This window comes from Macrotis lagotis, chromosome 1 (assembly GCF_037893015.1).
Source record: "Macrotis lagotis isolate mMagLag1 chromosome 1, bilby.v1.9.chrom.fasta, whole genome shotgun sequence".
NCBI classification, from domain to species: Eukaryota; Metazoa; Chordata; class Mammalia; order Peramelemorphia; family Peramelidae; genus Macrotis; species Macrotis lagotis.
In genome coordinates, this window is record NC_133658.1 from 865,701,080 (window position 1) to 865,933,699 (window position 232,620).

Genomic DNA, 232,620 nt, shown 5'->3' on the forward strand with positions numbered 1-232,620 from the left:
TACTCAAAGCCAGTTCACTTGTTTGTCAAGGCATTACCTCCCTGATGTCATGGTCTTCTTTAAGAACAAAGGACAAACATCATCAATGAGCTGGAGAGGAAAGTGGCAAACTGTTCCAGTATCCTCAAACCCCACTTCTGCAAGAAGACTTTCCCTGTTCCCTCCACTGCTACTGTCTTCCCTTTGAGAGCATCTTCCATTTACATTATATTTGCACCTTGTCTGCCCTTATAGAATGTCAGTTCCTTGAGGGTAGAGTTTTGTCTTTTTTGCGTCTCATTTTTATCACAGTATCTGATAGCCTCTTCTCTCCTCTGTTTCTCAATTCCTTTGGACTTCAGAACCAAGTCCACTCAACTGCTGACTTACCCTAAACGTCCCTCAGTGTGTCTGAGACCTCTTCACTGTGGAACAGCCCCTACCCCCACCCCCATGGCCCACTGATCACAGCATTTCCCTTCACAATGCCTGCCCCTCTTTTCTCATTGGGGAGTTCCTCCTAGAATCATCATTTTGTGGAAGGGCAGGGACTGAGCCATATACCCTTACTTATTCCCACCCCCATCACTACTCCTATTTTCAGCTTCCTTTTGTATGTTATCTTTCTTTATTGGGATATAAACCTTGAGGGCAAGGACTGTCTTTCTCTTGGCTTGTATTTGTATTTTCCTTTCCTCCCCCACCTACTTCTTAATAAATGCTTTTTGAAAAATTTTCTGGCACTCCATGCATTATGGTGCCCCCTAACTATTCTGTGTCTTTTCTTATTAAGTTCCTTAGACTGTTTGACCTTCATTCTTGTCATCAGGGATTTGATGCCTTGACATGTAAGTGAATTGGGTTTAAGAGAGGGGGTGCTGTGCTAAATCACCAACCTTGCTCTGAATGGATGGTTAGAAGACAAATATACCAGTACAAGGTAAGATGAAAGATCATTCCCTCCAAAAACACCCCCAAAACCAAAAAACCAAAATACCTATTAAGAAGTATCAATGAATATTTGTCAGAGAATCAATCAAAAAATCTTATTAAGTGCTTAATATGAGCCAGTTATTAAATACTTCTGTTACAAAGAAAGACAATCATAAGATTTCTGTCCTTTTACAGTTTTCTGGGGACCCCCAGGAAAGAAGCAAAAGCTGAAGACATCAGCAATACAGTTTTCCTTCCAAAGGCTCTTAAAAGATAGATTCGGTCTTGTTCAGGGCTCTTGGGCCTAGTCTCATGCCAACCATCTGTCCTATGTAAGTGACAATGTCCTCTGAGCAGGTTGTGAGAGAGGACAGCACAGAATGACTTCCAAGTTTTCTCTCTTTCACAGAGGTTCCCTGAGTAACGATTTATCAGCTTTCCCACTTCACAGGGTACTAGTAGGGCAATCTGTAGGGAAATAATAGTCAGTTCTGATCTCTACTGCCAAATCTACCCTTCAGCCTCTCTGAATATTACAGTTGGATGAAAGAGCAAAGGGTTAGAAGATGCTAGATTTAGAACAGGAAAGAGTCTCAGACCATTTTATCCAACTCTCATTTTTTTTATAGTTGAGGGAACTTGAGTCCCCAAAGATGTAAAGTGACTTGTCCATGGTCACACAGGTAGTGAACATGAGACATAGAATAGAAACCCAGATCTGGAGATTTTCCCTCTATGTTATTCTCTCTCTCTCTCTCTCTCTCTCTCTCTCTCTCTCTCTCTCTCTCTCTCTCTCTCTCTCTCTCTCTCTCTCTCCCCCTCTCCCTCTCCCTCTCCCTCTCTTCTTACCCATACTTTTTCCTATCACTCCTGTCACTCAATCCTTTCCTCTCTTCTTTCTTCTTCTTATCCCCTCTTTCCCATTCACACATTTCTTTTCTTTCCTCTCTTCTCTCCTCCTTCTTTCTCTCTCTCATCTCTGTTTCTGTTTTTCTCCTTTTCCTTCTCTTCTGTTATCCTCTTTCCTTAACCTCATCAATTCCCATGCACTCAATTACCATTCTCTTCCTGCCCTGACTCTTCATCTGTTTTTTAAATGTTCTGTTGTTACCAATAGAGTCCTCTGGCCATCTGTCTTTTATCCTTTATGTTTTGATACTTGACTGACCAATCTCTGTGCATTTAATGATCATCTCTGTATAGATAATTTCCAGTTCTATGTACCTGTTCTAAGTTTTTCTCCTAGGTCTACTTTCATTGTACCAATTGGTCATCACCACCCAGAAGTCCCATAGGGATCTCAAACTCGTCATGCCCATACCCCAAGAATTCATTATTCTTTTCCCCAAACTCACCCCTTAACTATTCTTTTATCCTCACCTTATTGAATCCACCTACCCATCATTCCTCACATCCATTCAATTCATTCACATAACTGTCATTCAACCTCATCTCTTCTCACCTGTAATATTGAAATAGCCTCCCAAATGGGTCTTGTTGCCTTTAGTTTCTCCCCTCTCCAATCTGTCCTCCCTGTGGCTGCCAAATTGATATTCCCCAAGCAAACATCTGACCATTTTTATGAGACTTTTATGGGATATACCCATCAAGGGCATCTTTGAAGAGGGTATGAGTAAAGAAGAGGCAGACTTTTATTAATGATATTCCATAGGAAGCTGCCATTAACTGAAATATATAGAGAGAATGTGAGATCTTTGTTGACAATTTAAAAAACAATTTGAGTTGGTCAAACAAAACACCCTTTTAAAGATGACTTTTGTGCCATCTACCTTGTGGCTTACACATCAACCATCACCCCAATCCCATGTTTCACCTTGCCTCCTACCCTTCTTCCTTGTCTATCACAGTCCTGGCTCTTATTCTAAATTCAACCCTGCCTTTGGTTTGCCACATGACCTTGGTTGAGATAGTTACTCTCTAAACCTTGATTGTTCCATCTGTAAAATGTGTTATCACAATTTCCTTCCTTATCCAGACATCTAGGTGGCACAGTGGATAGAATGCTGAGGTCCATAGTCAAGAAGACCTGAGTTCAAATTTGACTTAGACAGTGGTCAAGTCACTTAACGTCTCTCTGCCTCCTCAGTCTCCTCAACTGTAAAATGAGGGTACTAAAAGTGTGAGGATCAGATGAGTTTAGTACAATGCCTAGGTTCTTGCTAAATATTTGTTCCTTCCTTCCAAGATGAGGAAACTTATATATTGGAATTATTTGGAGTTCTTTGGAAGGGAGATCATAGATTTTAGAGACAGAGGGGCATGTTCATATTATCTTGCCTAATCCCCTTATTTTCTAGAAGAGGACCATAGAGGTCAAGTGAGTTGGTCTTATAGGGGAGCCTTCCCCATAACCAAGAAAAACAATAAAATAGACTCAATTGATACAATCTATACAAAATTCAGTACCTGTACTTCCTCGTCTCTCCAAAAAGAGAAGGGAGGTGTATTTCCCCATTTCTTTCCTTATCAGGTTCATTGTATATACTAAAGAAGCATACAATTACCTGCTTACCATATTACTTCTTGTGGTTTGTTCATTTAATAATTATTCAAGAAAACTAATAACTCTCTTTGGCATATTATGTCATTACCTAGCGTTTACTCAGAAAATTTCAATTTTTGCTCTTGTCAAGTTTTACACAGATAAAGTCAAAAGATTCTCCCAGAATCCATACATGCATACAAGGTAACAATGTAAATACTAGGTATAGGATAGCCTTTGTTCTACACCACAGAAAATATACACGCACACATGAAGAAGATAAATAACCAGTGTAACTCCTTTTCCTCTCTAGTGAATCTCACTTTCTGCAGAATTCTGAAGTCCTGACTCATAGTGTCATTCTGTGGACTAGACTTCCTTCAGAAGGGAAACAAATCTGAGGTTGGTAGAAGGATGGCTCCTCTAAAATTCTGTTGAGTCTCTCTTTCCAGAGGGACATATGTCCATGGCTTCTCCCCTTTCCCAAAGACTGCCCTTTTATCTTAGGTCTATGGAAAGTCAAAAGGTCAAAACACAAAAATAGACTATTGGCTCCCTTATATAGGTGAGCAAAAGGGAGTGGCCATTTCACAAAGTCCATCATCATAGTCAAATGAATTCGTTTTGGGGTCAGTCTCATCAGTGAAAATCATTCTCCAAGAGGCATCAAGAGATGTAGCCATACCCTAATTTGATCAGAACTCCCCTCCAAAATCACACAGTTGAAATAGATTTTTTTTTAAGAATCTTTCAATATTCATGACCCCTTCTAGCTCCAATAGCCTATGCTTTAAGGTCCCTCCTAGCTTTAGCAGCTTATATTCTAGAGTGCTTTCCAACTTTGATATCCTATGTTCTAAGACCCTTTCCAACTCTGTAGGATGTGAGAAAAAAGGTATGAAAAAAATCATAAAGTTGCTGCTACCCTTTGACCCAGAGATCCTACTTCTGGGCATCCACCCAAACAGGTTAACAACATAAAGAAATGTCCCAGCTGCTCCAAAAATATTTAAAGTAGCATTTTTTTTGTGATAACAATGGACTGAAAATAAAGTGAGTATTTTTAGATTGGTATATGGTTAAACACATTTTAGTATAATGGAATATTCTTGTACCATGAGACACAATGAATACAAGGAATTGAGTAAAACATATGAAGGACTATATGATTTCATGAAGAGTGGAAAGAGAACAATATATACAATTCCTACAAGGGGCTATCATTATCAACATTTTACAGATGATGAATCTGAGACATTCAGTGATTAAGTGACATACCTAAGGTCACCCAACTAATAAGTGTCTTAGATCACATTTGAACTCAGGTCTTCCTGATTTCACAACTAAACTTAAATTGTATTGCTCATTCTCCCTCCCAGAAAACAGATAGCAAATTTATTTGTTGTTTCCTTCAAGAAGGGAAAAGTGTTTTTGTTGTCAGTCAGGTTTGTTTTGTGCATATTTTGCTTAACTTTTTGTTTTGAGGGAGGATATTGGAAAATGATCATGATATTTTATAAAATACATCAATAATTTCTTTAAAAAACAATTTAAATGAATTATAAACTGAGCACAAATCCTATAGCCCATCTGGAGATTGATACCTAAAGTCTCTTTCCCAAAAGACTTCAGAGACTTTACTAGGATTGGGTGGGTGATAAAGGCAAGAACGATGATAAATGGAAAAAATACTGCCCAAATCATGAGAACATTTGACTTGCAAATCATAAGAGATGTTCAAAGTGCCCATATGGTTCATGCTTTGGTGGCTTTGAAATTATAAATAGTGAAAGGAGGTCTGAGGGCCCATCTCTACCAAGAGCATGGGGACATTAGGATGCTAGTTAGGGTGGCTCCTGCCCTTCTTTAACCAGTGCTAAAAATCTATCAGGTCTCAAAATCACTTGAAAAGTTAAGTCACTTTGTTGGTAACTATATACCCCATTTTACACTTGTTCTCCACCCTTGTTCTGGAAGGATAAAGAGAGATTCATTCTCTACCCTCCAAGGCCACTATTGGTCAATGTGCCCATTGCTCTTATTTCCATTTCTATTATTGCGGATATCATTCTCTTAGCTCTACACCATTGCTCTTCCTCAGACAAGCCTCCTCATCTTGGGGATGTCATTTTATTATAGTAGAACTAGTAGGAGAAATGGAGACCACCTGCTCCAATTCTCTCATTTTACAGATGGGGAAACTGAGGCCCACAGAGGTTGAGTAACTTGCCCTACTTCACACTGGTAGTAGGTGGATTTGAACCCGGGTTTTTCAACTCCAAAATCAGGGGATTCTTTCCACTTCACTGTGCTGTCTTGAAGTCAAAACTGTACTTGGCTCCCCTACAGCAAGTCAACAGATACTTATTAATTGACTGTGTATGAACCATGGGGGACAGAAAGAAAGGGAAGACATGTCCCCCCACTTTAGTAGCTCACAGTGAGGTAGAGGAGACAATAGGAAGAAAAATCCTACAGACAGGATGAATTGGGGATAATCAATTATTATTAGAGGGAAACACAATTATGAAAAGGGACTGACTTTTCCGGGAAGGTGAGGTTTGAAGGAAACCAGAGACAAGAGACAGAAAATTCTAGACTCTGGGGTAGGAGACAGGTTGTCTTTCTGATGAAATGACAAGAAGGACAGTGTCACAAGATCACTGCACCTGGGGAGAGACAGATGTCAGGTGACTAGAAAGATAGGAGGGGGCCAGGTTATGAAAGGTTTTAAACACCAATCTTTGGGGTCATGTAAAGGCAAGAACCAATTATCTGCTGGAAATCAAGGGATTATCTCTCCAAACTCTACTGAAATTCTATTTTCAAGACAATGTGTTAAGATTCCTTCTCCCTCTAGAGAGGATGCTTTTTTACACCCGGGATTGGCTTAATTTGGGGTCTTCTAACTCCCTGGGCTCATTCGTACCTTAAGCAACTGTGACTCACTCTCTAATTTCCCATCCCCTCTCTAGGGACCCAAGGCTCTGTTTATTTTTATCTCTGGAATGGAGCTAAGTTGCCAGGAAGATGATCTTATTCTACCCACGAGGGCCCTATCGATTTACTGCAGTGATAGAAGGGTTTGTGAATCCATCTGTGTGGGTGTTTACTGCCCCTCATGAGACCTCCCACCCCCATGCCTTGGTCGATTGTCTTCTCGAGTTGCTGGAAGGCAAAAAAAAAATCACCCGGTGGTCAATCGATTTATGAATTTTTCATTTTTGTGTTCTAAACCCAGGCAAGGCGGTGGCCAGATGCTACATTTGTAACTTGCTCAAAGCAAGGAGAAGCAACAGTGATTTGGATGAACAGGTAGAAGATGGGCCACCCCTGGGAGTTACAAAGGGGCCAAGGTTTGGCTCCAAAATTACAGGAGGAGGCAGAGATACACAAATCCTCCCTTTACAGAACCCTGAAAAGAAGGAACCGATAGAAGAAGCTCAAGGATGGTTCTGTTACGTAAGACCAAAATAAATAAATAGAACTCCCTGCTTCTGCCCTCAACCCAAGAGCGAGGCCTGGTTCTGCCTAGTCCTACAGCGGCAACATGAAGTCATCAGACTATTTGGGCTGGAAGGAAGTCTGCAGATCATCTAAAGGAGTCAGTCTGACCCAGGGATGGTAGAAATAGAATGGACCTTAGAAATCATTATTTTATAAAGGGAACTGGGCACAGGATGATTTTCCCAAGGTCATTCAGACAGCACACTGTCAGAAAGCATATGTACTATTCTGTACCCATAGCCCCTCACCTTTCAACTAAGAGAAGGAATCGTGGGATTAAAAGTCTAGAATTAAAAGGGGAAATGTGTTTCTCTATTTCTACACTAGTTGTATTTAGAGCCTGGCTGTGTTTGAGTATTGCTTTCCCTTTACCTGTCAGTGGTACAAAGATTTCAGGGGCAGCTAGCTAGAACAGTGGATAGAGCACTGGAATTAGAGTCAGGAAGACCTGAGTTCAAATTTGGTCTCACACTTGTGAACTGTGTGATCCTAGGCAAGTCATTTAACCCTGTTTGTCTCTGTTTCCTCATTTGTAAAATGAACTGGAGAAGGGAAGGGAAAATCACTTCAGTATCTTTGCCAAGAAAACCCCACATGGGGTCACAAAGAGTTGGACACGATTGAAATGACTGAATGACAATAAAGTTAGCATTGAGTCACTAAATAGGAAGACAAGAGTTCAAATCCAGCCCCAGATACTTCCTAACTGTGTGACTTTGAGCAAGTCACTTGCTAACTGTCTGTCTCAGTTTTCTTCTTTAGGAAATAGGAAATAATAATAGGACCTACCTCTCACAGTTATTGTGAAGATCAAATGTGTGATAATATTTTGTTTAGCACAATATCTAATACAGGGTAAGCACAATTTAAGCATTAACTATTATTTACATAATTGCAGTTCATGTTCTGATTTTGCTTCTTCCATCTGCATGATTTCTGAGATTTCTCTGAATTCTTTTCATTGGTCATTTCTTAAATTGCAAAAATGTCCTTTCTACAATAATATCCTTTCTATCCAGATGCCATATTTTGGTCAGTCATTTCCCATCTGAAGGGTCTATTGAGCTGGTCCACATACATCATCTGTCATAGCTATGACAACCTTTGCCTCCCCTGCTTGGAATATCCATCCTCCTTGACCCTCACTGCCTTTTGGAACTCCTTGCACCTTTCAAGGCTCAGCCTAGGCAATATTCACCAAAACAGGAGGCTTTCCCTGATCCCCAAGAACCAGTGCTCCCCCCAAATCTGCTATGTATTTCTTTTTTTTAAGGTTTTTACAAGGCAATGGGATTAAGTGACTTGCCCAAGGCCACACAGCTAGGTAATTATTGAGTGTCTGAAGCTGGTTCTGAACTCAGGTCCTCCTGACTCCAGGACAGGTGCTCTATCCACTGCGCCACCTAGACACCCCTATGTATTTCTTTTGCAAAGGGGCATGTGGTACACTGACTAGAGAATTGGCCTCAGAATCAAGAAGACTCACTGGCTGAGACTTTGAGAATCCAGGCTCACCTCCCTGCCACCCCAGAGTGTCAAAAAAAGGGTGTCTTCAGAAGTCACTGATCACACACTTGCTAAAGGCATTTCTTAAATCAATTTTTATTGCAGACAACAATATAGTATGGGGTTCCCTGGGCCTTGATGCTGGATGATCAACCCACCCATAGTCCATATTTCACAAGATCATTTATTCTGGTTCATGGGTAGCAGGGAAGAGAGGGTCAATTATTGACAACACTCTGATTCACCTTGAGGAGTAGAGGCATTCTCTCTCCCCAGATCCGAGAGCCAGGTGACAAGAATGGAAATTAATGTTAAATGGTAGGTAAAAAACACAGAAAAATATATAAAATGGGGCCAAGATGGAAGAAGAGAATGACTGATTAAGTTTATCATGTGGACATTACATAAGAAAGCACATCATATTGAAAATAGTGATTATAAATGGGAATAAAATCCAACTGTATAGAAAAAAAGGCAAAACAAGATGGAATGGGAGGGAGGGGAGAAGGGCCCACTCTCATAATTGTCTCCTCCTCCCTCTGGCCCCTGGAATGAAAAGTCAGTGGGTCTCATAGAAATACTCTGTAGAAAGGAATGTCCATGGTCTGTGTACTGGATGGCCTTTGACCAAGGTCTTGTCTCAAGGTCAGCATGGTTCCTCATAGAGGAAAAGAAGGTGCCTGTCCAAGGAATTTGCCCCACCTGATGTCTGTGTGAATTGGGAACATGACCTGACTCTTCCTTCAAAAGCAGATCCTATTGGCAGGGATGCCCAGACCTGGCATCAAAAATGGGGGCTATCCAGAGGCAGGGGCTAGTGGGCTCTGACTGGACTGTGTTTGTGGCCCACAGGGAGTGGGTGGGCTTCTGTATTGAACACCCAGTCTTCCAAGGAGAGGAGATCATCTTCAGAGAACAGCAAATAGAGGTACCTGCATGAATGGGAAGAAGTTGTTAGTTGTTCATCCTGAAAGAATAAACGCCACAGAAGCCCTAATGCACTGGTAGAAGAGGCAGTGAGGAGACCTAGCGAGACCTGCACGGTGGGTGGAAGTTAGGAGGCAGGCCACAGTCTATGAGCTGGAGACCTCTGGGTCAAGCAATTTCCCCTTTGGTTTCCTTATCTGTAAAGTGGGGAAAACAACTTGAGCTTTGCCTCCTTCACAGGATTGTTGTCTGGGATCAAATGAGCTCACGGAAACCATTGTCCAGAAGAAAGTGCGTCACTATTTATGTGCCCAGGTTGAAATACAGGGAGCTTATGGACAAGGGGAAGGAAGGACTTAGCTAGGAACTGTGCCTCTCAGGTCCCCAGGGATAGTCTCTGCTCTCTTTTCTCCAGACAAAATACTGTGGGTCAGGACCTCCCACCCAGGCTAGAATTAAAGATACCCAGGATCCCCAAAGTCAACCTTTTCAGTACCCCAACTCTACTCCACAGCTTTATTTCCTAAGTAGGGACTTCTCAGCTTACTCTGGGTTTAATGAACATATTTCCTCCTGCCCTCCAGTCTCCCAATTCCAGTCTGAGATTTATTTTCTTAAAATGACTTTAAATATAGAATTTCAAAATCCTTAGAGTTAGAAGGGACCTCAGAGATCTGGGTATTCATTTCAACCAAGTTTACTTTTAATAAAATGCCAGGAGAAAGGGAGGGAGGAGAGGGTCCAGTACTTCTGGGAAAGGAAGGAACCTCAAACTTGGAACACAGAGAGAGATCAGGTCTCTCTGGTATATCAGGTCCCAAGACCAGGAGGGTGGAGGGAGCAAAGAGATCCTGGGACACTATCTTCTTGCAAGAAAAGAGAGACCCTAAAAACCTCAGGGCAACATGAGGCTGCTCCTGGGAAAGGACACAGAAGGGAGGAAGCAAACTGGGGTCAGTCCTGGAAAAACATACTTGGAGTATAGACAGTCCATACATTGAACTACTTATTTTTTCTAAGTAGGAGTTAAGTTCAGTTGTTTTTAATGATAGAGTCAGTTGTTGTCAGCCCCCTGGACAGGTCAAAGTCCCTATGGTTTTGCCCTAGTTATGATTTTGAGAGAAAGAGACTTCATGTAATTTGCCCAAGCCCCAACTGTTCCCTAGCAAACACCTTTGGTTCCTCTTAGAGAGAGGAACGAGCATCTTCCAAAAAAGTCTGAACTTACTTTAGTGTCTCTGCCAGGAAAAAACTCTGCTGCATGTTATCATGCTCAGGAAACATAGTATAAACATTTCGGATCCCAGAGAAGCCTGTTTCTGTCCGACAGTATTTTTCTAGGGCCTACAAAAAAAAAAAAAAGGAAGAGAATAATAGAACATTGCAAGTAGAGGAGAGTGAAAAAGCCCTAAATAGAGACTCATGGCAGTGGTCAGCTCTAAATGGGTTATTTCTTTTTAGAAAATCTCTTTCAAGAATGAGACAGATGAAGAGGAAGATGATATCAGACAATCACATAGCACTTTAAGTTTGTAAAGCACTGGAGATCCAAGAGACACTTTACCTTCATTTTACAGAAGAAGAAACTGAGTCCTATGGAGGGTAGGTGATTTCTTTAAGACCACATATCAAGTTAGCAGTCAAGTCTAAACTTGAACAGAGGCCTTCTGATGCTATCTTCCCATTATGCCTGCTCCCTTAAGTCTTATCTGAAGTGATATTACCATGCAAGGAAAATACTATCAAAGCAAGATATAGATGGGATTCCCTGTACCCTCCCTTCCAATTTCTTTTTTTTATTATTAAAGATATTGAGTTTTACAATTTTCCCCCCAATCCTCCCTCCTTCTCCCCACCCCCCCACCGAAAGCAATCTGTCAGTCTTTACTTTGTATTCATTTTGTACCTTGATCCAAATTCAGTGTGATGAGAGAGAAATCATATCCTTAAGGAAGAGACAAAAAGTCTAAGAGATAACAAGATCAGAAGATAGGATACCTGGGGTTTTTTTCTAAATTAAAGGGAATAGTCCTTGAACTTTGTTGAAACTCCACAATTCTTTCTCTGGATACAGATGGTATTCCCCTTTGCAGACAGCCCCAAAATTGTCCCTGGTTGTTGCAATGATGGAACGAGCAAGTCCTTCAAGGTGGATCATCACCCTCATGTTGCTGTTAGGATGTACAATGCTTTTCTGGTTCTGCTCATCTCACTCAGCATCAGTTCATGCAAATCCCTCCAGGCTTCCCTGAAATCCCATCCCTCCTGGTTTCTAATAGAACAATAGTGTTCCATCACATACATTTACCACAGTTTGCTAAGCCACTCCTGAATTGAAGGACATTTACTTGATTTCCAATTCTTTGCCACCACAAACAGGGCTGCTATAAATATTTTTGTACAAGTGATGTTTTCACCCTTTTTCATCATCTCTTCAGGGTATAGACCCAGTAGTGGTATTGCTGGATCAAAGGGTATGCACATTTTTTGTTGCCCTTTGGGTGTAGTTCCAAATTTCTTTCCAGAAAGGTTGGATGAGTTCACAGCTCCACCAACAGTGTAATAGTGTCCCAGATTTCCCACAACCCTTCCAACAATGATCATTATCCTTTTCTGGTCATATTGGCCAGTCTGAGAGGTGTGAGGTGGTACTTCAGAGAAGCTTTAATTTGCATTTCTCTAATAATTAATGATTTAGAGCAATTTTTCATATGGCTATGGATTGCTTTGATCTCCTCATCTGTAAATTGCCTTTGCATATCCTTTAACCATTTGTCAATTGGGGAATGGTGTTTTGTTTTAAAAATATGACTCAGTTCTCTGTACATTTTAGAAATGAGTCCTTTGTCAGAATCATTAGTTGTAAAGATTGTTTCCCAATTTACTACATTTCTTTTGATCTTGATTACAGTGGTTTTATCTGTGCAAAAGCTTTTTAATTTAATGTAATCACAATCATTTAGTTGTTTTTTTGGTGATGTTCTCCAACTCTCCCTTAGTCATAAACTTTCCATAGATCTGACAGATAAACTAGTCCTTGATCTCCTGATTTGCTTATAGTATTGTTTTTTTATGTCTAAATCCTGTAACCATTTGGATCTTATCTTGGCAAAGGGTGTGAGGTATTGGTCTAATCTAAGTTTCTTCCATACTAACTTCCAATTTTCCCAACAGTTTTTATCAAAGAGAGTTTTTATCCCCAATAGCTGGACTCTTTGGGCTTATCAAACAGCAGATTACTATAATCATGTCCTGCTTTTACACCTAGTCTATTCCACTGGTCCACCACTCTAGATAAGGTAGGGCTAAGCCCCCTTCTTTTGAACTTTTTTTTCATTAAGTTCCTGGAAATTCTTGACTTTTTATTTCTCCATATGAATTTACTTACAATTTCTTCTAACTCATTAAAGTATTTTTTTTGGAATTTTGATTGGTAGGGCACTAAACAGGTAGTTTAGTTTTGGTAGAATTGTCATTTTTATTATATTAGCTCTACCTATCCATGAGCAGTTGATATTTGCCCAGTTATTTAAATCTGATTTAATTTGTGTGAGAAGTGTTTTGTAATTGTTTTCAAAAAGTTCTGAGTCTGTCTTGGCAAATAGACTCCCATAACCGGCAACTTTGCTAAAGTTGCTAATTGTTTCCAGTAGTTTTTTGGATTATTTCTTGGGATTCTCTAGGTAGACCATCATGTCATCTGCAAATAGTGAGAGTTTTGTCTCTTCTTTCCCAATTCTAATTGCTTCAATTTCTTTTTCTTCTCTAATTGCTGAAGCTAACATCTCTAATACCATACTGAATAGTAGTGGTGATAGTGGACACCCTTGTTTCACCCCTGATCTTATTGTGAATGCCTCTAGCCTCTCCCCATTGAATATAATGCTTGTTGATGGTTTCAAATAGATACTGCTAATTATTTTTTTTGTTTGTTTTTTAGGTTTTTGCAAGGCAAACGGGGTTAAGTGGCTTGCCCAAGGCCACACAGCTAGGTAATTATTAAGTGTCTGAGACCGGATTTGAACCCAGGTACTCCTGACTCCAGGGCCGGTGCTTTATCCACTACTCTACCTAGCCACCCCAATACTGCTAATTATTCTAAGGGAACAGTCCATTTTTTCCTACACTCTCTAGTGTTTTTAGTAGGAATAGATGCTGTATTTTGTTAAAAGATTTTTCAGCATCTATTGATATGATCATATAATTTCTGATAGGTTTGTGGTTGATATAATTGATTATACTAACAGTTTTCCTAATATTGAACCAACCCTGAATTCCTGGGATAAATCCTACTTGATCATAATGTATTATCCTAGCAATAACTTGTAATCATTTTGCTAAGATTTTATTTAAGGTTTTTACATCTATATTCATCAGGGAGATAGGTCTATAATTTTCTTTCTCTGTTTTAACTCTTCCTGGTTTAGGTAACAGCACCATATTGGTTTCATAGAAAGAGTTAGGCAGAGTTCCATCTTTCCCTAGTTTTCCAAAGAGTTTATATAGAATTGGAACCAATTGTTCCTTAAATGTTTGGTATAATTCACTTGTGAATCCATCAGGCCCTGGAGATTTTTTTCTTAGGGAGTTCAATGATGGCTTGTTGAATTTCTTTTTCTGAGATAGGATTGTTTAGGTATTTAATCCCCTCTTCATTTCTCCCTTCCAATTTCAACAGGTAGGCAAGCTTTCTCTGCATCCCCATTTCTGCTGCTCTTCCCGACTGTCACCAGTCACTTCAGTTTATTGTATAGGAACTACTCCTCCTGTTCCCCTTTCTCCCAAGTCACTGGGAGTCATAGACATGTAGAAATATGGCAGAAAGACTGGGCTAGAGAATCAGGAACCCTGCTGTTTCTGAGCTGAATGGCCTTGGGTGGGTGAGTTCCCCTTCTCAGAGCCCATTTCTTTATCTGTTAAATATATACCTTGGGGCAGCTAAGTGGTGCAGCGGATAGAGCACTGACCCTGAAGTCTAGATTTGAACTCAGGTCCTCCTGACTGTCACAGACTAGGAAGGTCTTGCTTAAAAAATAACCATGGTTGGCCCTGGAGTCAGGAGGCCTGCATTCAAATCCAGCCTCAGACACTTAATAATTGCCTAATATGTGACCTTGGGCAAGTCACTCTTAACCCCATTGCCTTAAATAAAAAAACTAATCAGTGATGATGATGATGATAACAATAACAATAATCCCAGATTCCTATAGTAGTAGTAGTAGTAGTAGTAGTAATAGTAGTAGTAGTAATTCCTTATTAAAGAATAAGGTTTGCAAAGTAGTTTCTTCCCAGTAATCTTTGATTATGATAGGGTGAATATTAGTATCCTCATTTCACAGAAGATACAAGGGAGGCCCAAGAAAGGACACAGTTGTTGAAGGGTCAGGGTAGCTTTGCTGACAAATTTCAGAAAGGGAATCCGAGTCCGGGAATCCTGATATCCAGTTCAGTACAATTTCTCCCACATTAATGACCAGGTCTCTCAATGGAAAGATTAAAATCTTATCATTTTTATAGTACTTTGTCTTCCAAAGTGCTTCATTCCCAACTCAATGAGGCAAGAGGTAATTTTTTTATTTAAATTTTACTTACTTAAGGCAATGAGGTTTTTAAGTGACTTGCCCAAGATCACATAGCTAGGTGATTATCAAGTGTTTGAGGCTAGATTTGAATTCAGGTCTTCCTGACTCCAGGGTCAGTGCTCTATCCGCTGCACCACCTAGTTGCCCTAAAGTATATATTTTACAGATAAAGAAATGGGCTCTGAGAAGGGGAACTCACCCACCCAAGGTCATTCAGCTCAGAAACAGCAGGGTTCCTGATTCTCTAGCCCAGTTTTAAGGCAGGTGGTAATGCAATGAGTGGAGAGAATGCTGGGCTTGGAGACAGGAAAACCTGAGTTCAAATCTGACCTTGAACACTTTCTAGCTGGGTGTTGAGCACCAGCAAGTGCTCAGTCTTGGTTTGCCTCAGTTTCCTCAACTGTAAAAAGGGCTTAAAGCACATGTCATATAACTGATACATAGTAGGCACTTAATAAATGTTCCTTTCCATGTTACTACTGTAAAGAGATGATTAAATCAATGTGGAGGACAGTAGAATAGATTCATTTCCCACCAGTATGGCCTTCATGAAACTGAATATCCACTGTCCAGTGGTCTAGCTTTCTTTACTCCCTCCTTGTTTTTTTAAAATTTTTTTCCTTTTTTTGTTATGAATTTAACAATTGGTAAACACAAATACTTCATTTTTTGCATATTCATTCAACTGTGAACTTTTATGTTGCATAAAAGTTTTACATATATATGCTAATAAAAGTTATATAAAACAACTTTTGTTTATTTCAAGTCTTTGTGAAGTCACAAAAGGTAGCAGCAAGATTGTCTGTTTCCTTTTTCACAGGTGAGACTCACAGGTGTGTGTGGGTGGGATGGGGAAGGTTACATCTTTCTGTGAGATCTACTCTTACCTCCACAACTTCCCAGCCCCACTGGCGGTACTTGGGATCGTGAGTCAGACGCCACATGTACATATAACTTTCTACCACCTCCGGCCTCAGGATGTAGTAGCTCTCGCTTGGGCTGGATGTTGTGGCTTCGCTTCCAAAATCAAACCAAAATACCTCAGGTCCCAGCTTAGTTCCTGAGAAGGTGAGCAGAGGACAGTCAGTCATAGTCACTTGTCTTAATGTCCAGAGATCCTCGTCACAGACTCTGGGAGCTGTAGGAGACCTCAGAGACCACCTGGCCTAGTCTCCAGGGGAACAAGAGGCCCCTTCTATAACATATTCCACAAAGGATCATCCTATCTTTGCCTGAAGACCTCTGGGGGCGGCCACCTGTTACTGCTCTGGCCAACCTGTACCATGGACAGTTCATTGGTAGGAAATGTAGACGTCAAGGCCAAACCATCCCTTTGAAACCATCCCAACTCCAAGCTCAGGTTCTGCCCTCTAGAGCCAAGGAAAACACATTGAGCAGAATAGCTCTTCAAAGTCCTGAAGACAGACAGCACCCTTGCCCCATTCTGAACTGGAGCCCCTTCCCCATTTTCTTTTCAAGGATTTCTTCAGACTAAGACAAAGTGAACCTTGGACCAGGAGTCTGGAACCTGGCTGCCTCTGCTCCCTACTAGCTTTGTGACTTTGGGTGAGGTCTTTGGTCCTTCTCTGAGTCCCAAGATCATCAGCTGTAAAATGAGGAGGGGAAGTAGATGAGACTATTAGGTGGCATTTCTACAATGCACAGAGGCTTACTTATGACTCTTCTCATCGCAGCCCTGTGAGATAGGCAGTGCAGATGTCAGTCTTCCCATTTTATAGATGAGCAGACTGAGGGGAAGTGACTTGTCCAGGGTGATTGAGCAATGAACTCTTTTCTAGAGTCCTTTCAAGATCCAAAGCCTATAATCCATGTACCAGGAGAGTAATCAAATGAATTGCCAGTAATCAAATGAATTAATGAATGAAAAAACTTGTATAAAAAAGTGATTATGTGCCAATAGTAAGAACAATAATTATAACAATGACTAACATTTATAGCTTTTACTATGTACCAGGCCCCATTAAATGCTTTACAATGATCTCATTTGATCCTCAAAACAATCCTGGGAGATAGGCACTGCTGTGGTCCATGTTTTATAGACGAGTAAACTGAGGCAAGAAGTGAAGTGACTTGCCCAGGGTCACACAGCTAGTAAGTTTCTGAGGTTGGATTTGAATTTAGGTCTTTCTGACTCTAGGCCTGGTACTGCACCACCCAACAGCTGAGCACTGAGAATACAAAGCAGTGATAGCTCTGCCCTCAAGGAGACTATATCATTTTAAAAATAATTAATTAAAATTTTGGGGACAGCTAGTTGGCATAGAGGATAACATAGAGGCTTCAGAGTGAGGAAGATATGAGTTCAAATTCAGCTTCGGATCCCTACTATCTATGTGACGGGCAAGTCACTTAACCCTGATTGCCTCAAAAAAAAAAAAGGAAAAAATTTATAACATATGGTAAAGAAACAAATTCCTTCATTAGTCATGATAAATATATACATGTATACGCACATATGTATGTGCCTCAATCTATAGTCTTGAGCTTTTCACTTCTTTATTATCTGATGGGGACTCTGTTATATCCTAAGTCCTTTAGTGGTCAGTTACTGAATTGATCAGACTCCCCAAGTTTTTCAAAAGTATTTTTGCAATATTGCTATTATTGAATAAATTGTTCTGGTTCTTCTCATTTCAGTTTTCATTAGTTCATAAAAGTCTTCCAAGGGTTTTCTGAAATCACCTCCTTCATCACTTCTTACAACACACGAATATTCCATCATTTTTACTACCATAACTTGTTGAGCCACCACCTGATTGATGGGCAGCCCTTCAATTTGCAATTCACAAAAGAATTGCTATTAATGTTTTTTATAAATATGGGTCCTTTCCCTTTTTCTTTGATTTCTTTGGGGGTATAGACCCAAAAGAGGTATTAGGGCCAAAGAATATGTATAGTCATATAGTTTTGGGAATAGCTCAAATTGCTCCAGAGGAGAAAGTGAGACTGGTGGCTTTGTACAGCCCTTCTTCATTTAAATGCAAGTCACTAGCATATCATGGTATCGCCTCCCTGATGTCATGCTCCTCTTCAAGAACCAAGGACAAACAACAAACAACCCAGACTGCTCTCCATAATGGAAGGAGTTTTGGGAAGGGGAGACAACACCTGAAAAAGGAATGGTGGTCAGGATGGTCCTGAAAATAACAGGGATGGGTAAGAAATAAGACTCTTGCTCTGTTTCTAGGTAAAAGGAATAGATTTCCAAATGGGAAGGGTCCGGTAGAGGTTATCTAGTTTCAACCCTCTTAGTACCTAACAAAATGATAGAAGTGAAAGAGACCTTGGGAAATAGTTCTAACCTTCCCTCTCATTTGCAGATAGGCAAGCTAAGCTATGAAGAGGGGAGACATATTGCTTTCCAGGACACAGTGGGAGAGCTGGGACCATTCAGATGAGCAGAGAGGTCATCAAGGACAATGACCAGTGAAGCTCTCAGAGAAATCCTCTTCTTGTGTCTGTTAGTCAGGAATGGGATGGTGCTTGACTTTTTCCAACAGTTTCTATTTCTTAGTTTTCAAATTCACTCAAAGCAACATATTATTATTTGAAAATTAGGGGGCCTTCCTTCAGAGCATTGGCAATAACTCTGGTCTGAGAGGTGGGAGTAAAGGCCTGGGAAAGTGATTCAGAAACCTTGACACAAACTCATGGATGATTTTTATCTTCACTAGTCTTAATCAAAGTCTTGTCTTTGTGGCAGAGAACCAGGTAGCCCAGAATCCCAATGGGGACTGATCCCTCATACACCCTATCTGCCTTCAGCAACCAGTCAATGGGAATGACTAGAAAAGTCAGGACACTTCCAAGAACCTGCTAGATGACCCTTGAGCAAAATTCTTCCCTTCTCAGGACCTCAGATTTTAAATGAGGGGGTTGTCTTGGTGATTTTGAACGTTCATAAACTTCAGCAACTCCCTGACTCTACTGTATGAATTAAATAATTTTTTAAACTGGCATTTAAGGGAGCTTAGGTTTTATGGGAGGATTAGAATCAAAGACCCTCAGAGTTGGCTTGGACCTAGGATCACAGAAGATCTGAACATAAAAGGTCAAAACTGGGAGAGCCCTTTGAACACAAAAGATCAGAGCTGGGAGATCCCCTAGAACTCAGGAGGTCAGAGCTAGAAGAAACCTTAGAGATGATCTAGTCCAACCCTTTTATCTTACAGATGAGGAAACTGAGGCTTAGAGAGGTTTAGCATCTAATTCAAGGTTATCCAGTTAGCAATTGGCAGAAGAAGGATCTGGACCATGGTCTTGCAATTCTGAGTTCAGTATTCTTTCCACAACAACTTTCTGCCTCTCAAGTTGTGCATCTTTTGTGAAAAATGCAGGTGAATCAGAAATTGAAAGGATCTGGGCCCTGTGACATTTCTAGTCCCAGGCTCTGCCAGATGAATGGCCCCCATCAGAGTTTCTGAGCTGGAGGGGACACCGGCTGCCCATCCAGTGACTAAGGAGGGTCAAGGATGAATGCTCCAGGGAATCATAGGTTTTACAGCTGGGGACATCATTGACAGAGAAAGATGATGAAAGCTTAAGCCTGAGCCTTTGATCTCCTTCAAATTATAACTGGAGTCTCAGCTGTGCATCTTGACCTGACCCTTACTGCTGGAGGGAATGTCTGCTTACCATTTGCTCTATGTTCAAAGCATTTCTATACTATTAACTACTTATGCCTTTGGGGTGGGCACTTGGCCTCCTTGACAGGTTGGGGTTAGGATGGAACAGTAGATAGGGACCCTAATAAGGAAAAGCACCAATTGTTCAGTGACTTAGGGTTTATCTCAGTTCAGCCAATGTGATGGGGACAGGGAGTGATCCACCAAGGGGCTTTGATTTGAAGAGGAGGAATATTCTGGGGGCTGGTGGTTGGGACCCTGTAATTCCCAGAGATATGAGGAATCGCGGAAGCCTTTTCCTGTGGTTTACAGAGAGATGTTCCTTATTTCTTTATTTCTTTCCAACTCTGTCTCTTTCTCTCCATTTCCTTCTATCTTTTTCTTTCTCCTATTTCTGACCCCTTCTCCCCCCGCATCCCTGCCCACATAAACTCTCTTCTTACAGACCTACCTTGAAAAAAAAATCCCGCAAAAGTCTCATAGTCCTCTCTTTCACTGCTGTGAAAGGCTTAGAAGTCCTTCTCAAGGCTTGAGTTCTTACTCATCACTGCTGACTCTCTTCCTCCTCTTCTTCTTCTGCTTCTACTTCTCTGTCTCTGTCTCTCTCCTCTCTCCATCTGCCTCCATCTGTCTTTCCCTGTCTTCTCCTTTCTGTCTTTGTCTCTGTATTCTTTTATCTATCTCTCTAAGTCTCTGTGTCTCCATCTATCTCTCTATCTCTGACACCTATTCAAGGCCTTACCTGTGCGAATGTAAGATTCATGACATGTATTTGTGATCTGGGCAGCAAGCTCCATGTAGTGGTTCTTCTTCCCCATTTCTGCATCCTCTGCCCCGAGGGCGATCATGCCACCAGAGAAACATGCCAAGTGTCCCATCTTATGGTCCAGGACACCCCCTTTCCACTCGGCAATATAAGTTAGTCCCTCCTGAGATTTCTGCAGTAAGTGGGTTTCTATTGCCTAAAAGGAAATTGGGAGAGTTTAGGGGAAATGGAGGGAATCAGGGGAAAGGGGTATGAGAAGAAGGAGAAGGAACCAATTATTTTGTATATTTCAGTAAAAGACAAAGAACCAGATCCAGACATATGTGACCAACTAACCCCCTCTTCCCCAGAAATAGCCTTCCTGTGACTTTACCAGTTCAAGACTAATGACAAACCAGTAGCCAACAGCATGGCTGTGGGGAGCTGTTCATTACCGATCAGTGGATTCACCTTGAAGTGTTTTTCCTCTATTACAAGAAACTAGGGCCAATGGACCCATTTCAAGGCCATTAGTAGAAAGAACCGACTGATGGTAAAGCTCTGTTCCAAACATAATGGGCCCCCAAATGCTCATGAACTTAAAATCACAGATTTGGAACTTGAAGGGGCTTTAGCGGTCATCTGGTCCAGCCCTCTTCATTTAACAGAGGAAACCATGGGCCAGAGTAGGGGAGCACTCTATCCACAGTAGAATTAGAGGCAGAGTTGAGATTCAGGTTAGATTCTGGAACTCCTATCCAAACTTTTTTTCAATGTACACAGAATTTTATTTCAATGTTCATAGGCCAAACTGGACAGTCTGAAATGGACAGTGAAATGACATGAAGGGAGCGAGGCACATGCAAAATCCTTCTCAGAATCCAATGATGAAAGGACCTAGTCTTCCTGTTGATCTTTTGAGTTCCTTTGAGACCTTCTCTTCTGTCTCTTTAAGAAAAACAGTTTTAGGAGCTACAAATAATGAAGCAAAGTCTGCAATTTGCTTAGATAACAAATGATGGACTCACAATTGGCAACATCACCATCCACAGTCAAGGTTTATTATCATCATGTCACTGATAAAGGAGGAAAGGAAGCCAGTAAAATGCAACATTTGAAGAATTCAGTCAGAATGGAGTGTTCAAGTCCAATTACCCAGATTGAACCTGCTATCTCCTGCCATAGGATAGGCTATGCCTTCCTGCCTGGAAAGAGCTTCCTTCCCAACTTCTGCTTTTTCTTTAGGATTCAGGGTAGACAAGTCAAGAACCCACTATGTAGCAGGGGAAATGCAAAGCAAGACAAGTCCATGAACACTGGGATGTGATTGGACATCTAGGTCTCTGCCACTCTAGGCTGCTCATCACTGCTCACCTCTGGTCCTAAATTCCTTCCTGGAATGAGTTACAGAGAATTAATCTTGAAGTGTGACTCCCTTGGGGGTAGGAGTGGGGGGGCAAGACGATCATTGTCTTCCAAGTATTAAAAGGGTGACATGTCCTATGGAACAGGTATCCTATCTCTACAGCTTGAAAAAACCTTAGAGATCATCTAGTTACCTCTAATTAATAAAAGAGTTAGCATTTAAATAACCTTTTAATGTTCACAAATCACTTTATATTTGTCCTTGTCTGATTCCTACCTGTGAGATGGGTATTTTGATTAACTACATTTTATAGATGAAGAAACTGAGGTTAAGAAAAGTTAAATGACTTGCCCAGGGTCACTCGACTAGGTAGTATCTTAGGATTCAAACTCAAATTTTTCAGACTCCAAGTTCAGCACTCTGGCCAGTGAACCCCAACTCCCTCATTTTACAAATGAGAAAATCAAGTCCCATTAAAGTTAAGTGATTCTTATCCTTATTCCCTAAGGACACACAGGTAGTGAGAGAGGTAGCATTTGAACCCAGATCAGTGGTGGGATTCAAATAAATTAACAACCAGTTCTTTGACCTAATGACCATTTTAAGGATACAAAAAGATATACTGAAAGGTAGCTTAATATTTCATGCATTTAATACTCAAACAAGAACAATAAAAGAGGTATACAAAACTAGATTACTGCCTAAAAGGAAATTGGGAGAGTTTGGGGGAAATGGAGGGGGAATTAAGATTAAGTAAATGTGTCCTTATGGAGAGAAAGCAGCCACATGACCACAGCAACCAATGTTGGAACATACGCTGAACCAAAGCTTATTCTACCTATTCTCTTTTTTTCCCTACTTTCACAGCTTTATTAAAGGGTGATGAGATGACCCCCAAAATCTATATTTCTATTGATTCATTGTGCCCCAGCTTCCTATTGGTTTCACTGTTCAGGGAACACCAGTATACTCATAATATTTCAAGGAAATTTTGGGTATAACACAAAGTGGAAACAAATGACAGCTTGTCACCCCCTGGTTGTTTGACACTTTCTCTTTACATTATATGTCTGTTTACTGAAGTAACAAAAACGAGGAAATTAAAATGTAATATTTCATCAAAGGTATAATGAGTTTTAAAAATGAATAAAATAAACATTACAAGCATAGTTCTGTCAATTTTTTTTTTTTTTGCCTATGGATGGAATGAACAATACTACAGGCGCTTAGAAAATGCTGTTGAGCAGATGAACATTAAAAGAGTAAGGAATGCAAATTTGTGATTTCCATATTGGGAGCCCGGGAGCCCACCTTAGAGAGAATCCTGGTTACAAGTACCATTTTAACAACCAGTTCAATGAACTCAACATAAAATTAGGTATTGGCTCTACCAAGCCAGTGCAAACCTCCTGAATCCCACCACTGACCTAGCTCCTCTGATTCCAAAGAAGAGCATTTTCCTTCTACTGTGCTCCATTTGTTCTGCTTTTCCTCACAGGGCAGGACTAGGAGCCCTGAGAGGCAGGTTCAATTAGCCAGTAGATAAGCATTAATTAAATATAATGAGCTCAAACCCTGTCCTAAACACCAGAGATACAAAGAAAGGAAAGTTCCTGCCCTCAAGGAGTTCACAGTCTAACAAGAAGACACTAGCCAATAACTAGATACAAACAAGATAATTACAGGGTAAGATAGGTGTCACTGTGCCCAGAGCACCTGGTTTAGGGAAGACTCATCTTTCTGAGTTCAAATCCAGTCTCAGATACTTACTAGCTGTGTAACCTTGGGCAAGTCACTAATTCTGAATGCCTCAGTTTCCTCATCTGTAAAATGAACTGGAAAAGGAAATGGAAAACCACTCCAAGATCTTTGCCAGTAAACCCCCAAATGGGAGTCACAATAAGTTGAACACAATAACAACAAATTAGAGATAATCAACCACAGCTCAGTTTGAAGAACTTCTCTGACAGACTGAACTGTCTTTCTGTAGAAAGATCTATTTCTAAAAGGAGAGAGTTCCCCTCATTGGGCATGGAAACAAAGGCTGGGTAAGGATTTACCACCTTGGAAAGGCAGATAATCAATGAAAATGGAAAGAAGTGGTTGCATTGTCTAGGATTAAGCTCCCTAATCCTGGGGCTTCCCAGGCCAAAGCACCCTTCCTTGATCACCTTTTGGCTCTTCCAAAAGTCTTGTCTTCTTTCTTCTTTCCAATATTTGTTTTTTGAGACTAGAGCTTGTTCTAGTTTTGTATTTGTACATACACATACTATGAAAGTTGAACTTAATGTCTTTCTTTCTCTTTCATTTCTTTCTTTCCCTTCTTGCTTCTCCTTTTCTCCCTTCCTTTTTCCCTCCATTCCTTCCTTCCTTCCTTCCTTCCTTCCTTCCTTCCTTCCTTCCTTCCTTCCTTCCTCCCTCCCTCCCCCTCTCTTCTTTCTTTCCATCTTTCATTACATCTTTATGTCTCTTCTCCAGAGCACACACTGGGGCGGGGTGTGTTGCCAGAGGAACAGTGAGTACCTGTGTTTTTTCTTGCCAGGGAGACTTGTACTCTTTGGAGTGCCTGGCACCACCCCCAGTGGCAGTGGGAAGGACATGCCTCTGATAAGAGTTGCCCTGCACCTGTGATAAAGCTCTAGAAAAAGACTCTGGCTCATCCCCCTCAGGACATTTTAAAGTCCCTGTGGTACCCAGAAAATGATCAGATGACCTCTCAGATCCTTGTCAGTTCTAGGATTTGGGGATTGTAGGCAACTAATTACCAACTTGTTCCTAAAAGGACAGAATCAGTTTCTTACCTCAAGGGCCGTATAGTACATATTTTTAGCTTCTATGTCTGTCTTGGCTGACATCAACCAGGCCTTGATCAAATATTCATAGAAACTGTCCCCAAGTCCTCCAATAGAGACATGGTCTGCGAGGAGAGAAGAGGCACAAGAATGGTTACCACGCAACTGGTCAGATGCCTCAGGGCAGCCACCCATGGGGGAGTTAATTAGTAAGAGAAAGAAAGAAAGGAGAGAGGGGGAGAGAGAGAGAGAGAGAGAGAGAGAGAGAGAGAGAGAGAGAGAGAGACAGGGAGAGGGAGGGATGGAGAGAGAGAGACAGAGAGAGAGAGAGAGAGAGAGAGACAGACAGAGACAGAGAGAGAGAGAGAGACAGACAGAGACAGACAGAGACAGAGACAGAAGAGACAGGGAGAGGGAGGGATGGAGAGACAGAGACAGAGACAGAGAGAGACAGAGAGAGACAGAGAGAGAGAGAGAGACAGGGAGAGGGAGGGATGGAGAGAGAGAGACAGAGACAGAGAGAGACAGAGAGAGACAGAGAGAGAGAGAGAGAGAGAGAGAGACAGACAGAGACAGACAGAGACAGAGACAGAAGAGACAGGGAGAGGGAGGGATGGAGAGACAGAGACAGAGACAGAGAGAGACAGAGAGAGACAGAGAGAGAGAGAGAGAGAGAGAGAGAGAGAGAGAGAGAGAGAATGAAGAAACAAAGGAAGAAAGAATGGAGGGAGGGAGGGAGAAAAAGAAAGAAAAAGAGAGAGGAGATGGAAGAAAAATAATGAAAGGAAGGAAGGAAAGCAATAAGGAAGACATGAAGGAAGGAAGGAAGAAAATAAACTTTGAAAGAATTAAGAAAGGTGACTGAGATTGTGAGGGGCTCATGTCATATTAGGAATGATTCAAGAAATAGGGTGGGTGAGCCTGGAGATGAGAAGATTTGGGGAGCACATGATAGTAAAATTGTTGATGACACTTGCTCTAGGGGGTAGAATAGAGAATAAGAACCAGTGAGTGAATCCTGCAGTTCAGCATAAAGTATTGCTTGCAGAGTCAAGGGGCCTGAGTTCAAATCTTGCCCCATGGTGACCTTGGGCAAGTGTTCCCTTTCCTAGCCCTCAATCCTTCAGCTTTAGAGTGAAAAGATATGTAGATGTGTGCTCTGTGCTTAGTATACAAAAACTCCCCTGAAGGAGTTCACATTCTATTGGATGAGACATCCATATATAAGTGCATACATCTTGTTTTGGTCATGTCTGACTTTCCATGACCCCATTTGGAGTTTTCTTGGCTGAGATACTGGAGTGATTCGCCATTTCCTTCTCCAGCTCAGTTTACAGATTAGAAAACTAAGGTAAACAGGTTTAAGTTACTTGTTCAGGATTACACAGCTAGTAAGTGTCTGAGGTTGGATTGAACTCAGGTCTTCCTGACTCAAGGCCATATTAAATACAAACAAAATGAATATAAGGTGGTTTTTAGTTCCCTGTCCTTCATGGTTGTTAAGGGGAGAGCATGGATGGCCATGTGCTGGGTGTGCTGTAGTGGGATTTCATGTTGAGGTAGGGGATGGACATGGTACCCTCTGAGTGATCCTCCAAGCTCTAAGAGACTTTCATTCAATGACTTGAAGACCATCACTGGCTGAATGGTCACGATTATCTGGGCAAATTGCACAGGCCTGTTCCAAAGCAGACATAAATCATCTGAAGGGAGCAGGGCCTTCTAGTTATTAAGTGTAAATGAGCTGTGGGGTTTTTTTTTAAACATAATCAGATGGTAGAGAGTTCAGAGACTTTTATTACTTGATGACATACATGGTAATTAATGCTGGGCAGGTTCATAAATGGCTAAAGAAGTGCAAATGAGACTTAATTTAGTCATTTAAACCCTCCAGTGCAAAGACTTCAGAAAAGAATAGGATTTAAATTTAGCAAATTAGAATAAATGGAGGCCAACAATTAATGGAAGGGCAATCTAGTGAAAAAAAAGCTCTTGAGCCAGTTCAGCTCAACAGCATTTATCAAGCACCTACTGTATGTAATTCCCTGGGCAGACTCACCTCTTGATACCATTGTACCAATGGCCTCTGGCTCTCTGATGTTTTGAAGAAATTGTGGGAGGCACTGCCCCTTTCCACTCCCACCCTCCACCACTCTCATCTCTAGGTAGCTGGGAATAGTGGCTGGAGCACTGAAACATGGAGTCAGGAAGACCTGAGTTCAAATCCAGATTCAGATACTTACTGTGTGACTTTGGGTAAAGTCACTTAATGTCTGTTTGCCTCAGTTTCCTTAGCTATAAAATGGTTGTGATAGTAGCCCTTACCTCTCAGGGTTGTTGTGAGGAAAAAATGAAATAATATTTGTAAATCAATTTTCAAACCTTGAAGTCCTATATACAAAATTGGACAAGGGGAAGTATAGTGTAGTTAGGGTGGTTACTTGCTTCTTGCCAGCTTGATTTGTCTCCCTTGTCCCAAGTCCTGGGTTTACATCCATGCTTAATCCCTCTCTCTCCCCAGTTTCTCTTAGGCTGCAGACTCCAAGGTGAGTCAGCTGCCACTATTGAGACATTTGTTCTAATGTTTGTCCCTAACTGAGAACAGACTGAAATAACTTTCCTTTTTCTGGACTTCAATTGTATCTCAAAAATTACAGAGCTGAATAAAATGATCCCTAAGTTCTCCCCCAGTTTTGACATTCCACGTTTTAAGATCCCTTCTAAAGTTGATATTGTGGGTTTTGACACTTCTGACATCCTATGTTCTAAGGACCTTTTCAGCTCAGACATCCTGAGTTCTAAGGACCCTTCCAGTTCTGGCATTCTAAGTTCCAAGGACCTTTTCAGCTCTGACATCCTGAGTTCTAAGGACCCTCCCAGCTCTGACATTTTGTAGTTGAAGGGCTCCTCCTAGCTCTGACATTCCCTGTTCTAACATCCCTTTCAGATATTCTATCCCACATCCCAGTGTTTCAAGGTTTACCCTATTTTCAAAACAGTGCTCTGTCTGGTAGACAGGGGCATCATTGTACCCACTTCCCAGATGAGGAGGCCAAAGTTTCTTGCCCAGCCCAGGAGCACACCCAGCTCCCAAGGTATCAGGACTGGAGGCTCAAACCTGAGTGGTTTGGCTCTGTGCCCAACCCTTTTCCCCTTCATCCCTCTATGCCTGATCTTTGCCAGCCACAGGCCTCATATTTTATTAATGGAGAACAATTTTCCATGCATAACAGATTTTCACCCAATCTGGCTCTCTTGGCCCAGCAGGGGGAGGAATTATGATTTCTTCAGGGAGGTCTCCTCTTGGATTGGAAAGAAAGGTAAGTGTTCAGGCCAGGGGCAGCCCATCTTGCCAAAGGGTCTGCAGCACTGGCCTTATGCTACTACCAGCCAAAAGAGTTTATCTCTTTATAGTCAATGTCTTATAATTAAGAGAAGCAACAATTCTTGAACTGTCTGCTCTTGTGACTATCATCAGTAATTCAGACCATCCTTTTCTCCCAGTGCCAAAGATCTGGCAGTAGGATGATTTGGTTAAAAATACTTTCTGCTTTGTAAGTGGTTTTTGCTAGAGGTCACACTGGGATGAGCTCATTGGTAGGGGGGAGGTCATAATTTCTGGACCTCCTGGCCTCATAGATATGCAAAGAGCTTCACAGTTCTCAGTTCCTTCGGGGATCCCAGAGGATGCTCATGCCGTTTCTAGTACTGCAGAGAAGCCTCAGAACAACATACAATGCCTGCATTTTTCAGAGGGCCTTCTTACCTGTTGTCTCATTTGATGACCAGTGTTCTGGGAAATGGGGTGTTGTTATTTTATTTATAGATGAAGAAACTGCCCATTCCACTCAGAGAAAATCAAAATGTCAGAACTGGGAGGGGCCCAAGAACACATAATGTTAGAATTGGGTGGATCTTAGTATATAGAATGTCAAAGCTGGGAGGGGGCCTTAGTACCTAAAATATCAAAACTGAGAGGACTTTTATGACACAGAATGTCAGAGATGGGAGGGCCCTTAAAATTCAGAATGTTGGAGCTGGGAGGGGTCTTAGTACACAAAATGTCATAGCTGGGATGGCCCTTAGAACCTAGGATGTTAGAACTGGGAGGGCACTTACAAAATATCAGAACTAGGAGAGTCCTTATAACATGGAATGTCAGAGCTGGGAAGGGTCTTGGAGCAAAAAAAGTCTGAACAGGGAGGGCCCTTAGAATATTTTAATAGGGGCGACATGGTACAGTGGAGAGAATTCTGACTCTGAAATCAAAGGGCCTAGGTTCAAAGTTTGTTTCTATTGCTTATTATCTGTTTGATCTTAGAAAATAATTTTATCTTCCCTGGGCCTCAGTTTCCCCATCTGTAAAAAAGAAAACCAGACTAGGTAGTTTTGGAGGTCTCTTCTAGCTTTAAATCTAGGGTCTTAAGCAAGTCAGAGATGGATATACACCAGATTAGGAAGAGGTCTCGAAATATTGGAGCTGCAAAGACCCTTAGAATAGGAGATAAACAGACCTGAAATGGAAGACCTCAGAAGAGAGAGGAGTGTAAGGGCATTATAATAATAGCTGATAGTCACAATGCACTTACTATGTGCTAGGTGCACATTATAATCTTTATGTCATTTGAGCTTTACAACAATCCAGGAGGCAGGTTGGAGATATTATTATCATCATTTTGCAGATAAGGAAATAGAAGCAAGAAGAAGTTAAATAACTTGCCCAGGGTTATATAGTTCGTAAGAATCTGAGGTTGGATCTGAACTCAGGTTTTCCTGGCTCCAGGTCTGATACTCCTTCCACTGTGGCACTTAGCTGCTGTTAGTGAAAAGATCACTGGATATGGAGACAGAAGCCCTGGAATGAAACCCAGAGGGAGTCATTCAGCTACTTAGGATCTCCAATTCTTCCTTTGTAAAATGAGCAATGAAAGGTCAGCCTCTCCAAGAGCTCCCTCGTTGTCCTCCCCCTCCTGTAGCTCAGAACCTCTTTGTTATCAGTCACACACTCATTCTTTACTTCTGACTGAGCGAGAGGTGGGTACGGTGCTTGCCAAAGCCAGCTTCTGTACCTGTGCACTTCCACAATGCCCCCTCTCATCTCCTGCAGCAGCAGCAGCTTGCCCCTTCATCTTCCCCTCTCATTTTCTCTCTCTACCCACTGATTCCCACAAATACACTGAATTCCACCCCCAAACCCCATCCTAAAAAGCCTATTGCCTCCTGAATTCTCATCCTACTCATCTCCCAGTAACAGCCCAATTATGAAAAAAAAATCATCTGCTTAAGAGACTTCTAAGGGGAAGCAGGGGGCAAAGTGGCAAAGATAGAGTCCTGAACCAAAGGCAGGAAGAGCCAAGCTCAAATCTTGTCTCAGTCACTTTTAGCTGGGTGACACTGGGCAAGTCATTTCAAGCTGCCTCAATTTTCTCACTTCTAAAATAGGAATAAATAATAGTTCCTACCCCTCAGTGAAGACTGAATGAGAAAATCTTTGGAAAACTCTGAAAACAGTGTCTGGTACCTAAGAAGATGCAATATAAATGCTTGCTCCTGTTATTATCTGCATCTGTTTTCCATTTGCTCACTATCAATCCCTTCTCAATCTGCTGCAATCTCCCTTCTGATTCTCCCCAATCCTATTAGACCTCACCTCTCTACCCAAGGGCTTTTTTCCCAGGTCCTATCCTCCTTTATTTCTCTACTGTTTTTGTAACTTCTGATCACATCGTCCTTCTGGTCTCTCTGTCTCTTTGTGTTTCTGTGTCTCTGTCTCTCTATCTCTGTCTCTATTTCTCCTTCCTTGGATTCTACTTCTCTTCTTGCTGCTCCTTCCCAGTCTCCTATACTAGATTATCAGCCATCACCTCTCTCCTAGTTATGGTGATCCTCAGAGCTCTGTCCTGGGCCTTCTTCTCCTCTCTCTTTACTTGTACTCTATTGTCAGTTCTCATAGTTTCAATGATTACCTCAAGGTCATTGACTTCCAGATCTCTTCCTCTCTCTCTATAAAGGCCCTTTCAAAGCAGTGTTAAACTTATTAAAGCCTTACAAAGTAATAATAATAATAATAATGATGATGATTCTTTTGGTGGCAGGAAGTAAGTCTCAACATATTTCATTGGCTAGGGGAATTCTAGAGAGGGAAGCTCTCCTTTGCCATGTAGATTATGTCTAGATTCATGGAAAAAGTACTTTGATTCTGGATTAGAGGGCCCTTGTTTAAAAACCTGCCTTTGTCATTTATTCCATGCAATATCCTGAATGAGTACTTGGAGGAGGTGGATTCTAAAATTCCACCCCCCCCCCCATCGGTTGTAACCACAGAGCCAAAGATTCTTAACCTTTTTGATCCATTTTACAAAGTCTCCCATTCCTCTCTTGGTGGGAGGACCAGTAATGCTGAGCAGCCTGAAAAAAAGGCAATAGGTTCCCTGTCATATGGGGTCTTAACAGCTACTTGTCATACATAATAATAATAATAATACCAATGAAAATAATGATAGCTAGCACTTATTTAATACTTTATTACAAAATATTTCACAGATATTAACCCATTTGATCCTCACAATATCCCAGTGAGATAGGTGCTATTACCCCTGTATTTACAGATAATGAAACTGAGGCACACAAAGAATATGATTTGTCCAGTAAATGTCTGAGGCATGATATGAATTTATTCTTTCTGACCCTAAGTTCAGTACTCTCTCCATTGTACTATCTAGCTGTCCCCTATGCAGGGGGCTTCTGGTTAGGGTAGATTTGAATTTGAAAGTCTCTTATGTTCCTTTCACCTAGGATTGGGAATCTGGGAGAATGTCCTGGCTTCTCAGGGTAAAATATGGAGAGAAACTAAAAGGGAAATCTAGATGGATCCAGTAAAGAAAGAGTCTATCTTGCCTTCTGGGAAATAGGAAATGGGGCTTGAAGGGATCATCTAATCCAGGGATTCTTCAACGTCTTGTATCTAGGACCAAATGGACAGACTGGTAGAGGCTGTGGATCCCCTCTCAGAATGTTTGTTGCCTACTTTCACAATGAGAGAGAATTCTAAATTTCAGTGAGTTTAGTGAAAATAAAAATGTCAGTTTTTTCCTATCCAAGTTTATGGATCCACTGTCATCTACCATCTACTATGGATCCAATGTCATTTCATTTTACAGATGAGAAAAGAGGCCCAAAGCAAAGGGACTTCGCTGAGGTCACAGAGTAAGTAAAGTAATAGAAACTGGATTTGAACCCAGGCCTCAGACACCAAATCCCAGCTTTATTCCCCTCCGTGGCCTGACCCAGCTCCCCTCCTCTGCCCAGTTCTTTCGGCACTCTGGGTCCCTTGTCACATTCTTGTTGTCACTGAGCATCTGTTTCCGGACAGTAATGTACCAGATGTGCAGAGCCAGAAAAAGCATCCTTCCCTGGCCTAAGCTAATCCCCCCACTGAGGGACTCGGAAGTGACAGGGCCAGCCAAACACAATCTGTTCTTGTTCCAATTGTTTAGAGCTCCCCAAGTGGCCTTGAGGGCCATAACCCCTGCAAGTGAAAGTGGATTTTATAGACTTTGTAAGCTTCCCCATTATAGAGTGTGATAACAGTGCCTCATCCTGTAAATAGCCTTGGCAAGCACTCTAGGTGCCAAGGCTAGAAGGGGTCCTGAGACCCTCAGTTTCATGGCCTATATCAGAGCCCAGTCTGACCTGGAGTTAGGAAGAGGAAGAAGGGTGAAGAAATCCTCCTTTGTGGATCAAAAAAGGATATTTCTCAGTAGGCCTGTAGAAGCTGTAGCTACAGTAGGGGGCTAGAAGAAGCTTGAATTAAATCAACTCCCCACTTGGGAGAGTTATTGTTACAATGGACGGATGCAATCTGGTGCAGTAGAAATTTGAGGAGATGAAACTGAAAAGGTGGTGGGTTAGGATTGAAGCAGGAGCAAAATATTTGTTTAATATCTGGAGATAGTTAATAAATGCTTGTAGTGTAGAAAACAGCCTAATAGAGGAGAGAAAGCACAGGCTAGGAAGGGAGCTCATAGAATTCTTGGTTTTAAAAACAGACCCTTGTGCCTAGGTGCTATGATGCTCACATGCAAGTGTGATGACAAAAGTGAAAAACACTGTAGAAATATCAATGATTATTATTGTTGTTGTTATCATTATTATTAGAGGTAGCTTGCTGGGGCGGCTAGGTGGCGCAGTGGATAGAGCACCGGCCCTGGAGTCAGGAGTACCTGAGTTCAAATCTGGCCTCAGACACTTAACAATTACCTAGCTGTGTGGCCTTGGGCAAGCCCCATTGTCTTTAAAAAAAAAAGAAGTAGCTTGCTATAGTGGATAGAGAGCAAGCCTTGGAATCAAGAAAACCTAGGATGAAGTCCTGCCTCTGACACATAATGACTCTATAACCCTGAGCACATTTCTTAATCAATCAATGCTCTAGGAACCTCTCTAAGATGATAAGTTGCAGAGAAGGTGCCAACTTGCTTCGGTAGAGGGAGTTTTCTCACTTGGAAGTTCTCTATACCAGATAAATTACAGGTCCATTTCCTATCCTTGTTGTTATTGTAATAATAATGATAATAATAATTATTATAATTATTGTTATTATTATTGAAGCAGTTTGATGAAACAGGGGAAAGAGCACTGAGCCTGGGTTAGGAAGACTTAAATTCAAACCCAGTTTCAGAGACTAGCCGTGTGATCCTAGGCAAGCCATATAATTGCAACTTGCCTCAGTTTCCTCAACTGTAAAAATGGGAATAATTGCAGGTTGTTGTGAGGATTAAATGAGTTAACATATATAATACTTTCTAAGCCTTAAAGTATAGGACTTTGGGAAAATCACTTAGCCTGCTACATTCCTGATCCACCACCTTTTCTGTTACATCTCCTGCTTTTCAAGTTTCCACTGCCCAGATTGCCTCCATCCATTGTGACAACAGCCTTCCTAAATGGAGGTTAATTCAACCTCAGTTTTCTCATATGTAAAAATAATAATATTAACAATAGCTTAATTGTATATCTATAAGATTATATAAATTATTACAAATAAGATTCTATTCCACTTGTTGGGAGAAGAAAATGATATGATAGTTGCAGATAGAGTGCTTTGCAAATCTTTAAATGCTAGCTAGCAACAATTATTTCCACTGAATCCGTGGTTTTGCAGGTGAAGGCAACTCCCAGTGAGCAAATTTCCTCTGCCTATGCAGATCAGTGTCTTTTCTAAAAATTATCTTCTTAGAGAGTTACCTGGGCCCTTATGGGGTTAAGTGACTTGCCCAGACCATACGATCAGTTGAATTTGAATCCAGGTCCTTCTTACTCCAAGGCAGCTCTCTGTTTACTCTGCCCTGCTGCCTTTAGAGCTGTTATTAGTCATCAATAGTTAAGTACCACTTGATAATGTTTAATAAAATTAATAACAAAACAGCATATGCATCCCCAAACACACCGGCCTTCTTCAGCAAGCACCCACATCCCAGAGGATTGCACTACTTACGCTGGACCCAGCTGCCACTGACAGGACTGAGGAAGTTGGGATAAAGGCCTTTGGGCTTCTCAGTTCTGTTGAGGACCCTGCGGATATTCTTCACCTGTACAGAGAATAGACCATAAAGAGGTAAAACAGGTTTGTTCTAACCCAGGCATATACCCATTCAAACTCAGCCAAATTGGCCATTTTCTAGTGACTAGGGAATAGGAGGGATGATCCAGTGACAGACCATGGACCAGGTGTTATCAGTTTGGGACAGCAACTAGCCTGGCCTTTTCCTACTTGTGACACCAGCCTCTCTTCCCAAAGGAAGTGATTATTGTTCAATCATGTTCAGTTTTTTGTGACCCCAACTGGGATATTCTCAGCAAAGATGTTGGAATTGTTTGAATTTCCTCCCCCAGTTCACTGGAAATGAGGAAAACCAAGGCAAGCAGAGTAAAGTGACCTGCCCAGGATCACACAGCTAAGCTATTATCGGAGACCAGATTTGAACTCAGATCCTTCTGATTTCAGAGCCATCCCTCTATCCTCTGCACCACCTAGTTGCCCCTCCCAAAGGAAGATCTGAGGTTAAATCTAGCCTCAAACTGTTACTAGCTTTGTGACTTAGGGCAAATAACTGAACTTCTGTTTGTTTTGGTTTCCTAAACGTTAAAAATGAAGATAATAAAATAACAACAACAATAATAATACCTTACCTCCCAGAGTTATAAGTATAAAATAATATTTGTAAAATTCTTTACAAACTTTCAAGTGATATAAAATGCTAGCTATAATAATAACAATATATGCATACACACATACATCATGTGCCTATATTCACATGTATGTATGCCTATGTGTGTGTATACACATATATGTATATGTATGAATATATATTTAGATAGATGGATAGCTAGATAGCTAGAAAGATAACATTTCTTACAGGCAGGGATTTTTTCTAGGCCTTCTCTTAGGATAGCAGTCTGTATTACTAATTACTTACTAATTGCTAAGGACCTTGGAAATAAACTGGTCAAAGTCAAACAGAGGCCTAGTAGGAGAAAGGAAATGACTTATTCCAAATCACACAACTAATGACGGGCAGAGTGGGACTCTAACCCTGCTCCTCTGACTCCATGTCATCTGCTTCTCCCACTACTCTAGGCTTCCATTCCCACTAGAAGCTCCTGAAGAGCAATACTCTTTCATTTTTGTCTTTGTAGCCCCGAGGATGAATCACCTTGTCTAGCATACAGTAGGTACTTAATAAATGCTGGTTAAATTGAATTGAATGGCATGAACACCTGGCTTTTCCAACAATGACACAAGGTGCCCACTGAGTTTCCAGGTACTGATTGGGCTCAAGCAGAAACTGAAGAAACTCTTGGAGACTTAGAGGAGACTCGGAGGACTGGCCTAGGGAATGGCTAGTTCTTCCATTTCTGAAAGACTGGAACTATATTTCACTTGGGATCAGAATAATTTTAGACGAGATGTAACCAATGGCCTTCCTCCATTATTGACAAGAGACATATCCTAGAGGAAGGGGTTAGTTAGACAGATAAGAGATAAGAATGGTCCTGATAGCCAAGTGGGGATCAGGGTGTCAAGGTGAGATAGAAGTAGATTAAAAGACTTTGTTCTTTTCAGTTCTACTTAGACACCAAGGACAGTGACTTGTTCTCATCTCCAAGCTAAACATCTGCATTTCCTGCAATCAACTTCTCAATACTTAAAGACCAATTATAGAAGAATGTAGTGACTTCTAGGGTGAGCCATCCCAATTAAATTATAGAATCATAGAATGCCAGAAGTGGGAAGAGCCTGAGATTATAGCTTGCTGGTCCTTAGAGCCTCTGGAACAGCTAGGTGGTGCAATGGATAGTGAGTCAAATCTGGATTCAGAAAGACTCATCTTCCTGAGTTCAAATATGGCTTCAGGCACTTGCTAGCCATGTGACCCTGAGCAAGTCACTTAAACCAGTTTGTCTTAGTTTTTTTTTCATCTGTAAAAGGAACTGGAGAAATAAATGGAAAACCACTCAAGTATCTTTCCCAAGAAGACCCCAAATGGGGTCATGAAGAGTTAGGCACAACTAAACAACAACAATAAAGCATAAAATGGCAGAATTGTCATTTTAGAAGATAGAATGTTAGAGCTGGAAAGGGCTATGGCATACAGAATTCTGGATTGGAAGGGTCCATAGAACATAAAATGGCTGAGACTAGTGGGAAAGTTGGAGGGACCTTAGAATACAATTCTAGAGCCAGAAAGGTCTCTAGAACATAAGATATGGGAGAAACATAGAATATAGAATGGGGGGCCAGGAGAGACCTTTATGAACCTGGAATGCTGGAGCTGACACAATAATTAAGAGATTGTCTTGTCAAATTCTCTCATTGTATAGATCACAACATCACATTCATCCCATCTGATCAAGAATCCAATTGAACAAATATTAAATGCACACTATCCTCTCCTCTCGGGCCAGGTAGAACTAGCCACATCTAATACTTTTTCCCCATGACAACCCTTGAAATTCTTGACAACAATGATTGTCTCCTCCAACTCTTTTCTCCTCAGGCTAAGTCATCCTGTATCATACAATCAATCTGAATGTGGTATGATTTCTACTTCCTTAATGTTTCGGTTACTCTTGTATGGAAGCTCTCCATTTTGTCCACATCATTCTCAAAATGTGGTAGCCAGAACTGAATATAATCGCTCAGAGATGACTAGATCATCATCTTCCTCATTCTAGAAAGTGATGATTCCCACTTCAACTCTCAAACCTTAGTTTCTTTATCTGTAAAATGAGAGGGTTGAACTAGTTAGCTTCTCAGGTCATCCCTAGCTCTGGTTCAATGTGAGCCTGAGAATGCCCAATATCTTGTTGGGTAGAGAAATTGAGGTTCAAGAGAAGCATGCTGCCCAAGGTCACCTTTGGCCAACAACCTTGGCCAAGCTAGGAATAGACCTCAGTTCTCTTGGGTTCTAACTCTAATCCCAAATGCCTTTGCCACCCTTTCAAGTAGAGGGTGACTGGGATCTTCATATTGGTGGCTGTCATAAGATGGTATGTTAAATCCAACACACTACAGAGCCACTCAGAAGAAAGACAGGCCCCCCCCAGGAGATGTTACTGTTAATAGATTTATCTACAAGCCAAGCAAGGGAGAGCTGGCATTTGAGCTGTCAGACCCTTTTTTCCAGAGCATGGTTCTGCACTCTGCCAAGTCAGGTCTCATTTCCATTCCCGTTAACAGAGCCCATTAAATCAGGGCAAGGATGCGCTTATACCTCAAGCTATTTCCAGCTGTCCTGACGGTGAGCAGCCGAGCAGGTTAAATTAGTTCCCATCATGGGCATAGGCCCCATCTAGAATTTGGGCCAATTTGTGGCCTGCCAATAATCACCTCAGTGGGAGGCATGATTGGGGGGACTAAAATAGGTCCAGAATGTAAATGGACCAGAAAAATTAACTGGAAAGAAATCTTTGCATTTTACAGCCTAAATCAACTGCAAGAGCATGGCATCTTTAGTCTCATCTTCTTCTCTCAGGTTATATATCTCAGGGCTGGAGTGAAAGCCTCTTTCCATTATTCTTGGAACTAGACAGAGTCTGATCAAAGGATGTATCCTAGATAGTGCCAGAAAAGGGAAAGTTGGAGAAGGTTAAAGGGATGGCATTACAGAGGATGAAAAGTTTGGAAAAGAAAGTCTCTTGAGAAAAGCATAGAGTGCTCTCGCTCTCTCTCTCTCTCTCTCTCTCTCTCTCTCTCTCTCTCTCTCTCTCTCTCTCCCGCTCCCACTCCCGCTCTTGCTCCCATTCTCGCTCTTTCTCCCTCTATGTGTATTTGTAGGGAAAGAGTTATTGGCATAGAGAAATCTGTAGAATGAGTAGATATCTTCAAAAGTCTTAAGGGTTATTCCAGAAAGGATGGTGACCATTTGCTTTCATCTTGAGATAAAATAGATTCAGGAACCAAGATTTCAGCAGGTTAGAATGATGGACTGAAATGAAATTTAAAGAGAAATGAAATAGGAATAAATAAAAAAGCCTATATTTTACTTTAAGAAATTAGTACAGATGATGCAGTGAATGGAGCCCAGGACCCAGGAGCTTGGAAGATCTGAGTTTGAAACTGGTCTCAGATACTTACTAGCTTGGGTAAGTCACTCAATCTTTGTCTGCCTCAGTTTCCTCATCTGTAAAATGAGGATAACAATTGCATCTGCCTCTGGGGCTTGTGGTGAGGATAAAGTGAGATAATATTTGTAAACTGTTTTCCAAATTTTAAAGCATTATGTAAATGCTAGCACTTTATTTGGGGGAAGGATCATAGGTTGAGTGAAAAGGGCCTTGGGGATTATATAGAATTAATTTGGATATGAGTCAACATTAGGATACAACTGTCAGAAATGCTAATGTGTTCTGAGGCTGTAATAGCAAAAATAGATTATCCTGAATGAGGGAGAGTCCCACAGCTTCTACCCTTATCAGATCACATGTGAAGTATTAGATTCAATTCTTGATATCCATTTTAGGAAAGGCAATGGTGGCATATACCCCTCCAGATTAGGATAGCTCTTAAGAGGAGAGGATTTCACAACCATCCCAAGAGAAGGAACTGTTCTAGCCTTGGGAAGGTCATGGCTTGGGGGGATATGATGCCATATAATAACTCTTAGGTTGGTCTATGGAAGTGGGATTTGATTTATCGTGCTTGTCCTTAGAGACAGAATTAAGATTAGCAGGTAGAACATGCAGATCTCTACATAAAATTAGGCCACCTCAGGAGTCAGTGGGGTTCTCTAAGCCTGGAGGCCTTCCAGTGACCTCTCAGTAGTCTGGACTAGATGCCTGTCAATTCTGAAACCCAATAACATCAGGTTGAGGGGCTGAGGCAGAAGGTGAAGGCAAATACTTGTCAGGGATGCTCTGGAAGGAATCAGATTTCTTGGGAAGGAGATTTTCCAGACCACTTCCAACTCAAAGATTACCTGACCATCATCCTAAGTAGATTAGTGTTTTCTCTATTCCAAAGTCTAAAATAGCTTCTAAGAGGGCTTTGAGTGAAGGATCAGGAAGATACTTAAACTCTCAGATGTTTTAGATTTCTCCCCCTTTGCACAAGGCTTTTCTCTAGAGCCTCTTTCCACCCCACTCAAAGAATAACTCACATTTGTATAGATTCTATCAAGACCCATACCAATACATTTGTCTCTCCCATCAGACTGAGCTTCTGGAGTCCAAGGATGGTTTCTGTTTTGTCTTTGCAATCCCTGGGGGCTTAGCATAGTGGTTAGCACATCTTGTTGTTCAATCATTTCAGTTGTGTCCAATTCTTTGTGACTCCATTGGGTTTTTTTTTGGCAGAAATATTGTCATTGCCTTCCCCAGTTCATTTTACAAATGAGGAAAATGAGGCAGAGGTGAATGGGTTTGCCCAAGGTCACACAAATAGTAAGTATCTGAGGCAGGATTTGAATTCAAGTCTTCTGGACTCGAAACTTGGTGCTTTATATACTACATCAAAATTGCCCAATTTTGGCAGAATCACCAAATCATAGAAATTCAGAGTTGAAGTTATTCTTGAAATCATCTGGCTCAGACCCTTATATGAAGAAGAAAGTTCCACTGCACCTGGGGGTCTTAACCTGGGGATGTGAACTTGTTTTTTTTATCTTGACAAACATTACAATATCATTGGTTCCCAAGATTATTTCTTTATATTTTATTTTATGCATTTAAAAGTATTATCCTGAGGAGTGTCCATAGGCTTTAGCAGGCACTGCCAGAGGAATCCAGGTTACCCCAAAGGCTCAGAACTGGGTGGGGGGCTTACACTCTCCTCACCAAAGAGCCATCTGGTCTCTGAAGATTTCTTGAATACAAGAGTCATTTCCTGAGTCTCAGTTCTTAATTCTGCCCCCCTGCCCCCACCACCAACATTACTACTTTGGATGGGGAGTAAGCGGGGTGCTACAGAAGGAATGCTAAATCAGAGAACCTGGGTTCAAATGCTGACTTGACTACTTACCCTCTGTATAATGCCTGGTTAAGTAACTGAATCTCTCTAAGCCTCAGTTGCTTCCTGTTTAAAAAGAGGAGGTTGAATTGAATGGCCTTCAAGGTTCCTTACAGCTTTAGAACTGTGATTTGTGAGCCCATGAGAAGACCTGGGTTTGAATCCTGCCTCTCACACAGAGTGACTGCATCCCTTAATCTCTCAGGACTGACAGATGGTACATTGAAGAGTCTGGCGTCCTCTATATTGTAGTCCTCTATATAGTTTTCTCCCTGGGAACTGCCTATACTAACAAAATTCCAGGTCTGGTTTGATGATATGCACACACAAACACACATACAATTTATCTTTATGCATATTTATCTACATAAGTATACATGTGTGGCTAGACACAAATAGACATGCACATGCATGTAATATGTATATGAGTTGAGAGAGAGGAAAAGACAGAGAGGAGAGAAAGGAGACAAAAAGGAGACAGAGAGAGAGGTACACAGAGAAAGAGGGAGGGAGGGAGAGACAGAGAGATAGAGAATTTACTAATCTACACATTTCCCCCTGCTAGAATGTAAGCTCCTTGAAGGCAGAAGCTATTTCTCTTTTGCCCTTGTGTCCTAGCCCTGGTTCTCGATCCACCTTTGGTGTTTAATGAATGCTTGTTGAGTTGAATACAACTCTGGTGTGGCTCTGGTGTGGCATCCTTCCACTTCTGTACAGCTAAATAACCAAGTTACTGCTGAGCAACCTTAGCCAGGGCACACACCTGCTCTTTAATAGTCTCTTTGCTAATCGGGAGCCAACACGGCTCTGCTAGCTTGGCTGCTGTAGCTCTGGAAGCAGAGCCCAGACCACCCCGTCCCACCTCCACAGCCCACCAGCCCAGATGTCCTCTTTGCTGCTAAGCCTCAAATTCCCAATGTCGCATTTGGCTTATATTGCACATATGGGTGCCTGCCACCAAGCTAACCCAACCTGGTGCAGATTTTTCTCTTAGCAAAGTTCTCTGACTTTTCTTGAACCTCTCCCAGTTACCGGGGGTTCCCTAAGCCCACCCTTCCCAGCACCAACTGTCACCAAAAGGAGAATGTATTTGGTGGGAGTCTTCCCCCGTACTTCCCCCTCCCAGAGGCAGACGTGTTTCCCTCTTGCTCCCTTGAAAGGATGTGACCCACACCTTGCAGCTACTCAAAAGGGGAGGGGGTTGTAGGGGAAAGACTTGCCTTTCTAGCGAAGATCGGGTTGCCAGAGATCTTGGTGAGGTGCAAGAACTCCAGGTGCAGGGATCCAAACTCTGCCAGGATGCTGCTTCCTAGAGCTGCCCAGCCCCAGGTTCTGCTGACACCACTGTAAAGATAGAAGCATCCAACATCACCATCTCCATAACCACCATCATCTACCTGTCTCCTGCATTCCTTTGCAACTACTATCCTCCATCCTTTTAGAAGTGATACCTTAGTCAATTCACTTAATCTTTGAGCCTCAGTTTCCCCTGAAGGAACTTCCAAGATTACCTAGTTCAATCTCCTCATTTTAAAGAATCTAACTTTATATAAGTAAGAAGTATCATCAGAATTGGAAGCCAGATCCTCTGCCTTTGCCCCAATCCCATGCTGACTCCAATGAGCCAATGGTCACTTACTGCTCTCCATATTAAGATCTAATAACTCAACCATAAATGGTATGGCGTACAAACATAACCCTGCCCATTCTACAAATAAGGAACTTGAAGTTCAGAGAGGAGAAGAGACTCAGGAGTTCGCACAGAGAACCAGAAGATGATCATCATGGCTGTTGACTTTCATGTTAACCAAATGCTTTGCATTAATTTTCAGTTGATTATTAGACTTGCTAGTAAGAGAGCACAAGAATTATTATCTATATTTTATAGAGGAGGAAACTAAGTCTCCGAGAAAGGAAGTGAGCATTCTGTTGTCATAGAGCTAATTAATGGTGGAGATTCCTGATCTCCTGATTATACGTTTATGACATGACCTGGTCTTTGTAGCAGTTACTTCCATTTAAGAAACCCCCATGAGGTTTGGAGGGTCTGTGACTTAAGAGAGCCCAAAGAAGTATAGAAACTGGCAGCAATGGGATAGTAGATCTCTAACTTGTCCACAGGCTCCCTTAAACTAACCAGGCATACACATATCAAGTCCTCTCTTCTATCCAGGCAGACAAGCCTCGCAGGAGCCATCAAACATCCACTTGCTCTGAATCAGTGATTCACCTTACCAGAGTCTATTTAGTCAAGGCTGCCTTGCAGGGGAAAGTGCAAAAATCCAATTAATTCAGTAAACATATTGAACATCCATTATTTATTTACAATTAGATGATGTGGGGTAGTGGAAAGAACCTTTAGGTTCAACAGTTAGAAGACTTGTGTTCAAGTCTAGATTTTATTGATTTCATTGCCCTATGAGAGCGATAGGATTAATTGATTAGGTTCTCTGACTCTAAATTTAGTGCTCTTTCCACTGCTCTGCACTGTCTTTTCAAGTCACCTCATTTAAACCCTGTTTGCCTTAGTTATCTGTAAAATAGCAATAATAATAATACCTATAGAATCTCCACCACCAGGTTGTCATCAGAAACTAATGAAATAATATATTCAAATGCCTCAGAAATAGCATAACCCATATAAATATGTGTTATTATAGGTACAAAATCTGTTCTGAGGGCTGAGGAATTAGAATAAACTCAGCAAATACTGATTTACACTTTGGGCAAAGCCAAGTCTTGGATCTGTAGTGACAAAAGTGAATAATGGCACCTTCAACGAACACACAATTTAATTCAGGGTTGATGGTGCTTATAAAAGGGTAAGGAAAGGGAATCAATATTTATTAAGTACCTACTATGTGTCAAATATCATCTCATTTGATTTTCATAGTTTATCATTTCAATCATATCCGACTCTTTGTGACCCCACTTGGGACTTTCTTTGGTAAAGATACTGGGAGTAGTTTGCCATTTTCCCCCTCTCCAGTTTATTTTACAGACGAGGAAGCCAAGGCAAACAGGGAGAAATGAGTTGTCCAGGGTGACATAGCTAGTGAAAGTATCTGAGGTGGGATTTGAACTCTTGAAATTGGGCCTATCTGATTCTAAGCCCAGTCCTCTGTCCATTGTATCACCTAGCACCCTAAAAGAAATTAGCTCCATTTGGGGTTTTCATAGCAAAGATACTTGAGTGGTTTGCCATTTTATTTTCCAGCTCATTTTAAAATTGGGGAAACTGAGGCAAACAGAGGAACATAGAGCTAGTATCTGATGCTAAATTTGAACTCAGGTCCTCCTGACTTTCCATTTGGCACTCTCTCCACTGTAGCTGCTCCTTTCCATTCCTCTTGATATGCTGCTAAATAGAACTGAACAAATCATAAAACCATGTTTACTAGGTCTACTTCAAATCTGTTACCTAATCTTAACTGGGACCACTTTATACAAATAAGTGAGCCCTTTTACATCTCCTTAATTGTTCCTTATCCCACTCTTCACAGAAGTTCATGCAAACCTTCTCCTCTCTCCTCCTCAAGCTTCCATGGTATCCCCTCCCTCCACCCTGTGCTGGAAAGCTCACCTCCTACTTCAATGAAAAAGAGGTTTTTCTGCTAAGAGAAAAAGACTCCTTCTTCTCCCCTCCTCCTCATTTCACATCATTCAGGTATCTTCCTCCACCATCTGCTCCTTCAAGTTTCTCAATAAGGCAAACCTCTTTACATTCATCCTGATCCCCCTTCTCTTTTGTCTTCCCCAGCAGATTGCCCCCTCATCCCTCAATCATTCCCACACGTTACCTAATCTTTAAACTATCTACAGGTTCTTCCTCTGCTGCCTACATGCATACCTATGTCTTCTCCCATCCTGTAAAACCCTGACCTGGTTTGACCAGTAGAAGTAGGCATTGGCCTAAATTTTGCCTGTTTCTAGAATGAACCTCTGAGAATGTTGTCTGTGCTGAGGATGTCCACTAGCTTAATTAAGAAAGGGCAGTGGCAGTGGGTAGAGTGCTAGCCCTGGAAACAGGAAGACTCCTCTTTCTGAGTTCAAATCTGGCTTCAGACACATATTAGCTGTGTGACCCTAGGCAAATCACTTTACTGTTTGCCTCAGTTTTCTCATCTGGAAAGTGAGCTGGAGAAAACAGTGACAAAAACCATTTCAGTATCTCTGCCAAGGAAACCCCAAATGGGGTCAGTAAGAGTCAGAAATAACCAAATAACAAAAAACTTCTTAACTCTGTAAAATGTACCTTCAGTCAACAGTAAAACTCCCTCCAAGATTTACCCAATGAGCTCTTAATTGCCAAATCTAATGACTTGTTCTTAATTCTCATTCTTTGGACTTGTTCGTAGACTTTGGCACTGTTGACCATTTTTTCCTCTTGGATATTTTCTTCCCTCCAGGCTTTTAATATTGCTGATTTTCCTTTTACTCATCGGACTGCTCCTTCTCAGCTTCCTTTAACCCTCCTTCTCTGTCCTCATCCCTTCCCCCCCCCCATATTCTCTTGCTTAGTGATCTCATCAGTTCCCATGGGCTCAACTGCCATTTCTATGGGTTGATTTCCAGATTTAAATATCCAGGCCTAAAATCTCCTGGACCAACTATTTTTGAACATCCTAGATGAGACTTCTCACAGGTATCTCAACCTATGTCCCAAACAGAACATATCATTTCCCTTTCCCCAACCCTTCCTTCTTCCCTACTTTCTTTTTACTGGTGAGATACTACCATTTCCCCAGTTATACCTTGATATCACCCTTGACTTCACAGTCACACTCCTGGATAGACTGTTCCCTACCTTGCCTTTTTCTAATAGAAAGGTGAACCACACACAGGCCATAGGACACAAAGAACATGCAGGAGAAGGAGGCAGCAATAATATGACTGATGAAAACACTAATAATAAACAAGCACCTCAATGAATACTCAGTCTTTGATTATTTTCTTTACTTTTTCTCTGGTTACATGTAAAGACAAGTTTTAACACTGATTTTTAAAACTTTGAGTTCTCCCTTCTTCCCACCCTGCTTCCCATCATTGAGAAAACAAGTTATTTGATATAGGTCAAAAATGTGTAGTCATGCAAAAACCTTACCATAATAGTCATATTTGTGAAAGTAAACACCCCCCACTAAAAGAGAAACCTCAAGAAAAACAAAGTAAAAAAGTATACTTCAATCTGTATTCAGACCCTCAGTTCTATCTTTGAGGTGAATAGTAGTACTCTTTATCATAAATCCTTCAGTTGTCCTGGATCACAACGTTGCTGAGAAAAGGTAGGTAATTCACTGCTGATCATCCTAAAACATTTCTATTACCTTGTATGCAGTACATTTCTCATTGCATCTTCTGATGTAAGTTTGTATTGAGAGCATCCTTTTCATCATTTTTTATAACATAATAGCATTTCACCATAATCACATACCATAATTTATTCAGCCATTCCCTAACTGAAGAGAATGTTCTGCCTTTCAAAGGTTTTCACTTCTACATATCTTCTCATTCTAAGGGGCATATACAGAAGCAGTAATCATTAATTAGTTTTACAGAGAGGAGACAGGATGGGAAGCTGAGGCTGGAGATTCAGAGACAAGGTCAGAGTTAGAGCTTGGACTCCTAGCTCATTCCACTGGACTGAACCACTTCTTCTCAACTGATGGCTATTAGCTGGTTTTAGAATTAAAAGATACTAAAGACTGGCTCTTATGCAAAATCAGAAACCTGAAAAAGAGATCTCTGGCCCTCATACAGCCCTGTCATATGTCACTAGAATCACAAACTAAATGGAATATCAGAGCTGGAATCAGCCTTGGAACGTCACAACTGAGAAGGAGCTTAGAGATGAAAGGGTCCTTAGAACAAAACTTCTTTAGGGCAGGATTTCTCTTTTCTATTTGGATCCTCAGTGCTTAGCACTGCTTGGCACACACAAAGCACTTAATAAATGCTTTTTCATCCATCCAACTATTTACCTCCCATTCATCTGTCTATCCATCTGTCTATCCATCCATCTATATCCATCTATCCATCCATCCATCCACCTATCCATCCATCCATCCAGCCAGCCAGCCAGCCAGCCAGCCAGCCAGCCATCCAGCCATCCATCCAGCCAGCCAGCCAGCCATCCATCCAAAAAACAGTAAGGATGATCAATCTTCAGAAGAAAGATTCTTCCACTGGGCAGGAGTTTGAACTGCACTGTTTCAAATGGTGGACTTAAGAGACAGATGATCTTTTTTCAAACTTCAGCTCTTGCTACTTAACTACCAATATGATCTTGGTCAAATTTCTTTTCTCTGAGTGCTAATCTCTTCACTTGTAAAAAGAAAGGGTTGGACTAGACTTGGTCCCTTCTCTCTCTGAATCCTATGATTTCATGACCTCTCCCCTTCCCATCATGGTCAGCTCCCATATAGAGTATTGTGTACAGTTCTGGGGGCCATCTTTTAGGAAGGACATAGATCCAAGCATGCAAAGAATGGTGAACACCCTTCTCAGATGTGGGTCATATTCAGATCACTTGAAGATGCTTAGGACATTTAACCTGTGGGAATTTGGGGATGGAGGTGAGGAGGGGAGACACGTAAAGTCATTCTCCACCTTCTAGTACTTATAGTGTTGTCTCCTGAAAGAGGGATCAATTTTGTTCTTTTAGGACCCAGGGCAGAAACTGAAACAATGGGGGAAGCTAGAGAGAAGCATATTTAGGTTTGTGGTGGGGAGAAGCTTCCTAATAATCAAAGTTGGGCCAAAAGACAATGGGTTGCCTCCAGAGGACATCATATCTTCTGGCAGATGACAGATGGTCATTTATAGAATATTACTGCATCCTGTAAGATTCTGCGACTCTATGATTCCTCTTTTCATGTCTGGAGGTATTTCAGGACCCTAGGGAGGTAGAAAGGGAGAGATGGAAGCCCTGGGTTTGACACACGGTTCATTAAGTATCTGAAGGGTTGGCAGCTGCAGGAGGTTCCCAGAGGGCTGAACCTGGATGGGGGAAGGCAGGAGGAACAGGAAACAGAACTCTCATCTCATCATATATCACCTTCCCTTCTCCCCCATCTACCCGCATCTGAATAAGACCCTCTTTTCTAAACTCCCAGCAGGACAGGCTGCTAATGGGGATGTTGCCTTCAGATTTCAGTTGGAGTCAAACAGGTCAGGAAGACTTGAGTGAATAATTGATGTTGCCTGTGGTAATGAGTATTTCAAGGAAATTTCAAAGTAAAAGATAGTCAAGGAGCCTCTGGTGCCACATTTATGTGGTATGAAAGTTGAACAGCTCCCCTCCCCAATATCGGCTGTCCCCAGGAAGGAGCCCAGATTTAGCCGTTAGGGTGACTGCAGTGGTGTTCAAATAGCAGCAGCAGCAATAGCAGTAGTAGTAATGGTAGTGGTAGTTAGTAGTAGAAATAGCAGCAATTGTAGTTGTTATAGTTGAAGTAGGTAGTAGTAGTAGTAGTAGTAGTAGTAGTAGTAGTAGGTAGTAATTGTCATTGTGGTGATAGTAGTAGTAGTTAGTAGCAATTGCAGCAGCAGCAGCAGCAGTAGTAGTAGTAATAGTAGTAGGAGGAGAAAGTAGGAGGATGAGGAGGAGAAGTAGGAATAGTAGGAGTAGTGGTAGGAGGAGGAGGAGGAGGAGGAGGAGGAGTTAGGTAGTTTGGCAGCTAAACTGTTTATTATATAAGTACCATTCCTGTCTTCTATTCCAGGAGTGGGTAAGCAAAGTGACTGCTATTGGCAACAACACCTTCAAACCCCACTTTCTCCCAGAAGAGTCCCCTCCCACATGAAGAGAGGCAAGGGCAGGAAATTTTAAATATCACTGGAAAAAAATATTTCCCTTTATTCTGCCTGACAAAGAGGAGCTTCTCAGCTCTTTCCTTCCCCAACCTGGATGAAGTTTCTTGTGAGGGTTTATGAACTAGCTGGTATTGAAATCACAGGACCATAAATGGAGGGGGCATCTAGTACAATGCACTTGTTTTATAAGTGAGGAAACTGAGACCTAGAAAGTGTGACTTGTCCAAGATCATACAGGTAGAATTGACATTTGAAATCAGCTCTGACCCCAAATATAAAGTTCTCTCTCCTCTGAGGCAGCAAGGTGTTGTAGTTGATTAAGAGCTAAGTCTGCAGTCAGAAAAAATTATAGTTCAGGGTGGCTAGGTGGTGTAGTGGATAGAGCACCTGCCCTGGAGTCAGGACCTCAAACACTTAATAACTGCCTAGCTGTGTGGCCTTGGGCAAGTCACTTAACCCCATTGCCTTACAAAAAAATCCTAAAAAATATAAAATAAAAATAAAAAAGTGTAGTTCAAATTTTACCTCAGACACTTATTATTTGTGTGATCCTGGGCAAGTCACTTGAACTTATGACTGCCTCAGTTTCCTCAAGTGGATAACTATAAACTAAAAAGAGCACCTATTTTTCAGGGTTGTTGGGAGGATCAACTGAGATAATATTTGTAAATTGTTTAGTTTTTGGACCATGCCTGGGACATTGTAAAGAATAAATGCTTCCTCCTCTGCCTCCCTCCTTTCCTTTCCTCTCCATGGGTCATTCAGTACCTCAGAAAACTGGAAGCTGGTACTCTCCTTAGAGCAAATTATCATCATTAGTCACTCTAGATTATATTCTATATAGGCTGGCATTTATTCATTCCTGTTTCCCTCAGTGAAAAGATATGATGACAGAAAAAGAGCTTTCTTTGGGCAGCACAGTGCTAGAGCAGGAAGCACACCCTCCCCAGAATGAGGAGATCTGAGTTCAATTCCCAGACCTCCCTCTTCTAGGTCTCTGGGAGGTCTTTGAATAGTCATTTCCCTTCTGTGGGTCTCAGTTTCCTCCCCTGTAAGATGAGAAAGATGGACTAGGATAATCTTTGAGGTCCTTTCCAGCTTTGATATTTTAGGGTCCTTAGGCTCCTCTCAGCTCAGATAGCCTAAGTACTAAGGTCTTTCTTAGCTCTGACATTCTGTGTTCTTAGGTTCCTTCTAGCTCAGACATCCTAAATTCTATTTTTTTTTTGTAGAGGGTTGTATGTGAGGCAAATGAGGTTAAGTGACTTGCCCAGAGTCATACAACTAGTAAGTTTCAAGCATTGAGGTCAGATTTGAACTCAGGTCCTCCTGATGCCAGGGTCAATGCTCTATTCACTATGCCACCTAGTTGCCCCTCATCTTTCATTTTAAAGGTCTTCATCAGTTTAATATTCTCTGGTTCCTTTATGAACATCCTATTAGACCTCCCTGCACCCATCAGCTGTGGGGTTCCTGCATAGTTAACCGCCCATAGTTAGCTCTGAATTTCAGAGTCTTGCTGCTAGAACTTTGCTGACTATTCTCTGTCTTAACTGGGCCCACCTAGGTTGATGCCAGCTAGTTGTGCTGGAAGCCATCAGGTTTTCTCTTTGAAGTACAGAGCCTGGGCTCCTTCTGCCCACCACAGGAGGCATCTCTGACACTTGGCAGGGTAGAAGGAGGAAGTATTTTGAACAGCTGAATATCTTGCCCATTAAACAAAGAGGAATTTCTGCCAAAAAATCTGCATACACATACATATGTATACATAATCCCCTTCCGCCCCCACTGTACCTCAGAAGATGGAAAGTGCCTAAAATAAATATTCTTTCTTTATTAGAAATGTCAGTTGGGGTCTGGATTAAACAAGTAGTTCTCTAGATAGGAAAGTGATTGACAGTAAGGACAGTATGATCTGATCTCAAAGATTAGGGGGGCTGGGAAGAGAGACCCGGAGATGGCTAAGGGGAATTGATGAGCTACTCCCAATGAGCTGGTTAATCTAAGGCACCACGCATTAGTTAAGCCCAAACTAATGAGGATTGTGAGGTGCATCTCATTGATTAAATTGGGACACTGGAACCCCAGCACATGAAGGCCAGAAGACTGGACTAAAGGCCTTCTGAGTTGCCATTTTGGATGCGTTTCCTCAGTCTTGGTACTCATGGAGAAAGGATCTCTGGAGATGTCTATTCTTTCTTTTTTTTTAAAGTGTCTTTTTTTAAATTTAAATTTATTTATTTTCATCCATATGCACATGTATATTTTTAAGTTACAAAATTTCCTTCCACACTTTCTTCCCACCCTCCTCCCTTCAGTGGTGAAGAGTCAGGTTAGCATTGTACATATATATTTTGATAAACATATTTACAGATTAGTAATTTTCGATATGAGGAAATAGGATTAAGGGAAAGAGATACATATTGAGATAATTTTTATAAAGTGTTCATCAGATTTTGAAGGGTTTTTTTTTATGTGTGTTTGTGTGTGTGGTTGTGTTTTGTTTTGTTTTCTTTCCTCTGGATGAGGATAATATCGTCCATAGCCAGTCTAGTACAGTTGTCCTAGCTCCCTGTCCTCTCTCCCTGAGAGGAGTTATTTCCATCAAGGTTATTCATCTCACAATGTTGCTGCTGATGTGTACATTGTTCTCTTGGTTCTATTCCCTTCACTCAGCATCAGATCCCATTATGTCATTCCATGCTTCTCTAGAGTCTGACCATTTATGGTTTCTTATGGAACAATAGTATTCCAAAAGCATTCTTGTACCATAACTTGTTTAGCTATTCCCCAATTAATGGGAATCCCCTCAATTTCTAATTCTTTGCCACTACAAAAAGAGCTACTATGAATATTTTGGAACATGTGAGACTTTTCCCTTTTTTAAAAATAATTTCTTCTGGACATAGACCCAGAATTGGAATTGCTGGGTCAAAGAGTAGGAACAGTTTGATTGTTCTTTGGGCATATATTTCCATATTGCTCTCCAGAAAGGTTGGATCCATCCACAACTCCACTGGCAATATATTAATGACCCAATCCTCCCACAGCTTCTCCAAGATTGATCATTTTCCCTTTATCTCATCTTGGCCAATCTGATAGGTGTGAGGTGATACCTCATTGTTGTTTTAATTTGCATTTCTTTAATCAATAATAATAATTTGGAACATTTTTTCATATGATTGTATATAGCTTTAATTTCTTCACTTGAAAACTATTTGTTCATATCCTTTGACCATTTATCAATTGGGGAATGACTTGTGACCTTATAAATTTGGTGCAACTCTCACTATATTTTAGAAATGAGACCTCTATCAGACCTCCTAGTTGTGAAGATTGTTTCCCAGCTTTCTGCTTTCCTTCCAATTTTGGCAGCATTTATTTTATTAGTGCTATTAAATTATTTATTTAATTCTTGTTTAGTCATAAATTTATCCCCTTTCCATAGATGATAGATAATTTCTTGGTCAATTAATTTATCTATGGTATTGTTCTTTATGTCTAAATCCTGTCTCATTTTGACCTTATTTTGGTATAAGTATTTGGATCTGTGCCTAGTTTTTGCCATTCTATGTTCCAGTTTTCCCAACAATTTTTGTCAAATAGTGAGTTCTTATTCCAGAAGCTGAGGTCTTTGGGTTTGTCAAATAGTAGATTATTGTAGTCACTTATTGTGACTTCTTTTGAATCTATCCCAATCCACGGATCTATTACTCTATTTCTTAACCAGTACCAGGTAGTTTTTTGATGAGTGCCACTTTATAGTAAGGTTTTAGATATGGTAGAGCTGGGCTACCTTTCTTTACATTTTTTTTTCATCAGCTCCTCTGCTATTCTTGCCCTTTTGTTGCTCCAAATGAATTTTGTTAATATTTTTTCTAGCTTAGTAAAGTAGTTATTTGATAGTTTGATTGGTATAGCACTGAATAAATAATTTAATTTGGATAGAATTGTCATTTTTATTATATTAGTTCAACCTAGCCATGAACATTTGGCATTTTTCCAATTATTTAGATCTGACTTTATTTGGGTGAGAAGTGCTTTGTATAGCTCTTCATCCTTCTCTCCTCTCCTCTCTTCTCCTCTCCTCTCCTCTCTCCTCTCCTCTCCATCTATATCTATCTGCTTCTACATCTATCTTGATCTCTCTCTTACCTATTTGACTCACTTATCGTTGCTGGATCTTCAGTCATATCCTGGTCTATAACTGTATCCCTCAAGACTCAATTCTGGGCCCTCTTTTCTTTTCTTTTTCTCTTCCTTTCCTTAATTTTCTTCTCTTCTCTTCTCTTCTCTTCTCTTCTCTTCTCTTCTCTTCTCTTCTCTTCTCTTCTCTTCTCTTCTCTTCTCTTCTCTTCTCTTCTCTTCCTTTCCCTTCCCTTCCCTTCCCTTCCCTTCCCTTCCCTTCCCTCCCTACCCTCCTCTCCTCTCCTCTCCTTTCCTCTCCTCTCCTCTCCTCTCTCCTCCTCTCCTGTTCTCTTTCCTCCCCTTCTGTTTTTGTCTCTGTCTGTCTCTGCCTCTCTCTCTTTCCCCCTTTACCTAGCTGACCACACTTTCTCAGTTATCTTGGCTAGTTTTTCAACCATATCCTGGTCCATAATTGTGAGTATTCTCCAAGACTCAATCCTGGGCCTCTTCTCTCTCCACTCATTCACTTAGTAACCTTATCAGATTCCATGGGTTAAAGGAACATTTCCATACAGATGACTCCCAGATCTGTGTCTTCTCACTCCTCAATGTGTTGACTTCTATTTCCCAAGTTTTATCTTCAGAATATAAACTTCTTGAGGGCAGGAGCAATTTCACTTTTTATTTTGTATCTGCAGGGCCAATAATTATAGGACTTCTTTATATCTGTCTTCTCCCTCATTTTGTAGAGGGTTTTGTAGCTATTTCATAGGGTGAGAAGTGGTTTGATGTATGGAGAAAGTCAGGAAGACCTGGTTTCAGATCCACTTGTGACATATATTGGTTGTGTGGCCCTGGCCAAATGACTTATCTCTGTGCTCCAGGAAGTTCTCTAAGACCACAAGACATAAATAATAATAGCTAACATTTATAAAGCATTGACTATATACTAGTCACTGTGCTCACAGTTTCATAATTATCTCATTTGACCCTCACAACAATCCCTGGGAAACAGTTGCTATTATTATCATCATTCCTATTTTACAGATGAGGAAACTGAAGCAAGAGGAGGCTAAATGACTTGCCTAGGATCACATAACTAGTAAGTGTCAGGGGTCACATTTGAACTCAGGTCTTTCTGACTCCTAGCCTGTATTAATAGAGGGAGTTTTTTCTTCAGGGAGTTCTCTAGACCAGTCATATCTCAGGTTTAGTCCTTCTCTCTCTATTTATTCATAAAGAAGAACTGGAAGGGAACCTCAGAGGTCATCAAATCCAACTTCTAATTTTAGAAATGAGAAAACCGATAGGGAGATTATCGGACTTGTCCAGGGATGCTAAGCTAATAGGTGTCTATAAAGAAATTCAAGCCTAGCTCTTCCTAGTTCCAAGTCCAGTGTTCCATACATAATGTCCCATCACCCACCTTTCTATACCTATACCTCAGTCCTAGAAGCCCCAGAAGAGAATACTATGAGAGGCTGTATAGTACAGTTTGTTCCCATTTCACCTCTGTTGCTTCCAAGTTGCATCTCAACAGGCAAATTCCCTAAGTTTCTTGAGCCTCAATTTCTCCATCTTTAAAATGGAGCTCATAACAGATATCAAGGTACCTTCAGAGATTGTTGTGAGGCTCAGATGAGATGTAAAGTCTTTGCAAACTGTGAAATGCTAAATAAATGTCAGTTTCTATTATTATAATCTACCTTTGTATCCCCAGCATGGAGCACAGGGCCTTGTCCACAGTCTAATAAATGTCTGTTGATTTGCATTGAGTTGAGGCCTCCTCTCCCCCAAGGAAATCATAAATCAGACAAAGTTAGAAATGTTAATCAAACATACACATCTCTCTCACACATACACACACACACACCACACACATTCATCTTCCCAGATGCTGCTCTTGTCTCTGTTGGCCACAGAGAGAAAAGTGGCTGGTATTATCTAGCATTTCTGCCAAGGGTTTTGGTGGATAACAACAACTCTCTTGTTTATAGAACTTTAAGGTCCCCAAATAATTTCCTTCATTACAAACCAACATGGGTAGAAGTAGAATATTCATTATATTTCAGGTGGAGAAACTGAGACATAGAGTAATGAACTGGCTCCTTGTTATTCCATAATCAGATGGGGTAGGATCTGGGTTGGCTCCATGGTAAAAATTTTATAGGCAACTGGAGATTAATGCTGTCTTACTTTAACTCCCCCAGGAATCTGAAAATAATAGGCATCAAATGGATTTCCTACTAGAAGGTGTATTAACCACTGGACTGATGATAGTAGAACCCTAAGAGGCTCTGGGACATGAATCTATGCCTCCAACCTCCAAACCCTGCTTCTTTTATGAGTATCTGAACTTGTTCTTCCATGGGTCATTAGGTCTATAATCCCAGAGCTCGAACAATAAAGATGGGGCAGGTTGGTAGTTACTAAGAAAATTTAGGAAAGTCATATTTGTTTCTTACAGAATAGTGAATATTTCTCTATCAATGTCTTTGGAAGATTTTACCTCCTCCTCATTTCTATGGTCACTATTCTAGTCTAAGTAATGCTGCCTGGATTTCTGTAATAGCCTCCTAAATTGTTCTCCTTGTTTCCATATTCAACCCCTCCCCAATATCCTGCACAGGTGCTATTTGATCCCTTGAGAGATGGAGTTGATTACCTTTCTATCCTTCTTAAAGTCTACAAAGGTTTCCTAATATCTACTAACCAGTCAACAGATCATTCAAGGGACATTTTTTTTTTACCAGATGAAAGTCCAAATTTCTTTCCCTATTTTCAAATCCCAAAGTTATATATAATGAAAAGTCATTTTACATTTCCAAATTTATTTCACTCCCCCATTCCCCCACCCCAAGCTCCTACCGAACTGAATTGACTACTGACTATCCATTACATGTCCTGTAGTTTCCCACCTTCATGTCTTTGCTACATCAATAATACTCTCTCTACTCCAATCTCCCCTGTTAAAACCCCACCCAGTCTTCAATATTTAACTCTTCCAGGAGCCATCCTTGATCTTCTTTACCAGGAGCACTATTTTCCTTTTCTTGTCCTTAAATGTATATCTTTCTTATGCCCTATTTTGTACTATAGCTATGGGTTTTGTATTGTATTTTAGTAGTAGGTTCAAAATTCATTCATTCATTCAACAAACATCTATACTGGATGCAAAGGATTGTCCTAGACTTGGAATATATGTGTACATATTATATAAACATATATATGAAATTTGTCCTTCCTACTTGAAAGATCATGACATCAACAAAGAGGGGGGGTTATCAGCCTCTCTTTTTCCTCCAGAATCATTTGGGTTCAGTGGCCAGATATAAATCACAACAACTGGAGATGACCCTGGATACAAGGCAGTCAGGGTTAAGTGACTAGCCTAAGGTCACAGTTGAGATCTGAACTCAGGTTCTCCTGACTCCAGCATGGGCTCTCTATCCACGGTTCCACCTAGCTACCCACCCCATGCATACCCTACATATATATATGTATATATATATATATATATGTATATATATATATACATATATATGTATATATATGTATATCTACCTCTCTTTATCTGTCTGTCTATCTATCTATCTATCTATCTGTCTATTTAATCACTCAGATTGAATGTTCTTTGAGGGTAGACAATCTTGAAATAGGATTGTATCCTTTGGAGCCCAGAATGTTTCATGTCAATAAACATTTATTAAATACTTATCAGATTTGAGCTCTATGCTCTACATAGTATAGCACTCAATATACTTCTTTGACTTGAATGGAATGATTAGCAGAGGAGTTGTCTACTCTAGAGTACCCAGGTCTTTCCTAGTCTGAAAGGAATAATATTAGCTTATTGGGCAACTTGGATTTTTTAAAAAAATTGATTTTTTTAATTTATGAAATAAAATAAGTATTTCCATAACATAGTAAAATAAAACAAAAATGATTGCATGTGAAACTGCAAATTTAGTATGTACAATTTATTATTCCTTTAAAATATATGAAAAAAGCTATCATGTAACTTTCTTTTTTGTTTTTCTTTAAGAACTCACTCAGAAGGGTCCATCCCAGGCTTCCTTACCCCTCCCCCCACTTTGATAGCTGTCTGTCAGCTGTCATGGGAAACGGGAGGGGGTAAGCTATGACTACTCCCTCTAAGCCACCTCACTTCAGTCCACTTATCCCTATAGCTAAATCAGTCTGTGCCATGAAGAATAGACCCCAGGAGGAAAGATAGCTGCCAACCCTGGCAGATGGTTCCTACCTCCCAAAGTTGACCATCCCCCATGGAATTCCAGTGGGAGTATTGAAGGCTGGCAGAAGCTTCTCTCCAAGTCTGATGACCTTCTTTCGGAAGACCTGCAAAAGAAGATTTAAGATGACTCATTGAACTGTAGACTTAGCAGGATTAGCTCATTGGTCTGGAATGTGTCTATGGCTGAATGCACTTTTACTCAGAGATAGAGACCCTAGAAGGAATGATAAAGTATGTCAGCCATGTACAGAAAGTCTATAGTACCCCTGGCAGGAAAATAACAGTAACCACCATGGTGGGCATTTCCATAGCACCTTCAGCCTTGCAAAGTGTTTTATACAGATGAAATCTTCTGAGCCTAATGACAACCCTGCCACATTATAGGCACTTTATATACTCTTTTCCCCTTCTCTTCCCTAAAAGGAAGTTGGCAATGAGAAAGGTTAAGGGATTCACCATGGTCACACAGCTGGTGTTAAGAGCAGGATTAGAACCTAGATTCATGCCTCCAAACCTGACACTCCTTCCATGTCTTTCCTAGAACATTATATTCCACTGCCTTACCAAGGGAAGTTTCTAAATCTGAACTGATGAATAGCTGGCTAATATCAGGGGCTAGGGAATGATATACTGGGAGCTTTCTGAACAGGCAGGTATCACAACCAACTGTTATACAGCCACTCTTGATAATGACAAACTGGTTTGCAAAGGTATCCCTATAAAAGCAGATAGTACAGGGATTGTCATTCAATCAACCAATAAAAATTTGTTAAGTACCTATTCTATATGAACCAGGCATATAAAGAAAAAAAAGATAATCCTTGCCCTCAAATTCCTATTTTATGGAAGAAACTGAGGCTAGAGAGGTGGAGTAACAACTAATAAGGGTGGGGGACAGTATTCCAACCCATCTCTAGACTCTGAGTGCCCTTTCCACTCCATTGGACCACCCAGTTCAGAATAAATCATGAGGTAACCTGGCTTAGAGAGCAACTAGAGGAATTACATTTCCTCAGCTTCTTCTCTCTCCTATTCTTTAAGAGAAGACTGACAATGTGAGCTTCTCAACACAATCAGACTTGCAAGGCATTCTGCAAAGCTTTTGGAACTAGAGCTGGAAGAGATCTCAGAGGTTATCTATTCATTTTACAGGTGAGGAAACTGAGACCTAGGCAGGTCAAATAAAAAATATCAGAGGCAGGATTTAAACCTCACAATTCAGTGATCTTTCCCCCCCATGATTTGTTCCTCACAGTAGTCCTATAAAGTAGATGCTATTATCATACCTCATTTTGTTGCTGCTGGGATTTTTGGGGTCACTAATTAAAAACAGAATTTGGGATAACTGAGAAGTTGATGGCCACAGAAAAGAATTTGAAGCTCTCTGGGATGTTAAAACTACTTAGGATTTTCTCATGAAATATGGCAAAGTAAACAAGTTAAAAAACTTTTCCTTTCCCTCCCAAAGCAGCAATCACTTTAGCTGGGTTTTATAGCCTTGCCTCATATCTGAGTACTGAGGGCAAAAGGGAAAACCCTCCCCGACTATGTGACCAGAACCAGGTAGAGAGTTGAAGACTGGAGGTTGGAAATGAGTAGACAAGATATACATTTTACATTAAACAATGAAACAATAGGAGTCAATGTACATTTCAAGAGCAAAGACCCTCCACCCATTTAACAAGATTCAACAACATTTATGATTACAGAATTTTGTTTCTACTATATTCATAATTCTCTACCTCAATTTTACAGATGAGAATTCTGAGGATCAGAGAAATAAAGTGGTTTGCCTGTAGTCACACAGTCCTGAAACTGGATTTGAATCCAGATCTCAACTAATACCCCTCTTTCCACTACATCTTGCAGGAAGAATAATGTAGTAAGAGGAAAGTCTTTATTTTATTGGTGAGGGCTGAAACACAGATTATTTTTTCCCTTCTTTTAGGGCATTCTATTTCATTTGGGAATCATTGTACATGTGGGCTTTCAATAGAGCCTCTATGTTACACATGGCCACTAAATTTATGCCAGCAAAGTACAAATTCTTGTACCCAGTATCAAGATGGAAAAACTAAGATGTCAGACCTGGGAATATAACTGAGAACCTGACATTTAAGGCCCAGCTAACTAAGGGTCAAGAGGCTCTTCATATATAATTTAGTCCTAGGTTTTACTGACATCACTGCCTAAATGCACAAAATATATGGGGTCTGCTACCTGCAGTGGATACAGCAGCCCACTTGAAGGTGGTGAGCCAAAATTCTTGAAATATAAGAAGTATCTTCTCCCTTTACCAGATTATGCGCTTCACTGAACCGGGACCTGTCATATTTCACCTGTGTGTCTCTCACAAGAGACAGAGCACAGAGTAGGTGCTTAATAAACTAGTGATGGGTTGGATTGGTCCTGAACCAGCTGAACCCCAGGGACCTATGATATATGTCTATGGAAGAGAAGCACAATCTCTTTCCATGGCCTGTCTAATGGCAGTTGTTTCTATTTGTAAAGGGATTGGGGGAATAGCTCAGCTTTTCCTGGCATCCACTATACCAGGATCTGCCTGGAGAGTGCAAAAAGTGTGAAATGCAGTCACAGGATGTAAATTTTAATTTTAGCCCTGGCAGCTAAGTGACTCAGTAGATAGAGTACCAAGCTAGGATTCAGGAAGACTTGAGTTCAAATCTGACTTTAGATACTAGCTATGGGACTATCACTTAATCTCTATCTGCCTCAGTTTATTCAACTGTAAAATAAGAATAATAATAGCATCTACCTCCCAGGACTCTTATGAGGATCAAATGAGACAATAACACTTAGCACAATGTCTGTCCTCCCTTATTCCTCCCACCCCAAAAGGTTGTTTGACATCTCTGAGCCTCTGTTTCTGCTCTAAAAATGAGAAGGTTGGATTAGATCATCTCTTAAGGTCCATTCATGCTTAATAGTTATGATCATCTATAAAATCCATCTAGGAAGTCCTTAATAAGGCCCTGTATGTTCTGGGAGATGAGAGGGCAAGCATCCTATTGGCAAGACCTTGACCTGCTAGGGAACTCTGTTCTTGCAGTTTCCAGTAATTGGTTTCTGTATCCCTGGTATTATGATGTACCTTGCTCCTGGCTACTGCAGTTGCCCACTGATCCAAGGAGGGCTATCTTGTTCAGCACCACGGCCAGGGGAATCACCTAAGCTAAGAGCCAGGAGCTGATTCAGCATGACTCCAAAAAAAATAGTGCTGAGTCACTAGCTGCTGAACTTCACTGTTCACCACCAAGATGGGCCTACAGAGGTAGCATATGGTGAGAGGCTTAAAGAGGAGGAACAGCAGTGGGGTGGACTGTCTGTAACAGACTGAGTGCTATTGTGGAACCCTGGGGCTAATCCAGCTGTTTGCAGGGTGACTGAGATGGAGGCAGGCTTTATGTGTGGGTAGGTTTAGAGGCATCAGTGGAATTCTCTGTGTCTCTCATAAGTACTTAATAAATGATGTGTCTGTATATATGGGCATATATATACATATATATCTGTCTATTATCTATCTCTACTTCTCTTATTATATCTATTTCTTCCTCTATCTCTACTATCTATCTATCTATCTATCTATCTATCTATCTATCTATCTATCTATCTATCATTTACCTACTGTCTATCTCTACTTTTCTGTCTATATATCTATTTTTTCCTATCTCTACTTCTCTATTTCTTTCTTAGCTATCTACCTACCTACCTATCTGCCTGCCTGTCTATCAATTTATCTGTATACCTACCTCTTTCTAACTCTTTCTCTATCTATCTTCCTTTCTATCTCTATCTACCTATTTCTATTTATTTACCTGCCTATCTATCTTTTTATCTTTATCAATCCTCTCATTGATCTGTTTATCTACCTTACTCTCTCTCTAGGTATCTCTTTGCTTTATTTCTCCCTATCTGTCTGTCTAGCTCTCTTTCTCTCTTTCTCTCCCTTATTCTATCTATCATATATCATCTTGTCTATCATCTATCTTCCTTTCTATCTTTTTCTATCTACTTACTCTCTATCTACCAATCCTTCTGTCTATATCTATCTACATACCTCTTTCTTTCTTTGTCAATTCTTCTATTCTTCTGTCTGTCTGCCTGTCTCTGTCTCTGTCTTTCTTTCTCTCTCTGTCTCTCTCTCTCTCTCTCTTTGTATGAACTGATGCTAAGCAAGATGAGCAGAACCAGAAAAACACTGTACACCCTAACAGCAACATGGGGGTGATGATCAACCTTGAAGGACTCGCTCATTCCATCAGTGCAACAATCGGGAACAATTTTGGGCTGTCTGCAAGGGAGAATGCCATCTGTATCTAGATAAGGAGCTGTGGAGTTTGAACAAAGTTCAAGGACTATTCCCTTTAATTTAGGGAAAAAACAGATATCTTTATTGTCTGATCTTGTTACCTCTTAGACTCTTTGTCTCTTCTTTAAGGATGTGATTTCTCTCTCATCACACTCAATTTGGATCAGTGTACAACATGGAAACAAAGTAAAGACTGACAGATTGCTTTCCGTGGGGGGGTGGGGGGAGGGAAGTAAGATTGGGGGGAAAATTGTAAAACTCAAATAATATCTTTTAATAAAAATAAATTTTAAAAAATTGTTTTTTTCAAGTAATTGGAAGAAAATAAAATTATTTTTTAAAAAGAAACTTTCCTGAGAGACATTAATTTTATGACTTAGATATGAATACTATTATATATGTTTTTATATATAATGCATATAGTATTCTAAGCATATACATGGAAATTATAGAAAGTAGAAATTAGAGAAAGTTTCTTGTAGGTTCTCCCAGAGTATTTTGTTCACAACTCTCAAATTTACATCTCTTGAAATATTGCATTAGTTATTTGAGTTTTTGTCCTATTTCCACCCCTACCCCCCACTACCATTCGCTATTATACTTCCACAAGATCTTATCCAACTTTGAGCCCCATAGAAGTTGGGTGAGGGGCTGAATTATACTTCCCACCACAAAGGCTGGCATGGGATATGATGAATTCTCAGTTAAAATATCCCCCCAGTTCTATTTATTGTGTGATCTTGAATATATGACTTTCCTGCTCTCAGCTTCTCCAAATCACAGAATTTTAAATATAAAAGGGCTTTGCTGGCCATCTGGTCTGACTTACAACTAAGAAGGATCCCCTGACCAACATGCAACAAACGACTATCCAGAAGGAACCCCTTCTATTCAAATAGCCAAGTGTTGTGTAAATGGTGGCTATTATGGGCAAATCATTTTACTTCTTTGAAATCTCAGTTTGCAAATCTGTTAAATGGAGTTATTCACACTTCCATTTCTGAAGTCAAGGGTTGACCCAACTTATTAAACAATTGGACACAAAGACAAATTCCAAACCAAAACTGCATTAGGTTCATGGTATGGATTTTTAGGTCACTTTCCTGAGCAAAAGATAAGGTTGTCCTGCAACAAAAATAAGTCTGGAAGAAATAATAGCTCATGTTTGTTTAGGGAATTACATTTATCTAAATTATTTCAATTGATTGTATGAAGTAGTACTACTTCTTTTCTCCATTTTACAGATAAGAAAACTGAGGCTGAGAGCTGACAGCTAAAAATGTCTGTCAGGAACTGAACTAAGATCTTCCTCATGGCAAATTCAGAACTATTTTTTGAAAGACTTTGTTTATTTTGAGTTTTATAATTTTTCCCTAATATTGCTTCCTCCCCCCCACAGAAGGCAGTCTGTTAGTCTTTACATTGTTTCCATGATATACATTGATCTAAGTTGAATGTGATGAGAGGGCAATTATATCCTTAGGGAAGAAAAATAAAGTATAAGAGATAGCAAAATTATATAATAAGATAATGGTTTTTTTTAATTAAAGATAATAGTCTTTGGTCTTTGTCAGAACTCTATTTTTGTGACCTCTATTTTGTGGCACCTTTTCTCAGTCAACCAACTAGCCTAGCGCCCACCTCTGGATCCTGCCAACCCTATCCAGATGGACTCATCCAAGCAGAGACATGCAAAGGACTCCATGGCCAGAAGCCAGGGCCCCCCAGTTTGTGGCCTCAGCAGACACCCACAGGCTTTTTAGCAGAAGCAGAGTTCCTGAATATTGCAGGCTAGTTTTCTCAGAGAGGTAGCATCTCAGTACTCTCCACCAGGGGGAGAGGGTCAGCCTTCTAGGACCCTTACAGAAAGGGCTATTGGCTGATTCTTAAAATACCTATGGGCAGCCCCTTCTGAAAAGGAGAATGCCCAGTGTCCATTTTGTCTGCAGCTAAGCTGCCAGGGAGCTGCAGACATGGGTGTGGCCTGAGAAAAAAGTATGATGATGATGATGGTAATAATAATAATAATAATAACAATAATAACAGTGGATGGTGATGTATTCATTATAATGGTTCTTACTAAATATCTGTGCTAAGGATTTTACAAGTATCATCATATTTGATCCTCCCCCAAATCCTGGGAAGTAAGTACTATTATTATAATCCCCATTTTACAGACATGCCCAGGGTCATGCATTGAGAGTCTGAGGCCAGATTTGAAGTCCTGACAATAATTCTCCCAGCTGGAGAAATATCTCTACTCAGCCTGGTCTGACCTTGTCCAGCTTTGTGACATCTACCACTAACTACTTTTCTTGTAGATAGATGAAATAACCTGAGTTCAAATCCTGCCTCAGCAACTTATTAGCTATGTGACCCTGGGCAAATCACTTGATCAGCAGTTAGTATAATGCTTGGCCTATTGTTTAATAAATGAATCAGTGACTGAACAGGCCTATTTCCTCACCTGTTAAAACAAGGGTGTTGGACAAGAGATCTCTAAGGTCTCTTCCAGTTCCAGGTCTAAGATTCTTTGTTCATGTAACAAATATAACTAGGAAAACTCTCAAGACCCTCTTCTTGCCCTGTTTCTTGACTGAAGGCTAAAGATTCCTGAAGACAAATATCTTCCCATTCATCTACACTATTTCACTTCCACTGAGAGACCTCAACTCATACTCTACTACTTCCTAGCTTTGGGCCCCGGGGTAAATCTGTGTCCTCATCTGTAAAATGGGGACAAGAGCTCAAATTACAGAACATTTTTTTTATTAACAAAAACCTTTACTGTAGTGGATAGTGTGTTGGACTTAGAATAAGGAAGACCTGGGTTGGAACTTTGTCTCAGACATTCATTAGTTTTGTGCCCATGGACAAGTGATTTAACCTCTGTCACCTGCCATCTGTAAGGTGGGCCTAATCATAGCTCTTACTTGCTTCCCTAAGCTGGTAGAGAACAAAGGTAGGCTAGGAATCTTAGCAGGCCTCATATTCCCCATGAATTTGACAGGACTTTGCCTTATTCAAATCACTAACACTCTCAGAAAGACAGAGGGAAGGAAAGAATGGAGTTGATAAAGTAACCCAGTCAATTGGCCTTGAGTCCTAGTTCTGAGATTTCCCATTTCCTCCTGGCACATCCAGACCATTAACTGGACAGGTGGCCAGACAGGTGCCTCTCTCATCCCTCATTTGGCGATCATTGGGAGACCGGGGAAATTCCACTCTCAGGTGTCCTGAAGCCTGGCGCTCCCATCAAGAATCATTTGGGGACAAATTGGTACAAGTAGTCATCTCTCTTCCGAAGATTACATTTGATCAAGAGAAGCCCGTCAGTGACTTAGGAGGAAAAAACCCAGAAGCTTTTACCTCCAAAACTGACACTGCAGCCCCGGGCTGTCATAATAGTTCAGGGGAAACAGGAAATGATTTTGTGGAGGACAGCTGCGTAGGTGAAGATTGATTTCTCTACAGTCTGACTGCCTTGGCCCTGATGCCCTTCATCAGAAGATGGTTAGAAATATTTGTCTCCAAATGGGGAGGAGGTGGAATGGAATTGGGACTGATTCTCTAGAGGGGCAAACCCCCCCCCCCCCAAAATTAGACTGTGGGGGGAGGGGTAATGGAAACTATAGAATTCTTTTTTTTGTTTGTTGGTTTTTGCAAGGCAAAAGGGCTTGCCCAAGGCCACACAGCTAGGTAATTATTAAGTCTCTGAGACTGGATTTGAACTCAGGTACTCCTGACTCCAGGGCTGATGCTTTATCCACTGCGCCACCTAGCTGACCCTGGAACTATAGAATTCTAAGAGTCCAAAGGGACCTTATGGTCATTGAGAGAAATCAGTTCAGAGAATCATAAACTTTTAGACTAAATCTGGATCTGGGAGGGCAGCATGGCCCAAGAGATAGAGCCCTGGTAAGTCCTGGGTTTGAATTTTACTCTAGAAACTTTTTAACTGTGTGACTCTGGGTAAGTCACTTCTTCCCTTCTTTCTCATCTATAACATGAGATGATTGGACTTGATGCCATCTTGACCTTTGTATCTGAAAATCAGCTCAGAGAATCACAGAATTATAGGATTGGAAGGGACCTTTTGGAGAGTACAGAGTGTTTTGGACTAGAGTCCAAATGCTACTTTTATTTATGTGATTTTGGGCAAGTCACTTCTCTGTTTGGGTCTCAGTTTCCCAATCTGTAAAATGAGGGGGTTGGACTTAATAAGGGCCGAGGTACTTTCCAGATCTAAATTGATGATCCTTTAGTGTTCTCTTCCACAAATGGCCTGTAAGTGGCTTTCCCCTATTCCTCTGAGTCTTCTCTTTTCCTTTTTTTTAAAAGAACATTGCCTTTATTTATTTTATGTTTTTTTAAATTATTTTATTTATTTAAGGCAACGGGGTTAAGTGACTTGCCCAAGGTCACACAGCTAGGTAATTATTAAGTGTTTGAGGATGAATTTGAACTCAGGTTCTCCTGACTCAAGGGCCAGTGCTCTATGCACTGAGCCACCTAGCTTTCCCTGAGTCTTCTCTTTTCTGAGGTAAAACCAGCTCCAAACTGATCCCTAATCTGTCTGACCAGTCATCAAAAAGCATGAACTGAAAGCTTTTTTTTGGATCTGACTGCCTTTTTCTCTCTGAAATGCCCTCTTCTGAATATTGCCCACTTTATCAATGTCCATCCTAAAATGGGGTCCCTAGGAGTGAAAATTGTGCTCTAGGTGTGTTCTGACCAGAGTAGAGGAAAGGTTATAAACATTTATGCAGTGCCTACTGTGTACCAGTCAGTGAACTAACTTTACAAATGTCATACAAGGCCCCTCCCAGTTCTGACATTCCATGTTTCAGGTATTCTAGGCTCCCCGGTTGTGGGACTCTGTCATCCCAAGCATCAAAGGTCTTGACAGTCTTACCTCTTCTCCTGTCAGGTAGTAGGCTGAGAGGAGTCCACCAATATATCGAATGTTCACCTCAAATACAGAAGCATCTCCTTTCTGAAGCATTGGGAAAAGATTGGGAAGATACTTGATAAATTTGGCAGCAAGGTGGTGGTCAGGTCTCCAGGACAAGAGAGAGAGTTATGCAAGGCCACAAGCCCCATCCCAAGCCCTCCCAACACACACACACACACACACACACACACACACACACACACACACACAACCCCAGTTCAGATATCCCAACTTACTGAGATTATAGGTCAATTCTCACAAAATGACAAGACTTAGAGAAGAAAGAAGGAAAGGTTCTCCAAAGTCATCAAGCCCAAACCCTTCTTTTGACAGATGACAAAATGAAGGACCAGACAAGGAAGTGATTTGTCCAAAGCCACACAGCAAGATTGCCAAGCTGTGATCTGAATTCAGACCTGCTGGTACCAAACTGAAGGCTCTTTCCAGTCCTCCCAGCTGCCTCAGAAGGCACACACCCAATCCACAGTTGTAGGTTTTCATAACAGAAAGAGTGGGGTTGGGGTCAGGTCCTGGTCTGGGAGGATCCTGGCAAATCCCAGATGGTGACTTGCCAAGTAAAAATGACTCTTGGCTCCTTCACATCAGTGCAGGCCTACTCCTGTTTGGACCCTCTGGGCTGAGTGCTGGGCAAAGAGGAGGTTGCTTTTCTATCCTTCTAATTTGGACAGTCCTGGCAAACTTGCTCTATTCCAGTTGACTTGGAGGGTGAGCACAGCCCACCTTAATATTCTAGACACATAAGACCAGATCTCTAGAACAGGAAGGGACTTCTTATTAGAAGCTATACAGTCTATCCCTCCTCATTTTACAGAAGAAGAAACTGAGTCTCAGGGAGATAAAATGAATCTGTCTAAGTCAACATGCATAGTGAAGGTCAGAGGCAGAATTTGAACCCAAGTGCTAAAGTCACTACTCTTTTCATCATTATCAACCTTGTACCTTAATTTTTTATTATTTATTTATTTAAATTGATTAATGTTTCATTATTTTATTATTGATTATTATTTCAATATTAAATTAGTATTAATATTTTTATTTATTTTTAATTTTCTCAATTTTTTCAAATTTTAATTAAAAAATTTAAATATATAATCCCTTAAGTTTTGAACCCTTTTCCACTGTTCAGAGTAGACAGGTCAAGGAGAATAGTTTTAGAGAGGTTAAAGAAGGTAGGGATGAGAATTGAGGAGGGCTGAAAAAGATAAGGGGAAAGCAAGTGGTCATTATCAGAGACTGAGACTAAAGAGAAAGGGAGTGTGATGTGATGAAAGGAACATGGGCCTCAAGCTTAGGAGACCCAAGTTCCTGACCTGACTATTTCAAAATGAGCACTGTGACTTGGGTCAGTCCTTTCCCTTTCCTGAACCTCAATTTCCTCAGTGTAAAAGAGGACTGTGTCATTCTTGCTTCATAGAAACACAGTGAGGAAAGGCCTTCACTGATGCTAGACAAGTGTGGAGAGGTGGTGAGTGCTGTTAGGAAGCTGGGTTCAAGCCCTGCCTATCTTCCTTGATTGCCCTGTGTCCCAGACAGCTCTAAGACTAGACACATTGCAGAGCTGCTGACTGTCTGTCTGCATTGGAGAAGGAGGAGGTTTTCTCACTGGGAGATCTCATATTCATAAAATCACAGGTTCACTTGGAAAAAAAAAAAGAAAATCTGACTTTCTATTATGACTGCAGAAAGAGCTCTGGCCTTGGTCTGAATGCAGCCTCTGACATCAGATCTCTGCGTGGGGATAATCATATTCCCATTCCCCAGGGTTACTGTGTGTGTGTGTGTGTGTGTGTGTGTGTGTGTGTGTGTGTGTGTGTCTGTGTCTGTGTCTGTCTCTATGTGTGTCTCTATGTGTGTCTGTGTGCATGGGGAGGGGACTTTGTCAACTGTAAAGGGCCACACAATAAATTAGTTTTATTAGGTATACTTTGAGGGACAAAGGAAGAAGGACAAAGAAAAGGGGAAAAAAAAGGAGAAGGGGAAAGGGAAAAAAGGGAGGGGAGAGAACAAGGAAAAGAGGGAGGAGGTAGACAGGAGCCAACAGCTAGACAAGAGACCCAATCTCTCCCAGATGATCTGAGTCTCCTGGCCTTGAAATCTTCCTAATCCTTAATTTAATAAGGATAATTTCCCTGAGGTTAGAGTCACAAACCCCAGCAGGCCCCTCCCTCTAACTCTGGTGACATCTGATGCTTTTTCCATTGGGCCTGCCCTAAGCTTTCATTATCAATTCTTTTTAAAAAGGCAATGTGCTATTTCGAGAATAGGACTCTAAAGAAAACTAGGATGTAAGGTCCTGCTGGGCCAATAACAAGCAGTGGGGCACCAGCTGATGTCCTGAACGACAGAATTCTGGGGTTTTCTCAGGTTACATGTCCATCCTCCCGCTTCCAGGTAAGTAAGGATGTTGTATGCTGGGGAAGTCATAAATAATATTTCTCTCATTCATTTCACTCCCTTGGGGCCTCCAGAGGCTGTAATGTAGGCGTAGGGACATGTAGAGATCAAGCTGGGAAAATAGGAGTTATATTCTTTGCTAAAATAAAAAAAGTTTAAAGCAAAGCGATTTGATTCTCTTATAGGAAAGGAAAGAGAACCAGGCTGAGTCAGAAAAACTGAGTTTGAGTTTTTGCCTCTGTAATCATGGCCCTGGTCATGGCACTAGTCTTTAAGTCTCTGTAGAATGAGAGGGATAGACCAGGTGGGTTCTAAGATTCCCTCCAGCTCTCACATTCTACCTTCTGAAGTTCTTTCTAGTTTTTCCATTCTGAATTTTAGTGTTCTATATTTCAAAGTCCCTTTTGGTACAAATATTCTATGTTCTTAGTTATTTTTCAGCTCTGACATTCTGTGTTCTAAGGTACGTCCCAGTTCTGACATTCTCAGTTCTAAGGTCCTTTGTAGATATGATATTTTGTTCTAAGATCCCTTCCAATTCTGACATTCTACCTTCTAAGCACCTCCCTCCCCAACACAGCTCTGATATTCTATGTTCTAAGGACCTTCTCAGTTCTGATGTTCTCTATTCTAAAATTCTTTCTACTTCTGACATTGTGTGTTCTAAGGTCCCTTCCAACTCTGACATTCTATGTTCTAAAGTTTCACCCCCCAGCTCTGACACTTTCCACCCCCGGCTCTGACACTGGGTGTTCTCTTATCCCTCCCAGCTTTGACACTGCATGTTCTAAGATCCCATTCAGTTCTGAATTTTATGTTCTAGGGATCATCCCAGTCCTGATATTCTTGGTTCGAAGGTCCTTTCTAGTTCTGACATTCTGGGCTTAATGTCCATTAAGCTCTGACAGTCTGTCTTCTAGGGTCTAAGTTATGACATTCTATTTTCTAAGACCCTACCTGCTCTGACATTTTATGTTCTAAGGTTCCTCCCAGTTGTGATATTCTAGGTTTCAACATTCTATGTCCTAGGGCCCCTTTGAGCTTTGACATATAAGATTCTACAACTCACCACATCCAAGTCAAAGCTGTTCTCCACCCAGTTTTTGGCCTCTTGGAACTCGTCCGTCAGCTCCATGATATACAGAGTGTCTAAGGCATCAATGATTGTAGCCCCACCAAGACCTCCTGCAGGGACAAAGAAATAGCAACTTGACTAGGGTTCATTCCCTTCCTTTCCCACCATATCTTTGAAAACAAAACTTCCAAACTTTTTTTTCACCCTTAAAAAAGACAAGGGCAATCTTAAGCTTCTTGTGGCAGCTGACTCCTTTGGAAACCAGAGCTAAGGTAGAGCCCAGAGTATCACCCAGGAGTTCATCTCAACTTGCCCTGTTTAGAATGTACAGGAGGAAAATTATTTGGCACTTTAGGGGACAGGCAGCAGTTTCATAAGCTGTCTCTTCTCTGGCCCCTCTGCCTCCTCTATTCAAGTTGATATTTTTAATAAGCACCTACTATGTGTCAGTCTTTTTGTAGTCTGTTCTCAAGGAACTTGCAGTTGAATGGGAGCAGCTATGACTTATACCAATAAGTACATGTGATGGAACCAAAGAAAAAGTGCAGACAAAATGTTCTATGACAGTTTGAGGTGGGAGAAAGAATATTTACATTTCAATGAATAGGGCTGAAGAGGGGGAAGGAAACAACCAAGGATGTCTTAATGGAAAAAGCACCTGAACAGGACCAGGAAGGATTACAGTTGTATATATACTAAGATGCTAGAATGCCACACATTGTGCAGGGGAACTGGACAAAGAGGTTTGTGCATGTATACAGCATGGGGATAATTGTGAAACATAGGTAACTGGGACCAAAAAGACGAGGTAAAACTGTGTGGGTTAGCATCCCTTTGGTGGAAGAGAGCTAAAGACTTCCACATTGTTTAAGAGGGGCACACTCCTTTCCTCCTTCCTTTCTCCCTCTCTCCAGCCTTCCCTCCATCTATTCTTCCCTTCCTTCCTTTATTTCCTCCCTCCTTGTTTCCTCCCTCCCTCCCCTTTTCCTTTTTCCCTTTCCCTTCCCTCTCTCCATCCTTTCCTCCTTTTTTCCTTTCCCTCCTTCTTTCCTTCCCTCCTTCTATACTGTTTCAGAGGGTTGGACTAGGACCACTAGAATGTAAGCTCCTTGAGAACAGACACTGTTTTCCAGCTCATCTTTATATGCCCAGCATGGCACTGACCACTGTGTGTTGAATTGTACTGAATCTGGTAGAAATGAAAAGGAATCAGATATTAACTTGAGATAACAGAGCTTCCAATAATGAAACGGACTGCCCCAGGGGGTAGTGAGTCACTACTACTAAACAGAGGCTAGACAACCACTTCCAGGATCAAACAGAATACTGGACCAGATGACCCTTAGGGCTTCTCCCAGTCTAAGATTCTTTGCTTCATCAGGGAAAGTTTTATGGAAGAGCTCAACTCAAATTCCATCTCCAAAAGAAGGCTTCCTTGATTCCTCCAACTGCTAGAGCCACACTCACCAGTCTCTGTTCCAATCACCATACATTGGTTTTCCCTATATGAAGTGGCAAAGTGGATAGAATCTCAGGTCTGGAGTAAGGAAGACCCTGAGATCAAATCCAGTCTCAGATACTTACTAGCTGTGTGACCCTGTACAAGTTACTTCACCCCATTTGCCTTGGTTTCCTCATCTGTAAAATGAGTTGGAGAAGGAAATGGCAAATCACTCTAAGATCTTTGCCAATAAAACCCCAAATGGAACCAGGAAGAAGAGTCAGACATAAATGAAACAGCTCAACAACATGATGGGGTTGGACTAGATAACCTTAAGGTCAAAATCAATCAATCATCCTAAGAACTCTCATTTCTAGACAAGTCTAAGATTTACAAAACACTTACAATTGCCCTCTGACTTTCATTTTGAAGGAGGAAGAGCAAGTATTATTCTATTTTTCCAGACCAGAAAGAGAACAAGTGCCTCCCTCAAGGTCCCACAGCTAGTCTAATGATACATGGATTAGTGACAGCAACAAAGGCAGAGGGAGGGTATGTCTGTTCCCCTCCTCAACAACTCTGGGGGACAAGCAGGAAATAGCCTTTAATAGAAGTAAGCCTCAGGGGAGACTCAAGCTAGACATGGTGAGGGCTTGTCCCCTCTCTATCTGGAGCCTTCTGTAAAAGGATGATGGGAAGGGTCAGTTAGGTGGTGCAGTGGAAAGAGCATCAGCCCTGGAGTTAGGAGGACCTGAATTCAAATCCAGCTTCAGACACTTAATACTTACTTAGCTGTGTGACACTGGGCAAGTCACTTAACCCCATTGCTTTGTAAAAAATAATAATAAAAAAGGATGGTGTGAGAAGCCTATTTCCAGCATTATGGGATGTAAAGAGGAATGCGCTAACTGGAGGAATGGGCAGCATGGAGAAACTGGGCAGCTTCCCAGATTCTTCTGAGTCAGGCCTTCCTTGTGTGGCTTCATTATTTCTCTTTTGGAGCAAATTCCCAGAATATTGAGTATTCCCATACTTAAAAGGTCAGTATGCAAACACATCCAAAAAATTCAAAGAGAAATGACTTTTTGACTTAGGACCATCTACCCTTATGGATTATCCATACTGTGACCACCCTCTGTAGGTTCTAATAATTCTTCACATTCAGAGTATCCCTTGCAGCTCTAAATTTCCTTTCTCTCCATCATTTCTATACTCCCTCAGTCAAATCATCAACCCCATCAAAGACCATGTCCTGGAGGAATTTCCATCCTGGAGATCCACTATCTGTTCCCTTTCTCTCCTTCCCCATTTCTGAAACTTGAAAGCCAACACCAAGTCAGCTCTACATTGTTCTTAGAGGGGGTAATCCCAAACCTTCAGCCTCTCTTTATCTTTAAGGAGTAAAGTGCCCCTCCCTGGAATCACTCCCATGAGTTCATGAGGAGTTGACATGAAGATGAAGTTGAATTATTTTTTTGTGAAAGAACTAAGACCAATGGGTTCAAATTAGAGGGAGTCAGAGATATACCAACTAGAATTGTCCTATAATGAAACTTGGGCTGCCCTGTGAGACAGGGAGCTTCCCATCACATTGAGGATTCATAAAGTAACTGAATGACCACTTATGAAGGATTGTACAAGAGGAATTCTTGCTTCAGGAGGGGTTACATTGGATGACCTCTAAAGTCCCTTCCACCTCTAACACTCTAAGATTTTAATCAGCGCATTAAAGTATCATATTTAATTCTCCTTGAGACAAAGATACTATTCTACTCTTTCAAAATTGAGGAAGATGAGGTCTAGAAATTTTCAGTGGAATGTTAGGTCAGAAATGAGTCAGAACTGAATCTATGCATCATTCAATTCTGCCTCAGATAAAACAGAAAATGTAAACAACTGTCAAGTCCCTTTACCTCAGTTTCCTCATTTGAAAAAAAGAAGAGAATTAAAATATATGGCTTCTGAGGGCCCTTCTGACTCTTGATTTATCATCCTGTGATCCTAATTGATTTGTCAAACTCCCATTTTTCTTAGTTTCTGATAAATCAAATATTAATAATTCATTTTGATCAGAAACCCAAGCTACAAATTCTCATCCCGAGAGGTCTTTCTTCTTCTTCTTCTTCTTTTTTTTTTTTTTTTGGTACGGCAATGGGGTTAAGTGACTTGCCCAAGGTCACAGAAGCTAGATAATTAAGTGTCTGAGGTCAGATTTGAGCTCAGATCCTCCTAACTCCAGGGCTGGTGTTCTATCCACTGTACCACCTAGCTGCCCTGGGGTCTTGCTTCTTGAAGGAATCTCAACAATTATAGTTTTTATACTTTGGGGAACCTTACCAATCATTTAGCCCAACTCTCTCATTTTACAGATAAAGAAACTGAGGCCCAGAGAGGCCTTTATCTAAAACAATAGCCAATAGAAATGGAACTAAAACTCAGGTCTGTGGACCCCAAATCTACCACATTTTGTCTATTTCAAGCCATCTGTTACTCAAACAAAAATTCCTCCTTCAACATCTGAAGATGAAGAAATCACAAGGAATCTTAAATAAATTCAGTTAATCTGTTTTTGATTCAGACCCTTCCTCATCTCTTACCTGTAATGAAGATGCCTCCTAATTGGTCTCTCTGCTTCTAGTCCTTCCCCTCTAGTTCATTCTTGCTTTAAATAGCTGTCAAAATAATCTTTCTAATATTCAGGTTTGACCAACTCAATACCCCCCTACCTCACTCAAAAACTTTTAGTGGCTCCCTTTTGTCTCTAGATGAATTACAAATTACAAATTAGCCTGGTCTTTAAGGTCCTCCACAATCTGACTTGACTGAGTAATGGGAGAAAGAATAAATGAAAGAATAAATGCTTATTATAAAATAGAATGAGTCACAACTTGTTTTGGTATCTTGTTTGATGCCCATCTGGAATTTTTAAAAATATGATGCCAAATTCCTCTTAGATCCCAAAGGGGAGTGGAGACAGAATCTTGTGTCTCGTTATAGAAAATCAGCAGGGGCTGAACTTCTAGGGCTGTGCCAGACCCCAAGCTCTTGTCCTGATGGTGACCTCAGTGAAGTCAGCAGGTAGTGCCTCCAGTTACATTTTCCCTTCTAAACAGCTAGCATCCTTTGCAATGGATCTCTCTATGACTCACAGAATGGAAGACAGCCTGCTGGATAAGTTGGCAAGTCTTCCTCACCCATTCTCATGTTCCTAATTGCTCTCTTGGTTGATTTCACAACATCTTGGTGGGATGAGGTCCAGGTATGCACTTAGAAATCCTTTCACTTGAGACCAAAGGCTACTCAAGGAGGCCCATTAGGCACAAGAGGCACAAGAGGTGTGTTGCCTAAATTCAACTGGATTTCAATTGCTGTCTGCTCCAGGAAGCAGGTTCATCTTTTTGTTTATGGCATTTAAAAGTTTATGAATTATTGAAGGATCTGGAGGGAGCTCAAGCAGTTAGCCACAAATTCATTGTGTTCTTCTGGACAAGTCATTTTTTCTCCATTTTGGGTGTGTGTGTGTGTGTGTGTGTGTGTGTGTGTGTGAAGAACTTAAATGAATGGATTGTAAAGTCCTTCCAAGATCTAATATTCTATGTTCTAAGGGTATTCCTAGATCTGACATTCTAGATTCTAAGGTCCCTTTCACCATAAAATTCTATGTTCTAAGCCTCTTTCAGTTTTGATATTCTGGGTTCTAAGACCCCTCCCAGATCTGACATTCTGTTTTAAGGGAGCTCTGATATTTTAAATTCTAAGATTCATAAAGTTCTGACATTCTATGTTCTAGAGACCCTTCTCAGTTTTGACATTCTGTATACTACATCTCCTCCCAGTTCTGACATTTTGTTTTCCATGGGCCCTTCAAGCTTATTCTGTGTTCTAAGGCCCCGCCCAACTCTGACATTCTATGATCTGAGGCCACTGAAAGTACTGACATTTCAATGTTCTAAGGTCTCTTACAGTCCTAATGTTCTATATTCTAAGGACCCTCCCAGCTATCAAGTTCCATATGCTACAAAGTCTGCTTTTAAAGAGGAAGCAAGAGTCTTGGATGTGGAATCAGGGACTCTGTTTTGTTTCTTTTGGTTCAAGCTCTCCCATTTACCAGTTATCCAACCATGGGCAAGTAATTTAACCTCTCTGGGACCCAGATTCTTCATTTATAAAATAGAAGGCTAATGAGGAAGATTCTGAAATCCCTTCCAACTTTAAAACACTGGGACTCTTGCCAGGTTCTGGAGTCTTCATTATCTCAGTTTCCAGCTTTCTTCCACCTTTCCATATAAAAAAGGCAATATTGCTCTGTCTCTACTAATACAAACCAAAGACAAGACATAGTTGAGGGCTTCATATAGGACTGACTCTTCCATTAAGATCAATGGAAGCTCAACATGAACACGACAGTATATAAAATGTACGTGTGGTACTCTAAGCCTGTAAATAAGGATAATAATAACTATTTCATAGGGGAGAGAGCAGGGTATAGAAGAAAGAATGCCACTCTGAAGTCAGTGGACCTGAATTCAAGAAAACTTTCTTCTTCACTTATTCCCTATGTCAAACAGCAAGCATTTATTAAGTACCACTGTATATCAAACACTACCAAGTGATAAGGCTATCAAGAAGGCAAAGACAAGGCATTCTGCTGGTTAGATACAAGATATCCAGGTGCCTAAATAAGATACAAAATATAGACAGAGAAGATATAAGATAATTTCAAAAAGGTAGGCCAAGAGAGCTGGGAAAAGAAGGCAAGATTTAGCCCATCTTTTTTTTTATATTTTGGTATTTTAGCAAGGCAATGGGATTAAAGGACTTGCCCAAGGTCACACATGTCTGAGGTCATATTTGTTTGAACACAGGTCCTCCTGACTCCAGGGCCGGTACTCTATCCATTGCACCACTTAGCTGTCCCTTACTCCAAGTTTTGAAGGAAGGTAAAGAACCCAGAAAGGGATGTAAAGGGGGGGAAGCTTTCCAGGCATGGAGGGACAACCAATAAAAGGGAATAAAAGCTGGAGATGGAGTACCCTGTGCATGAAGGACAGTGTCATTGGTTTGCAACCAAGTAGAAGCCTGGAAAAGTAAGAAGGGGCCAGTATAAACATATAAAAGGACTTTAAAAGGGAGGTGGCATAATGGATAGAGCATTGGGCTTTGAATCAGGAAGATTCATCTTCATGAGTTCAAAATCAGTCTTAGACATTAGCTATGTGACAATGGGCAAGTCATTTAACCCTATTTGCCTCAGTTTCCTCATCCATAAAATGAGCTACAGAAGGAAATGGTAAATCACTCCAGCATCCTTGCCAAGAAAACCCTAAATAGTATCACAAAGTTTCAGACATAACTAAAATGACTGAACAATCAAAAGAGCTAATAGGGAGCCATTGGAGTTTATATTGTGGGGAAGTGACATGGTCAAACATGTTTTAGGAAGATCCTCTTGGTGGCTGAACAAGAGAGTGTACTAAAGGTGGGGGTGGGGAGGACTTGTGGTGGATAGAAGGCTTATGCAGCAGTCTTTGCATGAGTTGATGAAGGGCTTGCACCAGGGTAATGACAGTAGAAATGGAGAGTAGGGGAAATAATTTCCTTAGATCTCAGTTTCTTTATTCATGAGATTGGGGGTGGGATGATATGACTCTGAGGTTGTTTTCAAGTTCAAAATTTATGATCCTATGAAAGAACTTGTGAATGAAGAAGGATCAGCACAACATGATCCTCCTGTTAGAGATGGAGAAACTGAGGCTTCCACAATCATTATGCTTATTGTCTCTACTTTTCTTCCAACTTTCTACTTTCTTTAAACCAAACCAGATCTCTCTTAGGCCACCAAAAACCTCAATCGCCAAATCTTATAGCTTTTTCTTGTCTTCAACCCTCCTCACTTCTCTGCAACATTTGATATGACTGAGCAGCTTTTAAGTGGAGCAGTGGATTTGAAGTCAGGAAGACCTGAGTTCAACACTAACCTTAGATACTTATTAGCTAGGTAATTCAGAACAAGTCATTTAACCTCAGTGTTTCAATTTCTTCAACTGCAAAATGGGGATAATAAGAGCTATTATAAGAATTGAGGTCAAGAATCATTTTTGTGGGATGGTATTTGTCCCTAGTACCTAGTATAGTGCCCATCAAATTTATTATTGCACTTAAGACTTTATTATGTTTCAGGCATTGTGATAAAGACTAATGGGGATTGGGGGTGGGGTGGGGACAAAGAAAGGCAAAAACTCAGAACCTGTTTTCCAGGAGCTCCCATTTTAATTGAGGAAGCAACTTGTAAATTACTAGGGACATACAAAAGATATACAGAGTATATTTGATTGTCTCAAAGGGAATCTCAAAGAGAAGAATTTGAGATTTGGACAAGCAAAAGGTAATATTTGAGTCAGGACTTAAAGGAGGCCCCAGAAACTAGGAGATGGGGGTGAGGAGAGAGAACATTCCAAGGATGGTGGACAGTCAAATATGGAGTCAGAATATGATGGGTCTTTAATGCAGAAGAATAGTAAGGAGACTTGTAGCGCTGTATTGTAGAGTGTATGGAGAGGAGCTGAGTATAAAAGACTGATGAGGCAGGAAACAGCCATCTGGTAAGGAGTCAGAACACCAAATATAGATAGGATTTTGTATTTAATTCTGAAGATATTAGGAAACCACTAGAGTTTAAGTAATGAGATAACATGGCTAGACCTGTGCTTTAGGAAGATGATATTGGCAGCTCTTAAGAAATGAATGTTGTTGGCTTGAACCTGCTCAAGGTCATAGGATCTGAGATCTGGAGCTGTAAGATTTCAAAAATTCATCTAGTTCAACCCCTTGATTTCCAGACTAGGAAACTGAGGTCAGAGAGGTCAATGGCTTACCTAAAAATCACAAAGGTCATAAATATTAGAGGAAAGATTTAAAACTAGGTCTTTTGATTTCCACCCCAGCATCTTTCCAATGTATCTCTCTAAGTAGCTAAAAAAAAAAAAACAGTTCACAATGAACCTTGATCCTGGACTCCAGGGTCTAAAACTCTCCTCCCTACCTTTGAGCTTTCCTTGTTTGGAGGAAAAGTGAGTTAGGATGCAGTCAATTTGAAGTCAAGCCATACAAATATGTTCCAGCTTTGAGACAATAAGGAATTGAGAGTAAGATTGGAGTGGCAGATTGAGAGAGGACAAGCTGAAGGCTTCCATTAAGGCAAGATGGCAGGGCAGGCCTCATGGTGAGTATACTAGATGTGAACTAGGTGGGATTGGGACTTGGCCTAGAAACAATGCCAACCCTTCAGGACAAATTTAAGACATTTATTTTCCATTATTTTTATTTTTTGATTTCAATATATTTTTTAAAATTTTCTCTACCTCCTCTTTCTCCTACACCCTCTCCCACTAAATAGCATCAAAAAAGAAAAATAAATCCCTTATATACATGTCTAATAAAGCAGAGCAAATTGTTTTCATTGGCCAATTCAAAAAATGTATGTCATATTCTGTATTTTGTATCCATCACCATTTTGTCAAGGGATGGGAAATGTGTTTCATCTCTGGTCTTCTGGTGTCATGATTTATTGTTGAATTGATCAGCATTTAAAGTCCTTCCGTTTCTTTATAATGTGGTTATTGTATAATTTTTTCTCCAGGCTCTGCTCACTTCATTTTGAATAGGTTCACATATTCTTCTCACTTTTCTCTGACACTGTCCATTTTGTCATTTCTTATAACACAATACTGTTCCATTACATTCACATACCACACATTGTTTAGACATTCCCCAATAGGTAGGTACCTTCTTAACTTCCAGCTCTATGCTATCACAAAAATGAATATAACTATTTTTGTACATATATTTTTTTCTTTCTTTAATTTCGTTGGGATATGTGCCTAAGAGTATAGCTAGGCTTAAGGATGTGTATGATCTTTTCAAGATAGTCCCAAATTGTTTTCCAGAATGGCTGGATCAATTCCTATCCCGATTAAAAATGCATTGATGTTCCTATTTTCCCACAGCCTCCCCAACATTTACCATTTTCCTTTGCATCACTTTTGCCAATCTAGTGGGCCTAAAGTGAAACCTCAGAGTTACTTTTAATTTGCATTCCTCTGATTATTAATGTTTAAGAGCATTTAAAAAATATGGTCTTTGATAGCTTGACTTTTTCCCTTCCAAAACTACTTGTTCATATCCTTTGACCATTTTTCTAGTGGGGAATAGCTCTTGTTATATATTTGAATAAATTTCTTTTGTATCTTGTAAATGAGATATTTATTAAAGAAACATGCTGTAAAGATTTTTTTCCTAGTTACTTCAATTGTATTGGGTTTTTTTTTTGTAGAAAAACATTCAAATTTTAATAAAAATTTTCCCTTTCATCTTCTATGTTCCTCTCCCTTGTCTGGTCCTGCATTCTTCCCTTATCCAGAAACAAAAGCTCACTTCTCAAAAATACTTATGAAATCCCCCTCTTATATTACTATTACTATTTTACTATAGCATACCCTTGCAAAATGTTGGTCTATACTTAATTTCTGTCTGACTGCTTTCCAGTTTTCCTAGCAATTTTTGTTGACTAATGAGACTTTACATCAGTAACTGGGGTCCTTGGGTTAATTGAACACAAGCTACTGTGTTTGTTTACCTATGTATGTTGTGTATCTAATCTGTTCCACTGATCAACTTCTCTATTTTCTATGCAGCACCAAATTGTTTTGATGATTACCACTTTGTGGTATAGATCTTGGGACCTCATTATTCTTAAGCACTATTAAAAGCATCAATAAAATCCTTAAAACTTAAGGAGAGGAGTTCTACATTCTTTCCTGCCTCCACTGATAGAAGAATATAGGGTTTTCTGAAGTTTGAAATGTGTAAACAATTTGGTCTATGCCCTGGGATCTTTTTTTGGGGGTGGGGTTAATCCATTGGGCAAAGAAGAGAATAGTAATTGGCTAAGCAAACAAACTATCTAACTCCGGGAACTTTAAGTAGTGGAACAGATCTCAACAATTGGCTAATCCAATGGTGAATTCCAATTCAAAAGTTGGAGCCAGAGTTGAAGAGAGAGTTGGTCTGAGCAGTAGATAAAACAAAGACTTGAAATCTGGAAGATCTGCATTAGTGGCTGTGGCACCCTGGTTCACTTCAATATGCCTACCTCAGTCTTCTCATCTGTAAAATGGGAATAATCACAGCATATTCCTCACAAATATTATCTCATTTGAGTCTTCTGCTATTATCTCCACTTGACAGTTGAAGAAACTGAGTTAGCTGGAGTAGTATGGAATTGTTTCTGTCACATAGAAAATATCTGAGAGGTTGGATCAGAACTCAAGTCTTTCTGACCCAACTCTCTAACCCACCTCTGACTTCTACTGTCTATTGAATCTTGGGCAAGTCATTTTCCCATGCTTGACTTCAGTTGCCTTTTCTCTAAGATGAAGGGGATTGATTAAATGATTGGTTCTAAATCCATGACGCCTACATCACCTCATGCTTTTCCCCTATGATTCAAGGCAGCATTATACTTTCTTGGCTAAGGCCTTTTCAAGATGGCTTGGGGGTACTTAGGTACCTCAGGATTTTCTGGCCACGTGGAGGCCAGAAAACAGAGAGTAGTACCAAACTGTGGAAAGAACCCTGACTTTAGTCAAGTTCCTCCAACAAGCATTTATTAAACAGGGCAAGGGCTGGGAATAAGAAGAAAGGTAAAAGAGAGTCCCTCTCCTCAGGGAGCTCACTGTCCAAAGTGGGGACAATACAACAAAAGCTTGGTACAGAAGAATAAGAGGAAGTGGGGAGTCTGGGAGGGAAGGCCCCAAGACTGAGAAGATCAAAGGACAGGTTTTCAGTGTTGGCTCTGTTAGGAATCACTTGTCTGACCTCAACCAATTCACCTAACCTTCGGGGTCTTATTTTTTCAACTCTTGAAAATGAGGGGGATTGACTAAATGACCACAGTGGACCTTTTCGGTACTAAATTTCTAACCCTCTGCCTGTGGTAGTGTGGTAAACACAGAACTGAACTTGGAGAAGGGAAGCTGTTGTTTACTTACTTTTCAGTCTTATTTGACTCTCCATGACCCTATTTGGGTTTTTCTTGGCAGAGATATTGGAATGGTTTGCCAGTTCCTTCTCCAACTCATTTTACAGGTGAGGAAACTGAGGCAAACAGGGTGAAGTGACTCGCCCAGCGTTACATAGCTGATGTGTCATTGCTGATCTAGTAGGCACAAAGTGGAACCTCAGAGTTACTTTAATTTGCATTTCTCTGATTATTAATGATTTCAAGCATTTAAAAAAATATGGTCCTGAGACAATCTGAGAGCCCCAGTATTCTGTTCACTAGCTACTAGGAAGACATGAGTTCAAATCCTATTTCAGCCACATATTACCAGTGTAACCTGGATAAGCCACTTAATTGCTGTCTGCCTCAGTTTCCTCATCTGTAAAGTGGTAATAATCACTCTTAAGGTTATTGTGAGGATCAACTAAGATAATAAATGCAAAGAGCTTTGCAAACTCCCAAATTTATATACTAAATATTAACTATTATCATCATTATTACTCTAATGAATCACTTCCTTCTTCTTGGCACTGAAGGAGGAATAAAAGAATATTCTGAGAATGCTGAACATTGTGGGACAGTTCTAATAACCAGCAGAGTTCAGCCTCAGCTAGAATGGATCTGCAGGGCCAGGCTGATCTGGTCCAAAAAAGACTACTGAATCGGTATACACTACCAGTATGTGTCTGGGACTGGTCAGGATGCAGGATGAGGTGATCAGGCAACTTCCCAGGAAACCTCCCTGCTGACTCTTTGCCATCAAATAGAGCAGAGAAGGCTATCATGTGAACATAGCTATGCTGTTTGCTAGGGGCTGCCCCCAGGAAAAGGGCATGGTGATGGTATGGGCAGATGGGGTGTGTGCCAGGAGCTAGCAAAGCCATGGGCTGAAGCTGATGACAGCCAAGTCATGGGGGCTCAGATCCCTAGGAGGGTGGAAGGTATCAGCTGTCTTCTAGGTTTTTCCTAGCGCCCCCCCCCACACATATACACATCTGCAGAAAGATATAATGACTCAGCCTAAACATTTGAGGGTCGATTGTGCTCTCTCAGCCAGGCATCACTGCAACAAACAACCCCTGATTATTAAGCCCCAGCTGGCATATATGCCAGGTAGCCAGCATGTCAAATGGCCTCATTTAGCATCCACATTAGCACATCCATGATTGTCCCTGGGCAGCAGAGAGCAGGGAGGTGATGGAGAGAGTCTTAGCACCTGGAGTGGGCAGACTGGAGAGGGTCTGGCATATATTAGGTGCTTAATAAATGCTTATGGGTTGACTGATTATTGATTGTTGAATCCCCTGGCCTCCAGCCCTGAACAATTATGTGATCTCTTTGGACTTCGGTTTCCTCAACCATCCCTAGAGGGATACTACAAGGATGCTAGTCTATTTGTTATAAAAGGTTAGGAGGGCTATTATTAAGTCCCCACTGTGTACAGAGAATTCTGTTCTTGGAAAATAAGACAGAACAAGTTCCTAGGGTTATAGATATAAAGCTGGAAGGGGTTTTAGAAACCATTGGGGAAAATCCTAAAGAAAGGTAGGCTAGGGGATAACTAAGTGGTACAGTAGATAGGGTACAGGTCCTGGAGTCAGGAGGACCTGAGTTCAAATTTGATCTCAGACACCAGATACATACTATGACTTTGGGCAAGTCAACCCCATTGCCTCACAAAAACCAATGGGGGAAAAAAGGGGGAAAAAAACTTTCCCTATTAAAAAAAAAGGTGGGCTGTTATTAAGGGTCTACTATGGCAAATAAGACAGGACAAACTCCTAGGATAATAGTTTTATAGCTGCCAGGGTCTTTAGAAGACATTGGGCAAATCCTAAAGAAAGGGAGGATATTATTAAGAGCCTAGTGTGTGCAGAGATTTCTGCTTTTGCAAAAAAAAAAATGGACTGGTTCCTAGGATAGATTTCTAGCTAGAAGGGAATTTAGAAACTATTGAGTCCAATACTCTCCTTTTTTAATTTTTTAATTTTCTTTTTTATTTGAGTCAATTGGTGTTGCCCAGGGTCACAAAGCTTTACAAACCCCCAAATTTATACACTAAATATTAACTATTATCACCATTATCACTCTAATCACTTCATTCAGGTCTTCCTGACTCCAGGACTCTATCCATTGCACTACTTAGCTGCCATATTCTCATTTAATAGAAGAGGGGCAGTTAGGTGGCACAGTGGATAGAACCTTGGCTTTGCGTCAAGAGGAGGAGAGTTCAAATCTAGCCTCAGACACTTGGCACTAACTAGCTGTGTGACCCTGAGTAAGTCACTTAACACTGATTGTCTTGCATCCAAGGCCATCTCCAGTTATCTTGATCCATTTTTGGACCCAGAGGGCTCTGGGGAAGAAAGTGAGGTGGTGACTCCAATTCACATGCTTGTCATGGTCTTCTTCAAGAATGAAGGACAAAACATTTAACAGAGGAAACTGAATTCCAGAGAGGGCAGGGAGTTTGTCCAGAATCACACAGCTACTAATTCTCCAAGGTATGATTCAAACACATCTTTCTGACTCCAAGTTCAGTAGCCTGGCTATATTCTAGCTCCCACACTGCCTACTCTCAAGAAGTTAACATCCTAGTGGGAGGATACGGTACATACAAAATGATAATTACAATGTATTAGAATAACAATAGTTGGCATTTATATAACTTTTTAGGACATATAACACATTATATATACATTATTACCTTCAAGACTCATAGTGAGCTTGTGAGAAAGGAATTGTTATCATTTCCATTGTATAGGTGAGCAAACTGAGACTTGGGGAAGTCATCTAACTCAACTCTAACACAGGGAGATAGAAAGTGCTATATGATGGATGGAGACAGGGAAAAAAAAATCTCTGCTAAGAGATAAAAACCAGAGATGGCTTCCAGAAGGAATTAATTAGCATTGGAATTGGGCCTTGAAGAACCAGCAAGATTGTTCCAAGTGGAAGTAGGGAGATGGGGGAGAGAGAGGGAGGACCCAAGTCTCTCAGAATTGAAGTTAAGCCCCAACACAACAGACAGGAAAACAGCGAAGAATGCTTGGATTGGGGGGTTGGCGGGGCAGTTCTCTTAAGTAATCCAGTCTGGCTGGAGTAGAGAATGCTTGAGGAGAGCAGCTGGAGATGAGGTTGCAGATGACCTTGAAGGCCAAGCTAAGGGAAAGGGTCTTCATAGAGAGCTGTTGAGAGGTTCTGAGCATGAGTGACCTGCTCCCCACCAATTCCCTGCTCCTCTTGACCAGGAAAAAGAATAACTTTCCAGTCAGTCATTTTTATCTATTCCATTGCCTCCGGGAATTAATGATGCTGCCAGGGTTTGCGTGAGCAATCCTCTTAGCAAAGGGAAACACGCCAGGCTGAGCAATGTGGGTTCCAGAAAAACACTTAGGGGGGAATAGCCTGGGGGAGGGGTTTATAATTGCAGAATTCCCAGAGCTCCTTCTGACTTTGCTGAATTCTATGAGACACCCCACAAAACCCCCTCAACTGCCCAGGTCAGGCTTGGTCCCTTCCCCCAAGGCTAGGTTGGGGACACATTTGTTACAGGGTGCCTGAAATGATACAGAAAATAGATTTTTAAAAAGAATCAGTCTTATACAACAGGGTTTTCTGGCCTCTAATCATCCTCTGAGAGAGACACAAAAGCCTTGTGAGAGATCAGACACTGTCGTTTCCATGTGGCCCAGAATTTCTCTGCCATGATGAAAGGGAAAAACACTGGGCCAGGTAGTCCTGGCTCTGACACTAATTAGTTTGAACACCTCAATTTCCTCAATTGTAAAATGAAAGAATTAGATGAGCTCCAAGTTTCTTTCCTGTTTTGAGGTTCGACATTCTAGCATTCTTCAATCTTTAATATTATATCCTCTAAGAGACCCTTTAGTTCCAATAATATGATATGTTTTAAGGTCCCTCTGAGTCTGACAATCTATATCTTAAGGGTCCTCCCAGCTTTGACATTGTGTTTTAAGGACACTTCCAACACTGATATTCCATGTCCTAAGGCTCTTCTAGTCCTAATATTTTGTATTCTAAGTACCCTTTCAGTTTTGACATTCTGTGCTTTAAGGTCCCTCCCATTCTAACATTCTGTGTTTTAAGGACCCTCGCAATTCTGACATTCTGTTTAAGGTCCCTCCCAGCTCTGACATTCTGTATTCTAAGGGCTCTCTCAGCTTTAACACTGTAGTTTAAGGTCCCTTCCATCTCTGGCATTCTAAGTTCTAAAGCTACTCCCAACTCTTACAGTTTATGTTTGAGAATCCATAGTTCTTATCACATTTTCTTTTTCTTTTTGCAAGGCAATGGGTTTAAGTGACTTACCCAAGTGACTTGCCTAGGTAATTATTAAGTGTCTGTTGTCAAATTTGAACTCAGGTCCTCCTGATTCCAAAGCCGGTGCTCTATCCACTGCACCACCTAGCTGCCCCACATTTTCAGTGACTTATTCCTGTGGTAAGTTTATTCTCTGGATCATATAAAATTACTATTTTAAGGTTGAATGTCCAGGGTGAATAGTGGTCATCCTTTAAGAATTTCCAGGATTCTATTGCTAAATTATATAAAATATTTCTGGGGCAGTTGGGAGACCCCAGTGAGAAAGTTGGTACCTGAAGTATGGGAGGATGATAAGGAAAAGAAGGCAAGGATGAATGTTAAGTTAACCATGTCATGCATTGATTGCTACAGGGATCAGCTCTGAGGCTCCCTAAACTATGCTGGCAGTCACAGCAGGGGACAATGAGTTTGGAGAAGAAGCCTCAATCCAAGAAGTCACAAAGGAAGCAGATGACAATGCAGTCTTAGATCTATACAGTTAGTCTTCCACATAGCCAAGTATTGATCAGTGTGTGGATTTGAGCTAAGCGGACTTGGAATCCTAATAGCAAAAGGAACAATGATTATGAATAAAGAAAAATGAAAAGAAATTGGAAAGTTCTTATTCATTCCCTGGAGCGGGGAAAAACAGCTGTAAAGAGATCCTGGTTCGGACTGAGGCAAGATCACAATGGGGAATTCTGGACATGGGGGTGCCATGCTATGCTCTGTACTATTCTAGCAAGTTCATTTCTGACTGGGCATGTCCTTTGGTAGGTCCTGGGGAGTCATCAACTCTGGCACCACCATGTTCTATTTATCAAAGGATCTTCCATACACTTGATAACTATTCCTCATCAACTTGTCCTCTAGCCTCTATAAGCCTGGTCTTCTAGGCCCCCACCAGCCTTTCCTCTGGCCCCCACCAGCCTGTTCATTACCTCCATCAGACCCCACCACACCAACCTGCTGACAGCACAACCATCATTAACTATCTTTTTGAAAACTGGCAGCAATTTCTTAATGTAGCATAAACTGATGATGATAAAAACATGCATCAGGTTTCTGAATTCTAAATCTCCTTCTGATTCTGCTGAGTTCTGAAGTCCCTTCCATCTCTGCTTTTACATTAATCATAGCTAGCATTTACATAGCTCTTAAAAACACATTTTAAAAAATTACCTCATTTGATGCTCATAAGAATCCTGAAGATAGGTGTCATTTCTATTCCCATTTTACAGAGGAGCACACTGAAGTAGAGATTAAGAGAATTGCCCAGGATCACACAGCTAGTAAGCGACTGAGGTTGAATTTGAATCCAAATCTTCTTGACTTCATATCCAGTACTCTTTCTACCAAATCACTTAAAACACTCCTATACTCTAAGGTTCCCCTGTCCCACTTTCCTGATAGTCTCAAGAGTCATTCTAGCTCTGATATTCGGTGTTCTAAGATCCCACTCAGCTCTGTTATACTACATTCTAAAGTACCTCCCAAGCCTAACATCTAATGTACTAAACTCTCTCTGGGTTTTCCTCTCCCTGGCACTCCTGCTTTTGCTCTGGAACTTTGGTTTTTCATATTTAGAAAATATTTCCATCTTAGAGTTAGAAGGAACCTCAGAGGCAAAGGCATTAAGTGACTTGCCCAAAGCCATAAGGTAGCAAGCTTGGACTTTGAACTCAGATCCTAGGATTAACAGTTTAGACAGAAAAGGGACCTCAGAGGACATTGAGTCTAGCTCCCTATTTTTTGAGATGAAGAAACTGAGAGTTGGAGAGGCAGATGGGGATTTATTCAAGGTCACACAATTAGCAAATGGCAGTCATGTTACTGGACTCTTACATAGTGATTCCCAAACTACTCAGAAAACCCTGACTCCTGTTCCCACAGTAGGGGTCTAGAAGACTGAAATGACAAAAGAGAAATTCCAATGAGGGTCAATATGGTGGAAAGAATTTTGGACAAGGAGTCTGAAGACCTGGAATTGAGTCCCAACTCTGCCACAAGATCACTATGTGGGAAGTTAAATGAATCACCCTTCTCTCCAGGCCTTAACCTTCCTCATCTGTCAAATAAGGGACTGAGTTGAATGACCTAGAATATTCCTTCCAAATCTAATAGTCTATAGTTCAATGATTATACCACCTTCTACCTCCTAGTACTAAGAAGAGGACTATATCTAGGATCTACACTTCCTGCACTTGCCCTGGATTGATGGAGTTGTCTCAAAGGGATTCACAGCCTTACAGAACATCTATTCTGACCCTCTCATTTTACTGAGACTTAGAGATGGAGGTGACTGACTCAAGTTCACATAGTTAGAAGGGAAATGATAAATGTCAGATCTAGGAGGGAGACTTTAGACTAAAGAATGTTAAAGCTTAAAGGGCCCTTAGAATTTAGAATGTCAGAGCTATTCATACTCTTAGAACATATATTAACAGAGATAGAAGAGCCTTGGCAATCTAGAATGCCAGAGATGGAAGAACCCTTAGAACAAAGAATGTTAGAGTTGGAAGGTCCTTAGAATATAGAATATCAGAGTTGAAAGTAGCTCTAGAACATAGTCTAACAGAGATAGAAGAGCCTTGGTAGAACTGGAAGGAGCTTGGGAATATAGAATGTTAGAACTGGAAGGATTCTAAGAACATGGAATGTTAGAGCTGGGAATGGTCTTAGAACATAGAATAACAGAGATGGAAGAGCCTTGGGAATCTAGAATGTTAGAATTGGAAGGACTTTGGGAATCTAGAATGTTAGAACTGGAATGATTCTGAGAACATGGAATGTTAGAGCTGGGAATGGTCTGAGAACAGAGAACAACAGAGATGAGAAAGCCTTGGGAATCTAGAGTGTTAAAACTAGAAGGGTCTTGGAGATTTAGAATGTCAGAATTGGAAGCCTCCTTAGAACACAGAATGTTAGAACTGGAAGATCCTTCAAACACAGAACATCAGAACTCAGAAGGGCCTTGAAACACAAAATGTCAGAACTGGAAAGACCTTGAGAACACAGAATGTTAGAGCCAGGAGGCATTTTAGGTCAATAGATAGTTAGAAGGGATCTTGGGACCATCTGATCTAATCCTCTCACTTTATGCATGGGGAAATCAAGGCCAGATGCCTGCAGAATTATGCAGAGACCAAGTGGGTATAGGCAGCATTCTGAGAAGGCAGACACTGAACAGCCAAGCCCAGTTTTCATCTCTCAGTGGGGGAACAGCACCAGGATTGCTTTGGATGTATAGAGAGCAGGGAAGCAAAGCATCTGCTTCAGATGCCAGAACTAAGCAATTTATAATGGCAGCAAACACAGTAGAGCCAAAGAGAAGGAGGCTTCTCAGTTCCAAAGAAAACACACAGTTCAATTTCTTAATGATCAGACCCCCAAGAGCATTCTCCAATCTTTCCAGATGAGCACAAGTTCCCGGAATGCTGGAGGGCACTCCCAACAAACACATAGCTGAATATTTAGAGAATGGATGGTTTTTCAGCCTCAGTGAAGTCTTCAAAATGAGCCCCCGATGCTGATTTCAGGCTGTCTTGTTTTCAAAATTACAGAGCAACCCATTTTGTCAAAGCACAAAGTGAACACCGCCAATAATTAAAAGGCAATTATAATTAATTGTGCTGGGGCAGAGCTGTTTCAATTCCTTGAGACAGACTTTGACAGGGCTGAATGGTCACCAGAGATAAATGTGGGTAGGGGTGGAACTGAGGAAGGCAGAGTCATGCAGACAGAGCCAGAAAAGGCAAAAAAAAACCCCTCAGTTTCTCAAGAGTCAGGGTGTACAGTGGGGTGATGGAAAGAGTCAGATGTCAGTCTTTATTCTGCCACTGACCAGTTGATTGACTTTGAATATGGCATTCATGTTGCTGGGTCCCCATTCTCTTATCTGCAAAATGGATATTATATCACCTGTCTTTTATCTCCCTCCATTCTTGAATCAAATGAAATAAAGGATGAAAAGGTCTTTGTAAACTTTAATGTTCTAATAAATTAATGTCTTATAAATCTTAAAGCTATCTACACATGTGGAGTTTTTATTATGTCATTACTTGACATTATCATTCTATGACAAACTGATCATTTCAAATTCCTCAAGAGTAAGGATATCAGCCTGCTAATATGTACAAAGCTTAGAACATGGTGGGAGGGGAAGCTAGGTGGTGCAGTGGATAGAGCACCCACCCTGGACTTAGGAGGACATGAGTTCAAAACTGGCCTCAGACACTAAATAATTATCTGTGTGACCCTGGGCAAGTCACTTAATCCCATTGCCTTGCAAAAAAAAAAAGAAGAAGAACATGATGGAAGCTCAATGAATATCAAATACCTGCTACCTCTTCCCAAGGTTCACTAATACAAGGGTCCCTGATTTTTGTGTGAAGAGAGGTTCCAGCATCACTGGAGAAGAAGGATGTTATGTGAGGGAAGTTCTTAAGCATACATGAGGTGGAATGAAGGAACCACTATATCTCTTCCCATGGGGAATCTTGGCAAATGATGGAGTAAAACCATGGGGAGGGGGGGGAGGGTTGAGGAGAGGGCATGCACACAAATGCAAACTATAGAGCAGGATGTGATGGTAGCAAAGGGAAGGTTCAGATAAAGCACTCCAGGAAAATGTGAGGAGAAATCATTTTTAGTGGCTGGCATCAGGAAGGACTTTCTGAGCAAATATGTACTTGAGTCTTGAAGAAAAGCAGAACCATGAACACAGATGATCTCCAAAAATCCAGCTCTAAAATCTACAAGACATTCTAAGTGGCATGGTGGGACCAAATGCCTTAGAACTCTACACTAAGAAATCTCCAGACCCAGGAACTGTAGATCCTGTTAGTCAGTGTCCCTATTTGACAATCTTACCTTCTCAGGAAATCATACCCTTCACAGAACTGACTCACAGGACTTGGCCTAGGGAGTGAGTCCTGACCAGGTTGTAGCAGGGGAGGGAACCCCATCTTCCTAGCCTACTTGCTTGCATAGAAAGAAGTAGTTGGTATGGGAGATCACTGTCTCTCAGTCATTTCCACAAAAGCTTAGATTCCAAAGTCATCAGCAGGGCTCCAGTTTGGGGCAACAAGTATAGCATTCCCAACTCATTGATCTCAAAGTTTCTGTTTCTCTAGGAAGATCAATGTCTGAGTCAGTAGTTCCCTCCATATTCTTCTTTCCATACTTTGACAAATAATGGGAAATGGATATAATTACTATGGAATTGAAGCCAGACAAATATTTCAGTTTGGGAACAAGGAAGAGAATGAAACTTGATTTTGATTCCTCATAAAATTATATAAAGTATTGTTAAAGGGATGGTCTAAGCAGTGATCCATTTGCTCACCAGACTAACATTTCCTTTTTTTTTTGACAATATTACTAGAATAGTAACATGGCAATGGGTCAATAGAGGGATGACTTGAGTATTTCACTGCTCTCCTTGTAAATTCAGAAAAGTGAGGAAAGCTTCCAGTACATTGGGTGGACTCATGATGATGAACTCTTGGGAGGACTATACAAGAGTTACAGAGGGTGGGTAGGCATAGATGGGCCACAATCTGCATCACTGGAGGGGAAATACAAATTGATGAGATCATAGACCCATGAAAGATTTGAGTCAGTAATCAGTGCAAAGGCATTAATAGAGGCAATTTCAGCCAGGCATCTGACAAAAGTCTTGTAATACATCTTTCTATTCAAAGATGGGAAAGTATGGGCATAGTTAATGAACTTGGAATTAATAGAATAACCAGTCCCAAGAGCAGTCATTAATGAATTGCTGTCAACTTAAAGGGAGGAGTCTAGTGGAATACCCCAGGGATATGTCCTTGGCCCTGTGCTGATCATTTTTTTTTGTTTTGTTTTTTTGTCAAAGATTTGAATAAAGTCAGAGATGGCAGACATCAGATTTGTAGATAATACAACTCCTTATAGACCAATACTTTCTTCTCTACCTCCTTCTAATGACATATTAGAAAAAGTAGGGGAACAAAGAGAATCTCTGGGCCTGGATCCCAATCCTGTCCCCTATGTGACTTTAGGCAAATCATTTTACTTATCTAGGTCTCATTTGTCAAATAAGGGGGCTGGGCTAAATTACTGGCTTGAGGTTCCTTTCAAACAACTCTATGATCTTCTCATTTCCAGGCAGGCTGCTAACTAAAATTGCCCAGTCACCTAGTGTGAAGAGGGCCTTGGCGTGAGAGTCTAGAGGGACCAAGAGCCTCCTCAACCTCCCTTTGCTAACTTGTTTCAGCATCTTGAAAGTCATAATTAATAGGAAATCTCATCCCATGCCAGGAAAATTCATGCCAGAATTTTTTAGACATGTCAGGTTGACTGTGCTATCAAAACCCTGTCATGTCTCCACTAAGCACACCCTAGCTCTCGTCTCTATTGGCATACATCATACATTCTGCCAGAGAAGACTTCACAACCTCTCACTCCTGAAATCGCACAAACTGAGATCAAGGCCATCATTGGGAGCCCCTGCTGAGACTCCAAACCCCCCTCCCCCCATCACAATCTGCCTGATGTCTCAGACCTATCAAGGCCAAACTGCTGCCAAGGTTTGGATTCTGTGATTCTAAGGAACTGTCTCAGAGACAAAAACACCACATCCCTGTTTTGACAAGGGAAGAAGAATCAGTCGCCCATGCCTTTGTCAAGGAACAACCCATCCTTCTCTTCTGATTTCATGAAAGGCTGAAAGAAGCACTTTAATTGTCATCTCACATTTTACAGAAAGAGAAAACTGAGGCTGGGTGATGTCAAGTGACTTGTTCATGGATCACAGAGCTAAACTGGACATTAGACTTGGACTGGACCTTAGCAGCCTCATTTTACAGATTAGAAATTTGAGGTCCAGAGAGGGGGAAGTAGTAATAGCAGATAGGATTTGAACCTAGGTCCTCTGGAGGCCTCAAGGCATAGTAGAAAGACCCCTGACTTTGGAATTGGAGGACCAGGGTTCAAACTTCATTTCTAACCTTGCTTTGATTTTCTTCATCTACAAAAGAAGTCAGGTGGATCAGATAACCTCTGACTCTTCGTTGATTTCCAGGTCCATATAAAACAACTTTGAGGATTTGCTTCTCCTATTCCTTCTCTTTTTTCCCTCACTATGTCAATAATACGTGTAATGTATGATGCTTAAAGTATCTGTTTCCTTTTCATAGTCCATCTCATAGTCATCCATAGTCAGTTTGAGGACTTGGATGGATTTTACTGAAGGATGGGTTTTTATTTTTGCTACCATATTTTACTAATTTGGACACAAGTAGATCTGATTTGAATCTCACCTCAATTGACAATGCAACTCTGAGCAAGTCCCTTACTCTGTTTTCTTATCTGTCAAATGAGGGGCTTAAGTGCCCATCGATAGGGAAGGGTCCCCTTCAGGTACATCTGATGTCATGGACAAGGCACCACCACTCAATGAGATTGCATAGGAACTTGGAAATGTCTAAGGCAGAAGGTTTCTGGCATGGAGGGTTACTTAAAGGTAAGGGCATTGAGGACAAAGGTTTAGGCAGAAACAAACTATGAAAGAAAGGCTATGCCCTTCAATCCAAATAGCTTTTCTGAACCACTGAGAGCCCCCTGCCTGACAAGGATGCTGTGAGCTGAGGAGTGCCCTATATAGGAGGGAGAAGGAATTATTCTTATTGCTCCTACTAGTGTGTCAGCCTCATTACAAGGGGCAGAGCTGAAGGTGCCCACACCAGGTAGAAAACCTTCCAACCAGGTCCAATACCACACTTACTGGATGTCATCAATCTTTCCCTAACACAGTGGCATAGTGGAAAGAGAATTAAATCTAGATTCCTAGAACCCTAAATTCAAATACCAGTTCTGCAATTTATCATCTGTGTGATCTCTGATCACTGAATCTGCCTTGGTCTCAGTTTCCTAGAGTCAGGAAGAAGACCTGAGTTCAAATCATTTACATTTCCTCTCCCCCATGTCTGGAACATTGTCCCTCCTCCACTTGGCCTACTGTCTATCTATCCTCTCTGGCTTCCTTTAATTCCCACCTGAAATCCCTACTACAGAAAGCCTTTCCCAATCCCTCTTAATTCCAGTGTCTTCTCTCTATTAATAATTTCTTACTTATCCTGTAAATAGTTTTTTTTTTACCTATTTGCATGTTTTCTCTTTAGACTGTAAGGACTACCTTTGCCTCTTTTTGTATCTCTGGGACTTAACAGAGTGTCCATCCAATTTTGGTTTCTTCATATGTACAAAATGAATAATAATAATAGCTCCTGCCTCCCAAGATTGGTAAGTAGAGTGCTTTGTAAAGCTTTAAGCAAGATCTATATGCTCATGATTAGTCTTACTCTCATTGCTATCATTTTCATCATGAATATATCTCAGGCTAACATTTCTATGATCTTTCCCCCAATCTTTATTTTAGGCCTCCTTCCACCAACACTAAACCTTTATTCTAGTCTCAGAACTATTATAGTACACCAAGCCCCCCTTGCCAGGTTTATTTCAATAGCCTCTCTAAACTGGCCTTGCCACCTCTAATCTCTTCCTCTAAGTCACTCTGCCCAGGCTGCCAGATAAATCTCCCTCACCTAGAGTACCTCTCCTGTCACTTATGATCAGAAAAACCTTGTGATACCTCATTAGTCAATAGGTCAAATTCAAACCCCCTAGTCCAGTATTCAGAAATTCCTGGCAGTCCATAACCTGGCACCTTCCAATCTTTTTAGCCTTATCTCAAAGTATTCTCCACCTTCTCTAGGCAAATAGAACTATCAACTCCCACTTGGTGTGGATAGTAGAAGGAACATTGAATTTGGAATCAAAAGACTTAGGTTCAAATCCCATTTATTAGCTGTATCACCCTCTCTGGACTTTGCTTCCCCATTTGCTAGAGAAGTCATTTGAATTAAATGATCTCTAAGGTTTCTTTGAAGTCCAATGAAACTATGCCATAATAATTTCCTACTACCACACTTTTTTTAATGCTGTTCCCTATTCCTAGTAGGCTGTTCCATCAGAAATAATGTGGCATAATGGAAAGAGTGATACATGTGGAGAGACTGGGGTTTAGTTTTTGCCTCACACACTTAATTGCTATGTGACCATAGCAAATCCTTATCCTCTCTGAGTCTCAACTTCCTGAGTAAAATAATCAAAAATCAATAGTACTTACTATGTGCTATCTTCCCAAGTTCAAGTCTGACCTCAGATTCTTTCTAGTTGTATGTCCCTGGGCAAATCCTTTAACCCTATTTGCCTCAGAGAAGGAAACGGCAAAATACTCTATATTTTTGCTAAGAAGACCCCCAAATGGGGTCACAAAATGTTCAAAGAGTTGGATATGACTGAAACAATTCAACAATAACAAAAATATGCTACCTTAAAGGGGAAGTCAGATGGTGAAGTAGATAGAGCACCAGGCCTAGAGTCAGGAAGACTCATCTTCCTGAGTTCAAATGTGACCGGAGACATATGACCCTGAGAAAGTCACTTAACCCTGTTTGCCTCAGTTTCCTTTTCTATAAAAGAGCAAGAGGAGGAAATGACAAACCATGAGGATTCTTCCATAAGGCATGGGTGGAGAACCTTTTTTCTGTCAAGGGTCATTTGGATATTTATAACAATTCGTGGTCTATATTGGTCAAACACTCAATTCACCTCTAAAAAGTTCCCAGATTTATTGAATGTTGAGTCCTGTCTGCAGTTGCCTTGGGAAAGCCAGACTAATACAGCCTACTGTCTGGAGGTTCCCTACCCCTGCCATAAGGAGAGCACCTCCCATGGAGTAGGATATATGCTGTAGCCCTTTGCTGAGAGGATACAATCTGTGTATCTCCTTGGTGATTAGACTAACTCTTGATAATTGCTTGATCAAGACCTAAAGGGCACAGATTCTTGCCAGGGGAACCTCCTCCCTTGGGATCTCTAAGAGTGAACTGAGGATCTATCCATATCTTGGACCCTTTCCCTGAGCTTTCTTTCCCTTGGACTTCTAAATCAAAGCAAAGAAAGAGGAGAAAAAGGGATATCTCTCTCTTTCCCCACCCTCACCTGTGGACATCAGAAAATCATCTTTTTAGAGAAACACATAATTATGGCAAATGATCTATGTTTGAATAAATAAGTGTGTCTAACAGGGGAGTTTGTGGACCTCCAGTCACTGGTTGCTCCTGCCTAATTTTTTTCTGAGCACAATTCCCAGATGTCCCAAGAATGGACATTTCCAAGGTTGGGGTAGGAAGGCTACCTCTTTGTGGACAAGTCCTCAGGTTGGAGAGTTCCTTAAGAGAGTCAAACAATAGCAGTATGAGGTGGTGGTGGAAGGGTGAGATGGGGGGAGTGATACACAAGGAAAAAAACCACTTGATCAGCATCTAAGTACTTATATAAACATGTTAATATCATAGAAAAGAGAGGATTACACATCACTCCTCCACTATGGTTTTCTTCCTCCTCTGGTGGTTCCTTTTGGTCTGGAAATGACCTTGAATTCTCAAAGGCTGGTTGGGGGTACAGGCTTCAAGCATGGTGTCTGAAGTCAGCAGGGCTCTCATTTGGGGACCAGTCCAGGAAAGAGAGGTCCACCAGCAGAGGGTCAGACCCAAGAGATAAATTATTCTGGCCACAGCAGGTGCTGAAAATTTTCTCCAGTGAAGTGTGGAAGGCCTATGATCTGAGTGGGTCCAGGTCTTTGGCCGCATCAATGGAATCTCGCAGCTCCTTCCATCCCAAAGAATGTCAGGCTAATAATGACCAAGTGCCTCGGCTGGGCTGAAAAATCTTTCCAATGAGGCTTAGAATGCAACAACTCCTGAGAGGGGGAACACATTGAGTGAATGGAGGAACACACTGACTGAGCTCCCCATCCCTGGAAGTGTGCAAACAAAAGCAGATGACCACTTGGTTGGGGGTTCAGGAATTCAATTTGATTCAACTCAACTCAACACGCCATTTTTAAAGCACCTGTATGTGCCAAGGGAAAGAAACAAAGACAAAAATGAAACCTGCCCTGCCCTCAAGGGCTTACATTCTCCTGGAAGCACTGGGAAGTAGATTGGACCAGATGAACAATAAGTTCCCTTCTATGGTTAAGATTTGATTAATTTTAATACTAAAGTATAAGTGAATCAGATTAAAGCCCTGAAGGAGCTGGGGGACAGAACAACACCTAAGCCACTCATTGTGTAGAGGGAAATACAAATACCCCTTGGAAAGGGGAAGGGTAGACAAACATCACCTGAGTCACCATTAGTCTAAGGCTGGTCTTACTTGATGGTGAAGGTCGCTCTAAGGTGATCCTGGGGTCATAGACTGAGGGCTAGAAGAGACCTTGGTGATCATTTGGTCCAACCCCCTCATTTTATGAGGAAACAGAGATTATAGTGCTTTGCCCCAGGTTCCATAAATAGCAAAAAGACAAGCTGGGATTTGAATTTAGATATCTGCCTCCAATGCAACACTGTGTGTGTGTGTGTGTCTGTCTGTCTGTCTCTGTCTGTATGTGTCTCTGTCTCTGTCTCTATGTGTATGTGTGTATGTTTGTGTGCATATCTCTCTCTCCTCCCACTATAGCACCATCAGGAGGTTGGTTGAGGGAATCTAAGCCATAAGGCTGGGAGCATCTGAGGTTACCCCCCCATCACCAATATTTCCCCCTGGGCCTCCAATTACCATTCAATATGTCTATGGCAACAAATAGAGGCTTTGAAGTCTTGAGCCTAAGGCCTTCCCCCCTGTCAAATCAAGCTTTTGATCCTCCCAGCAGGCCTGGTTCCCAGGGTATGGATCTGAAGCAGGCCAGGGGAGGGCTTTCATCTCTCAGGCAAGAGAAGCCTTCACCCACCTGGCCTTGTTGTGTCAGATCAGTTCACAAAATGGTGGCAGGCAGGGAGGTAGACACTTTATAGAGCAGGTGGTCATTGCTTCATAGTGTAGAACCACAGAGGTTCTGGTTCAATCCCTTATTAAGCGCCCACTATGTGCTGGAGATACAAAAACAAAAGTGAAATTTTCCCTGCCCTCAAGGAGCTTCCATTCTATCAAGGGAAAGAACATGCACTCAAACACCAGTGAGACAACAGAGAATAGATATAATATAATAACATAGGCAGGTGAGGTAGGAATGACTAATAATTATGGAGCTCAAGGTTAGGAAAAGCCTCCTATATAGGCTGGCATTTGAATTGAGTTTGAATTATGGGAGGGATGCCATGAGATGGAGGTGAGGAGAGAAGATATTACAGGAATAGCAAACTTTGAAAAAGCTCAGGGATGAATGACAGAATGTTATGTCTAGAGGACAGCAAGGAGCCCTATCTCTTTTTTTATACCCAATTCCATTTATACAACCACCTGATAATGGGGTCACCTGTGACCTGTGGTCCTCCAAGTTTTGGGCTTTCAGAGAACACATCTGATCCTGGCAGGTGGCCCAAGAAGTCAATTTTTTCTCTCTTTGGCTCCTTGCTTCAGTTTGAAACCTCTGGTCCATACAAATAGCCACCTAGTCTGTACCCTGAAGAGCTCTAGGGATGGGGAACTCACTATCTTAACCCTTCCACTTTGGTATAGTTCTAACTCTTAATTTTTCTTATATGAAAGTATGAAAGCTTTTTTATTCATGAAAGCAACTGCCCTTCCTTGGATCATTGCTCCTACTTCTGTCTCTCCACTACCTAGAGTCAGCATTACTCAAAAATTGTATCATTCAATTAGGCTTCCTGCCCCAAAATGATCCTTTTCAGTTATTGTCAAGGTATCTATAATTTCACTACTGAAAATTCATTCCTTTGGGTCTGGAAGAGATTCACAAAGTCACAGAATGAATGAACTAGAGGATACCCTGGAGATCAATAAATTAACAAGTATTTGTAATATTTATCACTATTACATTATTATCGCTTATTATATGGTACTATTTGGCAAGGAAAAATGAAATTCAACAATTCCCAAAGAATTAAAAATCAACACCACACAGAGGAAACTTTCAGATCTAAGAGAACAAGGTCAAACACAGAATAAAGAGAATCACAATTTTGTGATCAAAATTTTGATTACACAAAATTTTTAGTTTTTGCACAAACAAAAGTAATGCAGCTTAAATTAGAAGAGGAGTGGGTAAGTGGAGAAAAACGTCTTTGTAGCATATTTTTATGAAAAGGTCTCACTTCCAAGATATATTAGAGAACTGATTAAAGTTTATTAGAATATGAGTCATTCCCCAATTGATAAATAGGCAAAGGCTAAGAACAGGTAGTTTGCAGAGGGAAAAAAATTCAAGCAATCAATAGCTATATTTAAAAAAATATTCCAAAATCACTAATAATTTGAGGAAGTAAGATTAAAGTAATTTTGAACTACCTCACACACCAAATAATTTGGCAAGGTCAATCAAAAAGAAGAAGAAATTACAAGTATTGGAAGGTTTTGGAAAGACAGGAACATTAGTACACTGCTGGTGAAGCTGTGAACTGGCTCAGTTGGTTTCTAAATTATGCTTGCCCTATCACCCAATAAAACCATCAATAAATTGATATCCTCAAAGAATTTAAAGAAATATGAGAATCCAAATGCACAAACATTTACAGCAATTGTGTGTATGTGTGTGTGTGTTTGTGTGTGTGTGTTAGTATGCATATACTGTGGCAATAAAAAAAAGAAAGGCCCATCAACTGGAGGCAGGGTGGGGGGCAATTGAATAAATTATGCTGAATGAATGTGATGGAATACTACTCTGTTCAAAGAAATCACATCGGAGAAACCCGGGAAAATCTTATAAACTGATCCAGAATAAACTAAGCAGAACCAGAAGAATAATCTATATGACACCAACTTTGTAAATACAAACAATTTTGTAGTTTAGAAACTCTACCATCAAATTACAAATTATAAACTACAAATCATGATGCAGCATGATCCCTGATCCTTCTGCCACTGGGGGTGGGATAAGGTCAGAGGGAAAGAAAATAAATTTTTTGTTCATTGGAAAGAAATTAAATTAAAATGAGACCAAAAACATCACACAGAGCTCTCACACCTGGTGGGTGTGAGTAGGCTACAATGAAGAACTCCAAGGAACAGGACTAAAATTTATCATCAGGGAAATATGTGATGGGGGAAGAAGAGAGAAATAAATATTTATTATGTGCCAGCTGTGCTATTATGTGCTAAACTCTTTACAAATATCTCATTTGATTCTCACAACAAATCAGAGAGATAGATTCTATATTATTATTCCCACTTTACAGTTAAGGAGACTAAGGTAGACCTAGGTTAAGTGACTTGCCCAGGGTCACACAGTTAAGTGTCTTTTTACACTTTTTGAACTCAGGCCTTCCTGTTCCCTCCAGGATCCAGAACTCTCTTTATTTCACTATTTAACTGCCTCTGATAGGATGAAACAATGGTCTGGTGATGGAGATGATCAGGAAATGTCAGGTGGACAGTCAGAGTGCTTCCCAATACCCTCATGAAGCTAAGAGAAAGCAAAAAAAAAGACCTCTGATACACTGAGCCCATCTCCAGTAGCTAAATTTTCAGGATAATCTAGACAAAAATTGCCCAGGATGGACAAATTACTGAGGTGAGAGATCCATTAGCATACTTGCATAATTAGTGCAATGGGAACTGGGTATACTATAACCTTTAGGAGGTTATAGTCTGTAGGGGGAGGCAATATGAATATATAAGTATAAGCAAAATATATATGCAAAGTAAAGACAGGGTCATCTGGTCCAACTCCCACATTTTGTAAACAGGATAACTGAGGTTTATTTGTTTTTCTTCCAGAGTCCCTATAATTTATTATAAACACATGTGTTTCACTATAGGAAGAATAAAATCCTCTAAAATCTTTTATAAGTTAATAATTCAGTAAGCTGGGATGTAAGAGCCCTTCTCATTCTAAAATGTATTATGGATGTAGAGGTGATAGAGATTCCAAGAAAGGCAGAAATATTACTATAAAGCAGAAGGGAAGGGAACCAAAGAGGAAAAGAAAACTTCAGAGCTGGATGGGATCTAAGAACATAGAATATTAGACATGGAACAAACCTAGCGATCACATAGTCAACTATTTCATTTTTGTGGAGAAGGAAATCAGTTAGAGAACCTTTTCTCTAACCATCCTTCTCCCAAACTTTCACCCCTTAGATAGCTTATCTATCCACTCTTCCTTTGGATCATGCATTTCCCTAACCAAATTGGAGGACAGCATTCCTATTTGGTACAAAGGCATTGGATTTTGAACCAGATAGTTCAGAATTGGCTAAATTGACCTAGACCTTAAGAACAAATTACTTTCTCGGCCTATTTTCTCCTCTGAAAAAAAGTGCAGGTCAAGCTAGAAAGTCTCTAGATTCTCATCTAGCTCTAAATACTAAGTGAATCTAGGTTCAGAGATTTACTATTAGAAGGTCATGCAATCCAAACCCAGATGGGGCAAGTCCTTTGACCAAACCTGGTGGTAGAGCCAGGATCTAAATTCAGGTGAGTGTACCAACTATATCATACTGCCACTGGAACCTAGGAAACATTCAAGGATATTATCTTTCCCAATGATCCTAACCAGAAAGTATGTTGAAGTCATTGACTTGTGTCACTGTTTTCTGCCGGGGAAGGAGAGGGACAGTGTACATTTTACTGGTCTTCCACTTTTTTTTATCAGTCATTTCTGGAAATATCCTCCTTGATCCCCAATTCTCTGAAATGAAGTCTTCTGTGCAACAAAAGACATGTCACCAATCTTCTGATTATGGCCCTCCAAGCTCCTTCAGGATTTATTCTAGGGGTAGAGACTGGACTGATGATTTTACAAAGAAACCCCTCCTCTGAGAGATTTATGCAGGTCAATACCTTCTATGCAACTAACTCAGTCTTAGAGAATTCCATGGGGGCAATGAGAGTTTAAATGATTTGTTCACAATCCCACAGTCAGGGTGTGTTAGAGATGGGCTGTGGACACAATCAAACAATAAATATTTGTTAAGAACCTACTGTGTGCCAGGAGGCACAGTGACTAGAGAGCCAGGCTTGGAGTCAGGAAGGCCTTAGTTTAAAGCCAGCTTCAAACACTTAACAGCTGTATGATCCTGAAGAAGTCACTTAACCTTGTTTGCTTCAGTTTCCTTATCTGTAAAATGAGCTGGAGAAGGAAAGGGCAAACCACTCCAGTATCTCTGCCAAAAAAGGACAGCAACTTAGCCAAGAAAACTCCAAATGGGATACGAAACCTTGACTGTTACTGAAACATCTATCAGGAACTAGGCTAAATGCTGAATATACAGGTCTTCCTGGCTTGGAGGCTGGCAAGCTCTCAAATGTGTTACATTGGCTCTCTAATATTTACACTATGGACAACTAAAGAGTAGAGATTAGCAGAATGTGAGTCTGCTTGGCTGGAAATGTGGGTTGATGATGCCTCTGGTTGATGTCTTTTCTCTCTAATAGTAATGGTGTTTTGATGGAGACCATCAGCAGATAATCAAAGCTAGACATTTACACCCATCCTAGATGATTCAGCTGGTAGAACTGAAGATTTTCACTGGTGATGTCTGAAAATTAAGCTGAAGGGATAAAGCTTAGTCTCAAAAACAATTCCAATGGAACAGCTGTACCTGTTTTCTCTAATAATGTTGATGAAGATTTGAAATGGGTAGAAGAAAATATGCCATCTTCATTCACAGAAGTAGTTCTTCTGGCTTTAGCAAACTCAGATGAGGAAATAATGTGATGAGCAAATAGGAAATGTCAGGAAGAATGTTACTTTCAGAAATGATAACCTCATTGGAACCCAGATAGCCGAAGGCTGATCAATGACAAACAGCGATCCTTACCGGCCCAAGCTCTAATAAAGGATTCTGTCAACTAGCCATATATTTGGCATGTCTTGCTGACAAACAGGTCATCTTACTGTCCCTCAAATGGGACATTCTATTTCTCACCTCCATGTCTTTGTACTGGCTGTGTCCCATATCTTCCATGCTCTCCCTCCTCATCTCCACTTCTTAGCAGCCCTCTTTTGCTTCAAGACTCAGTGAAAGCATCACCTCCTACATAAGGACTTTACTGATCCCCTCCAGTTACCTCTACTTCAATTAATTTGTACTTAAAGTTAGAGGTGTGCGGGGAAATATTTACTAATTGGCTCTCCAAGGGAAAAAAATAAGAACGCAGGATAGATTTTTACAGTTAAATTGTTTTAGCATTTTCCCATTGATTTCTTAAATCTAGAAATCAACAATACAATAAATCAACCCCTGATTTGTAACATTTATAAATTTCCTAAGTGTCATTGCTCATTGTGAAAATTTAACAATTAGAGCTGTTTCAAGAGCTCTCTTGGACAGATTTTGAATATGTCCATGTATGTCTTAATTCCCCTGAAATGTATCTTGTAGGTACCTAGTTCTTTGTTAAGGCAGATTAGGTGGTACAGTGGATGGAGCCCTAGGTCTGGAATCAGAAAGACCTGAGATCAGATGCAATCTCAGAACCATATTAGCTGTGTGACCCTGGCAATTACCTTCTCTTCTTGCACCTCAGTTTTCTAATCTGCGAAATGAGCTGTTGGAATAGATCAAAACCCAAATAGAATCAGGGGATCATTGATCCCTTTAGAAGGTTCCCTGAAGGCTGTATGTTGACTTGGCTTTAAAATATAATATTATCTATGTCTTATTGTATTTTTATTTATTTTGTGATTTCCCAATTATATTTTAATCTCATTCAAGCCTGGACAAGACAGTCTCTGAGTCCTTACCAGTTCTCTCTCTCTCTCCTTCCCTCCCAGATCATCCTATTAAAGTATTTGAAAGGGCAGTCAGGGGGAAAAGGGATTAGCCTTGTTTTATTTGGCCCCAAAGAGCATAAGTAGGAGCAGTGTGCCAGCTTTATGAGGAGGTAAGGTTTTAATCAAACACAAGGAAAACTTCCTGATTATAAGAGCTACTTCAAAATGGAACTACTTCTGAAGATAGTGAGTTCCCCATCTTTGGATGAAATGCAAAGTCTAGATGCCCACTTGTGAGGGTAACTATAGAAAAGATGTTTATGAAGGTGGTGACTGGACTAAATAGTCTCCAAAGACAGTTTTAGTGTCAGAATAATAACTAAGTGACGCCATAGTGCATAGAATGCAGAGGACCTAGAGCCAGGAAGACACATCTTCCTGAGTTCAAATCCAGTCTCAGTTACGTACTAGTTGTGTGACCCTGGCCAAGGCACTTCATCCTGTCTGCCTCAGTTTCCTCAAATATAAAATGAGCTGGAGAAGGAAGTGGCAAATTACTCCAGTATCTTTGCCAAGAAAACCACAAATAAGATCAATCACAACATGACTGAAGTCACTGAACATCAACAGCCATTCCAGACTACTTAGGGTAGTCTTCTTGAATGGAGGCACCATTTTTGCCTTTTTCTAAACTGGGGAAAAGAAACTTGCATTCTAGAGGATGGGTAGAAATCAAAATGTAAAGTATGAAGGACTTATGAGATATACAGAGTAGATGGAGAGTAATCTTAGAGAAGGCTCTGGTTCCCTTCCAACCCTTAGAGTTGGTGGCGCTACACTTTGTTCATTCATTCAGTAAACCTTCATGTAGTGCTCCCTGTATGGAGAGTAACCCTGTGAGGGAGGTATTATTAAAAACCCCATTTGGCAGATGAGCAAACTGAAGCTGAGAGAGAAGTTAACTGACTTACCCAGGGTCACATAGCTATGAAGAAGCACAATTCAAACTCAGGGCTTCCTGATGCCACATTTATCTAACACTTCACCTTTAAGTGCCTCCCCCCACCTTTAACAAGACATCCAGCTAGTAAGTGTCTGAAGCTGAATCTGAACTCAGGTCTTCTTGACTTCAGGTCCAAAAATCTACCCATTGGGTCATCAAGTTGCCTCTAAACAAAATCTGGTTATTGATGATTAAAGGGATTCAAAGTCTAATGAGATCAACTAAAGAAGAAAGACATTATAACTAGAGCAGGAGTAAAGGAAAAGTGAAGGGAAACTTCACAAAAGAGTGAGCATTTTGGTCAGCAATGCATGAATTTAGGGGCAGCTAGGTGATGCAGTGGATAGAATACTGGCTCTGGAATCAGGGGGATCTGAGTTCAAATTCAACCTCAGACACTTATTAATTACCTAGCTGTGTAACCTTGAGCAAGTCACTTAACCCCATTGCCTACAAAAACCAAAAAAAAAAAAAAAATGCATGGATTTAGAATCATCTTTCCTTCAAATGTTCCCATGGCCTATTTTTACTGGATCTGTGGTAGAGACTTCCCAGCTCAGATTGGTCTGATTATTCACAGTTAGACACGCTATGTCCTGCCCCCAACACACTGGTGCCATTTTGATCCTCTTTGAGAACAGAGGACAATTGCCAAGCAATTGGATGGGCAGAGCAGTGACAGACAGCCACTGAGAAGAGATCATTAAGAATGGTTTGGATAAAAGCACAGAGATAATTATGGGGAGGGTATGTAGAGAAGGGGGGCCAAGGCAGGTTGGAACCAATCATTCTACAAATACTCTGTGTCAGCCTCTGTGCTGAGCACTGGCACACTCTTATGGAGACAGTCGATAGTTATATATGAGATACACACAGAGTAAATAGAAGGTAATCTTGGAGGGCAACTAAGGGGGGCAGTGGGTAGACCATGGGCCCAGGAATCATGAGAGTCTGAGTTCAAATGTGGCCTTAGACACTTACTAGTTGTGTGACCCTGTATACGTCGCTTAACCCTGATTCTCCCATTCCCCCAAAAGAAAGGTAATCTTGGAAGGGGAGGTACTAGCTGCTGAGGGTGAACAGGAAAGACTTCTTGTGGAAGATGGTACTTCAACTGTATCTTGAAGGAATCCAAGGATTTGAACTGAGTATTCCAGGCATTACACTGAGGAAGAGTAAGTAGATTTTACTTAGGAGTCATTGAGGATTTCTCAGAAAGAGTGTAAGGTCATCAGACTGTCTACTTTCTCCACCACCCCCTGCCCCAGAACAAGATATTTTTCAATTGAAGAGGTTCTTTGCAGGTAGCCGTTAAATGACATAGACAACAGAAGAGGTTTAGAGATATGAGGAGGTCAAGAGAGAGAAAATAATTAAGCCAACTTCTGATGAAATCAGATTACATCAGTTGACAGTTAATGGCTGTCAACACTGTTTCTTGTGTTCCTCTAAGAGGCTATTTCTGATAACTTCCAGCGCTGGGGCATTTTCACAGGAGAAACCGTCTAAGTAATAATTAAAAAAACAATTCACTCTGTCATTGACAGTGGCAACCAGGTCTTCTGGGAATGGCTCACCTAAGGTGGTTTGGAAACTCATGCATGAGGACTGATTTGGGGAAGAAGAGGTAGGTTGTATAGAAGATAGAGTACTAGACTGTCTCAGGAAGATCTGGGTTCAAATTCTATCTCCTGAATGGATATTGTATTCCACTAGCTTACATAGTATCTGGTTCTATGTCCTGGAGTCAAACAGAATCAGTCTCATCTCCTTCCCACCAGAAGTCTTTTCTTTGGCTCACAGATTTAGAGATGGAAGGGGGCTCAGTCACCTCATTTACAGATGGAGGTTGTGAAGGGTCAGATAGGGTGGTGGTGAGGAGGGAGACTTGCCCAAGGTCACTCAAGTAGGAAACCTCCAATGTGATGTTTGAACCCAAGCCCTTCTAGCTCCAGTTATCATGCTTTTCACTGTTCAATTAGGTAGTTTTTCAGTTATGTCTAACTCTATGTGAACCCATTTGGGATTTACTAGGCAAAGAGACTAGAGTGGTTTGCCAATTCCTCCTCCAGTTCATTTTACAGATGAGGAAACTGAGGCAAGAAGAGTTAAGTGACTTGTCCAGGGTTGCCCAGCTAGGAAGTATCTGAATCTGAATTTAAACTCAGATCTTCCTGACTCCAAACCTGATGTTCTATCCACTGGATCAAAGTAGCTACTATGGTTCTCTTGAATTTCTATTCTAGGATAACAAGTTTAGTTCCTTAGTTAAGTAATAGTTTAAAAAAAAATGACTTCTGCTATTATAATTACTAAGAATGAACAAAGTAGTAGGAGTGAGAATCCAAGAAAAATCTTGAATTAGCTTAAAGAAAGTCAATGAGTCATGGGATCTAGAGCTGAAAGGCCTTCAGACACATCCTCTTCATTTTACAGATGAGGAAACTGAGGCCCAAGAAGGTTTTGACTGGCCTAAGGTCCAATAGGTACACACACAGATTCTGTTGCCCTTAAAAATACACAAGTTTTGGGACAGCTAGGTGGAGTAGTGGATAAAGCTCCGATCCTAGGAGTCAGGAGGAACTGAGTTCAAATCCAGATGCAAACAGTTAATACTTGCTTAGCTATGTGACCTTGGGAAAGTCACTTAATCCTTTTGCCTTGCAAAAAAAATCCCCCCCCCCAAACCCCCAAAGTAAAAAAACCAAACCAAAAGGCTCACTTGCCCACTCCACCCTGACCCCATTCATCATTCTCTTGGCCAATAACTCAAGGCAGCTGCAGCACAAACACTCCCTGATGCTCAAGGAGCAGGGGCAACAGGAAAAGGACATCATCATTAAGAACCTTAAGAGGGGAGTGAGGGACACTTGGGTGAGGCAGAGCGCCAAGCCAGGGAGAGGAGGTCATTTAGTACCCATACTTCAGGGAGAAGGACCTCCCTGGATGACCTCCCTCAATGGAATCATTGAATGTCAAAATCAGAAGAGATTTTGGAGAATCCCTACCATAGGCTTATCAATTTCTAGATGAGGAAATTGAGGCCCATCTAATTTATGTGACTTGCCTGAGGTCACATGAACCATCAATATTTGGACCCTAGTGCTCTTTTGAACACATTTTAGATCTGAAGATGTTAGAATATAGAATGTTAGAAGAAAATATTAGAAGGGGCCTTACATCCAACCTTGACCAATTCTGGAATCTTTTCACCAACAAGTGTTTGTCTAACTTTCCACTTAAAGATGTTAAGGGACAGGGAGTTTATTATCACCTGAGGCAGCCTATTGTATTGCCCAGCAACTCATAGTCAGCTTCTCACCAGAATGAACCAAAATTGACCTTGGAACTTTCTTTCTGCCTTGACAGAACCAAATGTTTCTCTTGTGATGGTGATCTTTCTTACCTCTCCCTCCCCCCCCCCCCACATACACACACTACCCTGGTAATCTTCCTCCACAGCTGCCACCACTCCTCAGTGATCCTTCTCCAGATTTGGCATCTTTTGCTGCTAGACCCCAGAAGCCCAGATCAGACTGCCAATGCCCCACTTCCCTGTGGCAGTTCAGCTGGGGAGCTTGAACAATACACCCTTCATTCTATTTGATTTGTGATGTTGTAAATTGACCTTGCTTTATCAGCACTGTGAAAATTCCACTGTAAAAACATAAGCCTAAAAAGTACAACTGAGAATTAGCAGAGATTTATCTTATTTGGAATCATTACAATTTCCTTTATTTTTTTAACCTTTTTTTTAAAGTTACTTCACCTAAGTTCTTGCAAAACATTCAAGTGAGTCACTTCCCTTTTTTTTTGTTAAATGTCAAACCTGGATTGGATGATCTTCTAAGGTGGTTTATAGTTCTGGCGCATGGAATGCTCTCCCATTCAGACAAGTTGGATTCTAAATGCCATTCAAGTCTTGATAATATGTCCTAAGGACCTTCTGAGCCCCTGAAATTCAATATTCTAAGGACCCTCCTAGTTCTGACATCCTGTGTTCTAAGGACTATACCAACTCTGATATTTTCTGTTCTAAAGGCTCCCCACTCTGACATTCTGTGTTTTAAGGCCATTTTCAGCTCCTACAATTTGTGTACTAAGCCTCTCCCAGCTCAGACATTCTATGTTTTAAGAGTCCTCCCAGTTCTGACAGTCAATGTTCTAAAGATCCTCCTAGTTCTGACAGATCTGTTCTAAAGTTTCATCTAGCTCTGATAGTCTGTGTTCAAGGACATTTCCAGATCTGATATTCTGTGTTCTGAGGTCCCATCCCACTCTGACATCTGTGTTCTAAGAACCCTCCCCTCTTTAACATTCTGTATCCTAAGGGCTCCTCTTCCCCTAAGATTCAATGATTCTACTAATATTCCATATAGACTTTTCATAGAATTTTTATAGAATAATTGAACCTTAGAATGGGAAGAGACCACATTAAGTCACTTCAGATTCTAATAATCTATAGTCTTATGCTCTATACAGTTCTAAGATCTTTCCAATGGATTCCATTCTATTCCATCTCCAATGTAATGACCGGTCGCATTACAGTCAATTTTTTCATCTTCCTCCTCCCCCTCCCCCCAGGACTGTTGACTTTGTCCTGGTGATACTGGGTCTCAGGGTATAAGCTTTCACCTTATCCAAATCTCTTTCCAATCATTTTCAAATCAAGCCACAGGATCTGTATTTCCATCTTCTCCCCACCTCCACTTCCCCTACATATGTTTTCTTTCCCTTTAGAATATAAGGGCAGAAGCTGCATATTTATCTTACCACTTAGCACAAATGTAGTAAACAATTAATAAATGCTTTATCATTCATTCGTTCTTTGATCCTATCCTAATTATTTCCTTTTATCTATAAAATTATTATTTGAAAGTTGACTTAGGGGTGGCTAGGTGGTGCAGTGGATAGAGCACTGGCCCTGGAGTCAGGAGTACCTGAGTTCCAGGAGAGAGAATTTAAATAACTGGAGGGAAGTTACAGGAAAATCTGAGCTCTTTATTGGGGAGGCTAGGTGGTACAGTGCATAGAGCACTGACCCCGGAGTCAGGAGTACCTGAGTTCAAATCCGGCCTCAGACACTTAATAATTACCTAGCTGTGTGGCCTTGGGCAAGCCACTTAATCCCATTTGCCGTGCAAAAAAAAAAAGTTGGCTTAGAACAGGAAAACAAAGGAAATTTTTTTCATCATTCAAATACTCCATTGCTAAAACTTCTTATTCCTGATTAACACACCTAATATTTTTCTTAAAATGAAAAACACAACAGAATATTAAAATGAAAAAATCACGATATTGTATTGCTTTTATACTTTGGACTACAAGGAAACTACAGTCAGTTATGGTTCTGGCTCATATCTCCTAATCCTCCATGGCCAACCCATGCCATTAATTAAAGAGCCTTTGCCTTGGGATAGAAGAATGATCTGCCAATGCATGCAGACAAATGGACTGTGGCTCTCATACTCTATTCCAAGAGGGACAAATGGGGTAATAAGGTTCCTGTGTCACCTCCTACATATGCTCTTAAGAGGGTAATTTGAATGGCCTCCCATTGACTCTGTACTTTAAAATGTCATCCGTTTCAGGTCATCAACATTTTTCCTTTTCCATTTGAGCATTATTTAAAGAAAATTATTAACCGAGTGTCTCTTTAGGGAGTGGCTACAAAATTTATATATATGTGATTCCCTACAAATTATCAGTCACTGGCAAACGTCCAAGCAACTCAGAGGTTGGTTTGACCATAGAGAAATGGTCCTCAATTTCTCAATCAAATGGCTTTTCCCCAGGCCTCATTCTTCTTGATCTCTCTCCTCCTGAATGATATCGACGACTCCCTAATAGTATTGTCTAGAATAGAGTCTGATACATAGGAGGAAATTTCAATCAATGCTTATTGAAATGATGGGTTATCCAATGCCCTACCCAAGTCCTTCATGCCTCTCTTCTAACAATCATAAGGAAACTGGCCCAGCAGGACAGGGGTGGGCAATCCTCTTGTCTATTATGAAAGACCTGGGATGTCAACCAAACCTAGGAGTCAACTCCTGATAAAAATCTAATTCAACCTCTTTGCCTTTGGTCTATCTTGCATGGAACACTCTCTCTCCTCACTCTCATTTCACCTTTTACGGTCTCAGAAGTAGAAAAGATACCAAAGCTCATTTAGTTCAGTTCATTGTCTAATGGATAAATCCTCTCTGCAACATATTCAATGAGTGATCAGATCCAAGCTCTTCTTGAATATTTGCAGTGATGGGAATCTCATTACTTATCAAAATCCATTTTGGAAAGCTTCTATTTTTAGGAAGTTCTAATTTACATAGGGGCAGTTAGGTGACATAATAGATGGGCTTGGAGTGAGGAAGACTCATCTTTCTGAATTCAACCTCAACCTCAGATACTTTTTAACAGTATGGCCTTGAGTAAGTCACTTAAATCCGTTTGCCTCAGTTTCCTCATCTGTAACATAAAGTCTCTTTGTCAAGAAAACCCCAAATGGGGCACAAAAAATTAGACTCAACTGAAAATAATCAAACAGCAGCCTAATAAAGAGCTCAGATTTTCCTGTAACTTCCCTCCAGTTATTTAAATTCTCCCTCCTGGAGCTACACAAATAAGCCCATCTTACAACTTGGACAGAGCAGTAGATACATATGGATCCCTTCCTTTCCATCTGAGCCAGAAACAGCCTCACTTCTAGGCTCACACATCTGCCTTAACATCTGATCTGAAGATATTCCAAGCTGTTGCTCTTGTCAATGAGAATCATTCTCTACCTGGATTGAAGATGTACTTAATTTCATTAGTTTAAGCAAATCAAGTTAAAGTCAGCATAAATAATGGTTGGGTGTTTGGTAAATACGTTACCAAAGACACCTATTGGCTACATGTGGGATCATGGTTTGGGAAAGTCACTTCTTCTCCAAGACCCATCCTATTTGGGTCAGTAATATAATGGTATCTAACTAGGACTTGCAGCTCTAATGTCCCATGTTTTAAGATCTCTTCCAGTCCTGGCATTAGAAATTTTCACATTCACTGTGATATATCTTTTGACATTCTATGCTCTCGGCACTCTTGCAGCTCTGGCATTTTACTGAAATCTCTTCCACTTCTGACAGTCTTTGTCTTAAGGACCCTTCTAGCTCTGACATTCTATGTTTTAAGGTTCTTTCCAGCTCTGATATTCTGTGTTCCAAGGGTCCTCCAGTTCTGCCATCCTGTGTTCTAAGGATTCTCTCAGCTCTGACATTCTCTTTTCTAAGAGCCCTCCCAGCTCTGACTTTCTAAATTCTTAGATCCTTTCCAGCTCTGGCATTTAGTATTCTTCATTCTAACATCCTTCCCAGTTCTTATAATCTATATTTTAAAATTCCTCCCAGCTCTACATTCTATATTCTAAGGTCCCTTCCTTGACAATTCAATATTCTATACTCCAAGATCCCTCAAAACTGTGACGTCCTGTATTGTGTTCTAAGGTCTCTTCCAGCTCTGATATCCTGTTCTAACATTCTGTGTTGTGAGGTCCTTCCCAGTGTTAGAATTTTATTACTCTTTTTTAACCACCTCATATGAGTTCAACTCTCATTCCCTGTTCTCTGTGTCATCAGTTTTGTGTAGGGCAATGGAATATGTCTTGTGTTTGTGATCAATTGACAGTGATGAGCACCAGTCTTCCTTCAAGGATTCACTTTTTTATCACTAAGCTGACAAATCACCTACCAGATCCTGGGAAAGACTGCTTATATGGAGACTCTACTTAGTGGTCAAGAGGATGAGAGTAGTCCCTTGTTAAAGCAAGGGAACCCATTCTCCTCCCCAGCCTGCTTTTCCCCTTCAGTCACTTAGCATCATAGGTCTTGGGAGCCTTGACAGTTGTGAAGGAGGAGGGGAGCCAAGCATGAAAATGATCAAAACCAGTTTCCAAAGTATTTTCTTGTTCATCATCTCATTTTATCTTCATTTGATTCTATGAGGGCAAGAATGGCAGAAATCATTAGTATCACCTGAGGTAAGGAAACCCAGGTTCTGCTCCAGGAAGTGCCTTGTTTGAAGCCCTAAGACCAATAAGAGGCAGAGATGAGCACATAGATATTAGTTGATTGAAATCTGGTGTTCAGAGGCTAGCTCAAGATACCAGCCCTGTATTCTAGCTCCCAGTAGATATGTTATGGACCTCTACCTCCTAACTACATGTGGCCTAGAAGAGATGCCATCTGCACACTAGAAGGCAGGAACTACTTTGGCTTCATTTGACCATCATAGTACCTCAGGCAAAATTTTGGGTTTTTTTGAACTAGGTAAAAGTGGTCATTCTTGGTCTCTTCACCTCATCTTTCTCGTACCTAGACTTAATCACTGAATGGGTGATGCCTGAGTCAACTGTGACCTGGGAAAGATCAAGTTTTAAAAGGCAAAATGTCTCCCACTGCATCCTAAACCATCTTCAGTTATCCTGATCCACATCTGGCCACTGGATACAGATAACTTTGGAGGAGAAAGTGAGGTTGGTGATTTTGCATAATATCACCTCATTTAAATCCAATTCACTTGCCTGTCATGGTCTTCTTCAATAATGAAGGACAAAAAAAAACAGCAAAAAAAAAACATTTAACACTTTAGATTCATGAAATATTAGGTTTACAAAGGGTCCTTAGAATTCAGGATGTCAGAGCTAGAGGACCCTTAGGACCCAGAATGTCAGAGCTGGGAGGGGCCTTAGAACATAGAATATCAGAGATATGAGAAGTCTTATAATACAGAACTTCGATGTTGGGAAGAATTTTAGAACAAACATACCAAAAACATGAGAACAAGAACTTAGATCACAATATTAGGAAAACTGTTAGTATACTCAATTATATCAACAACAAACCTATCAGAAATCATATGATCATATCAATAGATGCTGAAAAAGCTTTTGACAAAATACAGCATCCATTCCTATTAAAAACACTAGAGAGTGCAGGAATAAATGGACTGTTCCTTAAAATAATTAGCAGTATCTATCTGAAACCATCAACAAGCATTATATTCAATGGGGAGAGGCTAAAGGCATTCCCAATAAGATCAGGGGTGAAACAAGGGTACCCATTATCACCAATACTATTCAATATTGTATTAGAAATGTTAGCATCAGCAATTAGAGAAGAAAAAGAAATTAAAGGAATTAGAATTGGGAAGGAAGAGACAAAACTCTCACTCTTTGCAGATGACATGATGGTCTACCTAGAGAATCCCAAGAAATCATCTAAAAAACTACTGGAAACAATTAGCAATTTTAGCAAAGTTGCAGGTTATAAAATAAACCCTCATAAATCCTCAACTTTTCTATATATGTCTAGCAAGAAACAGCAGAAAGAGCTAGAAAGAGAAATCCCATTCAAAGTAACCTCAGACAATATAAAATACTCGGGAGTCTATTTGCCAAGACAGACTCAGAATCTTTTTGAAAACAATTATAAAACACTTCTCACACAAATTAAATTAGATTTAAATAACTGGGCAAATATCAACTGCTCATGGATAGGTAGGGCTAATACAATAAAAATGACAAAACTAAACTATCTGTTTAGTGCCCTACCAATCAAAATTCCAAAAAATTACTTTAATGAGTTAGAAAAAATTGTAAGTAAATTCATATGGAGAAATAAAAAGTCAAGAATTGCCAGGAGCTTAATGAAAAAAAGTGCAAAAGAAGGTGGCTTAGCCCTACCAGATCTAAAATTATATTATAAAGCATTGGTGATCAAAACTGTTTGGTATTGGCTAAGAAATAGAGTGGTGGACCAGTGGAATAGACTAGGTGTAAAAGCAGGAGATGAGTATAGTAATCTGCTGTTTGATAAACCCAAAGAGTCTGGCCATTGGGATAAAAACTCCCTCTTTGATAAAAATTGCGGGGAAAATTGGAAGTTAGTATGGAAGAAATTTAGATTAGACCAACACCTCACACCCTTTACCAAGATAAGATCCAAATGGTTACAGGACATAGACATAAAAAACAATACTATAAGCAAATTAGAAGATCAAGGCCTAGTCTACCTGTCAGATCTATGGAAAGGGGAACAGTTTATGACTAGGGAAGAGTTGGAGAACATCACCAAAAGCCAATTAGATGATTTTGATTACATTAAATTAAAAAGCTTTTGCACAGATAAAACCAATGTAACCAAGATCAAAAGAAATGTAGTAAATTGGGAAACGATCTTTACAACTAATGATTCTGACAAAGGACTCATTTCTAAAATATTCAGAGAACTGTAATATTTTTAAAACAAAAAGCCATTCCCCAATTGACAAATGGTCAAAGGATATGCAAAGGCAATTTACAGATGAGGAGATCAAAGTAATCCATAGCCATATGAAAAAATGCTCTAAATCATTAATTATTAGAGAAATGCAAATTAAAGCTTCCCTGAAGTACCACCTCACACCTCTCAGATTGGCCAGTATGACCAGGAAGGATAATAATCATTGTTGGAAGGGATGGGGGAAATCTGGGACACTATTACACTGTTGGTGGAGCTGTGAACTCATCCAACCCTTCTGGAGAGCTATTTGGAATTATGCCCAAAGGGCAACAAAAATGTACATACCCTTTGACCCAGCAATACCACTACTGGGTCTATACCCTGAAGAGATGAGGAAAAAAGGGTAAAAACATTACTTGTACAAAAATATTTATAGCAGTCCTGTTTGTGGTGGCAAAGAATTGGAAATCCAGTAAATGTCCTTCAATTGGGGAATGGCTTAGCAAACTGTGGTATATGTATGTCATGGAACACTATTGTTCTATTAGAAACCAGGAGGGATGGGATTTCAGGGAAACCTGGAGGGATTTGCATGAACTGATGCTGAGTGAGATGAGCAGAACCAGAAAAACACTATACACCCTAACAGCAACATGGGAGTGATGTTCAACCTTGAAGGACTTGCTCATTCCATCAGTGCAACAATCGGGAACAATTTTGGGCTGTCTGCAAAGGAGAGTACCATCTGTATCCAGATAAGGAGCTGTGGAGTTTGAACAAAGTACAAGGACTATTCCCATTAATTTAGAAAAAAAAACCAGATAGCTTATTGTCTGATCTTGTTACCTCTTAGACTTCTCTTTAAGGATATGATTTCTCTCTCATCACACCCAATTTGTATCAAGGTACAACATGGAAACAAAGTAAAGACTGACAGAGTGCATTCTGTGGGGGGGAGGGGGGAGGGAAGCAAGATTGGGGGAAAAATGTAAAACTCAAATAATATCTTTAATAAAAATAAATTTTAATTAAAAAAGAACTTAGATCATATAATATCAGAGCTGAAAGAAACCTTGGAATATAAAACATCAGATCTGGGAGAGACCTTTGAAAATAGAATATTAAAGCTAGAGGAGACCTTAGAACACATTTTATTTTCATTAACATCTAACTGCATTGTAGCATTTTCTTCTGTTAGTAATTAAAAAAGCAAAAACAATCTTCTACAAAGGGGTCCCTAGCCTTTATCAGATTACCTAAGGTGTCCATTTACACAAAAAAGTTTAAGAACAATTGCCTCAGAACACAGAACGTCAGAGGTGGGAGAGACTTTAAAATGCCTCGGTTTCCTCAGCTGTAAAATGAGCACTTTAACTTAGATGATCTCCCCTTTCTGGTTCTAAATGTATGAACTTAAAATAGTGAGTCCAAAGACAGAGGAGCTCATGGGAAATTCCAACAACTGCCCTGTCAAATTACCTGGCATCCAAAGGAAGGGGATGGAAACACCTAGACACCAAGGTTGGCAATACACAGGTGATCCTATTCTGGAGAGAATTCCCCATCAATAGCACAAGATTTAAGTTATTGGAAAGTGATGAGACTGGTTTTATAACCAAGATCCAAGAAGAAGGCTTCTCAAGCCTTAAAGAAAAATATAAAAACAAATAAACCTTGACTTGACCCTGCCATCTCCTCAAACTAGCAAGCCTATGTTTCTCTTCCCTTGTAGAAAAAAACAGTATTCACCATCCTTACTTCCTCACTTCTCACTCCCTTTTTAATCCTTCACAATCTGACCCCACATCCTCAATGGACATCACCCTTTCCAGTTAGCAATAATCTCTTCATTGCTATATTCAATGGTCTTTTCTCAGTCCTCAGCCCTCTCAAACTTTCTCCAGTATCTGATCACTACACATTTTCCTTGCCTGGATTATAAACTCCTTGAAGGCAGGAACAGTCTCATTTTTGTCTTTGTATATCTAATACCTACCAAAGTAGTCCTCTTAAATTTGCTAGTTGGTTAACTGGTTGATCTTAAAGAGTCCATCTAGTTCAATTTAGTTCCTTTGGGAAGTAGCATTCTTATTCCAAAGAGGCAGCTGTTGCTAAGGACATCCCTTCTAGAGTGTGCCTAAAAAAATACAAATTTAATGAGGATAAATGAAAAGTCCTACAATTAGACTCAGAAAGTCACCAATACAGGATGGGGCAGACATAAGAAATCAGATCTTCATCATGGAAAACACCTGAAGGTGTTTACAGACCAGAAAACTTGATAGGAGTCAAGAGGGTAACACAACTGCCAAAACAAGCCAGAGTGATCATAGGTTATCTTAGTAAAACCATTTGGATTTAGATCTAGGAGAGATAGGGGTGTCTGCAAATAATGGGAGCTGTCCAGGACTGCTTTGGTAGCCCACAGGGCTAAGGAGTTGAGAACAGTTGAGAAATTTCTGGGCTATCAGACTTGGGGGGGGGGCTTGCTTCTGGGTAGAGGGATTAAATCAACTGTCAAAAGCTTGGGGGAAAAGAGATGGTGGGAAAAGTAGAAAAGGAAATAAGTCTGTCTCACGGAAAGACATCTAGGCTAGGGTCTAGATAATCCTGGAACTTTCTAAACTGATGTAGGCCATAATGAAAAGGGGATTATTGTGGTTTGCCTGAGCCCTGGGCATGGGTGGAGATGCCACTGGTAGAGATCTGGAGGACAGAAGAGGCAAGGTGCAGCTGGAATAGGAATGGAGACAGAAGGAAGAGGATCTTTGCCAAGAAAACCCCAAATGGACTCATAGAGTTTTACATAACTGAAACAACTGAACAACATGGTAAGTAGTGTCATATAAATTCTTATTCCCTTCTCCCATGTTCATGGAAACAAATATTTCATCTTTTACCACCCTACCCCCTGGCTTCAAAATCTTAAGAGCCTTCTGCCACTCCCAACACCTCTAACTCATTGATACTTTTCTCCATCTGAATAAAAAAAAGACTTCAGAAATAAGTTATCAGGTGGACTAGAAGGAATATGCCTCCACTCTTCTGTAGACTATGGCCAAAGCTCTGAGACTGAACTGTCAGTGAATCTTCACTTTGGTGATAAGAAGATGGCGGAGTGCAAAATAAATTAATAGATTCTTACAGAATGGGAAACAGCCACCCAGAGTGGGGTATCTACTTGCCCCAAGTCACACAGGCAGTGAATGAGAGCAGGCATTTGAACTCAAACTCTCTGACTCCAAATGTAGTCCACAGTCCTTTCTATCATGGGACCCTCTCTTCTTTCAGTTTTTGTCTCTTGCTGTCTCTTTCTGTGCATGTCTCATCATTCTGCCCCTACTCTCTACCTCCATCTCTGTCTCCTCTCTCTGTCTCTCCTCCTTTCACCATTACTCTCTCACTCTGGTCTATCCACTCTCTTTGCCTTTCTCTCTCTCTCTCTCTCTCTCTCTCTCTCTCTCTCTCTCTCTCTCTCTCTCTCTCTCTCTCTCTCTCTGTGTGTGTCTTTGAATCTCCCACTTTCACTCTCTCATTGTTTGTTTCTTCTCTTTGTCTCTGTGTCCCGCCCCTTTCCACCTTCACTTTCTCTTTTTGTCTCTTTCCTCTTTTGCCTTTTTCTTTCTGTCTCTCCCCCATTCATCCTTACTCTCTCATTTTGTTCCTATTTTTTTCCTATGTTTCCCTGAGTTTTTGTCTCTCTGTCCCCTCACCCCATTCCTCCCCCACCTCTCAAATTCAATCCAATAAACATTTGTAAAGCAACTTCTATATGTCAGACATACTGTTAAGAGCTGGTGATATAATTAATAAAGACAGTCTCTGCCCACAAGGAGTTTACAATCTCTCTGTAGATAGGTGTCTCTCTCTTCTCTTCCTCTGTCTTTCTCTCTACCTCTGTCTTCACACATACACACACACACAGACACGAGAGAGAGACAGAAATAATAAGCTCCTCTCTATATATATGTATCTAAAGAGATAATATGTATATATTTATCTTCATACACATATAGAGAGACAAGAAGGGAGAGAGACAGCACGTACATGTGTGTGTGTGTGTGTGTGTGTCTATATGCCTCTACATCTAAAAAAAACAAGTTCTTACATTAAACCCCAAGAGACAAGGGGCCATTTAAGGGCCAGAGATCTGAATTTCTTGATTTAATCCTTTGAAAATGTGTGCCATCAGGCCCAGGACTTGCTGTTTCACCAATTTAGCTTCTCGGGTTTCTAGAGAAATCTGCTGCTCATCACGGAGTCTGTGACTCAGTGCATTTATTTGAAGACTTCAATTACAGAAATAACTTGCATGATTAGCTGAATGAATATAAATCTAGATTAGCTGACTCCTCATAGACTGATGTCAGATGGGCCCTAAGAGCAGCAAGCCCGGAGCAAGCAGGCACTTCCCAGGTCAGGTTAACCCGCCCCACATCAGGGCCTTGACTTAGCTGTTGCCAGAGAGATGAGAGAATCAGAGAGTGCTCCAGCTGAAAAGGTCCCAAGGGCTTGGCTTGTCAGAACAAGAAGGCCCCTCACAGAGAATCCAGTTTAATTCCCTTGATTTACAGATAAGGGATCTAAGGGTCTGCAGGAACTGACTTGTCTAAGGTCACAGAGCTAGTAAATGACAGAGACATGATTCTAATTCAATTTAATTCAACAAGCATATAGTAAAGTCCTTATCATTTGCACTGGATATACAAAAGCAAAAAGCCCCAAAGAGTTTACATTGTGTTGGGGTCCTTTTTGTCCTAAATCCTGTTCTCCCACCATTTCACTTTAGATCCCCTAGAGAGAAAATCAAAGACTAAACCTCTGAGAGCATCTAATATGATCCATTAAAATAAGTTGGATAAACAAATGGTGAGATAAGTTTTTCAGGCTCACACTATAAATTGTAATTAACAATTTTCATGACTAGCACACAGAGCTGTGGTGTACTGAGAAATCAAATTTTAAAGAAAAATATCAGGGTGGGGGAAGAGGAGGAAGACACACCAGGATGCAAGACTACACGTGGGGATTAGGGGATAGAGGGTGGGGCAGGACTCATTCCATATAAACTATCATCTGGAAGTCTTATATTTTAACTGATACTTCTTAATAAATAATAATAAAATAATTATATAATAATGATCCATGTTGCTTCAGGGGTAAAGTCCCAGACACCCCCTTAGTTATCCAAATTCAGTTATAGCTCTGAGCAGGGTTGGAGACTCTGTAGATTGTTCAGTTATGTCCAACTCTTCCTGACCACATTTGAGATTTTCATGGCAAAGATACTGGTTTATTATTTTCTTTTCCAGCTTATTTTATAGATAAGAAACTGAGGCAAACAGAATGAAGGACTTACCCAGAGTCACACAGCTAGTAATTGTCTGAGGTCAAATTTGAACTCAGGTCTTCCTGACTCCAAGCCTGGCACTCCATCCACTATACTACCAAATTGTCCTATGGATACCTAATTCTTGGGATGCAAAGATAACAAATTGGGCTTACTATTATAAGGTAGTAACTCAATCACTACATCCTTCTCAATGACTTCTCCAGATCTGCACATTTTCACTCTTCCCTTCAGATCGTGCCTACCTGAAGAACCATCTTCTGTCAGCATGATACAGGGGAAATAGTGAGGGACTTGGAATCGGGGAAACCTGAATTCAAATCCTGCCTGTGGTACTTAATGATCTGTGACCTTGGGCATTTTAACTTCTCCAAGCCTCAGTTTCTTCATTATACACTAATGAGGCTCAAATAAAATAACTGTATGTAGAGTGCTTTGTAAAGTTTCAAGTGCTCTGTCAGGGTCAGGTGTTACTACTACCACTACCACTACTACTCCTGCTCCTGCTCCTACTCCTCCTACTCCTACTACACCTACTACACCTACTACCACTATCACTACTATTACCATTATTACTACTACCACACTACTACTACTATCACTAATACTACCACTACTACTACTTCTACTATTGCTACTACTGCTACTACTACTACTACTATTACTGCTGCTACTACAACTACCACCACCACTACTACTATCATTACCACCCAGGCTAAAGCAAAGAGTGCTTTAGCTCATAGCCACTGCAGGATCCAGATGTAGATTAAAAAGTTAAATTCATTTTAAGGGTAGAAAATAGCTTTCACATTCAGGTCAAGTGAAAGAAGATAATGGGATTTGCTTCCAACTTCCCCTTCCTGTCACCTTCTAGCTGAGAATAAGCATAAAAAACTACATCAAAGGAGGGAAATAAATGCATTTTGAAATAACAAGTCTGACACTAGAAACTTAGCAACTCCTGCTATTTTGGGGATCCCATTTCCAAAGCTCTAGGGATTGGGGCAGGGTACAGATCTAGAACCAGAAAGGATCTCAGAGGCCATCAAGTTCAACCCCCTCCTTTTACAGATTGAGACAAATTGTCTCCAAGAGGTGAAGAGATTTACCCAAAGTTACATAACTAACATATACCAGAAGTGGGATTTGAACCCAGGTTCCCTGAGTCCCAATCCAGTATACATTATCCACAGCCATCTCTTTGATATAGCCTTTGATATAGATTCACTCACTCGCTTATGGCATGTAAAACTAGAAAACCCAAGTCCACTCCATTGCTTCTTTCTCTATAAAATGGTGACCATCTTTCTCTCAGAGAGTGTAAGGGAAATGTGTTATAAGCATATAAGAAAGATGGGCTATTCTTAGGATAGCATGGATAGACTGCTGCTCTTGGTGCTGAATTCAAACATGACCTCAGACACCTTCTAGCTGAGTGACTTTGGACTGATCACTTCATGTTGTTTACCACAATTTCTTTATCTGTAAAATGAACTAGAGAAGGAAATGACAAACCACTTGAATATTTTTTGTCAAGAAAATCCCAAAATCCCATCAAGAATCAGACACAACCAAAAATGAATGAACAATAACAATAAACAGTTATTAAAAACCTATTTAGGCTCCAGGCACTATGTGAAGTTTGAGGGATACAAAAAGAAGAAAAAGATAGTCCTTCCCTCAAGGAGCTTATGATCCAATGGGGAAGACAACATACAAGCTTATATACAGGATAATTAGGAAATAGTTAACAGAGGTAAGGCATTGGAATTAAGAGGGGTTATGGGAGACTTTCTGTAGAAGGTAGGATTTTAGTTGAGTTTTAAAAGAAGCCACAGAAGTCAGTAGTGGAAATGGAGGAAGGAGAGCATTCCAGACATGGAAGACAGTCAGAGAAAATTCCTGGAACCAAGAGATGGAATATTTGGATCATGTGTTGGGGAGCAAGGTGTAAGAAGAATGATGTTTGTCCTTCATTTTCAAAGAAGACCATGACATCAGAGAGGTGATGTCATGGCAAGCACATGAAATGGATTTGAGGGAGGGGGCACGTCACCAGTCTCACTTTCTTCTCCAGAGTCATTTGGGTCCAGTGGCCAGATAGGAATCAAGATGCCTAGAGATAGTCTTGGATGAGAGGTAATCAGTGTTAAATGACTTGCCCAAGATCACACAGCTAGTAAATGTCTGAGGCTGGATTTGAACTCAAGTCCTCTAGTCTTCAATACCAGTGCTCTATCCAGTGAAACACCTAACTGTCCTTTGTAAGATGAGAAGGGACCAGATTTTTCATTTGCTTCTAAAGCCTCTAGGAAACCACCAAAGTTTATTGAGTAGGGTCTAGGTGATATGATTGGACTTCAATTTATAGGGAAAGCACTCTGGTTTGCTGAATGAAGGATGAATTAGATGGGTTGAGACTTGAGACAGATAGACCCAACAACAAGCTATTGTAATTGTGCAGGCATAAGGGGATAAAGGTATGCACTAGGACTGGGGCTGCCCACTCTGTTAGAGGAGAGAAGGGGGCATATTGGAGGACAGGACTTGGCAGCAGCTTGAAGATAAGAGATAGTGAGGAGTCCAGGGTGAGTCCCTGGTTGAGAGCCTGAGGGATTCTACAGTAATAGAGAATGTAGGAAGGGAGAGGGTTTGGGGGAAAGAAAATGAATTTTGTTTGGTGCATATTGATTTTAAGATGTCTACTGGACATCCAGTTTGAGGTGTTTGACAGGCAACTGGACATGCAAAATTGGAGAACAGCAGAGCCAGGATAGATAGATTTGAGAATGATCTGCATAGAAATGGTTATTAAACCCATGGAGTTGATGAGATCATCAAGGGAAGCAGTACAGAGGAAGAAGGCCCAGAACAAAACTCTGAGGGACATCTGTGGTTAGAAGGTATGATCTAGAGGAGGCTCCAGCAAAGAAGACAGAAAAGGGACTGTCGGATAGGAAGGAGAACCGGGAGAGGGGAATGTCCTGAAAGCCTAGAGAGAAGAGAATAGCAAGGGGAAGAAGGTGGTCAATAGTGTTGAAGGCTCCAAAGAGATCAAAGTGAATGAGGATTAAGAAAAGACCATTGGATTTGTGCCAATATGGGAATTGCTCCAATACTATCATAGATTCAATCAAATTGTTATCATTATCATAAAAGGCAATTTGAAATCAATAACATGGAAGAAATGAAAGAGATAACATTAATAAAATACGTGAGGGACAGTGAGGAGTATCTGTTTTTATTTAGGAAGATGGACTAGTCCAAAGTTCAGTGAAATCCTGGCTCTTTAAGATCCCCTCAAAAGGTGCCTGTGCCTCAATAGGGCTCCTTGACCATTCACCTACATTACCTGAGTCCTTCTCTGCCCCTCTGATTTGGAGTCTTATGTGCTTCTACTCAGTTTTGTGGATTGGGTACTTGGTTCACCTTGCTCATTCCTTGTGGATTGTCAGATAGTAAAAATGTCCTTCTGGCCACAGGAAGCTATAGAAGGGTTTGAGGCAAGCATGGTTCTAGGATCAGAAGAAATAGTGGAAAGAGCACTGGATTGTGAGTCATAAGACTCACATTCAAATCCTGCCATAATCAACCATTAAGAGCATGACCTTAGTTGGGTCATTTAATTTCTCTGGGAATCAGTTTCCTCAACTACTGAATGGAAAATTTGGATTGGATGATCCTCAAGGTCCAAATCAAAAATCTAACTGAAAATCCTGTAATGATCTGGCAGTAGTCAGGATGGAGTGGAGGGGGGAGAGCCTAGAGGAAATGAGATCAGTGCTGACTTTTACCTCAGCTCCTATAAAATCTAGAGGGGGCCACAGCAACTTTGACCCCCAACCTAACTTTTTCAGATCATGATCAGAAGGCCCTTGTCGGTGAAATAAAGATTATTTAGATCAAGAAACAAAAACCTAAAAATAGAAGAGATATTTCACAGGATTAATTAGGTAAAGTGGTTCCCCTTGTTTTTTGTCCTGCGAACCCTTTGCAACCACAAAAATGTGTTGTGAAACTCTAGAGTAAATAAATATGCTACTCAAAATATTCCTTACAATTATTTATTGCTTAAGGCAGTACAAGTTAAGAATTTGTAATGTGAACCCCTTGAGTCCTGAGTTTCTTAACTGCTAAATGGGAACCACTGAGTTAGGGGATCAGTGGAATTAACATAGAAATGGACAAGATATTTAAAGAACCCCTGGATTCATGCTCCAAAAGAGAAGGGTTTAACCATAAGATGAAATAATAAAATACTTTTGGATCCCAATGTGGAAGGCCTTCAAGGGTGGTAGAAGGAAAGATCCTTAAGAACCTTGTTATAAAAATTATATGGGAGGATATAATATAGCTAGAACTACTGGATGTCTTGGGTTCAAATTCCCCTTCAGATTCTTAGGAGCTATGTGAACCTGGGCAAGATGCTTGAATCTCTCTCTAGGCCTGAGTGACCTCTCCAGTAAAATGGGGATAAGGAAGGACAGCACCCAGATTACAATTTTTGTGAAATAATGAGATAATGAGATAACATAGTAAAGTGTTTTACAAAGCTCAAAGTGTTATGTAAACACCAGTCATTACCATCATATCACTAATATTATAAATGTTATTGTTATTATTATTATTACATCACATCCCAGGTCCTACTTCCCATCAGCACCTTTACAGATGCCAGAAGTCCATCAGTGAAAGAGATCTAGTGGCTGGTGGAGAGGGAGGGACCATAAAGCAATGAGACTATGAAACAAGATTTCACTTGTCATTGCTGCCTTGCCCCAAGGGCTACCCACAAGTAATCCAACACATGGTGATCCTGACTAGTTCCCTCAGGCATCATTGGAGACTCATGAGGCATCATGGTCTACTGGAAAGAGCAATGGTTCTAAAAAGGGGTGCCTGGGTTCAAATCCCACCTCTGTCACTTACCTCTTGTATATCTAGGTTTATCTCCCCAGATCTCACTTTCCTTATCAATAAATTGAGGGAACTAGCCTTGGAGATCCCTTGCTCTTGGCTGATGATCTTCCCACAAAGTAGTCAGCTATATGTGACTGGATTAAGCAAGCTTCCCCATGGCACTGTCTGAGGTGGTTTTGACTTCTATGTTCTCATAGTTTACCATTGCCTCTAGGTAACTCCCTCAACTTAGCATTCTAGGTTGGTTTGCAGGTTGGGAGACGACTACTTGCAGATTCATGGATAATCAGAAAGGCTGTACTCCTAAAAATATAGCTCACAAGCCCCCAGCAGTAAGCTTACTTTCAACAATCAGCAGTAAGCACAATTAGCTCATATCAATGGCATTTACTAGGATAACAGAGTAAAAATCATAATTATGTAACACCCACAAATACAGATGGAAAAGAAAATGACCACAAATTTAAAGTACACTGATAATGAGGCATTTGGGTAGTAAACATGTGATTACAGTACTTTACACCTACAACAGGAAAAGATGCTTATGTCCTTTTCTTTCTCATAGTGTCTTCACATTGCTCCCTAGTAGGTTATAGTATCTCTGGTTTAAAAAAAAAGTCATTCAGTTAAGTTCCCTATGGGTCCACAAATCTATGTGTGTCTTTAGGGGAAAGTAGACAATTGAAGCTGAGCTGGTTAGGTTATTGGGGAAGGCCTCCATGCATGAGAAGCAGGAACTAGAAAGGAACTTAGAACACAGATGGTCAACTAGACTACAAAAGATCCAACTAGTTTGGTTAGACTCATAGATGAGACTTCAATCCTGACCCATCTCTGCACCCTCTTATCAAAAAGAGAGTGAATAGCCAAGTAGGTTGCAGGGTCTTCACATCCTTTAGAGACTATGAAAAAGGTCTCCACACAAAACACCATGGCTCAGAGGCATCCCCCAATTTCTTCACACCCTCACTTTGAGCTTCTCACACCAGATGCCTCCTTGGGCAGTGCCTGCATTTCCCAGCTGACTTCTAAGAGAAATGTGTTTAATACATTCAAGACACCTGCAGAAACATCTCAGTACACTTCCAAAACCAACGGAATTCAGATGAGATCTTTTTCCTCTTTCTCTTTAACAAAATTCCACCATAATATTCAGATGTAATCAAAGGATCTATTTTCCAAACAGAACACCTACCATTGTTTTTGCAGGTTTGATGAAAAGAAGAAAGAAGTGTTTGAACCTCTGTTATCAGAGGTCCCTGCCAATTTCAGGTAATTCTTTAATCTTTGATCTTAAGATATAACAATGCATTATTGTAAATATTTTGATTAAAAAACTGGTCATATTGGGGAAAGAAATTACAACTGAGAATTGTCTATTGAAAGGCATCACAGAACACAGAATATTGGAGACAGAAGAGACTCTAGGAAACTTAGAAACAGAATGTTAGAACCCAGAATATTAGAGATAGAACATAAAATATTAGAACATAGAATATTAGACCTGGGCATAGGGACATAAAATATCAGTGCTGGAAGGATTTTAGAACACAGAATGTCAGAGTTAGCAGAAGACTTAGAACACAAAATATTGGAACAATGAAAGACTTTAGAAAATAGAGTGTCAGAGTAGGACAAGGATCTCAGAACATAGAATGTCAGAACTAGAATGTTTTATGCTTCAATTTCAAAGAAGATCATTACATTAGGGAGATGATGCCATGACAAGCATATGAATTGGATTTGAGTGAAGGGATGCTGTGCTAAGTCACCAGCTTCACTTTCTCCTCCAGAGTCATCTGGATCCAGTGGCCAAATATGGATCAAGATGACTAAAGTTGGCCCTGGATGCAAGGCAATCAGGTTAAGTTACTTGCCCAAGGTCACACAGCTGGTAAGTATCTGAGGCTAGAGTCAAACTTCCATCTTCTTGACTCCAAGGCCAGTGCTCTATCCTCTGAGCCACCCAGCTGCCTTATCAGAACTAGAAAGGGCCTTAGACACAGAAGGTCAAGAGTTAGAAGGGGCCTTAGAACACAGAATGTTAGAAGGAATCTTTGAATATGGAACATTAACATTGGAAGATATCCGAGAACATAGAATATCTGAGCTGGGAGGAACTTTAGAATACAGAGTATCAGAGCAAGGACTTTAGAACCTAAAATCTTAGAGCTGGAAAGAGTCTTAAAATATTGAACCTTCAAACACTGAATGTTGGAGCAAAAGAAGATGGCCAAGGGCAGAATGAAAGAAGGGGGCATTTCTATATTTGGGAATTGAAAAAAGATAGAAAAGCTGAGAAGAAAACAAAGCAGAGTTAGGAGGACAACTAGGAAAGTAGGATCATAGATTTAAACCTGGAAGAAACCTTAGAGGTTGTTATGGTCCCAAATCTCTAGTCTACAGAGAATAGCCTAGAGTCAGAGAGATTCTGTTAGTCACAGAGACAGACTCTGAACCCAGGCCCCCCAAATGCAAGGCCAAGTTCTATGCACCCAGCTGTCTCTGAGTTATAGGGTCTCACAAACCAAAGGAAGGGGAGGAGGTGGAAAAGCAACTCTCCAATTTTCTTCACAAACAGAGTCCTGAAAATTCAGAGAATCTCGAGGAGGAGAATCCAAACAATATCACCTGAAGTTAGTTCAAGAACATGTTTCTGTCCTTATATCTTACTATGGGAAGATTTAGAGCTCTGGGAATTCAGACCTTCATATTGAATCTTGAAAAGAATCAAAACTAACAATGTCCCTTGTTTGAGTTGGTCATCTCCCAAAAATATCTGACTTGGTTGAAGTTGGAAAATGTTACACTTTTTAAGACCCACATGATCTTGCTCCAACCCCCCCTCCAGCCTCATATCCCAACACTGCCTTCTCCATAGTACAGTTCAGTCAAACTGGACCCGATCCTCAAACTGCCTATTTTCCACTTACAAACATTTTCACAAGCCATATCCCACACCTGAAAATGTATGCCTTTACATCACTGCCTTCCAGAAGCCTGTCCTTTCCTTAAGTCCCATGGCGTATTATTTCCTGAGTTCCAATCTAGCCTCAAAGTCTTACTAGCTGTGTAACCCCAGGCAAGTCCCAACCCCAATGGAGGAAAGAAGGAAGGAAGGGAGGGAGGGAGGGAGGGAGGGAGGGAGGGAGAGAGAGAGAGAGAGAGAGAGAGAGAGAGAGAGAGAGAGAGAGAGAGAGAGAGAGAGAGAAAGAGGAGAAAGAAAGAGAAAGAAAAGGAAAGGATGGAAGGAAGGGGAAGAAGAGAAGAGAGAGAAAGAAAAAGAAAAAGGAGAGAGAGAGAGAGAGAGAGAGAGAGAGAGAGAGAGAGAGAGAGAGAGAATTTTCTCTGGTTCTCTCTCTTCCTCTTCCCTGTCTCCAAGTCATTTATTTGTTTCTTCCTTCTATGTTCCTAGAGCATTTGGTATCAGATTGTGGAAAGCATTGAATGCCAAGACAAATCATTTGACATCTTTTTGGTAAGTAATAGGGAGCCCTAGTGAGTTGGAAAGTGCACAACCTTTGGAGTGAGAGTAGCTTGTTTTGAATTCTGACTGTTATTTTCTATCTGAGCTTGGAAAGCTACTTGGTCTCTCTGGGACTTCATTTCCTTGGGTGTAACATATAAGGAGCAGATATACATACAACATATACATGTTGCTAGGTCCCTTTCAGCTCCAAATCCTAAGGTCCCATGACTAGGTCTATGAATGATAGATTAGTCTGGAAGCTTGTGAAAGCAGGAAGAAAGAAAGTGGAGAGTAAATGTGGGAAGACCTGGCCCAAGGCTATTTCAAGAAGTCTGGTGGGTGGTACCAAGAGCTCAACTTAGGTGGTGTGGATGAAGGAGAGAGGAGAGATGGAGGTGAGCAGAGCTCTGGTATATGGGTTTTACACTATGGTGGGCTAGGAGTGTGGTAGGGGGCACAAGATAAGGTTTTGGATCTAAGAGGTTGCAGTTGGATGGCCTGCATGGGTAGAAGGGACATGATTAAAGGGAGATGAGGAATGAGTTTGTCTCATTCTTTTAATGCATAGGAAACTGCCCATTTCCCTTTTTTCTCAATCTCCAGCAAATGGATCAGCCAGTACCTAAGCTCAGTGAGAGCTGGGACCACTGGGAAACTGAACCCTTAACTGTCAAACTTGAAGTTGTTGATAGAGATAGGTTTGTGGTACAGGAGACTAACCTTAGGCAATAACTGAGGTTCCTAATAGAGGCAATTAGCCTTGCCCTTATAAGAGCTAGCTTCAGTGCATTCTCCAACTCTATCTTGGCCACTTGTCTCAGTTACTATTCTTATCCAGTCTGACTGGCTCTGGTTAGCTGAAGGAACAGAGGACCCCATTAGGGACAGTACCAGTTAATAAAGAATGGCCCCAGAACAGGCAAGACCAGCCATTCCCTATATGTGGCTCTGAAACACAGTTTACCACCCACTAGAATGATGCCCAAGGAAGAACTGCACATCCAGAAGAGTCCTAATCAACTATCTAGTACAGTCATACCTGGCCATCACCCTCTACATCCTAGCAACGAGAGGTCATTCAGCCAAAGAGGGGTAACTCATCACTTCTCCAGGCAACCAATTGTCCTTTGGGTCAATCATAATTGTCAAGAAGCTTTTCTTCATACCTAAATCTGCTTACTGAAGAGTGCCAGGTATGGAGTCAGGAAGACTCATCTTCCTGAGTTCAAATTCAGCCTCAGACATGTATTGGTTGTGTTACCTTGGGCAAGTCATTTAACACTATTTGCCTGTTTCCTCATCTGTAAAATGAACTGGAGAATGAAATGGCAAATTACTCCAGTATCTTTGCCTAGAAAACTCCAAATGAGTTCAGGAAGAGTCAGACAGGACTGAAACAATCAAAAAACAAGAAAATCGGCTTACAAATTCCTCCTACTCCCCCCAAAAGAACAAAATTAATCCCTCCTCCCACAGGACCATACAGATACTTAAATGTATCCTTCCTGAGTCTTCTCTTCTTTAGCTAAGTACACCCAGGGTCTTTATCTAATCCCTACAAAATGGACTCTTCCCTTTCCTCTCTGGCTTCATCAAAAGTGACATTCTTAGATGCTCTTTTCCCTGGCATCCTCACAAAGTTGAAGTGCCCAAATGCCGACAGCAAGTTCAATAGGCACATCCTCCCTGCTAGGGATCATGCCTCTGCCCCCAAGAGTGAAAACAAAACTGTTGAAATAACATGTTTATCTTTAACCACCATTCAGCCTTAGTGACAGCACTTGACGTGATTTCTTTCTATCAAGTCTAAGTAGCCTTAGTCTTCCCAGCCCTTAGTTTGGGTTGAGTTTTTAACTCCAGACTGTTTCCTTTTGATGGAGCAGACTGACATGTGGAAGAAAGGATAGTCTATAGCTGGTAAAATTAAAAGTCAAACAAAGTATGGCAATTTCTGTGCACTATATTTAAGGACAGACCCCAAATTGTGTCCCAAGGAGGGTGCCTGGAATGGGGAAGGGATGCCATACAAGGCCAGATTGGAGACACCAGGAGATGTTTAGCCATGTGAATATAATGTTTGGCAGAGACAAAATGGCTATCCTTGAATAATTCAATGACAATCATGTGGAGGAAGAGTCAAACATTCTGCTTGGCCACACTGGGCCAAACTAAGAACAGGAGGTTAAAGGGAGGGTAGCTGGAAATATTTCCACTAAATATAAGGGGGGAAAAAATCTTTCCTAATATGTATGTGAAACCTCTTCATACAAAGTAAAGCACAATATACTCTAAAGCCCATTATTATAAATGACTATAATTAAGTTGGAGAGTTAATTATAGCTAATAATTCTTACTGCCAAACAATAAAAACAAAGAGTAGGATTAGAACTGATCGACAATGTACCACCTTGGTGGGTAGTGAGCTCCCTATCCCTCAAAGTAGTGAAACTAAAACTGGATCATCAGGGATATTTTAAAAGGCATTCTTCAATCAAGTAGCCCTGGGATTCTACCAATCCATCATAAACCCCTCTGAATTTTCTGCCCTCTGCCCAATTACTGATGAGGAATCAGAGATGCTTCTCCTACTTTACAAATACCATTATCTTCCGATCTTTACCCTGCTAACTCGGAAGGAAAACCAGAGATCAGAAGCCCAGTATCACAGCGTCCCAGGCTGAGCTGGCTTTCTCCTACCTCATCCTTTTGCTTAACAATTGTCAAAATTAGACATCTGCAATTATTCCCAGATCATTTATTTCCAAAATTCATAGTTATGAGGGGGAGAAAACCCAGCTGTCTTTTCTTCAGGCCTCCAGCCAATTGTTTTAAAAGCTTAGCCCATTTTCAGTCTGCCCTTATAGCCTAATGAAAAGACCCAACACACACACACACACACACACACACACACAGCCCTGATTTGTGCTGACAAGATACTGTTCCTTAGGTACCACTAAGGAGTGGGAGTTTTTCTATAAGCCCCCTCCCCCATTGTCCCTCCTTGCCCCCCCCCCCCATACTCTTATTTAGTCCAATCATCTAGGTGGACATTCATTTGGCAGGAAAAGAAAACATCCTAGATAAATTCATGGCTTGCTAAAATTGGAAAGAACCTTTGAATAGAATGAGCATCCTCTGGAATAGGGGCTGACCATGGCTTTCCTTTAAATCTGAGTTTAAATCTCAGTTTATGGAAGCTTTTCTCAATCTCCCTTAATGCAAATGTCTTCTTTCCAATCATCATTCCACAGTTAGGAGGTTTAAAGATTTTTTTGAAAATAGTTGTTTGAATGATGCCTTCCCCATTAGATTATAAGCTCCTTGGAGGTAAGCACTGTCATTTGCCTTCTTGGAATCCTTCTCAGTGTTTAATATAGTGTTTAATAAATAAATGACTGGAGAACATAGAAAGATAGCATGGAAGAGATTTTTTAATCAGGTTAGGATTAGGTGTCCCTTCTGGCTATGAAGCAATATCTCCTTTATGCAATCTTCTAATATGTCCTGGTTTTCCAGCACAATTTTGGTGTTTTAGTTTTTATTATATTTGTAAACCATTGTTTGCCTAATCTTCTTCCATAATGAGAGCTCCTTCAGAAAAGGGACCATCTGGAAAGTTGGTTCATTTCTCCAAATTGGTCTCCCCTGCCTCCAGATCTCTTCCCTCTTCAATCCTTCATCCATCCAACTGCCAAACAAAACAAAACAAAAAGACTAAACCTTGTTTCTTTGGATAAACAGACAGCAAGGTCTAGAGCCTCCTTCAGGAAGTAAGATGGAAATTTTGACTCTTTAACTATGTACTCAAATTCACTTGCAAAATGCAACTTGGGCACCCATTCAGAAGAACACAGACAGCTGACTCCATATTCTCCATAGAATCAGATCATCTGTTTTGCAGAATACTTTTTTCACCATACCCTACCATACCCCAAAGGACTAGAATTTGGGAAGGTACAAATCTTGGCTCTCTGTCAACAACCGACCAACAGATCAATTCCTTTTCTTGGTGGCTTAGTTTCTCATCTGTAAAATGAGATTGTTAAACTAGATAACTTTAAAAGTTTCTTCCTTTGTTCTAACATATCCCGAGTTTCTTGCCCACTCTGTCCCCCTGATGGAATGGAAGCTTCTGAGGTCAGGACTGTTTCATTTTTGCATAACTATCTCCAGTGCTTAGTTCAGTTCCTAGAACATTACAGGGATGAATTAATTAATGCTTGCTGACTAGTTGATTCCATGAAAAATGCAGAATTTTTTTTCCAGACTATGCCTGAGTAGGGTAGAATAGAATCAACTGGGACTAGGAAGAAAGAGAATACTCAAGGGACCAGAGATTTAGACCAGGGATTTGAATTTGCATAATTATCCTTGAGTGAGTTTCTTAAAATCTGCTAAGCCAGCAACAGTAGACTCCAGGGATCATCATCAGAGTTCAGAGAAGGAAAGATGGTTATCAAAGACCCATTCTCAGTTCTTTTTCCTTGCGGGTTTTGTTTTTACATCACATTCATTTCCATATAAATTTCCAATCCATCTTACCTTGTAACAAAGAAAATAGTTGTGTAAATCCATTTGACACAGGGGCAACCCTATTTTATACCTATGCAACATTCCATGCCTCTAATCTCACATCTCTCTAAGGAAAGGAGGAATTTCTTTCCAAGGCCAAGATTGATGAATTAACCCATAAATATTTATTAAATCCTACTATGTGCTAGTTGCTGGAGCTGCAAAAGAATTTACCAAGCCCTCTGAGCTTGACAGTGAACTCACATTGACATCTCAATTTTGTATAAGAGCCTAAAATCAATTAAGATTGTGGTACATGTATATTGTGTGAGAGAAATGATTATTAATAGCAGTTTGGGGAGATCCCAAGTTTTTCCTTTTTTCAAAGTCCTCATCTCAATTATGGTCAGACCCAATCCATCCTTACAAGGAATACAATCTATGGTGAACTCCTGCCCACTGTGTTCCACTCAAGCAACTTTGGGTGGAGGTGGATCCTTTATCTAGAATGCCCAAGACTATTGGTGGTCTGGGAGTAAAGACAATTTCTTTGTCCAAATGTCACTCTTCCAACCCCTCAATGGAGTGAGTCCACTTCTCTTTGGTTAACATTAATGATAGGTGGATTTTACAATCAGAGTTTATTACCTCCACTTTTTCAAGAGCATAAATCACAAGTCCCCTACTATAATTGTCTTTGATCCAAGAAAGAGATGATCAAATGACCATTACTTTTATTAATAAAATGCTAGCATTATTAATAAAATGATCAATTACCCGGAAACTATGTCTCTTGAACTTTTTAAATGTCACATCTCTATCATTTTGCTTGTCTTACTGATGGGTGGGGGAATGACCTGGAGGTAAGGAGAAAATTTGGAACTCAAGATCTTAAAAAATGCATGTTTAAAAAAAACCAAGAAGAGTGTGGTGCCCACTCAGAGAGAGAAGTCTCTTGAAAGGTGGACAGTAGGGGTGGCTAGGTGGCGTAGTGGATAAAGCACCGGCCCTGGAGTCAGGAATACCTGGGTTCAAATCCAGTCTCAGACACTTAATAATTACCTAGCTGTGTGGCCTTGGGCAAGCCACTTAACCCCTTTTGCCTTGCAAAAAAACCTTAAAAAAAAAAGGTGGACAATTGTCTTCCTTATCCTTTGCTAAAATCACCCAGACTATTTGGAAAAATGCTTCCCTCATCTTACCTCCTACTCCTTCAGAGAACTCAGATTTGGGAAACAGTTCTGGTCATTACAATTACATTTCCTTTGTTATCATGACTTTTGGCTTACATCATTATAGTCACTGTGTATGTTGTATTCCCATTTCTGTTTCTATCATTCCATAGAAATCTTCCCACAGTTCTCTTTTTTCCTCCTTCCAAAAGAGGGAAATAACATTCCACGATGTTTCCCTATCCTCATTTCCTCAATTGATGGGCATCAAACAGCCTCATGTCTCAGGAAGGAATAGTCTTTGGAAAACAAAAGGGAGAAAATAAGCACCAAAGATGAATGTCAGCTTTGACATGAATCATCTCCCAAATTCCCAGCAGCATGCTGGGGGGGAGGGGGGATGCACATCCTGATTCATTCTCCCACTGACAAGAAACAGGTTTGTTGCTACGACTTTCAGACATGAATAGAGGCAGCAGTGGGGCACGTTTCTCCTTCTGCACACATGCAAATTCACACACACACACACACATACACGTAGACACATGCACACAGTCATCAAGGTAATCAATGTGGTACTATTATCTTTTGAAGAAAGAAATTCTGAAATATGCAGCATTGGAGACCAACAGTCATTCCAAAAGCCAATGAAAATGCCCTTTAGTTAAAAACCCCTTTAGAAAGAATCTTATGGAATGACATAACACTATTTGGAAGATGGTCAACCTAGCCTGTAAGTGTGAAACTTTCAACAGGCTAAATTAGAGAAGAGGGCTTTGTTGGTGTAGTCACACCCTGAGAATTTGGGATCACAAGCATGAAGAGAGAACGTCCTAGTTCTGTCATGCTAGGGGATGTAGGGATCAGCAGGGCATGTCAACATCTGGCTAACAACTGGCTCCTCTCCTAGCTTTTGTCTATTTCAAACTAATACCCTTAATCAAGGACCATTCTTGTATTATATGCTCACTGCTCTACAACCGTCCATATCCTTCTCAACCAACCCTGCCAGTTGACAGTTTTGTATTTATTTGCTTTTATTTGGTATATATTGATGAGAGATAATGGTCTCCCTCATTAGAATTTAAGTTCTTTGGGCTCGAGTATCATTTAATTCACTGCATTTGTGAACAGAGGCCAATACAAATAGTAAGAGCTTAATAACTAAATTAATAAATGGTTTCTTGATTGATCTAAGTGGTTTCTTCTTCCTCATCCAGTATTTTAAACTCAGTAGGTATTTTTTCATTTATTCCATTTCTGGAATACAGAGGGAGCATTTACTAAGTAAATTAACAATTGACTGATTGACTAATTGATCTTAATGGTTTCTGCCTGACCTAGGATTCTAAACTCGTGACTAAGCTCCAAGAGATGCCATAACATGGGACCATCTGGAAGGCTGGAACATTGGCTCCACACCCATCACCCCATTTGGCCTGAGGCATTGCAACATTCTCTTCTCTGAGGCTGATGACAACCTTTCTCCACAATGACAACCCAGGTCAGAAACAGAGGCCAGGTTTCCTGCTAGGACTGATGAACCACAGTAAATGAGGTGCTTATTTTCCAAAAACTATAGAAAGTTCATCTTTCTAGTCCAGATAAACTCTGTAGTCTGTTCCTACGGGGAGTCATCTGTAAGTGTGCAGAAATTTATGGAGTTCCTAGGCATATCTACCCAAAGAAGGTCAAATGTAGAAAGAAAGGTCCCATACATAAGGTATCTATAGCAACACTTTTTGTGGAAGCCAAAACTAGAAGCAACAGTGGGGGTAGGGGATGGGGAGGTGGAATCTATTAGTTGAGGAGAGTTTGAACAAGTGGTAATAGGTGAGTGGACAGAATGGGGTATCAATGCACTGTAAGAAAAGCTGAAGATGAGGGATTCAGGGAAGATTCTTATGCACTGATGCAGAATGAGGCAAGCAGAACCAGGAAAACAAGATACATACTTACGTGAACATAAACACAATGAACACTCAGCTAAGCTAAACACTCTATAATGATAATGACCAATCTGAACCTCCAAAAGGACATAAGAATATGGGTTTTTCTTCTTTCTGAGAGAGATGAAGGACTATGGGTACAGAATATTGTACACATGGTCAGACATGGCTATTGTATCAGGATTATTTTTTCTTATTTTTTTCTTTATTGTTACAAGGAAAGACTCATTGTGTGCTGGGTTGAGTGTCTAAATGCAAAAATAAAAGATCAATAAAACTTAAATAAAAAAGAGAAATGAAAGGAGAGAGTGGAATAATATAGAGGGAAGAACCAGAGTGGGTGTTAGGAGACCTGAAATCTAGTAATCATCTATGGTTCACAATTTGGAATCTGGGACAGGTTCCATGTGTCTCTTCTTTTATCTTTTACTACTTTTCTTTATCACTAAAAGGAACTGGGCTTTGTAGTTTATAAAAGTCCCTTGAATCTATATATTTTTAGTCCAAAAGATCCCTTTCAATTCTGATAGTCTATGTTACAATTCCATGATCTTCTTTTCAGTTCTGACATTCCATGTTCTAGGGTCTCTCCTAGTTCTAACATTCCATGTTCTAAGATCTCTTTCCATTCTGACATTCTATACTTCTATCTTGTCTCTGAACTTTTCCTTTTGAGACTCTAGGAATCTCTAATTAACTCATATCTCCCTTGAGCACAAAAACAATGTTCTGTACATAGTAGGCACTTTATTAGTGCAGGTTAAACTAATTAAAAAAAGAAAGGGAAAAAAAACCTCAAGCCTTCAAACCTATCTATAACAATCCCCAGGATAGTCTCACTGCTGGTATATTTGCATGGCTCAAATCACTCTTCCTCCAAGCAAACAAAATTAAATGAAGACTGGGATTTGTGAATGTACATGTGTTTTACTGAGAGAACCACTTCTAAGTTAAACACCAAAAAGCAAATGCAAACCAGCACCCAGAGGTCCAGATTTATCTCCCCTTTCAGCATTACACTGGCTCTGTTTCCAAGGCAAAGATGATTTTTCTCTCTTCCAAGGCTGAAGTCTGTGATCAGAAAACCAAGCCATGTCCTTCTGGCTCCTTACATCACCCATAGCCATAAATCATCTCCCGCAATGGGAATGCAGCTGACAATGCTGTTGGGGAGGCAGGCCACCGTGCTCTAACAGCCTCCCCTACCCCACAGTGGACAAAAGGAGATTAAGGCCCTGTAACTACTGCCAATTTGAAGACAAGCAAGAGCTCTGCTGGTGTCCACAATACAGTCTGGATGGTTAAATCTGGTGAGAGGGTACTCTCCGGTCAAAGGGGTGGGGGTGGGATTAGGCCTGTAGAGTGCAGGAGAAGGCAAAGAAATCAGCAAGGTCAAGAAACCCTAACCCTTACCTGGGTTCAAATCCCGTCTCAGGCACTTAATAATTACCTAGCCACTTAACCCCGTTTGCCTTGCAAAAACCTAAAAGAAAAAAAAAGAAAGAAAGAAACCCTAACCTTGCCTTCTGAAAGGCCATCTAGGGCAGAGTTGAAAGTATTCTGGGCTCCAAGCCTAGATCTTACTAGCCATTCAACTCTGAGCAATTCTTTCTGAACCTTAGTTTCCCCAACTGTAAAATAAGGTTAACAATTTCACATATCTCTCTATTCACCTACTTCACATTTATGTCTGATCCTCAGTTTCCCCATATGTACAATGAAGTTAACATTTTCATATTCTTTCCATCTCTCTCTACCTAACTATTTATTTATAGGGAAAAGCTTTTTTAAAAATAAAGTTCCAGGGCAGCTAGGTGGCATAGTGGATAAAACACCAGCCCTGGAGTCAGGAGTACCTGGGTTCAAATCCAGTCTCAGACACTTAATAATTACTTAGCTGTGTGGCCTTGGGCAAGCCACTTAACCCCGTTTGCCTTGCAAAAAAACCCTAAAAAATAAAATAAAAATAAAAATAAAGTTCCATGGGAATAAGGACTGCTCTTAGTCTAAGACTGTGTACTTCTGTGTATTTGGACTAGCTGATAGAGGTCAACTATCAAAAATTGGGGAATTTTCATTCTGAAATTTGTGATGTGTGTTTGATAAATCAGTGGGATACCCAGAACATGATGCTCTCTGATTCAAGTTTAACCCCATTGCTTCAAGAATATAATACAAAACTTGCTCAGCATTCAAAGCTCTTTATACCTGGGTCTATCTTTCCAGCCTGGTTGCACATTATTCTATACTATATTTATGCATGCTACATTATAGTCCAACTAATCTACTGGTTATCCATTATATATAACATTTCTCACCTGTTTATGTGCCTTTGCATTCCTTCCTCACTACCACCTCTTATAAGGCTAAATGAATGTTCTAAGATCCCTTAGAACAGCACAGACATTGCACAATCAAAATTCTGATAATGCTCATTCTTAGGCTTTGACATTCTATTTTCTGAAATCCATTCCTGCCCTAAAATTCTCTTCTTCTAAGGATCCATTCAGTTCTGACATTCTATGTTTTAATATTTTCTTTTCTAAGGATTTTTTTATTCTATATTCTAACATCCTATGTTCTAAGGTTCCTTCTAGCACTGTCATTCAGTGCTCTGACATTTCTTCTTGCTCCAACATTATTTGAAGGGACTGTCCAATTCTGATCTTCTGGGTTCTAACATTCTCTATTCTAAGGCCTTTTCCAGCTGTTAACTTTCTGAGGAATTTTCAAGCTTTGACATTCTATATTCTAAGACTCCTCCCCATCCTTATATTCTCTATTTTAAAATCCTTCCCAGATCTGAAATTCTGAGTTCTAAAAACATCTTTCCAACTCTATCTTATATTCTAAGAGCCCTTTCAGATCTAACAATCTACAATATAATATTCTGTGTTCTAATGCCACTCCCAGGCTGACAGTCCTGTGTTCTAAGGGTCCTTCCAGCTCTGACATCCTGTGTTCCAAGGGCCCTTCCCAACACTGGTCTAAGTACCCTCCAGAAATGTCATTGTGAGTCTAAATTGGAGGCAAGACTTGAAATCAAGTGTTCTAATTCCTGGTCAAGGATTCTCTCTTCATTCCACTTCTTCCTTATAGAGCTAATATATAGTAAATATATATATATATATATATATATATATATATATATAAATTTTCTTTTTTATAAGGGGAAAAGAGTTGAGTAGCTTCCTTTAGTTAAGAATTAAGAGTTGAAGTCATGTGGTTTAACATAATCATAACTAGAGTCCTTTCCCTCCTCATCCCCCCCTTCCCCCCCATAGATCTACTTATCCAGGCTCTACAAGAAGGCCCAAAGAAGGGGACCTGCTCCCCCCTCAAGGTAGCACACTCAACATGAAGGCAACCCAGATAGTTTTTTCTTTACACTGAACATAAAACAGCTAATTGTTAGTGTTCAGTCATTAATGCTGGAACTATATCACATGCACACACAGTGTCTCTCCTCTTCAGACTGTGAACTCCTTGAGAGCAGGGACTAATTTTCTATTTCTCCTTGTATCTCTGATGTGAGCTCAGTACAGTACATGATGATGAACCACATCACAAATGTTTGCCAATCAACTGAATGACTCACTGCTCCTAGTTCTTCCTTGTAGGGCCAACCAAGACAACACATTCCTCTTCCATATGGACACCAGATAATTTGGCAGCTGAGTGGCTCACTGAGTAGAGTGCTAGGCCTGGAGTCAGGAAGAACTAAATTCAAATTTTGCCTCAGACACTTGCTACCTGGGCAAGGTACTTTATCCTGTTTATAAAATGAGTTGAAGAAGGAAATGACTAACTACTCTAATATCTGCCAAGAAAATCCCAAATGGGGTCATGAAGAGTCAGACACAACTGAAAATTAACTGAAAAACTTTATAAGAAAATGCTAGTCTCATTTGGTAGCCTTAGTTTTCTCATATGTGGTGTAATGGATAGAGCACTGGCCTTGGAGTCAGAAGGATGGAAGTTCAAATTCAGACTCAGACACTTGCCACTTACTGTGTGACCCTGGGCAAGTCACTTAACCCTGCTTGCCTCACATCAAGGGCTATCTCCAGTCATCCTGATTCATGTATCTGGCCACTGGACCCAGATGGCTCTGGAGGAGAAAGTGAGGCTGGTGACTTAGCACAGCATCCCTTCACTCAAACCCAATTCATGTTCTTTTCATGACACTGTCTCCCTGATGTTGTGGTCGTCTTTGAAAATGAAGGACAAACATAGTAACATAGTAAAATGGATAATAATAATAATAATAATAATAATAATAATAATGATACTGATAACAAATAACCAACAGTAATAATGATAGGATTTGTATAGTGCCAACAATGTATCAGGGATTATATATTAAACCCTTTATAAATCTTAAAGTATACTATTATTACCCTAATTTTACAACTAGTATGATATTTGAAAAGCACTTGGCAGATCTTAAAATATGGTGATATTCATGCTATCAACTGAGATCATATTTGCCATCCCTCAGCAAAATATTAGACACACAACACATACCATATACATGCTAGCTCTTATTATTGTGATCTTCATCTTCTTCAATGGGGGGATGGGAAGGCTCCCCTAACTATCCTAGATCCTTCTACCAAATCTTGCACAGAATGGGTCCCAGGTTTCTCATTAGGTTGATCATTCTCCCCTTACTAATAGGCATTATGGTGTAAAGAAGCTTCCCTCATCACATGCTGCTGAGCAGGATAGGGTTAAAAAAAAAGAAACCACTTTTTACATTAAATTGCTCAAGACACAGACAGTGGTTTGAAAAACAGCCTCCCCAAAAGGTCCTGCCCTCAATGAGAAGCTGGTGGGAGGGGAAAAATGCCAATTTATTGAAACCCTGCAAGAGCCAGCTCCTGCAAGCAAATCATCCCCACTGCAGTTCAGGGAAAACATCACATCCAAGAGCAGCGACCCAAGCTCCCAAAGTGAACTCATTAAACCTCCCAGCAAGCAGAGCTGCCCTCCCCAGCCCCAAGACCCAAAAAGGTAGTGTTCCCAGAAACAAAGAGAGAGAATTACAGAGCATTAGAGTGAGGAAAGAACCTTAGAATATAAAATGTCAGAGTTAGGAGGGTCCTTAGAGCACAGAAGGTCAGAGCAGATGGACCTTAGAATGCAGAAAGGCAGAACTGGGAGGTGGTTTAGAACATACAATGTCAGAACTGGGAAGGCCCTTGGGACATAAAGTATTAATGATGGAAAGAAATCTAAAAAATAGAACATCATAGCTGGAAAGATCTTAGGACATATTTTTTATTTGATCTGAACCTGCAGCTTCATGGGGGAGGAACCATCAGTTTGAAAATTCTTTTCACCACTGCAAATCAGTAACTTGCCCAAAATATATAAAACTTATAGCTTTAGAGAGCTCACTAGGGCATTAATGACTTGGGTTCAATAGTGTTCAATGACTTGCTCTCCATGGTCACATAGAAGTATAGGTCAGAAGTCCAAGGTCAGGTCTCTATCTATCCCACCTGATTAGAACTGGGAGGGACCTTAGATGTCAGAAAGGCAGCCTCTTCTACTAGACACAGTTCTGAAGGGGTTAGGAAGACTTGTGACTTCAGACACATCTCTCGGCATAATCTCATGGAACTTCTGTGAGCCTCAGTTTCCCTATCTGTAAAATAAAATTAAATACTAACAACACTTACCTCATGGGGTTTTTATGAAGCTCCAATGAGATAATACTTGTAAAGAACTCTGCAGATCTCAGGTACTAAAATCTCAGCTTTTATTATTTTTTATTTATTATTATTACTATTACTAACATAGATTGTCAGGACTAAAAAGAAATTTTATAATAGCATGTCAGACAAATAAGAAGAATTCACAGAAGCATGAAAAAAATTTCTATGAACTGAGGAACCATGAAGTAAGAATCAGAAAAAAACAATATAAAAAATGACTATAGCAACATTAATAGAAGCTCTCTCTCTTGCTCACAATTTTCATATGCAAAGAAAATGAACTGTCATTATAATTTTATGCATATAACCAAGATTTTGTTTTATATATATATGTATTTATAACTATATATACATATATATAAAACCAAAATTATCATTTTATATAATCAATATTTGCCCTGAAGAATAATAAGAAGATGCATTTCCTTCCTTTCATTTCAAAAGAGGGGAAATGTAGGTGTGGAACACAGTTTGATGTCAGAAATGGTCAGTCAATGTGTTGTCTAATTGGACTGCACTGAGTTTTTTGTTTTGTTTTTACATTGTGTTACAATGGTTGGCTTGCTGGTTAGGGAAAAGGTTATATCAGGAAACGTATAGAATATTGAAAAGAGATGGCATCAATATAAATAAACATTTTTTTAAAACACAGAATATCAGAGGTGACAGGAGTCTTTATAGATAAACTGGACCATCCCCCTCATCTTATTCAGAGGTCCAGAAAGGAGTCAATAAAGTGACTAAGGTGGGAAATCCAGCAGTAGCCAGCCTCTAACTTGAGGCCAGATCTCTACCGTCATTTTCTGCTGTGTCTCATAGGTGAGTGTGTGTGATTTATGTCACAGGTAAGTGTGAATGGGGAGCCTTCCCATCCCCCAACAATCTGGGCATGCTATCCCTGACTCCAGCAGGCCTATCCTAGGTCAACCCTGTGGTGGGTGGTACGAAAGGCAGGTAATAATCACTATTGCTTACAAAGACAACAAAGCAGACAGAAGAGGCAATTGGGATATTGAGGCTATTGATTTATTAATTCCCACTAACTTTCTAAAAGAAGGTTTGGCACTGGAGATAGTGCTATGATTTCTCAATGTGGGGAAGTCCATTCAACAATATAGATGACCACCCATCCATACTAAGTCTTCAGAAGATGGCTGCAGATCACATATGGAGTAAGTGACCAGAAAGGTTGTTTGTATCTAGGTTTTCCTAACCCCAAGCCCTGTATTTGATCTGCTATCCCATACTACCTCTATACCAATCTAATTCATCTTAAATGTTACATTTTAATAGCTAACATTCATACATCACTTTTAAATTTGCAAAGTGATTTTAAAATATTATCTTATTTCATACTCATCATGATCCTGGAAGGTAGGTATTATTTATTCTCATTTTACAGACGAAGAAACTGAGGTAAACAGAAGTGAAGTGACTTTCTCAGAGTCCCACAGTTAATAAGTATCTGAGACTGGATTGGAACTCGGTTCTTCCTAACTCCAGGACTAGCTTTCTAGCCTCAAATGTCTGAGTCCTTTACAATCCTTTACAAAAAAAATCACAGATTTAGAGCAGGAAGGGGTCCTAGTAACTCCTTTACTTTATAGTTGAGGAATTTGAGGCCTAGAAATATTAAGCGACTTTCCCCAAGGCTACACAGTCAATTCCCTATCCTAATTGGGACATGTGAGAAACTTCTCAGGGCTTGGAAAACTGGGAAATGGTGAACAGAGAAAGAAGCAGGGAAGATGATACATTTAGTTTTCAATGGGACCACCCATCACAGAATATTTCTCTCCCTTCCTGGAAATACAGGTTGGGGCATAACATTTCTTCTATTCCTCACAGAAACAAACTAGTCTTATATCCATCTCCTTCACCCCACTTCCCTTATCTAAGAGCTGGAATTGGGGGGGAGGGAAAGGGTGGGCTTAAGGAGTGCAGTTACTGGAACAACTCATCTTGCAAAATACTGTCACAAGGACAATAAGCAAATTCACCCAAGCGAATTTCCTAGATGTTCAGTGTCTGTGCTTTTAACCTACAAACTTCTAAAATGTAACCTAGAGCAGATGAAAGATCTCTGCATATAGAGTCAGGAGATCTAGGTTGAGTCCCTGCCTAAATCTTGTCACTGTGTGATCTTGGGGTTTAGGAAGCAAGGACTATTTCATTCTTTGAAGCCCCAGTTCCTACAACAGTACCCAATATTAGTCACTTAATAAATGTTTATTGATGGACTAAAGTCATCACCTCTTAGACACTCAATTTCCCTGTCCTTGTTTTTCCACAAAAAGTCCTGTTCAGGTGCCTCATCTTAATATGGAAGGGACCCTGAGTTCTCTAAAGATATTCACACATGACTGGTTCTGCCAAGTTGGCAAAACCTCAAAGATGGTCTCAGTGACAGCTTGGATCTCTTGTCCATGGATTAGTCTAGCAAAATTTGGAGATATATGTTATCAGTCCACAGGGAATGAATTGTCTGGCCTATGGAAATGCATGAAAGAAAAACATAAAATGGCCCTTAGTCCTTTATAATTCAATCCATCCTTTTGTTTCCACAGTGATAGTGGCTAAGAAGGAGGATAGAGACATGTTTAGAATCTCAGTTTTTAAAATATCTCCAAATATTAATTTCACCACTGGTGTTCTAGATGTGAGATCCTTGTTCAATGATCAAAGAGAGGTCAATGACCAACTGGAAGAACAAAATCACATCAATCCTGATTCTTCTGCTATAAATAAACCAGAAGATAGACGAAGTTGTGAGTGATCTCTCCATTTTACTATGTTTGCCTCAGAAAGACTATAAAAGAGATGGTTTCAAAATCATTTCACAAGACAGTCAACTTACCCCTTCATACTCATGATGAGTAGAACCCAAAAGACCACAATGAAGATGTTTTCAATGGATGACCCACATTTATTACATGAGGACAGAGACAGAACTCTCTGTTCCAAAGAACTTCACCAGATTGCTATTTGGGAGTTGTTTCTAAGTGAAGAAATGAAATGAATAGGGGAGAAAAAAGCATTTTAAAAAGAGTTGTTGTGCATAAACCTCTGTACAAGGATTGGTAAGACAAACAGAAAATTCAGAAAAACAGAAAATCCAGGAGCTCACATTCTAATGGGAGAAAGGACCCATAGAGGAGGTTTCAGCTGCATGTCAGAAAGAAAGATCCTTAGGGTCAGCTGCAAAACAGGTGATGATACCTCTTTTTTGATGTTATTTCCACTGATAAATTCCTATCAGTTTCAGTTATTGAACTATGTGACAGGGCCAAGGACTTTGGGGGCAAGAACTTTCTTTTGGAGACTTCAGTAGCTGGTCCTGCAAGAACTATAGGAAGGTTCAATTAGTTATTTTCATGTGGTCAAATCGAGTGTTTCAAGCTGAGGTCAAAATCACCCCAAATTAAAAGGACACTATATGTGATTATTGTCATCTGGCCTAATCTATTCAAATGAGTTGTTTATGCTGGGAAATGGAAAATGGGGCAAAGGTAAAGACATAAACTTTGATTTCTTCAAGGTTTAACCTACGTAAAGAAGTTGCTAAGATAAGAAAAAATGCCTCTGTGATTGTATTGACCAAGGAATCTTCTGTGATCTGAGCACATGTATAGGAGATGTTTTCTTGAAGGAGAGCTTTTAAGATGCTCACATCTGGTGTTGAGCATTCTACTAAATAAGAAGCATCAGGGTAGGGATTTGAACACAGGTTTCCTCCTGGTGGGTTCTATTTCACAGATTGAACATCCCTATTCCCTTCTGTCAATACTTTCTCTAAGATCTCTCTACCTGGTTATCTCACAAGAACCTCCAAATATCCAAAACAGAATTTGTCCTTTAGGCTAAACCTGGACCCCCCTTCTGTGGAGTTCCTTCATTCTCTCTGTCTGGAGCACACCTCACTATTTCTCTAGTGATGAAAACCTTTAACTTCTCCCTTTCTTTTGTCTCTCCTATCCCAATATGCTCCACTTCCACTATGCCTTCTTCCCCTCTCCTATTGCTGCTACCATCATACAGGCACCCATAAGTCAAGTAAAACAGCCCATTAACAAATGTTCCAACTCTCCCTTTTCCTCTTTCCAATCCATCCTTCAGATCACCACTTAAATAAGTTCTTGCTCATTGAATTGGTCTTGTCACAATATCACTCTGCTCAAAAATCTTCAGAGGCTCTTTTCTGCCTTACTAATACAAGATGGCATAAGAAAAAAGCCCTAGATTTGGAGTCAAGAAATCTGGGAGACTACAGTTCAAATCCTACAAAAGACATTTACTAACTGGGTGGTCATGAACAAGTTAATTAACTTCTCTTTTTTTTAAAAGTTGTTTGCAAGGCAAATGGGGTTAAGTGACTTGCCCAAGGCTACACAGCTAGGTAATTATTAGGTGACTGAGGCTGGATTTGAACTCAGGTCCTCCTGACTCCAGGGCTGGCATTCTGTGCACTGTGCCACCTAGCCACCCCCAGTTATTTAATTTTTCAAAACCTCAGTTGTCTCACGTAAACAATTTGGACAATAATGCTAAGAGTTCTAAGGTTTGCAAAGTGCTTCACAACGTATTCATTTGATCTTCATACAGCAACCCTGGGAAGGAGATGCTATATGAGACTTGACCAAGATCACATAGCTCATAAAGTGTATGAGGCTGGTCTCAAACTCAGAGCTTACTACTTTAGCACTGTCCCTTGCTCCAAATGACTGCCTCAACTCTAGTTTTGTGCATTTAACTGCTTCAGAAAGGAACTGATGAGAAGAGTGGTTTGAAATTCTTAAAGTCCTACAGAAACACGAGTTGTTATTGGTCTTACAAGTAAGTACAAACTTCTTTGATGACATTGAAGGTCAATCAAGCAATCATGTGGCAAGGATTGATTATGTGTTCTACTATTTGCAGGAACTGTACTAAATATAAGAGGTATTTTTTTTATAAAATGAAACATCCCCTGCTTTTGAGAAGCTACCATTTTATCATAGATATCACTCAATCTTCTCAGTCTCACTTTCATTCCATGCTACTTTTTTTACTTTAGCTAAAATGAACTGCTCTTCTTCTCATGGTGGCAAAGAACTGAAAATGGAAAGGTGCCCTTCAATAGGGAAATGAATGACTAGGATGTAGAATGACTAGGATGTAGGTATATGATAGAATATTATTGTGTTGTAAGAAATGATGAAGGGGATGGATTCAGAGAAACCTGAGAAGAATTGTATGAATTGATGCAGAGTGAAGTGAGGAGTTAGATTTATATAGAAGTAGCATTATCTCAAAGAGAACAACTTTGAAAGTTTTAGAAACTTCGATTAAAACAAAAGACAAACCACAATTTCAGGGGACTCAGGATTAACCAGAAAGGGAATAATGGTAGATTGAAGTATATGTTTTTTGGATATGACTAATATGGGAATGTATTTTACTTGATTCTTTATATATTTTGTTTTACTGATATATATATATGAATATATGAAAATATATGATATATAATGTTTATATTTTATTCTTGCTTTCTCAATGGGTAGGAGGTGGGGGGAGGTAGGGAATTCAGAAGTGAATATAAAATAAAATTTAAATTAAAAAAATCTGATGCTCTGTGTCTTCTAAATATGGTGCCTTTGTTTAAACTTTTCTCAGTGCCTACTAAGTCCTTCCTTCTCCTTCCCTCCTTCCCAATTTTAAGATCAAATTCAATTGCTATTCTTTCGAGAAAGTTTTCTTTGATCTCCTTTGTTATTAGTGATCTTCCTCTTTGAGTTTCCCTAATATGTGTGTGTGTGTGTGTGTGTGTGTGTGTGTGTGTGTGTATATATATATACACACTATAAAACAAACAACAAATTTTTAAAAGCTTGATATGTCCTAAATAATGGGGATGTAAAGAAAAAGGAAAGAACAGCTCTGCCCTCAAGGAGTTTACATTCTAATGAGAGATAGCATATGTAAAAAACACTAGGAGTTAGGGAAATTGGGAAAGGCCTCCTAGAGGAGGTGGCATTTGAGTTGAATCTTAAAGAAAACTAGAGATTTTAAGAAATATAAGATTGAGGGGCGGCTAGGTGGCACAGTGGATAAAGCACCGGCCCTGGAGTCAGGAGTACCTGGGTTCAAATCCGATCTCAGACGCTTAATAATTTCCTGTGTGGCCTTGGGCAAGCCACTTAACCCCATATGACCTTGAAAAAAACCAAAAAAAAAAAAGAAACACAAGATTGAGAGGAAAGGTATTTGAGGCATAGGAAATGGGGACAAAGGCAGGAAATGAGAAATGAAGTATACCTGAAGAACAGCCAGAAGGTCAATAACATTGTATCTTAGAATACCCAGAAGGAAAATGAATGTAAGAAGACTGAAAAGGTAGGGTCAGGTGATGGAGAGTTGTTAAATGCCAAACAAAGGATTTCACATTTGATCCTTGAGCTGCAGAAATTCATTGAGATTGGTTCCAAGGGAAGTTCTGTACTCTAGAAATACATTTTTGCCTGCTGTATGGAGGACAGATTGGAGGAAGAAGAGATCGGGAGCAGGGAGACCAATTAAAAAGTTATTGCAATAGTCCAGTTGAAAGGTGAAGAGAGCCTAAGCAAAAGTGGTAACTGTGTGAAGGGAGAGGTATGAGAGAGATAGTGCAGAAAAGGAAATTACAAAATCTGGGATTGACTGAACAGGAGGAATGAATGAGAAAGGGGATGATGGATGCTACTGAGGGCTCAAATATGGGTGACTGGGAGGATAATAGTGCCTTCAACAATAAAAAGGAAGTTAGAATGAAGAAGAGAGTTGGGGGTGAGAGGAAGATAAAATGTTTTTCTTTTCATGTCTTAAATTTGAGATACCTAAGGTAAATTATTTCAAAATATCCAATAGACAGTTGGTGATGTCAAACTGAAACTCAGGACTGAAACAAGGGTTGACTATAAAGATCTGGAAATTATCTGTTTAGAAATGGCAATTGAACCCAAGGGAAAAGATGAGTTTATCAGATTTTAAAAAAATACAGGGAAAAGAGAAAGGCTCTAAGAAAGAGTCTTAGAGGACTCCCACAGTCAATAGATGTGACATGGCTGAATATCTTAGAAAAGAGATTGAGAAAAAATTATCAGACAAGTAGACAAAGGACCAAGAGAGGGGAGAGAATCCAGGAGAAGGTGGTCAGCAGCATCAAAGGCAGCAGAAAGGATAAGAAGGATGAAAATTGAGGTCATTGGATTTGGCCTTTAAGAAAGCATTGAGAAGCTTGACGAGAACAATATTGGTGACCAGAAACTAGACTGTTGAAGGTTTGCAAGTGACAGGAGAGGAAGTAGAGGTACTAATGGTACATGATATAAGACAATAGCCATCAGGAATGATCAGATCAATCAAGGGTTTTGGGGTTTTTTTTTTTTAAGGATGGAGGATACTTGGGTAATGTCTGTAGGTAGCAAGGAAGGAACAAGTAGATAAAAGAAAAACTTAAGACTGGATTGTGGGAGTGATGGTGGGGTAATCTGCTGGGGGACACGGACAGGGATGGTATCAAGAGTGCATGTAAAGGGGCTGCTAGGTGGCGCAGTGGATAGAGCACTGGCCATGGAGTCAGGAGTGCCTGAGTTCAAATCCGGTCTCAGACACTTAATAATGACCTAGCTGTGTGGCCTTGGACAAGCCACTTAACCGCATTTGCCTTGCAACAACTAAAAAAAAAAAAGAGTGCATGTAAGAGGGACTGGATTTGACCACTGGAAGGACCACTTCATTAGCAGAGACTGAAAGGAAGGGAAGATAGTGGGGGATGAGCTCAGAGGAATGTGAAATGACTTCTATCTTTCTTTCAGTGAGGTAGAGACAAGATCTTCAGCTAAGAAGATTTGAAGAGGGAGCATCTTGGAGTTGAGGAGAGAAACAAGGATGATATATGTGTGTGATCACATGTTAGAGTGAACTCCAAGTGATCCTTATTTAAACTTTTTCCCAGTGTCCAGCACAATTCTCTGTTTGTATTTGGATTTAGGCTCCCTAAAGCATCTATCACAGAGCTGGAAAGGACCTAAAGGCCATTGAGTACATCCCCCTCATTTTGCAGATAAGAAAATTCATGTCTAGAGAGGTTAAGAAAATAGCCCAGAGTTGTATAGCTTTACAGTCTGAGCCAAGATTTGGACATTGGCCTCCATGTCTCTAATACCAACACTAACCATTGTGACAACTGACAAATAAACAGTTACTAGTTGAAAGATGAATAACTATCTCCTGTACCATCCAGACCACCTGACAGGTTGCTAATTTCCCTCAAGTGAGCAGAATTCAGTCAGGAGGTAGACAGGAAAAGGGAGAAATGAACAGGGTAAGGATAAGGATGAGAGAAGAAGAGGAGAGAAGAAAAGGAAGAAGACAGGGGAGAAGACGAAGGATCCGGAGAAGTGGGGGAGAGAACAGGAACAGGAGAGGAGGAAGAAAAGAGAAGGAAGGGAAGGGGAGGGGAAGAAGGAAGCCACAGTATATGACCACCACAGTTCACTGAGTATGCCCCATTTACAGAGCATTCCAAGCCCCTCACCAAACATGCCACCAGTATATCCATTCTTCGTCACTGGTCGAAGCTCATTCTTCCCCAGCGCAAACCGCTTGTAGTTGTCCCAGGCAAACTTCATCATCTGTAAGAAACATCAAGACACAAAACAGTTTTGTGAACAGGCTCCGCCTTTGGTCCCTTAAAATGTAGTGTGGAATCAGATTTGGACAAATATTTGCAGTGGGAATAATTACCCAGATATAAGGAGGCAGTGGGATAGAGACAACATGTACACAGATAAATATAGACACATGTACATGCAAAGTAATTTTGAGGAGAAAAAGCACTAAAACTGGGGGGAGGGGAATAGAAAAGTCCTCAAAGAAAGTGGCACCTGAGTTGAGCTTTGGAGAATGGGATGGTGGGAGTGGACTGGAGTAGGGTGGGCTGGGGGGTGTTCAACTGGTGGTACAGCAGGAAAAGCTCTGAACCTGGAGTCAGGAAGGCCTGCATTCAAATCCTGCCTCAATGAGTTTCTAGCTATGTAATCTCAGGCAAGTCATTTCACCTCTGTCTGCCTCAGTTTTCTCATCTGTAAAAGAAGAAATTAGCCATGATGACCTCTAGGGAACCTATCTAAGATTCTTTGATAATCACCTACTATATATACTATATTTAGCAGTGAAGATCCAAAAAAGGCAAAAGATAGTCCAGCACCCTCAATGAGTTTGCACTCTAATCAGACAACATGCAAACAAATACATACAAGAAAGATCTATACAAGATAAATAGGAAATAAGCAGGAGAGGGAAATAAATAAGGGATAGAGGGGGAAATTGAGAGGCCATGTCCTCCTATCTGAAACTTAATTTTAACTATAAAATGAGGATAATGATATTAGGACTATATATCTCTTAGGATTGTAAGGAAAGAGCTTTGCTAATGTTTAGGCAATACAGAGAGTGTCCCAAAAGTCTCAGTGTAGTTTTAAGCTTCTTCTTCTTATTGCTATTATGTCTGACTGACCCAATTTGGGGTTTTCTTGGCAAGGATATTGGAGTGGTTTGCCAATTCTTTTTCCAAATCATTTTACAGATGAGGAAACCAAGACAAACAGGGTTAAGTGACTTGCCTAAGGTCTCACAGGACCTGTCGGAGGTCAGATTAGAACTCAGGTCTTCCTGACTCCAGGTCTAACATTTTATCCATTGTATCATCTAGCCTTCATTAAAGTACTTTCACCTTGTATTACTCAATAGTATACAAATAATCCCAATACAAGGGAGACCATGACCAAAGTCCTATGAGAGGTACAAAGAATATGGGTTGACAGAGGAAGGACATATTACAGCTCTAACTTATACTACAGGAGCAACTAGATGGTGCAGTGGATAGAGTGCTGAACCTCAAGTCAGGAAGATCTGAGTTGGAATCCAACTTCAAATACTTTCTAGCTGTGTAACCCTGGGGAAGTCATTTAACCTTGTTTGCCTCAGTTTCCTCAAGTATAAAATGAACTGGAGAAAGATATGATAAAGCACTCTAACATCCCTGCCAAGAAAGTTTCAAATGCAGTTAGGAAGAATCAGATAAAACTGGGGGGGGGGGAACCTGCCATATTGTCACAAATCATCTCATTTTATAGGAGAAAATTCACTCTCAGAGAGGAATAGTAATTCAATTACCATCACAAAGCTCAGAATTTAAAACTGGAAGGATCGTTTGAAATCATGTAATGTTGCCTCACTGTACAGAGGAAGAGTATGGAAGGCTCCAAGGTAACATAACCTCATTGCAACTGGTAGTGCAGCAGAGAAAGCTCTGAACCTGGAGTCAGGAAAGCCTGGGTTCAAATCCTGCTTCAGTGAGTTCCTAGCTTTGTGATCCTGGGCAAGTCATTTCGTCTCTGTTTGCCTTAGTCTTCTCATCTATAAAACAAAAATTGGCTACCTCTAAAACACTTCCACAGTCACATGGGTAGGCTCAGACAGAGGAAAGCAACGTTTTGCCCAAGCACACAGGTTAGGATTGGGGTTCAAATTCAGAATTCTTTCTATCCCATCACCTCTGCCTCAGTTTTTGAGTTTGCTTTCCTCACTAGCTGCTGCTCTGATGCTCTGCTCCCTGAGCTTGCCAGTCTCCAGGGGAAACTTATTACTTGACCAAGGCTGTTTGAGGGAGATGAGGAAGTGAGCACAGGGGCTCCCAGCCCCCTGCAGCAGCTCCTACCCCAGGACAGGCAGGCTTCCTGCAACAAGTCAGACAGACCTGCAGCAGCTCTGAAAAGAAGAAAGGGAGGTGGGCGGCCTTGGGAAAGTGTTACAAGTATAAAAAGGCAGCAGAGAAGGTGGTACAGGGGCGTGCAGGAGGGGGAGGCAGTCAGCCATCCTGCTGGAAAATCAAAGACCTGACAGAGAAGGTGTGTGTGTGGGGGGGGGGGGTGGAGGAGAAGGGAATTAGAAGTAAAAATCTACTTCTGTTTTATTTTTTAAGGATCTGTCATTTTAGATATTTTTAAATAGATGGAATATAGTCAGTTTTCAATTATTATCCAGGCTGCTGTAAACATAGAAGTCACAGAGCCTCTTCAGAGCAGATTGGGAGAGGCTCCCAGGCCTGCCCCAACAGCTGCCTGCTGGACCTCTCTACCTGGTTGTCCTTTAACTATCTCAGCCTCAAGCTATGCCAAACAACTCATTACCCTAACCTCTAAACCAGGGGTTCTTAATCAGTTGCCTGTGAACTTATGTGGCTTTTTAAAAAAATACTTTGAAAATGGTTTTCAGTAATGACTCTGAGGTTTTCTTTTCTTTTTTGTTTTTGCAAGGCAATGGGGTTTGCCCAAGGTCACACTGTTAGGTAATTATTGTCTGAGGCTGGATTTGAACTCAGGTCCTCTTGACTCCAGGGCTGTTGCTCTATACACTTTGCCACCTAGCTGCCCCTCTATCTGGTGTTTTCTTGACAAAGATAGTGGAGTAGTTTGTTATTTCCTCCTCTAGTTCATTTTACAGATGAGGAAATTGAGGTAGGCAGAGTTGTGACTTGCCCAGGGTCACATAGCAAATGTCTGTATAGATTGGAACTCAGGTCTTCTGACTCTAGGCCGAATATTCTATGAACTGTGCTACCTGGAAACCCCTTGCAAATGGCATTTCAATGCAATTAAGTTCTTTTGTAATCCTATGTCTTTTATTTTATGCATTTAAAAACATTCTGAGAATGGATTCATAGTAATTTTCATCTGATGGACAATAGGGTTCTAGGTACAAAAAAGTAAATACCCCTACTCTAAACAATTCTCACCCCTAGCCTATCAAATGAATATTCCTAAAGGTCTGACACATCCCTCCCCTGATCAAAAACATTCATTGGCTCTTTAAAGGATAAAAAAAATCCTTTCCATTTGGCATTTAAAATTCCTTTCGACCTTTGCAAGCTGATTATCCTCTACACTTCCACCAAAATAACCCCTTGCTGCTCATCATTCATAACTTCCCTGTCTTTACTTGGGTTGTTCTGAATACCCGAAATGTTCTCCCTTCTAACTCTTGCCCCTTGGAAGTCCCACTTCCCTTCAAGGCTCAACTTAAAAGCAGATTTCTTAAAACAGCTTTTAACTTTATATCCACCATTCTGTAACCATGTATCCCTCTAGCAAAACATAATCTCCCTGTGGGCAGGAACTATCTCACTTTCTTATTTGTGTACTTAGTACCCAACCATACTATCTTTCCTAATGCTCACAGGTTCCAGGGCATCCACTTCCAAAACTACTTTGTATTTACTATGTGTGTATTTTAAATGTAGTTATATGTGCACACGTGGTTTTTCTTGGTATAATCTAAACTCTCTGAGGGCAGGGATCATTTTATTTTTGTTTTTGTATTCTCATCTCCTAGCCCAGTGGCTAGCACATAACCAGAGCTTAATAAATGCTAATTGATTAATAAATTATTGACTATAGAATCCTTAATTTAGAGCTGGAAGAGACTTTAGAATGTCATCTGGTCTAATTTCCTCATTTTACAGATGAGAAGCTAAGCCATAGAGAGGTTAAAGTCACACAGATAGTAGTGTATGAACTCCAAGGTCACATAGATAGTATTGGGATTTGAATCCAAGTCTTCCAACTCCACTTTCCATTTTACTATGGTTCTCTGGAAAGGAGAGAAGGCAAGGAGATGTTGGGAAATGTAGATGATGTAAAAATAAAATGTACCAGTATGATATAAATGTCACTTATCATTCTTATGATCTCTGATTTACGGATGACAAGAATAGGGAAATTACCCAAAGTCACATATCAAATTTGCTAGAGGCAGCACCAAACTAGAACCCAGATCTCCTTCATTATGATCTGTGAGCAGGCATAACTATGAGGAGACCAGGCTATCTGGAACAGGGAACACATGCAGTGAAATGTTGAGAAGATTGGAAGGGTACAGAGAAGTCAGGTTATGGAAGACTTTGAATGACAAGTAGGAGAATCTGAATGCAGAAGAACAGAATCAGAGACTGAGAGCTGCAAAGGCCCTGCAGGATCATCATTTTATGTATAGGACCCAAAGAGATGTAATGTCTGAGAGGCAGTAAATCCTAAAATGGGTATCTAGATCCAGTCCCAAAATGCCTAATCTTGGTCCCAGTCATTTATAAAATGAAGGGATTCTGCTACAAGATGAAGACGATACTGTTGGATGTCAGTTTACCTAAAATAGATCTGGGGGGGGTTCAGTAAACTGCAAACTCAGCCTCAATATGGCAGTCAAGAAAGTGAATATGGCCTTAGGCTACATTATGAGAGGTATAACTTCTGGGGGGGAGGGGAAAGAGGTAACTTGTTTTTTTGTTGTTTGTTTTAGGTTTTTGTAAGGCAAATGGGGTTAAGTGGCTTGCCCAAGGCCACACAGCTAGGTAATTATTAAGTGTCTGAGGCTGGATTTGAACTCAAGTACTCCTGACTCCAGGGCCAGTGCTCTAACCATTGCATCACCTAGCCACCCCATGGAGGTGACTTGCTAAGGGATCCTCTGAACTTGTCTTTTTGAGACGTCATAATTTTCAGAAGCACTGCCTACTGTCCTCTGCCTGTCTCAGGCCACATCTCTAACATTGTGGATAGTTTTTTAGGAAGGCCCCTGACAAACTGAAGAAGTGTCCAGAGGAAAATAACTAGGATGGTGCATCATCATGACTGACTGAAGGAAGTGGGCTAATTCGAGCTTGAAGAACAGATGACTTGGGAGGCCCAGTGATTCTTCTCTTCAAGTATCTGAAGTATTATGACCATGAAGAAGATGGCATGTGTTTGGTTGGGTTCCAGAGGACAAAATTAAGAATGATGGATTGAGGTTTCAAAGAGGATGACTTGGGCTTGATGCAGGAGAAAATCTTGTATTTTTTTTCTTTTAACTTAAAGGGTTTTTATTATTTTAATCTGTGTTTCAAAGAATGTTACAAATATGAACCTTTACAACTTCCCCCATGAGGTAGGACAATGTCAAATCTAATGCAATGTAGCTACTAATTCTACCTCAAAGTGTCAACTTGAAAGGATCTGCAAGTCATGGAAACTGGAATCATCATTGTTTGTCATTTGTAAACTTTATAACCTTGGTATACATATTGCTTCCCCATTTTTTTAGCATGTTCTTTTTGGGCTCAGATGGACAGACAGCAGAAATCACTTTGAAACAAGGCATTTGCATTCCACATTTTAATAGGTTATTTTATTTTCCTGTTACATATTGTACACAGAAAGACACAGAGTAAACATTCTTTGAATATTTTATCCTCAAAATAAAAACTGCACAAAAGGAAGAGTTAAACTTAAGAGCTAGCTGGTAAATCTCATTTTCTTGTCCACTATCAAGAATGTCCTGTTCCCAATCCATCACCAACATTCAGAATTAGAAATGTCAACAGGAAGAGTCTACATGCATTCCATTTGTGATGAAACAAAATGGAAAGAGTTTTTGCAAATACTCGGGACCTGATTTCTTATCTGTCTTTAGAGATGAAAACTTAGGAGTTTTCCAACTATCCCAGAGCAGATTGGCTGCTTCCAGAAGAGATGGGATCCTCATTGGAGGTATTCAAACAAAGGAAGGGTTCTACTTGTCCTTTCTCAGGGAGAAGGAACTTTTTTTCTTTTGGAGGAGTGGTCCAGATGGCCACTAAAGTCCCTTCCAACTCAGAGAATCTGTGATTCTGTGATTTAGATGATCTCTGAGATCATTCTCATCTTATGAGGTTGTGCTATTTAAGGCCAGACCATGAAGGAGATAAAGCTGTGTTTTTGTTTGCTGGTCTCTGTGTCTTTCTTTCTCTGTCTGTGTGTGTCTCTCTGTCTTGATCTCTCTGCTGCTCTCTCTCTCTGTCTCTCTGTCTCTGTGTGTATGTCTCTCTCTCTCTCTCTCTCTCTCTCTCTCTTTCTGTTTCTGTCTCTGCCTATCAGTTTGTCTCTCTCTCTATCTCTGTCTCTTTGTATCTGTCTCTTTCTATCTATCTCTTTCTTTGTTTCTCTGTCTCTTTCTCTGTCTTTTTATCTGTCTCTCTGTCTCTGTCTCTATCTGGCTCTCTTTCTTTCTGTCTCTGTTTCTCATTCTTTCACTGTATCAGTTTCTGTCTCTTTGCCTACCTCCCTTTCCCTCCCTCCCTCTCTCTTTGTCTATCTGTCTCTGTCTCTGTCTCTGCCTCTCTCCGTCTGTCTTTCCTGGTGGGGATATTTAAATAGTAAGAGCATAAAGCTTCCCAAGGCAAAGAGACAGACTGTGCAATGCACAAGAGAACTGAAACATTCCCTTCAGAAACAGCTTCATCTTTTTCTCAAACAATGAAGCTTGAGCTTCTCTTTAGAATGACAAGGAATCTCGGAGATGAAAAATATTTACTAGTCAGAGACAGACTCATTTTTATTTTTAGCTCAGCCTGGTACCTTTCTCCATAATCAGGAATACTTCTTCAGAAAAGTGACTGAGGATGGGCAACAGGATGTGCAGGAGAGAAAAAGCATCAAATTTGGAGTCTAAAGACCTGAACTGGAGATCTGGCTTCACCACCCCCCAACTTCTTGATTATCTTGGACAAATTACTTTGCTCTCTTGATTTAAATTTCTTTGTCTGTGAAATAGAATCAATATTTGGACTGTCAGAGCAGCTAGGTGGCCCAGTGGAGAGAACAGCAGTCTTGGAATCATGAGGACCTGAGTTCAAATATGACCTCAGACATTTAATAATTGCCTAGCTGTGTGACCTTAGGCAAGTCACTAAACCCCATTACCTTAAATAAATAAAAAAATTTGGACTGTCTGTCACATAAGAGAATTATGGAATTTAAATAAGATGAAATCTTTCCATGTAACCATCTCTATCTCTACCACCTAAAAACACTTGGCAAAATATGAATGCTTACATAAATAATCAGCTTACCTGTGTATTTCCAAAGAGCCATGTGGATATTCAAATGATTAATATTCTGAGAGACAGTGATGGTATCATAGATAAAATACTGAACTATCAGAAAGAATTAGATTCAAATCCTGCCTCTGATACTTAGGACCTGACCCAGGACAAGTTAGTAATTTTTTCTGTCTCAGTTTTCCCTCATTTTATAAAATGGGCATAATAGCACAGGGTTATTGTGAGGGTCAAATATGATAATATTCAGAAAGTGTTTTTGCAAACCTTGAACCACAATAGAAATATGAACTTCAAAGATAATTATTTTAAAGAGATTCTATAAAGTATTTATATAAATGTTCACTATTGCCATTCTTCTCTACCAGTGTACATAACAACCTTTCCAGGACTTAGGAGACTCTCCTCAAAAGTTGCTATGGCCCCCCAAAATGCCATCATTTGGTGGTCAATCTTTGAGATGTACCTGCCATGCTTAATCACCAAGGATTCTATTTGAGGCCAAGTTGATCCTCAAATCATAACCATACTCCACCACCACCCCCCAGCCTGAACCCAAGCCTTTGTGCTTGGTTCCAACTTCTAGAACTTATGTTTCCTTGGCATGTCTTTGGAGAGGTAAGGGATAGCTTCCCACAGTGATGAGGTATCAGGGACAAGACCTTAGTAGAAGAAATATCAACGACCACTGGAACCAATAGCCAGTGACATAGTGGAGTGTTGAACTTGGGAGTCAGAAAGATCTGAATTCAAATTTTACCTTAGATACTTCAGAATTATATCATCCTGGCTAATCTTATCCTCAGTTTCCTTATCCTACAAAGGAAATAATAACAGTATCTACCTCACAACGTTATTGTGATTATCCAATGAAATAATACATACAGGGCCTTGCAAACTTTAAAGGATTCTATAAATATTAGCTCTAATTGTTATCATATCATCATCATCATACAGTCCAATCTGTTCACTTCAACAAATACTTGTTTTGAAGGAAGAAAACAAAAGAGAAGTGAGAATTATAGCAAGGGTGACTTTCAGTTTGGCAGAACTGTTACAATGACCTGGGCAGAGCAAAGCAGTAATTAGAAATCTTGTAGACTAGAGGGAAAAGGTCTGAATCATGAGACTTGGGTGTTGGAAATGACCTTATACCCTAGAATATTAAAGCCTAGAATGTCAGAATTAGAAGAGACCGTAGAACCTAGAACATCAGATTTGGGAGAGGTCTCAAGACTTAGAATATCAGAGACATAAGGGGTTTTAGAATCCAGAATATTAGAGCTGAAAGGAGCCTTAGAATCTAAAATATTAGAAGTAGGAGGACCCTTAGAACCCAGAATGTCAGAGCTGAGAAGGAACCTAGAACACAGCATATCAGATCTGGGAGGGCTATTGAACACAGAATGTCAGAACTGGGAGAACCCTTAAATCAGAGAATGTCAGAGTTGGGAGTGCCTTTAGAATAAAGAATGTCAGAGCTAAAAGGGTCCTTAGAACACAGAATGTCAGAGCTGGGAAGGACCCTAGAACATAGAATGTCAGAGCTGGGAAGGACCCTAGAACATAGAATGTCAGAGCTGGGAAGGACCCTAGAACATTGAATGTCAGATTTGGGAGGACCCTTAGAACACAGAATGTCAGAGCTTAGAAGGACTCTAGAACATAGAATGTCAGATCTGAGAGGGCCATAAAACACAGAATGTCAAAGCTTGGAGGGAAATTAGAACACTGAATGTAAGATTTGGGAGGGTCATAGAACACAGAATGTCAGATTTGGGAGGGCCCTTAGAACATAGAATATCAGTGAGAAAAGTTATAGAATATATAATGTCAGAGTTGGAAGGGCACTAGCAGACATTAGCTCTGCAAGAAACCTAGAATATCAAGGTTTAAAGGATCCTTGGAGTCTATTTAGTCCCAATTTTCACACCTTGCATATGAGGAAAATTAAAGCCCACTCTTGTCTCAAAGGTCACACATTAAATCAGTGTCAAACCTGGGGCTAGAATTCCTGTGTCCTGATTCCCACCCCCAGATTCTCTGTACCACTCCATCCCATTCCTGCTGAAAAGAGAATTAACCCCTCCCCCTTTCCTTCTTTTTTGCATAAATTCTATAAACAGGCTCAGCTGGTAGTGACCCAAGGAAACAGAAGTTACCATTTCAGAGCCAGAAAGCAACTCACTGGTGAAATGGCTTTTTCAGATCATTAAGGACAAACATTCATGCCATGAGGCAACCTCCTTGGTATGTCTCAGCAGGGATACTAAGGGTCCAGTGATTTGCAGAGAGGAAATGAGAGGAGAATATAGGTTTTAATGTCCCATGAATTGAAAGAATACATAGGTAGGCTGGCCAGAATACTTGTTTGCTTTTCCTCCAGGAACCACTAAGCCTCGGTTCAGCTCAGTGAAGCAGCTGGCACACAGTTCGAGGAGTAGAAAATGGTCTACATTACATTTCTTCACCCACATCCATCTATCAAACAAGCAGGAAAAATGATTTCTTTTGGCCTGAAGAGAAAGTTTGGCTTCACCATGAAGGAGGGCTTGGATGGAGGTCCAGGGACATTAAGTACCAGAAAGTTGGGACTGGAGGGATCTGAGCAGCCAACTAATCCTTGCCACTTTGCAGATGTGAAGGGAAGTGATATGTTGTCCACAACCAGACACACTAGCACATGAACAGCTCAGTTTACCAAAAGGGGTGTGTATGAACTGGTTAAAAGTAGCCACATTCACCCCAGGAAAGCACCAGGTCCCTACAAATGACCAGATCAACTTTTTTGGTCTAAAGGAAACCCAGGTTTACATGAAAACAACAGGTGGATAGGGAGAAGAATCTTAACTAGGGAGCTGAGTTAAGCAATCTCCTTTCTCGGGGCTTCCTGGGAAGATAACAGAATCAGTCTTATTTGAAATCTTATAGCTCAGGCTTGATAAGTATCTTCTGAGGTTTGCTCAGTAGAGGTTCAGAAAACAGCAGGATGGATTGGATGACCTAGTTCAAGGATGCCTTCTGGTTTACCAGCTCTCCAATCCCAAGGCAAGGAGGAAGAAGGGAGGGGAATATGAACACCTCACACATGGCAATTCATCCTGAGACCCTGTCCCTGGCAGAAGCTCATAAGCCTCCAGAGAACAGAAAGAGGGTCAACTCAATTCCATCTTGTTGGGTAAGGTAATGGAATTACCAAGCCTCTGCTTATAGAGCCCTGGAGTCTGCCTTTAATCCACCCCTGCTGAGAGATCTCCCTCCTAGGTTATTCCTCACATTGAACCAGAGGACCATCAGTAGGATTCACTACCACCATTCACTTCCAACTTGCCTTGGAAATAGGAAGGTGATAGTATTTCCCAAGTTCTATGTGGCCACCCACATGGAAGAGGGAAGACACACTCACAGCTAGCATTGTCTACTAAAGCTATCCTGCATATTCTTTAATCCGCTCTAATTCTGTCTTAAATTCTAGTCTCAGCAATACTATTTAAGCTGTGTAACTTAGACAAGTCTTGTATCATCACTGAGCCTCAGTTCCCTCATTTGTAAGATGAGGGAATAGGATTTTATGATTTTGTTTCCTTCCCAATGCAACATTCACCTATGAAGGGAAGGTTGTGTCCTGACATTCCACATTCAAAGACACGGCCCCCCCACACACACACACCTATGACATTCTAAATTCCCTCCCACTTCTTTTTTTGCAAGGCACTGGGGTTAAGTGACTTGCCCAAGGCCACACAGCTAGGTAATTACTAAGTGTCTGAGGCCGCATTTGAACTCGGGTACTCCTGACTCCAGGGCCGGTACTCTATCCACTGTGCTACCTAGCAGCCTCTAAATAAGCATTTTTAAAATGCCTACTAGGTACCAAGCACTGTTCTAGGAATCTGGGATACAAAGACAAAAAACAGGGTACTCCCTGTGCTCAATGGAGCTTTTATTCTCCTTCCAGAACTGACATTCTAGATTCTAAAGTTCCTTCCACTCCAAATAGTCTGCATCCTAAGGTTCCATTCAGTTCTGACATTCTAGGTTCTAAGAGACTCCTTCCAGCTCTAATATTGTTCAGACTTGATAAGCATCCTTCCAGCTCTGACATTCTGTGTTCTAAGGACTCTCCCAGTTCTGATATCCCATGTTCCAAGGGCCATTCCCAGCTCTGATATCCTGGGTTCTAAGAACTCTCCCATCCCTGACAAGTCCTGTTCTAGAGGCCCTCCCATCTCCAACATTGTATGACTAAGCAAATAAAACCACTTGGCCTTCGGCATCCAACATGAAATTACTCAGGCTTTGAAAACACATTCATCCTTGGAACCTAAGTAACTGCCACTGGAACTGCAGCCTCCTATAAGCAGTACTCGAGTTTGCATTAATCAGACAGCTCAGTTCTGGTTTCCTTTTCATTTTTCTAAGTCTGTGATGATGGATGATATGCCCTGACACTACAGGCTTTTTAATAAGAGGTTTGCAGTGTTCTCCACTCCTACAAGACTGAATTTTATGGGATGCTGAGGACATTTCCATGACAGTTGCAGAACCTAAGAACTATATTCTTGAAGGGATTTCTGTGCTGCAATAGAGAAGATAATCCAGCCACAGGCAAGAATCAAATAGTGAGCAATTGGCTTTGGAGTCTCTGAAATACCAAAGAAGCTTCACAGTTGAAATCCACTCCTGACCAACCACTGCCCTGTTGGACTGGAAAGGAAACTGGCCCAGGCTTCTAGACTGAGGTGGACCAACTTTGGCTTATTGGAAGTCTGACTTTCCCCCTTATTCACAGTTTCCTTAGTTGAAAAACAAGAGACTTTTTCTGTTCTCCCAGCTTAGTGTTTCTTCTCCCTCCCACACAAAATATCTTTTCCTTTCTTTAAATTTACATATTTGCCTATATGTTTTACAGTTCCAGAAGAATGCAAGCTCCTAGAGGGCAGGGACTACTTTGTTTCTGTCTTTGCAGCTCTAGCATGAAGCAGGGCCTAGCATACAACAAACATCTAATAAGTGTTTTGTGACCTGAACTGAACAAAGTGGATTGTGCTAGACGATAATATCCCACAGCCCCTCCCTGCTCTGACATTCTAGGTTCTATAGCCCTTTCCAGCTCTGACATCCTGTGTTCACAGAACTCTCCCAGCTCCGACAGTCTGTGTTCCTTATAAGGATCCTTTGCAGCTCTGACATTCTAGTCTTATGGTCCTTTCCCATTCTGATATTCCAGGTTTCCAAGGCTGACTCCAACTCTGACATTCTCTATTCTATGGTCCCTCTCAGCTCTGTTTTAAGGAGCTTCTCAACTCAGATAATCTCTGTTTTAAGACATTTCTCCATTCTCATATCCTACGGAATTCTAATTAGACAGATGCAGATAGAGAATACTCAGGCCCTGAAATTTTAACTTAAAAAAAAAAGGTTAAATTCTCCAATATTTTTAAATTCTCAATATTTTTCTGCTACTTGATTTTTGGTTTAGTTTTTTTTCTTCCCACCTCCCCTACCCCCAGCACACAAATAACCAAATTTCCCCTCTCTAATTCCACAACTCTGGTTTCTAACAAGACATGAATTTTCTCTTTCCTGATTACTCCCTGGGACCGAAGGCCCTCCCTGCTGGGGCATATAATGTCCCGTCATGAAGACGGCAGCTCCCGCAGAGCAAGACAACAGTCCTTTTCAGAGAAGGGGCAAGAACTGAGCTAGTGACAGGTGACTGGGAAAATGGTTCTGAAAATCCTTTTGCTGTGTATTTTTCTCCTTAGCCCCAGCTGCAGCAATGATAGCTAATCACTCTCCAGGCAATTTCTAAGATAAGACCCCCCTGATATGTCTTATGAAAGGCCCCTGTGAGATCCTTGTCCATGACAGGATCATATAGACTAGTAGAGAAAGAAAACCATCCCTCTCATTTTTCCATCTCTGGGCATAGTAACTGCAATAACTGGAGCATAAAATGACTTCAATTGGGCTCTTGGGGCTGGGAGTTGGAGACCTCTTTGGCTGTTTTGTTAATGAGGATGCCAGGTCTCAATCTTCTCATTCTTATGATAAACAGGGATAACCAAGATAAATAAATAAATATTGTCATTATTAATAACAGCAGCTGTTTGGCATAATAGAAGCTCAGAGATGACCAGAGTAGTGGTCTTAGAATTAGGAATACTTGGGATCAAATTGTCTCACTGATCCAGGCTGAGGGGACAGAGATAAGTCACTTAATTAGGCTTTCCCTAGATTCATCTGAATCATAGATAAATAGTTATCTAGATTGATAGAGGAAATTCCCCCAAATCACAATTTCTCCATCAGCTCCAGGGTAGGGCATGTGAACTTATCGTAGTTTTAAATAAAAGAGAACATATTAACTATATTTCAATAAAATTGACTCCTTTTGTAATATTGTGCATTTTATTTTTTGCATCTAAAAACATTCTTTGAAGAAGAAGTCTTTGGATTAATCAGACTACCAGAGGGATCCAAGAAACACAAAAAGGTTTTCCACAATCAATAACAACTTAAATGAATCTATCTAGAAAGCTTGGTGGTTATAAAAACACTGTCACATGTTATCTCATTCAATCCTCACTATCTCCCCATGAAATCAATGGATGGGGAGAGCAATTGGTCAACAGCAAAAGCCAATAAGCATTTATTGATTTATTAATACATATGGACAACAACTGAGCTTAAATAATAGCAATACAAGACAGGAAAAGAACTAGTACCAGCCCCCAGGAACTCACATTTGAATGGAAAAGACAACATGAAAATAATTAGTCACATGTGAGACATATGCAGAGGAGATGAAGGCTCAGAAGTGAAAACATCAGCAAGATGGGAGGACTGGGAAAAACCTGCAGATTTGGAGTCAGTGGTCATGGGTTCAAATCCTGATTCTGCTATTTGTTACCTAGGTGATCTCATGCAAGTAACAACTTCTCTGCACCTTCATTTTCTCACATGCCAAGACTGGGGAGTCCTTGGGGATAAGGGGCTAGAGAAGATGTTCTCCTGGGTCTCTTTTCCAGATCTAAACTCTATGATCTATTTTTCAAATAAAGAAATGAGAGATCCAAGTGGGAAGTGATTTCCCCAAGATCAAATGCTAGTCAAGCAGAATAGTTGACTCAAATTCAGGTCTACAAAATTCGAAAATTCAATATTTTTTTTCTACAAGACCAGGCATCAGGTTTCTTTCTTTAAAACATTGAATTTGGGGGCAGCTAGGTGGTACAATGGATAAAGCACTAGCCTTGGAGTCAGGAGGATCTGAGTTCAAATCTGACCTCAGACACTTAATAATTGTCTAGCTGTGTGACCTTGGGCAAGTCACTTAACCCCCATTGCCTTAGATAAAAATTTTAAAAAAACATTGAATTCCAGGAAGATTTCAAAGCACATGGGGCATATTATATGAACTCATGCACAGTAGACCCAATGAAGCAAGAAAGATAATAGCTATAATAATAATAATAATAATAATAATATACATGGAATGAAAAAACACCAAAAATTTAAATGTTGTATAATTATAATAAAACTAAGCTTGGCACTAAAGGAAAAATAGAAACTGCTTCTCCCTCCCTTTTTGGCAAAGGTGAGGGGCTATGGGTATAGAACAAAGTATATATTAACAGATTCAGTTGACGTTCAGCTAGCTTTACTGAACTGGTTTTTTCTCTCTCTTTTTTCTATGTGGTGATGACCAGTTAGGTAGGAAAGAAGCATAGTCATAAATGGAGGTGATATAAAAATAAAAATATTCATATAACATTTTAAAGGTAAATTCTATTCTACTTTTTAACCAAAGAACTTTTTTCCCCCTTGCTCTAGATGAGAGAAAAATGCTAGACAGTAAAGATCTGAACAAAGGTTCTCTCTGAGACTTGCCTTCCATCTTTGAGGGTATGGTTTAAAATGAGTAAAAAAAGATGAGATTCATTAGGTAGAATTTAAACTCTACCCACACCCTCACTATTGTCCAGATAAAAGAGTTCGCTAGGGGAGAAAGCTCTATTCAGAAAATGATCAAAGAAAGTTAGAGCCGGAATATTTCCAATGGACAGAGATTCAAATGTAGAAATATGACCCTGTGCTTAGATTAGGCAACTTGGACCCTTACAAAGTTTGAATCCATCTGAGGTCACAGAGACAGCCAATGGAAAAATCAGTATCACACGTGCTCCTCTCTTCCTGGGAGTCCAAAACAATTTTAAAATGCAGAGCATTTCCAAACACTTCTTTGATGAGTTCTGCCCATCCCTGCAATGATAATTAACAGATGCCTAGGAGATGGATTTAAATATGCCAATCAGGTCACCTCAAAAGCTTAACACAAACACCATACAGAGCAAATATCTTTACAAGATAACCACTTTCATGGGGTTACAACACAAACGAACTCACATCAAACAATGGTCTTTTGCCCTGACTCACTGGGGCACCCAGCTACCCAGCTCTCCAAAATATTCATGTTGAACCGAACATTCCATTAGTGTGACCTGAGCTGTGAGAGAATTTGGAGATCATCAAATTGGAAATAGCTCATTTTACAAGAAAGGAAACTAAGGCACAGAGAAACTGGTGACTGGTTTAGAAACTGAACCTGAACCCAGACCTTCAGATTCTAGATCTGGTTAACCTCTTTTAAATAAAAGGCTGGAAAAAAAATCAAAAAAGAAAAAGGCTGCTTCTATATAACTTTTAGCAAAGTCACACTATTTCCTTTGGACAACAGAGACAAATGTAAAGGATTTGACATAATGACTACCATAATGTAAATGAAACATTAGTAGACAACTAAATGCCAATTAAATGCAATGAACAGCCTTGGTCTGAAGGACAGGTGAAAAATCAATAGGGGGAGGGAAGGAGGGCTTATTGGCCAGATATGAGAAATATGTCTTCCCACTTTGATTTGCCTTACATTCAACTGCCAAAATAATTTTCCTAAAGCTAAGATCACTCCCTTGTTCATTAAACTCCAATTGCTCCCTTTTGCCTCTAGGATCAAACCCTACTTACATTCCAGTCTTATACTTCTTTAGTCCCATCCTTATACTATGTAGTCTATTAAAATTGGCCTCCTTGCTTTCTCTTCTCCAACACTTCTACAGAAGGTCTTTCCTGATCCTATCTTTGCCCACTTCTGGTGCTGGTAGATACCAGTCCTCCAAGATCACTAGAAGAATCCTCTGCATAGATTTTATCTGTTCATGGTTATTTGCATATTGTCTGTGGGAGGGACCATGGTCTTTGCATTTCTCTGTCTCCTTAATGTTTGGTCCAGCTCTGACTTCAATCTGGATGACCATTCTTTCTTTTTGATTGGTTCAGTGTACCCCCAAATGTGTGTACTCCTGAAGATTTGATCTTGGTATACCTATTGACTCATCAGCTCTCATCTCTATGCACACCAGTCCCTCATCACCAAATACCAATTGGATGTTTCAAATTCATTGTCCCAGAGACATGAGAAACTTAATGTTTCCAACACAAACTAATAATCTTGTCCCTCTCTCCTCTTCCAAACTTTCCAAAGCCCCACAATCCTTCCAGTTGCCCAGGATCATGACCTCAATGTTTTCCTAGATTTCTTATCCTGACCTTCACCTCATATTTTTAATCAATTATCATATCTTATTTATTTCTCCCTTTCCAACACCTCTCTGGTCTAATCCCTTCACTCCAGTTGCACAGTCACCATTTTGGTTCAGGCCTATTCACCTCTCGCCTAAGTTGCTGCAACATGGATAGAGCGCTAGCCCTGAAGTCAGTAGGACCTAAGTTCAAATCCAATCTCAGACAGTGCTTACCATATGACCCTAGGCAAGTCATTTAGCCCCAATTGCCTTGTCAAAAAAATAAACAAATAAATTGTTCTCTCTGGCTCCAGTTTATTCTATATACTGCTGCCACACTCAAGCAACTATAGCTGCTGCCTTTTATATAAACTCTGTTTGGTTTTTAAAGTCCTAGATAATTTTTGCAACTTAACTGGACATTTCTACTCCCACCTCCCATTTCATTGGCCTGGTTCCCATGCCTGAGATGTATCCTCTACTCCTTAGAGTACCCTCTTCCCAGGGATGTGAAAAGAGCTCTGGACCTAGAATTAGGGAGATCTGAGTTCAAATCCAACCCCAGATACTTACTAGCTATGTGACCCTGAACAAGTCACTTCACTTCTATCTCCCTCAGTTTCCTCATTTGTAAAATGAGAATAATGATAGCACTTCTTTCCCAGGGTTGTTGTGAGGTTTTGTAAAGCCCTAACCACAATGTCTGACATTATTATCTCTTTCCTTCTTTTTCTTCCTTTAAGATTCAGTCCAAATATCACCTTCCTAGCTCCCTTTTCTGCCTATGTCCTTTCTCCCAAACTACCTTGTATTAAAAAACTTTATAAATATTTTTATTGATTTGATATTTATACTGAATATAAATTTAATGGGCTTATTTTCTTCCCAACTAGAATGTACACTCTCTGTGAGTAAGGATTATTTTATTTTTTGTACTTAATTGGGGCTTTAATAAATTCTTGTTGGTTGATTTATTGATTACAAAAGATTACCCAGCTAGTAAATGATTGAGTTTGGATTAGACCCCAGGTGTTCTGACAGGCAATTATGTGCCTTTTCTACTAGGCCAAGCTGCCTCTGTATGTGATATTTATCTAGTTAGTTAGCTAGCCATCCATCCATCCATCCAACCATACCTTCCTCTCTATATTATCTATATTGCATATATATATGTATGTTTATAAATATATATTTTGTATGGTAATGTATGTGTGTGCAAATCTGTCTGTTAATGTGTTTGGCAGGTTTTGTTTAACTTTGTTTTTGTTTTAAATGAAGAATTCAGAGAGAAGTAAGTGATAATATAAGGGGAAGGAGGAAAAAGGGAAAGAAAAGGGAGAGGAAGAAGGAGCAGTGGGAAAAGGAATGGAGGAGAAAAGTAAAGGGAAAAGAAAAGGAAGAGACAGAAAGAGAAGCCAGATGATGCTGAATATTAAATGATCAACTGAAAAGTATAGAGAACCTATGCTCTCCCTTTTTGCCAAGGTGAGATCTATAGGTATGGAATTCTGCATATATGTACCAGCCACTGTGGACATGTTGTCTGATTTTGCTGAACCACTTTCTCTTATTCTTTGTTAATAAGAAATGACTCTCTAGGTAAAGAAATGAGAAAAGGCATATTTGGAAATATAAAGAAGATATTAAAAATAAAAGATACATATATATTTTAAAAATCACTTCTCAACTGCAAAATGAGAAAGAAATGCCTTCTCAGCAAAAAGCTGAAAAAGATCAGAAGGGTTTAGGAGATAGCACGCCCTATATAGAACGACGAATGGGGGCACAACAGCTGAGAAAGCTCATTCAGTCTTGATTAGGCTCCATTGAGAAAGTCAATAATGTTCAGGATCAGGAAGATGAGAGTTTGACTGTCCTCCGCCTTGCCCAGATGGCATCCGGAGCCCAGCATTCAGTTCTCAGTACCAGAAGGATGTTGCTGAGCTCGACAGTACTCAGAGAAAGGTAACAGGAATGGTCTAGAGCCCCAGGATCATGTCATATATTGTAGAAATTATGCTTAACCTATAGAAGAACTTGGGGCCTGCCAATGAATTGTCTGCCAGGATATGATAGGCTATCATCCTGAAGAGAAATTAGACTCATTCTGGTTTGTCTCCAGAGAGCAGAACTAGGAACAAGGGTTCAAAGTGTAAAGAGAGAGTCTGGGCTTGAGGTCAAGAAAACTTCCTCAGCACTGGCACTTCCCATATGTGGAATGAGCTGCTGAGTGAAAGGAGGAACTCCCACTCATTCAGGTCAAGGCTGGATGACCACTTAATGGGTATGTTGTTCCAGGATGGGCTGGATGAGGCAACCTCTGAGGATTCTTCCAATTGTGAGTTCTTATGATTTGGTGAAAACCAGCAGGTTGAAGAGGCTCTACACAAGTGACAATGATTGTGTCTCACACAGAAAAGAAATGCCCTACTTTTTCTATGGGATCTTAAAAAACTAAAAAAAGAAAAAGAACATAATCACCTCTCTCTCTCTCTCTCTCTCTCTCTCTCTCTCTCTCTCTCTCTCTCTCTCTCTCTCTCTCTCCTTCCCCTTTATCCTTCTCTCGCTCTTCCCTGATGGCAAGAGTATGCCACAGCATGGATCAGAAGGACACAATAGAAAGATCACTGAAATGGGAGTCAGGAGGCATAGAATTCCAGGCCTGGTTTTGCCATTGGTTCTGAATGGAACCTTAGGTAAGAAGTTCCATCTTTCTAAGTCTTGATTTTTCCATCTATATAATGAGGAAATTCAATTTGGCTTCTAAAGTCCTATTCAGCTAAAATATCCTCTAAGATTCCTCCTGGTTCTGACATTCTGAGTTCTAAAGTCCCTTCTAGCCCTGACATCCTGTGTTCTAAGGATCCTCCCAGTTTGACATCCTGTGTTATCCCTTTTGTTTTTTTGTATTCTGTATTCTAAGTTCTCTAACATGTTCAAAGGTATATTTCAGCCCTAAAATTCTATGATTCTAGGATTTCCATGGAGCATGATGTCATTTCAGAGATGAGAAGAGAATATGGTCATTTGTTTAGTGGAAAAAATGTTTTCATCTTGTTGGGGAGTGGGGGTTGGGGAAAGAATCATTATTACACAGAGCAACATCAGATGAAAAGAAAGCCTCTGCAAGTACTCCCACTGTCAAACTAGGGCCATTTTTCATCCTCCAGACTTGGCCAGCATCCCTCAGAATAGCTTTTTATAAGACCATGATGGGAAAATGGCTAAGACAGAAGAAGGCTTCACTCCTTCAGCCTGTAACTACAGAAACACATATGTCTCGGGCACAAAAGGCTGTTACTAGGCAACGTACAAAAATGAACAGCATTGATAATCCATTCTCAAGTAATGGCTTTTATAATTAAAGATTACTGTAAATCCAATAGGTCCCAACAAACAGTCATTCAGAGACCCGTGCATAACTCTTGCCTTTTTGATGACATCTCAGCTGCTGTCAAAAGACGGACTTTCTACTTTCAAGGGCAAATAGGAAATGGAGCCTTTGAGTCAAAAGATCTGGGTTCAAATCCAAATTTCTTTGTAATCTTGGATAATCACTTACCCTCTTTGTGCCACAGTTTCCTCCTCTATAAAGCAGGAATGATGATGATGACAGTCACCAACATTTATGTCATGGTCTAATATTTACAAAATGAGCTTTCTTATGTTAATCTCATAAAAACTCCATGAAGTGTGTACTAAAGACAATATCCCTGATTTACAAAAACGAGGAAACTGGGACTCTGAGGGGTTAACAAACATACTCACGGATGCACTACTAAAACCTGTCAGATACAGGATTTGAACTCAGTCAGGTCTTCCTATTTTAACTACTATTTTTAACTACTCTTTTTGATACTCCTCAAGATTGTTATGAGAAAGTACTTGGTAAGCATTAATGTAGAAATGTGAGAGTTAGTGTTATTACCAATAAGTTATCAGAAGAAATTCTGTAAATAATACCTTTTGTGAGTAACCACGGTCCCTAAAATGCAGCCAGAGACAGAGGGATCCAATGCACTCACTTAAAATACTGGCATCCCTAGGTCTATTTTTAAACCTATTACTCCCCTTCTCCAAATTGGCCAGTGGCTCCCACTGAGCAGAGGCTAAACTCCCCTATCACAGCATTCAAGGCCTAAATCTGCCTTACCTTTCAAATTGAATTACTTGCTAGTTCCTATATCATTAGAGAACATCTCCTAACTGAAGGGTAGCCCCTTGGGCTCCAGGACCTCCATTTAAGGAAGGGGTTCAGCACAGTCTTCTCCCCATTTCTCACGAGCTATACCTCTCTTCCCTGAGACTCAATATCCTCCTTTATAAAATAAGGGAATTGGATTAGATGGTCTCTGAGACTCCTTCTAGTTCTAAATCCTGTGATTGATTTTGAGTATAACCGGCTGGTAAACTCTGCTGCTATTATGTCCAATCACAAGATATGTATCTTCCCATACGAGTCCCTTGCATTGTGGCCCCTGCCCCAAGAGTCTTCACCTTCTTCTTTAATCGAACAGCATTTGACACTTTCGCCTCATCCATCAGCCTCTCTCATTGTCCCCTAATAGAATTTGCAGTCTCCAGTTCCCCTGACTCCAGCCCAGGCCAAAAAGCTTCTGTCATTCCCATATGTCCAAGTTCATCTTAAATAGATGGCAAATGGCACCTGTACTCAGGTCATGTAGGCAGTCAAATTATAAATATGGGCTAAAAAGTAACTAAATGGGTTCTTCCAAGCTGGGGAACAGGAAGAATCTGACAATGGAACTTTTATCTGTGAAGATCACTCAGGTGAGAGTGACTTTGCACAAGGAACTGGAATAATGTTTGTCCTTCATTCACTTCAGGGGGGTGATGCCATGACAAGCACATGAATTGGATTTTGAGTGAGGGGATACTGTGCTAAGTCACCAGGCTCACTTTCTCCTCCAGAGTCATCTGGGTCCAGTGGCCAGGTATGGATCAGGATGATGGGAGATGGCCCTGGATACAAGGCAATCAGGATTAAGTGACTTATCCAAAGTCACACAGCTAGTAAGTATCAGAGGCTGGATTTGATGTCAAGGTCAGTGCTCTAGTGATATGGTGGATAGAGCACCAGCCCTGAAGTCAGGAGGACTTGAGTTCAAATCTAGCCTCAAACATTTAATAATAACCTAGCTGTATGACCTTGAGCAAGTCACTTAACCCATTTCTACCTAAAAGGGGGGGGAAGTGATGAATTCTCATGGAAATTCTGAGAAAATATCAATATCTTCATCAGGGAACAGGAATGAGTGGGAGGGGGCTCTCTTAAAAGAAAATATTTTACAAAAGTCTATTACCAAGACAACTGTTCTTCAAACAAACTACACTGCATCTTTTTCCATATTTTCCAGTCATGTCTGACTCTCCATGACCCCATTTGGAGTCTGTCTGCTATTTTTTGACAGATGCTGGAGCAGTTTGCCTTTCAATCTCCAGTTCACTTTATAGATGAGGAAGCAGGGTTAAATGACCCACCCAAGGTCACATAGCCAATAAGTATCTAAGGCTGGAGTTGAACTCAGGAAAATTAGTCTTCCCAACTCCAGGCCTGGTGTTCTATCTACTAAGGCACTACCTACTTGCAACTCCCCCTCCCCAAATCTAGATTAGTACCTTCTCAATAGCTCATAGACTCAGAGGATTACCTTGTGGCACTGGGCCACACAGCTAATATGTTCATCAGAGATTGAATTTGAACCCAGGCCTTCCTGAACTAGAGGCCAGTTCTCTAACTACTACAGCCCCTTTGTTCTCTTATTAGTAAAAGTTAGAGGAAATATGATTACGGGGGGGGGGGCGGGGCGGAAATAGTGGTTTTGGAGTCAGAGGACCCAAGTTTGAATATAAGTTCTGCTATTGGGACCTGAGTCAACATAGATAAGTTACATCCTCTTTGGGCTTCACCTTCTAACTCTAAAACTATGATATGATGAACATTTCTATTAATACTTCAAAAGTTGCAAAGTCCTTTACATTAAATTATATCAACTAGTTATCACAGTCCTGGAAGAAGGCATTAAAGGCATCTCATTAAGAAAAGAAAACTAGGACTCAGAGAAATGAAATGATTTGCCCAATACCATAAAGCTAGTGTAAAAGGCAAAATTTGAACCTATGCCCTCCTGATTCTAAGTTCAATGATCTTTCCACTGCACCAGAAGAGCCAGAGTTTTGCATAGTGCCTGGCTTAATAAATGTGTCTTGACTTGGCTATGTAATACTTTCAATAATACCACTGGAGCATCCATCCATCCTTTGCCTAAAGACTTCCAATGAGGCAGAACCAAACACTTCCTAAGGCAATGATCTCACTTTTGGATAGTTCTGAAAGGTGGGATTTTTCCTCAGCATTAAAGCTTACTACTCCAGTCCTGCCCACCATAGTTATATGGAATAATAAGTGTCATCTCTTCTTAACATGGCAAATTTTCAAATACTTAAATGATCCCATCATGTATTCCCACCACCATCCCAACATCCAGTCCCACCCCAGTCATCCCTGATCAAAATTCCCAAATCTTTTAACCAATCTAACTATGGGACATCCACCATTCTGGTGTCCTGTCTTTAGATACTCTTTAGTTTAAGTTCCCAGAACTAAACAAAGAATTCCAAATGTGGTCTGATCAAAACCGAACATGATGGTACCATCACCTGTCAAGTCCAAGGCCCTACATTGGCCTTTGAATTTCCCTTGAGTTTACAGTTGAGTTTAAAGTTTATTCCAATCCCTTTAAAACTCATTTAAATAATAATGGTGAAAGTATGTCTCTTATCATACCTGTGAAGTTGATTTTTTGAACATAAGCATGGAATTTGACATTTATTTCTATTAAATTACATCATATTGGATGTGGTCTAATTCCACCCACATTGGTTCCTAATGTTCTATCAACTTTGGCCAATGACTTGGACTTAGATGAAGATGGAGGAAGGATGCCTGTAGATGTGCATAGGATGTAAAGTTTGGAAAGAGAACTAATGGATTTAGAGGCAGAGTCAAGATTCAAGGAGAGCTAACTACATTAATGGGAAGGTGGGAAGTTGATGAAGCTCCAGTGACCTGGAAATAAGAGGCACAGATGAGAGAGAGAGAGAGAGAGAGAGAGAGAGAGAGAGAGAGAGAGAGAGAGAGAATTAATTTACTGTTATTTTCACTGCACTATAAATCTTGAAATCATGACAAACTACAGGGAGGATAGATATATAGCTGGTATTGAAATCAGGAAGATTTAGATTCAAATATGACTTCAAATCAAATTTTATATATATATGTATATATATATCACATGTATGTGTATATGCATAAGTCCAAGCCACATTTGTATGTATTTATTTACATGTATATCTATATATGTTTATATGCAAATGCAAAGTGTTTTCAGTATTTATATTATATAGACTATATAAATATAGTATATAATATTTTCTGTACTTTTTATTTCTAGTCTTAATAACTGATTGACCCTTTATTCAAAGTTTGCATCCTCTTCTGATTGGAGACCATCTGATCTGACCAGGACTGCCATGTTTCATGAGGTGCTCTGGCCACATTCTTGTCACTCTCAGCTTTGTGCTCCAGACAACATTCCAAGGATAGTCTGTGGCAAAGCCAAGATTTGAGCCCAATTCTTCTTGCTCCAAATCCAGAAGCCCTCCACCTCCCATCCTCCCTTGTCCAAATTCTCATATCACTTCTCCTAAGTACATCACTTTGTACATGGTTTGCTCTCTTGTGTCTTTTCCCTTGCTCTTAGTATGATGTCTCTAAGGACTGGGTCAAGGGGCTAGCTTTGTGGTCCCACCATTAATCACAGGACCTTGCACAAGGAAGAGAATATTTATACCTAATTCACTATTCAGATGGTATTGTACATTATGGTTTGATGTGTATTCTGTCATTCAGGGATCTTGTCCTACCTAAACTTAATAGATGCCATGGGAAATATAGACCTGCAGGTGGAGGGCTAGACACACAAGTCAATAAGATTGATGTGTGAATATCGCCTCCAACAACAACTCATGCTATGACCATAACAAATCATTAGGTCTTTCTATCCTGCTCTGTAAAATGAGGATGGTGATGACACTGCTATTGTGAGGATTAAATGGCATAAGCTCTTTGCTAAGCCTTAAATATCTTCTTAAAAGTCAGCCTTTTTAAAAAATTAGATCTGTGATTTAATCAGCATAGGGAAATTCTGCTAAGAAAACTCTCTTTATTATTGGAGGACTTGAACCCATTTCTCTTTGACCCCAAGCTTGGCTCTCTCTCCATTACATCATGTTGCCTTTCAAGTAGTTATGAGCCAAGCATTAACCCAAGGGCTGGGAAATACATACATTTCCCAAAAAACCAACATTCTAAGCATTGTCTCAGGTGCTGGGTATACAAATCAGTCAGGAAGTATTTATTAAGTGCCTACTATATACCAAGTATCATCCCAAGTCCTAGTTATACAAATCAATAAGTATTTATCAGATAGATGCTTGTTAGGTGTAGGCATGACCTCAGGTGAAGAACAAACAGATCAGCCAACAGCATTTATTAAATACCTACCTTGTGCCAGACTTTTTCTTGGGCACTAAATATAAAAGTCAATCAATGAGGATTCATTAAGCACCTACTAGATGCCAGGTATTGAGCATATAAGGCTGTATATGGAGAAGGCTGAGTACTAAACATCTGAGTGGAAGAAGGGGGGATGGGAGGGGATTTTTTTTTAAAAAGAATAATTATTCCTGGAGCAGTTTGATGGCACAATGGATAGAGCACTGGAGTCAGGAGGACCTGAGTTCAAATCCAGTATCAGACACTTGATACTTACTAGCTGTGTGACCTTGGGCAAGTCACTTAACCCCACTGCCTCACAAAAGGGGGAAAAAAGCATATTATCGCTTTGAAGACAGAGTTCGTTTTGCTTTTGGGTGGTACCCTCTACTATTACATAATAAGTGCTTCATAAATGCTCACTGACAGTTTAGTATCTAACAAGCATTAGAAAGAATGCTGTGTGACTCTAGCAAGGTCACTTCTACATTTTGGGCCTGAGAGGATGATAAAACTCACCCTCCTTATTCCACCAGGGCATTGAAGAGAGACATTACAACCTCAGAGCCCTATAGAAACATGAGCTATCCTTAAGATAATCAGGGTAGCAACAGAGGGACAAACAGCAAAGAGCCCAAGTCCCTCCAACACGACCACATGCTCCTAATGTGCCACATGCCCCAGATTCACGTCTGAAGTAGGAACCAGACCAGGAGAAGCCACTGACTCTACAGTTAAGGCATCTTAATTAAAAACTGGCATACGGAGACTAGAAATGCCAAAAAATGCATAAAAGTCATCTTGTACCAGAGGCTAGAACTTGGGTTCCAGGCCTGGAATCTGGTGCTGAGATTTGATTCCCGGATGTTTTTCCCCCTCAAGGGCATCAAGTTTATAAAGAGCATGTGTGTAGCGGGGGAGAATCACTAGGGGAGAAGGGATGACCCCAGAGCCAGGAAATGGGCTGAGAAGAGCTGCTGAAGCACAGGGATAGTTTCCTGATACTGCCATATGTGTTTAACTATGCAGAAGGACTGGACAAAAAGGGGCAGCCCAAGGGCCAGTGCACCCTTCCTTGCATATGCTCTTGTATTTAACTACTTGGAGCTTATCCATATTCATTCTCTTTATAGTAAATCTATTTAATTAATTTATTATTGTTATACATTTTATATTCAAATATGATGATGATGATGATAACAATGATGATGATGATTATCCTTCATTCTTTTCTTTTTAATTTTTTTTAGGGTTTTTTTGTAAGGCAAATGTGGTTAAGTGGCTTGCCTAAGGCCACACAGTTAGGTAATTATTATTAAGTGTCTGAGGCCGGATTTGAACTCAGGTACTCCTGACTCCAGGGCCGGTGCTCTATCCACTGCGCCACCTAGCCGCCCCCTGTCCTTCATTCTTAAAGAAGACATGATATCAGGGATGTGATGCCATGATAAGCACTTGGTAAGGGGAGCTTGTGCTAAGTTATCAACCTCACTTTCTCCTCCAGAGTCATCTGAGTCCAGTGACCAGAAATGAATCAGGAAGACTGGAAATAGTCCTACATGCAAGGCAATCGCGGTTAAGTGACTTGCCCAAGGTCACATAGCCAGGAAATGTCTGAGACCAGATTTGAACTCTCTTTATAGTTATTCTACTTAATAATTTGTTATAAATTTTATATTCAAATGTAAATTTATATTTTACATTAACTAATACTAACTATATTAACTACTATTAACTATACTAACCAGAATTTGAATTTAACTACTTTGTATTTATTCATATTCATTCTCTTTATAGTTAGTCTATTTAATTTATTAAGTTATAAATTTTATATTCAAATATAAACTTATATTTTATATTAAATACTAATTAACTACTATTAACTATATTAACCACTTTTGTATTTAACTACTTTGCACTTATTTATATCCATTCTCTTTATAGTTATTCTATTTAAAGAAATGATTTGTTAAGTTAAAATTTTTATATTGAAATGTAAATTTATATTGTATATATTTTCTCTTTATATTGATTCTATTTAATCTATTAACTATTAAATCATAATTTTTACATTTAAATATAAATTATATTATTAAATTAATTTATATATTTATCTGAATGCTATCTTTCCCACTGGAATTTAAGCCCTTTGAAAGGAGGAATTGTTTCCATCGTTGTATTTTGACACCATGCCAAGAACAGTGACAGATATAGTCTCATGTTCAGGTGTGTCTAATTCTTCATGACCCCATTTGGAGTTGTCTAGGTAGAGATCCTGAAGTAGTTTGCCATTTCTTTCTTCAGTTCATTTTACAGAGAGGCAAACAGAGTTAACTGACTAGCCCAGGGTCACATAGCTAGTAAGTATCTGAGGCTAGATTTGAATTCAAAAAGATGAGTCTTCCTGAGACTGACTCTATCCACTGCACTGCCTAACAGCCCTTATCACATAATAATAGTAGTAGTAGGCAACAATGCTTATTGATTGTCTTAATACAGGAATCATCCATGAAATGAGAGTTCTCTAAAAGAAAAAAAATACACAGGGGGCAGCTAGGTGGGGTAGTGGATAAGGCACCAGCCTTGGAGTCAGGAGTACCTGGGTTCAAATCCAGTCTCAGACAGTTAATAATTACCTAGCTGTGTGGCCTTGTACAAGCCACTTAACCCCATTTGCCTTGCAAAAAAAAAAAAAATACATAGTACAGTATAGGAAGAAAGGTTATCCTAAAAGTCTTTGAGTAGTTTTAAACTATGAATGTTCTAGGTGATTATATATAATCCAGGATATTCCAATAGCTTAAAACTACATTAAGGGACACTTACAGTTTAGGACACTCTCTTTGCTTTCAACAGTCTTTTTTTTCCTCTTACTTTCAAGATCAGATCCAAAATCTTTTGTTTGGCATTCAAAATCCTTCACAGGGGCGGCTAGGTGGCGCAGTGGATAAAGCACCGGCCCTGGAGTCAGGAGTACCTGGGTTCAAATCTGGTCTCGGACACTTAATAATTACCTAGCTGTGTGGCCTTGGGCAAGCCACTTAACCCAGTTTGCCTTGCAAAAACCTAAAAAAAAAAAAAAAAAAAAACAAAAAACCCTTCACAACCTGGCTCCAGCCTACTTTTCCAGATCATTCTATCTTGTTTACTCTCATTTAGTTAATAACCAGTCAATGTTCCCTTCCTATTCCACACTCAAGACCCAACATCTCTACGCTTTCATACTGGTTGTCCCCTAGATCTAGAGTGCACCTCCTCCTCACCTCAAACTCTTAGAGACCCTGGTTTCCTTCCAAGCTCACAAACATTATTCCCTGATCTAGGAATTCCCCCAGAAGCCTCTCCCTTCTGGAAGCTCATATCAGCCTGGAAATTCACCTATTAGGAGGACCCCCCACCCTAGCAGCCTCCCTCCATTTGGATGACTTCATCCAAAGTAATCAGCTTTTTACTCTCAACATTCTCTAGAATTCCCTCCCAATGGGTTACCTTCAATCTACTACCCCTCTTTTTTTTCCAGATCACTTTTTTAATGGTTTGTCTTCCCTTTATTATGTAAGCTCCTTGAGGGACTGTCTTTCTGTAGTATCTGTAGTTTGACTACCACCACCACATCAACTTCTAATGCCTCTCCTCCCCCGAATTACCTTGTATTTACTTCATATATATATATATATATATGTATATATATATATATATGAATTATGATGAAGAGAGAAAGGAAAAAAAGAAGAAAGGAAAGCATGAGGAAGGAAAGAAGAGAGGAAAGAAGAAATGGAGGAAAGGAGAAGAAAATAAGAAAGGAAAGGAACGGAAGGAAGGGAAGGAAGGGAGGAAGGAAGGAAGGAAGGAAGGAAGGAAGGAAGGAAGGAAGGAAGGAAGGAAGGAAAGGAAGGAAGACAGAAAGACAGAAAGAAAGACGGAAAGAAAGACAGAAAGAAAGACAGAAAGAAAGAAAGAAAGAAGGAAAGAAAGAAAGAGATGCTATCTTCCTCCCAGCTCACCTAGATCTATCATTCCATGGTAAACATGGCTTTCTCTGATCATGGAGATCAATAATTTATCTATAACTTATACTAAGAATGGCCTGGAACCCCTGAAAAGTTAAGTGATTTATTCCTGATATGTCAAAGACAAGATCTGAACCCAGGTCTTCCGGATGCTAAGGTCATTCTATCACCTCTTGTTTTATGGAGTGAGATATCTCACATTTGTAGAGTGACGTATCATAAGATATCTCACAACAGCTCGAGGCTCTCATGTTTAAAGGGAGGATAACTATAAGTCATTGACCTCATTTTACAGATGTGGAAACTAAGTCGTGGAAGTTGATTGGGTGAATGTCTGCAAGAGCATTTATTAAATGTTTAATTTAACACAAGTCAGCCTCTCTGAAGCAATAGCAACTTTGATCTGATTCCAATGCATGCTGAGAGGAGAGATATAAATGTATTATCAGGGATGATGACAAGACTTTAATAAGGTAAATTTTAATGGGGGGGGGGATGCCAAGTCCTATAGTTTAAAAATAAAATCAACTGATGGAGGGGAGGAAATAACTAGACAACAGTTGGCATGAAAAGAAACCAGGTGGTTATCATGGACTGAAAACTCAAAATAGCCACCAAAAAAAGTGATGGATAGTGTATAGGGTCTAAAACAAGCAAAGCAAAAGTCTCACCATCCTTGATCTTTGGCAGACATACTAAGAAGGATAGTTCTTAGCATCATGTCTTTAAGGACATTGCCAAGCCTCCAGAGGAAGATAGGAATCATTAGGGACAACTAGTGAATAGAGTACTGACCCTGGAGTCAGAAGGACCTGAGTTCAAATTCTACTTAATACTTACTAAACTGTGTAAGTCATTTAACTTCATCGTCATGTGAAGAGAGAGAGAGAAGAGAGAGAGGAGAGAGAGAGAGAGAGAGAGAGAGAGAGAGAGAGAGAAACATGAATCCTTCCTTGCCCTTGGAGGAAGGGTTGAAAACACTGAGAATATTTAACCCAGAGGAGAGAAAACTGGGGAAGTGGGAAGTAAAGGTGACATGCCAGCTGTCCTCCAGTGATGAAAGACTGTCTTGTAAAAGAAAGATTCAATGGGTTTTGATTGAGTATAAATACCACCTTCTCCCAGAAATCCTTCTTCATCCCCTTTAATGCCAGTGTCTTCTCTCTATTGATAAATCTTCAATTTATCCCATCTGTATCTTGTTTGTACATGGTTATTTGTATGTTGTCTCCCCATTACAGTCTGAGCTCCATGAGAAGGGAAATGACTTTTGCCTTTCTTTGTAACATCATTACTTGGTCCATTTCCTAGCACATAGAAATTTAATAAATGTTTATTGATTGACTGACTGACAGACAGAGAGAAGAATCAGGAAAAATAAGGAGAGGGCTCTGGGAGGCAGATCTCATTGCAATGTAAAGAAACCTTACTAAGTTATCCAAAAATAGAATGGGTTGCCTTGAGCCATCATAAGTCTCTCTTTCCTTGGAGGGTTTCAAAGGAGCAAGGAAGGATTCTTAACCTGGGGACCAGAAATCCACAAGGGATCTGTGGGTAAATTCATGGAGTCTATGTACTTGGCTGGGGGGAAAAAATTACATTTTATTTTGACTAGCCTTTGCAAGCCTATGTGTTTTATTTTATAAATTTAAAAATGTGATTTGGAGCAGGGGTCCCTAGGCTTCACTGGCCTACTCAAAGGGACTCATGAGGCAGAACAGGTCAAGAATCTTGGCTGGAGACCAGAAGAAAGACAGAGATGTTGGAGAGTCCTGGTCAGGTACAAGTATTGGGAAAAGGAACTCTGAGATCCCTTCCCACTCTTGTCAAGGAAGTCTCAAGATCATCCTGCTTTAGGACTCCATGGTACCTGGAACCTAGGTAAACTGATCCAGTGGCTAATTAATGTCAGAGTCTGGATGGGAGTCTAGGTCTTCTGACTGGGCTTTAGTCCCATAATTGTTCTATGACACCAAGAGGCCTCTTGAAGGGGGAGGTAAGTCTTTCTTTGCTAGACTGACAAAAGGATCTTTGAAGGCTCAAGAAGATGAGTTGGGGATAGTGTGTATTACTTGAAAGAGTACAGTCCAAATTTAGTATTTAACTCATAAGATCCTGAGAAAGTCATTTCTCTGGGCCATAAATTTTTCTTTTAGAAGATGAGTCAGGGGGTGGCTAGGTGGTGTAGTGGATAAAGCACCAGCCTTGGAGTCAGGAGTACCTGGGTTCAGATCCGGTCTCAGACATTTAATAATTACCTAGCTGTGTGGCCTTGGGCAAGCCACTTAACCCCATCTGACTTGCAAAAACCTAAAAAAAAAGATGAGTAAGATGGCCTGAATGATTTCTAAGGTCTCTTCTATCTTATTTCAATAAATATTAGTTAGGAGTACACTAAGCCCTGGCACTGTACTAGTAAGTGCTGTAGATGCAAAGACAAAATGAAGAACAGCCCCTGCCCTCAAGAGACTTACATTCTACTGAAGTGGGAACAACATAATTGTTTGTTCAGTCATATTAATCCTATGTGTGTGACTCTTTGTGATCCCCTTTGTAGTGTTCTTGGCAAAGACATTGGAGGAACGGCGAGGTGACGCAGTGGATAGAGCACCAGCCCTGGAGTCAGGAGGACCTGTGTTCAAATATTGCCTCAGACATGTGATAATTACCTAACTGTGTGACCTTGGGAAAGTCACTTAATCCCATTGCCTTGCCAAAAAAAAAAAACAGACATTGGAGAAGTTTGCTATTTCCTTCTCTAGTTCACTTTATAGATGAGGAAACTGAGGCAACCAGGGTCACACCACTAGTATCTGAGGTCACATTTGAACTCAGGTCTTCCTGACCATGGGTCAATGCTCTATCCACTGGACCACCTAGCTGCTCTTGACATACACAGTTAAATCAGCACAAAAGACAAAGCAAATAAGAATAGCTAATATTAATCTGATGCTTTGAGGTTTGCCAAGCAGTTTAATATATATTATTTCATTCAATCTCTATAATAATCCTATGAAGTAGGTACCCATTTTATAGATAAGACAGAGAGGTTGAATGTGTTGCTCAAAGTAAGTTAGCAAGGATCAAGGGCAGGATTTGAACACAGGTCTCTGACTCTAAATGATTACAAAGGACAGGGGATCAGGAAAAGATTCACGTAGGAGCTGACATTTGAACTGAGCTTTGAAAGAGAACTTGGCTTTCTAGGAAGTGGAGACAATCCCTGAAAGGGGCAAGCTACACAAAGACATGAGAGAGAATGTCAGCTGAAGGCTGTACATGGTGGCTAGTCTGGTTGGGAATTAGAGGAAAGATACAGTTTATAAGGACTTCTAGATGTTGCTAGAGAACATAGAGCTTGGGACCTGGAGTCAGGATGACTCATCTTCTGAATTCAAATCCAGTCTCAGACACTTAACAGCTATATGACCCTGGACAAGTCATTTTACCTTGTTTACCTAATTTCCTCATCTGCAAAATGAGTTGGAAAAGGAAATAGCAAACTACTCAAGTAGCTTTGCCAAGAAAACCCCAAGAGTTACCCCCAGTTGAAACAACCAAACAACAAATTATAAAGGACTTTAAATGCCAAACAGAGGGATTTTTCCTTTGTTTCCAAGGCAATAGGGAACTACAAAGTTTCCTTAGAAGATGAGTAACATGGCAGACCTGTGCTTCAGAGTTATGTCTGGCAGCTTTGCAGAGGAAGGAGAGGAGAAGGAAAAAACCAGAGACTGGGAGGCCAGTGAGGAGGACATTTCAACAGTCCATGTGAGAAGTACTAAGGACCTGACCTAAGGCAGTGACCTCTGAGCACTGGCAGAAGTGACAAGACTTGGCAACCATTTCTATAGAGAAAGGGGAGAGGGAAAGGAAGAGTCAAGGATGCCTCTGAGGCTGTGAACTGAAAGGATGATGGGGCCCTTGGAAGAAACAGGTTAATCAGAAGAGCTATCAATTCTATAATGTCATGTGCTGTAGGAGTCTTCCTGGGAGCTGCCAATAGACATGTGAGTCCTTCACAAAAGAATCCAAGAATGCCATCCTCCAATGAGAGGCAGTTGATGAAATCTGGGTCTTAGCTCACATTTCTGTGATATTTTTATGATTCATAAAGCAGGGATGGAGGTAAGAAAGTTACACTATTTTAAAAATCAGAAGCAATTAGGGTGGGGGCAGGCATCCTTCCCTGGAACCAGTAGAATAGATAAAGCACCCATCTTGGGAGTGGAAAATGTCTACCTGGGTTCAGGTTTTACTTCAAACACTATGGGACACCGAGCAAGCTATTTTTAAACCTTACTGGGTCTTGGCTTTCTCATCTGTAAAAGGGTAAGAACCAAATGACATAATATACATAAAGTGATTTGTAAACTCTAAAGTACTAAAGAATGTCAGCTATTATTATTAGAGCTGACATATCTATATAATGCTGTATGGTGGTGGCAACAGTCTATCAAAGACTATTCAAAGTAATATTGATATAAAGCAAATAGGGAAATAGACTGTGAAACTTTTTACTTCAAATGCCCACAGAGGAGGAGGAAATGATTTAAGAGAAGGACTTGCATAGCTGATCCTACCCTGTCCTTTGCATATAGACCTCCCTTTGGACAAACACAAACACACACACACACACACACACACACACACACACAATTTGAAATCTTTAAATCCAGCTGCTTGGGTTGGGAAAATAAACTGGGATAAAGTAAGATACACCAAGGAGTGATTTTCCATTTGAAGTGTTTGCCAAACTGAGCTTGCTTTCTCTGCTGAGTTCAAGGAAAGTAATTTGAACTGCTTCTGCTCAACAGTTTGATGTAGTGAAACCAGTCACCTCTCCATCAGCCACACACTCTCAATTACATAGAGGTCTGGGTGCCCATGTGATTTGCTCAAGGAGTCTGCTCCTTTAGGGAACCGAGCCCAGAGGCCATCTCTACCCTAAAAGGGCAGATTGTCAGTTGACCTGAGCTTGAGTCCCAGCTCTAAAAGTTATTGTTACCATACTCAGGGAGCCAGGGCAGGTTAGCTTCGGGAACAAGAAGGTAGCTGCTGGTGCCAGTAATTTTAATGAGTACATCCAGTTTTCTTTCCTACTGAGAACTGATGAAAGTAAGGGAAGCCCATGTCCTTATGCTGTTATACCTTAAATTGGCCAAAATACTGAATGTTCTGGGTAGAAGGCAGATAGAACACTGAACCTGGGATAATAAAAATCCAAATTCAAATCTGACCTCAGACAGTTTTGATCCCTGTTTGCCTCAGTTTCCTCAACTGTAAAATAATAACATCTACTGTGGTGAGGAACAATGAGATCATATTTATAAAGCCTAACACATGGTAGACCTCAATAAATATTTGCTCCCTTCCTTCCTTCCTTTGGGGAAGGCAAGGGTTTTGAAAAGAGATTGAGAGTAGCAAGACATCTTGGTGGCCAAAAGTGGAGCTTTCCCCAAATTGAACAATTCCCTGGGAAAAGTCCCATGTCCTGGGCTAGGCTGCAAGCTGGTCAAGGTTTGGGTATCTACAATACCAAAGGTAAAGGCAATCATGAACCTGTATCATGAGATCAGCACTGTTTGGACCCTTCCCTAGTGTCTCAGATATGAGGATTTATCTGAGCCAGTCCCATCAAGTCATTTCATGCCAGAGGCTCTTTCTCTTACCTCTCCTGTAAAAAAGGATGACTCCTTTGGCTATCCAGCTTCAGACTCAAACTAAAATGTCAGCCATGAGATAATGAATTTCTTTGACCATGGCAGTTCACCCTCTTTTCAATCATTGGGATCAGAAAAAGGAACATCCACTCAGAGGACTCAGAGAATTCCACAAACCTTTTTAGCACCTACTGTTTGTTCATCACTCCATGGGGATACAAGGGCAAAACCATAAACCAGGTCTGCCCTCAAGGAGCTTAGTTTAGAGATATGGAAATTGAGACTCATAGAGGTTAACTTAGGATAATGTTTGATGTAGAGACAGTAATCAAATCCAGGTTACCTGTGTTCCCTAGTGTTTATCATACCTACCTACCCACAAAATCTTCATAGGAAATATTGCAATTTCTAAAAGAATTTGTCAATCAATCAATAAGCATTTACTAAGCTCCTCCTGTGTGACCTACTAGCTGTGTGACCCTGGGTAGATCATGTCACCCTATTTGGAGAAAGAAGGAAAGAAAGGAAAGAAGAAAGGAAAGGAAGGAACCTCCCTAGGCCTCAGTTTCCTTATCTAAAAAAATGGGAGGTTCCTTCCATCTCAAATCTGTTAATCCATGGATGCTATGGAGTTTTTATGGGCCTGGACTCAGGTACTATCTTATCAAGAATAGCTTGGTGAGGGGCAGCTAGGTGGCGCAGTGAATAAAGCACTGGCCCTGGAGTCAGGAGTACCTGGGTTCAAATCCGGCTAATAACTACCTAGCTGTGTGGCTTTGGGCAAGCCACTTAACCCCATTTGCCTTGCAAAAACCTAAAAAAAAAAATAGCTTGGTGATCTTTTATCTCCTACATTATCTTTTGTTTCCCTTTCCTTTCTTTTCTAGCTCATTCTTATTATTAGCCCCTCTACAGGATATTTTCAGATCCACCCTCCATGATACCTCCACCCTTGCTTTCATTCTCTACTCATGCTTACTGAATGGTTGTTTTTAGTTATGTACAACTCTCCATGGCCCCATTTGGAGTTTCCTTCACAAAGATACTAGAGTGGCTTGCCATTTCCTTTTCTAGATCATTTTACAGAGGAGGAAACTGAGGTACCAAGGATTAAGTGACTTGCCCACAGTCACATAACTAGTAAGTGTGAGGCTGGACCTCAGGGCCAATGCTCTATCCACCATACCATCTAGGTACACTTTTATTCTCTAGCAGTCTTTTTAAAATCAGCTGATCAAGGATTTCTTGGGCATACTAATCGTCCTGAGGCAGCAAGGTGAAGCAATGGATAGAACACTGGCCTTGGAGCTAGGAGGATGGGAGTTTGAATCTGACCTCAGACTTGACACTAATTAACTGTGTGACCTTGGGCAAGTCATTTAATTCTGACTGCCTCGAATCCAGGGCCATCTCCAGTCATCCTGATTCATATCCAGCTATTGGACCCAGAGGACTTTGGAGGAGAAAGTGAGGCTGGTGACTTAGCACAGCTCTTCCTCATTCAAATCCAGTTCATGTGTTTATCATGGCTTCACCTCCCTCATGTTGTGGTCTTTTTCAAAAAATTAAGGACAATGATTAGAACTTTGGACCATGGGCCTCCCCCCTCCTCCCTTGGAAATTCTAGGATCTGTCTCCAATAGGGTGCTTGTAGGTCAGGTAGAGCCTGTTCTTCCAACCTCTTCAAGGAGATTAGAACATAATGTCACTGTAAGCCACTTGAGCACCATACAAATATAAATCACAGTCCTTAACCTTGGATTTGGAATAGAGTACTTCAGTGTGCCAGAGGACAATGCCTAGAAACTCCAGTAGTCCCCTTCACTAGTCAATCCTTTGGAAGGTCATTAACCTCAAGATATTTGTAGAGATGTACAAATTTGTGTTTTCCCCCTCTGAATCATCTGTATGTCTTTAATTTTTTTTTATAATTTCTTCTATAAAAAAGGGGAGAAGGAAAGGAGGAAGAGAGACAGAGAAACAAAAACAGAGAGCTAGAGAGAGCAAAAGATAGAGACAGACACAGAGAGATAGAGTCAGAGACAAAGAGACAGAGACAATGAGAAAGAGAAACAGTGGGGGAGACACAAACACACACACACACACACACACACACACACACACACACACACACACACGCATATGGACCTCACTTTATTTATCAAAGGACAGCATGAATTCCAATAAACCCAAAGTCCTTTGAAGCCTTTGAGGAAAAAAAATACAGCCTAACCATGAGAGGATTAAGTTCTGCAGCATCTGCCGGGAAGTTTGTTGTTAAAATGCGGTCACAAACAGATTAACTCAAAAGCTTGCTAGAAAGACTGGATAGAATTGGACTCCCTTGGAGTTGGAAGGAAGCCTTCAGTCCATCTAGTGTAAGCAGCACCTTCAACAGGAGTATCTCTCTACCCCCCCCAAGGGATCACCCCTTGAAGATATCCACTGATAGAGAGCCCTTTATCTCCCATATAACCCAGTCTATTTTTGAATAGCCATCATTAACATGTTCCCTCTACACCCATTAATCCTAGTTCTTCCCATGGGGCCAAATAGAATAGTTGTAAAGTGGATAGAGTCCTTCATTGAATTCAAATTCAACTTCAGACACTATCTAGCTGTGTGACCCTGGGTAAGCCACTTCACCCTATTTGCCTCAGTTTCCTCCTTTGTAAAATGAGCTGGAGAAGGAAATGGCAATCTAGTTCAGTTTCTTTGCCAAGAAAATTCCCAAATGGAATCACATAGAGTTGAAAATGATTGAACAACAGTCCCTCTTCCCCATTACAACCCTTCAAATACTTGAAGATAATTAACCTGATCCCTCACAATCAGTCTTTTCTTCCCCAGGTTAAATAATCCTAGTACCAGGGGTGGCTAGGTGGCACAGTGGATGGAGCACCAACCCTGGAATCAAGAGTACCTGAGTTCAAATCCAGCCTCAAACACTTAATAATTACCTAGCTGTGTGGCCTTGGACAAGCCACTTAACCCCATTGCCTTAAAAAAAAAAAAACAACTAAAAAAAATAATCCCAGTACCTTCAACCTAACTTCTTAGCTTGGTTTCATCAGTCTTGGAATCAGGTGGACAGGAGTTGGAATCCAACAGACACTTGACTCATACTAGCTGTGTGATCTTGGGCAAGTCACTTAACTCTGACTACCTCACTTCCAGAGTCATTTGCAGGCCTCCTAATTCATATCTGACCACTGAACCCAGATAGCTCTGGAGGAGAAAGTGAGGCTGGTGATTTTGCACAACCTCCCCTCATTCAAATCCAATTAATATGCTTGTCATGGTATCACCTCCCTGATGTCATGGTCTTCTTTGAAAGTGAAGGACAAAAAAAAAAAACAAGCCAAAAAAACCCCATGTTTTTACCACTTGGTCACTTTCCTTCTAGGTTCATTCTATTTTTACCAAGTTTCCTCTTAAAATGTGTAGGCCAGTTTTGGACATGATCCTCTAGATGTGATCTGGTCATAGCAGAGGATAAAGGGAAAATCATCTTTCTAGTGCCAGGGAGGAATCAATTTATCAACAAGCTTTTATTCAGTACCTGGTATAAAAAGAATGAAACATTTAGCTTCAAGGATCTTATATTCTAATTGGACAGACAAGTAATAATAACAATAATAATAACAAACAGACTTATTTAGAAATGCGATTTGTAAAGCACTTTACAATTATTATCTGATCTGATCCACATTAAAATCCTGGGAGGTAAATGCAATTATTATTCCCATTTTACAGAAGAGGAAACAGGCTTACAAAGGTTAGGTGATTTGCACAGAACTAACTAGGAATTGTCTGAGGTTTAATTTGACCTCAAATCTATCTACTGAGTTACCTAAACCACTAGCTATGAAGGTGGCCCTGGGATACTTGTCCTCTTTTTTCCCCCTGGAGTAGGAAATTTGATAGCCTCTAAATTCAGGGACAGAATTTTCATCAAATAATAACTAACATTTATGTGACATGAGAAAATCTGCAAAGCGCTTATCTATGATCTCATCTGAGTCTTAAAACCACCCTGTAAAGTAGGCATTATGGGTATTCTCATCATTCCCATTTCACAGATGAAACATCTAAAGTTTAGGCTACTAGTGAATTGACTTTCCCCAGGTCACACAGCGAGTAAATCTAGGAACTAGAATCACAATCCAGATCAACAAGAGGGGCTTCTGGGTCACATAAAGATTAAGATGGTAGACTAGATATTTTCTCTGATCTCCATGAATTCTTAAACCTCTCCAAAACAGAAATCATGCAACAAAGATAAAGCAACTTGAGCTGTCTTCAGGGTGTAGGCTACTAGAACCCAAAAGATTACAATCTTCTTTCCCATCTTTAAACTCCCCACCCCAAAAATAGGAATTGATATTCTTTGGCCTTGAGCTCACTCAGCATTCTCCCTCACTTTCCATGCTACCAGCAGCAAGACTGAACTAGTAGGTTGAGTTGCTTTGAGATCTAGTCCCCAGAGAAGTCATCATAAAAAGTTAGGAAATAAGAAATGGGGGGGGGGGGGGGGGAATAAGGAGAAAAAGACTAAAATTAGAAAAGATCACAAAGAAACTCAAAGACCTTGAAGATAAATAAATCAATGAAAAAATAGTAATAAAAGGAAAAATTGCCTCCAATATAACCAGTAAGTTCAGGCATATATGCATAAATATTGAAGAATGTAATATTTCATAATCTAATACTTGATGAGACAAAGGACCCTGTGGAATTTGAGGAGGACATGGAACCAAAATACAGTTTCTAAGTTTAAAATAAGTAGTTTAAAAGATAAATAAGAATTATGAGAGCAGAATTTCTCTCCTACAGAATAAAAATATGAGCAGAATAGAAAAATTTGAATTTGTAATGACATACTTCACTAAAGAAACAAAAGAGAAAACAATAGATCGAGAATGTAAATACACAGAAGTGAAGGACAGTGAAGCAAATAAGAGAAGCAAAAAACAATACCATTAAAAGAAAATATGCTCACTATACAAGCAAAACAGACTGAACTCAAAGATCAATTGAATAGAGACAATCTAAGAATCATAGATCTACCAGAATAACATAACAGGATAAAAAACCCTAACACCATAATAAAGGAAATAATAAAATTGCCTAGAATTTCCAAACATAGAAAATGAAATTCAAATCAAAAGAATTGACAGATTGTCTCCAGAAAAAAAAATTCAAAATCATAAATTCTAAGGCACAGTGTTAAATTTAACAATTCAATTCAGAAACAAGTTTTACAAAATATTAGGAAAAAAAGATTTTCAAATATTAAAAAAAGGACATTTGAATAATGCAAGACTATTCCTCATCCACTAGAAAAAGGAGGAAGGAATGGAATAATCCATTCCAAAGAACATTGGAACTCAGGATGCAAGCCAGTGTAACCAGTCTTGCAAGTCTGACTTTAACCATACAGGAAAAAAGATGTATTTCAATAAGGTGGGAGGGGGAGAGACTGAAAAGGTTGGAAAACTGAGGGAAAAGTCTGTCTTACTTTGGAAGTGGAAGAGGGTTCTACTAATGAATCCGATGAATAAAGAGAGATGGTTAATGAAGGAAGATGAGGACTTTACAACTGGATGAGACCTGGGGGATTTGGTGCTTGAAAAATTACTTGTCCTGAGAGAGAGGAAGAATTAGAACTCATGAGGATAAGTGGCACCCGAGGGAGAGAATTCCAGATAAACATATTTTTAAAAAATTCAATAAAAAGTGATACAGATCAATGCTATATAATCAGGGATTGTAGTAAGGAAAAGACCTGATCATGAAGTAATTTTCTCTCAGAAAACTACAATAATTGGCACTGTTCTGGAAATGAGCCATGATGGAAAAGGCAATTCCATGGGGTAAGTCTTAAAAGGCAGTGACAGAAAGCATCTAGAGGGGAGAGCCTAGAATGGATGCCTTGAAAGCTTTGATTTCAGAAAGACTTTTCAGAGAAGAGAGAGACCAGATAATCATAGAGATTATGAATCAAAGAAAGAGGATCTATAGTAAACAGAAATAGGAGATGGATAATGAAGAGAATGAAAAAAGTTCTTTTTGGAAAAGAGCACTAAAAATGAAATTTAAAAATTAAGAGAACTATCTGAAGAATTGGAAAAAAGGGAAGAATATCATATGAGAGGAAGAGATCAGGAATCAGAGGAAGAGACCAGTGGGAACAGGAACACCTTAAAAAAATTAAAGAAACTGAGGTAACATAAATGTTTACAGCAGAAGAGGGAACTTGAAACTGAAAAGCTTCTGCACAGACCACATTAATGTATCTAGGATAAAAAGGCAAGTGGGAAATGGAGAGGGGAAGTTTTTCTATCATATCTCTTTGTTAAGAGGAATTCCCATAAATAAATAATGCAATTCATCATTGGTGGAGCTATGAAATAATATACTATTTTGGAAAACAATTTGGAATTATGCAAATAAAGTGACTTAATGTCCATTTCCTTTGCTCCAGAGACAATATTACTGAGCTTATGTGAGCCATCAGTAAGAAAAGTGTGCTCACATACTCCAGAATATTTATGGCAGCACTTTGTGATAGCTAAGAATTGGAAAAAATAAATATATTCCCATTGATTATGGAATGGCTAAACAAATTGTGGTACATCAATGTAATGGATCATTACTGGACTGTAAAAAATATAGGCAATGAAATCAGAGAAGTATGGGAAGATCTATGTATACTGATGCAGAGTGAAATAAGCAGAACCAAGCAAAACAATTTACATAATCATTATGACAATGAAAATGAATAGAAAACATCAAAAATCAAAAGTAATTGAAACAAAACAATAGGACTCAGATGGAGTCAGAAGAAACTCTCAACATACCCCTTTGTAGAGGTGAGAGGTCCACAGGTATTATACATTATTTTTATACTTCTTCAATGTATCAATCCATTATGCTGATGGTTTTTTTCCCCCTCTACAAAAAAATACTATTTTTCATATGGGATGGCTCTTGGGAAGTAAGAAGCAGAAGGATACATGTGAAAAATATAAACTATCAATAAAAATTTACTTTTTAGATTTAAAAATGGATCAACAAAAAAACTAAGCCTCCTGGAAGGAGTAGGCAATGATCCCATACGACACCTAGCATTCTGTATTCAGTTCTCAGAACCACAACTTAGGAAGGACTTTGATAAGTTAGAAAGCATCTGAGGTAAGGTAACCAGGTTGTTGAAGGGTCTGGAGATTGTATCATAGAAAGGGCAGTTGATGGAAATGGGGATGATTAGCCAGGGATGAGAAGACTTAGATAAGTTCATGAGTGCTGTGTTTTCAGGTTTTTGAAGGCTGACACCTAGGAGAGAAAGTAGACTTGTTCTTCCTGGTTCCAGAGGATAGAATGAAATAGAAGCAATGGATGGAAATTATAGACAAACAAATGTAGGTTACATAACATGAAAAACCTTTTATTTAGAGTTTTCTCAAAGGAACCTGGAATGTCTGAGCATACCATAGATTCCCCCTCTTGAGAAAGTTCCAAAGGCCAGTGACATTTGCCAGACAGGATGGAGAAGGGATTCTCACTCACATAATGGTTGTACTAATGGTCTTGTCCAGTTCTGTGATTCTGGAAATTCTGTCTGCTACTTGTCCTCCTCCTCCTCTATCATCAACATTATCATCATCATCATCATCATCATTGTAGCTAACATTTATAAATACTGTGCTTAGCACTTTATAACTGTTATTTCATTTGATCCTCACAATAATCCTCAGAGGCAAGTACTTTTATCTTCATTTTACAGATGAGGAAACTGAGGCAAACAGGGTTAAGTGATTTTCTTAGTGTTATATAGTTAATAAGTATCTGAGTAGTGAATTCCAGGCTTCCCAATTCTAGGCCCAATTAGCTGGCAAGCCTGGCTTGAACCTAAATGACTTCAGGAAATATGGTGCACCTCTGAGTATCAGACTCTAGTATAAAGCATCCTTCTGACCTCTGTTATTCAGGCTCCAACTGAGAGGGAAACAACCAGATTTTCCAGGTGTGAATTATAGGTTTAGGGGATTAGCAAGAGGACAGCCCATTAGTCAAGTTTGGCTTTTCCTTCCAATGAGAGAGAGAGAGAGAGAGAGAGAGAGAGAGAGAGAGAGAGAGAGAGAGAGACTGAACTTATTCTCCATCACAACACCCATAAACAAAAAAGGGAAAGACTTTTTCCCATAGCAACTAACTGCCCATTCAAAGTTAGCAACACATCATCTTGGTGATGTGGGTAGAACAGGGATCTGAAATCTGAAGATCACAACTCCAGCCCCTTGAGCTAAGGCATTTCCCTTCTGGGACTTCAGTTTCCTAATCTGTAAAAGGGCTGTTGTTCAATCTTTTTAGTTGTGTCCAACCCTTCATGACTTACTTGGGATTTTCTTGGCAAAATGTAGCTGGGGGTACCAGAGTGCTTACAGAACAGGCCTGGAATCTGGAAGACATCTTCCTGAGTTCAATTCTGGCCTCTGACATTTTACAGCTGTGTGACCCTGGGCAAGTCACTTCACCCTGTTTGTCTCAGTTTTCATCATCTATAAAATGAGCTAGAGAAGGAAATGGCAAATCACTCCAGTGTCTTTGCCAAGGAAACCCCAAATGGGGTCATGGAGAGTAGAACATGACTGAAACAACTCAACAATAATCTGTAAAAGGGGGCTGAGACCAGTTCTATTAATGGTGTCCCAGAGTCATGTTTTAGGAACTATTCTATATGGCATAAAGCCCCAGAGAAACATAAGTTAGTATCACCAGGAGAAAGAATACTCTGCACAGAACCATAGTCTTTCAGAATCACTTATTCCTTCAAGAAATATGATCATTCTTTTAAAAAGCTTGATTGCAACAACATAGGCTGAGCTCCTCCTCACACATTGAGATTTGGTTAGGATGTAAGTAAGTATGGATCCGGTGGAACATTAGGTTCTATCCACTTGTGTGACCTCCCCCAGGCCCTAGGACAAAGGTCCTTTCCTGGCTTGGAGGGTACACTCAGAACAAGGCTTTTCTAAATAGAGAAAAATTGAAACTTGGAAAAGACCTTAGTTTACAAAGGTCTCCCATTATATCCAGGGTCATTACCCACTGGACTCTAATGACTCTGGAGGAGAGAGCAAGACTGATGACTTGCACAGCCCTGCCTCACTTGTAAGCCAAGCCTTCACTTTCCTGATGTCATTTGTCCCCTTCCAGAGTGAAGTTCAGGGGCAACAAGGTGGCACAGCAGATAAAACACTGGGATAACCTGAGTTCAAATCCAGCCTCAGACATTTGACATTTATTAGCTTTATGACCTTGGGCAAGTCATTTAACCCTATTACCCTCCAAAAAAAAAAAAAAGAGCGAAAAGAGACAATGAAGGATGAACAACAATTTCAGTAGAGTGGTATAGTGGAAAAAGTACTTGGGTCTTGAAAGACCCAAAAATGAATATTTATTAAACCTTCATTTCCCTAGGGCTCAATTCCCCAATAGGTAAAAATCAAACAATCAATAAATATTTATTAAGTACCTATTATTTGCCACTATGGTAAGCAATGAGGATACAAAAAGAGGCAGAAGACAGTCAAGGAGTTTATAATTAAATTGTAATGGGAGAAATAACAAGCAAACAATATATATTCAAAACAAATTTATACAGGATATATAGGAAAGAATTAACACTTATGCACTAGAATTAAGAGGGATTGGGAAAGGCTTCCTGAAGGAGATGGGATTTTTTTAGTTTAAACTTAGAAGGGAGTTGGATTAAATGACCTCCATGGGATCACAGAAGACCAGAGGACTATAGCTGGCACCAGTTCTAAATTTATGATATTATCATCCCTGCCCTTTGGTTTCCTCATCTATAAAATAAGGTGATACTATTGACACAATGTGCAATGGTATGTTGGTAAATTCTTAACAACTGGCTCTCCAAAAAGAAGAAAAATGTAGAACCCATAGTCATTTAAGTTTAATCTATATTAATAATGAAAGACAATTCTAAAACAATTGTGATGGAAAATATCATCCATATCCAGAGAATAAACTATGGAGTTTAAATGCAGCCCACAGCTAACTATCTTCAATTTTTAAAAGTTATCCTGTGAATTTTTTTATCTCTAATGTTTTTTCCCCATTTGGATTTGATTCTTCTTTCCCAACATGATTAATATGGATATATATGCTTAACATAGTTATATAAATATAACCCATATTAGATTGCTTTCTCTCAGGGGAAGGGGAAGGGAGGGAAGGAAAAATGTGAAAATGAAAACCTTGCAAAAAATGATTGTTGAAAACTATCTTTGTATAAGATTGGAAAATAAAAAATATTTTTAAAATAAGGTATGTAAGTTCAACTTGTATCTTTTGATGAAAAAAGATTCATCTCTCTTGTCATTTCTCCATCAATTTTCTATGACTAAAAAACAAATAAAACAATAAATTAAGATGTGATTTGTAGCTTTCCAATTTCCAAATGCCACTTTGTAAATGCTCACCCTGAAAATTTAACAATGGACCCTCATAAGCAATTTGGAACTGGCTCCAGCATACCCCTACCTAAGCTCATGGGAGGTATAAGGAGCCTGTGAGGGCCAAGGAGGATAGACCGTTACTACACTGCATCTCTTCCTTTTATCCCTGGCTAAGGGATGGGCAGAGGCATCATGGAATAATTGGAGTCAGGGTTCACATCCTGCCTCAGATATGAGCTGAGTCAGCTTGGGCTATAACAATAATCTTTCATTAAGCACAGGTATCATGATAAGTATTAGGCAAGCCTCTGGACCTCAGTTTCCTCATATGTTAAACAAGCCTGTGAAGTCTGATGGCTTCCAAGCTCTAAATCTAGGCTTCTATGAGAGTGGGAGGGGAGGGGAGGGGAAGGAAGGAAGGAAGGGAGGGAGGGAGACTCATTAAGATAAGAAGACTTATGGACTTGTTAGGCAGCATTCGAGCATCTAAACTGAAACTTCTCTTGCACAGCTTCAGTGAATGCTTTACTGAGAAGTGGGAGACAGTGCTATTCAGGTAAGAATGACAGTCGGAGAGTTGGGGAGATGATAATTAGCCAAGTTCAGCTCCAATGTTCATTCCAAAGAAAGGAACACATTATTCCAAAAGCAAAGCAAAATGTGAGTGAGAGGAGGAAGGCTTCCCATAGCAACCAAGCACATCCCTTTCAGTGGCCTGCTGTGCTGTCCAAGGGGCTCAGCTAGAGAATCTTGAAATGGGCTTTTCAAAATGGAATATTTCTTTCAACTGCATTTACCTTTTGGGATGGCAAGAGATGACCTAGCACAGTGGAGAGAGGACTTAGAACTCAATCAAAGACCCCAAAATCTAATCACTTTTGACCTCTCTGGGACTCAGTTTCCTCATCTGTAAAAGGGGGGGGGTATAATAATATCTGTCCAGTTGGCCTTATAAATTTGTCATAAGACTTGAAAGAATGTATGAAAAGCACTTTACATACTTAAGGAATATCAGTTATAAACATTATTATTCACTGAAATAGCTGATGGAAACCAGATCTGTTCTTATGTCATAGTCAAATCTATGTGGGAGATGTATTTGGCTTCCAATGTAGCCAAAAGGTCTGACATCTTAATTATTTATAATCACCTTCCCAGAAAAGGTCATGAGCCATGTCTTGGAGGGAACCAGGGCCAAACTAGGAGAGACATACTTTGGCAGAACAGTTCAACCACAGGCTTGCCTGGGTCATAAATGACTGAAGACAGGGAATATTTCATATTCATTCCCTACTTTTAACTCATTCAGTCACCACTGATGTGCAGACTCTCCTTACCTTTCACCTGGACCACTGGAATAGCCTCCTTATTGAGACTGCTTCAGTTCATTTCCATTTGCAATCTTCCACCCAATAGCCAAGATAAAATTCCTAAACTACAGATCTCATTCCATCACTCCTGTATTAAGGGAATTTTACTGAGTCCCTATGATCTCTAGGGGCAAATGCATGCAAAGTCCCATATAGTCTCCCTCTAATTTAGCGTTCCAGGTTTGTTCCATCTTGACTATCCCATCTTGACACAATGCAATCTAGTTAACTAAATTTGCCTTCTGGCTGTTCCTCTCTTGAGTTATTCTATTCCCTCTGAGGCAGATGGTCCTTTATTCAAAACACAACACTGCATCTCCCTTGCTTTTAAAGTACAATTGCATGTTAATATAGCCAAAGTTATCTGCCAAACCTGTTATTAGGAATAATGGAAATGACTCAAAGGTTGATAGGGATAGATCTTTTATTACCACTATTTACTACCACCATCACCACTACCACTAGCACCATCATCACCATTACCACTACCACTATTATCACCACCACTACTACTATTACTACTTCTACCACCACCACTACTGTTTTATCACTGTCTCTACTACGATCACTACTACCACCACTACTACATTACTGTCACTATCTCTACTACTAACCACTACCACCACTATTATACCAATAACAACTACTATGATTACTACAACGGAATCTCTAAGTTGGCCATACCCTCAAAGTCCTTTGGATCCAATCTATACTTGAAAAGGGATTCTCTCTACAAATGGTTAGTGGAGATAGTGATGGCTTCATCTGGGAGAATGTGGGTTCAAATCTCAACATAGCTATATAGTAGTTGTGTGACCTTAGAAAAGACATCATTTCTTTTGGCCTCAATTCCCTCTTCTGTTAAAGGAGGGGAAATCGAAGAAGGTCTTGAGGGTCTTTTCTAGCTCTAAATCTTACAATCAGTAGATTTGAAGTATGGCTAATCTAGCCTTTGCCTGAAGACCTCTATGAGAGGAGGCTAATTAAGTCACCCCACAGCAATGGACAATAAAGTTTTGTGGCAAAATGCCCTGCTACCTTAACAAGCTGAGGGTGTCTTAATCAATCAGTCTCAATCAAAGGCTTTGATTTTAAACTGATCATTCAGTCTAAGACTTTAGATTAAGTGCAAAAAACACTTTAGATCTGGAGTGAAGAAGAATGGTGTTTCTAAGGAAACTTGATCATGTTCATAGGGTCATCTATAAAATGCTATGCTACATTAGAACAAGAATTATTCCAGAGGCTATAGCAAGTATAGCATTCTGTTTAAAAAGAAAAAAAAAGACAAAAAAAGAAAAAACAACCCTGAGGAGAAACCACTTTAGGAGAAAGGAAGGCCTTAGCCTAAATCTCCTCTCCCCTCCCCCTTCTGGACAGAGAAAACTTTGCCACCTTGGAAAAATTCAAAGGCTTTTGTTCTGCTCATTATCCACACTGATATCCTAAAAGTATCTCTGTATCAGTGGAAAGCAGGATATGCATTGGTGACAAAGGACAGGTCATAACTCCACAAGAAGTCCAGAAAAGAAATTACATTTTGCCTTTAGGGAAACTTCATTAGGATCCCACAAAAGACATAAATGGACTCCACATATCCAGGTGTTATGTTACCTTTTTGCCATGTGTGTTCTATAAAATTAACCCCACTTTCCCTGTAGACTGTATAAGAACTGGTGGGTAAAGATATCAAAGATGAGTAGGGTGGGGAAGAGAAAAGAATGTTTTGAATCAATAACATTGCTTTCTAAAGGTTACTTAAGTTATTTGACTAAATGATTCTCAACCAATATCCATGACAAGAAGCATACTGATGGGGGCCCAGGCATTGTGGCATTAAAAAAGACACATAGTCCTGATTCCTCAAGGGTATCTTTCTGAAAGAGTCAAGTAGGAAGCTTAGACCCAACTCACCAATTTCAGTAGGAATTGAGACAGGAGCTCTTATACTTCTGATGAAAGAGAATTCACTCTAATATTAATTAGCAAGTTTTTGGTTTTTGTTTTTGAATCAAGCTTAAATTGACTTTCATGAAACTTTCACTCATTGCCCCTGTTCTGTTTTCTGGAGTTAAGTGAAATACATCCAATCCATTTGCCACTTGGCAATCTTGGAGACAACTATAGAGTCCTGTCAGAATATCTTCTCAATTTTTCTTCTCAAGAATTTCTTCTCAATTACTAAGCCCCCACTATGTACAAAAAACCCTGCTAGATGCCAGGGATACAAAAACACAAATGAAGCAATCTTTGCTCTCAAGTAACTTATGTTATATATACACAGGTGTATGTGTGTGTGTATATATAAAATATATTTTATTCTATATACATATTAGTATATATATTGATATATATATATATTAGAAAGAGGTAGAGAAAGAGTGAGAGAGAAGAGAGCAGAGTGATAGAAAAAAGAGAGAGAGGAGAGAGAGTAAATACAAAGTAATTAATTACAGGAGAAAGAGAATACTGAGGCTCAAAGAAAAGAGAATAAGGAATGGCCTTATGTGGGAATACAGTGTTTGAACTGAGCTTTAAGGAATATAGAAATTCTAAAAGGCTAAGTAAATTCCAGACATAAGGAACAGACTGCACAGGAGGGCAAGGGAAGAACATGGTAGCATGGGAAGACTACCATATACAAGGGACAACAAATAGACCAGTTTAACTAGAATATGGTATTTGAGGGGGAGAGATGTGAGATGAGACTGGAAAGGTAGGCTGGAGCCAGACTGTGAAAAGATTTAAATGTCAAATTGAAACTGTACATCCTGTGACCGAGTTTATGAACCAACCTGCAGGATCCACATGTCCTGTGCCTTCCTTTCTCTCTGTCTCTCTGTCTACTTTGGTTCAAGCTCTGGCCACCTCTTGCCTGGACCCCTGCAAAAGTATCTTCATGGGCCTCCCCACAGCCAGTCTCTCCACTCACTGATTAAAGCACATTGAGATCCTTCAAGACCAAGTCTGACCCTGATATTCCTCAAGCTGGTTCAGTGGCTCACCAATGCCCCTAGGAAAAATATAAACTCATCTGTTTGGCACTTAAAGTCCTTCCCAATCTGGCTCCAAACTATCTTTTTAGTCCAATTTACTCCCCATCAGAACTCTCTGTTCCAGTGAAATTAATGTTTGCTGTAGCTCTTTGACAATATTGCAACTCTCATCTCTCCCTTTGCACAAGCTATCTATCCTCCCCTGCTCTCCTTTACCACTACTAGTTGATATCCCTAAGGCTCAGCTCTCCCACATAAGGGCTTATTGATTCCTGTCATTTATTAGAGTTCTCCCCGCCTCTACCTCACCCCCAGACTACATCACATACCATATATCTTTAATTTACTCTTCTTATAACATATTTTATCCTCTGCCTCCCCCAGTAGAATATAAGCTCCTTAAGGATAGAGGTGACTTCATTTTGGCCTTCATATCTCTACCACTTAGCACATAGTAGATGCTTGCGGAATTGAATTTATCCCAAAGGCAAAAATTCTCAAGAATGACATAGTTGAAATTGTTCTCCAAGCCAAACATCCACAGTTCCTTCAACAAATCCTCACATGGCAGATGGAATGCTAGACTCAGCATCAGGAAGACCCAAATTCAAATTCAGTCTCATACACTTACTAGCTATGTGTCCTGGGCATGTCTCTCTGTCTCAACTTCCTCACCTATAAAATGGGAATAATAATAATGTCTACCTCACAGGATTTTTGTAAAGACCAAAAGTGTTAACATGGGGAAAGTGTTTGGCAAACTTCAAGGTGTTCTTTACTTATTCAATCAATAAGTATTTGTTAGACAGGACCTGGGGCAGCAAGGAGGCACAGTAGATAGAGCAGAAGCCTTGGAGTCAGGAGGACCTGAGTTCAAATCCATCTCCAGACACCTAACATTTACTAGCTATGTGACCTTGGGCAACTTACTTAACCCTGATTGCCTTGCATTCAGGGTCTTCTCTGGTCATCCTAATTCATATCTGGCCACTGGACCCAGGTGGCTCTGGAGGAGAAAGTAAGACTGGTGATTTAGCACATCCCCCTCCCCTAAAATCCAATTCATTTGTCATTGCATCATCTCCCTGTTATCATGGTCTTCTTTGAAAATGAAGGACATGGGGGGAGGAGGGAGGGAAGCAAGATTGGGGGAAAAATGTAAAACTCAAATAATATCTTTAATAAAAATAAATTAAAAAAAAATGAAGGACAAAGGGGGCGGCTAGGTGGTGCAGTGGATAAAGCACTGGCCCTGGAGTCAGGAGTACCTGGGTTCAAATCTGGTCTCAGACACTTAATAATTACCTAGCTGTGTGGCCTTGGGCAAGCCACTTAACCCCATTTGCCTTGCAAAAACCTAAAAAAAAATGAAGGACAAACATCAGGCAGGACTTACTTTGTCCCAGGTATTATGCAATGTTAGTTATCATTTTCATTATTAGCCATGATCTTTGAGGACCTTCATCATCCTAGTCAACCTTCTTCAGACATTCTCTAGCTTAGAAACATCCTTCTTAAAATATGAGGCCAAGAAGTGGACATAAGTCTCCAGGTATGGTCAGTGGACCAACATCTACTTAATTACAGGCCCTATACTGTTCTGACTTACTTTAAGGCCACAATGAAGAAGAAAAATCCAGTCATCCTCTAGTTCTCTATCTAAGAATGGAGGTAATCCCATTTCTTGGGAGTGATGCCACCCAAACCAGGTACAGTCTGTGAAATGTCATTGGATTAGAAACACATGAAATGTATAGTCTATAATCAGGTTGCTTGCCATTTTAGGGAATAGAGAGGGAGGAAAAACTTGGAACTCAAAATTTTCTGAAAAATGAATGTTGAGAACTAGTTTTACATGTAATTGAAAAAAATAAAATACTATTTACATTAAAAAAATACATGGAGGGCAGCTAGTTGGTCCATGGATAGAGCACCAGCCCTGGACTCAGGAGGACCTGAGTTCAAATGTGACCTCAGACACTTAATAATGACCTAGCTGTGTAGCCATAGGGAAGCCACTAAACCCCACTGCCTTGCAAAAACTAAAAAAAAAAAAAATACATGGAAAGTATAACTGTGAAGGTAGGAAGGAGTCAGCATGAAAAAGGCTTTAAAAGTCAAATAAAGAACTTGATATTTGATTCTGAAGGTACGAAGGAGAAATTGGAGTTTATTGAGTGGGGATAGAGTAGGATAAGACGCCTTGTATCTTAGGAACAAAAGTTTGGCAATTGAGTGAAGAATGGACTGGAGTCGGGGGAGGCCTGAAGCAGGGACACCCACCAGAAGACTATTAGTATAGTGCTGGTGTGAGTTGATGAGGGCCTATGCTGTGTTGGTGGGAGTATATATATGATGCTGGATAAGCCTGGAAAGGTTGTGTATAGATTACAGAAGACTTTGAATATCAGGCTATGAAGTTAGAGCCTTACTCAAAAGGGACCCTTTAAAATTCTTTTAAATAAAAGAGTAATATTTATATATGTGCATATATATATACATATATACAAATATATGAGTGTATATATACATATATACAATTATATGTATATGTATACATATATACATTTATTTAGTACAGTGCTTTGCACATATCAAGCTTCTAATAAATACTTTTTCATATTCAGTAAATATTTGTATCATTTATTCACTGATTAGTCAGGTAGATGCATTCATTCATTTATTCATTCAATAATCAGTTGCATGAAGGATAGCTTGGAAAAGAATTGGAGAAAATAAAGACAGGTAGACTTGCTAGAAAGCTAATACAATAATCTAGGTAATGAAGTCAATTCAAGAACAGTGGGAATAGGGAAGAGTGGACAGGTAAAAGAGATGCCACAGAGGTGAAATTATCAGGACTTGGCAACTGGTTGGATAAGAGAGAAGGAGAGGGTTGTTTGAAAGATAGCTCAAGGATTCACAAGTGGGAGACAATAAGTGATGGTATCACAGACAAAAGAGTGAAGTCAGAAGAAAAACAGGTTTGGGAAAAAGGATTCATAAGTGGGAGACAATAAGTGATGGTATCACAGACAAAAGAGTGAAATCAGAAGAAAAACAGGTTTGGGGAAAAGGAAACAACTCCTGAATTTAGTGCTGTACCAGGCAAAACTACCTAGGGATTACTTTACTGGACTAAACAAAGTAACAACAAAATTCATATAGAGAATAAAAGGTTGTGAATCTCAAACAGAGTAGAAATGAAGAGGCTGTAGCATGACTAGGTATCCACATTAGAATAGTGATCCCAAACTGGTACTGGTAAAAAAAAAAAAAAAAAAAGAGAGAAGATCAGTGGAACAGATTAAATAAGCAAGATCCAGAAGCAATCTTATATAATCTGTTCAGCCAATGTTTGATAAACACAAGAACAACAAGCTACTTGGAGAATTCCCTATTTGCAAGAACTGCTGAGAAAATCAAATGCGGTTTGGCAGAAAATGGGTTTAGATCATCATTATTCACCACACAATATAATAAACTCCCAAAAGATATATAACCTACTTGTGAAAAAGAGTATCATTTTTTAAAAAAAATAGTGGAAAGTAGAAAGAAACATGTTTCAGTCTATGGTGAGGGGAAGAAATCTTATTCAAACACAGGATATATGTGATCATAACCTCATTCTCAAGAAGGGATAAAAAATACACAGAGATAAGTAGATATAATATAAGTACAAAGCCATGGGAGAAAAGGTTAAAGAGTTAAGGAAGAGGTCAAAGGTTAAAGCTAACAGTTGGGGAAATTAGGTCTGAGCTTCTTGGCACTTGCACTAAGCTTTGAAGAGAGCTGGGAGATTCAAAGTATGTCCCATGCTCTTGGGGGTCAAATCATGCAACTACCCTATTTTGCAGATGAGGAAATTGAGATCCAAGTACATTAAGTGACTTGTCCAAGGTCAAATAGCTAGTAAATAGTTGTTCACTCTACTATATCCACAATGTCTCAAACTTGGATGATTCTACATGATAAGCAGCTTATTTATACAAAGGCAAGGGAGCAGGAGATGGAATGGTATATAGATGGAACAAGAGAGGGAGTGATGTGAAATCATCCTGGAAGATATGACACCTGTCGATTACCGACCCTGTTACCAGAGAAGCTGAGATTAGTGGATCTCTTGATAGCAGTTGGGCTAATCACTGATGTGAGTAGCACTATGGCCAGTTCCTGATTGGGAGGACAATGTAACAGACTGTTAACCAGCTCCTGACAGTTAGTGGTAGAATTGGAAGTAGATCTATGGGTGAGATGGGCTAAAAGAAAAAGCTACCAGTACAGGTGCCCCAGATTGTGTTGGTCATCTGAGCCCCAACTCAAGTTGATAGGCTCATTACCAAAACATTGGTCACTAAAAATTGAGTGTCTTCAGCCATGGAAACTCACAAAAAGCATCTGAGGTGTAGAAGCAAACAGTCAAAAGACAGACCAATCAACCAATCAGTAAGCTTTTAGGAAGCACCTAGCACCCATAAAGTATCAACAGGTTCTGTGTTGGCTGCTAGGGATGAAAGACAAATGAAACTGTACTTGTCCTTGAGGGGGGTGGCATATAAAATACAAACAATGGAGTTAGTAAGGACCATTAAGCACCCACTACAGTGACAGACACTACAAAAAGAAAAGGAAAAGTGAACCTGCCTTCAGGAAGCTTATATCCTTTTGGAAGAAGAGCCATATATACACACATACAGATATATCTTTGAAATGACAAAGTACTGTTAGCTGATATTTTAATAGCATATAAAAAATTACAAAGTCCTTTATGTATATTCCCATTTGGTACTCAAGACAGTTTTTTTTTAAAAAGGTCCATATATATGATGTTATTGCACCTATTTTGCAGAGGAGGAAACTGAGGTTCAGGAGAGTGAGGCTGTTTGCCCAGGGTCACAAACTAGGTAAGTGATAGAGTAAAAATTTGAGCTCAGGTAAAATGACTCCAAATCCAGGGCTCTTTCCAGGGCACAGAACTCTCCTCAGCAGTACAAAGGACAGAGTGTCTGGGGCTCTTAAAGAAAAATATAGACTACAATGATTAAGTTTTGTTCTACTAAATAAAAGCAGGGAAAGTCATCAAAGCAACTCACACTAGCTGTGAATAAGAGAAGTGAGATTTTTCTGGCATACCAATTTCTTCCAGGAGGACCATGTTTCCTTTCTTACCTAGAAGGTGTCTCACTCAGACTGATGAGTTTTGTTTTGAGGTTTAGGTCAGAATCAGGGACAAAAAGAAGAAAGAGAGCTTCTCTGCCAATAACTCATCCCAGTCCTGCTATTCCTACCTGTTTCTATCTTCCCCAGTATTCATGCTTGGAATCTCTCTCCTTTTAACTTCTGCCCCTTACAGTTCCTGATTCCTTTCAAGGCTCTGCCTCTGAAATCCAATTAATTTGCAAGTCAAGATATCACCTGCTTGATATCACTGATTCTCTTGGAGAATGAAGGATAAACAATAATAATTTTCAAGGCTCCACTCAAGGGTCCCTTCCTACTGGAAGGTCCCTTAAACACATAGCCTTATTAGCATCCTCTACCCCCCCACACACATGGACACACAGACACACACACACACACACACACACACACACACACACACACACACACACACACACACACACACACACACACACACACACACTTCTTTTTCATACATTCTTTATAATTCTTCGCCCCTCCCCACTCCCTTGCTAGAATGTAAGCTCTTTGAGGTCCAGGAATATTTCAATTGATGGTTGCTTTACTTCCTGGATCTTACAGGTTATCAAGGAAACAAAGACAAGGCATTATCATAAAGAAAATGTTTGTAAACCTGAATTAAAGCAAACAATCCATGAATTCTGGCACTTCACACCCAGTGCCATTCCATTCCCTTCATCACAACTTTCTCCATCCCTGTCACTCAAACTTGATAAGATTTCATTTTGACCTGATCTCACAGAACTTTGTTATTCTATTATCCTTAAGAGTGAAAATAAGCCTTTTTTTGTGCCTCCTAGATACATTCTCCAGGCTCAAAATTCCCAGCTCTGACAATGACTTGAAAAAGTCACTTACCACCTCTGAGCCTCAGCTTGTGCGTTTGTAAAACAGGGACAACTAGTCACCCCACAGCATTGTTATGAGGATCAAGTCTAGGGGAAGTAACATACAACAAATTGTAGCCTGTCTGAAGGAAAAGGACCAGAATGTTCAGTGATTTGGAAACTTGAACATACATGATCAGATGAAGGAACTAGTGTTGTTTAACCTAGAGTAAGAAAGACCAGAAGTGAGGGGACAAAAGGGATCTGTGACTGCCTTCAAATATTTGAAGACAGCTGTCATGGAGAAGAAAGACAAGTCTCAGAAGGAAGAAGGAAGAATGAGAAATAGTAGAGGAGCAATGAGGGTCCTCACTCTCCTTCTCTCAAGGCAGTTCTCCCACTAAAAGTTTCCTAGCATGCTGTGGACTAGGGATTCCTACACAAATATGTATATTACGCAACTTCTGAGGTTCCTTCCAATTCCATAAGTGCTTTGTAAGCCATAGATATGGGCAGCTAGTGCTTCATAGTGTACAAGCCAATGAGATTGAAATCAGAAAGACTCATCTTCTTGAGTTCAAATCCAGTCTCAGGCATGTACTTGCTGGGTGACCCTAAGCATGTCATTGTGTCCTGTTTGCCTCAGTTTCTTCATCTAAATAATGACCTGGAAAAGGAAATGGCAAAACACTACAGTATCTCTGCCAAAACAAAACCCAAGGGGCGGCTAGGTGGCATAGTGGATAAAGCACCGGCCTTGGAGTCAGGAGTACCTGGGTTCAAATCCGGTGTCAGACACGTACTAATTACCTAGTTGTGTGGCCTTGGGCAAGCCACTTAACCCCGTTTGCCTTGCAAAAGCCTAAAAAAAAAATGGGTCATGAACAATCAAACACCACTGAAGTGGCTCAACCATAACAAGTCATACATGAAGCACCAGAAAAAATGGAAGTCATTGGTATTATGAAAGTAGAGAATGTATTTAATTTATCTTTCTACCTACCCAAGGGTCATTGCCTGGCATAGAGTAGACTAATAAATATTTATTGGATTATTTTAAGAACACATATCTGCATATCCAATGTGAAGTACTGGCCCATAACACATTTGCCAGGCAGTAGATAAAGACAAAAGATAAACATGATAGTGCCTGCCTTCAAGGAGCTTATTATAGTCTACTGAATGGTCTATGTACACAAGTAAATAATTACATATTATATACAAAGTAATTTCAGGAAGAGAGTGCTATTAACTGAGATGATCAGAAAATGTCTCATATGGGAGGTGCCACTTGATCATACTTGGAAGAAAGCTAAAAATTTTCTGATTTGGGGGGTGAAGGGAGAAATGTATCCAGACAAATTCATAGAATCTAGACCTCTAGTCCAACCCCCTCATTTTACAGATGAAGAAACTGAGTCCCAGAGCAGTTAAGTGACTAGCCTATAAGAAGTGGCAGGTTGAAGTGAATTGTGGGATATTAGATCATTCCTAGACCTTTTAAGCTGGAAGGGAATTTGAATTGAAATGAAGAAATTAAGGCTGAGAAGAGGGGGAGGTAAGTGGGGGATTTGAGATTTGGACCTAGATCTTTGAACTCCAAGCATTTACACAGTACCCTTCTGCTGCATGTTTTTGATGTCAGAAAATCTATTAGGCTTGCCTGCTCTGCAAATTTCTCCTTTCCATGATAGCAGAGTTGACTAAATTGTATCCTCCCCCTGACATGCATCTCCTTATCTCCCACTAATGAATTCTGGCTGGTCTGTGAATCTTGAGTCTATCTTCAGACCTGAAAAGTCTGAAGATTGTTTCCTCTTCCGTCCCTCACGAAAGGAACAACTAATCATAACTTCGGAAAGCAGGGATGGGAGCAGCCCTCAGGGTTCTGCTAGTGCGTGAAGATGAATTATTGCAATTATTGGATTAATCAGCCAATAACAGGGAAAGAAAAACTTAATTATCACTCAGCCCTTCACTAGGTTCTGAAGGCATCAAGAATTTGGGTTATCCTTTTTTTTGTTTCAAGTATATCCAGAGGAGCCTGCTCAGCACATTCAAGTTTCCTGCAAATTATAGGTTCAGAAGCAGCACAACACAATGTAAACAATAGGAGACTTGCAGCTACAAGAACTGGTTCAAATTCTACAGTGTGGCCACTTTATTTCTGTGAACCTCAGTTTTCCCATCTGCAAAATGGAAATGATATTTATGATTTTCATGAAGCCAAAGACAAGCCATTACATAAAGAAAGTGTTTTGCAAACCTTAATTAAAGTAATGGCTCTACAACCATTTAAAAAGTACGGACTTGTATACCAGACTTACAGCAAGAGTGAGATGGATTATGATAATGATGATGATGATGATGATGACGACGATGATGGCGATGTGATGGTGGTGATACTGATGAAGCAGTACAGGTGAGAAGGAAATTAAGAGACTGTCCCACATTTTACAGAGACAGAAATGGTGGCTCACAAAGAAGTAACTCATCCAAAGTCACAAAGGGAATTAGTGACAAAGGCCAAATTAGAACTCGGATCTCCTAAGGTTTAGTGCTCTTTTTCTCATAGTACTGACTAGTTGACTCTTCAATGAGGCTATTGTCTGACATCACCTTAACAACTGGGGGTATCAGGAAATGTCTTGGAATTTGGGGAAAATATTGGGTCTGCTCTAGGAATTCGAGCTTCCACAGAAGAGGACCTCAGCTACTAGAGCTGAGGAAAGCTTGCTGCCACTTGCTGCCATTTGTGGCATGGGCCCCATCAGGGAAGAACATTAGGGTTGAACCCAGCATTGTGCCAATAAGCGGTGCTCCCAGGGCTTTGGTGATTAATGAGCTGAGGAAAGGGAATAAGCTGTGAACAAAGAATCAGGTGACACAGATAATAAATCGGGAACAGCAAATGATGTACAGAATACTGAGGGTGTATAGCGAGAGGAAAGAATAATTTCTAAAGTATATGATCCTTGAATGAGTCACTTAATTTCTCACTGGCCATCAGAGTCACCAGAAGCCCATCTGGAAAATGAGAAAGCTGGCCTAGATTGGTCAAGCCACTCTGACATTCTAGGTAGATCCAGCCCACTCTTTAGAAAGTATACTTCTAAAGTCAAATCTGACTTCCACTTCCTGACCATGCCAATCATTAACTGTGAGATTTGGGGCAAAAAAACGAGCCTCAATTTCACATTTGTAAAATGGAGATAATAATAACCTATCTCCCTAGCACAGTATGTTTATTCATAGGATCAGAGATTTCAAGGTAGAAGAATCAAGAATTTGGGTTATTCATTTTGTTTTGAGCAAGTAAAATTCTGTTTCTTGACATTCCAAAGTTGAAGACCACTAAACTACCAGGAAATAAAAATCTAGTATCCAAATTTTTTCTGACCCACTGATTTTTTTTCAAGAAAGAACAAGTTAGAGTAGATTTACTTCTCTCTCCAAGAAAAAAAAAATTAGTGGTTCTGAGGAAGAGGAAACAACCTACAATTTTATACTTTGGATGCAGATCTAGAATCCACATCTATAAAATGAAAATAACATTCACTGGCTTCCCTCCCAACACAACAGGTTTTTTCAAAGATTTCAAGGTGGAGAGGATCATTGGGAAGTCTAGTCCATCCTCCTGTATTTAGCAGATAACCCTAGAAGAGGAGTTAATTTTTGCAAAGTTACACAGGTCAAAAAAAAAGGGAGGGGACAATAACAGAAGATGAGTCCAAGGGCTCATGTTCCAGAGCAAGTGTTCTCTACACCATACCACTCCATGAGGAACAAGTGGAATAATTTATGTGAAAGTACTTTGTAAACTATGAAATGCAATATAAATGTGAACGACTATTATTATGAACTTATGAGTCACTCAAGACTCATCTGGAAAATGCAGCAGAAGTAAGAACAACAAACAAAGCAAAAGTGTCATGAATAGGACTGAATTTTGGGGTTAGAAATCAGCCTAGGGACCCATGTATAGCAACAGAGGTCTAGAGCTAGAAGGACCCTTATAAGTCTGTAAACCCCACCCTCTCACCTAACAGATGAGGAAACTGAGGCCCTAAAAAAGCTAAGTGATTATCATCGTTTCAAAGCTGGAAGAGACTTCTGAGTTTAGTAAGCCCAAACTCTATTTTACAAAGGAGAGCACTGAGCCCCAGAATAAGCCAGGATCCCAGAGTTAAGTGGAAAAGTGCCTTCCCATCCATAAGTTCTGGATATCAGCCACTACACCAGGAAAGTTAAAGAGACTCTGGCTCCTTGCCTGGATGAATCTTGAGCATGTCAATCAACCAACCAACAGCATTTATTGAGTAACTGCTGTATATCAGGTTATAAAAGTCAAGTACTGAAATCACAGGCCCTGCTGTCACTTCTAATGGGGAGGCTTTATGTAAATAAATAACTATGTTACATATGAGGTACAGATAGAGTAAATAGAAAGTGATCTCAGAAGGAAGGTGAGGGTGGGAAATGGGAAAGGTCTCCTGAAGAAAGTAGCATTTGAGATAAGTCTTGAGAGAAGTCAGGGAACCCAGAAGGCAGAAATGAAGAGAGAGTATTTCAGACAGGAGGAAAGTCAGAAAGTCTGGAAAGGCAGTATAACAGCAAGGAGTCCAGTATCATTGGATCACAGAGTAAATAGAGGGCAGTAAAGTGTTAGAGATTAGAAATGTAGGAAGGGGCCAGGTGATGGAGAAGCCTGAAGGTAATAGGGAGCCACTGCAGTTTACTGAGTAGGAGTGTGACATGGCCAGACCCAAGCTTTTAAAAAAAAATCACTTCAGCCATTATATAGAGAATGGATTGACCTAGGGGATTTAAATTTCACTTTCTGGAAATCTGTTTCTATCCTTATGAAAGGGGTACTATATGGACCCAATTTAAGGTATTGACCAGATCTAAATCTATGAAATAAGACTCAAATCCTACCAAAGATACATTCTCTCTGTGTCACCATAGACAAGGCACTTAAACTCTTTGTGCCCCTAAGCAACTTTCTAAGACAATAAGTTACAGACAAGTTGCATATCAGTATGGGAGAAGGAACTTTCCAGGGCTGAAATCATCGACCTAGATCGATAATAATAATCAGCAACAGCATCTCAAGTTCATAAAGCCTAAAGTGTTTTCTTTATAACAACCCTATAAGAAAGACTGTGGAAGAGAGGGAAACAGAGAGACAGAGACAGAGAAAGAGAGAGAGAGAGAGAGAGAGTGTGTGTGTGTGTGTGTCTGTGTGTCTGTGTATCTGCGTGTGTGTATCTGCGTGTGTGTATCAAGGTTAATACTTTAACCCAAGTTTCCTGTGAGAAAATCAGACTAGTTGATGTCTAAAGTCTCTTCTAGTTCTAAATTCTATGAAAGCAAAATGCATTTGGCCTGGCAGCAGACACAGTGGGGTTTGGGGGTGGCGGCAGTGCTTCTGGGTAGACTGGACAAAGACAAAAGGGAAAGGACAAGAGTGAGACAGCCAGCAGAATTCTCACCCCTTCCAACTGAAAGGATGGCAGCGACTTTGAGAAATTGGCAGAGGCCTCAGAGGGACCCCATGAATAAAGGGCTCTCTTAGTATCTGATCAATTGTTTGTTTCAGAGTCCATGGCAAATGAAAAGGGACATCAGAGTTCCACCCCTACCACCCCCGCTGAACACCAACAAATGAGTTGTTTCTAAATCAACTATCCAAGCCTCTGGATGTCTCTTGATAATGAAAATTAACCAATATTTGAATAAGTTTCCTCCCCCACTTGTCCATAGCCATCTGCCAGATCTGATCCTCTGTATTGCTTCCTGTTAATAAGCTCATAGTTTAATAAGATGGCTTAAAGTATTGAGCAGCCAATTTCTTTTCTAGATTTCTCCATCTCCCCCCAAAATAGGTATAGGTCAAAGTTTAAAGGACACAAATTTCTGAAGTTTAAAGGATCTAGAATGAAGATCTAAGTCAGAGAATGTTAAAACCAAAAGGAGTATTAAAGACCACAACTTAAATTTCTATTTTATATACTAAGCAATACTTACTAATAAATACTTATAAAGCTCCAAATAGGGGCTTTCTAAAGGTTATGTGGCATCACATAGGAGAAGTCAGAGGGACTTGGGTTTGAGACCTGGATCTTCTACTTATGCAGTGAGGCTCTGGGTAAATCATTTAATCACTCTGTGATTCTTCACTTGTAAAATGGAGAAAAAATATTTTCAGTCTCTCCTGCTGCAAGGTTGGAGACTTTATAAAAACATAAAGTCTACTAACATCAATAGGAAGTGTCCTTATGTAGGCTCTGGGAGAGGTTAAAAGGAAGTGACTCCTGCCCTCAATGGGCTTACAAACTAGAAGAAATTTACAATCTATGAGGTATAGACAATGCAAACAATGTAAAAGGAGGTAGCACAAGCAACTACAAAGTATCAATGTTTGTCCATGTCAGACCTACACTGTCTTACTAGCCCAGTGTCTGATGGGGCTAGATCAATATAAAAAAAAAACAAACCAGAAACTCTGCTGGTCCTCCTAGGCAGGAAAGTCTTGAGATCCAAGCCCAGAGATAGACCATCTATTAAAGGCCCATCCAGGCAAAGGAAAGAAAAGTTCATCACCAGAAGGAAGGGCTCCAGGAGATGGATATGCTTGGCCAAGACAAGAAAATCACAGTATGGTGGGAAAATTTCTGAATCTGAATTTGAAAGATCTGCATTTTAACCCTGGCTTTGATTATAGGATTACAATTGTAGACCCCTAAAATCTAGCTATTCTAGACTCCATCATTTTACAGATCAGACCCAGAAAATTTGCCCAAGTTCACCCAGGAATGTATGCACCAAATGTGTGATTTAAACCCAGGTTTTTGGATTCCAGAGGCAGTGAGAGCTCTTTCTATTGTAATGATCCTTACTATTTTTAAGTCTTTCCTTTCTTTTCTCTAGATCTATTTCCTCTTCTATAAAAGAAAAAAAGTTAGACTAACTTATCTCTAAGGTCCTTTCCAGCTCTTAATCCTACAAAAAAAAAAATCAAAACCTGTTCTTGGTCCAGTTTCCATGGTTTGCTGCATATAGGACACAGATTTGCATATAGAATAAAAGATTTATCTTGCATTTAGAATAATAGATTTAGAGGCAGTTAGGTATCATGGATGAGCAGCTAGGTGTTACAATAATTAGAACACCAATCTAGAGATGGGAAGACTTGAATTCAAATGCAGCCTCAGACACCTACTTACATGGGTGACTTACTAGCTGAGTAAATCACTTCACCCTGTTTGTCTCAGTTTCCTCATCTGTAAAATGAGGAGAGAGAAATGGCAAACCATTCCAAATTCTTTGCTAAGAAAATCTCAAATGGTCAGGGGGACTCAGACCATGTTCACAACAACAAAAAACAATAAAGTATCATAGATGTTAGAGTGCTAGCCTTGGAATCAGGAAAATCTGATTCAAATTTGATCTTAGATGCTTACTAGTAGTATTACCCTATGTTACCAGATACTGTTATCCTGGAGTTAATTTCTCTCTGGCTAAGTTTCTTCATCTACAAAATTCAGTTCACTCATTTCAGTAAGGACAAGTTCTTTGTTGCCCTGTTTGGGTTTTTCTTGGCAGAGATAATGGAGTGGTTTGCCATTTCCTTCTCCTCATTTTACAGATGAGGAAACTGAGGTAAATAGGTTTAAGTGACTTGCCTAGGATCACCCAGCTAGTAAATGTCCCAAGGCTGGATTTGAATTCAAGACTTCCTGACTCCAGACCTGATGTTCTATCTACTGTGTCACCTAGCTGTTTCATCTATAAAAATGGGGATAAAGATAATACTTCCCATCTCTCCCACTATGAGGATCAAATAAGATCATATACATTGATATACATGGAAGTATAGATATTTATAAAGTATTTGCAAATTACAAAGTGCCACATATAAACATTAGCTCTATATAAATGTTATATATATTTAAAGTCCTACATATAAATGTTAATTATTATTATTATTATTATTATTATTATTAATAGAGCTGAAAAGTCACTTAGAGGTCATTAAGTTCATTCCTACTATCATACAGATGAAGCATAAGATTCAGAGAAATTAAGTGATTTGTCCAGAATCATACAGTTGATTAGTCTGAGTTTCAGATCTTCCCAACTCCAAACTTAGGGTACTATCCACTAGATAATTTCTCAGAACTCCCCTCAGTTCATTCAAAATGCCCTTCCTCTGTGTCTATAGGGTGGGGCGGCAGGAGGAATAAGTGAAGGAGAGATTTTCTTTTAGCCAAAAGGCCAAGGAAGAGGATGGAAATCAGTCAGTCTGATCTGGTTTCCACCAATGGGAAAGACTTCAAACTCTAGCCCTGAGTAGCTAGAATCTCTCACTGGTGCCAAATTAATATGGAAGGGGGGGAAAACAGCCAACCAAACAGCTTAGTAAGATGCCTTACACTCTTGTTATAGTCAAGTTGAGTGCCAAGGGCTGTCTCGGGAAGTGTTTACAATCCTGTTGTGACATCAATCTCAACAGTGCTGTGGCAAACATCGGCACCATTCACAGATGCTCTCAAATCAAAGATCATATGAGGCATCTTCCCAAAATGCTGCATCACATAATGATCCTGTGAGGATGATCTGACAGTCCAGGCCCCCCACTCCTGCCCCTCACTCACAATGTATACCCTAAGCCACTTTCGATTTGGCCTGGAGAGACTTAATGAAGGTTTGTGAACCAAGTCCTTCGACCTGAAAGTTGCAAATCGGAGTATCTGAGTCATTCTAGAAACTCTGGCTTCCTCCTCTCTCCCCTCCTCCATCCATTCCTATAATTAAAATCTAAGATTACTCCTGAGCCCTGGAACATATGTTATTGAGGGATGTGAAGAAAAATCGTTACTTCGGTTGTAAAAAAAGGGTGAAGATTTGCTGATAATGCACACACAAAACACCAAAGAGGGAGAAATGGAATAAAAAGACATGTCCTGTGGATGCCTTCCCAAGAGCGATCAGTTTTTATTCAGAATTTTAGAATGTCATTGATATGAAATCAACATTTCTCTCCCTACTTCCTTACCTCCTCCCCAATCTATAGAGAGGCCCAGAGAGAGGAAGGGGCTTGATTAAGGTGGCAGTGGAGAGAGCACTGGACCTAGGGTCAGGGGGATCTAAGTTCAAATCATACCTCAGACATTTAATACTTACTTAACTCTGTGACTTTGGACAAATCACCTAACCCCATTGCCTTGTAAAAAAAAAAAAGCAAGAACAAAAAGGGCAGCTAGTTGGCACAGTGGATAGAGCACTGGCTCTGGAGTCAGAAGGACCCAAGTTCAAATCTGGCCTCAGATATCTAATACTCACTTAGCTGTGTAACTTGGACAAGACATTTGACTTGATTGCCTTGTAAAAAACAAAACAAAAAAAAGGCACACAAGTATCAGAGTTGGGGGAGTTCTTTCATTTAGCTGAATATTTAAGAGGTAAAAGGGACTGTGGAGTAGCAATAATGAAACAATAATAAAACAGTCAATTCCATTTCCATTGCACCAAACCGATTTCTTTTCAGTTACCTGGTTGGGGAGGGGAGTTGTTGCAAGAATTAGTTTCATTTTTTTCAGGGGGTGGAACTGAGATTCTGAGACTTTTGAGGCAACTTGGGTTCATAGAATTTAGGACCAAAAGAAACCATGGAGTCCATTCGCTTTACAGAGGGTAAAACTGAAGCCAGAGGAGCAAACTGATTTGTCTTTAATGGCACTATTAATAAACTTAAAAATTCAGACTCAAAGTTTGGTTGTCCCCTACTCCCCTCCACCAGGCAGCATCCTTGGCTTCCATCAAGAATTAACTCAAATGCCATTTTCTGTAGGAGTCTTAACCTTGCTTCCCCCTACCCACACTGCTTCCCTCTGACATTCCCTTTCAAAGAGATTCTCTTCTCTCTTTCCCTCTCTTCCCTTCCCTCTCTTCTCTCTCTCTCTCTCTCTCTCTCTCTCTCTCTCTCTCTCTCTCTCTCTCTCTCTCTCTCATTCTCTCTCTCCTCTCATCTCATTCTCTCCTTCTTTCTATCCTCTCTCCTCTCCTTCCTTCCTGTCTCTCTCCCACTGTCTCTTCTCTTCCTCTAATCTTTTATTCATATTCCCCTGTACTTTCTATAGAAATGTACATGTCTATATTTGTGTATTCATATACAACATGTATATTTGTGTATCCACATGCATATATGTACATGTATGTGTGTGCAAACTACATGTGTGTGCATGCACACGTGCGTGTGTGTTTTTTAATGTACCTAATTCTTTCTATGTTTCCTCCCCCAACATAATGTCAGATCCTTGAAGTCAGGATTTGCTTTGCCCTTCTTATCCCTGGTGCTCACTTAGCACTGTGCCTCACTCATAGGAAGCATTTTGTCCATGGATTGACTAAGCCCAATATTCCATCAACTAGGCTCCTTTTGGGACTATTCTACAGAAGTCACCAGCCTACTTTGTCAAGGATTTCTGTCTAGAAATCCAGAATTCAGCCCTTAGAATAATGCTAAGATATTCTCTTTCTTCAAGGATAACAAAACAAATCAAGGAAACTCCAACACTTCTGTTATGCCTCCCCTTCCCACATAGATTCCTCTAAGAGCACTTTATAATTTAGACATGCTTTCTCCACAACAACCCTAGGAGGGAGGAAGTAGAAACCCTCTTATTTTATTCACAAAGCTTAGAAAGGAAATGACTTGTCCAAAGTCACCCAGTGAATGGCAGAGTGGAGAGACTGACTCCAAATCTAGGACTTCTTCCACTTTCCCCTGCTGACTCACACATGTGCACTGAATGATTATTTAGTCTCTGATTGAACACAGTACATGTTTCGCAATCTCTGCCAGAAGTCTATGCTACAAAAATTTGGCTTATGTGAAAAATAGCTACTAGCACAAGGCAATTATTTATGACTTAAATTTTTTAAAGTACCCTATGACTTCCTATAGAGCTTAGAGTAAATATTTATAGACAGATTATGAAATCCTGACATGAAAAAAAATTGATGATCAATCAACTACAGACATTTATCTAGCACCTACTATGTCCCAGACAGCTTGCTAGGTATTGGCATACAAAGATAAGAATGATCTGTGTGGTAATCTGTGCCTAGAGATCCCTACTCTCCCAGCTGAAGAAGCCTGAAGTTGGTGGATAGGTTGAGCCCCAAAGTGGCCTCCATGTCTATACTAAGCTCAGCACCAATATGGGGAGCTCCTAAAAATAAGGAGTGGAGAAAGAGGGATGCCTAAGGATGGGTGAACTGACCCAGGTGAGAAATGAAGCAAGTCAAAGTTTCCTTGCTTATCACTTCCTTGTTCATCACATTCTTGCCATAAACATTAGAATTAAACAAATGAAAGATAACGACTTTATGATGGGCAAGAAAGGTCTGTACTTCTGGCCTGAGTAATCTAGGGTGACCTAGTCTCCAAAAACAGACCCAAAGGAGAGACAGAGCCAAGATGGCAGAGTAAAGGCAAGGACTCACCTGAGCTCTTCTCCAAATCTCTCCAAATCTCTTTAAATAATGACTGTAAACACTGGTGGACCCCACAAAAAGATGGAGGGAAATAATTTTCCAGTTCAAGACAACTTAGAAGGATGTGCCATTTTACATTGTTCAATAAATCTATGAATGAAAAGAAATATACACACACACATAACCTCTTACTGTCCTATGCACTTGTCATGTTACATATACACAAGTATATAGATATATGGATAACTACCTCTTTTCTTTGTATCCTCAGTTCTTAACTTAGTGCCTGGAAAGAAAGGTCTATTACACCAGGCGAGAGTAGAGCACAGTACAGCCCAGAATATGCCAGCACAGACCCGGCCCCAGCAAACCAGGAGCAAACTTTAGGAGCCACTGAACCACCAGCAGCCGCTCCAGAACTCTCAGTGCACAGATGGTAAGGGAGTTAAACAATTGATCAGAAGGAGATTACAGGAGTTTCTTTACTAGCACTGAGGCAGGATTTTATTGCCTCGCCCATACGCAAATCCAAGTCACAGTCCCGGGAGTGGTGGTCCTAATGTGAGGAGGTTGTGGCTAAAGTGGAACAGGGATCCTTGTCATGGTTCCAATGCAAAAAAAAGTGCTTGTGGTCACTGACACACCAGAACAAGGCCAAGAGAGTAGTAAACATACCTCTCCTTTATGATATCACCTTGAAAGAAGTGAAAACTTAGAGGTCTCTAGAAGTTTCTTTGAAAACAGTTACACAAAATCTCTGAAGTTTGGGACAGTGAACCTTCTACCTGGAAGCAGAGGTCTATTCTAACAAAAGGGTAAAAGTCAAGTAAGAGGATGGGAAAATGAGCAAATACTAGAAAGAGCTAAAAAAAATAACTCTGACCATAGAAAGTTACTATGGTGACAAGATCAAAATGTATACTCTAAGAAGATAACAAAGTCAAAAATCCTATATCCAAAGCCTCTAAGAAAAATATGAATTGATTTCAAGCCATGGAAGAATTCAAAAAGGATTTTGAAAATCAACTAATAGAGGAAAACTTGGAAAGAGAAACAAGAGTGATATAAGAAACTCATAAAAATGAGTCAATAGTTTTATAAAGGTGACACAAAGAAATACTGAAGAAAAAAACACCTTAAAAAACATACTAGGCCAAATGGTAAAAGAAAATAAAAGGTATAAAAAGATCAAATGGTAAAAAAAAAGAAGGTACAAAAAGTCCATGAAGAGAAGAATGCCTTCAGGATTGACCAAATGGAAAAAGAGGAATAAAAATGCATTGGAAAAAAGTACCCCTTAAAAAATAGATTTGACCAAATGGCAAAGGAAATACAAAAGCTCACTGGAGAAAATAATCCCTTGAAAATCAGAATTGAGCAAATGGAAGTTAATGCCTTTATGAGAAATCAAGAAATAATAAAATAAAATCAAAAAGAATGAAAAAGAGAGTAAAATAATTTTCCAGTAACATTCCAATAATTTTCATTGGAAAAACAACTGATCTAGAAAATAGATCCAGGAGAAATCATTTAAAAATTGTTGGGGGGGCAGTTGTGGCACAGTGGATACAGCACTGGCCCTGGAGTCAGGAAGACCTGAGTTCAAATCTGACCTCAGACACTTAATAATTACCTAGTTGTATGACCTTGGGCAAGTCACCATTGCCTTGCAAAAACCAAAAACAAAAAAAATTATTGGACTACCTGAAAGCCATGATCAAAAAAAGAGTGGGAACATCATCTTTAAAGAAATTATTAAGGAAAACTACCTATTCTAGAACCAGAGGGTAAAATAGAAATTAAAATAAGCTACCAATTACCTCCTGAAAGAGATCTTAAAATGAAAACTCCCAGGAATATTATAGCCAAATTTTTGAACTTCTAGGTCTAAGAGAAAATATTGCAAGTAACCAGAAAGAAACAACTTAAGTATCCTGGAGTCACAATCAGGATAACACAAGATAGCAACTTCTACATTAATAGAATTGGAGGGCTTTGAATATGATATTCCAGAGGGCAAAGGAACTAGGATTACAACCAAGAATCACTTATCCAGAAAAAACTGAGTATAGTCCTTCAGGGGGGGAAAAAATGACATTCAATGAAATATAGGACTTTCAAGCATTCTTGGTGAAAAGACCAGAGATGAATAGAAAATATGACTTTCAAATACAAGACTCAAGAGAAACAGAAAAAAATTGCTGTGTCCATTGGATCTTTCTACATTTCTATCATCTGCAGAGTTCTTTGCTGGGCTTTGGAACTAAAAGCTACTCTTTGCTGAGATGGCATAGGTAAGAACACTGATCTGGGGCTATTTTATCTGAAGTTTGAATTGATTTGCTTGCAACACTCCACTGAGACCAGGATTTTTCAAGGACTATCTATATCTTTTTTGCTATCTTTTTAACAATATTTTATTTTTCCCAGTTGAATATCAAGACAAGTTTGTGGCATTCAATTCTGCAGGATTTTGTGTTCCATATTTTTTTCCCTTCCTCTCTCCCCTTCCCTCTTCCTGAAATGGTAAGCAATTTGATGTGAGTTGTACATGTGTTGTCCACATTTCCATGTTGGTCACATTTGTAAAGAAAGGAAACAGATCAAAATAAGAGGAAAAAAACAAAAAAATGAAGTAAAAAAAAGTTTTTCTGGGTTTTTTTAGGGTTGTTTTTTTTTTTTGCAAGGCAATGGGGTTAAGTGGCTTGTCCAAGGCCTCACAGCTAGATATACACTGCGCCACCTAGCCGCCCCTAAAAAAAAAGTTTTAAAACAAGGAAAGAGAAAAACAGACACAGATATACATACAGAGAGAAACAGACAGAAAGAGACAAAGAGAGAGTGGGACAGAGATATGGAATCCAGAGAGACACAAAGATGAAAACAAAAAAAGAGGCATTGTAGAAGGGAAGAAGAGAAAGAAACAGAAAAAGAGGGAAACAGAGACAGAGAACACGAAAGCTAGACTAAAAGGAAAGTCTGAGCGTGATGGAATAAATAATACTGTGGCATAAGAAACAATGGATGTGATGAATAGAGACAAAAGACTGAGTGAAGTAATGCAGCCAGTGGCTACAACAATAAAATAGTGATTGTCCTTCATTTTAGAAAAGGACCATGACAGAGAGGTGATGCCATGAAAAGCATGTGAATTGGATTTTGGGGGGGGGGGGGGAGTGCTATGCTAAGTCACCAGCTTCACTTTTTTCTCTAGAGCCCATCTATCTGGGTCCAGTGGCCAGATATGAATCAGAACAGGAGATGGCCCAGGATGGGGGGCAATCAGGGTTAAGTGACTTGTCCACGATCACACAGTTAAGTGTCAAGTGTCTGAGACTGGATTCGAACTCCCCTCCTCCTGACTCCAAGTCCAGAGCTCTATCAACTACACCACCTAGCTACCTTACAATATAAATGGTAAAAACGACAGGGGGGCAGCTAGGTGGCGCAGTGGATAAAGCACCGGCCCTCGAGTCAGGAGTACCTGGGTTCAAATCCAGTCTCAGACACTTAATAATTACCTAGCTGTGTGGCCTTGGGCAAGCCACTTAACCCCATTTGCCTTGCAAAAACCTAAAAAGAAAAAAACAGCAACAAAATCAAAGTTGTAAGCATTAACATTGATCAAGTCCTCAAGCTTGACTTCAAAGAAGAGATATGAAAAAAGCTCTCCCCAACTCCTTTGCAAATGTGGAAGGTCCACCCAGTCTGGAAAATTACATATAATTTGTGTGCATTGTGCATTGATTAGTTTTGCTGATTTTTTTCCCCTCTTCTTGTTCTCTTTGTTATATGAGATGGTTCTCTGAGAACAGGGAGAAAGGATTCTAGGAGACATGTAGACAATGTAAAAACAAGTATATCAACAAAATTTCATTTAAAAAAATAAAAGTCTCTACCCTTCTCAAGGAGATAAATATATGTATATATATATATATATATATATATACATGTATTATTTATTTATAAATAGTTTTATAATTAGGGTTTTAAAGAGAATATAAATTAAATTTATAAATAGATGAAAATTGAAAAAGGTATGCCTGGCTGAAAGGAGATTAGGCAAGGCCTCTTTATAGGATTTGGATGCTTGTATGGATTTCAGGTAAGGATGAGAAGGAACATTTCAGGCATGGGAGTCAACCTCTACAAAGGAGATAGAATCCTGGGCATGGGACACAATAAGCAGGCAAATGTGGGGGAAATAAAAAAAAAACCATAAGCAAGTTAGCTAAAGTCTGAGAATATCTGCAAAGTTATTGCAGCTATATCAGAACAGTCAAAGTCAGAACAGACAGTAACATTACAGAGAACAAATTCAACATAATAATGCCTTGTTGACATAACAGGCCTAGACATCTGGATTGTGGCCATGACCCAGGAAAGATGCAAAGCACAAAGTCTCTAAGCAGCCAATGTAGCTGTCCAAAAGCCTCTATGCCCTGATGCTTATACATTACTCATGAAAGAAGCCTCAGGTCTCCGATTTGCTCCCATGTTTTTGGAAACCAATAAAATAAGGATTAGAATGCTCTGAAAATGTCAGCTACTGCTAATTATTAGAAGCAAGAAATACTAGAAATATCAAAGGAGTAACATGACCCAGTTTCCATCTTTTTCCTCCCTAAAACAATGCTAAGAACTCTCAAATCACACTTGCCTAGGGCCATTGAGTGAAGGAGCAGCTAGGTGGCAAGTCTCCCCACCTAGTCTGGAGATGGATATTTCAAGAATTATCTTTATTTAAAAGAAAAAGGAACCAAATTTGGGGTGCAGAGGTAAAGAATTGGACTTGGAGTCAGAAATTTCTAGATTCAAATCATATGACTTAAGTCAGCCTCATTTTCCCCAATCTTAAAATGGAGATTTCCATGAGGATCAAATGAAACTATGAATGTAAAGTATTTTGCAAACTTTAAAGTTCTGCAGAAATGTTACTTTTAGTTATGATGCTATCACCAGAAGCCCCATCTCTTTCCCTTCTCCTGAACAAGTGTGAACCTTCCCTGTACAAGATCATCTCTTTGGCCAGACTTAATGCAACCTGCCTTGACCTGGGCAACCCTCACTCATTCATGTTCTGTCATTGAGTAAGTCCTCAAGTTAGGAGGCATGAGTTTGTGTGGCTGACAAACTTCATACAGCTGGACTACACCCTCAGGCTCTGCCTCTAGAATGAATAACTGAATGAAAACATGTTTACTAAAGTGCTATGTTATTAGGCCCTGTACTCAATCCTGAAAGCCATGCCTGGCCTCCAGAGGCAGAAGAAAAACTCTGAAAGATGAAGCTTTGACAACAATTGATATTTACACAGCTATAAAGTTTACTAAACCCTCTCTTGTTGTTTGGCCATTTCAGTCCTATCTGTGACCCCATTTGGAGTTTTCATAGTAGGAATACTGAAGTGGTTTGCCATTTCCTTCTCCAAGTCATTTTACAGATGAGGAAACTGAGGCTAACAAGGTAAAGTACTTGCGATGGGTCACATAGCTAGTTTTGTCTCTGAGGCCAGATTTGAACTCAGGAAGATGAATCTTCCTGATTTCAAAGACAGAGTTCTATCCCTATCTCGCAGCCCAAGCATTTTTCATACATTATCATTTTTTCCCTATCACATATAAAGATAATTTTCAATATTCATTTTTGGTAAGATTTTGAGTTCCCTCCATCCCTCCTCTCCCCACCTTCCCTTGACAGCAAATAATCTGATATATTATGTGTGTATAACTATATTAAACTACATATATTATATTAATGATGACTTCCAAAAGTGCTGTGAGGTGGGTGCAGCTATATTATACTCTCCATACAGATGAGGAAACAAGAGGGTGAACGTTTACATGACTTATTTAAATAATTAGTATCCTGAGGCAGAATTTGAACCCAGGTGTTATTGACTCCAAATCTGGGTGTTCCTATCTACCAGGTCATACTCCTTTTACATGGCTACAAAGAGATTTGGACTAGGTTCTTTAGAGGGAAACCTGAATACCCACATTAACAAGACTCACAGACCTACTTCAAGGAAAGCATCGAACCAAGGCAATGGTGCAATGATGGAGAAAGATACTGGACCAAACTGATTGCTAAAGGAATATGATTCTGCAGTATATGAGCTGCAAGGATGACACAGCAGAAGAATTCCTGGACCAAGCCCAGGACCTGCTGCCATGGAATAACAAGGCAGAGAATCAAGGATCAAGGAAGAAAAGCAAACCTGGCCCTTCACTGGTAAATATGAAGTGTGTGTGTCTGTGTGTGTGTGTGTGTGTGTGTGTGTGTCTGTGTGTGTGTTGGGGGTTGGGAGGGGTTGGGAAGGACCGGGAGAAGAACAGGGAGTAAAGAAATCTTAATACTAGGAATATACTGTAAGTCTAGGAAAAGTGGAGAAGTTGTGTGACTCTCTAGAAAGCCCAAGTTCTTTCCTCTTATGGGGGAATTCCACCTAAGTCAATACTGGAAGTCTGAAGGTCTATATAAGTCCCTAGAAAAGATGAAGACTAAGAATAATTGACATCATTTAAATAAAACCCATCATATATTCATTGTATTGTTAGCCCAAGTGCTTGCACAGGAACATGTAACACTCCTCCCTCCCTCCCTCTCTTTTCCTCTTCCTCCCTCTCTCCTCTCTCTTTCTCTGTCTCTATGTCTGTCTCTCTCTGACTCTCTGGCTCTATTTCTGTCTGTGTGTCCTCTGTGTGCATGTGTAGAACTAGACATAAGCCAAATTCTATGTTCCCCAGAGGAAACTTTGAGTGGGAGCACAAGTCATAGAAGTCTCCAAGACTGAACCTGATCCATGTGAACTTAGAGACGTTGAGCTGAGCCACATGTCTGTAGTAACCTTCATGCTTAGGAACATTCTTCTCTCTACCATTTCTACCTACTGAGATTCTCCCTATCCTCCGAGGCCCAATTCAAATACTAATTCCTCTAGAAAATTGTTTAGGATTGCTTTTCTCACCTCTAGACAGATGGTGATCTCTCCTTCCCTAGACACCACCTATATTTCTATGAACTTCTCATAAAATTTTGTACTTTAATTGCCTACTGCTTTAGCTCCCCTAGTAGACTGAAAGCTCCCCTGAGGGCAAGGGAGACCATGTCATAATCTGTTTCGAACCCTCAACCCTAGTATAGACCTGTATTTGAAAGGTGCACTTAAGTGTTCGATAAGTTGAACTAAGAGGCTTTCCCTCCCCTCCTCTAATTTCCTGGTTTCCCCTACCTCTAGGTCTAGACATCTGTTCAAATTGAATCTAGGTCCATGATCAAAAGTTCTTTGGTTGTCCCTCCTACTAAGGATGACCTTTTCAACCGTGGAAGCACATGTCTGCAGGAAGAAGCCTCTGGACCTCCAGTTGCCATCCCACAACAAGATCATAAGTCACTCAGTCACTAAAACCAGAGTCTTCTTTCTCCTTCTGAGAGTGGAAGCATCTCAAGTATTTTCATGTTTGGTCAAGACCAGTTTTACAATGAAGATGGAAGGCAAAAGAACACATATCATCAGCTGTTAACCAACTAGCCCCTCAGTCTAAGAAGGATCTGGCTCATCCTATCACTATATAAAAGGAGAGGCTGCAGTCCAAAGAACGAAAAGTTATTGCCCCAGTTCACACTGTGAGAAAGCAACTGAACCAGGATTAGAATCCAGGTCTCTTGGCTACTAGTTCAAGGCATTCTCCACCCTGATTGTTTCCTTACAATTTAAGGACCCAGAGCTAGAGAATAATTCAGACTCTTGTGGACAGCAACTAGCACTGTAAAGGGTGAAGCCTGTCGCACAGAGGTGGTAAACGCTGCCAGGGGCAGACTGAGGCAAACATTTTCAGAAATGGTCCAGGTTCAGGGTTGGGAAGTAGGGGTGCGCGCATGCACGCACACGTGTATGTGTGTGTGTGTGTGTGTGTGTGTGTTTATGGGGAAAGGTTAGGTGAGAAGAGATATTAGGATGGGGAGAATAGTTTGGGATTTTTTAAAAGAGCATCAATAAAAACATTTTAAAAGAGCTAGAAGGAATAATTGAGAAGAAATCTAGTCAGAAGGCTATGATCGAGCAACCAGATCTGTAAACTGATGTTATCTCCACAGAAAAATATCCACATGTTACAGGCAGGAAAATAAGGACAAATCAGTTCTTACCAGAGCAGACATTTTTCCCATAGTGTGGTTTGAATACCTACTTTTGTGATGCCCAAACATGAAGCTTTCTCTGACCTAAGCTCTCTCAGCAGGAACCTCCCACTCACACCTGTAGGGGCCAGGGAGGCCTGTAGGAGAATGCCAATGGACCCAATGAACTGGAGACAGGAGAGGAAAGAAGCCAGGCCTGGAGTGCAAGATTAGTTTGTTTAGGGGAGTCTTGGCTAGGTACAATCCATGGGGTGTCCCTCTCTCCCATTCCTCCAAAGGGATCCTGGCCCCAGAATGGATCCATGTCTGCTCTACAAGGCGCTTCTGTTTTTTCCCACACCAGCAGGTTAGCTGTTCACACAAAGTGGGATATATCATGCAGTCCAATGAATTAAGAGTCAGTCAAGGGATCTGTGAATAAGGGGCCCTGTGAGCGACAAGAGATATTTAGATAATGTAGGGAGTAGGCAAGAGGGGGAGGGGGAGGGAAATAGAGGGGGAGAAGTGTGGCAAGAAGGGGAAGAACAGGAAGAAGGACATGGGGGAAGGAAGGGGAGAGAGAGAGGGAGATGGGAAGGGGGAGGGGAAAAGGATGGGGAGAGAGGAGAGGAGGGGGAGGGAAAGGAAGAGGAGGAGGGAGAGGGGAAAAGGGAGGAGGAAGAGAGAGAATATGAATGTATATGAGGTCAGGACACAAGCAGAGAGAGACAACACAAAGCTGTTTATGCCATTTTGCCAGGGGAAAGCAGGCAAACAGGTCAGGGAAAAGGTGCCTAGGCTTAGATTTTAGTGGAGACTGCTTCTGACCTGGGCTCATTCAGGGAGGGAGGGAGTGTGTCTACTGGACCAAAAGGAAGAATCTGCAGGTTTTTACTTGCTTGCAGGCATGTCTGGGGAACAAACTAGCTGCACTTCCTTTGATGCTGTAAGAAGGATGCAGCAGGCAAGTGGAGATGAAGGTACTCAAAGTTTGGGGTTTGGGTGGATGTTTTAATGCTTTGGGATGGAGGGAGGCGATGGAGTCAAGGGACACACCAGGGAGATCACTAAGCCCCGGGACCAAGACTAAGGCTATCCAAGAGGAGAGAATGGCTCCAGCTCTGAGGGAATCCCATGTGTCACCATGGTTGAGCCAGGCTTTTTTACTGGAAGAACATAATTTCTACCACATCCAACTCTTTGTGACCCCATTTTCTTATCAGTGATAATGGAGTGGTTTGCTATTTCCTTTTTTCCAATTCATTTTACAGATGAGGAAATTAAGGCAAACACAGTAAAGTGACTAGCCCAGGATCACACAACTAGTAACATTCTAACACATAAATTCTAATTTATGAGAAAGCCAATCCCACCCCTGGCCCTATCCAGACAAAGAGTAGTCTTCCCCCCAAAATAGGATTGACTCTTGCAAGACCTTGAAGGCCCCTTCAGATGAATAACTTATGCATGGTGGGACAACTCCCCAATGCTAAACCAACAGCTATCCCCTAAAATCTGTCAGGTCCACATCTGGTAGAAAAGAGGGAACTAGTAGGAGCTGGGATGTTTTTCTCTTAGGGAAAACAGCAGCCACAAAGTTAAATTAGCTCATGTATACTCTTCAAGAGTAAGAATGGGAACAGCTGGGTGGTACAGTGGATAGAGCACCGGGCCCTGGAGTCAGGAGAACCTGATCAAATCTGGCTTCAGACACTTAATAATTACCTAGCTGTGTGAACTTGGGCATGTCACTTAGCCCATGCAAAAAACAAACAAAACAAACAAAAAAAAAAGTAGGGATGGTTTGGGTTTGATCATGGTGTCTGGTATATCCCAGGTGCCTGAGTTCACATTTCTCAGAAAGGGAAACAGGCTTACAAGTGAGTGGCTCAAGGGGTTTTGCCAAGTCCATACAACAAATGGAACCCAGTAAAATGCAAGCTTCCTGAGGGCAGGGATAGTTTTCTTTCAAATTCTATAATATCAGCAAGATCTGACATGGGACCTTTAAATGTTTCATGTATGAATGGCTGCGTGACAACCCATGAAGATCACCTCCTAAGGAAGAGGACTGCTTGCTTCACTCCATTTCTTCCCCTTCCTACCTAGAACCTTGGGTGAATCATTTCCTCTTTCCAGGGGCCTCAGTTTCCTCAACTATTAAAATAAGGAAGATGGATTTGACCTTTGAGCTTCTTCACAGCCCTAAATCTATAAATTTATGATTCCATGGATGGAACATGGATGCCCCTTCCACCAAAGTCTTAGTTGATCTACATATGAATGTCTTCCTTACATGGGTCCATGACCTCAGAAGATCCTCCAGGATAGGGCAGCTTTTCTCTAATCTCTAGGAGAAACAGCTGGGCCCCAGCCACTGCCTGGAGAGTCCCCAATAAAACAAGGCTCATCTCTTAAAGATATCACCTCCATGCATACACAGAGTTACTACAAATGCCTGTCAAATCTTCTATCATTCAGCATCTCTTCTCCACCTTCATCTTTTCTTTCTTTTTAAAAGGCAGCAGCAAGGCAGCCTTTTATCTGATGTTGCTCCCCCACCTCCACTCCTCATCTCTACCTCCTTGCTATAAAATACTGTGAGGGGAAAGAACAAAAAAAAAAAAATCAAAAGTAAGAAATGAAAACCTATTCCATATCGTGGCAGTTGTCTCTAAAGTGATTTAGGCAGCATGGTCTAAGGGGAAAATATGGCTTTGGAGTCCAATAGACCTGGGTTCAAATCATAGGCTCATAGATTTAGAACTGCAAGGGATATCAGAAGACATTTAGTCCATGCCCCTCAGTTGAGGACAATGGGCCTAGAGAGATAGCAAGTGGCAAGAATTCAAACTTAGGTCCCTGTAACTCTGATTTCAGTTCAGCTGTGTGACCTTGGGTAAGTCTTTTAATTTCCCTCAATATGTTTCCTCTTCTGAAAATGGAAGAAATTATAGCACCTGCCTGGCAGGTTGTTGTAAGTCTCAAAAGAGAATAAGAATGTAGAAGGCATAGATGTTGTTCAGTCATGTCTGACTCCCTGTGACCCCATTTTCTTAGCAACAGTGCTGGAATGGTTTGCCATTTCCTTTTCCAACTCATTTTACAGATAAGGAAATTGAGGCAATTACAGTAAAATGCCCTACCCAGGGTCGCACAACTAGTAAGTATTTGAGGCCAGATTTGAACTTGGGAAGATGAGTCTTTGTGAGTTCAGACCCAGCTCTCTATGCTCTATGGTGCCACCTAGCTGCCCCTGACAGTGGTAGAGATTCAGTAAATAAAGGTGGGAGTTTGAGGGTAGGATGTAAAGGCAGAAAGAACCAATTTAAAAAAACAAAACCAAACCAAAAAAGCCAACCTTGCCAGTCCTGATAGGTCACATTTATGAATCATGTCTCTAGGTAAGACAATACAAACTTAAATCCCCTATTAACAAGTAAACAAAATTAGGACAGATTTGTTTGTCTCTCATAAGGCAGGTTGGTTTTAGGTGGGAGTAGAGAAGGAAGATGGGATATTCTGTCCGAAGAATAGGATCACAGATTCAGAACTGAAAAGGAACTCAGAAGCTATCTGTTTAACCTTTCTATTTTACAGATGAGGAAACTGAGTCCCAGAAAGGCTGAGTAATTTGTCCAGAGCCACATAGCTAGTGTTTGAGGAAAATCTGAAACCAGATCTATCCCCCTTTATCCATTATCCCATTCTACCTCTGAAAATAACCTGCAGGCTTCAAAAGCAGGCTTCAAAGGCTAGGGGTTAGTTTCTAGTTTGTTTTTAATTAAAGCAGGAAAACCTCAAAAGTCATCTTCGATTCACCAACCCCATCACCATCTTTCTGGCACCAAGTGATGCTTGCAGTCTTCCCAAGGGAATCAGTCCAAGAAGAAAGCACCATGCTTCATTATACCAATAACCTTCCCAGATTTCCATAACACCCTGCCTCTCTGTATTATTGATTCTCCTAGCCTGCATCACACGCAATCATGTATAATTATTCTAACACTCAACAACAATAGTTAGCCAGAAAGCCTTGCATACATTCTTCAGTGGTGGGTCATGGCCTGTTGCAAACATTTCAAGTAAAGCATCACCCCCACCACCGCCACCACCACCACCACTGCCCCTTAAAAAATGCATAGGCTTGATTTGCGGGTACTAAGTCTTAATCCAACCCCAGGGGGATTTCCAGGAGTGATGAGACTTTAAAATGCAGGGAAGGAAGGAATCAGACAACTGGAACCTACAAATCAAAACAAATGTAAGCAGGTTCCTGGGAAGGAAAACCCATATCCTAACCTGATCACCAACCAGCTTCAAAATGGGAGTGGGGGTGAGGGGCAGGGAAGAGTTACTGGGAGAGAAGGGAGACCTGGTAAGGAAGGAAATTTGGTCACCCAGATCCTAACCTGATCACCAGCCAGCTTCAGGATGGGAGTCAGAGTGAGGGACAGAAGAATTACTGAGAGAAGGGAGACCCGGTAAGGAAGGAAATTTGGTCCCTCGGGAGGAAGAGACTGGGTTAAGGTAGGGAGCTCAGTGATTAGGGAGGCTGTAATGAACAGGAAGGGAAGGGAGTCAGAGAAAGAACAAATGGAGGGGTGGGGGAACTTCTCCAAAGGTAGGGTAGGAGAAGGGGAAGTCTGGAAGAAGCCCAAGCTAATGGAAAGCGAAGGAAAGGGAAGAAATGGACCACACGGAGCAATGACAGGGATCAGGGTTTTACTGGGGTGGGGTGGGGGGCTGTTTTTACCTCTTTGATTTTCTCCCTCTGGGCCAGGCTCTTGGCATCCGAGTTGCTCCTGGTCCCCAGCACCGGGTGCCGAAGGCGACTTCGGAACTCCTCGAAGACCAGGGTGGGCAAGGGGCGCGACTTGGGGTCTCTGGGGAGCCTCGTGGCTGCTCCCGGAGTCTGCTGGCCCCGGGTGGCCCCGGCCTCCTCCCAGGGAGTGGTCGGGCCGCCCGGGGGGTGTCGCCCCCCTCGGCCGGGCCCCACGGCCAGGGCCCCGGGGGCCGGGGCTGGGTTGGGAGGCGGCTCCTGGCCCCCAGCCTGGGCTTCCCCAGCCCCGGGGGCGGCGGCCAGCCGCTGGGGCCGGAGCGGCAGGAAAAGTCGCCTGAAGCGGTAGGAGCTGGGCAGTAAGAAGAGGGCCCCGAAGCACAGGGTGATGAGGCCCGAGAGGAAGAGCAAGAAAAGGAACTTGTGGGACAGGCGCACCCCGAAGACCGAGGCTGGGGCAAAAGCGGGGGTCTTCCTCATCAACATCTTCGGCCGGGCGGGGGGGCGGCCGGCGCTGGCCCAGGGGCTGGAGAAGGCTGCGGCCGCGGCTCGGGGGGTGCCCAGCGCCCCGGCCGCCCCGAGCTCGGGTCCCAAAGCCCGGCAGGCGCTGGGGGGTCCTCGCGAGAGCGGCGGGCGGCCGTCGGGGGCCCGGGGCGGGATTCAGAGGGAGTCCCAGAAAAGTGGGGGCAGGCAGTGTGGGGGCGCCCCGGGGCGCCTCGGGCAGCGCGGGCCGCTCCGCCTCAGCGAGCCTCGGCCCGCCCGGCCCGGGGGCAGCGGTGCCCGCGGCTGGCGGCGAGGCCCGGGGGCCGCCGCATGCCTGGTCGGGGCCAAGGCCGCCCCCCGCCCCGGGGCCCGCCGCCCTCACATGCTCCCGGGCCGCGCTCGCAGGGGGCAGCACGTTTTCCCGGACGGGACCGGGCGGGCGCGCCGAGAGGGGCCGGCGGAGGCTGGGGGCGCCCGGCCGGGCAGCGGCCGCCCGGCCCGCTCTGACCCGCCGCTCGCTGGGAGCGCTGCCCGGCACGGCCTGGCCGGCGGACGGACGGACGGACGGGCGGGCGGGCGGGCGGACGGACGGCGCGGCCCGCGGCTTCCCGGGGACCAGCCGGCAACTTTCCCCGTCCGCGAGGCGCTCGGCCGGCGCCGCTCAGCCCAGGCCGGGCCGGCGCGGCTGCATCGGGGGCCCCGGGAGCGCGGGGTCTCGTCCGGGCCGAGCCGGCGGCTCGGGGCGCCGCGCGCTACGGGGCGGGCCGCCGGAGCCGCGCCTCGGCCCCGGGCCCCGGGCTCATGGCAGCCGCCGCCGCAGCTCCCCGCCCTCCCGGCCGCCGGCGCACACTGGCTCCCGCTCGGCGGCCGCCGCCGCCTCCCTCCGCCGGCGAGGCTCGCCTTTCACTGCGACAGCTCCAGACGGCCCCGCCCCCGCCAGGCCCCGCCCCGGGCCCGCCCCTCCGCGGCCGGGCCCGCCCCCTCGGCCCGGCCCCAGCGGCGCGCGGCCATTGGCCCAGGCGCCCGGAGCCCCGCCGGGAGCCGGGCCACGCCCCCCCTCCAATGGCCGGCGCCGCGCGCTCCCCCGAACGGTCGCGCCCGCACACAGCGGGAGGGGGAGGGAGGAAGGAAGGCGGACATTGGCCGCCTCGGAGGATCCCCGCTGGGCCGCGGGCGCCCATTGGCTCCTTCCCATCGCTAGCCGGGCTCGCCGAGGCGGCACCGCGCCCCCACCCCGGCCCGAGCCGCGCCGCGGGCCCCGGCGGCCCCGGCGGGTCACCCGTACGAGGGCCCGGGGGCGGGGCCAGGCGCAGCCACTGAGCCCATTGGCGGATGACCTCTCCCACCCCTTCGAGTCCTCCCCCGGATTGGCGGAGAGCTGCACGCCCTAGTCCCTGGGGTCGGGCTGGCCCGCCCCTATGGGTCTCTGGAGAAGGGACGGAGTGGCCGGTCGGTGCTCGCCCCGCGCCCGCTGGCACTGTGGAGGCGGGGGCCGGGGCCTGGACGCTTAGCTGCGCCCCCTGGCACCGGCCTCTGGAGCTCGCCCTCCGACCCCCCCAGCACCACCGTCCGGCCGGGGCCACCCCACCAAGCCCCTCCGGACCACCGTGCCCCCGGGCCCCGGGCCCCGGCCCCACAGCCATGCCCCTGCCACCCCACCCCCACGCCAAGGCCCCTGCGCCCCCGCGGGCAGCTGCCCAGCTCCCGTCACTAACCCGCCCCGGCCCCACGACGCACTCCGAGTTCGCACCGCTACCTGTCTTGCCACCCCTGCCTCGCCCACCTCCCCAACCCCCATGCAAGGGCACCCCGAGCCCCCACAAAGCGGCTGCTCAGCTTCCACACCAACTCCTCCTATCCTCCCCCCACCTGCCCCCACCGGGCAGATGGGTATGCCCCCATTCCCCCAAACAACGGAGCTGTAGCCAGGGGGTGAACCACCACCCCCGGCCCAGGTGCCCGGCAGGGGCCATGCCCTGAACCCCTTTCTCACAAATAAACACACACTGGACAATAGAACTGACACCTCCGGCCACATCGAGACCTCCTTCCACCCTTCGTTCCACATACAACGGCATGCCCAACTGTAGCTACACCATTTCCTACCACCCACAGCCATTCCCAAACAGGCTCCTTCATTCTCTATTTGGGATAAGAGATCACGGCTAGGGAGTCCGAGTAAGGGAATGGTGAAAAGGG

General features: G+C 40.7%; 1 protein-coding gene across 2 annotated transcripts; it reads right to left on the reverse strand.

Moving 5' to 3' along the window:
* Positions 1-8,500: 8,500 nt before the first annotated feature.
* Positions 8,501-230,513, reverse strand: MAN1C1 (mannosidase alpha class 1C member 1). Of its 2 annotated transcripts, none has more exons than XM_074218080.1 (12): positions 229,915-230,513; positions 149,433-149,529; positions 68,958-69,073; positions 65,435-65,515; positions 56,199-56,293; positions 41,212-41,335; positions 33,980-34,073; positions 24,496-24,611; positions 20,326-20,545; positions 15,825-15,997; positions 10,584-10,699; positions 8,501-9,360 (listed from the first exon to the last, which is right to left on the reverse strand). In XM_074218080.1, the coding sequence occupies exons 1-12, from the start codon at positions 230,422-230,424 to the stop codon at positions 9,243-9,245; spliced, it is 1,860 nt and encodes a 619-aa protein (XP_074074181.1). In that variant the 5' UTR covers positions 230,425-230,513; the 3' UTR covers positions 8,501-9,242. The 2 variants fall into 2 exon arrangements, with proteins under 2 accessions (XP_074074181.1, XP_074074182.1); XM_074218081.1 differs by lacking the exon at positions 229,915-230,513 and adding an exon at positions 149,782-149,971.
* Positions 230,514-232,620: the final 2,107 nt, after the last annotated feature.

Coding starts and splice junctions, on each gene's coding strand:
- MAN1C1 (XM_074218080.1), bottom strand. CDS start 230,424: ATGTTGATGAGGAAGACCCCCGCTTTTGCCCCAGCCTCGGTCTTCGGG. Junction 41,336..56,198: donor GGGATGGTCAACTTTGGGAG/GTAGGAACCATC, acceptor CTATCTTTACAG/TGGTGTCAGCAGAACCTGGG. Junction 15,998..20,325: donor TGAATCTTACATTCGCACAG/GTAAGGCCTTGA, acceptor TCACCTTCTCAG/GAACTAAGCTGGGACCTGAG.